General features: G+C 36.9%; 4 protein-coding genes and 2 long non-coding RNA genes across 6 annotated transcripts; 1 reads left to right on the top strand and 5 right to left on the bottom strand.

The window, feature by feature from the left end:
- Positions 1 to 2,173: 2,173 nt before the first annotated feature.
- LOC125229094 (organic cation transporter protein-like) lies at positions 2,174 to 3,865 on the bottom strand. The gene is made up of 2 exons (XM_048133872.1): positions 3,857 to 3,865; positions 2,174 to 2,872 (listed from the first exon to the last, which is right to left on the bottom strand). Exons 1-2 carry the CDS (start codon positions 3,863 to 3,865, stop codon positions 2,342 to 2,344), a joined length of 540 nt encoding a protein of 179 aa, XP_047989829.1. The 3' UTR covers positions 2,174 to 2,341.
- Positions 3,866 to 3,949: 84 nt separating this feature from the next.
- On the bottom strand, positions 3,950 to 4,887 carry LOC125229095 (solute carrier family 22 member 3-like). The gene is made up of 2 exons (XM_048133874.1): positions 4,439 to 4,887; positions 3,950 to 4,361 (listed from the first exon to the last, which is right to left on the bottom strand). The coding sequence occupies exons 1-2, from the start codon at positions 4,810 to 4,812 to the stop codon at positions 3,950 to 3,952; spliced, it is 786 nt and encodes a 261-aa protein (XP_047989831.1). The 5' UTR covers positions 4,813 to 4,887.
- Positions 4,888 to 11,297: 6,410 nt separating this feature from the next.
- Positions 11,298 to 13,247, bottom strand: LOC125229096 (solute carrier family 22 member 3-like). The gene is made up of 2 exons (XM_048133875.1): positions 13,045 to 13,247; positions 11,298 to 11,709 (listed from the first exon to the last, which is right to left on the bottom strand). Exons 1-2 carry the CDS (start codon positions 13,245 to 13,247, stop codon positions 11,298 to 11,300), a joined length of 615 nt encoding a protein of 204 aa, XP_047989832.1.
- A 2,799-nt stretch (positions 13,248 to 16,046) lies between these two features.
- LOC125228862 lies at positions 16,047 to 16,927 on the top strand. Its single transcript, XR_007177337.1, has 2 exons — positions 16,047 to 16,224; positions 16,600 to 16,927. It is a non-coding gene; the product is annotated as an uncharacterized LOC125228862 (long non-coding RNA).
- A 98,327-nt stretch (positions 16,928 to 115,254) lies between these two features.
- On the bottom strand, positions 115,255 to 117,898 carry LOC125229031. Its single transcript, XR_007177361.1, has 5 exons — positions 117,830 to 117,898; positions 117,642 to 117,722; positions 117,150 to 117,414; positions 116,242 to 116,438; positions 115,255 to 115,551 (listed from the first exon to the last, which is right to left on the bottom strand). It is a non-coding gene; the product is annotated as an uncharacterized LOC125229031 (long non-coding RNA).
- Positions 117,899 to 143,249: 25,351 nt separating this feature from the next.
- On the bottom strand, positions 143,250 to 243,450 carry LOC125228876 (protein O-mannosyl-transferase TMTC1-like). The gene is made up of 14 exons (XM_048133575.1): positions 243,119 to 243,450; positions 170,590 to 170,767; positions 165,930 to 166,003; positions 161,963 to 162,100; positions 159,232 to 159,408; positions 158,392 to 158,581; positions 157,999 to 158,120; positions 153,340 to 153,504; positions 150,271 to 150,384; positions 149,731 to 149,874; positions 148,786 to 148,985; positions 148,165 to 148,330; positions 145,317 to 145,440; positions 143,250 to 144,967 (listed from the first exon to the last, which is right to left on the bottom strand). The coding sequence occupies exons 1-14, from the start codon at positions 243,448 to 243,450 to the stop codon at positions 144,602 to 144,604; spliced, it is 2,490 nt and encodes an 829-aa protein (XP_047989532.1). The 3' UTR covers positions 143,250 to 144,601.
- Between the last annotated feature and the right edge of the window lie 25,206 nt (positions 243,451 to 268,656).

A 268,656-nucleotide genomic window follows, 5' to 3' on the forward strand; every position in this document is an offset into this window, starting at 1 on the left:
GTTCAGATTTGAGGAGTTCCGTTCTGACCATCATCAGCAATTCCACTGCACCAAATATCACTGTTCTGGACGTAAGTGCATGCTGTTCTTATAAAAATACCAAAGTCACTATAAGTGTGCCGTTCAGATTTGAGGAGTTCCATTCTGACCATCATCAGGAGTTCCACTGCACCAAATGTCACTGTTCCGTACGTAAATGCATGCTGTTCCTTTAAAAACACAAAAATCACCATATATATGCTTTTCAGATTTGAGGAGTTCCCTCGATTTCTCCAGGATCCCATCATCAGAACTGGGTTCTGAGAAAAATGGGACCAATCTGTATGCATATACATTCAATCAAAAAAAATTTTTCAAAATCGGTCTAGTAACGACGGAGATATCGAGGAACATTAAAAAAAAGAAAAACATACAGACGACTTGATAACGCCTTCCTTTGAGATTTGGAAGGCGGTTAAAAATTGAGAGGACTCGAAACACGAAGACACGAAGCAAAGACGCACGAAGTTAAGATAAAACGGAAAAACCCTGTGGACCTTTTCAGTTCTAGACCAGTTGCTACTGACCCCGCTATTAGCCTCTGCCTCTGGGCGTAAAGCATTATATTGTACAATATATAAACTCGCGCCAGGTACATAATATATTTCTAAACATAATACACAAATTAATACATTAAATTATACATATTTATTTAAATAATGAAAAATATTTGCGTTATGAAATGGAAAGATCGGGTAGCCTCGGTGCATATCTAAGACCTGCTTGACAAGTTCAATGAGTAGGTATACCTACTACTGACTAAGGTCTGATTTACACGGTACGAAAACTCGCATGCGAGTGTGCTCAATTGCACGTATCGTCAAAAATTCGTAATGTGACTAAAATTGCAAGCGAATTCCCGTATAGTTGTAATAAGCCCTGAGATTCAGTCGGAATTGTTCTGCAATTGCCCAAAATTCGCCGAGATGTCTGACCGCTCCCTTACAAAGGATTATTACACGGCCCACTTAACCTCCTAATAGGCTTTTCTCGTGCTGGCTTCAATAAAGACTGGCAATTAATAAGTGCTGCTAAATGGCAGCGAACCCTGCCCATAAGTAATTGATGACGTTTGCAACATGTGTATTAACAAGCGCTGATATAATGCTGAAGTCACATTTTATCTTTGGTATTTAAATGTCTGGATGAAATGCTATAAAGCTTATTATTTTTCATACATGCTAGCGGTATACTGAATTATTATAGAATCGTGTAGGGTAAATTGCCAGTAACTGGCCAGTGTCCAATAACTGGCCATGCAGTGTCCAATAAATAAACAAAAAATAAATCCTCTTTACATATAATTATTATAGCTCATTTTTTACATAAAGTTTCTATCGCTGGCCACTTTTCAGTAACCGGCCACGTTATGCTGGTAGCCAGTCACTGGAAGGGGGTAGTTACTGAAAATTTACCGTATACGCTAATTTCAATTTTACTGTGTTTTATAACCCTCGGTTTAGCGCATGGTAGACTGGTAGAGAATGCCTCCTGAAGTCCGCCATTTGTCCTTTTCTAATGTGTGTGGTGCAGAAAGCTTAAATTACGAGTACAAGCAAGGAATTACACTGGAATGAACGAATCATGAGGTATTAGCCACAGATGAGTCTTATTGTCCATCTTCTGGGCTCATCATTAGATCTAGAAATAATATATTATTCCATGGTCGAATATGAATTTTAGATATTCATATTTATTATGTACAGTCACCTGCAGAGAAAAGTAGACCCCCTTGCATACAAATTTATATGCAGGGGGGTCTACTTTTCTCTGTAGCTGACTGTACAATCGATGAATCAATCAATCCTCAGGAAGAACATTAATGAGCTTTAAGTAAATAAAACACATTTTTTCTTAAAATAGGTACTATATTGATATTAAATAAAATGAAATAAAAACAACGCTGCAAAAGAAATTACTTAACATAATATTATTTGTTATACTTTCAGAATACATAATCATGATTTTAATACCTATCACGTTACATTACATAATATGGTCAAATGATGCAAAAAGTTACAAAATCGTGTTTTCTAAAATCAACCTGTTTTATGTCAGTATATTATTAACACTTATTTTCTAAAATTAATAAAAAAAAATTAAGGACTTACTTTACTTTTAAAAAAATCTATTTAAATGATTAAAATATTTTTTTTTACTGATTTGCTAAAAAAACTTGTAACGACAAACATGATTTAATCGCACCTACTTAATCGCGGTTTGATAACTGAACATATTTCCTTGAACATTCTCGAGAAACTGACATAGTTGCTTTTGAACTTGAAACTAATTAAGAAACCGTCTACCCTCTTGCTTCAGCTTCTTTCAAAGTAGACGGCAGCTCCTTGTTTTTCGTCTCAGGTAAACACAGAGTTAAACCGCTGCCTATTAGTGCCAGTAGCGCGAATACATAACCCGCAACGATAGGATTCAGTATATTGATCTGTGGAGCTATCATCATACCGGCCCTAGACAATACTGTCAACACACCCAGTGCCGAATTGCGGATCGGAGTCGGAAATAGTTCCACGCCATAAAGGAACACCACAATAAAGGACATGAAAAAGAAACAATTTGAAATACACGCGAATACCACTTTTAGCCATTTTGGGTCATAGTTACTTATTAGAACAGTAATTACCATAAATGCGCCAGCTAAGAAATTAGTTGAACCAAGAAATAATTTCCTTCCAATTCTGTTGAGCAAAAATACACTCACAAGAGTACCTGGTATCACTATCGCAGCAGAAATGGATATATTCGCATGGATATCACCACTCATCTTGGATATGTACTGTGAGACGCCGTAGTATCCCATGCCGCAGACGAGGTACTTTCATCGCATTTGCTGTTTAAAGGTCTCATTGCGTCTACGTGTACTGAAGCATAATGTACTATTTTATTCCCAAGGGAATAATGGATTTAGTTTTAAAAATTAATACAATCCGTACAATACTTCAAGCAAAGGATGTTTCAATCAGCCAAGGATTTTTGTTGCACAACCAAAATTTGACTATTAAGCTACAAAAGATATTATACGGTATGAAAAATGCAATTTATTTATGTTTTAGAATTATTTCAGTGTGTTTTGCATTTATTTCGTAAATTTAACTCAGATAAATCGTTATAATTTACAATCTGACAATATGTTCGCGACTCGCGCTTGACCGCGTGCTAGCGCGAGGCGCCCACCATTGCCTAGCAACGGAGAGTACAACAGATCAAAATTAATGAATGAATGAGTAAAAATTTAGCTCAATTATATGATTTATAATTTATATGCATTTTTGAACATTGCATTTAATTTATAAGCAGGATTTTCGTGTTACTTTTCGTCCAAAAAGTGTTTCTTATCAAAAATAATGGAATTTAATGTGAATAATCTGATATAGATGAATATACACTACTGGTCTTTGCGCCGTCGTTGCGTTGAAGGTTTTGCCTAATGACTTTTTTTTTGTATTTTTCTCTCAAATGTGACGAAAAACATTGTGTGTAACTCAGGAGGTAAGGATATTAAATACTCGTATCTATGCGGCTGTCGTGAATATATCAAGACACTCGTATTTAATGACCCCCTTACCTCCCTTGTTGCCCAATGTACTATTGTATGGTATCTAAATGTTTGATCCTTAAAGCGCCCGATTATTCGAACTATAGAGCAATACTACTACTATTGTCCACAATCTACAACTTATATTCGAGTAAGTTTTAGATTATATGTGGAAGGTTTTGGACTGTAGTTATTTTATATTGCGTGTGTGAGAATGACATACATCAGGGATAGCTTTAAATCTAGATTTTAACTTGATATGACGTGCAACATATCCTTGAATCCTTAACTGACTTAGTGACAATTTTGCAAGAGTGGTTGATGATGATGCCAATGAAATATTACATCAATAAATACTCACAACTTTGCAATTGACTGTATCGCCTTCACAGTCCTTTCTTTGTACTTTCTAGTTAGGAGCCATAACGGAGATTCGTTTAAAAAGAAAACAGATAACCCGAACAAGAACATAGGAACAGAAATGGCTAACTGAAAGTGAAAAGCGTTTCTTAGCCCATACGATACTCCGGCTAAAATTAGGTGACTGAGATTAATAGGTATGTGGTACAGCGCAGTGATAGTCTCCCGATATTTAGTTCCAGTGTATTCCATTAAGAGTACAAAGCTAGTGACGATGGTACCACCGGCACCAACGCCTTCGAAAAACCTTAAGGTGAAGAAGGCTTTCATGTTTGGGGACTGGCTGACAGCAACTCCAAAGATTCCGGTGAGAAAGAAGCTTATGCTGTACATCATTAGTCGACCAAATCTGAAAATAATTTACCGGGTTACATTTAAATTTCTCCTTTAATGTATGCTATTTGAGAAATACATTTAATATATTACCTGTCAGATAATATTCCAAATAACAAAGCTCCAACTAACATTCCACCAAATGCACATGTTTCCGATAAGCTGATTTCTTTCTTCTTGTCACAAATCAACCCAAATTTAGTCTGTACAGTCTCCGAGAACACGCTCCTGTCCCATGAAGGGTTGTCACATGGACACATTTCCGTGTTCGACAGCCGTACCGCGCTACCACAAGAGTACGTCATTGGCGGGTTTAAAATCATCAGGTTGAGAATATGCCACATTGCTGGAATTTTGCTTATAAACACTACAAAGTAAACCACAGTATGGTATTTGGTGATTACATTAAATCGAGCCTCCACGGGGTTCGAAGCTGCCGTTCTGAAAATATCTCTCAAGACCGACATTGACTACTATTTACAGAAATCCATTCGAGATATAAGTATTAAAACATTATTACAAATTTTGACTAAAATGTAGCAGAAAACAATCAACAACATCCACGTGGATACAGAAATTACATTCTAATAATTGACAATTTAATGTCATACAAATGTCATATATTATAATAATTGTCAATTGATGTTAATTAAACGAATAGATTTCAAAAAGATTTCGTTCAATCATAGTTCAATGTTTACAAAAATACGAATAAAGGTGCGACTACACCGCTGCTTAAAGGAAAGCGCAGTGACTTTCGTATGCAGCGGTGTGGGGAGCATGCGGTAAAAACGGTAGGTACGGATACGATGCGTCACTGCAATTTCGTACCGTTGCCGTTTTTTGATCAGCGGTGTGAAGAGCATGCGGTAAAAACAAAAACGGTACGGATACCGTCGCCGTTTTAACCCTTAACCCCGCGTATGCGGCCTGTCAATTTTAAAATAGAACAATAGATTAAAATTCCCGCGCACGGATCCGTGTCTAAGCATACGAGGGGTTAAATGCATAGTGATGTATATATGCATAATGCATTTTGGACTCTATTGACAGCTTGTCAAAATTCATATAAATCTTTGTCAAGGTCATGCATTTAAGGGTTAAGCAGCGGTGTGGTCGCACCTTAACACCTGTTAAAAATTTAGATGTAGCAGCCGTAGCTTGAAAAATTAGGGTAAGTTAGATTTTCAAGCGTCTGGCAAAAGTTGTGGCCGGTGGAAATGGTCAGGAAATGATGATTATTAATTCCTGACAGTTTTTCTAACATATGTTCAAAAATCAGCCATCAGAATTTATGGGAAAATAGTGTTTAAAAAATACATACAGCAAAAATGGCCGCCGGGCCGAAATACTTATCCATGAAATATCTAAATGGCAGACATTAAACGTCGCCGTCGATACGAACAACATTATCCAAAAGTTTCATCTTGAGAAAATGAGGAAGGTCTGGCGGCTCTGGGCTCTCGCTCTATTGTTTCACTGAGCAAAAAAAAAACTCGTGGCGTCATTATTAATAGACCCAGAGCCCAGGCCCGCCAGACCTTCCTCAAATTCTCAAGGATGAAACTTTGGGACAATGTAGAGTTCACATCGGCGTTTAATGTGTGCATATTTTCTAGTTCGGCCCATCGGCCAATTTTTTGCTATCAAGTGATGAAGGTGAAAAAAAAGTGCTTACTTTCCTTAAATTCTCAAGACTGATTTTTAGGGTTCCGTAGTCAACTAGGAACCCTTATAGTTTCGCCATGTCTGTCTGTCCGTCCGTCCGTCCGTCCGTCCGTCCGTCCGTCCGCGGATAATCTCAGTAACCGTTAGCACTAGAAAGCTGAAATATGGTACCAATATGTATATGAATCACGCCGACAAAGTGCAAAAATAAAAAATGGAAAAAAATGTTTTATTAGGGTACCCCCCCTACATGTAAAGTGGGGGCTGAAATTTTTTTTCATTCCAACCCTAACGTGTGATATATTTTTGGATAGGTATTTAAAAAGGGTTTGCCAAGATCGTTTTTTGATAATATTTATATTTTCGGAAATAATCGCTCCTAAAGGAAAAAAAAGTGCGTCCCCCCCCCTCTAACTTTTGAACCATATGTTTAAAAAATATGAAAAAAATCACAAAAGTAGAACTTTCTAAAGACTTTCTAGGAAAATTGTTTTGAACTTGATAGGTTCAGTAGTTTTTGAGAAAAATACGGAAAACTACGGAACCCTACACTGAGCGTGGCCCGACACGCTCTTGGCCGGTTTTATATAATTATGTGTTAGAGAGCACGTTGTTAGAAATTGGTTATCATCAATGCCAGACCGTTTCCGCCGGCCATAACTTTTACCAGACGCGACAAAGTTGGCAAAAAACGACTCTAACTTATCTCATTTTCTCAAGCCTGATTTTGATATATGATACGCAGGGACCTATAACTAGACCGTTTGTAAGCAGCCAGACCAAACGGATGGACCCAACCATCCGCCAGACCGACTTAAAGTTTCGATATGAGCATTAGTAGAATTGAAATATTCCGGGTCTATAAAAGCTAAAAACTTGAATTTTCTACATCAAGCTACGTGTATATTGTATACTTGACGTAATAAGCGACTTTCAAAAATTTTACTTCTAAGGAAATAAAAAAATGAAAGTTTATATGTGGTGCAAGATTAATTTTAAGCTATGAATTTTATTTACACTGCCTAAGTACATGTGTATTTTATTATAAATATAACTTTTACCAGACGCGACAAAGTTGGCAAAAAACGACTCTAACTTACCTCATTTTCTCAAGCCTGATTTTGGTATATGATACGCAGGGACCTGTAACCAGACCGTTTGTAAGCAGCCAGACCAATCGGATGGACCCAACCTTCCGCCAGACCGACTTAAAGTTTCGATATGAGCATTAGTAGAATTGAAATATTCTGGGTCTATAAAAGCTAAAAACTTGAATTTTCTACATTAAGCTACGTGTATATTGTATACTTCACGTAATAAGCGACTTTCAAAAATTTTACTTCTAAGGAAATAAAAAAATTAAAGTTTATATGTGGTGCAAGATTAATTTTAAGCTATGAATTTTATTTACACTGCGTAAGTACATGTGTATTTTATTATAAATATAACTTTTACCAGACGCGACAAAGTTGGCAAAAAACGACTCTAACTTACCTCATTTTCTCAAGCCTGATTTTGATATATGATACGCAGGGACCTGTAACTAGACCATTTGTAAGCAGCCAGACCAATCGGATGGACCCAACCATCCGCCAGACCGACTTAAAGTTTCGATATGAGCATTAGTAGAATTAGAGCTTACAAACGGTCTAGTTATAGGTCCCTGCGTATCATATATCACAATCAGGCTTGAGAAAATGAGGTAAGTTAGAGTCGTTTTTCGCCAACTTTGTCGCGTCTGGTAAAAGTTATGGCCGGCGGAAACGGTCTGGCATTGATGATAACCAATTTCTAACAACGTGCTCTAACACATATATAAAAATCAGCCTTGAGAATTTAAGGAAAGTAAGCACTTTTTTTTTTTCACCTTCATCACTTGATAGCAAAAAATTGGCCGATGGGCCGAACTAGAAAATATGCACACATTAAACGCCGATGTGAACTCTACATTGTCCCAAAGTTTCATCCTTGAGAATTTGAGGAAGGTCTGGCGGGCCTGGGCTCTTGATCTATAACATTTTACGGCTACGCCTCAAATAAAAATGTTACCCACCCCGCCTTTTTTGACCTCTTAAATGCCGGTTGCATAGAATACTATTCTTACCTTATCGGCTAGGAATATATATAGTAAAATACAGGGTTATAGAATATTATTTATTAAATGATCGTTTTGAGTATTACCAAAATGTCCTCTTAAAATATCTACCTATTGCTTAATACACGGTGCTCACGGTGGTTAACAACATATTCCTGATCCCATTTAAGACTAAAATAACCACAAAATTAAAATTTTGGAAAAAAACCCCGACATAGTGGATCAATTTTCATGAAACATGGCTAAGCACCACTCCCGACGAATTCAGCTTTCAAACAAAAAAAAAATCTAAAACGCTTAATCCGTTCGGGAGCTACGATGCCACAGACAGACACACACACAGACAGACAGAGAAACAGACAAACAGACACGTCAAACTTATAACACCCGCCGTTTTTGCGTCGGGGGTTAGAAAAAAATTAGGTTTTTAGAAAAAAAGTTAAATACTCATTTTAAGTGCCAGTTTTATGAATTTTACTTATAAGAGAAAAAATATTAAAAAAGGTAGTAAAAAAAATACAATTTTTCTTTTTGCCAAATTTCCTCATATTGTTTTGTCTTGTATAATTTCCTCATCATTACCTCATTATTTTCTTTCTTTTGGCCTCAGAAACGAGTGGTTAAAATTATTCGGTTATCTCATGAGCACCGTGTATAAAAATATTTGAATTTACATTCATTATTGTTTTGATAATTATTACAGTCTGACCAAAAAGAGTAGAAATAAAAAAAAAGTGGTAAGTCATCCCTTTCAAATCAATGCTTGTGAGAAAACGGGACGACACTATAGGATGTTGCCATTCTTTAATTTCTTCTTGTTTGGTGAGACTGCACATGCGTTACATTTTAGGGCAAGAAATGAATTTAATGCTTGGCCTTTATACTTATTGCATTTATTTTAGTGTCACTGGGTTATTGCTTCTTGCCATCAGTTTGACTCTCAAATCTGACATGAGCACTTTCTTCTAAGGTAGAAGGTAATACGGTTCCCTTTGTCTCGGGAAGAAAAAAAGTTACAAAACCACCAATACAAGCCAAAATCCCAAACACAGTAGCCGCCCCAATATTCGATAAATTATTTATTTGAGGACCTAATACCTGGCCAACTCTGGACATCAGTGATAAAGCACCTAATGATGAACTACGTATATTTGTAGGAAATAATTCAACACCATAAAGAAAAATGACAATAAAAGCCATGTAACATGAAGAACTGGAAATGCAAGCGCAAATAGTTCTTATCCAACTAGGTTTAAAAGTCGCAGGAATAGCAACTACGATTAACATGAACCCGCCAGCTACGAACATAGTTATTCTAAGGAATGGTCTCCTCCCGAGCCTATTTATTACAAATATGCTAATAAAGGTCCCGATCAGTAAGAAAAATCCATTGAACACTGTACTTAAATGTACTTGCGGGTTCATTTTTCCTATGAATTGTGAAACTCCGTAATAGCACATTCCACAAACGAAATAAAGATAAGCCATAAGGCAAAAATTTTTTGTGTGGAGTCTGTATCTAAAGATGTGATAAAATTGCATTTCTTGAATTTTCGCGTCACTCAGTGATGCAACGTATGCTTCAACCTCAGATCTGACCGTATCATAGGGTTGTTTATTGCTGAAAGAAGAAAATTACTTATTTGAATCAAATAATCACAAGCACATAAAAGTTTAGTAACTACGAATTCTGAAGCAATAGTACATTACATCAGAGGCCGGGAAAATGAGGATTTCCGGCCAAGTGGGTATATACGGATAGGGATACGAGGCCGGGAATCCGTTTTCACGCCGAGGCATAGTGCTTTTCTCAAACATACAATGAAATAAATAAAAAATGCTCTAAAGGACAATATTTTATAAAAAAAAGTTACTTTGCAGGCCAAGGCCTAAAAAATAATATGAAATCCCTTTACAGTCCTCTCGAGTTGTTGCGCCCAAAAAGCGATACTTCCCAGCCCATTTTAAGGAACGTAAAGACAATATTTCATTGCATGTTTGAGAAAATATTTATTATACAGTTAAAAGAAAATGCACATAATTACAAACGATTACGATTATTTGTAAGCTACAGGCCGGTAAAGTGAGGATTTCCGGACGTGGAGGTGGAGATATCCTTACGAAGCCGGAAATCCGTTTTAACACCGAGTAGCTGCTTTTCTCAAACACGCAATGAAACAAAAAATGCTCAGAGAATATTTTCTTATCGCCGTGTCTTGCGTGGGTGACGGTCGCGCGACCGTCGCCGTCGCGTCTCATACTTCCATATCGATAAGGTTTGATTTCGTATGCGTCGCATCGCCGTCGCGCGACCATCGCGCGACCGTCGCCCACGCAAGCCACGGCGTAAATGTTTTGGATTTCTGGTAATACATAATCATCATAGACAATCATAACGTCTCGAGTTTATTTCGTAACAACATCGAGATTTTTGCTTTTGTTCCCGACGTTTTAGTATAAATGACAATGTTGTCAAAAATTTTAAAAAGTTACAATGCCTGGGCCTCAAAAGTACTATGGAATCCCTTTTTAGGCGTCTCGAGTTGTTGCGCCCAAAAAGCGATACTTCCGAGCCCATTCATATAACTATTATAAAGAAACGTAAAGACAATAATACATGTTTCATTGCATGTTTGAGATTTTTTTTTACTTTGGACGTTAAGACTTGAATTCATCACTACACTCACTACATTTTAGAAATATTTTTCTGTCTTGTGACACAATCTACTATTTGAGAAAAAATCTATTACGCCTCATAGGTAGTATAATCTTAAGCGATTCACCCCAAGTTTTGACTCTACTCATAGTAGCACTAGACCCTACTCATAGTGTTGTGTTCCTGCCGGTGAGTAAGGCTGCCAGAGCTCAAAGAGGGTGCGGTGTGCTGACGACGGGAGGACTTACGGAACTAATTTGTTCCGTCTATTGTCCTTTGCGTCGTCGGCAACCCGAACCATCCTTGGAACTTGTACACTCCTTTTTTCTGTGTACTTATACTTAACACAGCAAAAGGGAGTGTATAAGTTTCTAATGGGGTGGCAACGCGCATGTGACACTCCTTGAGTTACAGGTGTCCACAGGTTACGGTGACCGCTTTCCATTAGGCAGACCGTATGCTTGTTTGCCACCGACGTAGTATAAAAAAAAATCAAAACTGTACGAAAATGAGCTCAACATCGAATTATCTACTCACAAACGACAAAACTTCTCCATGACTTTAACCGCCTCTTCTGTCCTGTTTCTGTCCATTAACCATTTCGGTGATTCCAAGAGTATGAATTTCATGAAAAAGAACGCCATAACAGGCACAGAGATAGCTAGTTGGAACTGATCACAATCCCTGAGCAGGTATGATATGCCGGCCATAACGATGAGTCCCGTGTTACCGGCGATGTGGACGAATGCAGATACAGACGAGCGGAATGAGGAGCCACAATACTCCACGCTCAGTACGAAGCCGGTGACGATTGCACCACCGGACCCGAACCCTTCTATGAATCTCATAACGCAAAAGATCGCAAATGACGGAGCGAACGACACTAGGCAACCTGCCACGCCGATGATTAACTGACATGTAGCATATAACATTAGGCGCCCGTATCTGAAATTCGACAAAAATAATTAATTATATTTCCTTCACGTACTTGACTTGATGGATTTAAATTCATATGCTTTCTTTTTAATTGAGGCAGGTTGGAAATCCTAATAAAAGTATTTGCTCGGTTTTTAGGGTTCCGTAGTCAACTAGGAACCCTTATAGTTTCGCCATGTCTGTCTGTCCGTCCGTCCGTCCGTCCGTCCGCGGATAATCTCAGTAACCGTTAGCACTAGAAAGCTGAAATATGGTACCAATATGTATATCAATCACGCCAACAAAAAGCAAAAATAAAACATGGAAAAACTTGTTTTATTAGGGTAGGGTGTAGGGGGGCTACATGTAAAGTGGGGGCTGATATTTTTTTTCATTTTAACCCTAACGTGTGATATACTGTTGGATAGGTATTTAAAAATGAATAAGGGTTTACTAAGATCGTTTTTTGATAATATTAATATTTTTGGAAACAATCGCTCCTAGAGGAAAAAAAAGTGTGTCCCCCCCTCTAACTTTTGAACCATACGTTTAAAAAATATTAAAAATCACAAAAGTAGAACTTTATAAAGACTTTCTAGGAAAATGGTTTTGAACTTGATAGGTTCAGTAGTTTTTGAGAAAAATACGGAAAACTACGGAACCCTACACTGAGCGTGGCCCGACACGCTCTTGGCCGGTTTTTTGGTATAAGGGGAGTGTAAGAAAATGACAAGGAACGGATGCCGAGGTGCCGAGGAAAAATGCAAATCTGAATACTTGCGTTTACTTTCACGGTTAAACTAAGAATATGAATACAAATGATCTTATGATTAATTACAACTAGGTTAAGTGGGAAATTGTCATGCGTATGCAAAATGACGTTCTACTTTTGGACAAAGTCCAGATGCATCAATTGCATTAAGACGTCATTTTGGGTCAGATTGAATATGCGTAGTTGCAAAAATGTACATTTTTGTACAGGGAGATCAGCTTGGTAAATTAAAGAAAACAATTAACTATGGTACCTATATGATAGATTTCTTTATGACTGTAACTGTTTAACCGGCAGCCATTGCAGCTGATTGAAGTTATATGGGAGCAATTTTAAAGTGTTTCAGTTACCTCGCTGTTTTACTCAACCAACTTAACCTTACAGGGTTGCTAATGAAATTAGTTAAGTACTTTTTTAGAACATCAACTACACATTAAATGTATGTATGAGTACATTACCGGCAATAACAAAATACAAAAAGAAGGCCGTAAAAATATCTGAGACGATCTGATTTCTAGAACCTCAGCCTTCTTGTTGAACGATGTTATTAACGGTGGCTACAGGTATGAAAAAGTAAAAACTGTTGAAGTTACCTATCAGCCAAACTTCCACATACAATAGCACCTATGAGCAAACCGAAATATAAAATGCTTTCACTATAACTAACATAGAGTGCTTTCTCGCATATCATCCCATATTTGGTCGCCACAGTTTTCGTGAACACGCTGTAATCCCAGACGGGGTTGTCGCAGGGACACGTTCCCGTTTCATTACTTGTACCACAAGTAAATGTCATCGGCGGATTAAGGAAGATTAAGTTAAGCGTGTGCCAAACAGACAAAAATTTAGTACAGAAATAAATAGAAATAAAATAAAAGTGGTATTTTGTAAATTTCTGAAAATATGCCTCGATGGGATTAACAACCATGGTGAAAATAATCGAATTAAAAATGTTTTAATAACATATTAGGTACTAAAATTTTACATGATTTTGGGAGCATGTATGACAAACGTTCATAGACTTTTGATAGACGTTTATTATTTTTCATTACCAGCCATTTTTTTTGCATAGAGTCTGTTTGGAAAGAGTCGTATAAGGAATGACAACAACACTGGAGCAACACTGGGGCGCAAAGCAGTTATGGAATGTAGAAATAATAATCTAATCTATACGCATGAGGTTCTAAGCCGGGCGCCTTCGGTGCTCTGAGATACTTAAGAGGCCATTCAACGAAAACGTCGTAATAATGTAAAATTGATAGTTTTAGTCGGCAAAATGCTACACTTTCCGTCATCTAACAGACTTATTAAGTTCATGATTCGATTAGGACATCTTCTTAACTTACATGTTGTGAGACTGGATTTTTAAAAACTAACTCACTTAATTAATTATGATTTTTTTTCTGGTGCATGTTTAGGAAAACCCGCGAAAAGTGCTGACTTAGTCCGTCTAATTTGTAAAATTTGGATAGTTTTGAATGATTCAAGTGGTAAATTTGTATTATGTATAGTGTACTACAATCTTCTGAGACTACTTCTTTGTTATAAGGCTTTAGAATAGAGTAAATGAGGATATGATGAATCCAATTTGTTTCAGAAATCACCTCAGAATAAGTGTCAATTTCTTCGAAAACTTACGTGTTTTTGAAGTAGTTTTAATATAAAAATAATCTGCAACGCTTACTCGAACAGATTTTATGCAAAAGCTTTCTATTAATTGCAATTTAATATTTTTGACGATTTTATAAAAATGCCTCCTTATTACCGGTTACGCGCGCTTGCGATGTCAGTACCGCGGCAGAGCTTGTAGAGGCAGGACGTTTGTCAATCCGCTCCGCACGCAGCTCGACGATCGCGAAATTATTTTGTGCGGCAGCCGCCGTGTCCAAAACCGCACTTGTGTGCGTGTTTGGCTGAAAAATGAAAATGAAATATTTATTACTGCTTTATCATTTATTTGCTGTACTGTTGCATGTATACTGCGACCGAAAACTTTGATCCTTGGGTTGACGACTTTGGTAACTAACTAATTAACCTGACTAATATTTTTAGTAAGTATTATTTAATATTGAATATCATTTTAGGTTACTGACTCGTCTCAACAAAATCTTTGACAATAGATGGTACTCAGGATCTGATGATGAAGTCAGATGCTAGTCATGAGTTCTCATCAACCAGGTCATGAAACCATTTCGTGTTTGGGCTCGTTTGATTCGCCTCAACAAGATCTTTGACAAGAGGTATGGTACCCAGGATCTGATGATGAAGCCGGAAGGTAGTCAAGAGAATTCAACAACCAGGTCTTGAAACCACTTCGTGTTTGGGCTCGTTTGATTCGTCTCAACAAGATCTTTGACAAGAGATGGTAATCACTCTTTTATACTCTGGCGCATCCACTGTCTCAGTGTGTCACCAGTCAATTAAAGCAGGTAGGCGTAGCGTAGAGTTGTATTTCCTTACAAAAAACTAATACATAGATGTGGACCTTCCTGTGCTCCTTGCAATTAAAACATAATATTTAAAATCCGGCCAAGAGCGTGTCGGGCCACGCTCAGTGTAGGGTTCCGTAGTTTTCCGTATTTTTGTCAAAAACTACAGAACCTATCAAGTTCAAAACAGTTTTCTTAGAAAGTTTATAAAGTTCTACTTTTGTGATTTTTTAAATATATTTTCCTTTAGGAGCGATTATTTCCGAAAATATTAATATTATCAAAAAACAATATCAGTAATTCATTTTTAAATACCTATCCAACAATATATCACACGTTAGGGTTGAAGTGAAAAAATCACTCCCTACTTTACGTGTAGGGGGGGGGAGGTACCCTCATAAAACATTTTTTCCACTTTTTATTTTTGCACTTTGTCGGCGTGACTGATATACATATTACCAATTTTCAGCTCTCTAGTGCTAACGGTCACTGAGATTATCCGCGGACGGACGGACAGACTACGAAACCCTAAAAACACAATAACACATTTTAAATATGAAAAAAACTACTTAAAATTAAAGAAAACCATCTTAGTTCCATTATACATATGTACCTAGAAAACAGTATATCATATACAAAATGAAATAAAACTAAGAAAACGGATTATATTCATTATACGCGATATAATCTGATTCCATAAATTGATTTCATGAGTTACTATCGCGGTGACAGAAGACAATATTATATACACAATTTATTATGTTATAAAAGTTTTTTAATTTATTTCTTCCAAGGCTACACACGTTTTAATGTAAAAACTGTGATACGTTTAATAATTAAACTAAAAGGTCAAGTATTTATGCACGAAGTCATGTATGAAAATATGTAATATATATATATTGTAACGTTATACGTTACATGAAACTATTATCACTCAAATAAATAAAATCATAAATAAATGTACCTCTTAAAACTATATATTTTACAAGCTAATACTTATAACTATTTACAATATACATCTATTTTAAACAAACAAAGTGCAACAGTGTTCGTCGGCGCCGTTTTAGCGCTCCCAGAATAATATCGCGTGCAACATTTTAGCGCCCCGGCAACTAGTCCTTTTGTTTGTCACATCTGGTGACACCTATATCACAGCGGTGCTTAGCCGCGCGACCATTTCCGATCTTCATTCGATACAGAACGCACGGCACATTAATATCGGTCTTTATACATGTATCGTTTCGACATGTAACCAATTAAATATTTTGTCGTCTCTAAACGTTCGTCGAAGTGCTCAACGTTAATATTTTTATAGTAACGCGAGTGTAATAAACCCCAAATTGGGTAAGTGGTACATTTAATAACTCAGATGTAGTTAATTTTGCTTATTAGATTAAAAGACTTTGTGTTGTAATTTTAGTATTTTTAGTGCTTAAAATATCTTCCTCAAACATCAACCTATTAAATACTAAATACTGTAAACTATTTTGCACAATCATTTCGTTGTAACGGTATTGCATCAGAATTTATTTCCACCCTCATTTTAAAAAATGTAAACTGCTGCATCATCTTTCCAAAATGTAATCTCCGATTCTGATTGTGAACATCCACGGCATCACTGCTACATCTTAGGTGCTTTCTCTTCCTTCCGCTTGCCGAGGATGTTCACAAATCATGCAGCCGGACTGTTTTCTCATGGATTTGGATGACGCGTTCCAGGGTCCAAGGTTCGGGCTGTCATTTGGAGTGTCGACTCCACCACAGCCACATCACCACCATCGCTACTCTCGCCAGGCAGAGCAGACCTCCCTTGCCGAGCCCTCGGACAGCCCCTGAGTACCTACGGTCGGCTGCATTTCCAGAGGGGCGTCCCCCCACCGACGGCACAAACCAGGCGAGAGTACCTAACCGCAGTGTAGACAGGATTTTGTGTGAATTTATAAAAACTAGAACCTACGACCTAAATTAGCTCAAAATTTAATCATTAAATTTCTCGTTTCCGAACTTCGTCTCCGTTTCCGACATTTAAATAAATTAATATTTTTTTTGCACGAATTTGGATTACTCATTTATCTCTTTTAGCTAGTAATTCAGACCTTAATCGTGACACTGGCGCCCTCTAACGTGGTTAAATTCACACAAATCCTATTTATTCTCGGCTTTTGTAGTTAGTGTATGTTGGTGGCTTTTATTTTGTGCAACGTTTTCTTTTGGTTTTTATTTGCTACTAAGGTGCACTATTATTAGTAAAGCCGTGGGAAGTATTTTTTATTTTTGTAAGTTATTGTTAAAATTTATATCTACCCACATTTTTTTGAATTTAATAAATTGTATATTCTTAATTGTCAAGATATAGGTATTGTATCACAAATATTGTGAAGTTATTAATATTAGTTTTGGACATTACGAGTGCACATTAGTAGCACGCTTTTCTTCTTTTTATTTGCAACTAACCTGTTTTATTTCTTTTATTTTGTACTAATCGGGAAAACCAAACGTTCATCATTCAAGCAATTTTGTAACAGATCGGAGAACTTATTAATATTAGTGGAATATTAGTTTCTTTTACCACTTACCCTCTAATCAAATTCAAATTCATGATGTTACCTGTCAAATATCTATCTCTTCAAAAATCGGAGCTCGAATATGAGGTCCAGATCAGAGGTGCTACTGCTGCCTCTTCAGTGGAGGAATTGCGTAGACAAATTGTAAAATTAGCCGCAGAGCACCCAGCTGAACACATATTGGAGTCCCCGCTAGATGTTCGACAGGATCTTAGAGGTTGCGTAGAGGTCCTTACCAAAATTCAATTAAATCTGGACATTCCCGAACCAACCTTACCAACAATTATGAGAACGCAAAATATGCTGAGCCATCTTCATAATCGTTTAGCAAGGATAACGTGCGGTGACGACAAAAAGAATTGAAAGATATTCAGGACAGTTATAATGTTGCTGCTCAAAAGCTCGCGGCTCTTCAAGCTAAGAAGGTAGTTCTTCCAGTGGCTAGCACTTCCTCTAACTTAGGCGCGGGTTCTTCTAGTGAAACTTCGACGTCGGTCCCCGAAGTTCAGAACTTGATTTCGGTAACTTGTGATCGCACTGTAGCTGACCTTAGTAAATTAAAGTTTAACGGCCGAACTTGTGTCCGCTCATTTATACAGCGCGTCGACGAATTCATTGTTGCCCGTAACATTTCATCAGCTAAAGTATTAGCTTTTGCCACCGAAATTTTTCAAGACAACGCGTTGCATTGGTTTCGCTCAGTTCGGAACAAGATTTCTTCCTGGCCAGAACTTGCTTCCAAATTGAGGGAGGATTTCGATCAGTCCAATTACGACTATAGGCTTACTACGGAGATTCGGTCTCGGACACAGGGTGAACATGAGAATATAACAGTTTACCTGTCAATTATGAGTGGTATGTTTTGTCGTCTTTCGACACCGCCGAGCGAAGCAGAACAGCTCGAAATCCTGCTTCACAATATTAGGCCGTGTTACGCAAGTACATTAGCAGCAGCATCTACCGAAATTAGGACAATAGATTCCTTACGCTCCTTGTGTCGCAATTACGAGACATATCATTCTCGTCTCTCGCAATTTCAGGAACCGCCCCGGGTGACTTCTGACACTGTGGCACCGGAATTTGCATACTCTAGGGAATCAAATAAAAGCATAAATAAATTTAATAGTAATAGTAATACGTACAATAAACAAAATTATGTGTTTAACAATAACCATAATAAAGGGCAATATTTTAAAAATCAAAATTATAGTCAAAATCAATATAAATCACAACAGCAAAATAACATACATTCCGTTTCTGATACAGCACAAAGCAATAAACAGCAGCCATATTGTCCAAGGTGTCGTAGTAATACACATCATATTCGACAGTGTAAGGCGAGTAGGGATGTTGTTTGTTTTAAATGTGGCATGAAGGATGTGAAAACTCCAGATTGTCCAGTTTGTAATAAAAATAAAAATACAAAAAACTGAATAGGAGGAATTGTAGTAATTTTGATAAGCAAGACTGGGACTCTTGGCTTTCGTTCATTAAAACATTTTCTACGTCTTATCAAGTTTCTACAATTCTGCAGAATAAACCTCTCTTTGATTCTAGGCCTTATGTAAATATCAAAATCAATGATATTAATGCTTGTGCTTTGCTCGACTCTGGTGCTGCAGTATCTATAATAGGTAATAATTCTCACCTCAAATTAATGGACTGCACTTTGCATCAGGGTGCCCACCCTCCTTTAACAGCAGCTGGCAATCACCCTTTAAACTGCATTGGGTACATGAATTTACCCATCACTTTTGAAGGCCAGTTTCATGTGATAAAGGCTTACGTTGTTCCTGAGGATCCTACGTCAATAATATTAGGGGTCGATTTTTGGCGTGCGTTTAATATTTGTCCCAAATATGTAGGTAGTATAACGTTATCGGAAAGCCCCCTTGATGGTTTAAACGTTGATAATTCTGAATCTTTTATTAATTCCTACGACAATTTAATACCATCGCAGAAGTCGATTGCTGATAACGTCATAGCTCAATTCAAATCCATTTCTATGGAAGAGAAGGGTTTAGGTAGGACAAATCTTATCACGCATAGAATAGACACGGGTGATGCCCAGCCTATTAGGCAACGCTATTACAGAATGTCGCCAGAAAAACAGCGTATACTGGTAGAGCAAGTAGACGAAATGCTGTCCCTAGACGTTATAGAGCCATGTGAAAGTGCGTGGTCGTCTCCAGTACTTATCGTAACCAAGAAGAATGGTCAGCCTAGGTTTTGCCTCGACAGTCGGAAGCTCAATGCGGTGACTAAGCGCGACGCGTACAATTTGCCATACGTCTCGGAAATTCTCGACAATCTGCGAGATGCAAAGTACCTGTCAAGTGTTGACCTTTCTAAGGCATTCTGGCAGATACCTATAGAACCTGCGGATCGCGATAAAACAGCTTTCTATGTACCCGGCCGCGGGAGTCTAAGATTTAAAACTACCGCTTTTGGGCTAACCAACGCGCCTGCGACCCAGCAGCGACTGGTAGATTTGTTATTTGGTGACATGGAACTTAAAACTTTTGCATACCTAGACGACATCATCATTATTAGCTCGTCCTTTGAAGAACACGTGTCACGTCTTTTACGCGTGCTAGATAAACTTAAGGCAGCTAACTTGACAGTCAATTTCGAGAAGTGTCAGTTTTTCCGTAGCGAGTTGAAATATTTAGGTTATGTTGTCGATTCTCGTGGCTTACGTACAGACCCAAGTAAAGTAGACGCTATCTTGAACTTTCCAACTCCGACAAGCAAGACGGAACTGAAACGCTTTCTCGGTACAGCAACCTGGTACCGACGTTTCGTTCCTAATTTCAGCACCATAGCCGGACCACTCAATGCTTTGACTTCGAATGGCAAGAAAGCGCCACCGTTCAAGTGGACGCCTGAAGCTGACGCAGCTTTTAACGCTTTGAAGGACTCTTTAGTATCTGCGCCAGTTCTTGCTTGTCCGGATTATTCTAAGCCGTTCGAAGTCCATGTCGATGCTAGCAACTATGGTCTTGGGGCCATGCTGACGCAGACCATAGATGGCAAAGAACATCCGGTGGCTTACATGAGTCGAGCCCTCACCGGTGCCGAGAAAAACTATAGCATAACTGAGAGGGAAACCCTCAGTGCGATAGTAGCCCTCGAGCACTGGCGCTGCTATTTAGAGAATGGTCAAAAGTTCACGCTTTACACTGACCACTCAGCGTTGAAATGGTTCCTCTCTTTGGAGAACCCGACAGGTAGACTCGCACGCTGGGGAGTCCGTCTAGGTTCGTTTAATTTTGAAGTTAAACATCGTCGTGGTGTTGATAATGTTATCCCCGATGCTCTCTCTCGTGCTGTCCCTATCTCTGCAATTTCTTTAGCAAATGCAATATCTACTACTAAGGACGAATGGTTCATTAAAATGTATAACGGTTGTCTCAATAGCCCAAATAATTTTCCAAATTTTTTAATAAAAAATAATTCTTTATACAGGCTCACCAAAAACATGTCACAACTCACCTCGGAGTTCGCTTGGAAGGAGGTTGTTCCCAGCGAATTTCGTGACCAAATTATTCGCGAAAACCACGCTGAACCGACTGCTGGTCATCTCGGAATTTTCAAAACCTATAAACGTTTAGCATTGTCATACTTCTGGCCCGGGATGCACCAGGACGTAGTTCAATTTGTTACCACTTGTTCTGTTTGCCTAGCATATAAGTCTCAAAATCACACTACTTTGGGAGTAATGGGGCGCCCTAAGCAATGCAGTCGTCCCCATCCTCACGGGCCATGGCTATCACAAAACGTACCTCCACCGCTTCAAAATCACCCCCGATGACCTATGCCCATGCGATCAAACCACTCCACAATCCATAGACCATCTCCTCAGATATTGCCCTAAATTTATGAACCCACGTCTCGACCACGAAATCATATGTCAAAATCTCAAAATTGACCCTTATAACCTTTTGGAAATTATTACAAAAAACTCGACTCTAGAATCATTCTGTAAATTTATCACTTATATAATTAACAAACTCAAAAAATTTAATGGTACATAACTCATTATCATTCATTTATTCATCATTACATTATTTCACATATTTCATTATTACACACAGATTTTATGTGCATACAGGAAAAAAAAAAAAAAAAAAAAAAAAAAAAAATAATTGAATTCAGCCGCCCGTATCATTCGCGGGGACTGGAAACAGAAGTTACAGAATAAAAAAAAAAAAAAAAAAAAAGTCGTCCCCATCAAATGATTTCCATTGATTTTGTAGGTCCACTTCCAGTAACTCGCAAACAGAATAGTTACATTCTCGTCGTGACTTGTTGTTTTACGAAATATTGCAATATATTCCCCCTTCGTCGCGCGACTGCCGATGCAGTTGTTAGGGTCTTAGAAGACTCAATTTTTCTGGTACACGGTGTACCACAAACAATTTTCCTAGATAACGGTACACAATTTACTAGCTCTGTCACAGACGCGTTATTTAAGAAATATAAAGTACCAAACGTGTACTTTACACCAAAGTACTGTCCACAGATAAATTTGGTGGAACGTTTTAACAAAACTCTTGTCACGTGCCTGTCCACGTTTGTAGGTAACGACCATAGATCCTGGGACACTTTTATCCCCAAAATTCAATTTGCAATGAACAATTCCGTAAATGAGGTAACTAATTACTCTCCATCTTTTCTAGTACACGGTAGGGAGCTAGTCACATGTGGATCGCACTACACTGACACAGATTTAGGTGACGAAGTTTTGTTCTTGCCGCGTGATATTTATGCTGAGAACCTGGGATGCCTTGCTTCGGTATTCAATGATGTGCAAGCCTCACTATGGAATGCACATGTAAAGAATACCATGCACTACGATTTGCGCAGAAAACCAGCAGAATATAACGTAGGCGATATAGTGTTTAAGCGAACGTATATTCTTAGTGATAAGGATAAATATTTTAGTAAAAAATTGGCCCCAAAATATTTACAATGCAGAATTGTTGAAAAACGTTCACCTCTAGTTTATATTTTGGAAGATATGTCAGGCAAGAATATTGGAGCTTGGCACATAAAAGATTTTAAACTTTTTAATAATAGAGTTCCCCGTGTGGTGACGGGATAAGAATATCACTACCCCCTTTCCTCCCGTGGGTGTCGTAGGAGCCGACTTTGGGATCTCTTCCTTTTGGGATAATAATAGATAGACATGCCCTCTAAAATAAATATCTTAGTCTCCAGCATGAGTCATAAGCTATGCTAGCTAATGCCTCGAATAATGAATGTGTACATCATCAGCGTATATAAGAGTTGATGCTGTTTTAATGAAAGTGGAATTTGAAGGACTGTATGGAAGTGGATGGTATGAAACTGTAAATGCTAAGGCTAATAAGACGGGTTTTGCTGAGACCAAAACCCTTACCCAGACGAGGCGGGTATATGTAACGTTATACGTTACATGAAACTATTATCACTCAAATAAATAAAATCATAAATAAATGTACCTCTTAAAACTATATATTTTACAAGCTAATACTTATAACTATTTACAATATACATCTATTTTAAACAAACAAAGTGCAACAGTGTTCGTCGGCGCCGTTTTAGCGCTCCCAGAATAATATCGCGTGCAACATTTTAGCGCCCCGGCAACTAGTCCTTTTGTTTGTCACATCTGGTGACACCTATATCACAGCGGCGCTTAGCCGCGCGACCATTTCCGATCTTCATTCGATACAGAACGCACGGCACATTAATATCGGTCTTTATACATGTATCGTTTCGACATGTAACCAATTAAATATTTTGTCGTCTCTAAACGTTCGTCGAAGTGCTCAACGTTAATATTTTTATAGTAACGCGAGTGTAATAAACCCCAAATTGGGTAAGTGGTACATTTAATAACTCAGATGTAGTTAATTTTGCTTATTAGATTAAAAGACTTTGTGTTGTAATTTTAGTATTTTTAGTGCTTAAAATATCTTCCTCAAACATCAACCTATTAAATACTAAATACTGTAAACTATTTTGCACAATCATTTCGTTGTAACGGTATTGCATCAGAATTTATTTCCACCCTCATTTTAAAAAATGTAAACTGCTGCATCATCTTTCCAAAATGTAATCTCCGATTCTGATTGTGAACATCCACGGCATCACTGCTACATCTTAGGTGCTTTCTCTTCCTTCCGCTTGCCGAGGATGTTCACAAATCATGCAGCCGGACTGTTTTCTCATGGATTTGGATGACGCGTTCCAGGGTCCAAGGTTCGGGCTGTCATTTGGAGTGTCGACTCCACCACAGCCACATCACCACCATCGCTACTCTCGCCAGGCAGAGCAGACCTCCCTTGCCGAGCCCTCGGACAGCCCCTGAGTACCTACGGTCGGCTGCATTTCCAGAGGGCGTCCCCCACCGACGGCACAAACCAGGCGAGAGTACCTAACCGCAGTGTAGACAGGATTTTGTGTGAATTTATAAAAACTAGAACCTACGACCTAAATTAGCTCAAAATTTAATCATTAAATTTCTCGTTTCCGAACTTCGTCTCCGTTTCCGACATTTAAATAAATTAATATTTTTTTTGCACGAATTTGGATTACTCATTTATCTCTTTTAGCTAGTAATTCAGACCTTAATCGTGACGGTGGTATTTTTACGCAAGTATTAATAATGGTTAGTCCGCAACGCTACTCACGGCGTGGCGGTACCGACCATGAATGCTATCCCTTTCGCTCTAGCCGCACGTAAGGTTGGTTCGAAGAGGATCGCACGCTATGTCTGTACCGGCAGGCTACAATCGTTATGCTTCTGGTTATAGTGTGCGTCTGCACACAGGCGCACGCCAGCGCCGCCGGCGTCAAAATGCGAGCAAGCAGATTTTTTGAAAGCGCTCTCAAAAAGTGTCGGGCGAATATGCACGCGGTCCTAAGCCGGGCACCTTCAGCGCCCTCATACTTAAAATGTGCGAAGCCCGACGCACGCGGCTCTAAGGCGGCGCCCTCAGATTTAAAGTGTTGAACGAAGCCCGACGCGCGCGGTCAAAAGCCTTCGGTGCACTCATACACGCACGCGGTCCTAAGCCAGACGCCTTTGGGGCCTTCATACATAAAGACAGCTTTAGTCCCCTAATCTCCATAAAAGCAATGGAGCGCTTTCATAGAGTTTTTTGTAATGCCGACAACACTGTTACGTAATTATAGTACTTACGACAACGAAGATCATGATTCATTATACATACTTGTTTCAGCTTGTGTCACGGCTTACTATAAACAACTATAAAAGACAGAAGAGAGGCTACCTCACGCTTGTATCAATTCATGGCACAGGAACTAGTTTCTGCGATATCACTTTAAAACTATTTATGTTTATATATTTTAAATACCTATTAATAATCAACAGTTTTCATACCCCAGTTTTAAATTTAAATAGATTTTGTTCGGAAAGAGAAGAGTCGTGGAATGTACATTTCACGAATGTTCTCTTTCCGAACAAACTATACCTTACAATTCATATTGAAACCTCTTTAACGAACAGCTGACTGACCTCTTTAACAAAATATGTATGTACGTCAACCACATAGAAGTAGGATGACTTATTAATAATTAATAATAAAATATTTGCTTAAGCGTAAGCGAAACACAGCGAAATGATAGGTCTGTGGTCAACCGCCATTGTTATGACAAAGTCAAAACATCAGCATAAATAAAAATATAAAAATAATTGGAAAATTATGATTTTATTACTGAAGAAATCGTACGACTACTGCAAGTCAAATATCCGCCAGATTATGGAGAGTTTTCTTTGCCGATTCATGCCCAAGGAAGTAATGTTGATAGGCCACGCCTACGACGATATGAGGAAAACCTTGACGAACAAATTTTAAGGTACCTACCTACTACAATCAGGAGATGTATCTTGATATGTTGAGAGAAGTGGTACCTGAATTACTGCGACAAGTGCCAATAAATTACTTGCATAACTTGTATTATTAACACGATGGTGCTTCGGCTCTTTGAATACCGAGTACCTACATGATTACCTCAACCACCCACCACTGTGTTGTTATCCAATACTACGAGTATTAGTATAAACAATACCATATTATATCAATCAAAAAACACAAAAAATATTAAAATTCATATTTAATAACTTCCTGCCTACCTCCCTGCCTGCTACGCCACGGTCCCGGGTTGTAATCCCGGTAAGGGCATTTATTTGTGTGATGATCACAGATATTTGTTCCTGAGCTTAACGTGGGACTCAGTCAATTTGTGTAAGAATGTCCTATATTATTTATTTATTTAAATTCTTATCCACATTAATCCAAATCCGCTTGCATGTGTTGCGTACGTACACGATGCGCTTGTGTGCACACTGCCGTGCTCTTAGAAGATTTATTACTGGTTTATACTGTGCCTTTACCATCACCAGCCTCCAGACCTCCAGGCCTCCAGTGCGCTGAATCGGCCGCGGGTACCTGCGGCATGGCCCCCTCGCAGTACCAACCTAACGCCCATGTCTATAGATATTTTCAGGGGTGAAATTAAAAGTTTGGTCTATTAAAAAGAGTCCAAAACTATCAATGAACTCCGTCAGCGAATTGTTGCCGCATTTGAAACCGTGAAAATGAATCGGTTCGCTCTCGGCAGATTGAAAGATAACAGGCGACGAGCAGCTACCTGTCAGGAAGACGGGTTAGACATAGACATCAAACCTCCTGAAGTAAGTCTAGTTTACTTGTTGTATGTACGTAATGTTTCTGATTGGTGATCGTTTTTTGAACACCTGTGTAGTGTCCTGGTGATTGTTATTATTTTAATAGATTGTTTGAATGTTTTCTAACTTTTCATTGATTTTGATTTTAATAAATGTAGAACTAAAAGATAAGTGTTATCACATGACTAGTATCGATTTAAAGTATTTCCTTTGGTCGTGTTTTAATTTATCGCCACTTGTTTCGAACTTTCTATTTTCCGCACTTGTATCAAAATGTACTATTTCGTCAATCAATTTTATTATTATTTTAGTCTAAGAAGTCCATAAGTCCATAACTGCCTTGTTTTTCATGAACAAGTTTCAACGAATTTTGGACACCGAGGTCACATTTCAATCGCACACAGCCGCCAGACCGTGGAAATCATTACATTCCAGCGGATCACAGTTTTAAAACTTTCACATAATAATTTACAATGCCAAAGAGCCTAATTCGAACCTATGCTTTATGTGAAAATGATGTAATTTTGAAATTTTTCGCCCGTACGTCTCGCTTGCGCTTATAGGTACATGTAATGGTGCTCCCACATTGGCTGTTAGAAATGTTATATAATATGTCATGACAGGGACAGCGCGCCATCGTTCCCTCCTTTGAGTAATTATGTTAACTAAGAGACGGCACCTCAACTTGATTTTGTGTAACAACACTTAGAGCCGATCGGCACAAACGCGCTTAGTCTGTGCCGAACGGCTGTGGTAGATTGATGTACTTATCGCAATGAAAAATATTTCGTATAAATAATGCCGTCATGTGTAGTGAGGTACTGTACAAACTGCTCAGGAAAATCTAACAAAAGCCAAGGAGTGTCTTTTCATACGTAGGTTTACTGCATTTTTGTTTAAACACGCTTACTTTTGAAAAAAATGAATCAATATAAACTCATGCCGAAGCGCCATGTTGCGGCGGCCATGTTTCGTTGAAACCAAAGAGTAATGCAACAAAAGCAGACGTGACACGCAAGTTAGTTCAAGTTTCCTATCATACATTAAATTATATATATTTATCGACGCAAAAAAGGTTTTTTAATTATTATTGTCAAGTTAATGGTTCCCTCACGCTTCCCTGTCACACCGTGTTATATAACATTTATAACAGCCCAGTGTGGGAGCACCATAAGAACGCGAATGTGAAGAATACGCATTATATTATAAATTGTAGAATCTCAATTTGTGTTGCTTAACTTCAAACTCGTGTAAATCCATTCTGCTATAAGGTTATCTTTCAGATTAGATTTTTTTTTATATTATCAACCTTAAAGCAGAATGGATTTACCCGAGTTTGAAGTTAAACAACACATTTGTCCTCACCACCAATTACACTTTAGAGAAATATTTTGTCAAAGTGTAATTTGTAGTTGCAGTGCATTAATTGCAATCTGTATAGGGAATTGAAATATAATCCGGTTTTTTTAACAAATGGGTTTACTCTTGGCCACAGACAAGCCAAAGAAGCCTCTTTTGTGTCGCACTGCTGGGCAAAGGCCTCCTCTAGTTGTCTCCACTCGACCCTGTTTTCCCACCATTTTGGGTAGATGCGTCCAGGTCGTCCCGCCATCTCCTTTTTGGTCTGCCTGGCCCGTCTATGTAGTTTCGCGCCCGAAAATATGCCTGTTTACCCTTTATTTAAAGGTTGCCGGGTTTCGAGTAAGTTTAATGAAAAATATAAGTAGGTACAGAATAGGCTACTTGACCCTTTTTAAAGTATGTCTTATATGATTAATAGATCAAGAGCCCAGGCCTGCCAGACCTTCCTCAAATTCTCAAGGATGAAACTTTGGGACAATGTACAGTTCACATCGGCGTTTAATGTGTGCATATTTTCTAGTTCGGCCCATCGGCCAATTTTTTGCTATCAAGTGATGAAGATGAAAAAAAAAAGTGCTTACTTTCCTTAAATTCTCAAGGCTGATTTTTATATATGTGTTAGAGCACGTTGTTAGAAATTGGTTATCATCAATGCCAGACCGTTTCCGCCGGCCATAACTTTTACCAGACGCGACAAAGTTGGCAAAAAACGACTCTAACTTACCTCATTTTCTCAAGCCTGATTTTGATATATGATACGCAGGGACCTGTAACTAGACCATTTGTAAGCAGCCAGACCAATCGGATGGACCCAACCATCCGCCAGACCGACTTAATTTTTCAATATGAGCATTAGTAAAATTGAAATATTCCGGGTCTATAAAAGCTAAAAACTTGAATTTTCTACATTAAGCTACGTGTATATTGTATACTTGACGTAATAAGCGACTTTCATAAATTTTACTTCTAAGGAAATAAAAAAATGAAAGTTTATATGTGGTGCAAGATTAATTTTAAGCTATGAATTTTATTTACACTGCGTAAGTACATGTGTATTTTATTATAAATATAACTTTTACCAGACGCGACAAAGTTGGCAAAAAACGACTCTAACTTACCTCATTTTCTCAAGCCTGATTTTGATATATGATACGCAGGGACCTGTAACTAGACCATTTGTAAGCAGCCAGACCAATCGGATGGACCCAACCATCCGCCAGACCGACTTAAAGTTTCGATATGAGCATTAGTAAAATTGAAATATTCCGGGTCTATGAAAGCTAAAAACTTGAATTTTCTACATTAAGCTACGCACATAGGGGTATTTCACTAAAAAACCTGGCCATTACTCGATACAAATAAGAAAAAATAAAAATAAATTAAAATAGCATATTTGGATTGACACAATGGAACTACTTATAAAAATGTATATAAATAATTTTGGCCAGCTTTTTTAGTCAAATACCCCTATGTGCTACGTGTATATTGTATACTTGACGTAATAAGCGACTTTCATAAATTTTACTTCTAAGGAAATAAAAAAATGAAAGTTTATATGTGGTGCAAGATTAATTTTAAGCTATGAATTTTATTTACACTGCGTAAGTACATGTGTATTTTATTATAAATATAACTTTTACCAGACGCGACAAAGTTGGCAAAAAACGACTCTAACTTACCTCATTTTCTCAAGCCTGATTTTGATATATGATACGCAGGGACCTGTAACTAGACCATTTGTAAGCAGCCAGACCAATCGGATGGACCCAACCATCCGCCAGACCGACTTAAAGTTTCGATATGAGCATTAGTAGAATTGAAATATTCCGGGTCTATAAAAGCTAAAAACTTGAATAACGAATTGAATTTTATATTATAAATAACGTAAACAAGGAAAAAACAAATTGATATAGTATGAATTTTCTGAGATGAACTTTTCAGTTTTGCCCTAATCTGTTAAATAAAGTCCTTTGTTTCTATTATTCGCCGCGGTTAGCTCCCGTTTCCACAGCACGTGCTAAAGTCTCAGTGTAGTTAAAAAGCAACTATCATGATAGCAATAAGGTTCAAATTTATTTAACAGTTTGCAGTGTGCAGGTAACTTTTTTTGAAGATGACAAAACGTGTTGTCTCCAAAAGGGCTTTTTATGGATTTGAACCTTATTGCTATCATGATAGTTGCTTTTTAACTACACTGAGACTTTAGCACGTGCTGTGGAAACGGGAGCTAACCGCGGCGAATAATCGAAACAAAGGCCTTTGTTTAACAGATTAGGGCAAAACTGAAAAGTGCATCTCAGAAAATTCATACTATACAGTGCATTATAAATTAAATATTCAATTCAAAGAAGTAAACAATCAATGTTACAACGGTATATAACTAAACGAATTTCCTTTCTCCTACAAAACATGGTAACATACCTAAGTGACGAACTTTAGAATTAGAAGTTTAGGAAGTTTAAACATTTGTACTCAATACGAACATCATCAACCCCGTTATAACCCATGTCGGAGATGCTGAATTTTCAGACACGAATACATTTTTGGCATTCTTCAAATACATGTATGCCGTTATAAAAAGTTTAGAATACTTTACGTGTGTACACAACATATACACTTATACTTTCAACCTCATTTTAACTGAACTTATATAAATGCTTAAATAACTTTTGTAGTATGCGAGGGATTTTACATTATATGCAACATACACATAGTGCCTTTATACATAGTGTGAGGTCCCTCGCCCACAAATTAAAAAGGATCGATCTTAAAACTAATTTTAAACCACCTTGTTCGACGACCGAAAAAAAAGTTTAATTTACTTTTCTTCTTTAAATTTATAATAAAATACACATGTACTTACGCAGTGTAAATAAAATTCATAGCTTAAAATAATCTTGCACCACATATAAACTTACATTTTTTTATTTCCTTAGAAGTAAAATTTTTGAAAGTCGCTTATTACGTCAAGTATACAATATACACGTAGCTTAATGTAGAAAATTCAAGTTTTTAGCTTTTATAGACCCGGAATATTTCAATTCTACTAATGCTCATATCGAAACTTTAAGTCGGTCTGGCGGATGGTTGGGTCCATCCGATTGGTCTGGCTGCTTACAAATGGTCTAGTTACAGGTCCCTGCGTATCATATATCAAAATCAGGCTTGAGAAAATGAGGTAAGTTAGAGTCGTTTTTTGCCAACTTTGTCGCGTCTGGTAAAAGTTATATTTATAATAAAATACACATGTACTTACGCAGTGTAAATAAAATTCATAGCTTAAAATTAATCTTGCACCACATATAAACTTTCATTTTTTTATTTCCTTAGAAGTAAAATTTATGAAAGTCGCTTATTACGTCAAGTATACAATATACACGTAGCTTAATGTAGAAAATTCAAGTTTTTAGCTTTTATAGACCCGGAATATTTCAATTCTACTAATGCTTATATCGAATCTTTAAGTCGGTCTGGCGGATGGTTGAGTCCATCCGATTGGTCTGGCTGCTTACAAACGGTCTAGTTACAGGTCCCTGCGTATCATATATCAAAATCAGGCTTGAGAAAATGAGGTAAGTTAGAGTCGTTTTTTGCCAACTTTGTCGCGTCTGGTAAAAGTTATGGCCGGCGGAAACGGTCTGGCATTGATGATAACCAATTTCTAACAACGTGCTCTAACACATATATAAAAATCAGCCTTGAGAATTTAAGGAAAGTAAGCACTTTTTTTTTCACCTTCATCACTTGATAGCAAAAAATTGGCCGATGGGCCGAACTAGAAAATATGCACACATTAACCGCCGATATGAACTCTACATTGTCCCAAAGTTTCATCCTTGAGAATTTGAGGAAGGTCTGGCGGGCCTGGGCTCTGGGTCTATAAGTACTGTCCAATTCACCGAAATAAAATATTACCATATTTTATTATGACTTGAAAACCGCATAAAACATTTTTGAAGTATACTTTTACTTAATCGGGCAAAAACAACATTAGCCATTTTAATCTATAGATTGTCTGTGCATAAAGTCAATCGAATTAAACACAACATTTTTTGATTTTAAATATGAGGCATAAAGTTCATTATGTCAGTGATTGACTCGACATGAATTGAGTTAGGTTCTATGACGTCACTAAATGGCTGACAGCGTTTTCGGTGGCCAAAGTAAAAAAAAATATTACACACATTTTTAATCGAAAATACGGAGCCATCATACACTTTTAATACCCAAAATCTATAAACATTGGTTTCATATGTCAAATACTACAAAAAAACAATCATTTCTTGTGCCAAATTTGATGTGAGTCTAGTAGCCTATTAAGTACATCAGTTTGACATAGTAATTAATGTAATTTCGAATGGGCACCACTGGGTCTGTGCGTAATGGAAGTGAATAATCATATATCGAGGCACGTAAATCGGTTCGATTGCATTCTGGTGACGAAGATCTGTTGATGAAGGAAGTGTCAGGGTGTATTAAAAAGGACCGTTCAAAGTTTGCATAGTGACTTTTGAGGTCATAATGAACAACTTTTATTATGAGACCAATTCTGAAATCGCAAAAAATATTGGCTGTTCCATAGAAATGAGCGGCATCATGATAGTCGAAATGTATGAAACTGTGTCATAGTTCTGTCTACACTGGATTAGGAAAAGTTGAGCGCGTCATTCTGTAATGAAATAATACTTCCTACAAAATTGAAATTTGGTAACAGTTCCGGGTCGAATTCTATTGTCCTTTTCTAATAATTGCTACGCGTGCATAAATGCGAGCCGAACGTAGCCGGAATTACCCGATCGGGACAGTGTCCAACCACTGACTAAAGGTATAACTGCGAGCAAGATACCAATCTATCTCTATCGCTCTTAGCCAATAGGCGCGACACAGCCAGACTACCTCTCATGGCGTTTCGTTTTCGTTTCGCGTCGTAGAAATGCCATTCGGCTACGGGGTCAGGTGGGTAAATGGTAAAAATTCCCTATTCAATGTTTTTGTTTTTCATGTATACTTAAATACTATTTTTTTTGGAAGAATACATTTTTATTGGACAAAAATAACACTTAAAATAAAAACAATAATACAAATCAGAACTAAACCTTAATCTAAAAATAAATACCTAAGTAAACTAAAAATATTAAGAACTAAGTAACCTCCTTAGGCATGGTGCCGTAGACACTGGCAGCATTTCCTCGTTGTATCGCAAGGCTTATTCTTTGGCCGAGGAAGCTGGGGGCGTCACCGCTGACCTCCTGACAGTTTTTTATGCTATTTACATCTAGTGCCTTTAATTCCTTGTTTCCCTCGTCCTGTGCTGAATTTATTACCACTCATAATATCTGTTATTAAAAGGTGCCATTAATTCCATATAATATACAATAGGCAAGCACAATGCTGAAAGGTAATTTGAGTGTGGTCTTTTGTACTTTTGGAAAACGCAATATGAGTTACACCACAGAATATATAATAGTACAAGTACAGAAGGCCCACTGCTTTGATGTTTACGAAATGCCGCCTTTTTAAATACCTACAAAATTCTTACAAAGAAACGAGCCGCACGTGCGCGGCGTCCGGCGATAGGGTTACCTAATGGATTAAAACGAATTAATACTCACATAAAATGTTATACTATTATATTCAAGTCTTGGGTACTTTCTAGGTATATATACTGTATTTATATATTTTTGTTCAAGTTCCAACATTACAAGCCTTATTGAACTTTTTCATGGGACTTAATTAGTAGTAGATCTGTGTAAGAGTGTCCTATGGTATTCATTTTATTCATGATGTCTATTTAACTAAGTATTATTAGCCATTCGACACGCGGACATCGCATATCAACCTTAAAAAAACTCGCAACGTAAAGTAACAATAGAAAGTGCGAACGTGCATTCCGCGACAACGCGCGCCATCCCTGAGTAGGCCGCGAACTCGCGGCCGCCAGGATGTACTTGTAGCGCGGCGATAGAATCGCGGAGTGAGCCGCCCCTGGTTACACGTAAGTAGTAACCACTACTATTTGTTCGGTTAGCAACCTTACTGCGGGACTATGTAAATGAGTATTTCTTTTTTTTTTGTACATTTATTCAAATTTGATATTTACATGAAATATTTTGACGACCGGTCTGGCGCAGTCGGTAGTGACCCTGCCTGCTGCGCCGCGGTCCCGGGTTCGAATCCCGGTAAGGGCATTCATTAGTGTGATGAGCGCAGATATTTGTTCCTGAGTCATGGATGTTTTCTATGTATAATAAGTATTTATATATTATATATATCGTTGTCTGAGTACCCACAACACAAAGCCTTCTTGAGCTTACCGTGGGCCTCAGTCAATCGGTGTAAGAATGTCCTGTAATATTTATTTATTTATGAAATAAAAGTATGGAAACGGATTAAATCGCGTATAATGAATTTACGATTCATCCCGACGTTTCGAACACTTTACAGCATTCGTGGTCAACGGGTTGATATTTTCAGTGAATTTCAATACCTTTTTGTACCCTTTGGCGTAGAAACTCTAGGTCCATGGGGTCCCAGCGCGAACAAGTTGTTCACAGAAATCGCGAAGCGTCTGGTTTAGGTAACTAAAGACTGTATCGTTAAGTATGAGGACAACTTTGAGTAGCCGTATTTATTTGCTATTATATTTTTTTCTTAAAACAAGACATAGGCTTAATAAGGCACATAATAAGGTTCACATTTTGTCCTAGAAACTCGACGTAAAGCAAGTGGTTTAGACAGTATTGACTTAATCCTCCCGAGTAACAATTACGATTCCGGACAAATGCTACTAGAAAATTCACAAAGTGCGTAAAAAACGATACGATTGCGAAAAAAAATTGTACTGTGTGAACCTCAACGACATATGATCCACAAAGCAGAATATCTGGACATAGTCTAGCCATAGTTATTTTTAAGAAATAAAGTTCAGGATCTGTGTATGGCGGCCATTTAGAGAATGTGGCATGGTGCTTCCTCTAACTCCGACTTTGATGTCGAATTTAACTATCATACACTGTTTATATCGATTTGGTTTAGGCACTGTTCAAACACCGTGAATGTCAATTAGACTTTGGCCTATGGCTAATTTTTTTATCTGTTTCTCTCATCCTGCTTGCATCAAAAATTTACGACAATCCGGAACGTTGCTCAAAATAGCGTTTTTTTTAATTATATAAATTCACCGCATTTATTCTGCAAGTACCCAATTGAAAAACCATGAAGAGGACTCTTAAAGAATATATTTTGGCAGCATATTAACCTTTGTTTGTTGAAATCGTGCAAACAGTCATTGATATATTCTCAAATTAAGCCAGATAGGGGTTGTCCGAAATTTATTTGCTAGACCTTAATGAAAGTACCATAAAGTCTCTAAAATAAAATAAAAATTAGACTTTCTTATATCAAATAGTGCTTACCAATACCTTCAGATCATACTCTCGGAACATAATAATATAAAATTATGCACATGTCAACATTTAGACGAGGTTTGTTTTGTCCTTATACTTATCGATACAGTCCTTAGTTGGTGACCGAAGAGCTGGCGATTTCCTCGCACAACGTATCAGCATTGCGATACAGCGAGGAAATGTCGCCAGTATCCTTGGTACAATGCCTCAAGGGCCTATTTTAGACATTAGCTAGCTTTTAAGTTTAGTCTTAGTTTCTTATATAATTATGTAAATATGTTCATGTAAATAAAGTATTATATTTACCTATGTTAATATTGATAAATCGTGAAATTTAGATCAGTTCTACTCGGAACCACGATCACTCCCAGAATCCCGTATACAGGGTGGCCCATTCAAATCGGTCAGTATGGGAAAGTCTGAAACTATAAGACATACGAAGATTTGTTCTCAGGAACCATGTCACCGATTTTGATAAAAAGAAAAACTGCATTCATACAATTAAAAAAAAAAGTGTACCCAGCTGGGGAATCGAACCCGGTTGTTTTGAAAAAATAAACTTACACTATTTCTATTCAGATATCGTTTGTGTAGGTCTTAAGCAGTAAATATCTCTAAGAAACATAATGTCTAAAATGAATAAAATGCATTTTTTTCACATACTTTAATTTATCATAGTAGGTGTTCAAAGTGACCACCGTCCTTTTCAATACAATATTCAACACGTCTAGGTAACGATCTTACTATTGCATTTTGTATCTTCATGTGGTGAATCTGCGTTAAAGTTGACTCTATGGCTACTTTTAGGTCTTCAACGGTGTTATAGCTATTTTTGTACACTGTTGTAAAGATGAAGTGAACTTGCTGAATATTGTGACGGTGGTCACTTTGAATACCTACTATGATAAATTAAAGTATGTGAAAAAAATGCATTTTATTCATTATAGACATTATGTTTCATATTTACTGCTTAAGACCTACACAAACGATATCTGAATAGAAATAGTGTAAGTTTATTTTTTCAAAACCGGGTTCGATTCCCCAGCTGGGTACACTTTTTTTTTAATTGTATGAATGCAGTTTTTCTTTTTATCAAAATTGGTGACATGGTTCCTAAGAACATATCTCCGTATGTCTTACAGTTTCAGACTTTCCCATACTGACCGATTTGAATGGGCCACCCTGTATATTTGTTACTTACCTATTTTGTTACCCCATACAAACTATATGGAAAATGGTAACACAATAGGACAAATTGGATGAGGAAGCTTTTAGCTATCAGGATTGAAAAAGATAAAATTTATGAAAACACCTACTAATCACATTTAAAAAAAAGTGTAAAAAAACTTAATAAACTGCCAAAAATATGTATTCATTGATTAATTGATTATAGTTCAACAAAAATACGTTAAGTAGGTACAATAATTATAAGGTCCACAAAGCTTTTGTTTTAACGCAGACCAAAAGTTTTATGAAACCAAGACCGACCCATAAAATACACAAGACTTCGTGAAAGTTGAACTTCGATTGCGCTCTGAACTTTTGTGCAGTTTAAAGTGGAAACAAGTGGAGCCCCCGACGGGTTAAATGCGAACTAACATAAATATTGGTATTGCTTGGCTTCGCTTTGATTACTGTGTTGAGTGCTGTCAACTGTGTTTACTTGGCTCGTCGCATCTACCTGTGTACAGTCACCGGCAACATGTTACGCAAAAAATGCCGCAAAAATATCTAAAACGATCCTACTTTTAAGTTATAAGAGCGTCTCACATATTATTTGCTGCCTTTAAGGAGTAGCATGGTATTGCATTTGACTGTACGTACATATTCGCGGTTCGGAGTATCATCAGTTTTCAAAAATTTTAACAAATTAATATGCAGCTAAACCTTCCTCAAGAATCTCTCTACTCGTGAAAACCGTATGAAAATCCGTTCAGTCGTTTTTGAGTTTATTGCGAACACACACACGTACACACACACGCACGCACGCACGTACGCACGCAAGCACGTTAATTTTTGGTCAAATTATAGTATTAGTAAGGTTATAAATAAATACATATTCTGATATTAATTTTCACTTATGCACGTAAATATACGCGACTCGTACTAGCTGGTGGGAACACGAAGGCTTAAGTAAAACAGTTGGGGTAAGCGCGTGTACGGTAGCAAAAGTGGTCGCGGCGGACTGTCCGGAATGGTCCTACTTTTTTCATTACGCAACCTTCAGTGTGGGGCCACGAAATCAAAGAGTTTCGCACGGGTGCTGGATTTATTCCGAAAGACATCAGTGTTATAACGCTCGCCCGGTTCGGCCAGAGGTCCCGGCACTTGATTTTTGATGACGAGCATGACTAAAGCGATCACTAGTCATAGAAAATTAAGCGCCGGAGACTACGGCTCGGACACAGCCCTGTCTAATGGTGCTCCCTCACTGGGCTGTCTCCGTCCCTGTCACACCATGTTATATAACATTTAAAACAGCCAGTGTGGGAGCACTATAAAGGAAGTCACACTAAAGCCATCATTGACAAAATGTTCAAATATATACATATATGCAAACGCAATAGAAAAGCACGTATTAACAAAATTCCGTTTTGTGTGTTTTGGTGGGGCAGGTTCTCAATATGACCTCATATATCAATAAGCAGTTTAACTTAGTATTCCCAATTCAATAGGCTTGTGCCGTTTCGTTCGTTGATCGGAGCGCTCCGAACTCGTTCAATCGCTCCCACGAACTAGTTCGCTCTTAGGTCTTTTGCTCATTTAGTTCAGCCAGACCAGCGACCACTGCGGTCGGAAAGATCAGAACGAATGGGACCGAATAGTGTCAAATGATACGAATAGTCCACAGATAGTAACATTCCGGGCCGAAAGGTTGTAAGTGACCGAAGTTTAATATGAAAACTTGACTTTTTTTGTTGCTCTGCTAAGTAGCTCTCGCTCTCGGTCGGCGGAGTCACACATTCGTTCTCGATCCAAACCGCTCGCGCTCGTCGATCCTATACTGAACTAAATGAGCAAAGACCGATTCTCAGACCACGGAAAGATTCAGTTCATTTCGGTCATTGATGGGATTTTATTCCTAACAGTTCATAGTTCGTGAACGACACAAGCCTACAATTCAACACTGTACTTTTGCAATAGTTTCTGATGGTTTAGAAGTCGTTACTCGATATCGTAAATTGTATTAAGTACTAATATTTACTGTATGGAGAAATTGAACAGTTAGTTGTTACCATTCGGGTTGGATCATTCGCATTGACGACGATGATGATGGAGAAAGGACCAGCGCTCCCAAAGGCATATTTAAATAACGAATTTGACCACAGGCCCCGTTCATTTTCTCTATAAACTGAACGTCCTTTTCAGTGACGGCTAGTCGGCTACGCGAGAGTTTTGACGATCGGTTTGGCCTAACGCGTAGTGCCCATAACACAAAAGCCTCCTTGAGCTTACCGCGCCGGGACTCAGTCAAGGTGTATAATAATGTTTTATAATAAAAACGTAGCAAAATTGTTGACATGATATTTTTTCATAGCAGCTTTTCTTATGGCCCCGCACTAAGTGCTAAACTGTCACGCCTGTTTTATTGTGGCTCGTGGCGCCGCGGCTTAACACTTGTTATTGCCACTGCTCAGCAGTTTTTGCCACGATTTGTGGACTTTGTTTCGAGTCGTTACCGTAATTTGGGGTCTTGCTTAATGGAACTTTTCTAATCTAAACCGGTATGGTTTATCGACGCGGCTGTTTCACTTGCAGCGATGGAAAGACGGTTACAGAAATTGTTCGAAATTAGCGATATGAAAATAAACAATTTTGATTATCATATGTTTTACACACTAACACCGTTGTTCACAGTGTATCTTCTCAACAAGTCATCACATTCATCACTCACTCATCATCAATCGTGAAGCGGTTTTATGTTCAACTTTGTATACAATCTGTAATTTGTTTGGACTTAAATGAATTATTTTCATAATTATTTGTATATCCTTTCCAGTTCTCGGGACCATGGGGTTCCGGACTTTGGGGAGGCGTGCGTGGCGCCGAAGCCAACAGCGCAGCTCGCAGAGGCCTTTCAAGACAGTTTAATCTAAAAAGTAATATGTATGTATGTATAAGCTTTATTGTACATAAAGGAAACAAAAGAGACACAGTTACAGAGTCAGTAATATACAATGTAGGCGGACTTATCCCTTAATGGGATCTCTTCCAGTCAACCTTTGAGGAAATGAGTAGAAGCGAATTAACGATGAGTGACGAATTCAAAAATGTACAACCACTAAAAGAGTTAAATGCAAATTTTGTATACACATGGTAACAAATATATACATATACAATTACATTAATACACCAATATATACATATATAATAATATAATAATAAATAAACAAATACTCATAAAATATATATTTATATAGGTACTTAGACCAAAAAGTATATGGATATTAATTCGAACCACAAAGCAAGACGACAATTAAAAAAAAATAGATAAAAATTAAAGAAAAATGAAGTAATGTGACATTTACATAATTTTTTTTTTTATGAGAAACACAATTTGACCGCAAAGTCGCAAACTCACCTGATGGAATTTGAATGTGCATTTTGTTTACTGAGGCTCTTTGTTAGTGCCATACTCACATAATGCGCTAATTAATTCGTAACTTACTTTCTGGAATTCGTTTGCACCAAGGATAATTTATATAGGACTAGCTATTGCCCGCGGCTTCGCTCGCGTTAGAAAGAGACAAAAAGTAGCCTATATGTCACTCTTCATCAACTCAACTATCTCCACCTAAAAAGTCACGTCAATTCGTCGCTCCGTTTTGCCGTGAAAGACGGACAAACAAACAGACACACACACTTTCCCATTTATAATATTAGTATGGATTTACAGTCTCCATGATAAGAATCGTACCTCATTTTTTTTAGCGCCACCTATTAAATACTATCATAACTACACAGATCATCTGTGTAGTTATGATAGTAGCTTACAAATTTATTTTTTTCAAAATGTGTATCGACGTGATATCATGATATTAAAATAAAGAAGCATGTCATCTGTTCTTATAAAACCCTTTGTTCTTATAAAACCGTTCTTATAAAATTTGGCCACTTCCAGGCTGCGAAAAAGCGCCAACTAGCTGTAAGCCTAAAAGGCCCATACATTTTAGGGGTACGCTTTTTTGTATGGGCTTTGTCTGTCCCGTATTATATGGTCCTTGGTTTGCACTAAGCAATAAGCAATTACCATCGAGTGGCATAATACATAACATAAGTCAGTGTAAAATTGTACCTCTATCATGAATTTTAGACGTTTTAGAATACGTTAGGTACCTACGCGACCTGCGGACGCGGTTTTCGACGGACGTCAAATCCATGACGATGCTTGGTTTAAGACGATACGATACAGGTCAATTCTCCATACAAACGCTCTCGACTATTTCCTCCCTGGTTTTTGAAGATAGAGCAATGATTTTTTCAACACAGATTATTATGATTTTCATCTGTGTCGGACCGTTTTGATTTTTTTGCTATTTTTATTTTAAAGGACGCTAGAGCTAATCAAAAATTTCTAAAAACGGCGTTTTTCAATATGGCTCAAAAAAGGTGTGATACTCAAGATTGGTAACAATTAGCCAAAAAATCTAAACGGTCCGACACAGATTATTTCATTGTTCATATTTCAAGCGTCATTAGCGCGATACCTGTTCGCCACGGGCACACTACCACAGTATAATAAAGAGTACTTATGGCCACTACCGCTCCCCGCTGAAAGTGCCGCCCACCCCCTCTCGGTTATCTCACAGTTACCGCCAGTCAAAAACGCGAACAGTCGACCTGTCATATGTCACTCATACAAGCATAGTACGCGTTCACCAACACGAGCTTAGACTGTGTGGTCTGTGTGCTAGGAGCGCGCCTCTTTCATATATTTGATCGCCAGTGTCCGAGGTGTGACACTACACCTGCCAGAGTTGTGGTCGTGTTTGCCACTATTGCCGCCGTATTGGCTTACACAGCCACAAAAAACGTTCTCGCCCCACCTGACACTGCTTGAATAGTCTGCTATAGACTCAAAGGCCAATAATGATGAGGTACCTAATCGATAGTGTTTCTTAGAGATAGCTTAGATTAGCTTCACAGAAAATGTATGCAATTTAGTCAATTCTTATTAACTTTGATAATTAAATTTAGTAAGTAACCGTTTGGTGGCGCTCTTGACACTATCTATAATATCCATGCAGTGAAAAGTCTTTTTCCCCTCACTAGCTCGGAAACACGTGTTTTGTCCTTTAATACCAGCGGGTAAAAACGCATTTTATCCACTAGTGGATAAAGTAATTTGACCTTGAATAGAGGCAAATTTTCTGCTTTAAAATGGACAAAAGTGGGTTAATCTAGTGATGAAGATTTTTTACCACCTGTGGCACTACTGGAAGCAGTGATAAACGCGTTTTTTGCGTTGTACTTTCCTCGCTATAGTGAGGGGAAAAGTTTTGTGTTACACACGAGTGCTAATGTATTTTACTTCTCGTGTGTTGAAAAACTCGCAAGTTCAGGATTCTATTCTCGAACCACTCGCTTCGCTCGTGGTTCAACTATAGAATCCTTTCGCTTGCTCGTTTTTCAATTCCACACTCGGCGTTAAAATACAATTTAGCACTCTTGTATAACAAATAACTATTTCCGTGTCGTTTACGCTATAGAATAACGCGATAAAAATCCATGGTACATATTTGCATTCGGTTCATATTTGGGTTACGCAAGTATGACCATGTTTCTCACTTTCGCTCACAGCTCAAGTGGCTCCCTATTCGCTATCGTCGTAACCTTCATATCTTGTCCCTCTTGTATTGCATTTTATTTCTTCCTACAACTCCCCAGTATCTCAAGGCGCGTTTTAGTTACCTTAATTCTGTAAGGTTATCCCGCAGTCTACTTTTGTCTGTCCCATCTTCTTCTTCAAAATTTTACAACTCCTCTTTTACTTTCAAAGCTGTTCGACTCTGGAACTCTCTACCTCCGGGCATTAGACGGGCTCAATCTATTTCTGTTTTTAAAAAAATGCTTAAAGAACATTATTTATCTCTCCCTTAGTGATCGTATTGCTATTTTTACTCTGTGGTTGGTATGATTGCTGTATATTGTTGGTTTGTTACTATATATCTGTCTTGCTGTATATTACTATTTAAGTATGTTTATGTAAGTCTATTTATATTCTCTTATATGTGTATGTTTATTCAATTTGTGTGTTGGAAATTAGAATAAGTATGATTTTTCATTTCGAAGCACCTACTCTTTCTGGTTATGTTTTTTTATTTCCGCTTCCCAAAGGTTGTCTGGTAGAGATCGCTCTTTAGCGATAAGACCGCCTGTTGTCTGCCTCTATTTATAATCATTTGTTTTGTCTCCGCTGTATCTTTTTTCTGTATCTCTTGCTGAGGTGTGCCAATAAAGAGTATTCTATCTATCTATCTATCTACATACTAATGGTAGCCGTATATTGTGCTTGTAGTATCATATAAAGGTATAAAATACAACATATTGGGAAGTTAGAATCTGCCTCTCTCTCTCTCTCTCAAGTAATCGGAGACATCCTGTACCGGTCTATAATAAAATGGATAAATAAAATGCAAGTGTAGTACCTACCTTACTTACATTCCATCCTGTTTTCGAGGAAACATGGCAGTTGAAAACATTTTCCGGTGCAGGAGATGAGAATGCTACAAATTGTTATTATTTCTTGGAACTTCCTCTTACAACTAACCCTACAAATATATCAAATATGGTAACCAACATTTCACTGTAAGGTACAGCGGGGCAAATCTCAACTGGGGGTTAATTGTACCTAACTAATCCATTTTTTCCATTATTACACTATGATGTTGAGTTCTACATGTATCTACTGAACACGCCTACCATATATAACCGGTGGAAACTCTTATTATTAATAATGCAAACATTGTTAAACATGCAAAAATTTGACCAGTTACATTTGCCCCCCAGTCGAGATTTGCACCGCTGTACTTTACTCATTTTTCTTGTATGTTTCTGTGTTATCTCCTTGATAAATAAATGAACTGTAATAGTAAATTACGATATAAGTGCGATAAATAAGAAATTCGAAACGAGTGGCGATAAATTAAAACACGAACGACGACGTCGACGACACGTCTACGACAGTGTTTATATCGACACGAGTGCGAATTACTTATTCGCACATGTATCGTAAAATTTTTGACATAGTTGTGCAATGAGCTCTTTACCTAAAAAGTTCGGTAATATATTTAGCCCCATATGGCCCATATATACACCAGTGTGATGTGACTCATAGGAAAAAAATCGAATTCTCAGGTGAGCGTTCTAGCCGTTAGGACGCTAACTTCGTAAACTAAAAACGAGGGTTCGATTCCCGTCCCAGCCATCGCTGGACTTGGTCACTTTGTGGTCAATTTAGACCCATGTTAAATTATCATATATCTTTGATCATAGGTCTATATGCCTCCCTTTTTATTCAACGTGAAGGAAAAAGACGGCATTTTGTCTATGGGACTGGGACTGGGCTAAAGTGGGACTGAGATGGACACGTCTGCCGAACCCGGGACCGCGGCGCAGCAGGCAGGGTCACTACCGACTGCGCCAGACCGGTCGTCAATTTAATAATTGGCCCGAAGCTACTCAAGATCGGGAAGATTGGAAAAAGAGGGGGGAGGCCTTTGCCTAGCAGTGGGACGTAACAGGCTCTCAATAATAAAATAATAAATGTTGTCTATGATCATATTTCTATGATAGTCTAATATCGGTCGTAGACATAACGGGTTAGGACAAAGGGTTGTAATTACACTGACCACACGGTTGCATTTAATCTCAGTCCACAACTAAACCGTAATATCAATATTATGAGCCTCCAACAATGGGCTCTCAATCTCTGGCGGGTATTAAGTTTCCGCAGATATGACAATGAAATGTTAGTCCGAGCGCATGGTGGCGAGAGAACCGTGGCTACAAAGGCGCTGCGCCGCTATTTTATGAAGTTAATTACATGGTGAAATAACTTTATTTATTTTATCCTAAAGTAAATCCTAATAAAATGCTACTACTCCTTTGAAAACAGATCATAGGATACACGTTAAACTTTCGTGAGACATATTCAAATTAATGAACCTACGGTTGTAATAGCGATATAATTACGTGAATACAGCCGTAGGTTCATTAATTAGATGGTAAGATGTTTCTTACGTAGCTACTTTTAATATTCTAAGTTCAAGCAAGTAGCGATGTACGGTACGGTACAAATCTAACATTCCATAGCAAAGATATCCTATTTGCCATTCCCGTGCATCATTGTCAAAGACACGATCTTTCGTTTGCAGGTGATTCACGTTACAAAGCACAGATTATGTAAGTTGCGAGTGTGAGTTGCAAGTGCCTTTAAAATAGGAAACATTGTTACCGGACTGAATCGCTAACCGCTCCGCTTATTCCTAAGCCATGGCCTCACGACTATGGTGCGGTCGGAAATCGTTCCTCACGGAGGTTGATCGTGCTACGCGTGATTGCACCCCGAGACTGTTTGTACAGAGATTGTGTGGGATTATTAAACGCCATTGTAGGCAGCTGAACTGTTAAGCCCTATTGTGTCCTAGAACGATCCGAGTACCTATTCATTGATGATATTTAAATGCGATGAGTGGAACATGATTTACGAAACATTTTAATATTGTATTTTGAAGTAGGTAGTCACACTGAGTATACTTATAATAATACGGCCGGCCAGAGTGGATTCGCAAGAGCGGGACCTATGCTCCAGGTTGGAAGTGTAAAATGTCATAACGCCGGCGGCCTGCTGAACGGATCACCGGGATCTGGCTACCGCAGTCTCACCTCTCGACAACCTTTCAGCCACTCTTCAAGTGTTGCTCTGTTGTCGCACCATGCGTGCGGCCGTTTTGCAGGGCCCACTCAATGAGTTGGCGAGTCACCGCCTGTCTTTTACAATCTTGAGACTAGTTGTCATGGCAGGTGTCCGATAGTCTCCCCCCATAGACCATTATCCAGTCCATCCAACTTGCACAACAATAGCCTATGACCTTAGTTCCCATCGCAACACAAAAGTGCTGCACTGAAATAGTCTTTACACCTGGCGGGGACCATCTCCGGATGTATCATATTGTGCGCTCGGGGATGGTATCCGCCAGGTGTATCCCTTGCCTTTAGATTAAAGTGTCTAAAAGTGCCTCTGTGCTGTTGGCTTCGGCCCCACACATGCCTCCCAAAAGTCCGGGACCCCATGGTCCCGAGATATGGTAAGACATACAAATAATAATAATAAAGACGTTTATTCAAAAGTTTGAACACAGGTACATTATAAAAGTACACAGGCATGCTTACAAACTAATTGAAAAGGTAGGTGGCTCAGCTAATGTCTGTGCCAGAGGGCCTCGAGGCGCTGCGGCCACAAGGACTGCCAGCAACGGACGCTGTTATTCTGCCACCACCAGATTTATAGCTAGCTAACCAATAACTAACAGTAAAAACATTAACGCCATTTCGGACAGGATAGCATAACTGAACAAATGCAAGGTGTGTGGAATTAGGTACTATCTAAAAATATTTTTCTTAAGATGATAAATACTTGTATGTTATAACAATTAACTGAGAACTGTCATATATAAAAATAAAAATAAATGTCATGGCGCACCATTATTTGTCGAACTTGAAACGTAAACAGTTTAAAATACCTGTTAAATTGGAATCAACACATCGAAAATTTTATTGCCTTATTAATTAAAGTTTTCAGTTGACTGGTCTCCCTACGGTTGTTTAAAAATGTTTCCAAAACCAATGGGTCCGGTAGTCGACTGCGTGAAACCCTACCGTATAAGACATTGAATTACAAAATGCGTACTGTGTTGGACACTGTCGTGTGTAGAGACAAGGACGATGAATACCGGGACTGACATAGTCATACAAAAAAGTGTACCCCTGAAATGGCCCGCAATTGCGTTTTTAATTTATTATAAGAAAAAATGACATATTTCTTTATTTTAGTATCATAATATCACACACACATTTTGCAAAAAAAAATTGTAGGCTTCATCAGTGTAGTTATGAATTTTATGATAGTTAATTAGGTGGAGCTAACAAATGAAGGTACGATTTTTAGTATGAAGATTGTCAATTCTTATTTAAAACATCCTTGATAGAGATAAGTGCATTTAAGGCAATAGCTTCAACGACAGTCTTTGATAATTATAATATGAGTAGAGAGTATAATGAAAATAACCGAATACTTACTACAAAAAACAGATGGCGTAAGGGAGGTAGTGGTAAGCTTTTTATTAGCTGCGCTTGGTTCCGAGTGCCATCTACCTCGAGAAATATAGTCTAAAACAACCACCGAGTAATTTTAGTAAGATATTGAGTAGCTGTACTAGTATTATATGATCTGTGACAGTGGTAATTCTCTGTTGTATCATAACGTAGAATTTTATGCAGTCGGCTCTCAGACCATTTGTACTACGTCCAATTATTACTTTTAAAATAATTTTCGTCCGTTTGAGATGCTTTGGCATAAATACGTTTCCGCTAGTATTCAGTCGGTTTACATTGAATTTCATTTTAATTAATAGTGCGTTACAGAGCCTGGACAAAAACATGCATGGATTCGTGCCATTCGTGGATGAATCTCGATTGATATTTCTGTACATACATATTTGTATAGGTAATGTTTTTGGATCTTAGGTACCTACACAAATTTATCTTTTTTTTGCGTAACAAATAACATAAAGACACAAGAAATATAGGATATTAAAGTTACCTACAAAAGTTCTTAGGGCGGCAGGCGCTAAACTTTATCACTTGGCTGTGGCTCCAATGGAATAAATACGTTACCAACAAGCTTAGACGGCGAAGATGCGCAAAAACCTGGCGTATATTTCAGACAGCCCCTTTCCTCCCGTGGATGTCGTAGAAATCGACTGTGGGATATGGGGTTCCATTGTGGCCCACACCACAATGGAACCCGTTGTACGACGTTGGCATGACAGCCCATCGTCATCCTGTTATTGCAATATCACGATTTTGTTGTTTTCTTTTAACCCTTTAATTGCCAAAGCAACTTGAGAAGTTTCACTGTCTACCGCGTTTGGGATAACTTCCGTGACTTTTGCATTTTTGTTGTTTGACACACACCTAACTGAAACCAGAGCCTCTATTTGGAAAAGAGAGCAATACGACGCTCCGTGGCAATAAAAAGCTACTGGCTCTATCGTGCCAATACGGAAGAGCGATAGAGAAAGATAACTATGATACGCTACGGAGCGATAACGATTGTACTCTTGGCTACAGCTACTGATCTGAAAAATAATACAATCTTTTTTTTTGGGCAGTCGTAGTCGTTGAAACGTCTCCAAGTCATTTACAAAACTACTTACGATGCTATCCGACATCTTTCGTGAGGTAACAGAGATCTACCTCATTTCTATAGCCTTGATAGTTACCAAAGCCTATCCGCCCAACGATATTTGTGTTGCTTCTTTATTTTGGATTGTGGTATTTTATCGAGTTGTGCAATAAAGTTTATTTGTATTGTATTGTAATGATATTTCGGAAGAGAAGCAGGCCCCCTAGCCGAATCGCATTTCTGCGACGCGAAACGCCACCGAAACGCTGCAGAAATGTAATCTCTGTTGCGCCAAAGCGCAAGAGCGATAGAGGTAGATAGCTACGAAAGAGATATTATCGTGAGCGTTTCGTGAGCGTTTGTGCATTCGGCTACGCACACTGGTCAGCGTCTATTTGTACTGTCCACAGAAAAGATGCCCAATTGTCCCATCTTCAATCTAGGAAACGATGCAGCGACGGGCACTTAAATAATTGGCAAGCAGGTATAACTAGTCTTGAGTCACTTCCGGCTGGAGCGGAAATACTTGCAACTACGGAACTATGATGCTAACAAGACACTTCCTGCAGTGTACACCGGATGTAAGACAATCGCTTTATGTTACCTACGTGTTTCTTGACCGAGCACAGCGAAGATCTCCATTCGGCTAGAGAACAAATCCATACGTTCCGAGTATTCGTCTATTTTCACACACGCTGTATTTTTAACCCCCGACGCAAAAACGACGGGGTGTTATAAGTTTGACGTGTCTGTCTGTCTGTCTGTCTGTCTGTCTGTCTGTCTGTCTGTCTGTCTGTCTGTCTGTCTGTCTGTCTGTCTGTCTGTCTGTCTGTCTGTCTGTCTGTCTGTCTGTCTGTCTGTCTGTCTGTCTGTCTGTCTGTCTGTCTGTCTGTCTGTCTGTCCGTCCGTCCGTCCGTCCGTCCGTCCGTCCGTCCGTCCGTCCGTCCGTCCGTCCGTCCGTCCGTCCGTCCTTCCGTCCGTCCGTCCGTCCGTCCGTCCGTCCGTCCGTCCGTCCGTCCGTCCGTCCGTCCGTCCGTCCGTCCGTCCGTCCGTCCGTCCGTCCGTCCGTCCGTCCGTCCGTCCGTCCGTCCGTCCGTCTGCGCGAGGCCGAAGCAAACACGGAGAGACTTTTTTACATTTAAGGAAATGTATGGGGTCCACTAAGCGGATGCTGCCCTTGCCCCTTGTCATGGAACGCACGCAGAAGCAGCATCCGCCAGGGTGTAAGTCTAAATACTACCAAAGACATATATAACTCCGTATAGACAGCTACAGTCTAAGAAAAAAACGTACCTCAGAACCATATAGAAAAAGCTACGGTGGCCTAGATGGCGTTACACCTTTGGGGGACGCTCGGCTAGATGGCGCTAATATTAATATTTGACATTTTAACACAATACATATCAAGCTAAAAATATGGGCCAAATTGTCAAAACTGAGGTTTAAAACTTTAAGCTAGTGTCGAGAGATGGCAGCCTATGCACTGTGATTACATATTTTACTTTGACAGTAACTCTCTATAATACTCGATCCTCTTTGGGCGGAAGTAAGGAAGTTTTAAGAACTATAAGAAGCCTAACTTCAATACCACTTGAAATAGGAGTTCATCAACGTAGCAAATATTTCCAAATCTTAGTTTGAAAAAAAAGTTTCACTGTCGATAGTTACAATACCCACAATAGGCTAGTTTCCTATACTTAAAATAAAATATTTTTTGTAGTGCACGAAATAAAGCACCACATAATTAGAAGAAAAATGTAGACAGTATTTATGTATAAACATAATTTATATTTTAATAAGTCAAAGAGAAAGATATAATAGTTATTTGTTATACAAGGGGGCAAAGTTGTATTTTAACGCCGAGTGTGGAATTGAAAAACGAGCAAGCGAAAGGATTCTATAGTTGAACCACGAGCGAAGCGAGTGGTTCGAGAATAGAATCCTGAACTTGCGAGTTTTTTAACACACGAGAAGTAAAATACATTTGTACCCGAGTGTAACACAAAACTTTTCCCCTCCCTATAGCGAGGAAACTACAACGCAAAAAATGCGTTTATCACTGCTTCCAGTAGTTCCACAGGTGGTAAATCATCTTTATTACTAGATTCACCTACTTTTATCAATTTTAAAGCAGTTAATTTGACTTTATTCAAGGTCAAATTACTTTACCCACTAGTGGATAAAATGCGTTTTTACCCGCTGGTATTAAAGGACAAAACACGTGTTTCCGAGCTAGTGAGGGGAAAAGTAAATGAATTGACCGTGACGTCACTCCTCGGTATTTCATAGTAATTCCATATTAGAAAATCGTTTTGACAATTCTTAAAAAGAAGCTGATTTGACTAGTAGGAAACTAGCCTATTTAACGTCGTTTGGCTATCTCAAGGACATTCCGACTTGGAAGAACTTAAAACGCCATTATTTTCACTCCACCACGACATTGGCTTTCTGATAATGTTAGTTTTATGGAAGTTTCTATGCCAACAATCGGAGCGTGGTCAATTCGAGCAGGATAAACTTTGGACTAAGCGTTTTAAAACTAATAAAAGTAATAAATAATCTTTAACGCTGGCTCGTGTTAGACGGGACGGGATGATGTGTCAATTATTTATTTAATTTACGTGTGGTCTGTCTGTGTGTCTGTGTGTGTGCATGTCTGTGGCATCGTAGCTCCCAAAAGGATGAACCGATTAAGATTTAGTTTTTTTTTTGTTTGAAAGCTGAATTAGTCGGGAATGTTCTTGGCCACGTTTCATGAAAATCGGTCCACAATGTTGGGGGTTTTTTCAAAATTTCTGTTTTGTGGTTATTAACCCCCGACGCAAAAACGAAGGGGTGTTATAAGTTTGACGTGTCTGTCTGTGTGTATGTCTGTCTGTCTGTTTGTCTGTCTGTCTGTCTGTGTGTGTGTCTGTCTGTGGCATCGTAGCTTTCGAACGGATGAACCGATTTTGATTTAGTTTTTTTTGTCTGAAAGCTGAGTTAGTCGGGAGTGTTCTTAGCCATGTTTCATAAAAATCGGTCCACTAGGTCGCGGTCGGGGGTTTTTTCAAAATTTTATTTTTTTAAAAAGGAGACACACAAGCGGAGATCACATGACAATTTATGTTTGCTACGTTCACGACTGCATGGTGCTGCCCTCATTTTGTCGGCTTTGCTATATTATATTGTATGGTGTCAAATTAGTTCCTTCGGCCGCCGCTAGCATTAATGTTGGATAGGCCCATAAGATGACCAGACTCAGGAATCAGAAAATACTACTCGTATAAAACGTCGTAAGCGCCGTTCAATTTATAGTCAGCAATCCTAGAACGAGGGATGGCAACGTCGATGTTGAAATAGGTAATGAAAGGGTGCTTTTAAGAGCTTATAAGTCTTATAAGAGTTACGCCGTGACTTGCGTGGGCGACGGTCGCGCGATGGTCGCACGACGGCGATGCGACGCATACGAAATCAAACCTTATCGATATGGAAGTATGAGACGTGACGGCGAGGCGCCGTCGCCTATGCAAGACACGGCGTTATAAGTAATTAAAGTGTTTGCTAAATTTTCCATTGTTTCAAAGCTGTTAACAATACACAGCCTTTTCCGGGGTTGGAAAATATAAATACCGCGATTTAACTCCGAAAGTTAGTATTACATGAGACAACATAGTGTAACTAATGCTTGACAGTGGTCTATAGGACGTAGAATTTACGTTTATTATTTAAGGATTACATAATAAAATAAAGCCTACGCCAAATCTTGGGATTAGTTATCAAAGCGGACCCTAGGCTCCCATGAGCCGTGGCAAATGCCGGGATAACGCAAGGAGGATGATGATTTAAGGATTACATGTTAGGTCGGTTGTGTACACATAATTTATAATACTAGTAATGGTATTACATTAAGATACATATACAAATATGTACATACATTATACATAGAAAGCAAGGATTTACAGTCTCCATACTTATAATCGTACCACATTTTTTAGCGCCATCTATTAAATACTATCATAACTGCACTGATGATGCCTAAATTTTTTTTAATGTGTATTGACGTCATAATCATGATATTAAAATAAAGAAGCATGACATTTGTTTTTATAAAAAAATTACACGCAAAAATGTGTGGTGGACCAAGTCAAACTGTAAAGTAAGTAAATAAAGAGACTTACATAATAAATAAAGTGAAACCTCTGTAAAGCGTATGCTGCATCAGTTACAAACTAGGCAAAGTTTGAGCTACATCGCGCCTGGTTCGGAAGCCTGGTAAGTCTTCTTAAAATTACAACTAATATTCAGTATAGCAACCCTCTAAGTAACTGCACCTACTAAACTAGAGAGCTTAGACGTTTAGGAACAGCAGGTATCTTAGGGGAAAGTGAAAAACAGGGTCTTGAGATGGCAACCCGTATTCCACATATGTGTATACGTGCTAGGTATAAATAGTTGATTAAAATTGCCATCGGTTATAAGTAATAAATTTAAAATGGCTAGCCGAACAAAAACCGGCGACAATAAAAATAGAAAGCAGGCAGTTTCCCATTCTCGGATTACCCAATATTTTAGTTAAAAGATATTCTTTAGAATTTTAAAAACAAAACCCATTATAAGATTTATTTATGAGTTTACTGGAACAACAGAAAAACCGCTATCGCACAATGCACAGTACGCCAAACTTATAACGTAATCATACTCTAATATGGTATATTATTCCATATAAAGTCTACTCTCCTTGGTAAACTGTTTCCAGGACATCTGGAGCCCATGTGTCGAGGCATTTGACCATGACCGTATCATTCGTTGCAAAAGTGACAGCGGGGGGTCCCTCTGGAGACCCTGACCACGCCGAGCGAGACAACGTGCACCGCTGCAGTAAGAGAGAGCGAGACAGCGCATTTAGTATTCTAAAGTATCTTCAGTTTCTTTCAGCTTTGTGTTACATATCTTGTATGACACTTTATTGATAAATATTAGTGCGAGTTCAAGCCTCGCCCTTATGTTAAATATTATGATCTATAATATTTGTTGAAAGCAGGATTCGAACTCCTGATATATTCTTATGTAGACCCCGCTTACCCATTTACCCTTTACGATATTTCCATCAGGATATTAGGATCAATGGAGGTAATTATGAGACGAAAACACCGACTTTTGGGTTTTAAAAGGCTTCAAATTATTTAAAAAAAGGTTTAAACAAATTAGTATGTCTCCTAAGCTTTTTTGCATACTTGAAGTATTAATACCCAATTATCATTTTATAACAAAATTTGTGTCATGTACTTATTTCTCCTGTTCTCATATTTTACAAAAAACAGATGTCGTACTGTAAATGTATATAAGGTCCTAATTTATGAGTTGCAGATATTTTAACACATGATACTTTACATTAAAATAATTAACTTTAAATATAAATTAAGTAATCTTTTCATGTAACTTTTTTGATTTCATTTTCCTAACAAAAAAAAAAATTATAATTTCGTCTAAAAAAAATCATCATGTGCATTATCACATGTCACAATAACACTGTCTGTCATGTCAACAATAAAATTGTTTGTTGTAAATGTCGTAAAGGTTCGGCGGGAAAACTGCACATGTCATTGAAGTGGCCAGTTACAGTTAAGTGGTACGTAAAAGAGGTACTAGAATCTGTTCAATGAGTTTTCATTTAATAATCACATAAACAGGGTGTTTTTACGTAGCAAATTTGTTTTTCCGTTTTCTCCAAAAAAACATCGTAAAAGCTATAATGTTTCACGGTTTAATATACTCCAGAGACCGAGTACTATCAGCTGTAAAAATATCTGCATCTAATAAATTAGGACCTTATATGACAGAGTGGCAAGTAATTTACCTAGGTATACATGAAATTTTACAAAGAGATTTTTTTTTTAATTTTGACTGTTTTTATTCTCCCGTTTTCGATACTCACTGTAGGTTAGGTAGGTAAACCTAAAGCCTGACCATGATATGGCTAGGCGCCATGTTGCGGTATTTCATTAGAACTATTTTCTTCATACTAAACTGAACTGTCAACGGTAGGTATACATCACAATAACAGCGCCCTCCTGACAATAGGCTACTTGCCTCCTAGTCAAATCAGGCCCCGTAGCCGAATGGCATTTCTCCGACGCTAAACGAAAGCGATACGCCGCTGGCTCTGTCGCGCCAATACGCAAGCGCGATAGAGATATATATCTACTAGCGCTTCGTTTCGTGAGCGTTTCGTGAGCGATTGTGCCATTCGGCTAGCCACCCAGCTTCTTTTTAAGAACTGTCAAAACGAATTTGAACGACTTGCTATGTCCCAGATTTGTAAGAACCTCTTTTTGACACTTGACAGCGTCCACAATACGTAAACTCGCGCAACCTAATGAAATTTTAAATAAAATCCTGTAATAATATTTAAAAAAATCAAGTACTTAAAAACAATATTTCGCTTGCTTTAAACATAATCTAGCACATGTTATATTTTTGCGGATCTTCGTTAGTGAGTAATTTACGATATTAATTTATCACGCAGGATTTACTTATTATGACATTTATCATTCATTTTTATTTTTAAACTAGTGCTGTGGCAGTCTGTCATTTCGATTCAAATGACATTTCAGTAAGTTGATAGAAATCGTATATTTGTTTAAGCGCCTCCTTGTACATAGGGCCTAATCGATTCAACCAATTCGAAATTTATCGTTAGATTTGGCAAACGATACGTCTTAGCCACATCGCAACATACTTCAAAACAAATGTGTCAAAAATGGTGTGTGTGTGGAACTGTGGATTGAGTGAGCACCTTCCGAAAATAAAAAAAAAATATGCTGATCATTTAGTAAAAGTTCTAAAACAATTGTAAAACGAATCTCTGAATTTGTAAAAAGATAAATCAAAAGATACAGCCATTAACATGTGCTCACTCAGTTCTCACAAACTACCAACGAAAACAGTGAATATATTCATTTAACATATAATATTTATATACTAACATTTAGTAAAAAATAGGCCAACCTACCTCTATAAATATTAGATCACCTAGTGACGTATTTAATTTTTTACAAATAGTTTCTTATGCTCACTCAAACCTCACACTTTTGAAAAGCCGAATTTTGATGAAAAACATAAGATTTAGACCGCTATTATATGTGTATAGTTTAGTAAAAGTGAAATGGGAATTTGTAAAATACAAAACGAACCACTAACGTGTCAGGTTTTTTTATAATAAATTTTTGTAAGTGCTCACTCAGTCCACACGTTTTGAGAAAGTTAAAAATGTAAATATCTTACGATTTGTAGCACCTAAGACACTCGAAAGTACTTCAACATTTAGTAAAAATTTTTACTAAATATCCACCATCTAATATTTTATATTCGTTGTCTGGTTTTAAAGATATTCAGACATAACTTTTCTCATACAAATGTATCAAGTAGGGTGACCACACTATGTCGGCTCCTGATTTTCCCCACCTTCCCATTGTCATATTGAGATTGGGGAGTTTCGTTCAATTTTGATAATAGTTTATATTAAACTAATACCATATTAATTCTCCATCTGCAAACTGTTTTTAGGTTATGTTCTTGGCCTAGTGATGATGTGTATTGTGTAATTTTTATCGATGTCAGGATAATAACCATATCGACATCTATATCGCTCGTGCGTATTGGCGCGACAGAGCCAGACTAACTGGCACGGCGTTTCGTTTTCGTTTGGCGTCGGAGTAATGCCATTCGGCTACGCACGCTGTAAAGCTGCTAACACATGACCGTACGAGCACCGTACCGCAGCAAGGTCATCCATATGGATGCTTGCTAGCTTGTAAATGGGAGCGAGAAATAGTTATTATTTTCTCGCTACCACTTACAAATCCGGTACGCTCATCTGTTAGCACGATTAGATTACCAGGTTCTGGTTTCTTACTAGTGAAGTATTATATTCTTTGTTTCTTACCAATTATCATTCATGTCCTTTTTAATGCATGAATGTCGATATGGTTATTATCCTGACGTCGATAAAAATTACACAATACACATCATCACTAGGCCAAGAACATAACCTAAAAACAGTTTGCAGATGGAGAATTAATATGGTATTAGTTTAATATAAACTATTATCAAAATTGAACGAAACTCCCCAATCTCAATATGACAATGGGAAGGTGGGGAAAATCAGGAGCCGACATAGTGTGGTCACCCTACTTGATACATTTGTATGAGAAAAGTTATGTCTGAATATCTTTAAAACCAGACAACGAATATAAAATATTAGATGGTGGATATTTAGTAAAATTTTTTACTAAATTTTGAAGTACTTTCGAGTGTCTTAGGTGCTACAAATCGTAAGATATTTACATTTTTAACTTTCTCAAAACGTGTGGACTGAGTGAGCACTTACAAAAATTTATTATAAAAAAACCTGACACGTTAGTGGTTCGTTTTGTATTTTACAAATTCCCATTTCACTTTTACTAAACTATACACATATAATAGCGGTCTAAATCTTATGTTTTTCATCAAAATTCGGCTTTTCAAAAGTGTGAGGATTGAGCGAGCATAAGAAACTATTTGTAAAAAATTAAATACGTCACTAGGTGATCTAATATTTATAGAGGTAGGTTGGCCTATTTTTTACTAAATGTTAGTATATAAATATTATATGTTAAATGAATATATTCACTGTTTTCGTTGGTAGTTTGTGAGAACTGAGTGAGCACATGTTAATGGCTGTATCTTTTGATTTATCTTTTTACAAATTCAGAGATTCGTTTTACAATTGTTTTAGAACTTTTACTAAATGATCAGCATATTTTTTTTTATTTTCGGAAGGTGCTCACTCAATCCACACACACACGTCAAAAATGTAAACTTACAAATCCGGGACAATTGGCAGGGTGCAAAGCGGGTGGAGGGGGTAGCTAAAACGATCACAGCGCTCACTACGGCCAAAATTGACATCTTTGTCGCTGACTTACGCTATCAAATCCATAATGCAGTAAGCATTTTCATATCGTTTTTGAGATAAATTTAATATGGGCCTAGTAAAATTTGTTATGCTGAATTGTAATGACTCCAAGAAAAATAGCGACTAAATTCTAGCAATTTCCAAGACCGTGGTGGAAACGAAACCACCGTTTAAGTGGATAATTGCCGTAAGAAAAGTGATGACCTCTGAAGTTTTACTTAAAGTTGCGTAATCATTTGATACAAGTATTGAATTGAATTTACGGTGAATTTCTAGTGCTAACTTTATTAGAGGTATGTGGAAGCCAATCCCAGTTATGTTCCAAAATCATTTGAGTTGTTTCCTCGTGTGTGCACCTATGTACAAATTGAAACGGATTGACGAAAATGCGTAAATATCGTGGTTTCGATGGGACGAAGGAGCAGCAATAGAAGATGAAGCAGACCATCCACTAAAGGCTTATCACATTTTTAAATAAAATTCCTGAGAACTTATTTCATCGCATTCATGATTACATATTTAAATTTTGATGTGATATCTCGTAAACCTCCAATATTTTCAAGTAAATAAAACAAGTTTTTGTAATGTATATTATAAGTAATTAAAAGTTATTATAGAGTTTGTTTTTACTTTACAATAAACCCTGTACCCTGTAAATGATATTTATAATACCTACAGCGTTAGCCTATGAAAATGACATAGCATAGCAGAGCAGTGAACTGATCAACAATTTCAAAAGCCAATGATTTATTTATACTTTATTGCACATAATTAAGTAGGTACAAATGGTGGAATAATGTCTACAATCTCTAGAAAATGACCAGCTAGCACCAATTTCTTGCATTTATTCATCGTCTCTGGTTGGAAAATGATTTCGTGAGTGATGGCACGAAACCCCGTTTTAGTCACCATTTTGTTAATTTGTCACTGAAAACAACAATTTTAATGTTATTGGCGTTAATGTTGTAACCACCACCGTCCAAAATTGTCTAATATAGTAAAATAACACAAGATTTCATTATTTTTTTCACAATGTTTACTTACTTCTCGCTTGACAGCGGCGACAATGTTGTCCATAATGGTCACCTATCACGTGGCGTTGTCGTCGCGCACGGTCCCAATAATATTATGGAATTTTAATGAGATTGAATTGAGTGACGTCACGGTCAACTCAGTTACTTTGTATATTTCTACCTGACTTATTAAATAGAAATTAAACTGTACAATAACTTCTGTTGTTCTTATAATGTCCATGTTTTTCTTATAATTGTCTGATGATTTATTTCGTGCATGGTATAATAGTATTAATAGTACATTACGATTCAAGTGCGTAAAAAAGGAAGTTCGAAACGAGTGGCGATAAATTAACTCGTGTCGATTTAAAACACTCCCTTCGGTCGTGTTTTAAATCGACACGAGTTACGAATTTCCTTTTCGCACGTGTATAATAAATTCCGAAAAACTCATTGGTGCAAGCTGGGGTTCGAACCCACGACCTCCGGAACGAAAGTCGCACGTACTTACCGCTAGGCTACCAGCGCTAGTAGATCGAAATAACAACCTATAAAAATACATTCTCAAGATGCTCTCAGGAGTCTTGAATCAGGCATGTAAGTAACCTTTCGATGATTGATTGGCGGTATCCATCAACTCGCTTTAAGTATGGTAATGTGGAACTCTCAAATTGAAATGTGTTTACAAAACTGTAGTCAAAAATATTCAGTAGATTTATAAAATCGAAGAAAAACGAAGATGAAGTTGTTTAATCTCGATACCGCGAACATTTATTATCTGACGTAAATAATTTGGGAAAATTCTAGTTCTAGCTTACCTAAACTACGTAACATAATTTATGTACAGTCGACTACAAAGAGATGTATCCACTTTTTCACCTTATTGTATTGTAATAAGGTGAAAAAGTGGATACATCTCTTTGTAGTCGACTGTACCTAAACGATACGGTAATCCTACTTAATTGTGTATTGAATTCGAAAGCTTAGATTACAACATTTACAACATTATATAATTGTAAAAGTTGTAAAAAAATGATCTTACGCCATTACGGCTCTAGGGCTAAAGAAGTAGACACACACAACGATGATGAAAACAATACTACCTTTGTGAAAATAACACCTACCTTTTTTCTAATATACCTAGGGCATAAAACTAAGAAACTTCCAGAAGGTTCAGGTATACGTGATAATTGATTGATTCGCTTTTCCACATTCTCATCGCTTGCCAACCGTAGGTGTGTACTCGTCATAAAAGTAAATATCTATTTACATATTTATGTACTTAGATCTTACAATATTACGCTCAGATCAGATTTGAAAGATAAGTGTATGGTCCCACCGGTATCTTCTTTCTCTAGTTAATTTTATTTTCTGTCCTCCTGGTGGAAAGAGTAAAATTTCAGGCCTCTGCGCTAAACGAAGTTACCCCATCCCGGCACCGTAACGTAGTAATGAAAAAAAAATGAAAATGAAATATTTATTTTTCAATTAGGTATATTACAATGCGCATATGAACGTCAAATAAAGCTACGCCGGCTCTAACCCTACGCCTCAGCCTCGAGTAGATTTCAGTCCCCCCTCAGTTGAGAGGGGGTTATCCACTATGGGACCGGCAAGAAACTCGGGGCGGGCCACTTCTTTTCAAAACATTATATCTTATAATTAACATGCATTAAATAACAAGATAAATTGTAACATGCAAAAGTATTCATCAAAAAAAATATTAACAGACTAGGTACTCTATGGAAATTAATTTCAATAAATTATATTGTAGTTTAATAATACGTCGTTCTTCTTCAGAGAAAACATATCAAATTGTCACAGAAGAAAAAGATAATATAAATCTCAATACCATTAAATATGTACTTTACACAACATAAAATATTTGATGTGCTTTCTTATCTGAACTGTGTCCTCTACACATAATACAATTATTTTAATTGCTATTCGTTTTTTGCAGTTTCTGGTTCGGGCCATGCATGTTTATCTGTCAAATAGTCCTCGACTCTGTAATAAGCCTTTAACATCAATGATTTTTTAAAGTAGTTTTAAGTAGTATACCTACATACCTCTGCCAATAAAAAAGAAAGCCTCAGATCACACATTTGTTGACAATTAGCGAATTGAAAATACATACATACATATAATCACGCCTGTATCCCATAAAGTGGTAGGCAGAGCACATGAATACTAAGTTCCAGTGCCGCTCTTGGCAAAAAGGGGTTGAAAGGAATGCAAATTGTGACATTGCAGTGACAGGATGCCAGCCTCTCGCCTACGCCACAATTTAACCCATATCCCACAGTCGACTTCTACGACACCCACGGATAGAAAGGGGGTGGTGAAATTCTTAACCCGTCACCACACGGGGCAAACCCGTCACCACACGGGGCAATTGAAAATGTGTGGTCAAAACCACTCTACAGATGCAGTGCGAAAAGATTTGCCTTCGTGTTGTTACGGAAACGTACGAAAGTGTCATGCTATTTCAGTCAGTCTCAGAAAAAGATGTACCTACTGATATTGACTGAACTAGCATGACAAATACGAACGTTTCGGGAAAAATACGAAGGAAACCCTTTTCGCACTGCATCGTGCCTATCTATCGCTCGTATTTCCAAAAAGACCATTTGCATAGGTATTAGCTGTTTTCCACATTATTACAAAGTAACAATGGCGAGGGCTCAAAATTCAAAAGTCGGCACCCAGATTTTTTTTCATAGCACATACATATTATACCCGTTTCACAACACCGCTTTTATCCAAATCCACAAATATATTACCTGAGATAGGTATTTTTGGCAACCACATTACGACTACTGATTGTATCTCACTATCAATAGCTCGTGTGAGTCATTAATAATTGATCAATTAGCAGCTATGTTTTTACCTTTAATTAATTCGACGGATAGCGTTGTCAATCAAGTGTCCCGGATAACGAGATATCCAATTAAGTAGACTCCAGTGCATCCGATAGATGGCGCTGTAATAAACATGGCGTATTTATTTGGCCGAGTTTTAAGTGCAATCAAGGAATTAATTTATAAAGTTTGTACCAATTTTAATTAATGACAAAAAAACAAGATCGGAAAAATTTTGTGAACATGCAATTGCATGCAATTCACTAGATATCGAATTGGCACTCAACAAATGAAATAATCTATATATTGATGATGATGATGATGAAGCGATAGCGATAGCAAAACATGTTAGTTCAAATCCGGATTTCTTTATGTGATTTTACTTCGTTACTTCTTTTTATGAATTATGGTGTGCGGGGTTTTCGGACCGATACGAATTTAAAACTGGAAAATAGCGAATTCCCATCTTGTAGAGGTCGGAAAAGCATCTAGACAAAACTTCAGATGCTTCGGGTGTCCATGAGCGGTACTGATTACTTGTCTTATCATCAGCTGCTGTGCCTCCTATCGCATAAAAAATTTCATGTCAAATTGATACACAATAATGTATTATCAAACATGCATTTTGCAATAAAATGTCAATATTAATCGTCAATTTTCTGAGTTGACATCTTATTGCAAAATGCATGTGGGATGATATTATTGCGTATCAGCATCCCTGTGGTCTTGTAAGGGCGACTGTGTTAACTGAAAATCAAATATTCTGAGAGCTCTTATACCTAGTATTTAGCATTTGCTCTGGCAGCGTGTAGAATGATGTCCGTAAGCGCTCTCACTCGTATCTACGGCAGTGACTAATGTTGCTGAGTGCTGCAAAAAATATGTTTATCGCCCCTGACACGGGGTAAAAAATCAGGGAGTGTAAATGAGTGATGTTAGTCCTGAGTTCGTAAGAGTTGATGGCTATGACGTTTATGATGCTTTTGACAAGTTTACTGAGGATCACAGTATCTTAAAAGTACCTACCTGTTCGGAATACGTTACTTGACATCACGACGAACAGCGTTACTTACTACTCGTAGAAGCAAATTTTTTGCTAAACAACTTTTGAGATTAAATCGAGGTCTTTACCTACTACATACCTACACTGAGAGAAATTTGCATTGTGAATTTAACAATCGACTTGTTGCGGTTTATCCGTTTGAATCAGCCAAACGTATGTTTAAAACAATATGTGTCAGGTTGTTTTTATAAAATCGACTTGTTGATTCAAATATATTGCCGATTCAAATGACAAGTAGCTTGTTGTTTGAACCAAAGAGCACGTAGGCGCTATTTTAACCAAAAAACTTGTTGAACGAACATGAAAACTGGTTGTATTTTCTCTCAGTGTACCACTTGATTTCAAAATTTAGTTATTTAAATTAAAGTAATATAAGTTAATACGAGTGGTTTCTCCGTTAAACATAAGTTTTATCTACCATTAAACGTTGGTTTCGCGAACCTAATGTAAGCTAAAAATAGTAAAAATGTATAATACGTTGCGAATACTGAAATAAAAATAAAAGCAATATCCCAAGTTCCCGAGTCCTACCGTTCGGGTATTTTACCGTCATTTTTCTCGTGCGCTGGAATTCAAAAATCACATTCCAGCTTGATCCTATCAACAAGATAAAAAAGTTTCAGCTCAATAGGAAACCGCGAAATACGTTAAATACCCGAAGCTTGGACAAAGGACATTCTTGCTGATATTGACCTAGTCCTGCGGCAAACTCCATAAGAGCCCATTTACACAGCGCGCACTCGCATGCGACTTTATAGTTACCTACATTGCGGACTGATGACTCATGAGTAGAGATGGGTAGTGAGTAAATACTCAAGAGTAAATATCGAGTAAATACTCAGTATTTACTCACCCCTACCCATCTCTACTCATGAGGTTACATATTTTACAATAAATCCCACAATGTAATGAAAATGGTATGCGAGTTCTCGCTCCGTGTAAATAGGCTAAAGCTTGTGTTGTGGGAACTAGACGTTACTACTACGATATCAAGATATAAATCATTATTGACATAGATAACATCGGTAGCTGAGGAACAAATCTGCCTCTGTGAGGACAAATAAATGGACTTGAACTTTAGATCTACGGAAATGGCAGCCACATCATAATTGAAACTAAATCCCTAAGTCAACTTCTACGACACCCACGGGAGGAAATGGGGTGGTGAAATTCTTAGCCCACGCGTAGGAATATTCTACATAAGGTACAGCGGGCCAAATCTCAACAGGGGGGCAAATGAAACTGGTCCATTTTTTCCATGTTTTACAATGTTTGCATTATTAAATAGAGAGGCCACCGGTTATATATGGTAGGCGTGTTCAGTGGATACATTACAACTCAACATCATAGTGTAATAAATGTAATAATGGAAAAATGGATTAGTTACAATTACCCCCCAATCGAGATTTGCCCCGCTGTACCTTACTTACTTCACTGCCTCAGCGATCCAAAAAGAATCTTAGGTACACTGAGTGCGGACAAGTCTTGTAGTGTTTCTTCGCACCTACGGACGCCCACGCGGAACTTTTTTCCACCCGGGTGTCCCACATACCATGCTCCTTTGTCATCACAAACCTCTCCCAAATATATATAAATTAAAAATAGGCAGTCTCAAGACAAAACTTAAAGAAATAATGTTAAATAATCACCATAGCAGTCTTCGTTAGCCTCAGTAATTCTAATTAACAAGTTATACAACCTGTTTTTATTGATATCCGTTAACCTATTGTATTGTGTTTACTCTTACTTATACTATAGCATAATACTTATAGTGAAATATAATAGATACATATACAAGAGCGCACCGCCAACAAACTGTTATACAGTTTGGCGATAATTTGTAACTTTAGACTTTAAGGTTTTTCTTTTTTCAATAAATTAAAAAAAAAAAAAAAAATATTAAAAATCGAAATAAGATGTCATATATTAAAGAAAAATGACGAGCACCACCAGTGGTGAAGGCCGGATTCGAACCGGAGTCTTTTAGCAATCCGGGCCAAACGCCATGAACCCCTATAGGCCACCTCGCCACAGCGGAAGCCGTCGAAATTTCTCTTCTATATGTCATCTTTGTAAGACTAGGCGTCTTTGACCAACTCTAAGGGCAAGCAGTAGGTGCTTGCACCTCCTATACGACTGCTAGAGATAGCTAGAGAGACTGGTGCTGCCATCTATACGCAACTATGGGAACAAATCAAATTATTTTAACAAATAATCCCATTATATCTAGGTGACCGAGCTAGCGGAGTCGCGTGGCTTTAATCTAGCCAATTATATTTGGTTCCGTCATTAGCTCTTTCAGCTCCCTATTTTTCTTTCGACTCCAGCTTCCATCTTCCTCTCTCATCTGTAAAGGTATATCATCATAAGTTATGCTTGTGGTATGTTGCAATAAAAATAGACTATGAAACCCTCTGGTTGCACGATCTCCCTGAGCCTATTTGCACTATTTCATGTACAAACAAAAGCAAACTTATATCAAATATTTACAATCGATCGTGATGGCATACAAAGAGTTCTCGTTTGTTTGAGTCGCATTTTCAATTCACTCTGCTTGTAAGTACAACAGTTGGTTGGATGATAGGCCCTCCAAATAAAGCTAACAGCATAGTACCTACTAGATAGCAAAGAGGTAGGATGTGGAATGGATATCTCAGGATCAAACTAACTTTTTTTTTAATACCTAACTCTAACGTCACTTTAGACCCTAATTCATTTAGACCTACATATTTTTGGCAATATTGTAGTAAAATTGTCGATGATTTTATAAACCACGTCTATTTATATTATTTATTTATTGCATATCTTAATAATTTTGGATACTTTTGTTCGGAACTGAAATATATATCAATATCATACAATAAAGAAAAAGCGACCCATCAGGCCAACGACGGCAGTGCCGGGAATTGAGAACTGGGTCTTGCTTACGCGACCAAAGTCCGTACAACTAGATCACCCTACACTAGACCTGGGTATACGACACCGATACACGTCCCACGTACCTGCACCAATATACCAATGATATAAGAGAAAATATCTAATGACACAATCTTAATATTTTACATTTATGTATTTATATTGGTAAAGTACGCGAAAGAGAGGCGTCGGTTGCCTTTACTTGAACGACCTGCCGCTTTGAAAAAAAAAATACCGTTTTCCTAATCTGTCAGTAACAAGTACTAAGTAAGTATTTGTTCAACCGTTCACTGTTCGAAATGGACGTTCTATTGCTTATCAATAAAAAAGCCGTAAACAAACGAGCCCCCACGAACGACGACGATAAAGTGAAGTCAAATAAAACACCTTAAGGGGATAGCACACAGTTTCAGTACAAAAGCAAGATAAATATAAAACTATACGGTCCTGAAAATGTTGAATTTCGAGAGCGCGAAGACGGCTAAAGCAGGGGAAATTAGATGTAAACGTAGCGCCCGCATCGTGCTGCCTTCGAAACAGGCAAGTATGAGTAGGTAAGTAATTTATTGTAAATTGTGATTTGCACCTAATGAAACCCGCATTAATAAAGAACCTTATAGTATCTAGTTTCTTTGCTCCCCGCCAGCAGAAGATTAAGATAGGTCTCGTTTTTAATATGTTTAATATGTATTAAATCAATACCTCATTATTTTTCCGTGGCATGTCCTGACGCTGCTATCTCATTAATCTCTGATTGTTTTGTGCTAGCCTGTAAATTACCTTCGCATTCTATTTGTGGAAACCTGTAATTGGCTTTTCAGACACACATTTTTGCTAACTTAGTCTTAGATCTTAAGCTGTTGGTTTTCCGAATAAAATAAAATAATAAAATAAACATAAATAAATTGAATTAGGTAGGTATGTATGTCAATAGTTGAACATTGCATTTTTCGAGCGGCCAATGTTTCCGTACTGGGCGGGAAGAAGTTGATAACTCTAAAATGACAACTTTACAGGGCGGCAATTTTAAACTTTGTGATTTTTTCCTAAATCCATTTTTAATTAGATTTTAGGTTTGAAACTAGATTTAAGGATAAAATTATACAATCTATCAGATAATTGTATGTAAATGGGTTAATTTATTACAGATTATGAGATATAGGACTTATCAACATGTGTACCATGGACTTGTTATGTTCTTCCCCATACAAAAGCGAAAAAAACGTTAAAAATTAAATTTAACTTTATCGCAAAAATCCATTTTTCTGGCGATAATGAAGACAAAAATTGATTTAAAAATAGTTTTTAGCAAGTTTTCATATTATATGAAGACATATTAAAAAATTGTAGTCATCTTCAAGATATTAGACATATCAACAAATGTACCAACAACTTATCTATATATGAACGGATTGTCATTAGACAAATGATGAAAAAAAATCAAGTTTTGACCCAATTTTATTTACTTTTTCTATATTCTATCTATAAAAATAAAAATCTAATGATGTTCGTTAGTCTAGCTAGAACTCGAGAACGGCTGAATCGATTTGGCTAGGTAGTTGTGGTCTTAAAATATTCGTAGAAGTCCAGGGAAAGTTCATATGGAAAGAAAATAACTATGGAAAAATTTCGAGGAATATTGAAACAAATACAATAATTTTATTATACTTCCATACTAAGGGCCACTTGCACCAACGAAAAAGGAGGGTTAACCCACCATTTTATACGGAAATTGACAGATGACAGCTCACTAACCCCGAGTTAAATGTTTAGTGCAAGCGGGCTTTACTGTTACAGAACAAAAGTCGATAAGGCGATAGTTTGATACAAATTATAAGAAAAATAGCCCTTAATACCTGAAATACGGTAGTGACAAGTGACAGTTAAGATTTGCTACTTTAACCTATAAAGGGTCGCATACACGGTACGATTCATCTTTGCTATCCACCCGTTACAAATTAAGGTGCGACCACAGCGCTGCTTAAAAAACGGTGACGGTACGGAATCGCAGTGACGCATCGTATCCGTACCGTTTTTACCGCATGGTCCACAGACCGCTGATTATAATACGCAGACGGTAGGTACGGAAACGCAGTGACTTTCGTATGGGACACGGTGTGGGGAGCATGCAGTAAAAATGGTACGGATACGATGCGTCACTGCGATTTCGTATACCGTCGCCGTTTTTTAAGTCACGGTGTGGTTGCACCTTTAATCGAAACGACCTACTTGGTACCTACTCGAAATTCTCTAGAAGCCTCTGATTTAAGAGCAATTTTTAACATACTCTGTTTTAGTTCTTTTTCTTTTTATCTTTGGATATAATCGTAGCCGAATGAAAGAATATAACGCAACATACAGTAGCAAAAAAGTTCGTAAATTATAAATCCATTTTTAAAATTGAGTACTTAAAGTGACTTCATTATTCCGTTTCGTAGGAGTAAATGATCCATCGTAACGTGTATTGCTTCTTGGAAGGCTCGAACGTAACGATAAATTGCTTCGTGTATGGCTGGCAATTTCAATGCGATCGATCGCCACGATATTCGTCCAGTCGATCAAAGCGATTAATCGTACCGTGTATGGGGCCTTTAATAGGGACTGCACTGTCATATTTTTTGCAATATGTTAAATTGAATCTTATCACTGAGCCATAAAGTCGTCTGTATCGAAAACGGTCCACGTGAGAGGGCGACGAGATTGGTCTGGTGTCTCACTCGCACAATGTCTATAATGTGCATGTGAGACACCAGCCCAAACTTTGTCCTCTCATGTGGCCGAACCTGGGACCGGAGATATAAAATCTATGGACCAAACAAACTTTTTGGCCAATTTTCTCTGTCCGGTTTGCCAAAAAATAATTTGACATTTTTTTTTGGCATTTTATGGCCTGGTATCTAGACCTTTAAGCCAAGTCTTTATTTTTGATAGTGACTGTCACTAATAAAGTTACCATTATGTTACCATTATTAATAAATTAATTTAGTTTATATTAAAGTAGCTAACAAACCGCCGCGCTAACATCTGTTTATAATACTGACAGTTGATGAATGACAGTAATTAGTTGTGGCAAAAATGTCTCATATAAAAGACCTCGTGATTCGTGCTTTTACGTTCTCTCTAATGCTAAAAAAATTAGGTATAATGGTAATCGCAAGTAATAATCGTTTCAGCTTAAGACGAGAGTGAGCGACATCATTTGCCATTTCTGTCACACCTATGCACTGTGATTGCCAAGCGAGGTGCGTGCGCGCAGGAATAAAAAGTACCTCATCTCTTTGAGACGCCGCCTTAATCTAAACAAACAATACTCATATCTTGTGAAACACGAATCCAAATTTACATTCACAGCATGAATATTTATGTATTGAAGCTTTTACGCTTGTTGAAGAAACTTAAATAAAACAGATTATAACTATGGCAACATTACTTCCATATACTTGTATCTCTATTCCTACAAATTGTATATTTAGACTGTTGTACACAATACAGTAATTATTACTACTAGTACTACTACTATACTTTTTGTTCAGGTTTTTGTAGAGGATTATTTGGAACTTATTTACAGACCTTTTATCTTTTAGACCTTGTATTATGACTGTGGGTATATGTCTACCAATACATCTGCCACCAACAACATGGTAATGCCAAGGAATGACACTGATTCCGTATTGTTAGGAACGAGAGCTCGTGCGCGCCTAAGAATAAATCAGATGCAGTGGTGTGGTCTCATCTCAACACAAGAAGTCTATATGGCTTGTTGGGAAGCAAACCGATGTCACCGGGGCCATCAGCTACACGTATTAAGATAGTTAAATATTTTGCATACATAATAATATTTTAGGGTCTGCTTGATAAATTATTTATAACTATAGATATTGCACAATTATTGATCAATCCATCATTGATAACTCATTAAATATTATTTGTACATAAGTATTTAATTTGATAACTAGAAATATTCAACTGGCAAAAACATTATTTTGAAGTATTTTTATAACATGTCTACAAAAGAGTATGAAAATAAATAATTTTGTATATGAACAACTAGATAATTTGAAATATTTATTTATGTTCACAGTATTACAATCAGAATATGTGGACATATGCAGTTACTCAATCCTATCAAGTGATGGTACTTAATTTGATATATGGATCTATTCAATAAGTTTCCGTAATATTTTACCGTGCAAATGTTGATAACTTAAAATATGCAATATAAGACATTTGTTTACCTAAAAGATGTTATAAGAGGAACAAGTTTTTCTATTGATCATTTGAGTAAAATATTAAGTAACCGCTTAAAATTAGCTCGTTGTGATCTTAGCTGCACTTACAGTTAATAAAAAAGTTTTCTGCATACACCGAAACAAGATATTTATACATTTTAGGCTTTTATTTTCATCTTTTTTTCAGATAAGTATGGTTTATTACACAATTAAAACATTAAGGCGGTTTATTAGATTAATAGTCATGTTCCTACCAATAAAGGTTTATTGGTATGATCATGACTGACATGATTTACACTACACTTGTTTATAATGAATAAGTGATCATCTTGGAAGGTCAATATAAGTACACTTAGTTGGTTTTCAATAGATATTTTGACATTGTATGATTAACATTTGATGTTAATAATTAATTACAATTGAATACAGTTTTACTAAAGAGTTTACACATAGGCTCAGGAGTAACTTGATACCTTGATTGCTCCATAATTTTAGTTTGGACCTCATAATGTCCTTCGATGTTCAAAACCTATTACGCATTTGATTTCTATTTTGAGCGTCAATTGACATTTAAATAAATATTCACATTTTAACAGAATAGCATTGAGGGCTACGCTTTAATATCTCAGTTTATCATTTTTTTCATTCTATTCAAACAATTTACTATTTGTACAAGTAGGTTTATACGATTATGCACTGTGATTCGCATTTGAACTTTATTTCATATAAAGACATGTTCAAATGTTAGCGGAGGAGCTTAATAAGTCCATTTTGATATCTTAATTTGTTCGGTTTTGCACGCTTAGCATAATATTTCACTTAACTTGATATGTCGTTATATCATAGCATAACATTTCACTAAACTTGATATGTCGTTATGTCAAAATGCAAGTTAAGAATACAATGATTGTGACAAAAAGCATAAGTAAATATGTCAAATGATGTACTATGTTATAAATTTTAGCGAAGTTTAACAGTAAGACATGTTCATGTATGAACCGAGAAGTGATAAAACAAAAGGCATAATAACTCGATTCGTCAAATAAATGTCGTTCAATTTCGAGATATTCACTTGATTTCAAAACCAATAACTTCAAAATTAATGTATTAAACTGGCTGTCTTTTTTATACATATAAATATAGACCCATTGGAATCGATTGCGCCAATAAAAAAAAAATAACGTAAGTGAAGATGTCAACTTCTTCCCGCCCAGTACGGGTTTAAAATGTTATAAACGTATATAAAAAATTACAGTGCTTTGTTTTTCAATATCGCCCTTCGCCAGCCGGGGTCCGAATTCCGGATGAAATGGCATATATGATAGTTTTTTATTTTAGTCAAACGATCTAGACCTTCCTGAGGATCTGTATGGAACATTACTTATATCCTATACTTAAGTCTAAAATTAGAATCAAAGTTAACTCTTGTATTTGGTTATTGAAACAGTTTTAACTAAATTACAGTTACGACACTACACGTTATACCTGTCTTAATGGAGGATTAAGAAAATTGCTATTTTGACTTTCAAAATAATGCGTTTTTGTAAATAGATGGGTTTATCACATTCATTAAAAAAAAACTGAACATTGTCATATTTATTCAGTTTTCATATTAAAAGTAAAACAAAACTTAATTGTTTAGTCTTGTATTTTGTTATAGTCTCACTATATTTGAAATCACAATAAAGAGGAACAGGTAGAATATGAAATTAACTCTCTGCCACTGCATCAGTCATACACTCGCCGAGTTAAGTCGACTTGAACTTTCAAACGAGTGTTCAAGTAAAAGGAAATACTAAGGGGAACTGCACCGCATCACAAAAGTGGGCAACTTGTAATGGCTGCTAACACTACTTTATATGATCCTCCTGTCTCCAGCACTGTGTTAACATAGTCCTGAAGTTCTGGAACTCAAACTTTGGATAATAATTGAGTTAGGTACCTAACTAATGTGACTAATGGTGTTAATCTTGCACATTTACGGTGAAAAAACTTTCAATTTTCTTACTAACAAGGCTTGAGAAAAGATTTAGTCTTGTCAGAGACATGTTTAGTTATGTTATGATTGCGATGGATGGTATGGTAATGGGCTGACAGAGAAAGACCCTATAAAGTATTAAATCGGCTAAGGGCCACTTGCACCACCGAAAATGGCATAATAAAGAATATACAAATTTTGTATAAGTATTAGTATTTCGATCGGCCGCAGTCACACATTCGTTCTCGATCCAAACCGCTCGCGCTCGCCTACTGAACTAAATGAGCAAAGACCGATTCTCAGACCACGGAATGATTCAGTTCATTTCGGTCATTGATGGGATTTTATTCCTAACAGTTCATAGTTCGTGAACGACACAAGCCTAAATGGCATACAAGAAAATTATATTTTCACCACACTAACGGGTAACGGCTTACTTTTCTGTTCGAAAACAGATAGCAAAATTGCATTTTATCCACAAGAGTGCAAAGTAATTTCATACAAATTTTAACTTGATGTCTTAAGCTAGCTGATAGAATTTTACCTATAAATGATGATTTTGAATCATAAATATTGAAGAAATCGATGGATTTGATTTAGTTTGATGTTTTATAGTCAGTATTTTGTTCGTGTTGGGGTGGTGAAAAATTTGGTTTTCAAACTCGGTGGCAATGTTTAACGTGCCGTACGAAGGTTAATGTGCCTTGAAACCCTCGCAACGCTCAAGATACCACTTTTTGAACCACTCTCTACGCTCGCGGTTCAATATTGGAATCTTCCGCTTGCTCGGGTATCAGTATCGGCACGTGCGATCAGTGAAAATCTGAACGATGAAATAATATTATTTAAATACTATCCATTTTCAATTTCTTTAGTAAGGTACAGCGGGGCAAATCTAGACTAAAAGGCAATTGTAACTAATCCATTTTTTCCATTATTACACTATTTCCATTATTCCATTATTACATGTACCCACTGAACACGCTTACTACATAACTGGTAGATACCCTATTTTCTGAAAAACACTTATGAAAAACGAAAAAACTTAATAAGTAATGTATAAATAAAATAAAGACTCCTTAACTCAAATAATCTTTTTAATTTAAGATTAGCAGATAAGTTCATAAATGCATGTATGTTTCTTAAAAATAAAGTTTTTTTTAATAATGCAAACATTGTAAAACATTGAAGAAATTGACCAGTTACATTTGCCCCCCACTAGAGATTTACCCCGCTGTACCTTACTTACCCCTATTTTTTTCATGCTTAATAAGTGAGACAGTATAAAATTAAACACTAAAAATCGAGCGCTCGAAATTGGAAAATCAGCCCCTGATTGATCCAATCGCTTGCTCCATACAGTTAGTAAGTATGGCAATTCATTTTAGGATAATTAAAGTTATACGAAATAATAGTATGCAAATTTCAATTATGCAGATTCATTGTTATGCGAAATAAGAATTATGCATTTTTAATATTATGCTTATTCAATATTATGAACAATTATGTTATGCCAAATCTGTTATGCGAATTCAAATTATGCGAATTAATGATAGGCGAAATAGAGGGCACCCATGCCAAGGCATATGCTGAGTAAGGTTTTCCTGCCAAAAAAATGAATCTTTCAGAGTGACGTTAAGACTACGTAAGACCGGCCTTAGATTCGATAGAGTAAACGTCATGAAAAGTTAAATTCATTATATGGAGACGAAGTTGCCAGCACTCCCAAACACCTAATTTCATACCCATAAGTACAATATTTTGTCGACCATTATATTTTATAAGAATCCTTTTTTTTATTAAAATGACAGCTCATGTGATGAGTGCCGATGTATAAATTTTAAATGTACTTTTTATGTTAATTTGCTATATAAATATTTTAAAAGAACTGTATATTTTATATTAATAGATAGCCGTTTTCCTATTAAACTGTCTCTCTTAAATTGTTTCCAATATAATAATTCAGTTGCCAAATAAATAGTTGGTACTCGCGTCTGAATAAACCGTAGCCGTAATGACATTAAAATGCTACCTCATATTGAAATAATTTGAGGCCCCATTTTAGTCGCCAAACTATTATATTTGATACCCATTTCTATGGTTATTTAGTCGCCCGGTTAAATACGTGCCTTATTTTTTTACTTTCTAGGTGTCATATACATACATTGTAATGTTATATTATATTAGGTATATTATTTTTATTAGACTAGCATAGGGGCATGTATGTAGGTATTATACAATACCTACAGGTTTTCCGCGAACTGGTTGAAACCTTTGAGAAATTTGAATACATTGCAGACTGTAGTTGGACTTTTGGAAAACTAACCTCTGGCATGAATAGCCTTAACGGATGAGTACATAAACCGGGGTCTTTATTCAACATGTGGAAACTCTACTGGCGAATAATCGTTGATATACGAGTAGCAAAGATCATGACTAATACACTCATCAATTAAAATTAGACATTAGCAACCCACAGTTAGGTAGGTGAGGTGAGAACTTTAATTGCTAAGTCACTCTTAGCAATAAAATGTTTTAAATACTTAAACTGAAGAGGAACAGGTAGAATATGAAATTAACTCTCTGCCACTGCATCAGTCATACACTCGCCGAGTTAAGTCGACTTGAACTTTCAAACGAGTGTTCAAGTAAAAGGAAATACTAAGGGGAACTGCACCGCATCACAAAAGTGGGCAACTTGTAATGGCTGCTAACACTACTTTATATGATCCTCCTGTCTCCAGCACTGTGTTAACATAGTCCTGAAGTTCTGGAACTCAAACTTTGGATAATAATTGAGTTAGGTACCTAACTAATGTGACTAATGGTGTTAATCTTGCACATTTACGGTGAAAAAACTTTCAATTTTCTTACTAACAAGGCTTGAGAAAAGATTTAGTCTTGTCAGAGACATGTTTAGTTATGTTATGATTGCGATGGATGGTATGGTAATGGGCTGACAGAGAAAGACCCTATAAAGTATTAAATCGGCTAAGGGCCACTTGCACCACCGAAAATGGCATAATAAAGAATATACAAATTTTGTATAAGTATTAGTATTTCGATCGGCCGCCGATATATTATTATTAAAGCTCGTTATCAGCGTGCTGTATTGGTGACAGAGTATGGTTGGCAAAAAAACAAATACACAAGTATTTAAAACATTATATACTTAACAAATTATTATACACATATTTATAATTATTTTTCTAAATTACATTGAATAAATAACTAAAATTTGTTCAACAGATTTGGCTTCGTGCACTACTTTTGACTTGAACTGGGTACTTGAATAACAATTCTAGATAGTCTTATCTCGAGTGCATTTGATTATTTGGATTAAAATAATATGTCTACACTTCGCGTAATGTATTTTTATGACATAATTAATGTCATTTACGTATCTATATTGTTTTAAAAATATATAGTTCATCGGAAAAGGCTTTGTACCGTAGAGGTGTAATCCTAAGAAGGTAAGTATTTATTTTGTAGTTAAGAACAAAGTGAATATTTAAATGTAAGTATGTATTTGTTTTTTTTTTCAACCGTACCGTTTGCCACGAAAAGTGCACCTTGATAACGATCTCTAATTATTATATCCAAATTCAATTATTGATTTCAATAGAATTTCATGAAATACGAGTTTTGTAACAATAAAGACGTTAAAGTAGCACATTTACATTCTAAACACACGATCGCACCTGTCACTCCAAGATATCATAAAATCAACCTGCGATACCAGAATTTCTCGCAAAACCAGATGTGAATTGTACAGTAGAAAAATTCTCCATTTACCTTTTACTTACCCCCTTATCATGTATTTAACTATCAACCAAAGGGGAGTACAGTTAAAGCTCATATTTGAATAGGGTAGTAGATTTCTATTTGCAAAGGCATTCAAATATACGGAGGTCGAATGTCAGTTTGAGTTTGTAGTCTGCTTGGTTCCTATATACCCTTTATTTCAACGCGTGGGTTAAATATTTTCACTAGTTACCACCAAGTTGGAACAATTTGGGGGCTGATTTTCAATTTTTGAGCGCTCGATTTCGGAAACCTGCGGGTAACCGTAGTTATATTAGTTAGTGGAAAGACTATGGATCGAAATACACTTCCACGATCCTATTCACTACGACAACTATTAAGAAAAAGAAAAAGTGACGATATTTTTAAATTAGATTAAATACGGCCCTTAGTTAAATAGTTAAAACTCGATTGTATGTATACAGGGTGTAAACCTAATACGGGCGAACCTCTTAATGGTGGTGAGTATAGGACATAAAAAATGGAATTAGGTAACTTTTACTTAAAATTGAAATATTTTTTTTATCCATACAAATTAATTCGGCCCGCAACGTAATGCAAACACACTCGCGTTAAACGCTCGTTGACAGTTGTCATTGATTGTCATCGCAACCACGTTTACAGTACATTGCTGCTGGGAATTTTTTGAAAAATAAATTATGGGCTGAAACTTAAGAGTAACTCAAAAACACCTCTTAATTAATGATAACAATATTGAATTATATGCCTGGTTTCATTTATCGCCCTTATTACGTTACTCTACCTACTTGACAGCAAAGGAAAAATATCAATAACATTAAGGAGCTTGAATTTAAAGAAAGATGAGATGAAGCCCGTAGTGAGTAGTATAATGTATTAAACAAATATGAAATAAGTGGTTTCGGGTTAAGAAGTTCACCACCTGCTTTCCTCCCGTGGGTGTCGTAGAAGTCGTCCGGTTTGATTTATGCCGTGGGCTAGCAAACTGTGACTGCAGTACCACAATTTAAGTAGTTTTCTCTCAATCCCATGAATACTAAAAGTGACTTTGAAATTTGAGCAGTATCATGTGCTCTGTCTACTCCTTTTGAGTAGACAGAGCACATGAGTGAGTTTATGTATCTATATATGTATGAGAAAAGTTTTAAACTTGTGCTTCACTTTTCTAGTTAGAGAAGTACCCGAAAACGAAGTCAACTTTTTGCGTTGGGAAGAATGCTTTCTTTGTAAAGCTGCTGTACCACGAAATGTTGAAGACACAGACGTTCCCTATTAGATGTAACTACATGATGCTGATACGCAATAATGTGTCAGCCCACATGCATTTCGCAATAAGATGTCAACTCAAAAAATTGACCATTAAAATTGACATTTTATTGCAAAATTCATGTGGGATAACACATTATTGCGTATTAGCATCCATTATGGGCTTTGCAGAATATTAATTCTTAAAATACCACAGTTGGAAGGTGTAAGTACTTTTATGTTTTCAAAATACTACGAAACGATCAGCTAACTAATTTACTTTAAATATGTACCTTCATGAACGTGCCATACCGTGAACGCAAATGAATGAAACGTTCTCGACTCTATACATAATTATCTAGGTACTATACTGTAGGCTCTAAAGGCGTAAGGGGCACCATAGCATTGGGCATTTGTATTTCCCGCTGCCTACAATAAAAGGGTATCCACTAAAAAAAAAAACATATTTATCAATAACAATTTTGAATGATTCACGGTTATTTACATTAAACTTATATTATACGATGCATGCAACTGCGTCGAAATATCGGGAGCTCGACAAAAATCAAAAAGGTAATCACGGTCAATATAAGTCTAATATTCATCAATGCCAAGGGGAAAATAATTGAAAAAGTGCGGCTGCTGCGTAACCAAATGACGAATGTAATCTATGTTTTAACAAATTCTTAATACGGTAAAAATTTTACCGTATTAAGAATTTGTTGAAACATAATGATAATTAGTGTTGTGTGCGATATGAGTGTAAAGGACGTGAGCTACCTACGCCCTTTAAGTCTTGAGCTATTGTGTCACTTGAGCCCTTTCTTCATAAAGTCGTTATGTGAGGAACGCAAATGTGTGGGCAATGACAAATGATTTGCTCTCATCACGAGCTTTTTTTTGTCCAAACGAGCCACGTAGTTCTTATGAGGTGTAGACTTTTGCAATGTATGTACGTATTCTATGTATGAACGTAATATTGTAATATTTCAATCAAGATTTTTCCGAGACCACTGTTGGTACATACCAAGTACGAGTAATCATTGTTGTCCTGATTAAATCCCCTCATACTCGTATCACTGCACAAGTACATTGTGATATAAGCGTAAATTTTTAACTGAAAAAAAAAAAAAACCCCGACCGCGACATAGTGGACCGATTTTCATGAAACATGGCTAAGAACACTCCCGACTAACTCAGCTTTCAAACAAAAAAAAAACTAAATAGATTCATCCGTTCGGGAGCTACGATGCCACAGACAGACACATACACCAGACAGACAGACAAATAGACAGACACGTTAAACTTATAACACCCCGTCGTTTTGCGTCGGGGGTTAAAAATAAAAACTTTAAAAGGCAACATTAATGCACCGAGCGCAACTACACGAAATGTACTTTGTTAGTCTCTTTTCTCTGCTTATACGTACTTATCATATGATGGCATGATTTTAGAGATATCAGACATATATTGCAACAAACAATGAAAGATAGTTCATTAAATGCAGAGTCTATAGTAGAAATCTTTTGCAAAGAGGCTTGTCTTCGAGCGCTACTGCGCTTCGAGTGCTACTTTTTATACTGAGGTGAACTAAGTTCAGAAATACTACATTTGCTTTAAATTCACGAACTGTAGACCTTACGAGTCTTTTTTTTTACCTGCCGAGAGTTTTTGTATGTACATTTTGTACTGTAGTAATTTGAGACACTTAATTAATCCACACTTAATATTATAAATGAGAAATTGTGTGCGTATATTAATTTACTAAAATTACTCTCACCCACATCATAAAAAATTACGCAGCTACTTACACGAACTTTGCTTTAGGAAATACTTTAGAGAACTTTGTTAATTTTCAGACTAAAATATTTATAGACTTTATTACTTTAGTGATCGCTTGACTCGTCTTGGACCATTTTTTGGTTGAATATACCTAATATGTATGAAAATATTAATTGTGGTACCTGGGTGGCTAGCCGAATGGCACAATCGCTCACGAAACGCTCACGAAACGAAGCGCTAGTAGATATCTATCTCTATCGCGCTTGCGTATTGGCGCGACAGAGCCAGCGGCGTATCGCTTTCGTTTGGCGTCGGAGAAATGCCATTCGGCTACGGGGCCTGTTCGCTATGTTCATTGTCACTACCATTGTCTTTGTATCAAAATGCGCCTACAGGGTATGCTAGCTACGAACTATGAAATCTTGATAAATAGATTTTCGCACTCTTCTCATCCTTACTACTCTAACGGGGTGCCAAGTGTAGAAAACATTCCATTAGGAACCATGCACACACATGCTATCTTAACTGCCTTACCTAGGATGGTGGTGATCCTAATACAGGTACTATCAGCAGCAAAAGTACAAAGTACAATAATTTACATATGTAGGTAATCTAATGTATTACTTAAGGACTGTGGTTTTGAGCGTGCAAGGAAACAACTAGGTCCGAGTTTAGATTCTTAAATCTTAATATTATATTATACTATAATCGACCACGTACATTGGTCTACGCGTATCACCTCAAAGCTTTTGATCTGGACATTATTATGTTCTTCATAATGTTGTATCTATGTACATACAGTCTGTGCTTGTAGTACCAGTAAAAGAAGGGTTCGTTTATTTTTAATAAAAACGCGGCCGTCTGCAAACCGTGTTTAGGCAAGATTGATATCGCGTATCACGAGTCGGGAGATGTCGGATCATTTGATATTCATGTCGGGACAATGCTGGAAGATATTTTTACAAAAGTCTTTTTTTTTCGAGTTGTTAGGTACATATTTCACGGGCGTATGGCTTTGTGGAACAACCATTTTGTTACGAGTACAATAGAAACAGTTACTTATTATTAAAAAATTCAGATCCACGGTGTATTTTAGCTAAATGTGAAATTATTTTAAGTTTAGTCTGATATCTACTGTTATCAGGTAGTTAAGGTACAGCGGGGCAAATCTCGACTGAAGGGTAAATGTAACTGGTCCATTTTTTCATGTTTTACAATGTTTGCATTATTAAATAGAGTGTCCACCGGTTATATATGGTAGGCATGTTCAGTGCATACATGTAAAACTCAACATCATAGTTAGTGTAATAATGGAAAAAAATGGATTAGTTATAATTGTCCCCCCAGTCGAGATTTGCCCCGCTGTACCTTATTTATATTATTTTTTGGCATAATATTATAATTAACCGGGCAACTAAAATATTAAACGGGAAGTTAAGTCGGGCATACAATAATATAATTTGGCTGTGTTTTAATATTGTGGCGACAAAAAAAATATATGAGCCTCAAATATTAAGCATCATTATTATTGAAAAAACGGCAGCAAATTTCAAGCGACAAAAATATTGCCGAGGAACATTAAACAATACTTTGGCGACTAAAATAATAATTGGCACCTAGTATTGTAAAGCGTAAGATTTTTAATATTTGTAGTCATATAGGTGTTAGCACCTAAATAATTATACTTAGCTCATCGTTTAAAGTAGTATTTAAATTGCGGAGGCAACTAAAAAATTACTGGGAAGTAGGTTTTTTAAAAAAAACATATAAAATCGTTTCTTTATGGAAACGATGGTCCCATCGGAAAATCAGCGCTGGAAGTCACCAGCAACACGCTGAGATGAGGCCATTTCGTGGCACTTCATTCCTTTCCGTCTTGTTGTTATTATGTGTATTTTGTCTTGCCTGTGTTCACGAATAAATGTTTATTCTATTTTATTCTACTTATTCTATTCAAACATATATCGTATTTGCGACCCGTAAACCACGAGTAGTATTTAAATATGTCTATAAGGGAACGCGTACCAAATCATTTTATAATAAATACACAGCAAAAAGGAGTGTATAATAAGCTTCTAATGGGTCGGTAACGCGCATATGATACCCCTTGAGTAGCAGGCGTCCATAGGTTACGGTGACCACTTTCCATCAGGCCGATCGTATGCTTGTTTACCACCGACATGGCATTTAAAAAAAGTAATCGTATAGTATAATATTAGAGGTATAGGAGCAGAATTATTTTCTGCTAGCAGAAAAGTGGGTTAGTGTTAGGTTATTTTTTTAGTAGAATATTAGTCCTACCAAATTTGCTATGGCATAATTCTTAGGTACTTTGTATGAACAAAACAACGATAACAAAAAGGAAATGAAATACAGTCCCAGAGGCACCGTTAGGTACGACGACGAGCGAAGCGAGGAGGAGTGTTAGGTATCTTGCATCCCCAACACACAAGACTCGCTATCAAAACAGAAATAGGAAGAAGATGGACAACTTTTTACTGCCTAAATATTATGCAAACAAAAATCTACGGAAGTACTCTTAATTTAGAAGATTATTTTGCTCATTAACATTATGCCAGCATAAGATTGGATATTATAAAATCTGCGGAACGATTTATGCCAAGGCATATTCTGAGTAAGGTTTTCCTGCCAAAAATATGAATCTTTCAGAGTGACGTTAAGACTACGTAAGACCGGCCTTAGATTCGATAGAGTAAACGTCATGAAAAGTTAAATTCATTATATAGAGACGAAGTTGCCAGCACTCCCAAACACCTAATTTCATACCCATAAGTACAATATTTTGTCGACCATTATATTTTATAAGAATCCTTTTTTTTTATTAAAATGACAGCTCATGTGATGAGTGCCGATGTATAAATTTTAAATGTACTTTTTATGTTAATTTGCTATATAAATATTTTAAAAGAACTGTATATTTTATATTAATAGATATCTAGCCGTTTTCCTATTAAACTGTCTCTCTTAAATTGTTTCCAATATAATAATTCAGTTGCCAAATAAATAGTTGGTACTCGCGTCTGAATAAACCGTAGCCGTAATGACATTAAAATGCTACCTCATATTGAAATAATTTGAGGCCCCATTTTAGTCGCCAAACTATTATGTTTGATACCCATTTCTATGGTTATTTAGTCGCCCGGTTAAATACGTGCCTTATTTTTTTACTTTCTAGGTGTCATATACATACATTGTAATGTTATATTATATTAGGTATATCATTTTTATTAGACTAGCATAGGGGCATGTATGTAGGTATTATACAATACAGGTTTTCGGCGAACTGGTTGAAACCTTTCAGAAATTTGAATACATTGCAGACTGTAGTTGGACTTTTGGAAAACTAACCTCTGGCATGAATAGCCTTAACGGACGATAAACCGGGGTCTTTATTCAACACGTGGAAACTCTACTGGCGAATAATCGTTGATATACGAGTAGCAAAGATCATGACTACACTCATCAATTAAAATTAGACATTAGCCACCCTAGGTGGTGAGAACTTTAATTGCTAAGTTACTCTTAGCAATAAAATGTTTTAAATACTTAAACTGAAACTTGAGCAGTTTCATATGCTTTGCCTAGTTGCCTACTCCATGTGAGAATACAGGCGTGAGTATGTATGTAGGTGTGCATTATTTTTTCAATGAATGGGGAAGTTTTGTTTGTAATGCATTTGAATATTGAATAAGGCCGCAGTATGGTACCTATGCCATCAGTTTAATTTTAGCAAATTTCACTTTTTAAGAGTCAATAAGTCTCGTATTATAATTTAAAAAATGTTGTACTATTCTACTGGCCGTATTAATATTATACTGCTAAATCATTTCTCAATCATTCCATACCAATAAAAAGCGACAATATCTTTGGTCTGTCATATTGTATTTTTTCCCCGCATCCCTGTTTCGCTTGACCTCCCCGAATGAATAAAACATCTCAGATATCATCGGAACTTCGTGTAGAATATTGAAAACGGAAAAGTGATCAGAAAAAAATAGATATAATAAAATAGTATGCTTGCCTGAATTCAAATCGGAACGAAAGTCGACAAATCTGAGATGATTCGTCGACTTTTTTTATTAAAATTTATGGATTACCTATTAAATTACCTACATATTTGAATCGGTTAATTAAGCATTTTTTGTAAAACACCACAAGCGCACAAATACTCAACCGTATACATATAAAGTGTGTAAATTTAATATGGGCGAATCTTATAACAGTCGTTAGTATATGACTTAAAAATTTAACTGGAGTTATTTAGAATTGAAAGTAAAATTTTGTCCGTATAAAATAATTCGGCTCGAAATGTAATTATGTGTGTTTGAATGTTAGCAATGTACAATTTTCTTAAAATTTCCGCAAGATTACTGAATATTTTTATGGAAAATTTTCATGCAAGTTGGCACTGGGACATTATCTTTAAGATTAGGGTGTATTACGTAATGTTATCATACAATGTGACGATCGCTTTATTTAATGTTTTAGTTACACTGGTATTTATCATCAACTCAAAACAAAAAAATAAATCAACTCATGAAATGTCATAGAAACCCTTAAAGCTTGGCAATAAATGTGCGAAGAACAATACCTGCAACGTTTCTAGTCTACTTACAAATAATAAAACAAGTTTTACAAGGTTCTTGCCTTAACGAAGGTCAATTTTCTATAAAGACGACGCTGCAAGTCTCCTTTTAGAGGTAAATGGCTTCAGCTGAAGGTTCACTTTATGGCTGCGGCTGTATTGTTTGCGCTTTACGGACTTATCCGATTTAAAGCAATATTTTCTTGCTGGAAGCACTTCGAATTTTTCGTTGTCTGAAAACTTTTAGGTATTATGAGTATTGTTAAAGCACACTACATATTATATAATATTGTCTACGGTTACCGCGATATTTACTCATGAAATAAAACTATGGAAACGGATTATATCGCGTATAATGAATTTAAATTCGAACACTTTACAGCATTCGTGGTCAACGGGTGACTGAGGAAAAATTACAATGTGCAAAAGCTACCCCCATGTAAGAAATATTAATGAACCATGACCATAAATAATATAGATTTTTAACATCACACACTGTTAATAAAGCTAATTATACAATATTCAAAAAAAATTACAATAAAAACAATTAATTAATTAATCTACACAAAATTGACAAAAACAAACTGCAAATGTCCAACACCATACAACACAAATGCCTCACAGTCTTCGTCGTGCTTGTTGTGCTCGTTGAACGTGTTCGAAACGTCGGGATGAATTGTAAATTCATTATACGCGATATAATCCGTTTCCATAGTTTTATTTCACACTACATTATTATATAACCTACAGATTTTAAGATACATTTTGTATCAAAGAACCAGAATTTGTTCTTGCGTTCAATAGGTAATAATAAGCTTTTACTTTAATGATCACATAGAGTCACATCACACACTAACTAATGGTAATGGCGAATGGATTTTGCGGACTATGAAAGAAAACAAACCTTGAGAATCAGAATCAGAATAATTTATTAATTATAAACTACAACATTTACAAGTAACAATATTTTATTTTGTGACTGAAAATTGTCCAACATCAGACTAAACGCCACGACATCTATTATCAAGTAGTAGTACTAAAAATTCGCTACTTGCCGCTAGATTTCCACTGCTGCACAAAGTTAAAGTAGTGTGTGTGACATGGCTACTAATAAGACTTTAGTAACAATAGGTACCTACATTATAGTGTTAAATGACTAAAGGCCGGTTGCGTTAACCACGGTTAACAGGCACATCAACGCAGCGCCGGCCCGTGCGCTCGATCAGGGTAGAGCGAGTTTGAGTTTCGGCGCCCCTGGGAAAAAGTTTTACGATGTAGATAAAAAAATCGCGAGAGTAGCGAGCGCGAAATTTTTTTCATAGTAATACCGTAATTTGAAGATGAACGCTATACATGCAGAATTTATGGATTTCATCATACAGAGTACGAAAGGGACAAGGGCTGAACTTTCTCAGTCGCACCCTAGTATCGTTACGTGGGGCTGAACGTGGATATCAAAATAACAATGATGGTGGAGAAAATTCAAAATAAATTTATACGACATTTATACTTGAAAAGCTATGGTGTATATCCATTTTACCCCCTAATGTATCCGACACTGTTTGTACTCGGTATGGTTGGGTACACTAAGTTGGAAGTCAGGAGAAAGTTAGCACTGGCCACATATATGTTCAAGGTATTCATGGGTAAAATACATAACCCTTCTCTGCTGAGCTCACTGGGAGTGGCGGTGCCTCGAGGGCCTCGACGGCGTGCGCCGCGCTTATTCGAGCGCCCGACTGCGCGCACCAACTTACTAGCCAACGCTCCTACTGTCAGGGCAATATCAATACTTAATGAAGTGTCCACCAAAATAGATTTATTTACATGTACACTGACTGAATTCACAGAAGTTACAAGCCGGCAATTGTGTGGCTTGCCTAATAAATAAAACTTAGTTAATTAAGTTCTTATTATAGATGTGCTTTTATATGTACATATTACGTGTTGGGCTGTAGTCTGTAAGTTTTATGTACAATGTTATTGTAATAAATAAAAAATAAATAAAAAAATAAATAAATAAATAAATAACAAACAAAATGGAGCACATATAATAACTAATAAGGAGTACTATCGTACTATAGTGGCCAAGTCAGGAAAGCAGATTTGAAATGAAAACGCGAGCGCTGCGAGTGCGGAATTTTTCCTAAGTAACGTTCTAAAAGAGAACTGACATAAATAGTAAGCGCGAGCGAAGCGAGCGCGATTTTTTTTTTCTTTCGACGCAATTTATTAAGACTCAACCCGCTAGCGAGGAAGCAACGAGCTTCCAAGCTTTGATCAACTGCAGAGCTGCGGTCTTTGACATATTTTGGGGTATTTTGACTTCACAGGGCGCCTATGTTCCAGACTTTTAGGCCTTATATTTCGCCATCACTATTATTCTGTGACTTTGAAATTGCGCCTCTCTGAGACGTTTTGCGCCTTTGGCTTTATGAGGAACTCGGCTTTGGACTATTGGATATACTTATATTTTTGCATTTGAATAACGACGTAACTTTGTCGTTGGGCCGCGCAACAATGTGGTTCGTCAAGGGCTAGAATCTTCCTTTTACGGCGCCCTAGCAACAGTGTAATGTAAAAGTGCTAGCATAAGCCTATTTACAGAATAATCATTTTTGATTTGATTTGATTTGAGCGCCCTTATGATTGTTGGTATATGTTGGCAATATGGTGCAACTTTACACTTAATCTAAATTACAAATCTAGATTTTCAATAGCTGGATTAATTCCCGACTCCTCTCGCCATTTTGTGATATGTGCGCGCCAACGCAATATATAACTTTTTTGTATGGATTTTTCCACATTCTCGATTTTGGCGCCCCCTTACCATGTGGCGCCTAGAGCGGCCGCTCCACTCGCTCTACCCTTAATCCGGCCCTGCCTATAGGTATAGTAAAAGTAGTACCAAGGACGATATAATACCGGGACAGACAAAACCCATAAAAAAAAACCGTACCCCTAAAATGTATGGGCCTTTTAGGCTTAAAACTAGATGGCGCTGTTACACAGCCTGGAAGTGGCCAAAATCATATTTTCCCCAAATATTTTTGAGTGATTTAATTTTTTATAAGAACAAATGACATGCTTCTTTATTTTAATATCATGATATCACGTCAATACACATTTTGAAAAAAAAATATTTGAAGGCATCATCATGATAGTATTTAATAGGTGGCGCTAAAAAATTGAGGTACGATTGAGGTATGAAGATTGTAAATCCTATAATAAACTCTGTCAAACAAGTCTGTCAGTAAATAAGAACAAAGAAAACTGTTGCATCCTTTTCTTTAGGGTGCTAGAGAAAAGGATACCTGTAGTTTTCTTAGTTCTTATTTACTGACAAACTTGTTTGACAGAGTATAAATCATCCTTGGTAGTACCTACCATCCATATGTTTACCCCGTAAATTATAGCATAGACTATAAACACCCTGTACTTTTGCGTCCTTCGAAAAGTAGGTACCTAAGTAATCATATTATTCTTCATCATCATCATATAACATATAGGCCTAGGCAGCGCCGGCCAGTGCACTCGATCAGGGTAGAGCGAGTTTGAATGTCGGCGCCGGAAGAAGCTTTAATATGCAGATTAAAAAATCGCGAGCGTAGCGAGCGCGAATTTTTTTTCATAGTAATGCCGCAAGGCAATACAGAATTTATGGATTTCATCATACAGAAAAGGGACAAGGGTTGAACTTTCTCAGTCGCACCCTAGTATAGTTACGTGGGGCGGAACTGAACGTCGATATCATGTAGGTACATAAAAAAATAAACAAAAGTACTATAGTGGCCAAGTCAAAAAATCAGACTTGAAATGAAAACGCGAGAGCTGTGCGCGCGGAATTTTTCGTAAGTAACTTAAAGAGAACTGATGTAAATAGTAAGCGCGAGCGAAGCGAGCGCGATTATTTTTCCTATTGACGCAATTTATTAAAACTCAACCCGCTAGAGGGGAAGCAGCGAGTTTCCAAGCTTTGATCAACCGCAGAGCTGCGGTCTTTGGCATATTTTGGGGTATTTTGACTTCACAGGGCGCCTATGTTCCCGACTATTAGGCCTTATATTTCGCCATCACTATTATTTTTATAAAACTAAGAGTTGTAATTAAGACATTAACTGCGAATTCTATCGTCACCGTCAGGATGCCCATTTGAGAGTTGTAATTATTTTGCCACTAAGTGCCCTTCGGGATCTTAGTCCTTTGAAGTTCGCTCATCTCCTGTGACTCACAAAATTGCGCCTTTCTGAGACTTTTCGCGCCTTTGGCTTTATGAGGCACTCCGCTTTGGACTACCGGATAGACTCATATTTTTGCATTTGGATAACGACGTAGCTTTGTCTTTGGGCCGCAAAACAATGTGGTTCGTCAAGGGCTAGAATCCTCCTTTTACGACGCCCTAGCAACAGCGCCCTTATGAATGTTGGTATATGTTGGGTATGTGGTGCAACTTTCCACTTAATCTGAATTACAAATCTAGATTTTCAATAGGTGTATTAATTCCCGACTCCTCTCGCCATTTTGTGAAATGTGTGAAATGTGCGCGCCCACACAATGTATAATTTTTTTTCTATAGATTTTTCCACATTCTCGATTTTGGCGCCCCCTTACCATGTGGCGCCTAGAGCGGCCGCTCCACTCGCTCTACCCTTAATCCGGCCCTGCATCAACGCATGCATCAGAATTATATGAAATTCCCAAAACAAAGGGTTTGGTGCAACCGACCCTAATAAATCGCCATTGCTTGTTCTCTGAAAAGCGAACCACCTTTATTCGTCATATCTAGTGTCCTTACATCGTTGTAGCGACAAGCCCCTCGTATTTCTGAATAAATTTGGCGCCGGGCCGGGGCGGCTTAGCATTCAATTTATTATAAATTCATATCCACTACTTGACCGAAAGAAAATGTTATTTGCACGACTTTTTAAGCATATCGGTAATTGACGCTTTTTCAGGCCTCCGGTATAAATAAAATAGTGAATAGTCAGCGTTAAAAGTAGCGGATCAAATAACGCTGCAGCAGGGTTAGCATTAGCACATGATTGCCGCGAGAGTATGTCACCGCGAGATAGACTACCCGTCCTTATGTCATTAATACAGTTAGAAGAAGACGTGCCATCTATCTCGCGGCGACATACTCTCGCGGCAATCATGTGCTAGGCCTACAGATGTACGCATAATTTTTTTTATGTATATTTAGAAAAATATTGCTGGTTTTGCGGAATTGTTTCAAACCAACTTTCAGTAATATTAATTATTAATTTTGTGACCATTAAAAGTTAGAGTTGAACTAAAGTTTCAGTTTCGGCGTAAAAACTGCCGAAACTTTTGGTCACACCTTAACTTGCAACTCAGTACTTCCTGTAGCACAGAATATAATAATAGTACAAGTACAGTAGGCTCACTCGTTTGATGTTCACAAAATGCCGTCATTCTAAATTCTTACCTACATTAACAAACAGACCGCACGCGAGCACCCGACATTGAATTGTAATGCGCCGCGCGAAGGTCGTCACCACTGAATGGGCCGCGAACTCGCGGCCGCCGGCATGTACTTGTAGCGCGGTGCTAGCCGCCCCTGCCTGTAGCTCGCATCGCTCTCCAAATTGGATGTTTGACGTTTGACAAATATTGAATATTAGGAGTATGGTAGTATTTAGCTGAATTGATGAAAAATGGACCTTTCTCACCAGTTTTTCGGAAATCATAGTAATTTAAATTGCAAGATAAATTTACCGAAATCTGTACGGCGTCAACTATGTAAATGTTATTTAATTGTATGACACGAAAATAGGCAAATAACAAGTTGTATACAATAAAACTAGTAAAAAATAATACATAAATTAAAGCTACAAGTCAACATTAAAAAAATTGAGCTACTCTGCTGCGTCTGGTGTGAGTTGCAGTAGGTCTTCTCTGGCCCCTGGAGGGCAGCGTTCGATTAGCAGCATTACCTACGCACATTGCTAATACTTATGAGCTGTCGAAGTGTCTGCTTGAATATTGCTGGCAATATTTTTTTCTTTGAAAGTTTATGAAGTAGTTTATTAATAAAATTTATTTAGATTACGCTCCTTTAAATTATAAGAAATCCACTTGTTGGTAATACACTGTATGCGAATTATTTTTGGTCAGTTAACCAAAATAAAACGGCTTACTGTCGTTTTCCAGAAATTGTAGCAATTTGGGTTTGTTAGAAGATATTTCCGTCGAACAGTTTTAAAGGGAAAATGGTGTACTCGTGTACTTGTATTTCACGGTTGTTTCTTTGCTTTGAAGTGTCTATCTTAATTTTCTGCCGTTGTGTCTAGGCATGGGACGGAAATATTCTCACTTTACGTTACTTTGTAGTCTTTAACTTTTTTTTATACTACTTAAGGTAGTTCTATTTGTAGAACATAGTATAAACTGAAAGACTTCTTACGTTACAAAATGGCTGGTAAGCATATATTTTCGTAGGAGAATGACTTGATCAGATATTTAAAGTAATTTTACCAAAAAAAAATGATGGTTGCGCCGATATCCAGTTTATCAGATGGACTACCTGGATCCCAAGCTGGTCAAAGTCATCTTTCTTACCTATTAAAGTTTGAATATTTCTTGATATCAATAGCCTCGCGCAACGTTCTGGGTATGTAACGCTTCGCCTTGATAGTTATAAGATAAGATAAATGTAGCTGAACTTATCTACGTACGAGCGAAGAGCACATGTGAATTAACAAAATTGCATCATTTTGATTTCGGGTTATAAGTTCGCATTGGCCTAAAGGCCAGTATGTTAAAGCCTCAACTCTGGGAATGTGCTCGGTACATTCAAACGGTTCCACAGGCATCCCTTTGTGAAGGTATGCGTTATGTAAAACTTTAGGTAGGGCCACATGTATGTGGTTGCCCACTTCAGAAGGGCACTTAAGAGTCATTATTTCTGAAATTTCAGTATGATACCTATATTAGTTAGTTTTACGGGAGTTGAATGATTAGCATAGTTACGTAGTAACTTTTCCAGCAATTTCAGTGTAGACGATCAAATAAGACTCATTGTACTGTTATTAATCTTAATTAACTATTCCAGCTGGCTTCAGACATATACTTCCTTGAACACGAAAATGCTGCACCGCTACAAGAAGTACCTACTGATTGCAAAAAAGTGAATTAATAAAATGAATGTAAATATGAATATTATGAATAAAAACGCTTAGTTATTCTTATAGTAGGTTTCATGTACATCGATAGAAACAACGCTATTTTTTATTACTTATTTTATTTAATTAGTAAGTTTAATATTATTTTACCATGTAACCTATTGTTTAAATAAAATCGGTCGCGAATTTATTTTCTGTTTTGACGGTGAATTTCTCTATACGATACATAATACTTAACAAAATAGTTTAAAGAAACTTTTCGGTCTGTCTCGCAATAACAATAATTTCAAAGCCCGCTCTCATTACATTATGATTATGACAGTGTTGTTGTACCAATGCGTGGCCTCAACTTTCATGGAACTACCTATAAGCGAAGCTTAAATCCATCCTAGCTTTCTGCAAACTCTTAAACCTATGTGTGTTTATTCAAACTCGCTTTAAAAATTGCGTGACCTGTGCGGCGCTGCCTACATATATTTAAAGCGTCAACTCAAACCGTGATTCTGAATTCAAGCCTGTAAAAACACGAGCTCATTCAAAATAACAAGGTTCCATGCGTTAATAGCGCCTGGAGTTAAACCTACATGCTTAATTAGTGAAACCGCCACCTCAAAGGCAAATGGGACATAAAAATTCTTGAGAGACTGCACAAATCGCGTAACCTGGCACTTGCGAGTTTTCTTGCTTGCTTAATGTAGATTTATACGCCAAGGTTCCAATTTTAAATACGAGGACTTTTGCCCACTTATTTTCAGGAATGCCTCTCTCTCACACTTACGAACAAGTGCGGCAGCAGGCATCATATACGTGGCTAGCGGTAGGCCTTTTTTTGGAAATGCCGTTTGATTATTGCGTTGAGTGATAAGATATGTTTTGAAAATTATCTGACAATACGAGGGAAAAAAAGTATCTATGTAAAACTCATAATTGCAATTCAAGTAAATTGTGTTTAATTTGAATTGTAGTTCAAATAAAACTCAAGATGGAGTTTGCTGAGAAAACGATTTTTGTGAATATTTCCATCCAAACCCCGTTTTAATGTTTCAGAATGTAATAAAACTATGGAAACGGATTAAATCGCGTATAACGAATTTAAAATTCATCTCGACGTTTCGAACTCTTTACAGCGTTCGTGGTCAACGGGTGACTGAGGAAAAATTACAATGTGCAAAAGCTACACACATACAAAAAATATCAACGAACCATGACCACAAATAATATAGATTTTTAAGGCAGGTTCAAACACTATTAATAAAGCTAGTTATACAATATCCAAAAAATTTACCATTACTATGTTAAAAAATAATTAACCAATTAATCTACACAAAATTGACAAAAACAAACTCAGAATGTGTTTTAAAACACTACTTAAAAATTTGCAATGTATTCATAAGATATATTTAAGGCATTACAAAAGGCTCACGTCCTCCCACGAGACACCACGACACTGAACAGTCTTTGTCGTACAATTCCATATTCCGATATAAAGTATGTATTCGTTTATCTTGTCAGCTATTCTAGACACGCCAGCCGGGAAAACGTTGTTACCTACGACTTTTAGAAAGTTTTTGAATTGATACGACTTCTCTCTACGTTTAGGGTCAATTTTGGAATATTTCGGTTGCCAAGATATATTTGCATGTTATCTCTTTTTAAATTATATTTTTTTCAAGCAATCACTGCACGTATAAGCATTCTAACGCCTAATAGTTTGAGAATTTTCGACACAAAAAGCTTTTTATATTATTACTAGACCAGGCTCCAAGGGGATGTTCGTTTGCAAAAACTACGCACCTCATTCTGTATGTCATCTTTAATCACAAATATATAGCATACTGTAACATTTCTTACACTTTCTCTGATATTTTTTGAAAGTTTACAGAAATGCTCCACTTTCGAGTTTACTTTAAACCAGTATAGATTGGGAACTAATGAATATATTTGAATAATTATTATTTACAAATAACTAACAATGTTCCATTGTTAACGAACCACAAGTTCGGTGAAAACTTTGCACGGGGGAGCGGAGGGAGCAATAAAAAATGGCGAGTTTCGATATTTCAATATGTTTCTTAAAATTTAGGTTTTTCAGAAGACGCGTTTCGTTCCATTCATGTTCTGTTTTCACTACTAGAATAGGTCATAATTCCTATTTTTTTTAAACATAAATCATTTTATAATGTTTAATATGACTAAAAGTAAACAATTACATAGGAAATATCAATTTTTAAATACTAATCCCTTAATAGTATGTTTATAGTTTTATTCCGTCTTAGTAAACTAGACTAATATTTAAACAGCTCGGTAAGTACCTAGTCGTAAAATGGAACGCATACTTTTTACGCACTAGTGCGTAAAATCCAACTTCTCGCACGCTTAACAGCCATAAAACGGGCACTTTTTGAGCAACTGTATTAAATAATCCTTTACACCTTATTATGAACCTGGCACGTAATTTGGAGTCTCTAGGACCAACGGTTTCGGCTGTGCGTTGATATGCCAGTCAGTCAGTAAGTTTCTTCTTTTATATATTTAGATTCCTCCCTGTCAGTCCTGGTGAAGTTGCAGTCAAAGTTTAGAGCAGATACTCCCGATTTAGGCGTGAATATAGTAAGTTTTAAAGGTAAGCCTTTACACATTGAACTACTATGTACTACGTACTAGAAATGACAACTCGAACATATTCTGTGCGCCGACCGGCAGCGGCGGCAGCGCGAGGCGCATGCGCGTGAAGCGAATCGTGTCATAGAGTAAGACTTGACCACCTAGACGCGACACTTTTAGTGTAGACCTTTGTTTTATACTTTGTGTGTGAAATACTAAGTAGTTTACTTTTAGCACTATTATACATTGTGTTATATTTAATTTCCACTCAGTGAAATAAAAATAAGTAATTGTTTTTTTCATAAATTTTAATTTCCTTTGAATAAAATTAGTTTTGTAAGTTTCTGTCGCTCAGAATAATAATCGCGCCATTCACCTTGTTTTACCTCCCTTAAACACCGGTTGCATTAAATAGGTACTATTTCAGTTTTGGTGTCACTATTTTTCGTCAATAATGAGAATTATAATTCAGAAATAATTCAAAATCATGCTTATTGTATAATATTATCGACTAAAATTTGTATTAGAACCGTGTAATATTCAAAACTATAAATTGAAATAAATATTTTTATATTATATATTGAAAACAGAATATGATCACAATTATTATACCTTAATACCTACATGTCATGTCTGCGCGATTCATCTATGATTCCAGTTGTCAAAATGGCGGCCATAGCATCGCGTTTAAGGAGTCCGTCCCTTCATTATAATAATTACTTAAATTAAGTCAGATCAAAATAACTTGTCTACTAACCGATGAAATGTGACACCGTCACTGTTATTAGATTTTGATTTTCTCGTATGGCTTCAACAGTATCTTATAGCATAGGAAGGCATTTTTTCATTTTATTTGTGTGCAGTCAGAGAAAACCTCCTCCCACCACGCGCAGAGACTGACTGAGGCAACATAAGTCCACTGGACTTATGTTCGTGGCGCAAACTTTTTGTTCGCCGTGTCCTCTCTAGTACATTATACCTCAATGCCTTTACATACGATTCCGTGGGGTTATTAAAATGTATATTACGTGTTTATTTCGTCACCTGAAATAATTTTCGGAATATAAAAATCATAGTGAGCAATATTACTTTCGAACAAATTTTACTCCGCTATAGACGATACCAAGGTAAAATAGCAGTATGTAGTGTGTGTAGTGCCAATATATATTTAATATTAATATTATAATATAACGTAATTTTTGACATTACGTTATTATTGGCCTTGTAAAGTTCAACCCGCTGATAGATTGACAATTGCATAAAGCATTTCATTCGCTACATCTTGGCTAGCCCGGCGGATTCAGAAAGGAAACAATTTACTGTCTCTGAGTTAGACAGCTACGTTGATGTGGATCTAAATTTAAATCTCCAGTTAGTTCTCATATCAATGAATCCCATTAATTTGTGAACTGTTTAAGTTTCTACCCAGAATTTTTTATTTTATTACCTAACACGTCATTAATATAAACCAATAATATGTACTCAAACCTCATTTTGAGTAACGATTCTTAAGTTACCGTGCCTCAAAAGGAAAAACGAAAACTTTAACAGAAACGATACGATTGATAACGATATCTTTTCTGCTGTAGAGCTTCTGCATTGGCTTTTATTTCAAAATAGTGACAAGGCACATGGCAGAGCAGAAACATATAAAGACATTTATTTAATTTTTATTTTAGCTGTTTAACTTTACGTTTTTTTCTGGAAACCTATAAAATTGTTAAAAAGACTGCGTGCAAATAATACATTCAATCATAAGCACGTAAGAGCGGCTGCTGCTACAGAACATTTTATTTGTATTTCTGAATGATTACCAATATATTGGAATTCGGCTTGGAGTAGGTATGCATTCAATGTGCTTGTTTTATGAAATAAGATGATAAACGAAACTAAATCCCTTTACGTACTTTTAGATAAAACGGAAAAATATATTGTAGATATTTTGCGTTTAGACCAGTTGCTACTAACCCGAGTTCTTTTACATGTTTACACTTATTAAAATAAATAAATAAATATTGGGGGACACCTTACAAAGATCAACTTAGCCCCAAACTAAGCAAAGCTTGTACTATGGGTGCTAAGCGACGATATGCATACTTAAATAGATAAATACATACTTATATACTTAGAAAACATCCATGACTCAGGAACAAATATCTGTGCTCATCACACAAATAAATGCCCTTACCGGGATTCGAACCTGGGACCGCGGCTCAGCAGGCAGGGTCACTACCGACTGAGCCAGACCGGTCGTCAAATTAAAAAAAGACATTTTGTATTTGAAACCTGACATTTATAATATTGCTAGTATAAAAGCGTGATCAGACATTTTTGTACGCGGCGTGTAAATATAAACAAACTCGACTGTACCAACTGCAGGAAAACCAAACAGCTTGGGGTCACAAGCCTTATATCTTTTTTATTAGTTTTGTTTCCCCACACAACTTAATTTAATAGGTCCGATTCGCGCCTTCAACTATCACGCCGGCATATAAAATAATGACCCAGAAACTTTCAACTTAGGCAAACACATAAATTGTTTCAAGAGGAATCCGTTGAACGGAACAAAGCGATTACTGTCCAGATGACAATTTGATCTTTATCGCGACCGTGGAAAGCCCGTTTTGGGATACAAGGTACTAAGAAAATTCAACGGTCACGCTAGCTACTAGCAACTTTAGTTATGCGTGTCTGCTGGCCTTTATATCTTCATCGTTAGGGTAAATTTTAAAATTGAAAGATGTTGTCTTATTCGTTGTCAGTGGTATATTTGTTACCCTCTTCGAAGAAACGATGAGATAATTTATTGAGGGACGGTGACCACTTTTTTCGCACCCTTTGGTCTGTTTGTCTGTGAGTAGTGTTCGGGGTTGTATTTAGTTGGGTATTTCTTATGAAAGTTTGGGTATGGAGATTTGTTTCAAACTAGATTAGTCTGACAGGGTCAGAAGCAAGTGTTATGGACGTTGATTGAGTGAAAATTTTCATAATTTTACTAAATATACCATATACAATGGGTTCATGTAGGTAACAAATTAACATTAACTATTTTATTAAAAGGATTTAAGTATGATAATGATGCGTATATCGATAAAATTGTGGAAGTAAACGTAAGAAATTCAAATATTATGTAAACTTGGAACAAATTTTGGAAAAAATCCCACTTCTTGAAAAAATTAGCCTATGGCTACAATTTTTATGTTTGTGCCTAGGTATATTAATTGTGTGTGGACTGTATGGTGTGTGGTGGCAGTTATATCTAAATAATAAGTACATCATAAATGAAATTTTATAACCATTACACCGAATCTATATAGGAAGCTTATTTATTTATTTGTTTTGATAAAATCAGATGCTTTTCTAGTTAGATAAACATAAAATGAACTTTTCTTGTTTCAGGTTATACTGTATTTTGAGTACTCGTAGCTCCATCTATTGTTAAGTAGAATCATTAAAGCATCGTTAGGCACAGTTAGTTAACATATATACAATTTATTTGGGTCCCTGCAAGCAATTGATTGCAAGCATAATTATATTTAAATAATTTTTAAGAAAAAAAAACCGTCGCCTTTCGGGTTCTGGTGAAAGCTACTTGCGAATGTTGGATTATGTAGAAATGTGTAAGTATTTTTTAAAACTGCTTTTAATGCTTTAATTATTAGATGGCAACACAAATGAATATACGTATAACGTTAAGGTTTGAGGAGTTTCCTCAATTCCTCATGAATCCGATTATATTATAAGAAATCGAAGCTTTACAAACTTTGACTTGAAAACTCAATATGCTTAACAAACATAACGAAAAAATAAATGTCACTGTTCTGAACTTAAATGCATGATTTTCTTACAAAAATACCAATGTCACTATGAGTGTGCCGTTCAGATTTGAGGAGTTCGGTTCTGACTATCATCAGCAGTTCCACTGCACCAAATGTCACTGTTCTGGACGTAAGTGCATGCTGTTCTTATAAAAATACCAAAGTCACTATAAGCGTGCCGTTCAGATTTGAGGAGTTCGGTTCTGACCATCATCAGCAGTTCCACTGTACCAAATGTCACTGTTCTAGACGTAAGCGCATGCTGTTCTTATAAAAATGGCAAAGTCACTATAAGCGTGCCGTTCATATTTGAGGAGTTTGGTTCTGGCCATCATCAGCAGTTCCACTGCACCAAATGTCACTGTCCTGGACGAAAGTGCATGCTGTTCTTATAAAAATACCAAAGTCACTATAAGCGTGCCGTTCAGATTTGAGGAGTTCGGTTCTGACCATCATCAGCAATTCCACTGCACCAAATGTCACTGTTCTGGACGAAAGTGCATGCTGTTCTTATAAAAATACCAAAGTCACTATAAGCGTGCCGTTCAGATTTGAAGAGTTCCATTCTGGCCATCATCAGCAGTTCCACTGCACCAAATGTCACTGTTCCGTACCTAAATGCATGCTGTTCCTTTAAAAACACAAAAATCACCATATGTATGCCTTTCAGATTCGAGGAGTTTCCTCGATTTCTCCTGGATTCCATCATCAGAACTGGGTTCTGAGAAAAATGGGACCAATCTGTATGCATATACATTCAATCAAAAAAAAAAATCAAAATCGGTCCTGTAACGACGGAGATATCGAGGAACAAACATAAAAAAAAACAAAAAAAAACATACAGACGACTTGATAACCGTCCTTCTTGAGAGATATGAGGCGACGGTTAAAAATACCTTATAAAAAGATCTATTAAATGCTATATACGGCGTGTGTATACAACTAACATTTAGTGTAGCAGGATTCTTAATTCATGAATTTATTTTATTAGTTAATTCTAGTCATGTGCGTACTTAAACGAAAGTAGTCGTATACAGAAGTGTAGTATTTCTCGTATGATTTCATGTAAATAGTATCAGAACCAGCTACATAACAAGTATTTTGTAAAACAACAGATTATAATTATGCGCCATACTTTTTTTTAAATAACTCAGTCCCTGCAAGTGATCCAAAGTTGGTGTCATACAATAAAATAATGCTATTAATAAGCTCTTTAAAACGAGCTAAGTCCCACCTGTATACAATCATGGGACAAAATGCCCATTATCCTTTGGCACGTAGGTTCCGTATAAGCTGTAGAGGAGCACTAAGAAAGGATTTTTCAAAATTTACGTCCTAAGGGGGTGAAATAAGGGTCCAAAATTCAACGTTTGAATAAGATTACTTTTAGTACGCGGGCGAAGCCGCGGGAAAAAGCTAGTAACGTTATACATGCGTGTATAACAGCGCAGAACTTTAGTTTATTCCCTTATTTAATTTTTTAGGGCAATATTAATTATAAATAAATGAAAAAAAAACTTACGTTTGAAACAATTGGGAAATCGCACAAAATGTAAAAAAGAGGCTTGTTCAGATAAAATATGAGGCATGTGATACGCAAGTAACAGGACACTGGCCGGTTGCCAGAGTTTTTTCAATTTTGGAACTGTTTTAATCAAGTGGAAAGCATGAAATGTTGGCAATTTACTATTGAATCGAAAATCGCTTCAACTGTAAAATTTACTTTGTAATGAAATGGTAAATAATAAAATTAAAGTTATATATGTTTTAAATACATGAATTATTTAAAATAGCTATACTAAATTGAGGAAATCCATTGCAAAGAATAGGAACTTATTTTAAGTTCGTTTACCATAATTATCGACTGTATCCACCCTGGATTTTGTAATTATTTTTTTCGCCATATCTTTAACCCGTAGTGCCTTCTAACACATTATTTTTAAAATCCTCAGTCAAGTCAGAAAGTTAGGTATTTACAACTTGATTCTAGAAATCGACAGAAGGGATTCTTGGCATTTTAGCTCCTGTTGCGACTTAAGTAATTGACGAGCCAAAGATTGCAAAAGTAAGGATAAGGCAATTCGTATTCGATTGAACATTGTCTTTTATGGTTTGTGAGTGTATTGGTTGATGAGACCGTGTCACGAGTGCGATTGGTCGCAGAGACTGCATACTTGGCTACCATTCGTGTGTGCCAGTAATGCCCTGGCACCAATTTTGTTACCCATATACTATGTCCTTGCGACATTAGGTAGACATAATTTTACAATTAAATGCGACAAGCTGTTTTCTATACAATTTACAAGTGCGAATCTACTTATCACATTGGCTGCGTTCAACGTTCTGTAAAAATAGTACTAGTAGTAGTAGCACTTTATATAGCACTGTTTAGCTCTTACACCAGTGTGCGTAGCCGAATGCACAAACGCTCATGATCATGAAACACGCTTTCGTAGCTATCTATCTCTATCGCTCTTGCGCATTGATTACATTACATTTCTGCGGCGTGTCGGTGGCGTTTCGCGTCGCGGCTACGGGGCCAGGTCTGTATGAGGTTTCATATCAGTGTCACAACCGCCCACGGCGTCACCCCTTTTTTGCATTTTTTGAGCGTCGAATTCTAGTCAGTGCTATAAAAAAATGGCGTCGCTGTGCAGTTGCGCCAGCGTTGCATCGAGCAGCGGCCGCAGAATTGACTGGACCGACGACCAGCATACGTTAGTGTGGGGAGGCCCTTAAGCGAATAGCCGAGCAAGTGACTACTCCGGCCCTCGAATTTGGCAACCCTGAGACTGTCGCAGCCTGGCACGGAGCCAGGCGCTGCAATTAGCCTGAACTACCGCCTGCATACTCAATTGTGAAACAAATGCTCAACTTTGACACAAACCTAACCGAGCAGTTCCTGTCCGTGCCTGGATTGTTTCAACTAGAGATGGGCCGAATATGGACTTTGCCGAATACGAATATTCGACCGAACATTCGGTTCAGCTCTTACCGAACCGAACATTCGGCCGAATATTCGGTTACGCCATATTTAGAAAGCGGATGTTAAGAAAAAACTATTAAATGACTGATAATGGTTACATATGTTAAATACTAGAACTACATTTTATGTTATTACGATTTAGTGAATTTAACTAAAACTTAGTTAAAACAACTCTAAACTCTTCTCAACCCTTAAAATACGGTTTTTCCAACTTTGTATTTGTATTTTGACGCATAGGCAATTATCTCTTTCTAGTAGTTCCTTAGAAAGCTACTAAAATAGGAGCTTATTATCCAAAGGAATACGTAAGATCTTCATTATTTTTTTACTTTGTTTATTCGGTAAATATTCGGCAAAGCAACCGAATTATTCGGCCGAATACGAACATTGAAAAACTTGCCGAATATGCCGAATACCGAATATTTACCGAATATTCGGCCCATCTCTAGTTTCAACTTTTCCGACGATTCTGTCTTGACTTCATAAAACCTTGCTATAGGTACCAAGTACGTGCAAAGAGGTAGGTACATGGAAAATGTTTCTGTTTTCTTTGAAATCAGTGTGCATTGTACTCGTAGTATTTTAGAGTGTATATTGATTAAATAGGTACTTACGTTTATTTGAATTAAACTAACTTGACCTGACGCCACATTGCAGTGACTGCAGTCCCTTATAGACCCTACCATATCATTTAACCCTTAATCAAATAACGGGAAATTATTTCCCACTTCATCATTCACCACTATATATTTTATATCTTTTTAATGGCACCACTCAGCGATATCAATCATACAGATTTAAAATACTAGTAGCATTTTGAATTTGAAAAATAGCAAAACTTTTCTAATGTTATAGAACACATTTTTAAAACAATAGAGAAGTCCAAAAAACTTTACTATAAACTACAGCAATTCATTAGGCCGACATGGGGTGTCCATCCTGGTAACATTAGAACCATATTCGAACACGTAGTGGAGCCGATACTTACGTATGCTGCATCCGTATGGATTGACGCCCTGAAGTATAAAAAAGTCAATGTAAAATTACTCTCATTACAGAGACTCTTTGCTATTAAATGTATCCGCGGTTTTAAAACACTTAATACACCACTTTCCATCACACTAGCCAAACTAACACCCTTACCTTCCATTGTGCGCTATGCGGCGGAAGTAGAGTCAACACGCATCACCAGATGCTCTACCTTACTCCCGAATGATCTACCTGTGGAATCCCCCGCACCACCGGCATCTCTGCTTCACCCAGCCCATAGACGTACAATCAAATATACACCTATTAATAATCAGCAAGAGCTGGACGATATTTTAGCAAACGAACAAACTACCAACACTTGGCACATGTACACAGATGGAAGCAAAGTCGATGGAAAAGTCGGAGCAGCTTTTGTTATAGAAAAGCCCAACCATCAGCCGATCGTTAAGAAACTGAAGCTGCACGACTGCTGTTCGGTATTCCAAGCCGAATTACTGGCTATACGAGAAGGACTAAGATGTGTGTTTGGCGAACAAGTTCGTCCACGCAAAATTCTTGTATTTTCAGATAGCAAATCGGGACTCACTGAAATATCAAACCCAAGCAGTTACAACCATCTTACTAACGGAATACAAACTTTGATTGACAGAGAAAAACTTCAAACAAATGTAGAACTATTTTGGACCAAGGCTCATTGCGGCATCCGAGGGAATGAGCTAGCGGACGTCGCAGCAAAGGCTGCCACTAAACTACACCGTGCCCCAGACTACATACGAATACCAATTAGTCACATTAAACACCAATTGAAATCAGACCTCCAGAACGACAGGAAAGACTATTATAACCACCCGAACAACTGCCATTACACTAAAACACTATTTCCCACCTATGACGACCTCATGAAGTACATAGAAAAAACGACTCTTACCTTTGCTATAACTCAATTTTTAAGTAATCACGGCTATCACAAAACGTATCTATACAGATTTAAAATAATCACTGACAATAAATGTCCATGCGATCCAAATTCAGACATCCCACAAACAATAGACCATTTGATCTACAACTGCCCCAGATTCTCTCCAAAACGACATAATTTAATAATGACTTGCCAAAACCTAAATATTGACCCAAATAACTTACACGCCATACTCACTAAAGAATCAAGTACAGAATGTTTCCACGATTTAATAGAACACATAGTTAAAAACTTAAAATCTTTTAATGGCACATAAAATTCAATGGCATCTACGATTACCTTACACAAGTCAACAAACTTTCAACAAACAAACTCCAAACACACACTTTACACTCCACATTCACAATACACAAACACTATATCCCGGACTACACAATCACACACCCGGAAACAACGTGTATACCGATAGCGCCGAGTTTCTGAAAACATTACACTGAACAGGGTGGAGGGCTTTAGTCCGTAGGCGGCTGGAGCACGCCCAGCTGAGTCGGGCATACTGCCAGGATACCGGGTTGGCAGTATCCAATGAGGATTACCTCCACCTCTGACAACAAAAAAAAAAAAAATGGCCGCCATTCATCGGGTCATGATTATTTGTGCAATAAAAATATTTTTTTAGTGTTTTGAGACTAAGTGTGAAAAAAAATCTGGTAAGTGCATACACTGAATACTGGGTCTATATTAATTCGCATAACTGAATACTCCTAATATGAATTGGCATACCGTTTATTACGCATAACGTTTAATACGCATATCATTATTTCGCATAATAGATTTCGTATAATGCTAATGCGCATAATGTAAATTGTTATAACGATGAATTGGTATAAGTATAATAAGCATAACTTTGTTTCGTAGAATGTTAAAATGGCATACAAGAAAATTATATTTTCACCAGACTAACGGGTAACGGCCTACTTTTCTGTTCGAAAACAGATAGCAAAATTGCATTTTACCCACAAGAGTTCAAAGTAATTTCATACAAATTTTAACTTGATTTCTTAAGCTAGCTGATAGAATTTTACCTATAAATGATGATTTTGAATCATAAATATTGAAGAAATCGATGATTTTGATTTAGATTGATGTTTTATAGTCAGTATATTTTGTTCGTGGCCACGTTTCTTAAACAGAGACGACTACGTTGGCTAGGGCATGTGCACAGGATGGAACCCTCTCGACTACCTCGTTGTGTTCTTCTTGGTGCTGTTGCGAATGCAAAGCGTAGCGTTGGAAGGCCGTTACTTCGTTTTAAAGACTGCGCAAAGAGGGACATGATTGCCTTTCATATTGACTATCGACTCTGGGAGAAAGTTGCGGAACAACGAACGGAGTGGCGCAAATGCATTGTGGAGGGTCGCAAAATTTGCGATGATTTATGGTTTGCTGCACTCGCTGATAAGAGACAGAAGCGACGCCAAGGTGTATCAGCGCCGATTTCCGCAAATTTCTCTTGTCAGTCCTGCGGTAGACTATGTCGGTCTCGCATCGGTCTAATAAGTCATCAGAAAAGGTGCTCTTCGAATATTACACCATAAATCGTCTGCAACAGACGTTAAGGCCAATGATGATGATTTTGTTCGTGTTGGGGTGGTGAAAAATTTTGTGTTTCAAACTCGGTGGCAATGTTTAACGTGCCGTACGAAGGTTAATGTGCCTTGAAACCCTCGCAACGCTCAAGATTCCACTTTTTGAACCACTCGCTACGGTCGCTGATCAATATTGAAATTTTTTCGCTTGCTCGGGTATCAGTATTGGCACGTGCGATCTGGGAAAATCTGAACGATGAAATAATATTATTTAAATACTATCCATTTTTAATTTCTTTAGTAAGGTACAGCGGGGCAAATCTAGACTAAAATGTAATTGTAACTAATTCATATTTTCCATTATTACACTATTTCCATTATTCCAGTATTACGTGTATCCACTGAACACGCCTACTACATAACTGGTAGACACTGTATTTTCTGAAAAACACTTATGAAAAACGAAATACTTAATAAGTAAATGTATAAATTAAAGTAAAGACTCCTTAACTCAGATAATCTTTTTAATTTAAGATTAACAGTTAAGGTCATAAATGCATATATGTTTCTTAAAAATAAACAGTTTTTTTTAATAATGCAAACATTATAAAACATGGAAGAAATTGACCAGTTAAATTTGCCCCCCCCCACTCGAGATTTGCCCCGCTGTACCTTACTTATCCCTATTTTTGTCATGCTTAATAAGTGAGACAGTATAAAATTAAACACTCAAAATCGAGCGCTCGAAGTTGGAAAATCTGCCAATGATTGATGCAATCGCTTGCTCCATACAATTAGTAAGTATATATGGCAATTCATTTTAGGATAATTAAAGTTATACGAAATAATAGTATGCAAATTTCAATTATGCAGATTCATTGTTATGCGAAATAAGAATTATGCATTTTTAATATTATGCTTATTCAATGTTATGAACAATTATGTTATGCCAAATCTGTTATGCGAATTCAAATTATGCGAATTAATGATAGGCGAAATAGAGGGCACCCCTGAATACTATCATTAACTCAGACTTATTTTCCCTGCGTTTTGCTTGAATGAAATTGTGATAACGACTTGATTTAGCCAAGATTATAAGGTTTTAGTAAGTGGGAAATTATTTCCCAGTGTTTGTGCCTGAACTAATGATTTTGGTAGGTTTTATCAAGTGGGAATATATTTACCAACCAATTTGTTTTTATATATACAATTATATGTCTGGTTGTCTGTTGCATAAAAAATAGGCAGTCTTTTTTTAGGGTTCCGTAGACAACTAGGAACCCTTATAGTTTCGCCGTGTCTGTCTGTCTGTCCGTCCGTCCGTCCGTCCGCGGATAATCTCAGTAACCGTTAGCACTAGAAAGCTGATATTTGGTACCAATATGTATATCAATCACGCCAACAAAGTGCAAAAATAAAAAATGGAAAAAAATGTTTTATTAGGGTACCCCCCCCCCCCTTTTATTAACCTATCATCATTCTGATGATGACCCTTGATATATACCGACAGTACCTATATATTCTCCATCTTCAAGTTACTAGATTATAAATCGACAAAAATTAACTGTTTTCTGAAAAGTACGAACCTTATCGGACAAAGGGAAATTATTTCCCACTTCATACATAATTTTGCTATTGGAAATACCAGATAACGGGAAATTATTTCCCACCGCAAAACTCCCCTTTCCCCCTACTCTAAAATTTTTTAATACGTTTTTTCGTAATTTACGCTCCCAAATTACCTAAAAACAGCTCTCAGTTTTCAAAAATATCATAAAAAGTTTTCTATTTCATTATAGGTTCACAAACAATACACATGCCCAAAACTTGTTTTTGGTTCATTCTCTTTCTCTTTGTGTATGAGTAGGAGCGAGTTTTAAGCTGCGATATCGAAAACGACGTATTATGTTCTCGGAAAGTTTAACTTAATTTTGGAACAAATAAATATAAAAGTAGGCATAACGACACCTAGATAGTACTACTGCTTGTACTTGTAGATAGGTATGAGGTTGAAATCCTTGTACAAACATATATATGGGTATTATTCCTTCATTTTGCACGAAACTAGTTTGGCAGCAGGAGCGCAAATGAGAAAATAAGATTGACCAAACAAAGTCTTCAAGCGACTGAAAAGTGCAATCACAATATCTCCCCGCTTTTGCCTCTTCTCTCCAAAACAACTGTGTGCCAGAATTTTCGGACATTTTCGGCCTCGAACAAGCATACGCTAGTCAACAGAGTTAGGTTAGGCAACTTAAAACGTAGGCGCCTCATAGATGCTTCGGGTGACAAAAAGGATGGCCAGTATTTGACTCAGCGGATCAGCATTGCTATCCAGGGGCCAATGCGGCCAGCTTTCTGGGCACCTTACCTTTACTAATGACGAGAACTTAGGTAAAAAAAAAATTGTACCTAAGTTTTTTTAGCATTTTTCTGAAAACTAACTAGAGAAAGACAATCAAATACAGTGTATTCAAATATTGCTTCTTATTAATTGTTGAAAGTAGTGTTTTGGATACTGCCCAAATGAAACTTATATAAAATAAATGGGATACCCCCATTTGCCAGAATTTCATTTGCCATAATTTTATTTGCCATCCTATTCAACAATCATAATATTGTTTCTCATAACATCTTATGCCATAATTATTGTTTACTATATTAATCTAGTGCCAGAAACTTTGTTTCCCATAAAGTCAGTTTCCATAATGTCATTTGTCAGAATCATCGAAATCCGTAATTACCACATTCCATACCATCATTTGTCATACAAATTAGCGTCCAGAAAAGTCAATTTCCATAATGTGCTTTGGCAGAATCGAAAACTCCTATAATAGGTACTAGAAGGACTAGAGAATGAAACTGCTATCAGAAAGTAGGTTAGGTTAGGTTAGAACTGTGACCCCCTGGAAAATGAAACTGCTATCAGAAAGTAGGTTAGGTTAGGTTAGAACTGCGACCCCTGGAAAATGAAACTGCTATCAGAAAGTAGGTTAGGTTAGGTTAGAACTGTGAACCTCTGGAAAAGGAAACTGCTTGAAAAGTAGGTTAGGTTAGGTTAGAACGGTGACCCCCGGAAAATGAAAATACTATCAGACAGTAGGTTAGGTTAGGTTAGAACTGCGACCCCTGGAAAATGAAACTGCTATCAGAAAGTAGGTTAGGTTAGGTTAGAACTGTGACCCCCTGGAGAATGAAACTGCTGGAAAAGTAGGTTAGGTTAGGTTAGAACTGTGACCCCTGGAAAATGAAACTGCTATCAGAAAGTAGGTTAGGTTAGGTAATAATATGGGCAACAATTAATATGGCAATAATTGCTTATGGCGTTTGAATATTCTATGAAACCATATTATTGCACTTAATAATATGGCTAACAAATAGTATGGCATTGTATGATTATGGAAGGTAATATTCGGATAAACAACGAGTATGTCATATGATTTTTATGGTAAACAAATCATTCGGGCAAATGAAATTGAGGCAAGTTAGATTCGGGCAAATGAATATTATGTTAAATGACTGTCGGGCAAACAATAGACAAGTCTTCAAGCGACTGAAAAGTGCAATCACAATATCTCCCCGCTTTTGCCTCTTCTCTCCAAAACAACTGTGTGCCAGAATTTTCGGACATTTTCGGCCTCGAACAAGCATACGCTAGTCAACAGAGTTAGGTTAGGCAACTTAAAACGTAGGCGCCTCATAGATGCTTCGGGTGACAAAAAGGATGGCCAGTATTTGACTCAGCGGATCAGCATTGCTATCCAGGGGCCAATGCGGCCAGCTTTCTGGGCACCTTACCTTTACTAATGACGAGAACTTAGGTAAAAAAAAAATTGTACCTAAGTTTTTTAGCATTTTTCTGAAAACTAACTAGAGAAAGACAATCAAATACAGTGTATTCAAATATTGCTTCTTATTAATTGTTGAAAGTAGTGTTTTGGATACTGCCCAAATGAAACTTATATAAAATAAATAATTAAAAAATTAAAAACACGACTGCGGTTTTAAAGCGAACTGAAAAGATGAAAATAATCTTTAGATATGCTAGTCAGTTAACTTGATTAATATAAATTAGAATAATGAGTGTTTAGTCAGGTACATAAATAAGCTAAAGAAAAAGTTAATGCTCATGGAGGATATCGTGACCGTACCTAGATATTTTATTTCGATTGCAGTCGGGGGACAATGGACAAAAACCTGACAAGAAGGTCCCCCGACTGCAATCGAAATAAAATATCTAGGTACGGTCACGATATCCTCCATGAGCATTAACTTTTTCTTTAGCTTATTTATGTACCTGACTAAACACTCATTATTCTAATTTATATTAATCAAGTTAACTGACCAGCATATCTAAAGATTATTTTCATCTTTTCAGTTCGCTTTAAAACCGCAGTCGTGTTTTTAATTTTTTAATTATTTATTTTATTTCTTACATTTTAGTGACTACACAAACGAACCATAATTATTTTATTTAGGTCATAGTGTTGGCTCTTGATATTTTAGCATGAAAGGGTGTAGGTAACTTTATTTAACGGCATTCGCTTTTAGACGCTTGTACTTTTGTTCTGTGCTTTAAGCACTGACAACATACCTATTGCATAGCCATAAATCGGCTACGGAGGACAGAGAGAAAGGCACACCGTAACAACAACACTCTTTCTCTGCATTCCCACACAAACAGATCCTTCACTTGCCCGCAAAACTACAAATACTTACGCTTTATTTAACTAATACCTAGTTACCACGTAAAACTCAGCAGAATAGTAGTGACGCAGCCCTGGCCCGGCGTTGGACCGCGTACATGACCTCACTCGACTCTAACTATGAGGGCCTTCAACCACGTGCGTCGGGCTTCGCCCGACTCTATGTATGAGGGCGGCTTGGGCGCGCGGCCTTCAACCGAGTGCGTCGGGCTTCGTCCGACTCTACGTATGAGCCTTGGGCGCCCGTCCTTCAACCGAGTGCATCGGGCTTCATCCGACTCTATGTATGAGCCTTGGGCGCCCGGCCTTCAACCGAGTGCGTCGGGCTTCGCCCGACTCTATATATGAGGGCGCCTTGGGCGCTCGGCCTTCAACCGCGTGCGTCGGGCTTCGCCCGACTCTATATATGAGGGCGCCTTGGGCGCTCGGCCTTCAACCGCGTGCGTCGGGCTTCGCCCGACTCTATATATGAGGGCGCCTTGGGGGCCCGGCCTTCAAGCGCGTGCGTCGGGCTTCGCCCGACTCTATATATGAGGGCGCCTTGGGCGTCCGGCCTTCACCCGAGTGCGACGGGCTTCGTCGGACTCTACGTATGAGCCTTGGGCGCCCGGCCTTCAACCGAGTGCGTCGGGCTTCGTCCGACTCTACGTATGAGCCTTGGGCGCCCGGCCTTCAACCGAGTGCGTCGGGCTTCGTCCGACTCTACGTATGAGCCTTGGGCGCCCGGCCTTCAACCGAGTGCGTCGGGCTTCGCCCGACTCTATATATGAGGGCGCCTTGGGCGCCCGGCCTTCAACCGCGTGCGTCGGGCTTCGCCCGACTCTACGTATGGGGGCGCCTTGGGCGCCCGGCCTTCAACCGAGTGCGACGGGCTTCGCCCGACTCTATGTATGAGGGTGCCTTCGGCGTCCGGCCATGGACCGCGTGCGTCGGGCGTAGCAATGCACGGACGAGAAGTTTCCAAAGTTGCAGAACTTTCCTCATGAGAATTGTCGGTCCCTTCTGAGAATGTTCTCGAGAACGAGAATTTATCAGAATACTTAGTAACTTCGTAGTTTATACCATGATTTCGTCGGACTCAGCAAGTCAAGACGTAGTCCCGTGGTAGTACGCTGGCTTCGTATGCTGATGTTCTCAGGTTCGATCCTGACAGCGATCTTTTTGTTTTTTTTTTTATTTATTTTTTGACATGACCAAAGACAGGCATCAAGAAATCATCGTTCGGTACCTAATTTAAAAAAGTCTGGACTAAAACTGTGAAGTATGGAGATTAGAGGTACCTCTATTCTCCCTGCTGTGAAGTCTGAAAGTCGAAATGTTCCCTGAAGTATAGTGAGAATTTAAGCAACTTATTGGTAACTTATCACTTATCAACAAAATAGATAACTGTAATAGACAATATTATATGTATAATAACATATAGTTTTATATTATGCCCATTTAAAATTTATTTCAGGTATATTCTCTCGTTTAAACAATAAATTTCATGTTGCAGGAATGTTCGGCGAACATTCTCAAGAATGTTTCCGTTTTTTGGGATGTTCTGCAATTTCCACATTACTAGTCGGGCGTGGCCTGATTCTAAGTATGAGGGCGCCGTCGGCGCCCGGTCTTGGACCGCGTGCGTCGGGCTTCGCACGACTCTAAGTATGAGGGCGCCTTCCGGCCTTCGGCCGCATGAAATTGGTCAATATGCTATCTCAGGCTCGGAATAAATGGCTTTGAATAGGTATAGAACTCTCAGATATTTAGAAACTTTTTAGAAAAATTAAAGGTAAGTAGTAGCTTCTTGAATCCATACAACAAATTATACGCGAGTCCCAGAAAACTACCAGTACCTAATGCCAAATGATCTACAACTACAGATGAATATTATACTATGCGTAATGAGATTCTTCTAATTGTTATTCGGCCAAAGAAGCCGTCGGCGAACCGCTGTGGGTCTGCCGAAAACGATTGTATTTTTCTCGGAAAATCAGTCGGGCACCTGCTTTGATCTGTAAGTCGACGCAGATTTCTTTTGGTATCTTTATGATCGTATTGCCTAATAAACAGACGTAGATGTACCTAGATTAAGTTTTAACGCTTTCAACCCTATTCGCGCGATTCATAGTCTATTAACTATTAGGTCCCCGAATAACACCTATTGTTATTCCGGATACCTATATTTTCTATTATCCTCTATCTAAAGTCTTCATTTTAATGTCTCATTCAATAATATTTGTTTATATTTTGAAAACTCTTAATCTCTCAAAACAAGACATAAACGCATATAATGTGTATATATTATTAATCGCCTTTAAAAGCTCTTCATTTTGATACCCCACTCGATAGGTTTGCAAAAATTTTTTTTCTAAAGTTTGCGCATTATGACGTAATACGCCCGCCATGTTGAATTTTAAGTGACGTCACATATCCTATGTTCATTGGGGTGACGTAAGGATTCCAATGATACATCATTCATTTAAATCGGTTAAGGCATTCAGAAGTTATGGTGGAACAAAGAAACTCACATACATACATACTTACAAACATGAACGCTGAAAACAATACACTCTTTTTTGGGGCAGTCGTGTAATAAATAATCCTTCTTATTTACTTACTAAAAATAGTAAAGGTATACTAATTTACAACTTTAAAAAATAATTGTTGCTGGATAAGGGAAAATTAAGAATGAATGTATTTGGGGAAACAAAATTATTTATTTTATTATTGATCAAATTAACGATTTTATGAATAATAAAATTTTAATTGCGATTTTATGCATAATTTTTAATGTCTTTAATTCATTTATAAAGACATGATTTATGAAATGTATGATGAAAAACTAAGTTTTATAAAAGTCTTATTAACTGGGGTACTGACTCCGAAGTACTTTAGCGCTGGGGATGCAAATATCACGAAAGCGGCGAAATTAAACCTAACAGTTTTCCATGCTATAAAAATCTAGTTTGTGCGCATGCTCAATAACATGGGCATAAAAATTTAATATTATTACAGTCGCGTGGTTGGTGAAAAATGGAATTTAAGGATTTTGTTTTAGACGACATCCATAGTATGTGACACCAGCTGCATACGCCACGTTCCTGGATTGCTTTTGACGCTCACGGCATAGTATTACGATTTTTTTTTATTATAAGAAAATAAACTGACAGTAAAGTTTTAAACTTATCTGCCAAACTGCACAGCAGTTTGTTGGCAGAAAACTTGTTCAACCCTCCACCATTTATGTTGAACAACTTCTTTTGTATTTCATACAATGATAAAATAATATTTAATTTAAACATGTACGCATGTCCTACCCAAGGTATCCAAGCACTAATCTTATAAAAGCATAAATAAACAAACGACTTTAATCAGGGTATTCTGTTGGGTTTGATGTAAAAAAAAAATCTTGTTCTAAATATACACCACCTTTGACATGTTTTTGCACGACCTTAAGTATCTTAACTGGCCTGGGTGGCTAGCCGAATGGCACAATCGCTCACGAAACGCTCACGAAAGGAAGCGCTAGTAGATATCTATCACTATCGCGCTTGCGTATTGGCGCGACAGAGCCAGCGGCGTATCGCTTTCGTTTGGCGTCGGAGAAATGCCATTCGGCTACGGGGCCTGGTACTTAATTTAGAATCGTGGGCACTAAGTATTTTCGAGTAAGTTAAACTTTATTAAACGTTATTAAACTGTGCTCACGGCATGATACAATACACCTATAGCAGGATTAGGAAATATAAGTTTGTACGGACTAGCAATTAGCCGGTAAGGTTTTGCCTTATGACTTTTTTTTTGTATATTTCTCTCAAATGTGTGAAAAACATTGTGTGTAACTCAGGAGGTAAGAATATTAAATACTCGTGTCTATATTCACTCCAGCCTGCGGCTGTCCTGAATATATCAGGACACTCGTATTTAATGACCCCCTTACCTCCCTTGTTGCACAATGTACTACATATTTCGTTTTTAACGACACGACGTAGTCCTGTAAAGAATTCGAGTAAAAAACTTTTCTCAGCGAAAAAAAAAAGGCTAATAGTTGGGTCCACACAGAGCGATGCACGCCGCGAATCAATGTGCTCACGAGGTAAATAACCAATGTAGACGTTGGTCCTCGGCTGAGCAAAACGGACGCATGCCTCGTCCGAGGCACGTCTACATCGGATATTCACCGCGTGAGCACATTGCCTCGCGGCGTGCATCGCTCTGTGTGCTGTGGACCCAACTATTAGCCTTTTTTTTCGCTGAGAAAAGTTTTTTACTCGAATTCTTTACTGGACTGTATGTCATTGCGTCGTTAAAAACGAAAACGACTATTTTTTTTAATTCGCTTGAAAAGGTACTAAACTAATTCTAATTACCAATAAAATCAGTCCTAAAAGCTTTCTCGGACATAATCTAATTCCAAATAAAAACATTTTTTGTCAGCGTATTCCATATTCGCAGCACGTCTTCAATATTTTTCTAAAAAAATTAATCTTGTACCTGAATTAGGAGGACCCAAGTTACTTAATAATAATTCGTTTCAGCGAACGGTCTCATAGCGAAGAGTCTCGACCAACATCTTAAGAGACTCTCGCTAGGTGGCTGGATCAAGAGCCAGATGCAGAAGGCGGTGATCTTAGACACGGTGTAACGGACCACACAGTCCTCGGTTCAAATCATAAGATATATCTATAATAATTATGCTTAGAAACAAATGCATACAGAGATAAAAACTTAAAAATTGCAAATAAATAAAACGAAAACAACTTACATACGAAATGGAATTCCAACAAATTAAAAATAGAAATTCTCGGAATTAAAACCGGCACAATAGGCGTTTTAGGCACAATAGGCGAAATCGGCACAATAGGCGTTTTAGGCACAATAGGCAAGTCCGGCACAATAGGCGTTTTAGGCACATCTGGCGAAATCAGACATTGTTAGCCATAAAACAACACAGCGCATGCGTTAAAATCGGGACAATAAAACTCAGAGCGCAGCGTCAGAGAGGGCATTCGGCGAGGGAACGTTGAGGTGTTCACATCTGAGGGTTAGGTAGGCATTCGACTAGGAATCGTTGAAGGAACACATCAGGAGGTTAAGTAGGAAGCGGATTTGAGATACAAGATTGAGAGGTTGGAGACTGGCGAGAAGGTATCTTGGTAAAGTAGACTTGAAGACTACAAGTAAGTGTCCAAATTGTTTATTTTGAATGTGTTTATATTTGTAATTTTAGATTAGTGCTATTTTCTGAAGGTGATAATTTTAAATAGTGGTACTTATTCATTTCATATGAACAAGATATTCATGAATGTTATATTTATGTGGTAATTATTTAAAGTCGTTCAAATTTCAATTTATTTATTACATACAATTAACACTAACAGTTAATTTGGAATATTATTAATTAAAATTCGGATCTGAGTATCTCTAATATGACTACTATATGTAACAAAATAGATACATAAAATATTACACATATTTACTTTATGTACATACACATTCTATTAGCTAGAATCTCTTTGGGTGATTAGAAGGATATTCATACTATTGTCTCATCCTTAAGTAAGATAATTTTGCTATATCAATGAAGTAGGATTAATAACTTTATTTATTGTTCATAACATGTAAACTTTATTAGAGTTAAAGGATAACTTGTGGGAATTAATACTAATACTAAATACTAGGGAGGCATAGGACATCTATGGATGTTAGGATCCTGTCGCTATCAAGGAGAATCATTGATATAAAAATAAGATTGTTCACAAAAGTTGAATCATTGACACTAGCCTCGAGATTGGCAGACTTTGGAATCATCATTCCATTTTCATAATATGGTTAACGATAACGTTGTCTGGGAGACCAAACAATTCTAGCATTGACTAGTGAAACACGATGTCAAGCAATGGACCACTATACTCGGAACGTGGGAAATTGCACGCATATAGAATTTATATTTTGTGATCTTGGACAACCTTCGATGGCTATGGCCGAACCAAAATATATATATGGGATGGCGTGTGAGTCTGGGGTTTTGTCGTTCGAAAGGCTAGATCAATGAAGTATTTGTCTTAGTATCAAAAGAAGGTCAATGAATAGGCCCAATAAAGGGTATCAAAATAGATATTCTGTTTCCTTGATAGACCAGGGGTAGGCAGAGCAGTTTCTATCCTGACGTTAGAGGACTTGGTTGCAGAAACATCCCAAAACATATAAAATTATACCGGGATTAAAGGATCCTTGATTAAATATTTGATATCTACTATTATGGTAGTACATTTTTAAGTAGAGCAAAGACACTTTACATCAGTTTACTTTTGTTCTAAGGATCCCATTTGTTCAATGTTTGATAAAGCATAAATTGAACCAGCAACCTAGTTTGTACATATGCTCGAGCGAGGTCCTTATAATAGGCTATATTATATTATACACCTATTATTCCTACGTATAAGGGACTCGTGGGTCGGAAACAATTAACCCCATTTTAAATAATGTCTTGTATTTAATTTTAATATATTTCCTGTATTTATATTCCTTACACAATTTTACCATTCTCACACACTTTTATCTCGACACACTAAATTCTTTCACAAATGACGTTCACTCTGCTTATTATATCTCAAGTGAATATATTACTGCCTTAGTTTTATCAACTTAAATTTAACTATAATAGCAAGTTCCTAAAGGTAAAAAGAATCTGGATTACTACGCACAACTACGGGGTCCTACCACTTACTAGACGATCACAGTATTTGTTTTAATGGCCAATTTTTAATAGTGTATTGTTTTAATTAGGGCTAACAATTTGGACTTAAGTTAGGTAATTTAGGGTGTATTTAATTAAGGGGTAGCGGGGTGTTATAAAGTGTTAGTCCGTGACGCAGGATGTAATAGACCCTAAATATGTTCAATTGTTAGCATATTCAAGTGACATTTTGTCACAAAGTGTTGCTGTGAATGAGATATCCTTTTTGGGAACTTGCTATCCTTCATGCTGAAACTTTATTTTAATTTTGTATCATTCGTCTATTCTTATTAACCACTGCGTAATAGTCTAAGGGGCAATCAAGCTATTGATAGTTTTCTAAGATACGTTTCATTTTGAAGTATGTTTTGTAAGTTTAAGGTCACTAACCTGGATTTTTAAACAAAGTTATAATCCGATATTGAAACAGAAACATTGCACTTTGCACAACACATTTCACTCACTTTAGACATAGCTGTGTAATTTTAAAACCATTGTAGGCTTATCACTTATCTAATTAGATTTTTATTTCACTTTAATTCACTATTCAAAGAACTAATGACAGTTTGCGCTTCTAGCATAAACTAAACTTATAAACGTTACCCGTTACGAACTTAGGACGCGGCTTTATACGATAATTGGAATCGCGTGTGCACATGGTATTGTATGTAAACAATAACATAATTATCGATCAACAACGAGCGTACAGACTGATAAGAGATAACACGTGCAGAAAACTGTCATCGACTAGGGACACCGGGGCAACACCGGGGATAGAAGAAAGTATTTGAGGCTATTGTAAAAATGTCAAACCAGCTGTCAGTGAAACAATTCAATCGGAATGGCAATTTTAGAAAAGTTATTCGTTTTCTAGCTAATATTTATTCTGTTGCGATAATGAAGAGATTATAGCAAAAATAAAACCTCAATGGTATCGGTTATATTTATCTACTGGGAAAGTTTTGTACTAAAACAAATTAGTCGTTACTGAAAGCAATTACGCACAGATCGACTGTCTTGTGGTAATTTTGTGTCGAGGGTTCTTTAAAACGATATCATGGAAGATTATAAATACTTAGATACATCAAAATAATTTAATATTAAAACGTTGTACATGTTTTATGTAAGGTAAACTTTTACTGTTTAGTGAATCAAGATTTTCCGTTCTGTTGGTTATAATATATCTGCCAGTCTCACTAAATTAAGTAGAAATGAGCAAGGAAATACTGCTAGTATTTTAGGTACTTTGCTCTGTGGGCCTCTGTAGGAATTGATTTCTAACTAGATTTGGCATGTAGTATGTATGTATGTCATGTACAAGTTGCTAGTATTGGCATGTTCTTTTAAGAAACAGAATAAGCTAAAATAATGACAGTATGCGATACACAGACTTGATTAAGTACATTTTGTCAAAATCTATTCTTCATGTGTCAACAGTGTCGCATATCATGGTAGATGTCACTTTGACAGCAAGAACACCATCATGTTCACTCTTACCTCACTATCTTCTCGCCCCTTTTCCGTGTTATCAATGATTAGTGATAAGCTGTTATCAGCTACAGAAAAACTAGGAAATAAAATGATGATTGATCTAGAGAAGCGTTAAGCTAAATAAATAATAGTATTCATAATCATAGGGAAACTAGTAGCAATGAGCTATTTTCATACTTACTAACAACTAAGGATTAGTTGTCTTCCACTGAAGTGTGAACAAATTATAATTACTTGAAAGAGACAAACATTCAAGTAGCTTATTGACAAGAATGTCAAGAACATACAATCTAGAATTTAAGCATAGTTCTTAAATACTCAAGTAAGGAGTTAGGCACACCATTCATTAACCTCAGGCAAGCTTATAGCTAGGAATATTTTTATTGACAGTCAGTAGTCATTATTTAAGATAGTATTCAAAGCTGTGTGAACATGAAATGATTCGCATCAGTGAACAGATTGCAGTAGCTATTGCATTTAATAATTAGGGATATGGTGAATCACACACTAGCAAAATTATGAAGGAAGGTGGTAAATGAAACACCCACAAAATGCTTTATTAGTAATATTGGAAAGGTGCACAAAAAAAAAACCCAGAGCATATATGTTCATTTCGTTTCCATTAGACGGAAAAGCGCCACTCCATGCAGGAAAAATAGAATAGAGAAGTAACTTTTAGTTAGGATTATTCAGGAAACCATGGGAAAAGATATTATGTTCCTTCTTGATGACTTTTAAAAAGTATCTTGATGTGAGACACGTTGAGTGATGATCATATTTGGTGTAGTCAGTGTAGGCGTTGGAAGTGTTTGTATGTGGAGAGAATTTTGACTCTTTCATGGAAACCTGGAACAAAAATGAGTAATTACACATTTATATTGCCATTCCACTATTGGATGTACATTCCTTTCTTATACATATAGGTCAACAAGTCATATAATGAATTGCATTGTTTGTCAGACATCTTCATGAAAATCAGCTTGATGATATTGTAATATTGTATTGTCATCCCACTTAATGAGTTCATAAAATTTCAGCTCTTTAGGTAGCATGTAGCTTGTAAACATAATATTATCTCTGAAGTAGTCTACAATATAACCTGAGGTTACAATAGGAAAGCATAATTGCCAAGAGCAAGCTTTTTAAAATGTTTATCAATAGATTGTGATTAGAGTGATTCTAGTATACTATAAAATAGAGCGAGTAAGTTGATCATAGGTTTCCTATATTTATGACTTTGTCAGATTATCCGTCTGTCTGTGTTTTGATTTGTTGAACCAGTTATCAGTGGATGGAGCAGGTTAGCATAGATTAAGTACTTATGAATGTAGATAAATAAGCTAGACTTAAGATTTTAGACTTAGTAGTAGTGTTTGTGCCAAATATAGTGCACAGTATAATAGTTTGGATGAACAAATGGAGTCAGTCTGTAGTAGACTTGCTATTATTACCTCTAGAATCAGGAATAAGAGCAAATAATATTATTTACCCTAGAGTAAATCAAAGAATAATAAATAAATAAATAAAACATTTTACCATTGTCTATGTAGAACAGACATACAGGAGCTGAGCCAGGTCAGCCTGGGAGTCATTCTGTTGCAAGTGAATGTGTTTCGAGCACATACACACATTGCTCAGTCAAAGGGGCATGCAAATGGAGTTCCAATTTGTACACAGCCGGGGAAGGGGCAGGACGTTGATCCTAGTATAATGGCAGTATTGTTCAGCATGCTCTGGAAAATTTAAGAAAATATTTATTAATTAAGTAGGAAATAAGTCCTAGTTATAAGCATAAGTTATAAGAATAAGATTGGTAGAGATTTTATAACTAAATAGGTATTTGATCATTTTATTAATTAGGGTCTATTTTAATTACGGGATAAATTTCAAATTCTATCATACTAAACTATTATCGAAATAAAGTTTAGCCAAATAGAATAAAAGAGAAATAATTGACTTAACAACAACATAAAAGTTAAATAAATAAATAAAAATTGAAGGGGCATTTTTGTACAGGCCTACTTGATTACAAACTAAGCATGATTCTTATTATTGACATTCGGTAATGCTTACATTCTTCATTTATACAATTTTTGCTTAAAACCAACATTGCTTGGTCAAACTTTAAAATTCATTCAACCTCCTTGCATCATTCCGGTGTTTGCCACGGCTCATGGAAGCATGGAGTCTGCTTGACAGCTAATTCCAGGATTTGGCGTAGGCACTAATTTTCAATAGGTCTTATTGAAATTAGTCTGGTTTCCTCACGATGATTTCCTTCACTCAAAAGCAACTGGCAAATATCAGATGACAGTTCTCAAGTATTTATCGGTATGATTTGCGGTTCGAACCCGTATCTTATAATTCAAAGCATACAAATAATTATCACTAGGTGAGATTAGTTAACAGATTACAGAATCATTAGACATTAAAGTGTAACTTACATATTACATAGCAGTACAGGTGATGCAAGCCGTGATCGTCGGTGCTTTGTCTACTCATGGAAGCGGTCCGTCGAAAAATGAGCTGCGACTGGCAGGTTTGAGCTGGTGGAGCGAGGTCACGAGGGTTGCTGAAGATAGGAAGGCGTGGCGTGAGTTTGTGAAGGTCCTTTGCATCTCTGGGGTGCCTTAGGACACCCACACATAACTGGTAAGGTAGTATAGTGGCACTGGGGCTTAAGTCCAAGGGGCATCTAGGACCCAATACCTGAAACATGTCAATAGGCGGACATAAGAAATAGGGAGTTGTAGGCTTACTAATACTCTCCATCTCTAAGACCAGAATTAGGATGTTATTGTAGTGCGCTATAGGAATTAGACAATCTCTCTATTGGAAAACATTTTATTATTTTAGCAAGTCAAGGTTAACTAAACTATAAACTGCTTTGTGATGGACAAGTTAAATTTCGAATAGTTAAATACGTTATTACTTACGGCGAAAACTTGGCTCAATTCCATTGAGGTATCATCAAATCATCACGAAAGAAAACCACGTAGTTCCACTGGCGTCACAGGCTAAAAGCAAACAATCATTTATTTATTACATTCGTTATACACATTTTGTGTTGTATTTATCACATTACTAACAACTTATATCATTACTTAGTTAATGTATTACTCACTTTTTTATGATTTATAACAAATACAAGCCTGCTGGTCGATAAATTACGTAATTTTCAGTTCCAAATAATAGTCAGGGACCAAACGACCTCTTTTACAAAAAGTCGTCGACATCTCCTCTAAATACCTAAAACAGGTATGGATGTGTTCCTCGTTATCTCCAGATTACGAATTGACCTGTTTTAGTTTAAGGAGGGGGGGACGGTTTGAGAAAAAGGGGGAGAAAGATGGCGGCCGACCATCATAGATATTTATTCACATCTCGAGTCCTATGGCACCAATCTGTTCGTGCAAGGTGTCGTTTGAAAGCTTATTAAACCTACTTTAATTGTTTATAAATAACTATACTCATAAAAGTAACCGTTTACGAAATATTTGAAAATATGTGTTTTTTTATCGCGCATGAATTGCACAAGTACTAGAAAAAATGCGTCTAACTCAATAAACAATAACTTTACCGCAATTGATGTTATTATAAAATTTTCGCGTCTATTCATGCTCTTTCTAAAAATATAAGTTTCATTGGTATATGATAATATATAACCATGTAATTACAAATTTGGTTTAGCAGAAGTCACTCTGCCCGGTCGCAGAAATGGGCGCTGACCGTAGTAAAGTATTCGATATTTTTGAGGTCCTATTTTACGGATCCATTTGCGAGAGGTATCGTTTCAAAGCTAATTAAACCTACTATTTTTTTTTATAAATAACTATAATCATAAAGGTAGCTGTTTAGAAAATATTTGAAAATATGTGTTTTATAGACCATGAGTCGCACAAGTACCTACTGGTAAAAAATGCTTCTTAATCAATAAACAACAACTTTTCCGGAATTGATGTTAGTATAAGATTTACGCGGAATTTCGTGCGCTTTCTAATAACATAAGTTTTATTGGTGTATAATATTATATAACCAAGTAATTACAAATATGGTTAAGTAGGGGCCACAGCGCCCGGCCACGTATGGATGCTGACCGTCGCCAAATTTTCTATATTTTTCGGATCCTATTTCATTTTACAGGAATCTTTTGAAAGCATATTATGCGTACTATCATTAGTTCTCAATAATTTTATTTGTAACTGTAGTAGCTAACAAAATATTTGAAAATATGCATTGGAACCGATGTGAGTAAAACATGCCTCTAGCTCAATGAATTATATTTTTTCCGCAACTGATATAATAACAAAATAAACGGCGAAATGTATGACCTTTTCAAATAATAAGTTTTGTCAGTATTGCATGAACAATTAATGTTAATTTATCCATCATACTCACTGCGCACCGTCATATACATGGATGACCATTTTCGTTGCCGTTTTCATAATTTTTAAGATTGTATCTTGGTGCATGACCAATAAACAATAACTTTACCGCAAATAATGTTATGATAAGATTTACAGGACATTTCATATGCTTTCTAAAAATATAAGTTTTATTGATGTATGATATTATACAACCAAGTAATTACGAATTTGGTTTAGCAGGTGTCACTGCACCCCCGTGACGTAAATAGGTGCTAACCGTCGCCTAATTTTATGTATTTCTCAGATCCTATTTTAGCGATCAATTTGTGAGAGGTATCATTTGAAAGCATATTATGCGTACTATCGTTACTTTTTAATAATTTTAGTCGTAATTGTAGAAGTTTACAAAATATTTAACAATATGTGTATTTTTACTGTATATGAATAGCATTCGCACTGATACGAGTGAAACATGCTTCTATCTCAATAAATTATATTTTTCCGCAATTGATATAATAACGAAATAAACCGCAAAATGTATGGCCTTTACAAAAAATGAGTTTTGTTAGTTTTGCTTAAACAATTAATGTTAATTTGTCCACCATACCCACTGCGCACGGTCAATCGTCATATAAACGGATGTCCACCGCCGTTGCCTTAATTTTTTCATCATTTTACAGATTTTATTTTACTGATCAATTAAGTATATAAGTAAATTCGATACGTGATAGATTATATTTATTATGAATATACGACTAGTGAAATAAAATCTGAAAAATCATGAAAAAAGGCAACGACCGTGGACATCCATTTATATGATGGTGCGCAGTAGGTGAGCTGAACAAATTCAAATTAATTGTTTATGCAATACAAACCAAACTTATTTTTTGTGTAAGTCATACATTTTCCGTTTATTTTGTTATTATTTCAATTGCGGAAAACTATAATTTATTGAGCTAGAAGCGTGTCTTATCAATGCCAATGCTATTCATGCACAATAAAATACACATATTACTAATAAAATATTTTATAAACTTCTACAGTTTCGACTTGAAATATTAGAAATAAAGATAGTACACATAATACCTTTCAAATGATACCTCTCACAAATGTATCAGTAAAATAGGATCTGAGTAACGTAGAAAATTTGGCGACAGTCAGTCAGCACCCAATATCGTGACAGGGCGCAGTGACCCCTACTAAACCAAATTCGTAATTACTTGGTCATATATTATCATACACCAATAAAACTTATATTTTTAGAAAGCGCGTGAAATTTCGCGTAAATTTTATAATAACATTAATTGCGGTAAAGTTATGGTTTATGAAGTTAGAAGCATTTTTTATCTGTATATGTGCAACTCGTGCTCGAAAAAAAACTCATGTTTTCAAATATTTTGTAAACAGCTACCTTTATAACTATAGTTATTCAAAAATAATTATAGTAGGTTTAATTTGCTTTCAAATGATACCTCTTACATATGGATCCGTAAAATAAGAACTTAAAAATATTGAATACTTTACTACGGTCAGCGCTCATTTTTATGCGACCGGCGGAGTGACCACTACGAAACAAAATTCGTAATTTAATGGTTATATTATCACTTACCAATAAAACTTATATTTTTAGGAAGCTCATGAATAGTCGCGTACATTTTATAATAACATCAATTGCGGTAACGTTATTGTTTATTGACTTAGAAGCATTTTTTACCAGTACTTGTGCGATTCATGCTCGATAAAAAACACATATTTTCAAATATTATGTAAACAGCTACCTTTAATACAATAGTTATGTGTAAACAATTATAGTAGGTTTAATTATCTTTCAAACGATACCTCTCACATATGGATCCGTAAAATAAGACCTCAAAAATATTGAATACTTTACTACGGTCAGCGCCCGTTTATGCGACCTGGAGGATAACCCCTGCCAAACAAAATTCTTAATTACATGGTTATATATTATCATATACCAATGAAACTTATATTTTTAGAAAGAGCATGAATAGACGCAAAAATTTTATAATAACATCAATTGCGGTAAAGTTATTGTTTATTGAGTTAGACGCATTTTTTACTAGTACTTGTGGAATTCATGCGCGATAAAAAAACACATATTTTTAAATATTTCCTAAATGGTTAATTTTATGAGCATAGTTATTTGAAAACAATTAAAGTAGGTTTAATAAGCTTTCAAATGACACCTCGCACGAACAGATTGGTGCCATAGGACTCGAGATGTGAATAAATATCTATGATGGTCGGTCGCCATCTTTCCCCCCCTTTTTCTCGACCCGTCCCCCCCTCCTTAAACTAAAACAGGTCAATTCGTAATCTGGAGAGAACGAGGAACATATCCATACCTGTTTTAGGTATTTAGAAGAGATGTCGACGAAAATCGTGAAGGAGACGACTTGTGGCCAAATTGGCTCTAGACTATAATGCGTGTACGTCTGAACGGCATCCATTTTTCTTTTATTTCTGTCTGACTGACAGTAATGACGTGGCAATGACGTCAGCATAGCAAATGTTGCCATAGAAAAATCAAAAGGGCTCTATAGATCATAAGACATTTGACGGACCGGATGCGACTAAAATTTATCCAGTATGAATGGGGCTCTGCAGACTATGTGGAAAGAATTGTAGAATAATAAAATAGAGACAGTGATTTGACGTTTACATTCAATCTTAATGCTTTTTTTTATATAAATATGAAATAAATAAATAAATATTGGGGACATCTTACACAGATCAACTTAGCCCCAAACCTATCAAATTTTGTGCTGTGGGTGCTAAGCGACGATATGCCTATTTGAATGGATAAAATCATGCTGTATACATGGAAAACATCCATGACTCATATAAATAATATATTTTGTGGAATTTCATTAAGGAAAAAAAAAAAATTTTTAAAGTAAAACTTTGTTTAGACATTTAGTATACTATGACAAATTAAAAGGTCAGTTGAAGAACACCAAATTTCAAACTTTCTATGTTTTGCTAAATAACGGATCGTAGAACCATATTAGTTATAAAATGACATAAATAGGTAATGCGTAGTAGTACAGGATTTACTAGCTTTTGCCCGCGGTTTCGCTCGCATACTGTTCGAAACGTAATTCTTGTTCAATCGTTTATGAAACAAAGTAAGATTTCAGTTGGATCTGTAGATGTCGGTGTACGGTACTTTAGCCATGTTACCATCGTTGAATAACAATGCAACAATCGTTGCAATCATTTATTTAGAAAAATAGTACGTACATTATTATGTGCAACCAAGTCTTATATTTCGTCATGTTTGGAAACTTTCACTCATGTGTCTTTCCATCTTTTTTATGTAATACGTCGGTGGCAAACAAGCATAAGGCCCGCCTGATGTTAATAAGCTAATGATAGGTCAGTATGTATGTATGTGTGTATGTTTGTAACGATAATACTAGAAGATAGTTATGTCATAGAGTTAGAAGATGTTATCAGAGCAGTCAGGCGTAACAAGTTAGGTACTTGTATTATTTTTCCTACTTACAAAAGGAGAATTCTTAGCAGTATCATCTTCCATGATTTAACTTTGCGTCTTGAACTATAAGTTAAAAAAAAATGTAAGTAATTAATACTTAACGGTAATTGGTATCACATACAATATTTTGCAGTTTTGCGTGCCGTTTGTATAGGGTTAATGCGAAAGTTAAATGTAAGACGTGATTGCATAAGGTGATTCATAAAGTAAAAAATAACATAGTCTCTGTACTTACGATATAAGTACCTATGGTTATTATTTTTAATTTCTGATCAATTTGAAAAATTGAAATAGCAACAAGAAAAAGGGAGAGCTTTTTAATTATGATATCGTACATTATTTTTACTGTCATTATCTAAGTGGACTTGCAGGTATGTCAGAAACAGTAAAATTGAGCGTATGAGGAAGGATGAAATCTGAACGAGTAGTATAAATGAGATTCGCATAATAGAAAGAAGAGAGGTTTAGCTAGATGAATGGATGAAGAGTCGTTTGAAGATATGAAGGGTTTCCTCATGTTTGCAAGTTTGAGAATAGTGACGGCAGTTATTGGAATTTTAGAATGGGGAAAGGGTTACACAAACTTGTTACCACGAGAGTTAGGTGTTAGGATAAATAATTTATACCTTTTACAGGTACATTCTTTTGGTAACAACATACTCTACATGCCGCTAACAAACGAACTAAACACACACCCTGTGTCTTTATGGGATAAATCAGATAATTTTGTCTGGCATATATAAAAAAAATGTGACTTAACATGGAATCATATTTATAAAATTGTTGATTTGATTAAAACATTGATTGTCTGATTACTCTTATAATTATACATAGGACATTATGCCGAGAAAGGAGGAAAATTATTGATTAGTATTGAGTTGTGGACTGGTTCCTTGAACTATGGGGAGAACAGTTGTCAGTGGCTACCTGAGAATAGAAAGGCTTTTTCTTTCTAGTGAAGAGATCTTTGTAAGTTCATAATATCTGTACAATGGAGATAGCGGGTTACCTGTCGGACAATGTGACTAACTACCCATATGAGGATGCAAGGATTTTACCATTAGGGTACATTTGATTCACAACCAAATGCTTTTACTGGAATGAAAATTCTGGCTGGTGGCAATTTGACTCATGTGTCTGGGTAACTATTAAGTTCATAATTCGTGCTGGATCAGTGAGGTTCTTTTGAGTATTGGTCACTTTTATTCACCACAACTATGAAAATGGGAAATTGAAAATTTCAATAACTGAATTATTTTATTGGTTATTTTCGTTTAACACAAAATGTTATTTTGAATCAAACGAAAATAAAAGGGGCAGATGTAACGGACCACACAGTCCTCGGTTCAAATCATAAGATATATCTATAATAATTATGCTTAGAAACAAATGCATACAGAGATAAAAACTTAAAAATTGCAAATAAATAAAACGAAAACAACTTACATACGAAATGGAATTCCAACAAATTAAAAATAGAAATTCTCGGAATTAAAACCGGCACAATAGGCGTTTTAGGCACAATAGGCGAAATCGGCACAATAGGCGTTTTAGGCACAATAGGCAAGTCCGGCACAATAGGCGTTTTAGGCACATCTGGCGAAATCAGACATTGTTAGCCATAAAACAACACAGCGCATGCGTTAAAATCGGGACAATAAAACTCAGAGCGCAGCGTCAGAGAGGGCATTCGGCGAGGGAACGTTGAGGTGTTCACATCTGAGGGTTAGGTAGGCATTCGACTAGGAATCGTTGAAGGAACACATCAGGAGGTTAAGTAGGAAGCGGATTTGAGATACAAGATTGAGAGGTTGGAGACTGGCGAGAAGGTATCTTGGTAAAGTAGACTTGAAGACTACAAGTAAGTGTCCAAATTGTTTATTTTGAATGTGTTTATATTTGTAATTTTAGATTAGTGCTATTTTCTGAAGGTGATAATTTTAAATAGTGGTACTTATTCATTTCATATGAACAAGATATTCATGAATGTTATATTTATGTGGTAATTATTTAAAGTCGTTCAAATTTCAATTTATTTATTACATACAATTAACACTAACAGTTAATTTGGAATATTATTAATTAAAATTCGGATCTGAGTATCTCTAATATGACTACTATATGTAACAAAATAGATACATAAAATATTACACATATTTACTTTATGTACATACACATTCTATTAGCTAGAATCTCTTTGGGTGATTAGAAGGATATTCATACTATTGTCTCATCCTTAAGTAAGATAATTTTGCTATATCAATGAAGTAGGATTAATAACTTTATTTATTGTTCATAACATGTAAACTTTATTAGAGTTAAAGGATAACTTGTGGGAATTAATACTAATACTAAATACTAGGGAGGCATAGGACATCTATGGATGTTAGGATCCTGTCGCTATCAAGGAGAATCATTGATATAAAAATAAGATTGTTCACAAAAGTTGAATCATTGACACTAGCCTCGAGATTGGCAGACTTTGGAATCATCATTCCATTTTCATAATATGGTTAACGATAACGTTGTCTGGGAGACCAAACAATTCTAGCATTGACTAGTGAAACACGATGTCAAGCAATGGACCACTATACTCGGAACGTGGGAAATTGCACGCATATAGAATTTATATTTTGTGATCTTGGACAACCTTCGATGGCTATGGCCGAACCAAAATATATATATGGGATGGCGTGTGAGTCTGGGGTTTTGTCGTTCGAAAGGCTAGATCAATGAAGTATTTGTCTTAGTATCAAAAGAAGGTCAATGAATAGGCCCAATAAAGGGTATCAAAATAGATATTCTGTTTCCTTGATAGACCAGGGGTAGGCAGAGCAGTTTCTATCCTGACGTTAGAGGACTTGGTTGCAGAAACATCCCAAAACATATAAAATTATACCGGGATTAAAGGATCCTTGATTAAATATTTGATATCTACTATTATGGTAGTACATTTTTAAGTAGAGCAAAGACACTTTACATCAGTTTACTTTTGTTCTAAGGATCCCATTTGTTCAATGTTTGATAAAGCATAAATTGAACCAGCAACCTAGTTTGTACATATGCTCGAGCGAGGTCCTTATAATAGGCTATATTATATTATACACCTATTATTCCTACGTATAAGGGACTCGTGGGTCGGAAACAATTAACCCCATTTTAAATAATGTCTTGTATTTAATTTTAATATATTTCCTGTATTTATATTCCTTACACAATTTTACCATTCTCACACACTTTTATCTCGACACACTAAATTCTTTCACAAATGACGTTCACTCTGCTTATTATATCTCAAGTGAATATATTACTGCCTTAGTTTTATCAACTTAAATTTAACTATAATAGCAAGTTCCTAAAGGTAAAAAGAATCTGGATTACTACGCACAACTACGGGGTCCTACCACTTACTAGACGATCACAGTATTTGTTTTAATGGCCAATTTTTAATAGTGTATTGTTTTAATTAGGGCTAACAATTTGGACTTAAGTTAGGTAATTTAGGGTGTATTTAATTAAGGGGTAGCGGGGTGTTATAACGGCGCGGATAGTCCGACGGTTCCTCTCTCTGCAGCCCTAACCACCGGCAGCAGAGGTTGGGCCCTGCCCCGCTGCTGGCGGCACCCTAGGCTAGGTTTTTTATAATGTGTTTATATGTTTTATATTGTTTTTTAAGTGTTTTATTTTATTTTACTTTTATACTCATATTGTAAAAAACCCAGCTTAAGAAAAGAGATAAATAAATGAGTATAATTCGTTTATAATGGTTTATTATTTTATTTATTTATTTAATCTTTATTGCACAAAGAAAATAGAAGTGTACACAAGGCGGACTTAATACTATAAGGCATTCTCTACCAGTCAACCTGTCTCTGCAAAACAGAGAAATTAAATTTTAGTTCACTGATTTGCAATACAATATATACGTGCCTAGGAAAATCGGATATTTTTGGAGTTTTTGTTTACCTTTTTAACCGTCGCCACATATCTCATTAACCGTCGCCTCATATCTCAAGAAGGACGGTTATCAAGTCGTCTGTATGTTTTTTTTTTTTTTTTTTTAATGTTTGTTCCTCGATATCTCCGTCGTTACTGGACCGATTTTGAAATTTTTTTTTAATTGAATGTATATGCATACAGATTGGTCCCATTTTTCTCAGAACCCAGTTCTGATGATGGGATCCTGGAGAAATCGAGGGAACTCCTCGAATCTGAAAGGCATACATATAGTGATTTTTGTGTTTTTAAAGGAACAGCATGCATTTAGGTACGGAACAGTGACATTTGGTGCAGTGGAACCTCTGATGATGGCCAGAATAGAACTCTTCAAATCTGAACGGCACACTTATAGTGACTTTGGTATTTTTATAAGAACAGCATGCACTTTCATCCAGAACAGTGACATTTGGTGCAGCGGAATTGCTGATGATGGTCAGAACCGAACTCCTCAAATCTGAACGGCACGCTTATAGTGACTTTGCCATTTTTATAAGAACAGCATGCGCTTACGTCTAGAACAGTGACATTTGGTACAGTGGAACTGCTGATGGTCAGAACCGAACTCCTCAAATCTGAACGGCACGCTTATAGTGACTTTGGTATTTTTATAAGAACAGCATGCACTTGCGTCCAGAACAGTGACATTTGGTGCAGTGGAACTGCTGATGATAGTCAGAACCGTACTCCTCAAATCTGAACGGCACACTCATAAGTGACTTTGGTATTTTTGCAAGAAAAGCATGCATTTAAGTTCAGAACAGTGACATTTATTTATTTAGTTATGTTTGTTAAGCATATTGAGTTTTCAAGTCAAAGTTTGTCAAGCTTCGATTTCTTATAATATAATATCGGATTCATGAGGAATTGAGGAAACTCCTCAAACCTTAACGTTATACGTATATTCATTTATGTTGCCATCTAATAATTAAAGCATTAAAAGCAGTTTTAAAAAATACCTACACATTTCTACATAATCCAACATTCGCAAGTAACTTTCACCAGAACCCGAAAGGCGACGGTTTTTTTTTCTTAAAAATTATTGTTTGTTATTTACATCAAATGTAAGCTTATTTTACAAATTACAACGGTTATTATTGTATAGTATGGTTCGACATGCTTTTGGCCGGTTGTTTAGTATTTTCCTCGCTAAGCTAAATGACAACGGGAGGCTTACGTAACTGCAATGGTTCTGTTAGTAGGTAACTAAGGGTTTATTTGCCAACGTAATTATTTCCAGGATTTATTTATTTAACAAAATTAACTTTAACGCAAATTGATTTTATTAAGTACCTTTTTGTTAACGGTATAACTTAGTATTTATACCGATGGTGGTGCACTTTTATTTTGACATAAAATGATGATGAGGCCATTTTGCTATCATTTGCTAGTTCACTTTTCTTTAAAAGTAAGGTCATGGTCGTAGAAAAAGTATTGTATGCAACGTTCTTTACCTGAGTCAAAAAATAAAAAAAATCAGCTTCATCTCAAATTGTTACCGACGCCACTCGCCTTTTATGACCTCTCTACGCTATCGAGTACGTATGTATATATTAAATATCACACGGATCAAAAACTCATTGTAGCCACACTTTACTTATTATCAATTTGATACTTCTAAGTCTGGTCTAGACTTAGCAATGCATCAAAGAGAAGTTTGTAAAATTGCAAATGTTCTCATGGAATGTTTTCGGTATTGTTCTTCGCATATTTATAGACGATCTTTAGGGTCAATTAAGTCAATTTCTATATTTCTATGACATTTAATGAGTTGATAATAAACAGCAGTCTTGTAACTCAAAGATCGAATAAATAAGTGATCGTTAATTGTTGATAACATTGCGTTAATCCTACATCCATCTTAATCTTAAAGATAATATTCTCAATGGCAACTTCTCATGAACATTTCTAGTAATTGACGGAAATTTTGAGAACGAGTTCTGCAGCAACTTGTACATTGCTTATCTTATCTTATCTTAAATCTGCGGGGGCCCTTACGGATACACTTCGACCCATCGGGATCTTTTGTGCAATTACCCCCTACGATCCTAAGATCCTTCAGCTATTCAGGAGCTTCTCGTCTATCTCCACGTATCGGATGATGAGTAGCTCATGGGTAGCTCTCTGAAGTCCTTCGGTGCCAGGTAGCCTGCTCCAAAGTTCTTCATTCTTTGTCTGGCGAGGGCGTGACATTCACACATTAGATGTCTGACGGTCTGTTCCTCTTCGCCACACATGCGACAATCAGTGTTGTCGGCGTTTCCCATCTTGGCCAAAATTCCTTTGACCCCGTAATGGCCTGTGAACACCCCCGTTATAATTTGGAGTTGTCTTTTGCCTAGCTTCCCTAGCTTTTTGCTCCATCCAGAGTCTACCCTCTGCATAAAGAGCTTTGAATGCTTCAGACCAACCAGGGCATCCCACTCTTTTTGGTGACTAGCCTTTGTTTGGTCTTTCATAGCCGTTCTAATGGTTCCTTGTGAAAGGCCCACATAAGGTTCCGGGCCTATGAAGTTGTCTTCAGATCCGGCCTTGGAAAGTTCGCCAGCGTTTTCATTGCCAATGAAGCCTTCGTGCCCCGGTATCCATACCAGTTGCACCTTGTTTTGCCTTCCAAGCTTGTTAAGAGCTTGGATGCCGTTTAGTACCAGTCTGGAGGTAACTCTGGGCGATGTGAAGGCTTTGAGTTCCGCTTGACTGTCGCTGAGTATATGGATAGTTTTACCTTGGGTTTGTCTAACTATATTCTCATGTACACAGGCAATTATTACAAGCAATGTACATTGCTAGTCAGACTGTAATATTTGCTTCGTGCCTATTTTTATTTTGTTTTAAAATGAGAATAAATGTACAACTGAAATGATATTTTTAACTGTAAATGTTTTAACTCATTTAGTATGCAGAAATATTTTATGCTGGCATCTGTTAAACTGAAAACATTACGGACGAAAAATAAGCAGCGATTTTTGCTGGTTTTTTAGCAGTTCATCAAAAATGCAAACCTTCATGAAAATGTATGCAGTTTGGGCGTAGTTAAAAGAAAATAGTAGGACGTTTTCCTAAAATCAGGATAGTAAGACCTTTGAAGTAAATTGATATTACCGTTTCTTTAATTTCCTCCCCTATACTCATAGGAAATGAAAGTTTGCCAGGGAAATAATTTGAATATAGCTTTTGATTATGTTCTGTTTTCCAGCTACCCAAAAGGTTGTTTAGAAGAAATCGTTTTTTAGCGATAAGACCGCCTGTTGTTACCTAGTTATACTCTCACTCAATATTCTGTATTGTTTTACATGTAAATTGTTGCAATAAAGAATATTTACTTACTTACCCTTTATGTAAAACCGACTTTTCTGTATTGACTATGACATCTAGTTTTGAAAATTCGACGCATCAGCAAAAAATCGTCCGCTCGCTTGTGATGCAGATGTGAGCGAAGCGAGGGCATCTAATCTCATGTTTGTTTTAGCGACAGCTCTTTTAGGTTTGGCCATTGGCTATTTTGACAGCTTAGGGAATACATATTAATATTGTCTTCGGTTAGCGCGATAGTTACTCATGAAATAAAACTATGAAAACGGATTATATTGCATAAAATTAATCGGGATGTATTATTATAAATTCATTACACGCGATATAATCCGTTTCCATAGTTTTATTTCATTAGGGAGGAATGAGGATATTTTCATTCGTCGTGTCAGATGGGATACTTGGCTATATTATTATTATTTAGTGGTCTTAAAATATGCAGCTCTTACATGCCTATTTTAATTTTATAAAATAATAAACGTTGTCAACGCTATTGCGATTTCAATAAATTTTGTATTGTAGATGAGTTTTGTTTTAGTTAACAAAATTTCATTTTGACACTGGGATTCGCTACTTGAACGACTCGTGCTGCCCTCATTTTGTGGGCTTTTCCATGTCAAATCGTATGGTGTCAAATAATTATCCACGGCCGCCGTTAGCATTAATGTTGAGCATGTCCATAAAATGACGTGTATTTGTGTCCATCAGCGCCAATCTGTCACGCAGGGTGTCAATATCCATCCAATCTATTATCTCACCGAGATCGAATTTATATCCTCTAGTAATTAAAATTATAATAAATCTCTTGATTATTTCTGGTCTTCTAAATAACGCCTTAAATTAATAAAATAATAAGGGTTCAACTCAATTACAGATTGGGGCTCGTTTATTCAAATATTGCTTGTTGAACGCTGAAGGTGACGAAACTTTAAAAAAACTTTCAAAAAGAGAACAAAATCTCTCTGAACGTACTAAAAAACCGACCCCACTCTTCCATGTAATCAAAAATGCAAATCTCCGAGTGTAAATTATGCTGATTTTACGTTTTTTCTGCGTTGAAAAAACTGATTTTCATTTTCAGAGCTTTGTTGGTAATTTCAGCAAGTTAAGTTGAATTTCCAACTCGATTACTGCGAGGGTGGGATGACTGTTAAATAATGTGTGGAAAGTGTTGAGTTACGCCCGTCAACAAAATGTTGGTAAAAAAAAAGTAACATTTTCAACTAATTGATAGATAGAACATGCCAAATTATATCCATTATTGATTCCTCATACATAATATCGACCCATCCATTTACTTATTGAGGGCTGATTTCTAGGATAAAAACTACCATTTTTCCTGAGATTCAAACTATTTCTGAAATAAATTTAATCAATAAATCTCTATGCACTTACTAGCACCAACTAAGAGAACGAAAGGTGAAGCGAGAACAGTAACGCATGCAAGTTCGCGCACCGCGTAAATTATTATATTTTATATTATTTTTCATCATCATAAGCGCTGGTGGCCTAGCGATAAGAGCGTGCGACTTTCAATCCGGAGGTCGCGGGTTCGAACCCCGGCTCGTACTAATGAGTTTTTCGGAACTTATGTGCGAAATGTCATTTGATATTTGCCAGTCACTTTTCGGTGAAGAAAAACATCGTGAGGAAACCGGACTAATTCCAATAACTAAGGCCTAGTTACCCTTCGGGTTGGAAGGTCAGATGGCAGTCGCTTTCGTAAAACTAGTGCCTACGCCAAATCTTGGGATTAGTTGTCAAAGCGGACCCCAGGCTCACATGAGCCGTGGCAAATGCCGGGATAACGCAAGGAGGATGATGATTTTTCATCATCTAGCTTTTGTGGGTTCTGAGAGTGTTATTAGCTCGAACAATTTGTTCTCATCACTACTGTCTATAATTACTAGAGATGGGCCGAATATGGACTTTGCCGAATACGAATATTCGGCCGAACATTCGGTTCAGCTCTTACCGAACCGAACATTCGGCCGAATATTCTGTTACGCCATATATTTAAAGGGGATGTTCATTAAAACTATTAAATGATTGATAATGGTTACATAATATATGTCTTTTTACAAAACAATTGTATTTATATTTTGACGCATAGGTTTCTCTTTTTTTAGCAGTTCCTTAAAAAGCTACTAAAATAGGAGCTTATTATCCAATGGAATACATAATATCTTAATTGGTTATTTACTTTGTTTTTTCGGTATTTATTCGGCAATGCAACCGAATTATTCGGCCGAATACGAACATTGAAAAACTTGCCGAATATGCCGAATACCGAATATCTACCGAATATTCGGCCCATCTCTAATAATTACCATAAATTTATTTTAAATCAAAAATGTATACAAATGAATTTGAATTCCAGAATTTTAAAATGTCAGTGTAACTTAATTACATGCCTTTAGCACTTAATAAGATGAAAAAGTAAAATGAAAATTGACTTTACAGAAAATAAATTATCCTTTGTTTTCTTCAGCGTAGCCTTCACTGAAAAGTTACAATGTATATTGTAAAAACACGTGTTACTCTTACGTAGAAGTTATGCAAAGTTTGCTAAATGTGCGAGCCGTGCTGCCTACCAGTTTAGCGCCTGACTGTACTAAAGCTAGTTTAATGAAGAAACATGACTCGCAATGTTTTCTCGAGCGTATTTTGTTTTGTGTCAAATGTATATTTGGTCGCTAGGAGCCTGTACCACGTGTTTAAAACTTTTTAGAATACGTTACAAGGCATAAAGGCAGAAAATATAATATAGAAGGTGATGTGAACAGCGCCCCCAGATAACCGTCTCACCACCACCACCAATAACCATACAAATTCCGTACATTATTATCTTGGCACTCAGTCTCATGAAGTGCTGGTAGCCTAGCGGTAAGTACGTGCGACTTTCGTTCCGGAGGTCGCGGGTTCGAACCCCGGCTCGCACCAATGAGTTTTTGCGAATTTATGTGCGAAATGTCATTTGATATTTGCCAGTCTCTTTTCGGTGAAGGAAAATATCGTGAGGAAACCGGACTAAGGTCTGGTTTACCCTTCGGGTGGGAAGGTCAGATGGCAGTCGCTTTCGTAAAAACTAGTGCCTACACCAAATCTTGGGATTAGTTGTTAAAGCGGACCCCAGGCTCTCATAAGCCGTGGCAAATGCCGGGATAACGCAAGGAGGGTGATGACTCAGTCTCATAATAAATAAAGTTAACGTTCGAGTCGCTTTTAGATTTTTCACGTATTTCCAATTATTATTAATTCAAAGGTCAGCGTCACCTTTTATCAAATTAATCTGAAAAACTATAATCTGAAAAAAAAACCCGAATGTGTTAGTTGCAGCATAATAATCCTAGAGAGCGGACTAGCCAGCGGTGGATGTGCCGCAAATGTTACTGTTAGCTCAGTGAGCATACATCATTGAGTGCGTACGTGATGACACTAGTCATGGTAGTTCGCATGTACATATGAGAATATGCGTGTGTTGCGAGCGAATAGGAGCGTTCATCTACAAAGTGTGCATGCTTTATGTGGGTTCAAGAGTCATTCGTATTCAATTACTTATAGTATTATATTGTAGTATTGTTAGTTTTATTCGTTATTATAGTTATGTTTAAACATAATATCTATTTAATAAGTCAAAGAGAAAGATATAAAGTAAACGAATGGACCGTGACGTCACTCCTCAGTATTTCATAGTAATTCCATATTAGCAAATTGTTTTGACAGTTCTTAAAAAGAAGCCGATTTGACTAGTAGGAAAGTAGTCTATTGTATGCAATTTCAAATCTGTTATAAATGGTTGTACTGGAATACGTTGATTTAAACTTATAAACACGCTGACATAAGCATATGCAATGAAACATGGTTTTGACAGAAAGGCAGGTTACTTTAGGCAACTTTAGGTTTATGAAATAAAACTATGGAAACGGATTAAATCGCGTATAATAAATTTACAATTCAACCCGACGTTTCGAACACTTTACAGCATTCGTGGTCAACGGCTGAGTCACCATAGCATAGTTTTATTTCATGAGTAACTATCGCGGTAACCGAAGACAATATTACTTTAGGTTTAGTTGGTGCTACTATTTCAGTTCATGTTTCCTGTATCGTAAGCACGCGTTTCTTGTGACTCCTAAATATTCCTCCTAATTTTAACAATATTTTTATTATTTTATTTTATTTGTACAATGTAATTTTTTTTTTTTTTTAAGCTGCCACAGTAACCGTGACCAGAACAAGCTTGCATCACCTTTGAACTGCAAATAGAAGTATTTGCGCTTCCAAACACTCATTAGTATCTAACAGGTAAGCGCGTTTAGCCGCACCTCACACCTAAACAATAACGAGACCAGAGTGTGTATATAGCCGAATGCGCAAACGCTCACAAAACGCTCACGATAATATATTTCGTAGCTATCTATCTCTATCGCTCTTGCGTATTGGAGCGATGGAGCCATACTACATTTCTGCGACGTTTCGGTGGCGTTTCGCGTCGCAGGAATGCCATTCGCGTAGCCCTTGACGACCATCAGTCTAAGAGCGTTATCACATTATCCGATCCTATATAGGAAGGATTTCAAAGGCAAATGTCAAAGTGAGCGCCTTTAATATCCATACTAATATTATAAATGGGAAAGTGTGTGTGTCTGTTTGTTTGCCCATCTTTCACGGCAAAACGGAGCGACGAATCGACGTGATTTTTTAGGTGGAGGTAGTTGTACATAATATATGTATAACTGTTTAGATAATTCAAATTCATCGTTGTTCAGTTAAGGTTCAAATTATGTACAGACAAAAAACGGGGCACTACGTCTGAAACCGGTCGTAATTTATAACCCCCCCACTTGTATGGCGGCAACCGCATCATCACTACCATCAGGGGCCTATTGCATAACCATTTACAACTCATATTACAAGCGGTAGTCCCCCTCCAATTCATTTTATAAGAAAGAGAGTTCCGCTTGTAATACAAGTTGTAAATTGTTATGCAATAGGCCCCAGGTGTGATCGTGGTCAAACGTCTACCTATTCATACTAAAAAAAAATACCCGCCCAGCAGGTTCAATCTAAGCAAAGTTCACGAATGCCCACCAGGCGGATTCTTGGTTGCGAAGGACTTTCTGTTACAAAATTGTCACTTTCTTTAACTTCATCTCGCTTCCATAAAATCACAGGCACACTTCCATAAAATAAATATAACCTAACCACAAAATTAAAATTTTGAAAAAACCCCCTACCGCGCCATAGTGGACCGATTATTACGAAACATGGCTAAGAACACTCCCGACGTCCCGACTAACTCAGCTTTTAGACAAAAAAAAAAACTATAAATCTAAATCGGTTCATCCGTTCGGGAGCTACGATGCCACAGACAGACACACACACAGACAGACAAACAGACAGACAGACAGACGGACAGACAGACAGACGGGCAGACGGACAGACGGACAGACGGACAGACGGACAGACGGACAGACGGACAGACGGACTGACGGACAGACGGACTGACGGACAGACGGACAGATGGACAGACGGACACACGGACAGACGGACAGACGGACAGACGGACAGACGGACAGACGGACAGACGGACAGACGGACAGGCGGACAGGCGGACAGGCGGACAGACGGACAAACGGACAGACTGACAGACGGACAGACACGTCAACGACACGTAACACCCCGACGCAAAAACGACGGGATGTTATAAGTTTGACGTGTCTGTCTGTCTGTCTGTCTGTCTGTCTGTGTGTGTCTATCTGTGGCATCGTAGCTCCCGAATGGATGAACCGATTTAGATTTAGTTTTTTTTGTCTGAAAGCTGAGTTAGTCGGGAGTGTTCTTAGCTATGTTTGATGGGGGGGTTTTCAAAATTTTAGTTTTGTTGTTAGGTTATAATTTGAGAGTAGGTATGAGAGATCCACACAGTGTGCTTTTACTTACAGTTTACAGTGTTAATAGGATCGGTGTAACCGGCGGCACGTGGTAGGGAAGCTCTGCTCGCGCCGAGATAATTTGATTACGTATGCATTAAGTGCATTTTCATTTCCCAGTGGAGTGAGATCTCTTTTAAATCCTACGACGTGGCTCTTAATGACCTGCCGAATATAAAATATACTGCTTAAAGAAACTTACCTTTTAAGTCATAAAATATTGGAATGGGTTCAAACAGCGAACTTCGAATACGTTTTAGGGTTTTCATAACTTAAACCAGGCCTAGCCGAATGAAAATTGTTGACACCAGACGCCAAAAGAAAGGCAGTTTGTCTCTGTCGCGCAATATAGAAGAGCAATAGAGATACAGTAAGCGTTTGTGTATTTAACTACGTATCCAAAGCTTCTACCGTGCCGTGACTTCTTGACGATACCTTCAATGATACTCGACAGCGTAAAAAAATCACATTCATTATCCATACTATACTAATATTATAAATGGGAAAGTGCGTGTGTCTGTTTATTTGTCCGTCTTTCACGGCAAAACGGAGCGACGAATTGTCGTGATTTTTTAAGTGGAGATAGTTGAAGGGATGGAGAGTGACATTAGCTACTTTTTGTCTCTTTTTAACCCGCCACTTCCTTAAAATGGGGGGTGGAACTTTCTATGGAGCATTCTGCAATTTTCGAATCCAATAAAATCACATATTTCCTGTGACTGTTACGTTCGACTTAACTTGTAACTTTAAAAAGTCATGCTAGAGGCTCCGGCGGGGACTGTGCACTTAATTTTTTTAAACAAATGATGCAGATTACGTGAAGCTTCCCAATGACATTGAAGCACCGGAATCTCCTTCCCGGACCCGGCCTGGTCTACCAAGTTTTACATCAGGCCCCGTAGCCGAATGGCATTTCTGCGACGCGAAACGAAAACGAAACGCCGCGGAAGATAGTCTGGCTCTTTCACCCTAATACGCAAGAGCGATAGAGATAGATATCTACGAGCGTTTCGTTTCGTGAGCGTTTCGTGAGCGTTTGTGCCATTCGGCTACGTACCCTGATCTGGCTAACACTTTTATTTGGATGACGCCCTTCTAGACTGGTTTTTCTTTGGAAGGAAGTACTTTAGAAGTTAAATTATGCAGGAACTTATTTTCCGTTAATTAGTCATCTATAAAAGCAACAAACAAACCTACCCACATCTATTAGGGCCACTTGCACCAACGCAAATGGAGGGTTAACCCACCATTTTATATGGAATATGACAGTTGACAACTCACTAACCCTGAGTTAAGTGATTGGTGCAAGTGGCCTTACAGTGTTGTTTATACCAAGATACTTCAATTTTTCAGCTTAAGCATTGACAAAATGTCGATATTGATTTGATTTTCAGCCGCCTTTTGCCGCCAGCCGCCAGCAGCAGCCGAGCTTTTGAAAACGGAGAACGCCGGTGCATTAAGGCACTAGTCCCACCGCTAGCTAGTAAACTATGAGCTATAGGCTATAAACACGAACAAAAGATAATCACTCCCGTGTAAATAAAACGGCGATATTTATAGTTACTCGCCCAGCGGTGAGCTATCAATATCGACATGTCTCTTTTATTTGCACGGGAGTGCTTATCTTTTGTTCGTATTTATAGCCGATAGCTCATAGCTTACTAGCTCGCGGTGCGACCGGTCTACCAGCATTAGTTGTACCTAGTGTACCTACGCGATGTTTTGTTTTAAAATAAACAAACACACGAATATTATAGTTTCAGTTTGCTTTTACACTCTCAACCATTATATACAGTTTTTTTTTTTTAAACCGGGCAAGTCCGAGTCAACTTCTGTCTATAGTGTGACGTGGCGTGGTGATAGACGTCATAGGTTCTAAACATATTTTTAGGTAGGTACCTAAATGATAATTTTAAATAAATAAAAATTTTGAAATATTTACCTAAAATAGAAAATATTTCATTCAGAGTGTTAAAATTTGCGAAATAAAGAAATTTTAGTTTTTGTCCTCTTTCCGTGACAAATTTCGCAATACCGGATTTTTTTTTCGGTGCATTTGTAGTAAAAGCGGTAGCAGTTAATATCGCACCTGCAATTAAATGTCGCCTTCAATCCCAGGATTTATTAGTTACAATAACTATAGAGGGTAAACGCATTGTAATGATCATAGATAGGTATTTACTCAATTTTCCATCCTCGACCAAGTCAACTTAACAGGAGAAGTAGGTAATTTCATTGAGTCACTCGTCTTAGAGTTATGTAACTATAAAACCAACAGATATAAAATATAGATCAACAGGTAGCCGTATCCGTAGAAACGTTCAAATACTTGAATTGAAACCCCTCAAAGCGGTCAGGCGTTCTCAAGTCGCGGGCGAAGACGTTGCCGCTTATAGCCCCTATCTATATTTATATTATGTTTATAGCCATATATCTATGTTTGCTATGTGAAACTTATAAGTACCTAGGTAGGTATTAACATGTAATATGCAGGTACATAATTCTCTACCTCTATGTGATTTTGTCGTTTGATAATACGTTGATATAACGTGAAAAATCTATCGCAAACACGACGCATATCGGCGACTACGAGTATACATACAGACGCAGTTTGATTACTCTGTCACACCACGTCTGCCGGCCTAGCCTAAATGACAATCGTTGACGCTAGACGCCGACACATACGCCGACGATAACGATATTATCGTAAGCGTTTAAGCATTTGGCTGCGTACCCTGAACAGCGATAGGAGTAGCTCTTCCTACGATACGCTTACGAAGCGATTGTGACTAGGTATCCTGTTCTAATCGCTTCTCGCTCATTGTCGATTTTAGGACTAGTGCCTTTCCGTGTCTCCCTTTACGTTGGCGATGCACTCAACTGATGAGATAAATTATTTCAAGACCTTCGTGAGTTTGTTGCGAACAATCTCAAGGCATTCCGCTGTACTATAGTCTGGAATGTAGACCCGGGAAAACATTTACCTCATGTAACGACAGCAACGCACTGGGTAGTGGGTAGCGGTAGGGCGATTACTCTCTTTATAGTAGGAATAGTCAGAGATGGATAGAAAATGAAGTAGGCCGGTTCACACGTATTAAAACTGTTGTCAACTCGCGTTCGCGGCGTTAACTAAATTTTAACTAAATTTTAATTTTTTTAAGCGACTTAAAGCGTGTAAACAATCAATTTAGTAATAAGTTACAAGTTAATATTTAGCGTGCACTTAAGCAAGTAAATTAGAATTTTGTCTATTTTTCGGTTAAGTAGGTGGGCGTGAACTACCACTTGATACGTTTGGACAGGCATGATTTAGTTAAATATTAGTTAATTGTATAAGTTTGGCGGAGCGGTTGCGATCGTATGTTCGTGAGTTATCTTTTTTGAAAAATGTCGAAGTGGTCGGAAGACACTACAGTGAAGTTTATTGAAGAATAATTATGTTAAACAAAGTTGCACTAGCGCCATATTCATTCCTTCTGCTTATCCAGTTTCTCACCCAGTCTTGTGGGTGCTCTCGTTTCCCTGTCTATTTCATCCTTCAGTTCGTCTAAAACCTCGCTGAATACGAATGTAATTACTGAATGAATGACTTGAACGCGCTGTTGATCGTCCATTTCAGGATGACTAAAGAGCTTAGCTGTTTACGACGTGTAAACGCTTACTTAAAATTAAGTCGCTTAAAATTAAGTTAAAATTTAGTTAATTACTTGACAACTTAATACGTGTGAACCGGCCTTAGATGATGGAAGTTGTCAGAATTTTCATGAATTAATTAAATGAACACTAAGCGTAATGAAAATAGTTTAAATTGAATTATTTGACTACAGGTAATCACAGTAAACAGTTGAGCCATTTAATTTTTTCAAATCCCACTTTCTTTGTAACATAGGTATTTTTTACGCGATTCATACTCAGAATCGCGAGGTCTTTCAATCCTGATAGGAGAAAAAGAATGTTTCAAAATTTTCATACCTTCCAACCCGTTACCGCCATATATGTATGAAAAAATGGTAACGGAATGGGAAAAAAACCTTGGGACGCTTTTATTCTTCTATTAGGATTGAAAGAGCTCGCGATTCTGAGCGGAAATCACATAAAAAATTCCAAATCTTTATGTGAATTTTGAAAAAAAAAATGGCCCAGTTAGTATGTTTGTCCTAACTTATATGGAAAGGTTGATATAACATAGTTATATGTATATGCAATAACAATAATAATAAGAAACTTGGGTGTGTTCAAAATGGTGTGTATTTTCTTGTAGATTTTGTAAAAACTTGAGAAGAGGTGCATTATGTAAATGTACGGTCGAGCAAATTGATTCTCTAGCAATTTACGGATAACTTTACGTTTGACAGCTCTTAGCATAAGTAAAGTCTGACCGAAAAGAGTAGTCCGTTTTCTCACATTGATTTGCAAGGAATGACACTACAATGTTTCTACTGTTAATAATCCATGTTTTTTTTTAAATATGGATTTTTTCTTTTTTATTGTGGAACGTACCACTTCATAAATCGCAAATTATAAATGCAGACATCAATCGCAATGAAAAAATCAACAGTCCCACGTTGGCCAGAGTAGATCACTGTTGATTTTTTCATTGCGATTAATGTCTGCATTTATAATTTGCGGAATGTTTCTACTTTTTAATTTCTAGTCTTTTTGGTCGGACAAACGTGGCTTGAACTGCAAATTGCTAAAGAATCAATTTCCTCGACCGTACCAAAGGGCTCGGATTGACTAAGTTGAAAGGTTGCAGACCGTAAAGTGCGCCGTTGTTTTATGCGATCAAGGAAATACGTAGAATGTATGAAACCTTACCTCAGCAGTTCTCAAAAAGTTTGCACAAAAATTAAGGAAAAAGTTAAATTTGTTTTTTTGTTCCTATTTTGTTACCAAGACTTTTTTGATGAATTGAGATTTTAGTGAGTTTTATTTCGTCAATAAGGTTCTCTAGTATTTATATTTTCTTAATTATAAAAATTATCCTGTACTTATATATCTTACGAAGGTAACTTTTATTACTAAATGTTGGTAACAAAATAGGATCAAATAAAATTTTCTGACGTGACTATGTACAAACTTTTTGAGAACTGCTGACCTAGCCAACGTCACAATCGCTTACATTACGTTAGCATAGTAAGTAAAGTCCACATTCACGGTACGATTCATCGCTTCGATCGATCGGACAGATATCGTGAACGATCGGTCGCATCGAAAGCGTCAGCCACACACGAGGTTACTCGCACGAGACGGAATAATAAAATCAGTAGGTATGAGATAAAAAAAATAGAATTGGTGGTCGCAAAGGGGCCACACACTTTCGATCGCACGGGATTTGTTGCGATTCCCATATCATATGCGATCAAGTAAATCGTTAACGATGTTGACATACACTGTCGATCGGTCGTTTCTATTGATCTGTTGAGACGGATCGTACAGATATATCGTAATTCGTACCGTGAATGGGGGGCTTAACCCCTGGAACGCCGTTGTAAAAAATTTGCTATTGAATAAATAACTTTCAATCTGTTAATTACAGTTTAAATTGCCTGGGACAGATCTGGAACAAGGCGCTTGAGGGGTTAAGTACGTAAGTAAGATCTTTATTGCAAAGCATGGTATTTGTATTTACATAGATGTAACAAATTATAGATGGATGATATACACATGGACCCCAGCAATTTTCCTTATAATTCCATATCGTAGATAGCACACTCGATCGCGCCAATACAGAAGAGCAATATAGAGAGCTACGAAGCGTTGTGACGTTGGTTAACACTTTCGAAACCGGGCTCTACGCGGCGCTACGACATTTTCGCTACATACGGGGAAACCCATGTAATCGGCTACGCTTCTACGAGCGGTGTACCCGACAGTCGGGTTCTTGGTAGCGAAAGTGTTAATAATAAAGGCATATATAACTCCGTATAGACAGATAAAGTCTAAGAAAAAAACGTACCTCAGTACCATACAGAAAAAGGTACGGTGGCCTAGATGGCATTACCTCAGCAATTCCCGTCAACTTTGTACAAAAATTAAGGGAAAAGTTAAATTTGTTTTTATTAATTCCTATTTTGTTACCAAGATTTTGTTGATGAATTGAGATTTTATTAAGTTTTATTTCGTCATTAAGGTTCTCTAGTATCTATATTTTCTTAATTATAACAATTATCCTGGATATATCTTACGAAAGTCGAATTATATTACTAAATGTTGGTAACAAAATAGGATCAATTAAAATTTGCAGACGTGGCATTGTACAAAGTTGACGGGAATTGCTGACCTACACCTTTGGGGTACGCTCAGCTAGATGGCGCCAATATTAATATTTGACATTTTAAAACATATCAAGCTAAGAATATGGGCCAAATTGTCAAAACTGAGGTTGAAAAGTTTTAAGCCTGTGTCGAGAGATGGCAGTCTATGCACTGTGATTACACATTTTACTTTGACAGTAACTCTCTATAATACTCGATCCTTTTGATAATAGGTACTTACCATGACAATTTGCATGCAAAAATGTACTTTTATGTGATTTTCTCTAAATTTCTTTGATTACCTACATGTGTTCAAAATTGCGTCTATCGCATAAAACAACTTTTAAGTTATAATACTTGAAAACACAGACTGATTACTTTTAGGTAACATAGTTATTCAATGCCGAAGACACGTATTAAACATGAATACAAGTACTATTTTTATTATTACAACAATGATCGTAATATCGTTAAATTATACACATCTTCTGTTTACATTCCATCAAATACATAAAATTATATATAATTTAATAACTTTGATCAGATATACAGTAGGTATGTAAATTAACGAAAAACTTTTACTAGAAATCGTGAATATTTAGGTCACACCGAACATCTTTTACTATGGGACCAACCCCAAAAGCAACAAAAAACAAAATTCCTTTCTCTCCCTAAAAAATGCACTTATCTTTTTTTTTATACTACGTCGGTGGCAAACAAGCATACGGCCCGCCTGATGTAAAGCCTTATCTGTTTACATGTTATAGAACCTTAACTTGAAATCTGTCAATTGTAATAAACTTTTGCCATATTAACATGATTAATTGAGGGAAGGTATGGATAAATTCGCACACATCCAGCAGGCCTCCGTGGCTCAGTTGGTAGAGCGATGGCTCTGGCAAAGCCTTAGGTCGCAGGCTTGAGTACTGCCAGAGATGTAATTTTTTCCATTTTTCCCTTAATTTAAAAAATATATTTTAACAACTGAAACATACTGTGAGTCTAGTGAAAAAGGGTATAACTCAAATTGACTCGGTGAAAAAGGTCACAAATCCGAGGTGGGACTTGTGCCCTTTTTCACCGAGTCAATTTGAGTTATACCCTTTTTCACTAGACCCACAGTATTATACTCGTGTGGTATAATCAAATTGCTTTAGTAGGTAACAATAAACAATTAATATTACAATTTAAAAGAAAAATTACATTTAAGTTATTGCTTTTAAAGATTTTTTTTAATTGTAGTATATTCCAATAAAAAGAAAATTTTGCAGTGGGTGCCATAAAATATGTTTTAATAGATTCGAGTATAATCTACTGCTACACAACATACAACAAAACAATATTGTGATTTCGAATGAGATTTTATATAATATTTCTTTGCTGAATAACAAGCATTAAGTAAGTAATTCAATTTTATACACATAATCTTTTTTTCCATCCTTATTCCGCTATAACTATTTGTGATTTTAGGCCAAATTTTTATTTCTTGCCAATACCCAACGTTTCTTATACCTATAAGCTAGTTTGATTCTCATTTATTATAAAAACGCCCCACCGAAATTTCACAAAAATATATTTTCCTTAATTTGCTTACTTACTACTTCCTATATTAATTATTTTTTCTATCTAGTGAAATTGATCTAAAAAAACGCTATAGTCAAAAAATACAAATAATTTAAGAAAATAATGATTTATTTAGTTTACATACAATGATAAATTAAATTTCTCGGTCGACCAGTTTGAATCCTAGGCCACTCTAGAACCTTGTCTTCTTAACACCGTGATTTATTTGCCATAGAAGTCACTTTGGCGTTGGCTGTTAAAAGGTAGAACCTTCCATTAAAATTGGTTGACAGTATCAACTTTAGAAACATGAGTAGTCGAATAACAATATGATTACTGTATTCTAATACAGCCCAGTGTGTAAATTTCATTCTAAATCGTTGTGATTTTGGATGATATTCTTTGGATAAGTTCGTTTTGCAGGTCTGTTCAAAAATCCATTCTGAATGAGGACCATTGTCCATGTTTTTTTTAGACAAGCTATATTTCTGAAACATGCTCATAATCCTGTTCATCCAAATAAAATAAAGGTTGAACCTAAACGATTTCGATACAATTCGTTTTCGAATGAAATTTACTACAGTCGAGGTACAAAGGCGAGAGGTTTCACATTTATTTTCATTTTTACACAATGTTTGAGGTAAAACCTTTTTTGAATACAATTAGTCACGATAATGCTTTTTCTACGGTAATAAATAAAAAGTAAAACATGGGCACTGAAAATGAAAATGGCATTAAAATAAGAAGAACAACATTTCTGACTTGACTGGTTGTGATACCATATTTAATAAAAAATCGTTTAACGGGACAAAATGCAATTTCACCTTTTCTTTGCAAAGCAAAGGTATTCCCAATAGTACACTTATTGGTTACAACTTTTCATTACAAAACAGTCACAATTCTCTTGTTTTTCTTGCATTCAAAAGCAATTCCTTAATCTAATATCTAAATCATTTTTATCGTTATATGTTCCAGGGGTGCACCTATGCTAGGTATCACATTAGTTTTAGTAACTTTTTTGTCTTTTCTTACCTTAGAAAAAGTTTTAGCTTTCAGCCCTGCGTCCGATTTGTTATGGATATTCTTTAACTGTGACGATATTGAAACATTCTTTTGTTTGGTCCCGCACGTTTTACAAACACACACACTATTTTTCTTATTGTCACTTTTCTTATTATTAACTACATTTGCTTGATTAGGTTTTTTGTCTTTATTATTTGTCACTAGTTTATTATTATTTTGCTTTTTATCTTCATTTGCTTTTTTCTCTTTAACTGAAAGCTGGTTATGGTCGAAACAAGTTGTTGATTTCTGTGAACAAAGGCATATAAAATGTATGTAGTACTAATGGAGAATTCAGCGAACTATTAAAAGGTATTAATTTACAATATTTGCATTATACTTTCCATTTAATTAATCTGAAAACATTACGTAAACAAATGAAATCTGCAAGCTCAATTTTGAAGATACCTACATTTATAATAGTTTTAAAGTAAAAAACACGGGGTAAAATTGAAGGGATTTCTTGTGGCAGAAGGTAGAATGAGTTATAGTGCTTCGTTATACGCATGTTTTTATCTTACCCCATGTTATGTTACAAAGATACTAAAACGTTCTAAGATATTGATTAAAAAAAAATCCTTGTTAGGTATATACTTACAGAAGAACTGACAGCTTCAGAATATATCCTCACTCGTCCCTCTAGTTCCATCTTGAGTCTCCATTCTCGCAGGTACATATGAGTAGTTGCTGCGTTATACCACCCACGCCGCCAGGTATGCCACCTGAGAACAATATTTTCCTCAAAACCTTTGATCTTGGAATAATTGAAAGTAAGGTGCATTAGGGTAATTCCGAATGACAGAAATGCTCAGGTAATTCCGAAAGGGGAATCTTGATATGATAATAAATGATGGTGATTTTTATGCGACTTTAGAAATTAGACGACTTTCGGAATTACCCTAATGCAGGTGTAGCACAGTATTTTCATGTTTTAAGGTTGTTTCTTATCATGAAAAACAAAAATGGCCTTTATTGTCTTTATCTAAATATATAAAAGAAGAAGCTGACTGACTGACTGACTGACTGACTGACTGACTGACTGACTGACATATCAACGCACAGCCGAAACCGCTGGTCCTAGAGATTTCAAATTTGGCACGTAGGTTCCTTATGTAGTGTAGAGGAGCACTAAGAAAGGATTTTCCAAAATTCACCTCCTAAGGGGGTCAAATGGGGGTTCAAAGTTTGTATGGGGAAACAAGATTAGTTTGACTATTTTATTCGAAACTTCACAGGAAGATTCCTTAAGACATATGACTGAATACGTGTTTCAGGTTTTTTGAAAATTTAACCCCTAAAAGGGTGAAAAGAGGGTGATAAAGTCAAAAAATCAATATGGGTATCGTTTTTATGGTTTATCGGGTCGCTGATCACGATAAATACAACGTTTTTTTAAATCTAACGAGGCGGAAGTGAAATACCTTCTCCTCTGTTGTGGTGCAATGGTGTTTAAATATCAAAAATATATATAAAAGAAGATATTGACTGACTGACTGACATATCAACGCACAGCCGAAACCGCTCGTCCTAGAGATTTCAAATTTGGCACATAGGTTCCTTATGTAGTGTAGAGGAGCACTAAGAAAGGATTTTCCAAAATTCACCTCCTAAGGGGGTCAAATAGGGGTCAAAGTTTGTATGGGGAAACAAGATTAGTTTGACTATTTTATTCGAAACTTCACAGGAAGATTCCTTTAGACATATGACTGAATACGTGTTTCAGGTTTTTTGAAAATTTGACCCCTAAAGGAGGTAAAGTCAAAAACACAATTATGGGTATCGTTTTTATGGTTTATCGGGTCGCTGATCACGATAAATACAACGATTTTAAAATCTAATGAGGTGGAAAAGATATTTTCTCCCCTGTTATTGTGCAATGGGGTTAAAATATCCAAAATAGCCATAAGTATAGGTTTAGTTTTTATCTATACTTCTGGTTCAAGATTTCAAATTGACACGGAAGTTCCTTATAGAAAGGATTTTTCAAAGTTCACCTCCTAGCATGATAATTTGACAGGGGCAAGGACAGGGACGGGGACGGGATAGGGTTAGGGTTAGGGTTAGGGTTAGGGTTAGGGTTAGGGTTAGGGTTAGGGTTAGGGTTAGGGTTAGGGTTAGGGTTAGGGATAGGGTTAGGGATAGGGATAGGGATAGGGATAGGGATAGGGATAGGGATAGGGATAGGGATAGGGATAGGGATAGGGATAGGGATAGGGATAGGGATAGGGATAGGGATAGGGATAGGGATAGGGATAGGGATAGGGATAGGGATAGGGATAGGGATAGGGATAGGGATAGGGATAGGGATAGGGATAGGGATAGGGATAGGGATAGGGATAGGGATAGGGATAGGGATAGGGATAGGGATAGGGATAGGGATAGGGATAGGGATAGGGATAGGGATAGGGATAGGGATAGGGATAGGGATAGGGATAGGGATAGGGATAGGGATAGGGATAGGGATAGGGATAGGGATAGGGATAGGGATAGGGATAGGAATAGGGATAAAAATAGGGGACGGGGACGGGGATAGGGATAGGGGAGGGACGGGGACAGGGACGGGACGGGGATGGGGACGGGGACAAGGATAGAGATGGGGACGGGGATAAGAATAGGGATTGGGGTCGGAAATTATTCCGGTCGGCAATCGCTATCTAGGCAGTGTAAAATGCAAGTGGCTCAGCGGGAAGGGATTAGTAAGTAGGCATCGGCGAGTATCCTGCATCCGTGATAACTATTATATTCAATGTGCTGTAAGAAGATCGTTGTTTGCTTGCCTTTTATATGTTTACATTTGCAATAAGTATAAGCAAAATGGAAAAAATTGTAAGCGATAATGCAAGGAAGTACTTTTTACCCTACCGACCATAGCGTCGAGATACTGGCTATGTGGGTTGTATGAAGTTTCCCCAGTATAAATATTTATATAGGTAAAATACATACATATTCGTACTTTCGTACCTACTACCTACGCTGTGGTCGCTGTGTAACAATTCTACAATCATTGCAAGAATTTCTTTTAAAACAATAGTAATATGTGTAAGGTACAGTCAGCCAAAAAGCAGTGTAAGGTTCTTGGCTGACCGTACAGCAAATAGATCAGTTACAATGGCCCCCCAGTCGAGAATTGCCCCGCTTTACCTTAATCGAAATAATCGCGGACAGATGTACCTACAAAGAAACCTACGGATCCAAATGAAAAAAACGTTTCAATAAGAATACTTTTATTACGCGGGCGAAGCCGCGGGTAAAAGCTAGTCACAGATATAGGAAGGAAGGAGATCGGAAATGCCGGGCGATTTGTATTGAACACGCCCGTCGCGTCCCAAGTTCTTGAACCCACACAAAGAACACACATTTTCAGATGGACGCATGGACGGACGAATAGGAATTGCGCAGTACACTCGCATCATTTCCATATCTATATACAAGTGCATACAATGTACCTCGTTAACAACTGTAGGATCCTCCCCTTCTGTCCCATCGAGCGGTACATGAGCGCTGCACTGCGCACCGACAGCAAGTCCATTTGATCTGCGCGTGCGACGGCGCGGTGCTTGAAGCTAAGACGAACCGCCTTGATAAATAACTTAGACGCCGCTGCAGGAATTCCTGAAAATATCAAGTTAATGTAGACTTCTGGATATTTGTATTGGAGACCCAATATTTAGCTGCCGAAATAGTTTATAGGATGATAGTGATATTAAAGGCAGTAAAAGTTATTTATTAGGGATGACTTTTAAAGACCATCTTGAAATAATCATAATTTCTGGGTATACTAGTATCTACAATTTAAAATTTTTACCAACCAAAAAGCCAAGTGAAACTCATGATTACCAACAAAATTACATCATTCAGACTTACAATAGAAGAAGAATAAGAATAGTTTATTGTTAATTAGAAATTATTACAATAGGTACATTTGTCCTGTGGCCCCACACTAGGCTAAGCCCTTAATCGGTACTATCCTGGCATTCGGTTTAACAAGACTACAAAATGTAGGTATTTTCTGAAGTCACTTTATTGTTGAAAAAGTTTTTGTTCCTTAACATTAACGGTAAAAGTACCTTTGTTCTTTAACCATTTTCCAAACAACAAGTAATGTTCCCAATTCTCCGGGTCCACTCGGATGATCCGCTGCATGATAGCAGGTTGTTCTGCCGGTGGCTTCAATGCCATGAGCTCCAAGTGGGCTAAGATGAAGTGAGGCTGAAGCCAGTTGCACTTCTCGAGCATTCTGATCGCCAGGTCCTTGTGACCGCTTTTCCTGTGGAATACAATGCGTTAGTTACTTATTTATTTGATTTTGTTGCGGGCTATACCTACGATATGATTTTTTAAATTCCAATCTGGGTACAAAAGGTTCATTGCGATAAATATTATAAGAAATTTTACGCTATAATTGACCAAACTTTGCGTATAAAATAAACAAATAAATATTGTGGGGACACCTTATACAAATCAACCCAGCCCCAAACTAAGCAAAGCTTGTACTTTGGGTGCTAAGCGGCGATAGACTTACTTAAATAGATAAATACATACTTACATACATAGAAAACATGCATGACTCAGGAACTAATCTGTGCTCACCAGACAAATAACTGCCCTTACCGGGATTCGAACCCAGCCAGTAGCACGGCTTAGCAGGCAGGGTCACTAACGACTACGTCAGACCGGTCGCCATAAGCTCAAGAACGCTTTGTAATGTGGGTACTTCTAGATGGCGATAGAACATAATTTTATGTGTCCCATGACAGCCAGAGAAATCTGTGCTAGGTTACGGTGACCGCTTTCCATCGGGCCGTATACCTGTTTACCACCGACGTGGTATAAAAAAATATTTGTTTGTTTTACCGGGATACAAACTCAGGACGATCGGCTTCACGGCGGCGGGTCAGCGGTGGCACCATTCTTAATTTCTGACTTGCTCGACGGAGTAATTTAAGTCAGTATCTTTGGCTAGTCTGTGGTAAAGAGTAAGCCCATTTATAATTTAAAAAAATCTTACTTACTTATATAGCTTGGCTAGGTTATAGTGTGCGTTGACGTGTCCTCTATTGTATTTGATCGCTTGAAGGAAGTGCTCTTCGGCATTATCCACACTGTTTACGAGTGTGCCAATGTTGTTGTGAGCGCTCGCGTACGTTGGCCAAAGTCTACAATGCAAGACATACATTTTATCTTTTTGTGATAACTAAATAAGGTATTCAATAAAATTATTTAAAACCATTTCGAAGAAAGTTACGCATTTGAGTAAATAGTTTTAAAATTAATAAACAAGAAGTCCTAAAATATTTTACATACATAATATACAAATACATATAGACTTAGAAAACATCCATAAATCAGGAACAAATATCTGTGCTCATCACACGAAGAAATGCCCTTATCGGGATTCGAACCCAGGACCGCGGCTTAGCAGGCAAGGACACTACGCGCTAGGCCAGACCGGTCGTCAAAATGTATTTATTTTCTGTAGTATAACTAAAGATATATGTAATGAAACAATGTTTTAAAACAGCAGATTAAAAAATCGTTAAGGATTACATTACCTGATAGCTTCTTTGTAATGATGGATAGCCCCATCGTGCTGGTCGGTCTCTCTGAGAAAGTTTCCGAAGTTGTAGTGCAGCTTGGCATTTTCTGGCAAAGTCACCAAATCAGCCCTGAAGCAAACGAAATTACGTTGTAGTGATTACAGTTTTGGTACCACAATGAATGTTGTTCAGTATGAATAGCTTTCCATTTTAGATTCCATCAACTCATTAAAATACGTCCCACATCTACCCTCGAGAACTGAGCCGGCTACGACAAGCCAAAAACAAAATATCCTTCTGCCGAGGAATTAGTGAACGAGACATTTTAACTGCAAATACGAATCTAATCCCATCTGTTCTCAACTCTTATAAGTCATTAAACCTTAATTCATTGAACGTCTGTGGCTGGCTTTAGTTCCCTCGTAAAATGCGTGAAACGTCTTTACGAACGTGTATAGGCGGCATTAGCAATATTATTTTTATCGGCACTAAAACGTAGGTTCAACGTAAAAGCCGTAAATAAGTTATGTTTTCAATTTCGTGGAATACGACAGATGGAATTATTTTCAATTTTTATCAACTAAAATGTAAGACTATTGACCCTATTTACCAAGGTAATCTTTCCGAGACTTTCATTTATTATATTATAATGTAAGCTTTGGTAAGGCTTTTTTATCTTTTTTTCTCGCGTAGTCGCTACACAAATTTTCTGTACATATTTTGGAACTGAAAATGTAGAATTCGAAGTTTACTCGTCACTTCAGCTAGTATTATTTTGGAATTTAGCATATTATTGTTTTTGTTAGAAATATAAACTTTCGAGTAGATGACGCCAATACTACATCTTTGGTTGATAACGAGTAGACTAACTAATTAGTGTATTTTCAATTTTTATTAAATTAAGTATCAGTCAAATTTTCCCAAATGAGGTTCAAAAGATAAAACATAATTATGACTGTGTCTATACATAGCAGTAAAACCACTGTCACTATATACAAAATGTTGACCATGACAATACGCTTCTATAGAAGAGAGTATACTCTAATATATCATAGAAAAAAATAGAGTATACTCTATTTTTTTCTATGATATCATTCACAATTTAACTGCCAAAAACCAATGAAACCAGTTCATCTGATTTGACAACTGTCATTGCCACTGCCAGCTGCTAAAAAAAAAAGGCTCATAATTATGTAATCCGGCTAATCGGTAATAAGCTCTTTGTACCGACGAGTGTCCCCGATTTGATCGGATAATCTAGTGTCATTCATTTGAAAGGCTCTCATGTTGTTAAGATAGCTGACAGGTGGCCTAATCCCGTTTCATTTTAAATGAATAATGTATTTACTACTAGATTGTATACAGGGTGTTTTTTAATAGTGGGTCAATGAGGGCAGCTATCAAATCACTTGCTCCTTCTGGAAAACGATCTTAGAAGCTGTCGCATATAGGTTAAGTTATGTCTCTATTTTTATTCTTTGTCGTGTTTTATTTGCTTATGTGTTGTATTTTTGTGCCTGTTGTATTGTCTTTTGTGTGTCTTAGCATGTACTAATAAAACTACCCTTGCATGCTACTAATTTTAATAACATAGAATAAGTTAATCATTTTGTACTAAATCATAAAAACTAACACTGTAACATGATTTGGATTAATAAATACATTCGCGATGTGTAGCGCGCGAAGTGAAAGGGGCGGAGCTACACGGCATGGAGGGGCGCGCTGTTACATAAGCACCCCCGCCGCCTCCGCTCCCTCACACCCCCACACCACACTGAACACCAAAATCACCACCACCACCACGCCCACGCTAGCCCGAGCTGCCGGTCGCCTTCACTGCGGCCCCGAACCTGGCCCCGCTCAAACGGTATCACCAGGCTAGGGGTCGCGGGGTTGGATAACGGCCGGTAGCGGTAGGGCTAGCAAACACCGGATCGCCGAGCCGTCCACAAAAAGACGGCGTCAGACCGCCCCACAAGGATGGGGCGCGCCCCGACACAGCCCCCACAGCGCCCAGCGCGGAAGGGGCCACTCACACCCCAGCAGGGGTGTCGAATGAAGACGCACCACCACCACCGCTCCCTCATTCCGCTCACTACGCTCACGAGCATAACATCTTAACATGTCTTTACCTTACTAACCCTGGTAGCCCTGGTAACCCTGGTAGCCTTGGTATTGGTAGCATGGTAATTGGTACGAGGTTCCTGTCAGCGCGTCTACAAGCTTCTACGCCGGTCTACGAGCGCAGTCCTGCACTCCACAGAAGCCCTTCCCTCAATTTGTAATTAGCAAAGATTGGCGAGTAGAGATTAAAAAGAGAACAGTCGAAGGAATGGTGTCGATCAATCTTCAGCTGGTGGATGCTGGTGGTTCTTGGGTCCAATCCGATAGTTTCTCAAGAAACGTAACATGTGCTATGTTGTGTAACAATCAGTTTTGTCCATTAAATACTGTGAGATGAATATAATGTTTCAATGAAAGCTTTCATCAACCACGATTGAACATCCTGACATGATGCCTCCAGTAAGATAATACTCTTACGCCTACAATTCCTTATGCTTCGGACAATTTTTATCGGAACTCCGAAAGTTGGAATCAGATGGAAAGCACCTTAGTGCATCAAAAGCTTCTAGGAACTTTGAGACATTTTTAACCAGGATATAGACCGTGATTACATTCTTGATTTTTGTCAAGCTCCCGATATTTCAACGCAGTTACATGCATCGTGATCAAGGAAAATGTGTTTTCAAAAATCAAAAAGGTACCTAATCAGGTAATCACGGTCTTCATTCCGATCTATTATAACTTTAATGAAAATTAATCGTGAATCATTCATAACTCTTATATTCTTAACTTTTGCACCGGGTACGGCAGGGAGCGGTTTTTTTTTAACTGTTTATACTTTTAAGTTTTATTAACTTTAGTATGATTATGTCCGTTTATTTTTAGGGTAATTTTAGGGTTTGTATCTTATAATTTATAAGTAATTTTATTTAAAGCCCTAATTTTGTTGTTTTTATTATGTACCTATTGTTTTAATTTTAAATTTTTATTAAAATACTCTTATATTATATTTTGACTGACCTTAACAGCGAAGCCCGGTCTCGCCAGTCCGCATTGCGCTTGTAAGTTTTGGCCACACTGCTCGCTGCTAGCACAGCGAAGCCCACAACGATGAACGCCTTCGCTCCCGGCTTGGAGCACCACATGAGCTGGGCGCCGTAGGCTGTTATAATCACGCTGCCGACACTAAAAAACACCTTTTCGTTACCCCTTGGTTGTCATTATTTGCTCAAACTTTAATACACAAATTACAAAAAAAAAAAATACAAAATGGCGAACTTGTCATTGTCAATGTCATTCTCCATTAGTCAACTATCGAGCCAAACAGAGAGATGTAATAAATTAATAGTTTAAAAAACACTATAAAACACGCTTTTATAAATGCACGTAAAAGCCAAAAATAAATTATGGATCGTTCAAGTTGTCTCTATTTGTGAGCTGAAGTTTAAAAATTATGTGCTTTTAATTATAATATTTGATTGTAAAAGCGTGGGGCGCTGGAATAGGAAAGACTTTTTATATAATTTGCTGATAAATCAAATTATGCTATGTTACGGGAAGGAGGTTACACAGATTGACGCGCTAACTGGAGTTGCAGCATGACTAGTAGGTTCTACATTAAACAGTCAAATCAATTAAAAGTCAGTGTTCAAAGTAGGTACCAGTTTGTCGAACTCAGACAAAATATGCGCTAGTAGCGAGGAGAGTCGACAGTAATCAAAGTACAAAAGGGGAAAGTGTCTACAGTGACAGGATGCAGAGTTCTTGTTCGTGGACGAGATATCTTTGGTTCTCTTTGGTAACCCTTAGGCGGCATATGTAAACGTTATGTTCTTATGCAACTTCATTCGCCAGGAAGTTCGGATTAGTATTTGTTTACAAGAAAGTCTTTCCTGTTCCAGCGCCCCACGCTTTTACAATCAAATATTATAATTAAAAGCACATAATTTTTAAACTTCAGCTCACAAATAGAGACAACTTGAACGATCCATAATTTATTTTTGGCTTTTACGTGCATTTATAAAAGCGTGTTTTATAGTGTTTTTTAAACTATTAATTTATTTTATACTTTTTAGTCATTAATAATGAAATACTTTTAACATTTATACATAAATTTATTTCAAGTAGGCGGATTTTACATGCCATTTGTGGCTTAACGTGTACTTATTGCTAATTGCTACTTAATAATAACTAGCGGCTACCTTCTTATTACGGTATTATCATAAAAATGTTTATACCTAGTAAGTTATCCGTAAAAGATAGACAATATAGACATGTGCCATCGCGGACTTTTTGAAGACATTAGAGAGACATACTTTCGCCATACATTGTTTTGAAGCTCTCAGCTAGTGGGATTTTGTTTGACTCGATTAGAAAATATTGTCACATTTCAACTAATTCAAACAAAATTTAAGTATTTCTTTTTTGCCGAACCCCCCTTTATTTGCTCTTAAGGGTCACAGGAAAACCATTACCCAACTTATTTTAAATACAACGTTGATCTTTTTTTTATGCGGGGGGCTTCGCCCCCCAAGCCCCCCTTTGTTTGCTCTGAAAGGTCACAAGAAAACGCTAACCCAACTTATTCTAAATACTACGTTGATCTTTCTTTCATGCGGGGGGCTTCGCCCCCCGAGCCCCCCTTTTCTTTACTCTTAAGGATCACAAGAAAACCTTAACCCAACTTATTTTAAATACAACGTTGATCTATCTTTTATGCGGGGGCTTCGCCCCCGAGCCCCCTTTGTTTGCTCTGAAAGGTCACAAGAAAACGCTAACCCAACTTATTTTAAATACTACGTTAATCTTTCTTTTATGCGGGGGCTTCGCCCCCGAGCCCCCTTTGTTTGCTCTTAAAGGTCATAAGAAAACGCTAACCCAACTTATTCTAAATACTTCGTTGATCTTTCTTTCATTGGAGGGCTTCGCCCCCGAGGCCCCTTTTCTTTACTCTTAAGGATCACAAGAAAACTTAACCCAACTTATTTTAAATACAACGTTGATCTTTCTTTTATGTGGGGGGTCTCGCCCCCCGAGCCCCCCTTTGTTTGCTCTGAAAGGTCACAAGAAAACGCTATCCCAACTTATTTTAAATACTACGTTAATCTTTATTTTATGCGAGGGGCTTCGCCCCCCGAGCCCCCTTTGTTTGCTCTTAAAGGTCACAAGAAAACGCTAACCCAACTTATCTTAAATACTACGTTGATCTTTCTTTCATGCGGTGGGCTTCGCCCCCCGAGCCCCCTTTGTTTGCTCTGAAAGGTCACAAGAAAACGCTATCCCAACTTATTTTAAATACTACGTTAATCTTTCTTTTATGCGGGGGCTTCGCCCCCGAGCCCCCTTTGTTTGCTCTTAAAGGTCACAAGAAAACGCTAACCCAACTTATCTTAAATACTACGTTGATCTTTCTTTCATGCGGGGGCTTCGCCCCCCGAGCCCCCCTTTGTTTGCTCTGAAATGTCACAAGAAAACGCTAACCCAACTTATTTTAAATACTACGTTAATCTTTCTTTTGTGCGGGGGGCTTCGCCCCCCGAGCCCCCCTTTGTTTGCACTTAAAGGTCACAAGAAAACGCTAACCCAACTGATCTTAAATACTACGTATTTCTTTACTCTTAAGGATCACAAGAAAACTTAACCCAACTTATTTTAAATACAACGTTGATCTTTCTTTTATGCGGGGGGCCTCGCCCCCCGAGCCCCCCTTTGTTTGCTCTGAAAGGTCACAAGAAAACGCTATCCCAACTTATTTTAAATACTACGTTAATCTTTATTTTATGCGGGGGGCTTCGCCCCCCGAGTCCCCCTTTGTTTGCTCCTAAAGGTCACAAGAAAATGCTAACCCAACTTATCTTAAATACTACGTTGATCTTTCTTTCATGCGGTGGGCTTCGCCCCCCGAGCCCCCCTTTGTTTGCTCTGAAAGGTCACAAGAAAACGCTATCCCAACTTATTTTAAATACTAGGTTAAACTTTCTTTTATGCGGGGGGCTTCGCCCCCCGAGCCCCCCTTTGTTTGCTCTTTAAGGTCACAAGAAAACGCTAACCCAACTTATCTTAAATACTACGTTGATCTTTCTTTCATGCGGGGGGCTTCGCCCCCCGAGCCCCCCTTTGTTCGCTCTGAAAGGTCACAAGAAATCGCTAGCCCAACTGATCTTAAATACTACGTTGATTTTTCTTTCATGCGAAGGGCTTCGCCCCACGAGCCCCCCTTTGTTTGCTCTTAAAGGTCACAAGAAAACGCTAACCCAACTTATCTTAAATACTACGTTGATCTTTCTTTCATGCGGGGGCTTCGCCCCCCGAGCCCCCCTTTGTTTGCTCTGAAAGGTCACAAGAAAACGCTAACCCAACTTTTTTTAAATACTACGTTGATCTTTCTTTCATGCTTCCCCCCTCGAGCCCCCCTTCCCCCCCATTTTCTGTTCTTATCTTCCGGCACCATCATCAGGCCTTGAAACCTAATCGTAGTCATAGTTCATTACAAGACTTTTCTAAGAAGCCCAAAAACAGCTATGATACGATGTTCCATCATGTAGTTCCAGTTCATATCTTCCGGCTCCATCATCAGACCTTGAAACCTAACCGTAGTCAAAGTTCATTACAAGACTTTTCTAAGAAGCCCAAAAACAGCTATGATACAATGTTCCATCATGTAGTTCCAGTTCATATCTTCCGGCTCCATCATCAGACCTTGAAACCTAATCGTAGTCAAAGTTCATTACAAGACTTTTCTAAGAAGCCCAAAAACAGCTATGACACGATGTTCCATCATGTAGTTCCAGCTCATATCTTCCGGCTCCATCATCAGACCTTGAAACCTAATTGTAGTCAAAGTTCATTACAAGACTTTCCTAAGAAGCCCAAAAACAGCTATGATACGATGTTCCATCATGTAGTTCCAGTTCATATCTTCCGGCTCCATCATCAGACCTTGAAACCTAATCGTAGTCAAAGTTCATTACAAGACTTTTCTAAGAAACCCAAAAACAGCTATGATACGATGTTCCATCATGTAGTTCCAGTTCATATCTTTCGGCTTCATCATCAGACCTTGAAACCTAATTGTAGTCAAAGTTCATTACAAGACTTTTCTAAGAAACCCAAAAACGGCTATGATACGATGTTCCATCATGTAGTTCCAGTTCATATCTTCCGACTCCATCATCAGATCAGCTCAACAGTACCATATTATTGTATTGTCATCGGAACTACATATAGCTGCCAATTTTCATTACGCTACGATCCTTGGAAGATGGTTAAATTAGCCTCCGCAGATTCCATTACATAGTTAGTTACATACACGACGACCTAATAAAAGCGTGTTAAAAATAGTGCAAGGGGAAAGAAAGATGATGATAAATATTGATTAAGATAATTGAAAACAATTTAACGACATTGTTGTTCTATAAAATGTGCAAAATATTTGTGATCTATAGAATTTTACGTTTTACGATAACGGAACGCTATCAAATATTTTATCGCAATAATATGGAAGAGTGATATTAGAAATGCAGGAAGCATTTTACTGTCATAGCGGTAAATACATTTTGGTTAGGCCGTCTGGCATAAGGATAGCATAGCATCAACCAGCCAGTTTATTCTGCAATGGAGGCAAAGAAGTAGGTACCTAATTCCGTTTTACAATATTAGTACACACTTACTACTGCATACCTTGGAATGTATAAGACCCGCTCAGCAATAACAAATCCAACAGTGACGAACATGTTACTGGCCGGTAGGAAAGATATCACCAGAATCATCAATCCGATCACCGCTGGTGTATGCCTCTGGACCTATTTGAAAGAAAACAAACAGTATTATTTTAGAAAATATTATAGTAATATGAACTGGAAATCGGTCCATTTCATACACATATTTAATGGATAATGACAACGCGATAAGAATAAGTATTGTAGATATTTGAACTATTTTTTTGTTATAATTTTTAGGTAGATACTCGAATGGAAATGGTTTAAATATGTCTGTCGTACCAGTTATTTGCAATTATCCGCATAACTACAAAAGTACCTACTCCATTGAAGTATTAAAGACGAAGCACACTACCTGCATATCCGCTACACATCGATAGCACAGCAGCAGCATTGCTCCTAGGGCGGCGCAGGTGAGCAGGTTGCGAGGGTCCCAGGCACTGGTGATGATGGGCACGGAGCTCATCTGCCAGTCGTGGCTTAGCGTCCAGGGACACAGCAGCAACCACCAGTTGAAAGCGGCCAGGTAACAGAAGGTCATGAGCCTGATGAGGAAAATAATGGACCTTATAAAGTTAGTTTATTAGGTATTTTTCTGCGTTGTGTAACACAGGATAGCTCAGAAGTCACTGGCATGTGTGTTTTAGTCAATAAAATTTCATTTCACCCATGAAGTTTATATACTTTCAAACGAATTCGCTAATTGCAAGTGAATAATTAGGTAATATCGTAAATATAAACGGAACGTGTAGCTACAACAGTTAAACCAATTTACATGTCTGTAGATATAGGTATGAAAATCTTAAGAATCATTAAAAAGAATAACAAAGAAAACCATAATTGAAGAAATATTAATAACAAATGGCACTTTTATTAGCAGTTCATATACCGAGATCGGCTTGACCGAAAAGTAAAGAGTAATAGCGCCATCGCCATTATCACAAGCGTACTGGGGCCTATTTCTTGAAGCTACATGATACAATTTACAAGGTAGTCGATGTCTAATAGGACAAGTTGGAAAGAGACTTCCGCTTGTAACTTGTAACTTTCAGTTTTGAGAAATGGCCCCAGTGCCCCATTTCTCGAAGCTACAAGTTACAATTTACAAGTGGTAGTCAATGTGACAAGTTTTGAGAAATGGGCACTTGGTGGTCAGTTTGCCGCTCTGTAATAAGTATTATATTATATGTCTTACCTAACAAAAAAGTTCGGGTGAAACGCTGCCGGATTGTCCTGGTTAGAGAACGTTGGCCACGACCCCTGCAGCACTGCCAAGCGTACAGAAATCAGCAGCGCTAGTGATACCGTCACCTTCATCACTCGAATTATGAGCCTCGTGCACTGATTTTCCATCTTCATGGTGCTTAGTGATCTGAAAGAAAATACAGCGTTTATAAGGTGATATAGATAGATATTATTATGACCAATAATTACAACAGTAAATTGCTTTAATAATTCGGCTAGATTAAGATTAAGATCATCCATACTAATATTATAAATGGGAAAGTGTGTATGTGTCTGTTTGTTTGTCCGTCTTTCACGACAAAACGGAGCGACGTATTGACGTGATTTTTTAACTGGAGATAGTTGAATGGATGGAGCGTGTCATAGGCTACTTTTTGTCTCTTTCTAACCCCCCACTTTCCTAAAATGGGGGTGGAAGTTTGTATGGAGCATACCGCAATTTTCGAATCTAACACGAGCGAAGCCGCGGCCAAAAGCTATGTAGTGAACCATTCATAAGATTTTGTAATTAGGCCTATAGGTACATGAACAAAGATATTTTTGACTTTGACTTGGAGATGTCGAGAGTTATGGAAATGGGGACAGATTTAGGGCCGGTTGCATCAAACCATCTGTCACTGATAAAGCGTTCGTTAAATTTTATTGTATGGGAATTCCCATAGACGTATGCTGCGTGACGATGATGTGTCTGTTAAATGTGTTTGATACAACTGGCCCTTAGGAAACCTCTCATGTGCCGCGAGTAGGGTGGGTACACAAAGGTGAATGAGGGTGCAGATGTAGTGCGAATACAATTTCCTTCGTATTTTTACGGAAACGTACGAACGTGTCATGCTATTTATTTCAGACAGTTTCAGTACCTACTAGACGTAATGACACTGTCTGAACTAGCATGAGAAATACGAACGTTTCCGTAATCAACTTCCAAACAAAAAACTAAATCTAAATCGGTAAATCCATTCGGGAGCTACGATGCCACAGACAGACACACACACAGAGAGACAGACAGACAGATAGACAGACAGACAGACAGACAGACAGACAAACAGACAGACAGACACGTCAAACTAACTAGTATAACACCCCGTCGTTTTTGCGTCGGGGGTTAAAAATACGAAGGAAAAGCTTTTCACGCGACATCTGTACCAAACTATTTGGCATAAATGCCAAAACATTTTTTAGTCTGATCCATACGGGGATCCGCGTTACGGTATGTTAAGTCCCTTAATTGGATGGTCAAATATCCAAATTTAATGGCGTTGCATTGTTATACGCCCTTATCAGCACACTGCTGTGCTCTTTGAAACGACGTTCACATTTGACGCTGCAATTTGACTTTGTACTGTGGAATATCCATTTTCACGCAAAAAGCGCATAATAATTCATCGTTGTCACGGAAGTAAATGAAACAAGGTTATAAAAGAATTCATGTACTAACATAATGTCTGACTGTCTGTATGGTAAACGAAATATGTACCTATTCTGCCTGAGTTTCATTGCGACTCTTGGCAAAAAGGGGTTAAAAGAAATCCAAATTGTGACGTTGCAGTGACAGGTTGCCAGCCTCTCGCCTACACCACAATTTAACCCTACCCTAATGCTTCAATATCTACTGGCATAAACACATAGATAAGTCAAAATGGTACTTTCGTTATATATTTAAATGCTTGTCCAGTTTTTCCGCAATCTAAAACTCTTGCATGAAAAATATTAGGCCTTTGTCCTTCAGTATTTCTGCATGAAATAAGATCTTTTTCAAGCAAGTATGATGAAAAATATACCATTGAACAAAGGAAACGGTGGCCAGCAGTGCTGTCCAGATTGCAGTAAATTGCCCCCGATAGCAAATATTTATTCACATTCTAGCATCTTTATCAATTCACTGTGGACTTTAAATGCAAGTATCTCTTCGGAATTTAGTGAGACTTTAAAAGCAACTGTTTGGCAAGCGTCCTTGTTTTACTTCCATTCTATAAATAAAATAAGAAGTTTCTTGTCAGGCCAAGTTAAAATCTCTGGGTTGAATTCTAGTGTACAATAGGACATAATTTTGTATTACGTTTCGATTGTCAGGTACCTATAAATCTATTGTCTACTATAAATTCTGGCCTAGCTGCCCATCGATTGACTGTGAATATCTAGCATCTATCGACTCCAATCAAATTGGAGTTGTAACGTTCGGAATTGTTGAAACTATCGACCGACGGCATCGATTATTTCATTCTAACAGATGAATGCCCTCTTCTCTCCAATATTTGTATTATAAGGAAACTCATTATATCGCGTATAAAGAATTTACAGCAAGGTACAGCGGGGCAAATCTCGACTGGAGGGCAAATGTAACTGGTCCATTTATTCCATGTTTTACAATGTTTGCATTATTAAATAGAGTGTCCACCGGTTATATATGGTAGGCGTGTTCAGTAGATACATGTAGAACTCATCATAGTGTAATAATGGAAAAAATGGATTAGTTACAATTATTGCCCCCCAGTCGAGATTTGCGCCGATGTACCTTATTAACAAAAACTACCGTGAGAAACTGACATATTAAACATGTAAAATCGGGTAACTCACGTAAAATTGTCCAAGGTCGCTCGACATGTAACGCTCCGTAACGAGGAGCATTTTCATTGAGCACGCGCGATGATGATTCACAATATTAACCTTAATGTACTTACTTCCTCATAAACGGCCAACACCTGTACAGGTCAAACACCAGATTCAGCACAAGGATGGTGAATCCAGTCTCCTTGGCAAGCATACTTAGCGCCCCAAGCATTATGCTCAGCCACACGCACTTCTTGTTCTTCGCTGGTCTGTAAATAAGAGATGGTATGTAATTGAAGAATATGAAAGAATGTTAAGATTCAATATGAATTACTCAAATAAAGTTCTTGAATTGAAGATTAAAGCGTTTACGCGTTTATGTCACTCTATGTATAGTGGCGTCTTTTTCACTCTCAGAGTGAAAGAGCAAGTAAATGAAAATATACCTAGTTTAAATGAACTGCTGAAGTAAAAAACAAAATTATCAAGCCGAACTAGTGAATGAAGAAGACAATATATATTTAGTGAACTATTATAGTCAACCAATTGAAACCCTAGGCCTCTACAACCACGTCAAAATGACAACCAGTAAGAGATCTCTTACAATCTGTTTAATAATTTAACGTCACTATGACATAGTTCTACACTGCCGTCCTAAGGTAAAAGGCAGCTATTCGACAAAAGCTAGTTTTGAGATAATCGCAAAAAACCTTCTTTTTTGAATTTCTACAAAACGGATTAACTTTTTTCATTATTTCTTTTTGTATATAGTAGGTATAAGTGTTTACTTATTTTAGACATTATTTGTGTGTTTGTACAGCGACTGGTTTTTTTTTAATTCGATAAAAGCCTTTTTGCATAGTATTAAGCTTCAAAAATGGTAGATATTACTAGTCAAGAAAGCGGTAAAACATGCTTTATACGGTGTTCTAATCTAGGATTTTCTCTTAAACTAGGCTATAACGCCGTATATAGTCACATACTATCTTATTGCTTAGCAACAATGCCCATCTAGCACTCGAGATTCTAAGTTAAAGGCAGTATCGTAGTTATTCGGCCTTTTTAATTAGTATCCTAGTGAGTTTTCCAGATTTTCGACTGTACTGCTAGTCTAAAAGAACGCATACTATCAAAAAAATCGTATATACGGCTTTATAGATTAGTATATTTGGAAGAAATTGGAACAAAATGCAAATACGTCGTTTAAAAACGTATGTATTAAAGAAACAAGAAAACGCCATTCTGTCCCTATTTACTTAAAAAAAAAACTAGATCTATCGATTCTTTTTGGATAGTGATAAATATAATATAATAAACTTTTACAGTACACAATAATACCTGCTCTTTTAAATTAGTCAGTAAGTAGTCAATTATTAGTATCTAATCGTCATTTTTCCTCAAAGCCTAGATGATAAGAGTGCCGTCTGTATACTAAACATACGTGTACTAATTCGGAGTTTTGTGGAAACTTTCTTACGTTGCTAATGGAAACAAGTTAGTAAGTAATGATAAAAAAGGTCAATTTGTTATTTTGCTTTGAAAAAAAAGGTCAATTTTTATATCATATGTCATATGTCAATCTATCGCGTCACTTCTGAGAATTGGAGGCAAAATAAATTATAATTATGTAATTTTAATGCCAAGATGAGAGGTAGAACAACAACGGGTTTTAATTGTGACCAATCTATCTGCAAAGGATTTGGATGACTATGAAATTGGCCGCACAAGATGTGAGTTAGAAAGCAGTTTACACTACCTACTACCAAATGGTTTCGCATGAATTATACATACAGTTTAGAAGAATTTCATGGTCGCTCCAAAAACCTGGCTCTTTTCTATAAAAAAATTTAAAGAAAAAGATAATATAATTATTATGTGACGAACAGTTTGCAAACAAAAAACAATTTTACCAATTTCTATTAGAGATTGTGCGAATATGTAGCAATAGTTCAGTAAGCTAAAGAGCGTCATTCACTGCGGCTGGTTATATACATAAAACAAATACATCCAAAACGCATCCAAACTCAGGAATCTCCCGTCAAAACTCGAGCTCGGAAGTTAAACGACCAAGAGGTACCTCAACCTCTGATAGGGTTCAAATACCTACGATAAAATGATTTTTTGCGAAAAATTTGGGCAAAAAGTGGTTTGGCAAGCAATTTGTCCATTCGTTTTTTGTTTAAGGAAACTTACATTCCTAGATTTACAAGAAGGAATGCCTTCATAAGCAGGTTCTGCTTAAGTATATGAAAGTACAGGGATCAAATATTCTTCTGGTCCGATTAAGCTGCTTTTCACTACGCTCGCCAAGTACCGGTCTGGTATCAAGAGAATGATGTCGAGTTATTTGCGAAAACATTAAATCCGTCGAACTACCCTGAAATGAATTAAGCTAAGAAACAGATAACATCGAGCAATTCAGAAATGACTGGATTAGTAACCATAAAAATCTTCAACAATGTTACAATACAAAAATTGCGATCCAAAAGTTTATAGAGAGTATCAAAATCAAAGTCAATCAAAATAATTAGTTATAAATTGAATTCGACTACAACAAAATAGTCATTTAATGGATTTTCTGGAAACAGTGGCAGATGACCCCGTAAGTTTATTATATAGGCCTAACTTTCACACGAACATGCCTATGCTTTTTGATACTGGTTATCAAAAATATGGTTATTTTCATATTCAATTTCCCATTATATTCATATTAATATTCCATGTTTGTAAAAAAAAAACATAGTTGAAAATGTAGACTACTGCCAATAGTGCCAATACTTCTCCTTCTTATTCCTCATACCCTTATCTCATTTTATGTGGGGTAGGTAGAACAGGTCTTCCTCTTTCATTCTCCTCTTTCGTCATCTCAACACTCATATCTTTCTCTCTAATATCCTATTTCACATAATCCAATGCATCGTTGTTTGGATTTACCCCTCCCTCTCTATATCAACATTCATCTCTAACGTTCTCATTCATTAATTGCAAATTATTTACTTGTTTTACTGTAAATTAAACCAAAAAGGATAATGTTAAATACTTAAACCGTGGAATATTAATATACCTCATAATTATAGTGTTTGCTGCAAAAAAAACTATATACGAACAACTTTCCCACCGCAAACTTCGCTAAAAAGACGTATTTGCTTTCGAGCAATAATATCTGAAAATCGAGTTAAATGTTTGTATCTCGAATAAAAATGACAATAGAAATGATGTAGGAAATGTAAACAATAGTTATTATTGTTAAAACGTATCAAGAATGCAATCATTCAGTATTTTTCCTGACTTCGTTTGGTTTCGATCAATATTTCGCGCGAAAAAAGCCAGCTGCGCTCTCGTACTGTCAGCCACAAGCTGCGCCGGTGCTCGCAGCTCGTCACTGATGGCTTTTCCATAGCATAAAGTATCTTTCGGCTGGCGGGTGGATTGACAAAGGTTGGAGCATATACTGTTTTATAGGCTAGTTTGCAGCACTTTCACTCATTTTAAAAGTTTTTTTACGTTTAATATGACACCCATACAAAATAAGAAGAACGTATAACACTTATTCGTTTTTATAGACTAATATTGTGTTGTAAAACAATCGAGCGATACTAGGCTTAAATGACGTATTTGACATTTTTTACAGAAAAAATGTATATACGCTTTTTTAGTCTAGTATCAGTTTAAAAAATTGATCAAAATCCTACGCTAAAACTACGTATAACGTCTTGTACGTATTTTTAGCCTAGTTTTTCACTTTTACGTACTTTTAGGCTAGTAATACTGGATAACATGTCAACCTAACCAGAGCGTAAAAAAACGTATATCTGCATATACGTTGATTTAGCTTAGTTTTGTTAAATAGCTGCTTTTTTGGCTAGGAAATCTTGGAAAATTAGTGCAAATACTGCCTTTTTAGAGAAATTTTCTCGGAAACTAGGCAACATATCGAAAAACGGAAAAAAGTGGTCGATGCAGCTTAACCTGTACATTACGAATATTACAATAAGTCAATTTCGGTAAAATGTCGAATAGCTGCCTTTTACCTTAGGACGGCAGTACAGTGGCCTAGGATTCCAATTGGTTGACTGTACTTGCCTAACGAATACCTACCTATGATAGAGTAGGAGCGACGAAAGAAAGAGAATGCAAGCCAGCACGTCGGCTCTGCCCACGATACCAGCCACCTGTAGACAAAAAAAAACATATGAAAGACCGTACCCCTTGTTTTCTTATGTGTACTTAAACAGAGAAAATGTATTACTCAATGCACTGAAATAGTAAATTTACGGAAAAGACGAAGTTCGGAACAAGTGGCGGCAAATTAACCCTTAAATCCATGACCTTGACAAATATTTATCCAAATTTGAACTTTTACATGCTGTCAATATTGACTATATTGACAGCATGTAAACCATACTGAATGCATTTATACCAATTTTATTTTACTCATAATTATCTGTTTTCAATACTTTTTGGCTACATTAAGGTCTACTAATTATTACTCAGAATCATTAATTCAAATTATCCTACGAGTAAAAGAGAAAAAGGTTTCCTGTAATTTACATAAAAGTTTTGCTATTTTATAGATACTGTATACAAAATAATTAGTCCATAAAAATGGCAAGAATGGAATAAAAGATCTAGGGACACTGTTTCTTATCTCATGATCAAAGATCTCGTTATTCTCGTTCTTAGAACATAAAAAAGTACTTTTCAAGTCAAAAAAATAGGTAGGGTAAAACTTGCCTCATTCGGTGACACGCCTAATTCGGTGAAAAAACCAAAAATCCTCTTTCGGAATAGTGCTTCAAAGTTTGTATCACCGTATTAGGCGTGTCAACGAATGAGGCGAGTTTACCCTAGATAGTGTACAATTTTAAATGAATTGGCCCAGATTCTATTGTTCTATACCTATCGTTTTCAAAACATAGAAACACACACCATGTTTCGGGGAAGTTAATTAAATTGGTAAAACCAAATAAATGGAATGTACTGGTGTAAATATTGTGAATCCCGCAACCAAATATAGTCTTTATTACAGAAATAACCATAGAAATGGAGTTAATAAAATTTTTCCGCGAAACCTATTAAAGTAGCTTGTTTAATACGAAGTTTATAGACTGCTTTTTGTTTATAACAACAACATTTTGTGTATAGGTATTTCGCCGTGAATACCTAAATACTTACAGAATAAACATAAAATAAAAACCGGCCAAGTGCGAGTTGAACTCGCGTTGCAGGGGTTCCGTACACTACAAGAAGCCTTTCTTGCTTAAGCGTCTCCTTTTTAGTAGGAACTTAAGTCATTTTTGCGAATAATCGATATTTTGAACAAAACGAAACAGAAATGGTTTATATGTAATATTCAAACGCGCTCACACAATTTCAAGAGATTTGGTAACTCCTTGCAGCGGCAGTGAGTGAAATTCGTAATTAGAGTTTTTTTTCTTTTAAGTTCGACTTACGCTTTACTGTAGATTTCTAATAGGTTTTCCTGTAATCTATAGATTGAAAACTATCTCGTGTATTTTTTTGAAATATTTTACGCTTAGCAGTTTCGGGAATAAGGGGGGGGGGGGGTTGGAATGGTAATTTTTTGCCTATTTTCTGAAATTACTTTACTAAAAATTATAATTTTTTTTTAAATACTATTATAAAAAGCTCTTTCATTTGATATGTAACACAATATAGTTCTAGAAACTTTGATTTTTAATTTTCCCTTTTATCCCCCAAAAGTGACCCCTATAATTGAATTTTCTTAATTTAAATTACATGTCCGTCTTTGGGTCACAGGTTTACATAATATGTGTGCCAAATTTTAAGTTAATCGGTTCGGTAGTTTCGGAGAAAATTGGCTGTGACAACGGACAGACAGACACACGAGTGATCCTATAAGGGTTCCGTTTTTCCTTTTTGAGGTACGGAACCCTAAAAATAGGGAAATATTGTTACCGTTCACGTAAACAAAACAAAACTCAAGCGGTTTCTCAGTTGATTAATGTATTTAAAATAAGTACATTTTTGTAATTTAAACATACCTAAAAAAAATAAGGGTTCCTGTTGTACCTTTTTGGTACGGAACCCTAAAAACTGTTTATTTCTAAGAAACGTACATGCATTTATGAACTTAACTGCTAATCTTAAATTGAAAAAATTATTTGAGTTAAGGAGTCTAGGTACATATGAATTGTTATTTATTTTATTTATACATTATTAAGTTTTTTCGTTTTTAATAAGTGTTTTTTTTCAGTATATAACGAGCTCCTCTAAGACCTTATGGACGAATACAAATATTTTTATGCGTAGGTAGGTAACAGTGTGTAACCGACATGCGGGCGTTTAATTAAAAACAATAATAATATGATTTGCGCATCTCAGCATTAAGGACAAGGTTAAGTTAAATAAACATCTCAGAAGCGGGCATTTTTGCGAAAAAAGATTCAAAACCTTTTTTTTTTTAAATAGGTAAATGTTTTTCCTACTCAGAATCACGAGCCCTTTCGATCCTACTAGGTAAAAAAAGCGTCCTAAATTTAATTTTTCCACTTTGTTACCATTTTTCAAACAGCTTGTGTACTTGTGCAGTGGTTACATAGTGGAAAGTATGCAAAATAATATTATATTTTGGGACCGATATTTTGTCTCTTGTTTTTTACACTAGATCGAAAGGGCTCGTGATTCTGAGTAGGAAAAACATAAAATTTACCTACCTTAGAAAAAATATTTTTGGTGATTGTTCTCGCGAAAATGCCCATTAGGGTAGGGTAGGGTATACAATACAAGCTTTGAAGCAATATTCCGAAAGACGATTTTTGGTTGTTTCACCGAATTAGGCGTGTCACCGAATGAGGCGAGTTTACCCTACTCTCCTTTAAAAAAACCCTTGGTTTTACGTGTGTACATATTTTTGTATTTTTTTGCTCACTGCTTCATTGCTGCATTACTGCCATAATTATAAAGTTAATTCCAGAACTCATCGATTTTTGATTCAGTTTTACGATAACAGTTCTGTTGTAATTTTAGCCACGTGGTATAGAAATTATTAATAATGCATATTGCACTTAATTTTTCGCAGGTAACAAGGTCCAATAAATTCATAACTAAAGGTCTGTCTCTCTTAAATGATAAATGAGTGAGGGGGAAGGTAGATGTACAAACGCGCTTTGTTTCCATGAATATGAAATTTTATTTCCCCCTAGACGTTTGTTTATTCTAAAAGTCGTGTTATTGCCATTCTTATGACTGTAATGAATCTTAGGTCTCTTATTGTCATACAAGCTTTTGGCCGCGTTTTCTCTGGGTGTACATAATTAGTAGGTTGGTAATATGGGTATAGTCCCTGATTTAAAAATAAAGGCAATTTAGGTCAATACGGATAAGTGTGTCTGGCAAAGTAAGAGCGAATCGACTAGCATGGTATGGGCACAGTATAATAAAGAGTACTATCATACAGTATGGCCACTCCTGCTCCCCGCTGAAAGCGCCGCTCACCCCCTCTCGGTTACCTCACAGTTACCGCATGTCAAAAACGCGAACAGTCAACCTGTCATATCTCACTCATACAAGCAATGGTACGCGTTCACCTACACGAGCTTAGAATGTGTGCCAGGAACGCGTCTCTTTCATATATTTGATCGCCAGTTTCCGAGATGGCATGTGATGCAACGGGATGAAAGTCATGTGACGAGAAAGGTATTACGAATGAATGTTGAAGGAAGTAATGGGATAGGAAAACCGAGGAAAAGGTGGACGGACTGTGTGAAAGATGATATGAAACGAAAACAAGTGAATGATGAGATGACGGGTGATAGAGAGGTATGGAAGAGAAGGACATGTTGCGCCGACCCCAAATGACTGGGATAAGAGCAGGCGAATGATGAAGGTGAAGTGTGTGACCTTCACATTTCACCTTTTTACTCATTGTCTCAGGTGTTTTTGCAAGTTCATACTTTTGCTACTTGGTACTCACAATTAGCGGGAAACGTTTGATCTCTCAATAAAAACTGATCATTGGTTTAAGTAGGCCAAATGTAAAAGCCAGGCACACTTCCCCTTATTGACCTTATTTAAATTGAACAAGATGCTTACATCAATGAGGAGGCACACTCAAACGTTATGACAAATGGCGCCGTCCATACATGAGAGCGACAAGATGATATTTTCTCTCTCTCACACATATCATTTTATCACACAGGCGCCGCCTGGCGGGATAAAATGTCAGTGTGCCTCCTAATTAACAGGCAATGTCTAAATTATTTCACTTTCTGGGTGGAAGAATTATTTAGTCCAACAGGCGCATTTATACCCGTTGCCTTTTCAACCAAATGAAAACTAGAGTATCTGGATGGGAACATGCAGAATACTCTACTGTAATAAAGTAGCGTATATTTACCGCTAATAGTATTTGAGTCCTTAATTTAATATTAATTAACGTTTACGTATACACTCGTTTCATTCCTGAAAAAACTAAACTGTATAGTATTCGATTAGAGTATTTCAAGTAATTCCGCAGTTGTATAGATAGTTAGTACAACCTTACAGGCAACGCCAGATGGCAATCGACAAGCCGCTGACATTGTCGCGCCAATACCAAAGAGGGCGTCGCAGAAATGTCTTTCGGCTATGGGACCTGATCTGGAGCAGTAGGTACACACGATAGTCGGTATGTAGATCCGATGTAAAAAAACTAGCGTTGTATGATTTTTGTGAATTTGTTGATTGTTGGTAAACGAATCATTAGTATCACTAGTAGTAATAAGCGTAAACTCACCGCTTCAGTGTGCACAGGGTGCACAGCGAACAACAGAGCGGCGAGCAAGGCGAACGGGCGCTGAAGCCGCGCGACCGTGACGCAGGCGCGGGCGACCAGCGCGCAGCATATGGCGTGCAGCACCACGTTACTGGCGTGGTACCACCACGGCTTCAGGCCGGAGAGCACGTGGTTTAGTCTGGAACAAGATAAAAGGGAACATTCAAAATACCTAAAGTTAGGACAATGTGTGATATAAAAAACAGTCTGAATAAACGGGGCGCCACTTTCTACGTAACTATCACATTTTAGGGTAAATTGTTTCGCTATACACATTAGGATGCCTTGAAATTTGATACTGCAGTGACAGGTAGCCACTTGCCAGCCCGTCGCTCATACCACAATAAATAATAATAGTACTCGTACATTGTGCAACGAGGGGAGGAAGTTGAATGTTACTAACGAGAGTAAGTTAAATCGCGACGGCTTGCCGGAGCAATTTAAAGACTCGAGTTTGCAATATTCATACTCCCCGAGATACACACAATGTTTTTCATCACACTTGCAATACAAAAAATATGTAAAAAGATAAAAAAGAAGTAAAATACGGTACTAAAAATTTCATAACTCACTTTTTCTATGACTTCCGCTCCGCCTGCGTGCAAAATCAGATTTAGTGTGCGAGTGTGATGAAAATTATATTATTATAGGGTGTCTGCAATGCAAACATGCTGCAAGTAGCTTAGACTTAAAATAAATTTAAAAATTGGAAAAGTGAGACACCAGAGGTAGTGAGTTCGAGTCTCACTTTTCAGTCTTTCCACTTTTAAATTTAATTTAAACTCACTGTTAACCTTGTAATTTAAGTGCTTTCGTCATGAACAACAAAAACTCAGGAATCACGTAAAGTTTGACATTGAATTTATCATGGCCATGTTCATAATTATTATTCATGAATGTATAAGGCTGCTTATTCAGACATTCAGAGTGGATGCTTATACATAATTTTGTCGAATCAAAAGAAACTCGACTGTTTTCATTCATGATATTATTGTTTTGATGATTTCTTTTATTATGGTCTTCTCGAAGTCGCAATAATTTTTTTCATGTCTACTACTGTTTCGGGTACTTATATTAGCAATAAACTCACTCATAGGTCATAGTACAAGCTTTGCTTAGTTTGGGGCTAGGTTGATTTGTGTAAGGTGTCCCCCAATATTTGTTTATGGTATAGGTATTAGAAACCTAATAACTTTTGAAAACATTTCAATTCTTTCAGATCTCGCTTATATTAGGAGTCATTAGAACCGGCCCAAAAATTTTGATACTCTGTACACAGTAAAATAAGCTTCATCGTCAGTTATAGTTCCTAACTAATAAGGAAATTTTACAAAATTCAAGCGTGCTATTTCTACCGTATGATACTAAAGTATGGCCTATACTAAAGTATGTAAGCGGCTTAAGAACATTTACATGATTACCATAGTAATAGTAGTTTATATAGCATTATGAGTCGTAAGGCGATACAACCTACTGTATGTCATCCTATACGCAATCCTGAAGTCGGGAGACGCACAAAACTCAAAGCCAAGCGTGACGGGCCAATAAACTACCTGTTGCCATCATAATATATAAATACGAAGGAGGGATGATGAACTGCAGCGTATCATTATATTTGAATAGAACAGAATTAGGTAATTCATTGTTCGATGTACTCCTCAATATAAGATCTTCTCATGCAGAATGAAGAACTCCAGGATAGTAATTATCTTCTTTTTATTAACTTATTAACTAGGTACAAGTAATTTAGGTATTTTAAATAAATCTATACAGATATCTGTGTATCCGCTTCGACTGTAGGTGCAGTGTAATGTAGGTACGCGGTGCGGGGAGCCGTGACGTATGTGTGTGACGTCATGTGTCGTCAACCGGTCTTCTTACGAGTACTTGGGTAAACGTGTGTAGGTATGTTGTGTGAAAATTCATAAAAACATAAGTTTCATAACCAAACAATTAAATTAAAATTATGGAAACGGATAACTTCGCGTATAATAAATTTACAATTCATCCCGACGTTTCGAACACCGAGGAAAAATCACAATGTGCAAAAGCTACCCACATACAAGAAATATTAACGAAATATATTGGCTACGTCACCTGAGAGCTTACTAATTAGAGACGAAAAAAAAGCAGTCGCAGACGTTGTGTCGTGGCCGAAAAGGGCTAAAGATCGATGAACGTAACGGTTAAGACGCTACAGGAGCGAAAATGCTAAAATGGAAAAGAGCCTTTCAATTAAAGAATTTTAGTTAAATATACTAGTGTTATTATCTAGATTTATTGAAAAAATATTGTCCATTCAGAACAACTCAGTTAAAAGATATTGTGAAAAAATCTTTTGAATCGAGGTTCCGCCTTCGACTGTTTCCTCCTTCAAAACTTAATCAATCGGAACGAAATTTGAGAATCTGAATAACAATAAAATAATCTGTGTCGGACCGTTTAGTTTTTTTTTTGGCTAATTGTTACCAATTTTGATTACCGCACCTTTTTTTGCGCCATAATCTATAAGACCATTTTTGATCATCATCATCATCATCATCATCATCAGCCCGCTGCAGTCCACTGCTGGACATAGGCCTCCCCCAAGGTACGCCACAGAGCCCGGTCTGCTGCTTTATGCATCCAGTTTCCGCCGGCCCCCCTATGCAAATCATCCCGCCATCTAGCCAGAGGGTGTCCCACACTACGTTTACCAAGACGCGGTCTCCACTCCAGAACACGCTTGCTCCAGCGGTTATCGGTTCTGCGACATATGTGGCCAGCCCATTGCCACTTCAACCTACTAACTTTCAGAGCTATGTCGGTCACCTTGGTTCTCTGGCAGATCACTTCAAATTTTTGATGCGCTCTAGCATCTTTAAAAATAAGAATATCAAAAAAATCAACACGGTCCGACACAGATAAAAATAATAATAATGTGTGTTGAAAAAATCATTACTCTATCTTCAAAAACCAGGGAGGAAATAGTCGAGAGCGTTTGTACGGAGAATTGACCCCTCCTGTATCGTCTTAAGGAAATAGGGAATATTCCGATGCTCTTCATAAAATATTGAGCCCGTAATTATTTTTCAAGACAGCCATAAAATAACTTGTGAGTATAAAAGAGCCTTGACCTTCCGATCGATGTACATTATTATTATACATACTAGTGATACTAGTATCACTAGAACTGCTTCTTGAAGAAACATCGCGGAAGGTAACTCGTTCCACAACCTAATATGTATATTAATAAAGGATTTGTTTTTAAGTTAATTTTGTTTGGCATGTATCTAATGTACTCAGTTTCGTTTATTTGTGTGTTGATTTTGTACATATTATATGAGAATTTATTATGGCAATGTTTTTATCGTTAATATCTCGTTTACTATTTTGTGAAATATATTTAATGATTAAACGAACTTACCTGAAGTGAAGTTCTATCATAATTATCCGAGTTGCTTCGTCGAATAGATTATAAATAAACACAATGTAGTTTCACGCAATGCTGGCCTGTAACACTGAATTTGAGAGAATAGAAAAAAGAAATATTCAAAAGCGTATTGACATATGACATTTCCATCATTTAGTTCAGAGATATAACCATATTTAATATAAGTGCATACCTGTATGCATAATTAAATATGCAGTCCACCCTTACCTATGTTAGGTGTGTTTGTGTATTGACGATATTTCACGATGGGGTTGAGAATGAACGGGAGGGCGGGATTCTAATCTATTCGACGAAGCAACTCGGATAATTATGATAGAACTTCACTTCAGGTAAGTTCGTTTAATCATTAATTATCCTCTTTGCTTCGTCTTCTAGATTATAAATAAACACAATGTAGATATTGAGAGAAATCGTGAAATATCGAACAAAAAGGAAGGAAACAAGTCAGTAAACAACAATTAATTTACTTCGAGCACCATTTTTTGGTTTACATTAGGATAGTTACATAAGTATAAAGCCGGTCATTCATAATACATTAGACATATTTATTACAGTTTGTAGTTTTGGCAAAGGTTGAGTTATTTGTCCCATTAGTATATCTGTTACAGAATTTACCAAATATAGTTGAAGAGCCGCTCCATCCCGCGGTCTTTCTTATTAAGTCCAGGTTAAATTCTAAGCTACACGCCTTAGAGGTTGCTGCAGGTCGCATACTATGCGCGGTAAACAAGGTAATATCTATACCGCATTCTCCCAAAGTTTGTTGAATCCAACGACTTATCGTTTACGAGGTTACGGACTTATGGGGTTTTTAAAGATTTATTAAAAGAGAATCGTGGTTGGCACGTAACAATTTGGCAAAGTTAACATGAGTTGGGCTGCGCCCGGTCTGGAGGTTTTAATGAGGTCTGGAATATTAATAGTGATTTCATTAGTATGAAATGTAACATTATTTAGAAGAAGTTTAGCCAAAGTTTGGTCTCTGTGAGCGTAAGCAAAGTGACGAGTTTCTAGTTCTTGATCTAATTGAAGATTTTGATTGGGGAACCAGGATGCTAGATTATCTAGTACTAATGAAGTGTTCCATGTTTGATTATATTTCGGTAAAGGCGGGCGTATTTTATAAACGCCTTTAAAGCAGCGTTTAATTCGATCATCGCTGCCGATGTGTGCGCCTAAAATCAGGGACAGAGCGGACCTACAGCTGTTTAAAGTATCATATTTAAAGTATCATATTGAGCGTTAGCTTCATACAACTGAGTAAGAAAAATTAATATAGGTATTTAACAGTGGAAAATGTCTGCCTTGGGTGAGGCCTGAACTCACGGCCTCTGGATCGATACTCCAGCGCTCTGCCAACTGAGCAACCAAGCCAGCGAAATTTTCCACTACTAAGGTCAATGGGACCCGTAGCATACGCCCCCCCCCCCCCTCCCCGTCTTAGCGTAGCTTTTTGCTAATCAGAAAAAAAGAAATCCGTTTTTGAGGAAGTAAATAAATCTAAGTTATTGATAGTGCAGAAACTGTACCATTTCTTTAAGCAAGAGTCGTATTATTTTTAGAAAATTATCAGATAGGGAGGCGACCATTATATTGATGGATGACGGGGGGGGGGGGGTCCCGTCTTAGTAGCGACTCCCGGACAAGATTCCGGTAACTCGGTAGTGTACGCTGCGATCGTTGGAAATTTAGATATGATCAAGTCGCTGTTAGGTCCAAAATATAAAAGGATTACCATTATACCTGTAGTCTCGTCTCTTATGATTTCTTGTCGTTTTTAGAATCATCGTAAAAGTGGGGTACACGTAAAAGAAGAATTTACTCCATTGGAATGGTGAATGCATTTATGTTAAATGCTTGTGGATCCCTGTACCAAGACACGTATGCAAGACATTTTTTGTTTAAATAACTGGCAAGGAGGTCTATTTCCGGTATACCAAATGTCTTGGTAATCGTATTGAAACTGAAATTGTTTAGTTCTCGTTCGAAATCTGAGTGAGAGCGACACGATTCCACGTCTGCTAAAGTGTTCTCCGAGGATTTGAAATATTCCGTGTCTCACACCATTGCCACAGATTCTTTGTTACTTGGTTGAGGTGAGGAAACTGCATACCACCCATTCGATTAATATAAGAAATTGCTGTCATGTTAACAATACGAAGTAAGATTTAGCGGTTTGACATACCTTTAGCAAAGGTTTGTAAGCCATAAAAGGCTGCCAATATTTCTAGAAAGTTAATATGGTTGTGGTTTTCTTCTATGGACCAAGGACCACCTGCAGTTTCCTCTCCACATGCAGCTCCCCATCCCGAAGTAGAGGCGTCACTAAAAATTTCCAAGCAGTAGGCGTCATATTTAATTTTGTTTTTGGGTTTGGTTATGGCGCGACACCACCAATCAAAGTCTGCTTTTAGTTACTGAGGAATATTCATATATCTTTCAAAGTCATCGGGATCGTACATTGAGCTGAGATATTTTTGTCCTTCGAATTCTTTAACATAAAGAGAGACTGTACTCTACCGCAGGACACGTAAAGCAAGCCGATTAAATGAGCAAAATCAATATAAAGATTTAATTATTTCTTAATTTTATGATTTTGTCATCAGGCAAAGTGACTTGGAAATGTTTAAGTGTCTATTATATAATCTAAACAGTTACACTTAATAGTACTGGGTATCATGTTACTCTTCTCCTCGTTTATAATGAATCTTAAAGATGTTAAAAGTTGTTTTGTAGCTAAAATATTTTCCAAACAAGTATTATATGTTCGTCCTATTAAGAGAAAATCATCTAAATACACAGAGGATATGTAACCACAAGTTCTAAGCAATTTCGTGACTGGATTCATTATTTTGGTGACTGGATTCATTAAATTTATACAATTTTGTATTAAATTTAAATCGGAGATATTTTCGTGAATTTCATTTACATTAAAAATAAGCGTCTTTAAGGTCTAGAGTACTCATGAAACATCTCTCAGAAAACAGTTTTAAGGCAGTCCTTAAATACTCCAATCTAAAATGTTCTGTGCCAATGAATTTGTTAAAGTTTTTAAGATTAAGGATAAATGTATGTTTACCATTTGGTTTTGGGATTAAAAATATAGGTGATAAATATTGTCCACTAAGTACATGGTTTACATTCAAAAATAGAAGCTTTTCATTAATAGGAAAGGTTCTTTCTTTGGGAGGGTGAACTTGCACCACCGGGCGTTGTGTAATTATCTAGTATCCGGCTATCCATGATAACGTCACTGGATCTCGTGTCGGCAGTGACCATTGATAATAGAAATGGGACAGTCTCCCTGTGTGACTCACCGGTGTTCCAGCTAGCGGCGAAGCAAGTACCTGTGGCGGGACGCTCGACGCGATGTGCGCGAGCTGCTCGCGTGCTGACTCCTGGAAGAGGCAGGCTCCCTGCTCTTCTGGATCCTCTGATGCCTGTGACTTGGAGGAGAAGCCTTCCAGATTAAATTGTTTAGGTTTTTTTATATGACATGGGTAATTTCAGGTCGGCTCCCGACTTAGATATGGATTTTGCAGTCTTACATGTTTCGGAAAGTTCCGAGCCAAATAGGAATTTATCTATGTTCGTCTTTCTATTTGTACTTTCATATCTTTTTTAGTTTGTAGAGGATAACGTTTCGTCGTGTGATTGAGTCTAGGCTTTGGTTATCACAAAGTAAACGGCAGGCATCCATTTGAAGTTTTATATCTGGTCTTGTCTACTTTAAAGTACTGAGAGCCTCGCCAACGAATGATATTGCTCGTCCAATTTGTTTTTGTTTTAATTGTATACCTTTGTCTCGCTTAACTGTTGCATCCGAGACCGCAGCTATTAATTGCGGATTAAGTTCTGGAGCGTCAATCAAAATGCAGTTTATAGGAGGTAAGTGTCTGTCACATAGTTCCTTGCGAGCTTCCGTGGTCAAGCCATTAGTCGCAATGTACTGTAGACGCTTTGTCCAATCGGTTTGAATTTCTTTTCCATATTGGTGGATTAGTGTCGGATCCTCACCCAGTATTTATAGAAGAGTGTTGTCTAGAGTCTCATCTCCTTGTAGCAAAGTTACTTCCGGTGTATCGCGTACAGGAACATCTGGTGCAGAAGCGGTGGCCGTTGTTTTTTTTTTTTTTTTGTTGCTCAATTGCTTGTGTAGGTGCTTCGGATGTCTGCAGTGGTATGCCTGGAGTTGCCGGTGGGGACAGTTCCGATGATGGACGGGCCGGCGGATTAGTGGGGCTCATTGATTGTTCCGGCAAATGAAAGGTCGTTCTTATGGTTTCAAGCTAATTAGTATCCTCATCCCTTATAGAGTGAACATCGCCGCGCAACTCGCCTGTAAGTATTATATCGATAGATCATGACATAGATGACTTTTATGCACCTGATGAGAGGGTTTCATAACGGCAACAGGCTTTGACGGCAAAGTGACAACCCCACAGGTTGCCCGCAGTGCTCGTATGGGTTCACGTCAGAACGTAAAGTGACTGCCCCAGAAGCAGCCCGCATTACGAACCATACACGTGAGAAACTGTCAAACTGCAGATATTTGTCATGTCATTAAAGTTTCTTCCAGGCATAGTATTGAATTCACGTTAGTAGGCAAAGTGACAGCCCCAAAAGCTGCCCGCAGTGCCGACAATGCACGTGAGCCATGTCAAATTGTATATTTTTGTAATTTCAATTACATCCAGGCATATTTAACCACGCTAGTAAGCAAAGTGACAGCCCCATAAGCTGCCCGCAGTGCTGACCGTGTACGTGAGAATTGTATACTTTTGCACTTATTCCAATTTCATCCAAGCATAAGATTTTATATATTTTATTATTAATACATTGTAGCTAATGTATTTGTTGCTGAAATAGATGTTTAGGTATAAAATTAATTTTACGCTGAAAAAAAGTTTTTAAAGAAAGAAAAAAGTGTTACGTTTAGCACTGAAAATTTGTGAATGATGGAAATGTCATATGTCAATACGCTTTTGAATATTTCTTTTTTCTATTCTCTCAAATTCAGTGTTACAGGCCAGCATTGCGTGAAACTACATTGTGTTTATTTATAATCTAGAAGACGAAGCAAAGAGGATAATTCTGCCACTAATTATCATTCTCGGAATAATTTCAAGGTTTATTTCATCAGTAAACATGTTGTTAAAATACTAAATATTTTTTGTCCAAAATACGAGTAAGTGCTTGTTGTAGGAACCATCCATAGATATAATTATACGTGATGTGTGAGGTATCTCCTCAATCGCAGCGCTTGTAGAATAAGCACTCTTTACTTAAGTAGAAGCACATTTTCACGCTTCCTGCTCCAATACGATCATTTTACTAATACTTAAAAAATCTGAACTCCAGTGGCCCATTTCTCAAAACTAGAAGTTACAAGTTACAAGCGGAAGTCTCTTTCTAACTTGTCATATTAGACATTGACTACCACTTCTAAATTGTAACTTGTAGCTTCGAGAAATGGGCCCAAGAAAGCCGCCAACCAAAAAGCGTCATTCATACTAAGAGCAACGTTCTGAGGTAAATTGTTGGAAAAGGGTCTCACGTAGTCACTTGCCGAGATTGCCGCGCGTCCTGGTAGAAATCGTGAGATCCCATTTATCAGCAAGTCCTAAGTAAATGTGGTAGTCTTTTGTGCTCGCTTGGGCTTCGAAAATGGATCTAGGACTTTTACCAGATAATAACTAACTAACTAACTAACTAGTATGGCACCGTGATCCAAAGAGGATCTTGGCCTCCAAAACGAGAGCACGCCACTTATCCCGATCCTGCGCAGCCAATAAACACCAAACCAACCAACCAAACCAGATAATAAACATTTACTATTTGTAGAATTAAAAAAAGTTTAATAATTTTTAGAAGTGCATTTTCTTAAAGCTGTAAAATATTAGACCATTTAAAATACAGGTCATTTTTTGAAAAAAAAATATGAGAAGTGTGTAATCCTGCCAGCGTGGATAGAATGCGTCCAAGTCATGGTTAACAGGGTTAAGTTTCCCAGCAGTGGGACACTACAATAGGTTATTATTATTATTAGGAGCCTGCTGTGTCCCACTGCTGGGCAAAGGCCTCCCCCCTCTTTTTCCATTCGTCTCTGTTAAGTGCTATGTCTGACCAACCACTCAAAAATGAGTCGAGGTTATCCCGCCATCGCCGATATGGTCTGCCGGATCCCCGGATTGACTCGTGGGGCTCCCACTTCGTGGTTATCTTAGCCCACAAGTCGTCCGGCATTCGGCAGACATGACCAGCCCAGTCCCATTTCAACTTAGCAGCTTTCCGAGCTACGTCCATTATTTGAGTCTTAGAGCGCAGCGTGACTGCAATAGGTTAGTACAAAAAAATATATATTTTTTTTTTTTAATTTATTTAAAGAAAAAAACACAGTTACATAGTACCTTAAATTAAATTTTCGCCAATCTGTGATATAAGACCCGCCAGTTTCCTCTTAAAGCTATAGCAGGCTACGCAATGTAGACTGGTACCTACGAGTACCTATTATGCCGGGTATTTTTGACACGCTGTGTTCGGCACTGAAGGCACGGCACTTAAATTACTTGTCCGCAAAAGTCATAACTACGAGATTTCACGCAAATTATGGTTTAAGATATTTATTTCTCAAAAGATTTGAGAAGAGATAACTCCATACTTACTTGATAAGAACACATTTCTGTGTAATATCATCATCATCCTCCTAGCGTTATCCCGGCATTTGCCACGGCTCACGGGAGCCTGGGGTCCGCTTTAACAACTTATCCCAAGATTTGGCGTAGGCATCAGTTTTACGAAAGCGATTGCCATCTGACCTTCCAACCCGAAGGGTAACTAGGCCTTATTGGAATTAGTCCGGTTTCCTCACGATGTTTTCTGTGTAAAGCCTGACAAGTTCTTATTTGACCCTGAAAGAGTGTCGTTACAAATCGTTTTCATATGGCAATAATGTGCGGACGTCATGTATAATGGGGACAGCGTGTACTGGTTTCGCGTTAATATTTGTAGAAAATTAAAACATGGTTTTAGAGAGTCAAAATTTAATAAGCTAGGTTTTAAGACTTGCTACTTGTTTCCGCACAGCCTAAAATGTATGAATCTTGTACCTTTATCGAGTTCGTCGATGTTTGTTTTCTTTTTGCGTGGGACCTTGTTTTGCACTGATGGCAATGATGGAACGGCCTCCTTATTTCTTTAAATATATTTTACGGCAGTGCTACCAGTGCTACCAGGCAGTGCAGTGTCATCACTAAGAAAAAAAAATATATTAAGCTAAATCGAAACGAACTAATCAATACAGGAGAAACGCACTATAAACCGTCAGTACCGGACATGTCAACAATCAATCTCGGAACATTGTTATTGAAATGCTGTGAAATCCTTCATCCTTTTTTGTTCTGCGTAATTTATCTCGTTCAGTATAATTTATTTCACTTTTTTTAGTATTATTTTGAGCATATTTGCTATGAAACCGTTAGAAATTTTCAAATATTTACGTCTAGTTTACATCGCTGACATTCGATGACTTTCGATGACGGGTGTCAAAAAAATCATTGCCAGTAAAAGAAATTAGTTCAGCTGAAAATCCGCAACGCGGCGAGGGTCAAATAAAAACTTGTCAGGCTTTAATGTTGCTATAAATAAAATGTAATGATCTGTCATCACTGATAAACTCTAATGTTATACAAATAGGTTTAATAGGTATTTATTATATTATTATTAGCGGTTCTACGGTTCTTCTGCTACACACACTGTCCCATTTAAAACTTTCTCTTTGTTTTAGCTCTGATGAAAACTGTCATCTAACAAAACGGTGTCACGGGTATTACCCCGAAATTGTTTCAGCGGGAAAATTGAACGAAAGATGAAACTTGTAGGATCGATGTTCAGAAAAACGGCCGTTGCCAACACGCCCACCAAATTGGACACCTTCTAATCAAAAGTTACACCACGAAATTGCAACAATATCGGGTTATGACTTATTTGAAACGTATAACTTTTCGGGGTCCCGTGCTGAAAAGAGTCAATGGAAAATTTAAGTACGTACTAAGAATGGCTCACAGTTTTAGGGTACCGTAGTCAACTAGAAACCCTTATAGTTTCGCCATGTCTGTCCAGCCGTCGTCCGTCCGTCCGTCTGCGGATAATCTCAGTGACAATTAGCATTATAAAGCTGAAATTTGGTACCAATATGTATATCAATCACGCCGACCAAGTGTAAAAATAAAAAGTAGAAAAAAATGTTTTGTTAGGGTCCCCCCCTACATGTAAAGTGGGGACAGATTTTTTTTTTCATTCTAACCTCAACGTGTGATATATATATTGTTGGATAGGTATTTAAAAATGAATAAGGGTTTACTAAAATCGTTTTTTGATAATTATTAATGATTTGATAAAAAGTGTCCCCCCCCCCTCTACCTTTTGAACCATATGTTTAAAAAATATGAAAAAAATCACAAAAGTATAACTTTATAAAGACTTTCTAGAAAAATTGTTTTGAACTTGATAGGTTCAGTAGTTTTTGCGAAAAATACGGAAAACTACGGAACCCTACACTGAGCAGTGAGCGTGGCCCGACTAGTAATGTAGAAATTGCAGAACATTCCCAAAAAGCGGAAACATTCTTAAGAATGTTCGCAGAACATTCCCGCAACATGCAATTTATTATTTAAACAAGAGAATATGCTTCAAATAATGTTTAAATAGGCATAATATAAAACTATATGTTATTATAGGTATAATATTGTCTATTACAGTTAGCTATTTTGTTGATAAGTGATAAGTTACCTAAATTCTCGCTATAAGTTTCCTAAATTCTCACTATACTTCAGGGAACATTTCGACTTTCAGACTTCACAGTTTTAGTCCTGACTTTTTTAAATTAGGTACCGTACTAATATTTCTTGATGCCTGTTTTTGGTCATGCCAATATAAGTATATACAAAAAAAAAAAGCAAAATAAAAACAAAAAGATCGCTGTCAGGATCGAACCTGAGAACATCGGCATACGAAGCCAGCGCACTACCACGGGACTACGTCTTGACTTGCTGAGTTCGACGAAATTATGGTATAAACTACGAAGTTACTAAGTATTCTGATAAATTCTCGTTCTCGAGAACATTCTCAGAAGTTACCGAAAATTCTCATGAGGAATGTTCTGCAACTTTGGAAACTTCTCGACCGTGCATTGCTAGGCCCGACACGACTTGGCCGGTTTTATAGGTAAGACTGTAGACAAAGAAATCCGGGTTTATTGCAACTATAAGGTTAAGGTTACGTGTATATACAAAATTGGTCCCTGGCTCTCAAAGTAGGTCTCCCTGTGTCTCAAGAGCCAGTTTCTTCCCGTTTACAATCAGGTGTAAGGTTACAATATTTTACACATTTTGAAAATATATATATATATATATTTATATATTAAATCTCACCTATAACTAAAGTTAAATTTTATATAAATGAAAGAAAAATAGGATGTGTGTGTGCGCGCATGTGTGAGTAATGTGTATGTGTGATTTTTGAAATGTGTGTGTTTGTGTGTGTTGACGTGCGCGTGTGTTATTTGAGACTTTTCTAGACAATGATTTGTAGTAATAATTCTGTATCGTTATAATTTAATGTTTTTAACCAAGTTTTAATTTTGTTTTTTAGTTGAAAGTTACTCATGTTATTAATATTAAGAGTCTTGTTAGCTTTATTGTACAAGTATGGAGCCATAAATGAAAAATGCCTTTTAGACCATGCACTATTACAGCGCGGAACTGGATAGTGAGCTATTCGTTTATTACTTAATGTTATAGTAGGAGCTATAAGTCGGTGATATCTTCGTAATATTTGATAAATAAAGAGTTTGCGTACACTTAATACTTCTGTCATGGTGAAAAGTAAATCAGTAGGGTATCTAAATGGAAGATGGAACATGACTTTTAAAACTGCTCGTTGTGCACGTTCAAGCTCAACCAGATGTGATTTGGATGCACCGCCCCAAGAACATATGCAATAACTTAGGACACTTTGGCATAGTGCATCATATGTCTGTAGTAAAAGATGATGGTCAGCTACCATTCGCAAGTTTTTAAATATAAATATTAGTTTTCGGATTCTATTGGCAGTAGTAGATATGTGAGGACCCCATTGCAACTTATCGTCAATGACAACACCAAGATATTTAATTTTAGTCACTCTAGATAAGACACCACAGTTACAGTTAGAGGATATATCAGCATCAGCAGTACTAGTATGTTTGTATTTATAATTCATTTTTATGTCAAGGATACGTATTTTGTAAATTCATATTGAAATTCATTGAAGTATCAGTCTGATTAAAAAAAACAAATTAGATAACAAGTAGGTACTGTCGCCATCAGATTTATTATGTCGAAGCGGCTGAGATGGTCAAAAATATCCAAATAGGCCTCTATTTCAAGGCGTCCATGTGCATTGTTAGCACCTCGACTGATTCGATACCTATATCTGTTGGCGACTGTACCTACTTAAGTAAGTACAGAACCTTGGTACACGAGGATAGCCTATAATTTAGTTACGTACTTTTTTCCGTAAAAGTAGATTGAATTACTTTTAAAGGTCGTCTAGAAATAACCGAGATTATGTCACGGAATCAACCGTCATTTTTCCGTTTATGTCTTCGGGGCCATAAGGTTTGATTGGTTCCTTGTATCTTTAGAAAAAGACACTTATTTTTTATTGGTATCCATATGTCGGCTTCGTATCGTATTTAGAGTGGCTATATTGGGTAACAGAGGGCATATTTTTATGGTTATCCCAAGTCTATTTATTTTTTGTGTTTTACAACTGCGCACAGTGGTATAAAAGTCCCTATAAAATAAACCCTTACTGTACGTCATTACCTGTTTCTACCTCTATTTGTAAGTTTATAGAATTTACACAAAATATGTAGTTTAATAGACTAAAAATGGTAAAATGAGGTAAAGTAGTACTAAAACACAGCAGAGCTGTTTAAACGTATGTGTAAACATCGATATTAAGTAAAGGTGTAGTGCGAAAAGCTTTTCCTTCGTATTTTTCCGGAAACGTTCGTATTTATCATAAATAAATATAGGACATTCTTACACAGATTGGCTGAGGCCCACGGTAAGCTCAAGAAGGCTTGTGTTGTGGGTACTCAGCCAACGATATATATAATATATAAATACTTATATAAATAGAAAACATCCATGACTCAGGAACAAATAATATCTGTGCTCATCACATAAATAAATGCCCTTACCGGGATTCGAACCCGGGACCGCGGCGCAGCAGGCAGGGTCACTACCGACTGCGCCAGACCGGTCGTCATGCTAGTTCAAACAGCGCACGTTTCCGTAGGAATAAGAAGGAAAATCTTTCCACACTACATATGTATTTGCTCGATTTTACAAATCACAAAGCTATTGGGGACAATAATTACAAAAACAACTACGGAGCAAGGGTATCGCTGAACTAACTGCATGGACACACTCGTTGATTGCTTTTTAATAGACCGAGCCGTATATCCCTTGCCTCAGTATGAGGGTCGAGCCACCTGTGTAGCGTGAGCTCCAGCCGGCGTATCATGCTTCCAATTTTATCACTTATCCACGTGGATAAAGCATCCGTCACGCTTTAGCAAGTATGTCAGTGTGAGAGTGACAGATGTCTTATCCACGAGGATAAGTGATAAAATTGGAAGCATGATACGCCGGCAGATATGTATGTAAATGATAAGATCGGATAATAAGAGAAGACAGGAAATATAACATTATATATATCAGTAGTAGATTGTTAACCATGTGATTAAATGATGCTTTTCACCCGAGTTAACTTATCGTGTATTTGGAGATCCGTGCTTCACTTTTTCTGTGATCAACTTTGACCGTTTGCTTACAAAGGGTATTCAGAAACCACGATAGGTATACCTTAAAACTTCTGCAGTATACTAGTGTATATTTAGTTAATCAGAATTATTTATTATTGGAGTAACATGTAAAATTACTTATAATTGTATCAATAAAAATCTCATTTGTCATTTCTGTGTGAAACACACCTAATTATTAAGTCCTAGCGTGTAAAAACTGCTTAAACAGATTTCTCCTCCTGCGTGTGGCAACACTAAATTCTCTCTCTCTGAACGCCGCTCTGTGGCATAATACACAAAAATGTAAGAGCTTCATTATAATAATTAAATTACATTATAAAATATTTTAATACAAGATTTAATTCGATATAAAGGTTTTATTATTCCGAAACCTTTACAATTTCAGTATTTCTTGAAACACTAATAATTATCATACAATGATGTAAAGGGAAGTTTATCAGTAAAATATCAGAATTGAAATAAATACATTGGATAAAATATTAAAAAAAAAATGGTTACTATTTATTTAAAACGGAATTCCACAATTTATTATACTCGTACTCATACTCGCACTATTTCTGAAGGTAACTAGGTAAGCGTATGTAACGATACGATACCATCTCGATATAGTCTGAGCGCCGGCATTGTTTTGTTCTACGTGGCCAGGTTTCCTATTAGCAGTCGGAGTTTATTTTTGGAACGAACTGATACTTTCAAATTAGTAATTACCCCTATGCTATCATGTGGACTTTGGAAGCTTGGTCTTGTGTCGCAGGACTCGCAGGTTTGTCTCAATTTTCACACATACTAGTTAGGTATTTGTTTGCTATCAACTTCTTGTGCTGACAGATTAAGAAACTTCACCATTTATCTTTCCTCCCGTGACTCCCGTCAGTGTTTTCTAAGTCGACTGTGGGACAGTCACCGGCGTAAATATGTGATGATTTCTATAACTTGTCACATTAACGTCTTGTAAGCGACAAGGTACAGTAATAATCACTTAAGTATTTATGCCGATAACTGGACAAATTTTTTATTTTAGGAGCCCTCTTATTGATTATTTTTGGAATTGTGTGGGCCTCTGAGAGTCACGTCGAACGAGCAGTGATCTATTGTGACGTTCGTTGATTCCAAGAGGTTCCAGAATGTTTGGGATGTAAGGTTTTGTATATCATAAGGTTGCAATACAAGCCACCCTAAGTAGGTACTCAGTTTTTTTTTACATTAGTGGTCGGCAGGAACAGAGCAATTCTCAAAAAGTTTGTACCCACGTCAGCAAATTTTAATTGATCCTATTTTGTTACCATTTCGTAATATAAGTCGACTATCGTGAGATATATACAGGATAACTGTTATAGTTAAGAAAATATAGATACTAGAGAACCTTAATGACGAAATAAAACTTTTTTATATCTGAATTCATCAAAAAAATCTTGGTAACAAAATAGGAACAATAAAAACAAATTTAACTTTTTCCTTAATTTTTGTACAAACATTTTGAGAACTGTTGAACAAAGTTCGGTCTCCTAGGAGAACATGCATGTTGCAATTGTTGCATCTTGTTTCTTTTCGATTTCAAACATGTATTTTAAGAGTCCAACTATTTATTAGCATAATGTATTTAAGTTTAAGGGTCCACTGAAAATCAGCGTCGTGGCACTAAGTGCTCCGACACATGCTGAGTGGAATCCTTTTTGGAACAATTTATTAACTGTCATAACTACAATAATTGTACAAAGTATGCTGTTGTTTCAAATAAATAATTTTCATTTTTAATTTTTTTTTAATGCAATAAATAGGTAAATTAAATGGTCCTGCGTCGGTTATATACGAGAGCGATAGAATTCCATATTTACAACTTTCGTAATTTAGGTATACTTTCATTTAATTTTAGTAACAGTCGTCGGGAGAATCCGGTTTTGATGATGGTGGAAGGCCCTTTATGTTGTTTGTCCGCCCTATTCATAAAAAAAATATGTATCAGCTAAAAAATGCAATTGCGTGCTGCAGGGTCGCGTGCCCCTAAATGTTTTATAATGACAACCTGGCACAATGTCCTTTTGTGTGTGCTTTTTATTGTCCACTAATGGTTCTTTTGTGATAAAAGATAGCCTAGTGCTTTAACCGATTTACGTGATTAACGATGGCGAATTGGTGATAATATGTGCGATTTTTGCACTTTGTTGGCGTGATTGATATACATATTGGTACCAAATTTGAGCTTTCTAGTGCTAACGGTTACTGAGATTATCCGCGGACGGACGGACGGACGGACGGACGGACGGACGGACGGACGGATGGACGGACGGACAGACAGACATGGCAAAACTATAAGGGTTCCTAGTTGACTACGGAACCCTAAAAATCGCATGTTATATGACACGTTCGTTCGTCCATTGAACAAACTCATCATCATCATCCTTGCGTTGTCTCGGCATTTTGCCACCGCTCATGGGAGCCTGGGGTCCGCCTTGACAACTAATTCCAAGATTTGGCGCAGGCACTAGTTTTACGAAAGCGACTGCCATCTGACTTTCCAACCCGAAGAGTAACTAGACGATATTGGAATTAGTCCGGTTTCCTCACGAAGTTTTCCTTCACCGAAAAGCGACTGGCAAATATCAAATGACATTAAACAAACTGGTAAGGACAAATCTACATAATTATTTGGTATGCATTTTATATAAACTCACACTTAATTTTCCAAAAGGAGTAAGCAGAGCAAATTGAACTGCTCAAGTTTCGGTGCCACTATTAACAATTAAGGGATTGAAAAAAAAACCTACCTAATTACTTAAGTATATGATATCTATAGGCCACGCCGCAATAGGGCCCGTAATACCACAGTTGACTATAACACGAACGGGGGTGGTGCAATTTTAAACCTCTTACTGGTAACAATGTCAATATAAAATGGTTTGTATGGTTTTAAAGTAGCAATATTAATCTCTGACAATGTAGCTTACATGTTCTAAACATAGACTACTTAAGACGATACGGTAGGGGTCAATTCTCCATACAAACGCTCTCGACTATTTCCTCCCTGGTTTTTGAAGATAGAGCAATGATTTTTTCAACACAGATTGTTATTATTTTTATCTGTGTCGGACCGTTTTGATTTTTTTGATATTCTGTTTTTTTAAGACTCTAGAGTCAATCAAAAATTTCCGAAAACGGCCTTTTTCATTGTGGCGCAAAAAAAGGTGTGATACTCAAGATTGGTAACAATTAACCAAAAACGCAAAACGGTCCGACATAGATTATTTCATTGTTATTCAGATTCTCAAATTTCGTTCCGATTGATAAAGTTTTGAAGGAGGAACGAGTCGAGAGCGGAACCTCGATTTTAAAGATTTTTTTGAAATATCTTTTGACTGAGTTGTTCTTAATGGACAATTTTTTTTTTGATAAATCTAGGTAATAACACTTGTATATTTAACTGAAATTCCCAATTTGAAAGGGGGGCTCCTTTCCATTTTAGCATTTTCGCTATCGTATCCTCTTAAAAAATAAGTAAAAATCCCAGTATATCAGGCCTTAGAGCAGCAAGCCGCAAATGCAGTGGTTGTCAGCGCGGGGAAATATTAATACCGCCGGTCACGCGAGCGCCGCGGTTCAAGTTCCCGAGCGCCCGAATGTTTGAGTTTGCGGCTGCGGTTACCAGACTATACTGAACAGATACTTTATTTGATTTAAGTCTTGACTTGGCAAAAAAAAAAACTCTAAACAGGTGCTCAACGGTGTCCCTGTAGATAACACTTTCAATCTTAAGCCAGTGTCAATTATGACAATATTTAGTGTCATGACTGTATTGTACCTTAGCGTGTCGAGCACTGGTACTTTTACCTTAGTCGTTTTAACGCTAAAATTGTCAATAAAGTGTTTTTTAACACCCGACGCAAAAAGGTGTTATAAGTTGGACGTGTCTGTCTGTCTGTGGAATCGTGGCTCCCGAACGGATGGACCAATTTAGATTTAAATAGGTTGATTTTGTTAGAAAGCGGAATTAGTTGGGAGCGTTCTTAGAGCTATGTTTGACGGAAATCGGTCCACTATGTCAGGTTTTTTTTTTCAAAATTTAAATTTTGTGGTTAGGTTATTTAATGCCGTTTTAGTTTAAATTTGCAAATAATGTAGTACACTGATGTCAAACAAACATGTTACTAGCATAAGTATTAATTTATTTTTCCCCTCACTAGCTCGGAAACACGTGTTTTGTCCTTTAATACCAGCGGGTAAAAACGCATTTTATCCACTAGTGGGTAAAGTAATTTGACCTTGAATAAAGTCAAATTAACTGCTTTAAAATTGATAAAGGTAGGTGAATCTAGTAATAAAGATGATTTACCACCTGTGGAACTACTGGAAGCAGTGATAAACGCATTTTTTGCGTTGTAGTTTCCTCTCTACAGTGAGGGGAAAAGTTTTGTGTTACACTCGGGTGCAAATGTATTTTACTTCTCGTGTGTTAATAATAATAATAATAACCCCGCGGGGCAGCTTGTGGCGAGCTGACGGTGAGTGGCGACACCGCGGACCCCTATTCCAGAGGGCACTTCCATTTAGCCCTCGCCTCTCGGCCGGCCAGAGTGGATTCGCAAGAGCGGGACCTATGCTCCAGGTTGGAAGTGTAAAATGTCATAACGCCGGCGGCCTGCTGAACGGATCACCGGGATCTGGCTACCGCAGTCTCACCTCTCGACAACCTTTCAGCCACTTTTCAAGCGTTGCTCTGTTGTCGCACCGTGCGTGCGGCCGTTTTGCAGGGCCCACTCAATGAGTTGGCGAGTCACCGCCTGTCTTTTACAATCCTGAGACTAGTTGTCATGCCAGGTGTCCGATAGTCTCCCCCCATAGACCATTATCCAGTCCATCCAATTTGCACATCAATAGCCTATGACCTTAGTTCCCATCGCAGCACAAAAGTGCTGCACTGAAATAGTCTTTACACCTGGCGGGGACCATCTCCGGATGTATCATATTGTGCGCTCGGGGATGGTATCCGCCACGTGTATCCCTTGCCTTTAGATTAAAGTGTCTAAAAGGGCCTCTGTGCTGTTGGCTTCGGCCCCAAACATGCCTCCCAAAAGTCCGGGACCCCATGGTCCCGAGATATGGTAAGACAAATAATAATAATAAATGTCACCGGGAATGTCAATGGGGACGAGTCAACGTCTGCCGGAAATAAAATTGGATACCGTTTTATTAGGCAGGCGTCCGGTTTTTTATCCATAGCCCAGTATTTAGTCCATCACTTTCATCAAAATAGACCAGTTCATTTTAGATTCCATTAACTCTCAAATAGTCCTTACACCCTGGCGGGTGTTGCCTCTGCGTGTGTCCCATGATACGGGCAAGGGCAACATCCGCTCGGTGTACCCCTTACATTTCATTAAAGTGTCGAAAGGGCCTCTACGTGTTGGCTTCGGCCCCGCGCACGCCTCCCAAAGGTCCGGAATACCATTGTTCCGTGATGGGAAAGACATAATAATAAATGTTTTATTGCAGGCAAAAAAACAACCCATGCATGTCTTAAGAACTATCTATAAAACTATCTATAAACTAGCTAATATTAGTATTCCAAAATAATAATTCTATTATTATTTCCGATTCTCGTTCTGGTGAAGCCAATGCCTAAAAATATGACTATTTGGGTTCTCGCAAATTGTCTCCAAAATTTCGTTTTTGGAGTTCCTAATAGCTGTCCAAAATGAGGCAACTCTAGCTCTTAGGATCGCGAAAAAAACTCGCAAGTTCAGGATTCTATTCTCGAACCACTCGCTTCGCTCGTGGTTCAACTATAGAATCCTTTCACTTGCTCGTTTTTCAATTCCACACTCGGCGTTAAAATACAACTTTGCCCCCTTGTATAACAAATAACTATTAATGCTTTAAATTGATAGCGTGAACGTAACCAAATTGTTACTTAATTTCTAAAACCAAAAATTATATAGATACATTTTCGTGACGTTTCAATGACATACAGATTAAATGAAAATTTAGCCCAGGCTTTAAAGAAATCCAATGATTAATTGAGAATTGTGGAGAATAATTTATAATTGTGGAGAAATGAATGATTTAGCTGTTCGGCCAGCTATCCTTACACGATGAAATCGTCTTCTATTCGAACTGCAAAGACTTTAGAATGACGGTTTCCTCATCTATAATATATCAGGAGAAAATTACTGCAGTTCCAGGCATGTTGCCAATAGGTACAAGTACTTACCTACTTAGTACTTAGTGATTGCTGGTCAGGGAGATAAAGTATCATGTTATGGGAAACATTTTTTTCTTCTAATTTTTATTTAGGAGTTCAAAGATAGCGGATAGATAGTTTTCTTTATTTTTTACATCATAATAGCAACGCATTCTCACCGTATGCATATTAAAAATCCTCAGGTGAAATATTAAACGTAATAATGACACTAATCATAAAAAAATTTATACAAGAATATGCCTGTTCTCATCTGTATCTTACGCACAACATTATTACTGGCCTATAACTTCTGTCAGTGCTTCTGTGCGAGCGAGACAGTTATTATAATTATGTGCGTGTTATTTGAGATAACAACAGGCGTATTTCTTCCTCATCCCTATTTTATGCAGTGTGAACGCGCCTAAGTAATATCATTACATTTATTTAATGACACCGCATAAAGCCGCACCAAAATGGAACGCAGCCATCGGACCATCAAGTTACAATGCCGGTGAGTCGCGTTTTCCGACGTCCGTGATAAATGGAACGCGCCCGACTGTAGACGTTTCACACGCCGCGTATTTATTAAGAGGGGATTTTGCTTATGGGCCCCACTGACAAGCAGTTTGCCGGACGATAGCGGAAGGCCTGTTAAAAGCAAAAAAAAACAGCGTCGAATAACTGCCATTACCTACTCGAAAATAGTACGGTAAAAGGTATTCAAATCTACTTTAGTAAATAGCAAACAGTGGCGCAACCAGATTCACCCTACCTGTCCGTTTGCCAAGCACTTTAACACTCCAGTTGATTCAGTAAACAAATTTTCAGTTGCTAAATTTTACCAGGAGGCCGGCAAGCCAATCCAAACATAAATAGCAAGTGAAAATTGCAAGTTCATTGCGATTGAAATTGTTTGTTCATAGTGATCACAATAATACTTTACACTATTTTATCGTAGTGCAACAAGGACGTTTTTTTTTCCCGAATTTAAATTACTATGAGTATAACAAGCTTTAAAACTGATTATAACCTAACCACAAAATTAAAATTTTGAAAAAACCCCCGACATAGTGGACCGAATTTCATGAAACATGGCTAAGAACACTCCCGACTAACTCAGCTTTCAAAAAAAAAACTAAATCTAAATCGGTTCATCCGTTCGGGAGCCACGATGCCACAGACAGACACACACACAGACAGACAAACAGACAGACAGACAGACAGACAGACAAACAGACAAACAGACAGACAGACAGACAGACACGTCAAACTTATACCCCGTCGTGAGAACCCCGTCGTTTTTGTGTCGGGGGTTAAAAATACATCAAAATGTGTAAATTATTTCCAAAAGTTTCAACATCTAGGGGGGAAAGCTACGTTTGTATGAAAAATCGGCTTCAGGACGATCGTCTTCTTTTTAACCGTCGCCTCATATCTCAAGAAGGACGGTTATCAAGTCGTCTGTATGTTTTTTTTTTTTTTTTTTATGTTTGTTCCTCGATATCTCCGTCGTTCCTGGACCGATTTTGAAAATTTTTTTTTTAATTGAATGTATATACATACAGATTGGTCCCATTTTTCTCAGAACCCAGTTCTGATGATGGGATCCTGGAGAAATCGAGGGAACTCCTCAAATCTGAAAGGCATACATATGGTGATTTTTGTGTTAATAAAGGAACAGCATGCATTTAGGTACGGAACAGTGACATTTGGTGCAGTGGAACTGCTGATGATGGCCAGAACGGAACTCTTCAAATCTGAACGGCACGCTTATAGTGACTTGGGTATTTTTATACGAACAGCATGCACTTTCGTACAGAACAGTGACATTTGGTGCAGTGGAATTTCTGATGATGGTCAGAACCGAACTCCTCAAATCTGAACGGCACGCTTATAGTGACTTTGGTATTTTTATAAGAACAGCATGCACTTTCGTCCAGAACAGTGACATTTGGTGCAGTGGAACTGCTGATGATGGCCAGAACCAAACTCCTCAAATCTGAACGGCACGCTTATAGTGACTTTGCCATTTTTATAAGAACAGCATGCACTTTCTTCTCACAGACAGGGCAACCTTATATGCAGTATATTATGCACTTGCTGACTCGATACTTTCTTATGGTCTTAGCACATATGGCAGAACATTTAAAACATACCTTGATAAAATCAAACTACTGCAGATTAGGTTTATGAAAGCTTTAGTGGATAAGAAAACAAAACTACTTTGTAGAGGAGATTATAATAAATTATTTATTAAATGTAATATGTTGCCGGTCCTTGAGAGAGTGTCTTTTCAGATCGCAGTGAAACAATATGAACCCTGTGAGTTTAAAGTCCCTGTTACTAAACCACTATTGCGTAGAAAATTGGCTAAGGAAGCATTGATTGTACCCAGGAAAGTTAATTATTATGGAAAAAGGACTAGATCTTATCTTGTACCTAAGATTTATAACAATATACCATTAAGCATTAGAAAAAGCACCAGCAAAAATGTATTTAAATCAAAATTAAAAAAGTTTATGTTGAAACAATTTGAAACTGATAGCAACTTTAGTTAATAAAATTACGTAATTAAAATAAAATAAAATAATTTAGTAATTAGTATTAAGTAACTAACTATGTTTGTAACTTGTACTAACACTTTAGCACCTAAGGTTAAGAAACAACAGTAAATGTGATGAAAGGGAGCCTATTCCTGCCAACAAACTGCTCTACAGTTTGGCGGAAAGTTTTATGTAAAAACTGTTTTACTTTTATTGAATAAATAATTTAAAATTTAAATTTTAATTTTTTTCGTTCAGAACAGTGACATTTGGTGCAGTGGAATTTCTGATGATGGTCAGAACCGAACTCCTCAAATCTGAACGGCACGCTTATAGTGACTTTGGTATTTTTATAAGAACATCATGCACTTTCGTTCAGAACAGTTACATTTGGTGCAGTGGAACTGCTGATGATGGCCAGAACCAAACTCCTCAAATCTGAACGGCACGCTTATAGTGACTTTGCCATTTTTATAAGAACAGCATGCACTTTCATCCAGAACAGTGACATTTGGTGCAGTGGAATTTCTGATGATGATCAGAACCGAACTCCTCAAATCTGAACGGCATACTTATAGTGACTTTGGTATTTTTATAAGAACAGCATGCACTTTCGTCCAGAACAGTGACATTTGGTGCAGTGGAACTGCTGATGATGGCCAGAACCAAACTCCTCAAACCTGAACGGCACACTCATAGTGACTTTGGTATTTTTGTAAGAAAAGCATGCATTTAAGTTCAGAACAGTGACATTTATTTAGTTATGTTTGTTAAGCATATGTTTTGAAGTCAAAGTTTGTCAAGCTTCGATTTCTTATAATATAATCGGATTCATGAGGAATTGAGGAAACTCCTCAAACCTTAACGTTATACGTATATTCATTTGTGTTTCCATCTAATAATTAAAGCATTAAAAGCAGTTTAAAAAAATACTTACACATTTCTACATAATCCAACATTCGCAAGTAGCTTTCACCAGAACCCGAAAGGCGACGGTTTTTTTTTTCTTAAAAATTATTTGTCTTAAAGTTTTTCCAAATAATTCACGAGAGTTACAATCAAAGCCACATTTTCTGGATCTCCCGCCATGTTCAAAATGTCCGAACGGGCCGCAATCAGCCGGAGGGGAAATCGCTTTGCCGTTTTTTTAATCATTACAAGGCTCCACTCCTTTGCTACGGATTGTTGGTGTTCTTTTGTTCGTGAGTCTGGAAAGGAGCAAAATTACAGCTTTTGCTCTTTTTGTTGTTGCTTAGTTTTGCGAGGTAAATAAAGTTACTCATAAAATAAAGTTTATGATAATAAAAAGTTTCTTGTGCGTCTGTAAGGAAAACTAACTTGTCTAGGTATCTATAGAAGAAAATTTCAACTAAGATACAGTCGTAATTAGAGGTATCATTGCAAAAGATAATTACGACTAATAGAAATAATTTGTTTAGTTATTTGTTTAAAATAAAAGATATCGAATACTTAGTTGAAATTTGTCCTCTGTAATAGTGAAAATATGGAAATTTTTCGATCGTAACTGTCCCGATACACCTAATTTTAAATATTAAAAAACATGGTGCCTATTTATCAGCCATAATGTGAGTGCTCGCGACGGCTACACTCCGTGAATCACTGATGAAGATTCAACATATAATTCGAAACATGTTATACAGAGTGGGGGGGCCTGTAACAAAGGCGAAGAATTGAACTGTAGGCTATTCTCCTTATAATGATCAACATTAAATTTGTTCAGTGACTTTTAAAAATTATAAAGTCTTTAAATTTTTAATTTTTCATACAAAATAAATATTAGCTTCAATGTACGCCATTATTGTTGTCATTGACGTTATCTGTCACACTGTAGACTTAACAGAATTCGCAATACATTACCTCTTAGAAAAAACTTTCAAGGGTGATAAAAATCAAAATATAAGTTATTTTTAAAAGTCGCCGAACAAATGTTGATCCGTTTCCCGCCGAGGTATGTATAATTGTATAGTGCTTTTCTCAAACATGGTATGAAATAAATAAAGTCTACTGAAAATAGTAGCTTTGGATGGCTGTATCTCCTAAACGGTGCGTCGTAGCGGAAAAATAATCGAATTTTCGTTCCCCTTTAATACCCCGTATACGCCTATAAAAAAACAAAAAATAAAAAAAAACGAAAAAAAAATTTTTTTGTATGAAAACGCACCCAAAATCAAATATTGTCTAGGGCCCGTACCAGTTGCAGTCGGCACGTCTATAAAGCCCCTTATAGTTTTTTTTTAATTGGCTAAATACCTGGATGTTATGTCACAATTATCTGTGTTTGTAAATTAAAAAAGAAGACTTTGCCGGCCTTGGCCTGCAAGGTTTGTATGAAATTCCATTATCTATCAATCGTCCTAGCCGCACCTGCAACGTCATACTTCGCTGCCAATTACAAGGCACATAACATCAATATTTCATACCATGTTTGAGAATATGTTATTTCTGTACGGAATAACTGTCAACGTCACATGTTTTTGAACAACTTTTATGTAGAAATGTAACAATACACTTTGACGCGATGACCGTTACTTCAATTTGGATGAATTGTTTTTATTTACTGATGAAATAGGCTTTAACAGCATTTATTGATTAATTGTGATTGTAACACTACTAAAATGTATTGATTAGTTACCGTTACTTCTAAAAAAAGGACACAGCTATGTGATCCATACATTAGTATGGATCACATAATATTAATTATAAATGGGAAAGTGTGTGTGTCTGTTTGTTTGTCCGTCTTTCACAGCAAAACGGAGCGATGTATTTAATTGACGTGCTTTTTTAAGTGGAGAGTTGAAGGGATGGAGAGTGACATAGGCTAAATTTTGTCTCTTTGTAACGCGAGCGAAGCTGCGGGCAACAACGTCAAGTATAGTCCCTCTAAAATCTACCAATATCAGATAGAGGTCTAAATCTGAAAATAAGCCTTGCTAATGCAATCTTAACTGCAAATAGCGAAGGGTGGCGAAGGCAAGTTGTTTCCCGTTATTTATCCTCTGTCGACACCTAACGAGCGTTCGACGTGTCACGTACGACATAAATCTCAGAGTTCTTTGTTGGGGCGCTGACAACTTAACAAGGTTGCGTCGAGATGTGTTCCTGAGTATCAGGTAGATTATCGTATGTATCAAACTACGTGAGCAAATTATTTTCATGAACGATTTCTAATTTATATTAAGGTAATAGGAATCTCATAGGTAAGCGTGCTCCACCGTAGACCGCATCATCACTTACCATCAGTAGGCCTAGCACATGATTGCCGCGAGAGTATGTCGCCGCGAGATAGACTACCCGTCCTTATGTCATTAATACAGTTAGAAGAAGACGTGTGATCTATCTCGCGGCGACATACTCCCGCGGCCATCATGTGCTAGGCCTACAGGTGTGATCGTGGTCAAACGTCTACCTATTCATACAAAAAAAAAAGGTTTGCATTGTTTTTCTCTCTACCCTGAAGTTTTTAGGAAGTCATCATCCTCCTTGCGTTATCCCGGCATTTGCCACGGCTCATGGGAGCCTGGGGTTCGCTTTGACAACTAATCCCAAGATTTGACGTGGGCACTAGTTTTTACGAAAGCGACTGCCATCTGACCTTCCAACCCGAAGGGTAAACTAGACCTTATTGGAATTAGTCCGGTTTCCTTACGATGTTTTCCTTTACCGAAAAGCGATTGGCAAATATCAAATGTCATTTCGCACATAAATTCCGAAAAACTCATTGGTGCGAGCCGGGGTTCGAACCCGCGACTTTCGGAACGAAAGTCGCAGGTACTTACCGCTAGGCTATCAGCGCTTCTGACCCTGAAGTTTTAGGAAGTATATTATAATAAAAAAACTAACTAACTATTTTGGCTCAACGATTCAAAGTGAATCCTGACGTCCGAAAAGAGAGACTGCCACCTCTCCCGATTCTGCGCAGCTTCTTGCCAGTCACTGACTTGAAGCTGACGCAGATCCGCCGCCACACTGTCCTACCAGCGATACCTGGGTCGACCCGCCGGATGGCCACCAGCCGGTCGACCCAAGAACGCTCTCTTGACAGCCCGATCGTTTCCCATTCTAAGAAAGTGACCGAGCCAGTCTGTGGGCTTTAGTTTCGCCGATGATGTTATTTAGGAAGTATAATAATATTTTTTTATTCTAGTAATTACCTACCTAACCGGGGCGCTGTTTACATTCTCGAAGCATGAATGTCATTTTCCGTATCGCAGTCACATTTACGAGTACTTATGATAGCAGTAAAATACATTTCAAGTATGGCAACTTTATTACTTTACCCTAACACGGGTAACTGGTAAAATAATATTATACTACTAGCAACACGAAGGTAGGTTCAATGAGTGGTGGGGACGAAGGCAAGATGGGAAACAGACGCGACCAGCTCGTGCACTTGGGTCGAGGTGGTCAAGAAGAGCACATCGTGAAAGATCAGTCAGATAAGTATACCTGCGAGCCCTTGCTGTGTAATGTGTAGATAATATTTAGAATAGGATATTGATGAACCTTCACAGGAGTAACGTATTTTAAAACGTCAAAAGCTTATGGTGAAGATTCAGTAGCCAAATCTAACTTCTAGTGTAAATGGCATTCGAAAACGTGATGTGAATTCTCATTTTGGGGCCTATTGCATAACAATTTACAACTTGTATTACAAGCGGAACTCTCTTTCTTATAAAATGAATTGGAGGGGGACTACCGCTTGTAATATGAGTTGTAAATTGTTATGCAATAGGCCCCAGGATGGGAAATAAAACGGGACGTTTTGGATACCAACGTGTGTGGTGTGGAGCCAAGCCAACCATTTTCATGAATGAATTCTATTACTATTTGCATTGTTGGTACGCCGTGCCCTGAAGATTAATTATAGCCTAGGAACTAGTGTATCTAGCTAACGTTACAGTCATTAAAGCTCTGTAGCTTATCGTAGCTCTCTCTCTATTACTCTTCTGTATTTCCGCGAAACAGCCAGCGGTGATTAGATCGCCTCGTAACGTCGTAACGTCAACGATTGTCACTTCGTCTAGGCCGGCGAACTAAAACAGAGCGAAATTAAGGCAATGTTGGTAGCCACTACCGAGTTTGCATTGCAGTCAGTATGTAGACTGTAGGGTGGGTCATTTTTACTTTTTTTTATTTTCTTAGGGGGCACAGTCACAAAAAGGTGCCATTTTGTAATTAATTAGTGCACAATTTTTTTTTAATTTTTATGTTTCATTTTTTGCCTCCGGATTTCAGTTGAAGTTTTTGTATTTTGTATGGAGTAGGGCGTAGGGTGTAAAAAAGGTTTTAATTTTTGAGTTTTTTTTTTGTTCATTTATTTTCTTTGAACCTTTAGCATGCTATTACGATGCCAATAATGGTATATCTTTGTAGCAACATTTTAAATTAGAAGACAATACATAGATATACTCCGCACACCACACAAAATGTACTAAAAAATATATGAAAACTTCAAAGTGGATCCGGAGGCAGAAGATGAATTCCAATTGCAAAATAATTTGGAATACTGTTTATTTGCATCAGTTGGCAAGTTTTTGTAACTGTGCCCAATGAAAATATAATACTTTTTTTTTCTCCATACAAGAGTGACCCACCCTAATTGTAGAGGTAGTACAATGGCTTGCAGCTCGATTTGAACTTTTATAGACGTCGAACATTTGTTCTAGATAGGTACGATACGGTTGGATATTTATTATCAGTGTCAAAAGTGAAGTAGGTATATTTAAATAAAAAAGTCAGTTTAAATCACCTCATAATACTTTTTATACTGTTTCAAAAATAGGTATGTATGCGAGATTTATGTACTATCAGCTGCGAAAGTGCATGGAGAAATTATGAATGAATTCATTGATAAATTCTCCATACACTTTTGTGTATCATATGTTTTGTGGTGCAAAAGCACCTGATAGTACAAAACATAGATGTGTTTGTTAATTTAGCTCATACGAATATTCGGAGGTATATGACTTCACATTTATGTAATAACAGTGTGTAATAACGTAATAAAACGGAATTATTTTTGATATTGAAATCGAAGCAACTTGAGCACAAGTTAATATATGTACATATTATACTTATAACTCATACTTGCGTGATTATTACCCATTCGAATTAATCATTACAGTTGAGGTAAGCCCATTAAAATATCATCGATTACCTATCGAAATGTAAAGTAGGCAGCTCCCGTGACTTATGTGAGTTATGAGAGCGAATTCAGATCGAAATATTTAGCAACAGTGTAATTCCAATTGAATTTTCAGTAAACATCAGTTAAATTGCCGCCCGTGCGTATCGAGTTTAAGCATTTCACAAACTCCTTTGCTCCATTGGGTGTCGTAAAAGTCGACTGTAGGATATATATAGGTACAATTTGTGATTTGGACGATGGGCTAGCAAGTTGCTAGCCCATCGTCCAAAGCAGCAACCTGTCGCGCAATATCACAATTTCGTTTTCTCAAGCAAAGCGAAGCGGCGTATTGACGTGATTTTTTAAGTGGAGATAATTGAAGGGATACTTTTTGTCGCTTTATAACCTCCCTTTTCCCTCAAATGAGTGGAAGTTTTTATAGAGCGTTCCGCAATTTTCGATTTTAACGTGAGCAAAGCCGGGGGTAAAAGCTAGTACATTATAAAGACAAGTGCGTAAGCGAGCAAGCGTACAATGTCAATACGTTTTCACCACATCAACTGGTAAAGATCAATTTTGCTACTAGAAAACGGATAGCAAAATTGCATTTTATCCACAAGAGTGCAAAGTAATTTCATACAAATTTTAACTTGATGCCTTGATCTGGCTGGTAGAATTTACCTATAAATAATTATTTTTAATCATAAATATTGAATAAATTGCTGAATTTTATTCAGTTTCATATTTTATAGTCAGTATTTTTTTCGTGTTGGTGTGATGAAAAATGTGTTTCACTCGGAGGCAAAGTTTGTTTAACCTACGTGCCTTGAAGCCCTCGCAACGCTCAAGATTTCACTTTTTGAACCACTCGCTACGCTCGTGGTTCAATATTGGAATCATTCTCTTGCTCGGGTATCAATTTTGACACGTGCGGTTAAACAACAACTTTGCCCTCTTGTAAAACAAATAACTATTTCGATCTCATTCTCGACATAACATTGCACGTTGAAAATAAAGCCCTCAGTGCGGGGAACGAGGGCACTTAATCAAGTGGTTGTTTATACGTTCGATGTTCGGCAATGTTCGATATGCTTCGGGCTCGACTGATGAAAAATGGACAGACGCGTGTAGCGATTTTTACTGAATCAGATAACATTATAGATATGGAAGAATATATCTTCGGTCTTTACGCTTAGGTTTTAGAATCAATTAACAAACCACTTGTGTTAGTCACATATTAATTAAATTGTGGATTGCTGTGGTGACATTTTAGTTACGCAATTACTTAGTGGTTGTTGTTAGTTATGTTTATTTAAGGAACTATAGGGACTGACAAGTTACTTAAGTGTAATTTGTATGAATTGTGTACAATTTAGTATTTTGGCGTTCGTTGCCCCTTATAAATAAATATTATGGTGCCCGATTGATATTCCAAAATAAAATACGCCGATTTTCGGTACGCCGACAACGATTCGCCGACGTTTTTTTTTTGGCCGAATAACGATTGGAAGATTCTCATTTCGCATAATATTCGTTCGTAAATGGAGTCGGTAAGCAGAAATTTGATACGCCGATTTACTTTTCGACGAATAATCATTTAGGAATTGTAAAAATTGGCCGACAAAAAATTGGTCGAAACACAATACGCCGTGATCATTTGGTATTTTTTTTTTTGGTGAGTTGGCTGGAACTTGCGTACAAAGTTTTCTGCGGATTCAAAAATCTAGTTGTTAGATCGTTTATAAGAGTAACTCACATTTGATTCATTTACTTATTTATATTAATCATCATGTTCTGATTCTAAGGATTAATTTTAGTAAATTATGTATTGTTTTCAAGTCACCAAATTTTTACTTTTAAAATATACATTGATTGTTAAAGAAACAAAAAGTGTCTATTAAGTGCGTATTTTTTTTACGACAGCGATAATTCATTCATTCGAAAATATTTTAACAATGTATAAAATGTGAAACGTTATTCGACTAAACGTGGCCTAAACGAAAATATTACTTTGCTAAATGAAAAATGTCCAATAATAGTTCGGATAATTTGCACAGAAGCGAACTGAACTGTATGCGAACCAAGATTCTACGTAACGCTATTCGACCAAAAGTGGCAGCGATAGTTTGATTATTCGGCTAAATGGCATTCGGCGAATCGTTGTCGGCGAATCAATAATCGGCTAAAAAATTGTCGGAGAATCATTAGGTAGCCAAATATTATAAATATTATAGAACATTCTTACACAGATTGACTGAGCCCACGGTAAGTTCAAGAAGGCTTGTGTTGTGGGTACTCAGACAACGATATACATAATATATAAATACTTATATACATAGAAAACCTCCATGACTCAGGAACAGCACAACACAAATAAATGCCCTTACCGGGATTCGAACCCAGTACCGCGGCTCAGCATGCAGGGTCAGTCAAACCGGTCGTCAAAACGGTCCTTATTAATTAATAAATTGTAAATATAGATTATACACGGTGTAACATGAGAAAACCGACTAGTTTTTGTAGCGTATCATATTAGAAGAGTAAAATGTCATATAAACTTTTCTGGGTTTCGCCTGTTTTCAGAGTTATAAGCATTAAAAATAATAACATTTACTTATTATTTCACAGAAGAAAACGCTGTTTTGATGGCAATGAAGTCGTTATCGTGCACAATCTAACTATATCCTCGTTGATAGATATCAAAAAGTAACTAAGTAGTAACTCGTTGCAACGTGCCATTATGTGAAAAATAAATGTACATCCATAAAAACTAAAACAAAATTACATCAATAGTTATTTGCAATACAAGGGGGCAAAGTTGTATTTTAACGCCGAGTGTGGAATTGAAAAACTAGCAAGAGATAGGATTCTATAGTTGAACCACGAGCGAAGCGAGTGGTTCGAGAATAGAATCCTGAACTTGCGAGTTTTTTAACACACGAGAAGTAAAAATTCATTTGCACCCGAGTGTAACACAAAACTTTTCCCCTCACTATAGCGAGGAAACTACAACGCAAAAAATGCGTTTATCACTGCTTCCAGTAGTTCCACAGGTGGTAAATCATCTTTATTACTAAATTCACCTACTTTTATCAATTTTAAAGCAGTTAATTTGACTTTATTCAAGGTCAAATTGCTTTACCCACTAGTGGATAAAATGCGTTTTTACCCGCTGGTATTAAAGGACAAAACACGTGTCTCCGAGCTAGTGAGGAGAAAACATTTTTTTTTTGCGAAATTTGCTTGACGTCATATTATATATTTTTATCTTTATTTTGCCCTCGGACATACATAGGTAGTTAAAATCTATCGGTTTACTCAGGTTAAAATGTGTAGATATCTATACCGTGTACCTACCTACATGTAACATTTACATGCTTGTGAGACGCAGTTACGAGGGTCTCCTAAGAGTCCTAATAAGGCGTAAAGTAGCTCAAAGGGCAATGTAGCGAGCTGCGAGTTCGCCTATGGGATCCAATTTGAAATACTTTTCTACTGAGTAATTCGAGGAACTTACATTTCCTGTCAATTTCCCTAAGTATTTCAAATTGGATCCCATAGGACGTTGAAAATGACATAAATAATAATAATAATATATTTATATGTCCCTATTTTTTTTTTCTATAACGTAGTCCAATAAAATCAAGTCTTTAGTGTTCTTTACATATCCCGCACCTTTTTTTGGTCTTCTCTGTTTGGCCTAAAGGTTGACTGGTAGAGAATGCCTTGTAGCATTAAGTTCGCCTTTTGTAACTGTATATTTTTACTGTGCAATAAAGTTTAAATAAATAAATAAATAAAAATACGTCGTCATACAATGACATGTAAAATACATGCATTTTCCATGTCATCTTCAATGCCGTGGCCGGTTACATTGCTATCTAAGATGAAATTTGCTTGACACTCGTTGCAGTGCTATTACAGCGAAAAAACTAACCCCCTTATTCATAAACGTCCACTAAAGTTATCAAGCCGATAAAGTTCGTTTGTCCCTTTCCGACGTATTAGTGTGATAGAAAGGGATAAACGAATTTTATCATCTCGGTAATTTTAGTAAACTCGTCGTAGGTATACGATAATTTCTGACATCCTTTTCGCAATATTTTTCCATTTTTGTCGAGAAAATTTCGCTTATGCCTTCTCATTCATTCGTTAAATTTGAAATAGGCTAGTTTCCTACTAGTCAACACAGCTTCTTTTTAAGAACTGTCAAAACAATTTGCTAATATGGAATTACTATGAAATACTGAGGAGTGATGTCACGGTCAATTCATTTACTTTATATCTTTCTTTTTGACTAATTAAATAGAAATTATGTTTAAACATAACTACTGTCCATATTTTTCTTCTAATTATGTGGTGCTTTATTTCGTGCACTGCATAAAATATTTTATTTTAAGTATAGCAAACTAGCCTATTCTGTCCAATTAAACGCTTCTAGTGCCATTACACTATTACAATATGAAATATACGTTAAACATCGACCATTACCGGCCAAAATTTCCGATCGGCAGGATTTATACTAAATGCGAAGTAATGTTCATTGTTCGGAACTATTGCGGGATGCAGTAGTCATAGTTTTAGTTGGCGTGTTTACTGCATTAATGGTTTAGGTACTTACATGTAATATTTATATCTATATTTCCTGGTACAGAATGAGCTAACTATTAGTAATAGGTAGTAGTAGTGTAGTAATAGGTATTATTACAATTCAAATTACCTAATAACCTAAATTGGTAAATATTTTACCTTGACTACATTATGCATACGAAGTTATATATGGCCGATATGATGTTAAATCTATTCTATTGAGAACAGTTAAAATTTAAATTTCAACAAACATTTTGCAGTAAAGGGTTAATGAGACCCCCAAGGATTACTATATAAAAGTATATTGTTATTCATACTTTTTTTGTGTAAGGTACAGCGGGTCAAATCTCAACTGGGGGGCAAATGTAACTGGTCCATTTTTTTCCATGTTATACAATGTTTGCATTATTAAATAGAGTGTCCACCGGTTATATATGGTAGGCGTGTTTAGTGGATACATGTAGAACTCAACATCATAGTGTAATCATGGAAAAAATGGACTAGTTTCAATTGCCCTCCAGTCGACATTTGCCCCGCTGTACCTTATAGACACCCACATAAAGTGACGATTTCTATAACTTGTCATATTAACGTCTAGTTTGAAATGTCATACGAAATTGTCAAATGATAAGCGACAAGGTACAGAAATCATGACTTCTATAAGACGGTGATCGTACTATACTCTTATATTTCAATTTCCTCGTATTCAAAATGAAAAGTACAATGTTCAGCTCGGATCATATTTTTCTGTCTCGAGTGTCTCGTAATATCACCTTACTAGGAATGGCAACGTTTTAATCCCTTAGTTCACTCCATCAAAAAACGCTATTATGTATACAATAATGGCTCTAAAGCGCTTACTGTACGTACTCATGCGAACAACTCAGTGAACACCAGCGTATATTGTCCTAATGCTCCGATTTGTAATGTGTCCTCTTGATTCCTGCAATTTCTCGAATCATTGGCTCTGAAAGCATTACATAAATGGTTGGATGCAAATAGCTGTATTGCCGTCTGAATTACGCAATAGACATGCTATGCATGCACACATTGCACACAGAGACTACCTGATGGAACAGTATAATACTCATCATCATCCTCCTTGCGTTATCCCGGCATTTGCCACGGCTCATGGGAGCCTGGGGTCCGCTTTGACAACTAATCCCAAGATTTAGCGTAGGCACTAGTTTTACGAAAGCGACTGCCATCTGACCTTCCAACCCGAAGGGTAACTAGCGGTAACTAGACCTTATTGGAATTAGTTCGGTTTCCTCACGATGTACATATATAATAAATAGTACTATCGGACAGTAAAGCCACTCCCGCTGCCCGCTGTAACGCCGTGTCTTGCGTGGGCGACGATCGCGCGACCGTCGTCGTCGCGTCTCATACTTCCATATCGATAAGGTTTGATTTCGTATGCGTCTCGTAATATCTGTGTCTCATCGGTTATCTACTGATAAGGTATATCATGCCAACCAGCAATTAATTGTGATATTCCATACTTAAGGGTCGTTATCCAATGAGCTATTCCAACTCCATAGGCTACGAGAATCACTTACCAACACGTGTGCCGTATGCTTATTTGCAAAGTGGTATATGGGGTAGGGGTAATTATTAGGGTTGCCAAAATTTGACTTTGCGTGCATGCAATTACAGGTAAGACAATCACTTGTTTTTTTTTATACTACGTCGGTGGCAAACAAGCATACGGCCCACCTGATGTAAAGCGGTCACCGTAACCTATGGACGCCTGCAACTCAAACAGTGTCACATGCGCGTTGCCACCCCATTAGAAACTTGTACATTCCCTTTTGTTGTGTTAAGTACACAGCAAAAAGGAGTGTATAAGTTCTAAGGAGTATTTAGGGCTGTTTCTTGCACTGAGAGAAAATACAACCAGTTTTCATGTTCGTTCAACAAGTTTTTTGGTTAAAATAGCGCCTACGTGTTCTTTGGTTCAAACAACAAGCTACTTGTCATTTCAATCGGCAATATATTTGAATCAACAAGTCGATTTTATAAAAACAACCTGACACATATTGTTTTAAACATACGTTTGGCTGATTCAAACGGATAAACCGCAACAAGTCGAACTTGTTAAATTCACAATGCAAATTTCTCTCAGTGTGACAACTCTAAATAGCCGCAAGGTACGTCACACATTAAAACCGGCCAAGAGCGTGTCGGGCCACGCTCAGTGTAGGGTTCCGTAGTTTTCCGTATTTTTCTCAAAAACTACTGAACCTATCAAGTTCAAAACAATTTTCCTAGAAAGTCTTTATAAAGTTCTACTATTGTGATTTTTTTTATATTTTTTAACCATATGGTTCAAAAGTTAGAGGGGGGGGCGCACTTTTTTTCCTTTAGGAGCGATTATTTCCGAAAATATTAATATTATCAAAAAACGATTTTAGTAAACCCTTATTCATTTTTAAATACCTATCCAATAATATATCACACGTTGGGGTTGGAATAAAAAAAAATATCAGCCCCTACTTTACATGTAGGGGGGGTACCCTAATAAAACATTTTTTTCCATTTTTTATTTTTGCACTTTGTCGGCGTGATTAATATACATATTGGTACCAAATTTCAGCTTTCTAGTCCTAACGGTTACTGAGATTATCCGCGGACGGACGGACGGACGGACGGACGGACGGACGGACGGACGGACAGACAGACATGGCGAAACTATAAGGGTTCCTAGTTGACTACGGAACCCTAAAAAGGGACAACACGATTCAACGTCAGGATCACCTGGTCAGGGTTATCAAACAACAGTTTTGTATCGAGTTTCCATTCTGTACGTTAGTATTATTCTGTGGTAAAGCTGCGTTAAGAGGCGCAATTTCGCTTCAAGATGAAAATTGCGGGCGTTTCTTCATTGTTTAATGGCTTGTCTTAGAAAGAATCTCCTGACTTTTAGATTCTGTTGCTGCATATTTTGCAGGCTTTGTTTACAATGGAAGCAGATGTTGTATTGAGGCATCTTTAGATAAAATGCATTTCAATACCTACAACACAATACAATTACAATTTTTAACAAACTTTTAAAGTTAGGAAATATACTTATCTGTGGGTCTAGTGAAAAGGGTATAACTCAAATTGACTCGGTGAAAAAGGTCACAAGTCACGAGGTGGGACTTGTGCCCTTTTTTAAAGAGTCAATTTGATATTGTCTTCGGTTACCGCGATAGTTATTACTCATGAAATAAAACTATGGAAACGGATTAAATCGCGTTTAATGAATTTAAAATTCATCCCGACGTTTCGAACTCTTTACAGCGTTCGTGGTCAACGGGTGTAACGTCGGGATGAATTTTAAATTCATTATACGCGATTTAATCCGTTTCCATAGTTTTATTTCATGAGTAAATTTGAGTTATACCCTTTTCACTGGACTCACAGAAATACACGTAGACGTATGTAAAACGAATAGAAAATCTCATCATACCAATATTTACCTAAATTTTTGTACAAATAAATTATGAAAACAACTAAAAACTCGTTTCTGCAGCGCATCAGGGATGTTTTCAGAAGCGCACGTGGACTGTTTTTATACGACTATGCGCAAACGGTGTACATCCCTGGTGCGCCGGGTGCGGGCCAGCCCCAACCCTATCCTGTGTATGTTAGCGGATAGATTGGACTGTCCGTATATGCGACACTGCTGTGAAATGCATGTTTCCAGCAGTGAATATATATTGTAATTATTATTATTAGTTTAAGTACTAACATTTTAAACGTAAGCTTACTAACAAATTGTATGAGTCATTAGTTACTCGAAATAAAAAAAATTCATAAAAAAAACAAAAAAAAAACGCCTTAAAAACGACCGGACTCGCAAGCTAAAAAAGATTTGAAACGGAGAAAACAGGACTATTATTAAAGATCATATCCCTATTTTTTAGTAAATATTTCATACCTACATTAAAATGTTATCCAAGCTCGAGTAGTCGCTAACAAGCACGCTACCTCAAGCTTAGCTAACTTCTATTTTCGTTTTAATTTTACGCATCGCTAACTCGGTTCTCCACAAAAGGAATGTCTGAAAATATGAACGGAGCATAAAATACAAATTATGTTTACCCGCGAAATGTAATATGGTAATAGCCGTTTAGTTCGCTAGTCTATAATCCTATTTTGCCATCGCATTAAATGTAAAATAAGATACCTACGAATATTCAGAGTCAGTATAATACATCAGTCAACCAATTTGAACCCTAGGCTACTCTACAACCATGTCAAAATGACAAGCAGTAAGAGATTTCTTACAATCTGATTTATAACGTCACTATAACATAGTTCTACAGTGGTTCCAATTGGTTGACTGTACCAGTAAGCTAGCAACAGAAGGAATGTCTTAGATTTCATGTAAATATCTGGGCAACCGAGCTTCGCTCGGTTCTGTTTCGTATCCTTGACATGTGTCGCCATCTAGTTCAAAAATGAATAGTACCTACATCGAGCGAAAGAATTCTCAGCCTTAACAACACAACTACTCCACACGAGATGGCGCGCATTTCGCCACAAAAACTCAAATAGTGTATTTTCTATTCGTTTTAGCCTTGACCTGTGTCGCCATCTAGTGTTTGCAATAAATAGTACTTACATCGACCGAAAGAATTCTGTCTTAACAGTACAACTACTGCACACGAGATGGCGCGCGAAGAAAAACGCATGAAAACTCGAAAATTCGCGTTTTCCGGGACCTAAGGATAAGTTAGACCGATTTTTCACCCCCAAAAACCCCCACATAACAAATTTCTGCGAAATCGTTAGAGCGGTTTCCGAGATCGTCAGTGTAAATAAATATATATATAAATAAATAAATAAATATACAAGAATTGCTCGTTTAAAAGTATAAGATTGTCGGCGGAGGCGAAGGCGAGGCCAAACATTTGATCTGAGACTTTCATATTTACTGGCCAAGGTGTGTGTATATACTATTTTTCAATTCCGACCGGGACGCGGTAACTTCGTTTAGCGCAGCGGCCTGAAATTTGATGCTTACCGGCCGATGAACAGAAAAAAATATTAAATTATAAGTAGGTTTACTACCTTTCACCACCAAATGCATAAAATAGGAATAGCATGGTCGTATATGGTTCTGTTACCCTACTGTTGGTATTGTACATGCATTGTGAGAACAAATATCTATACAGCGGATCACATCTCACTGTATCTGACTGTACCAATAGGAGAAGGAGCATTTATTAACTTTTTCTGACAACACTTTATCCATAAATCAGCGAAGAATATATTCGATTTGTCTTTTATAGCCAAATCCAAAGAGCTTTGGTTATGTTTATTGACTTTGCAGGTAGTTGATATTTCGTTAGTAAAATGCTTGATCGTAAAGATAACAAACACCGACCTTAAATTCCACCCGCGTCCTTTAATTCTGCTTTTTTAGCCGCGCCACATGTCCAATGAGCTCAAAGCGTTCGATCCACCCAACCGGTAAATTGTATCGAGCAATCCAAAGGAATACTCATCCGCATGATCGTATCACAAAACAATCGACAGTCGAATACCAACTTTGTTTCAAGCGAGTAAGATTCAACCTAGTGCGAGTTCTTAAGCTTGATCCGAGGTGGTTAGCGTTAAAGCTGACAATGCATTGCCTCTAAGAAAATGGATGCAGCTAGGAAGAAAATTAGAACAATTTGAGAAAGGTACGTGATACAATGGGGAAGGTAAGCGGGTTCATTGCAACAATAGATTTCGTTGGGAAAATAGTGGATACAAGATTTATCGGGGTATTACAGCAAGGAAGGGATAGTATACCATTGTTATACGAATGTTACAATTATCATCAGTAACTTATAGGGAACAAAGTTTATATATTTATAACTTTTTGCGAATACGACCATTTACTAACACCAAAGACATTTATATAACTCCGTATAGACAGATAAACGTACCTCAGTACCATACAGAAAAAGGTACGGTGGCCTAGATGGCATTACACCTTTGGGGTACGCTCAGCTAGATGGCACTTATATTAATATTTGACATTTTAACACATATCAAGCTAAGAATGTGGGCCAAATTGTCAAAACTGAGGTTCAAACGTTTTAAGCCTGTGTCAAGAGAGGGCAGTCTATGCACTGTGATTACACATTTTACTTCGACAGCAACTCTATAATACTCGATCCTCTTTGCTAACACTATACAAATTAGACGTCATGCGTCCAATCACCCCTGGGTGGCGGCACATTATTCAGGGCTCGTATTACTAAGTGGCTTCCGAGCTATCACTTCGATTTATTACTTTTCAATCATGTTTGTGACGAACAAAGGTTTCCCTTTAATCTGTTGATACATTTTAATTAACACTCGTAAAATAAGTAACTTTATTTATTACCTTCCGATCATAATGATAAATTCCTGTATGTTAGATATTTGCTAAGTTATAGGACTAGTATTATACATTGGTGTAGTTGCAGGTTTGACAGCCTACAGTCCGAAGTCGTAGAGTGAGACAGAAACATTATAATAGCTCTCTGTCATTTGAGTAGATCGGCAATGTGCCTATAGTTTATCATATTGTTATTAATGTTAATGACTTTCTATTATTTTAAACATTGTTATTAAATATAATATATTATTTACATTATAACTTTTCCAAAAGTAGAATGTCATAGTATAGTTAAGCCTACAGCAAAACGCTTCTTGAAAGTAGTTAATAACAAAACGCTTATGTCAAACGCTTCTTGATTTTTAAATGGAGAATGAAAAACAACGCTTTTCCTAATTATTGCTAAAAATAAACCGAATCCAGCTGTAAAACGTGTTTCCATTTCGGCCACCACCTGAAGCTCTTATGTACCTTTATATGCATACGTTGGGGATAACGGAAATGGCTCTAAAAAAATTCTCTTACGGGCTTTTCGGAGACAGAAACAAGTTTGATCACTGATCTCTTGAGTTTTGAAAACGATTGGTAAGTAAGTACAGTATAACTAGATTCGTAAGGTCTCGTAAAAACTCGTGTTTCGAAAATAGCATTTCTCCGTTTTCCATTCAAGTCAAGTCAAGTCAAAATATTCTTTATTGAAATAGGCTTACAATAAGCACTTTTAAATTATCAACAATGTACAGTATTCATCTTATTCTAAATATCAGAGCAATTTATTGGTGCAATAAATAATATTGTTTTAAAACTATATTAAATTAATAAAATGATATCAATCTAATTGATTTCCAAGCCAAGCAAGATTTGGTAGTGGAACGCGGGCATAATTTTTTTTCCACTGAGCACATACCTCAGACATCAATCCGAATAACAGCTTACAGAACACTGAATGTTAGTTTAACCAGAAGCAACGCGAACTGACAGCTTGCTCGGGCGAGTTGAGCTCAAATGACAGCGAGACTCCGCTTTTAATTTTATTTATTCACTTGTAATGCCAATAATAATGTATTTATGTACTATCAGCAGCCAAAGTGCATGGTGAAATTATAAATGAATTCATTGATAAATTCGAAATGCACTTTTGCTGCTGATAGTAGGTACATAAGTACGTGCAAATAAAACTATATCGAAGTAAAAAATACCAGTGTTTGACGACCGATCTGGCCTAGCGCGTAGTGACCCTGCCTGCTAAGCCGCGGTTCTGGGTTCGAATCCCGGTAAGGGCATTTGTTTGTGTGATGAAATATTTGTTCCTGAGCCAGGCTGTTTTATACTTATATGTATATAAAAGTATTTGTATAATATTACATATATCGTTTTCTGAGTACCCGCAATACAAGCCTTCTTGAGCTTATCGTTGGACTCAGTCAATTTGTGTAAGAATATTTCTATAATATTAATAGGTATATAAGGTGTTAACAAATTAGTCACGGATATCTTAAGGGACGTTAAGTAACATTAAAATAATTAATTTCCACTAGAAATTTTAAGAAACTTTTCATTTTTTTTTGTTTTCTTTTGCCGAACCAAAAAAATATTGTAATTTATGAAATAATTCATAATTTATCTAAAAATAATCATCATGTAGGTACATTTAACCTGACAAGACGTTTATCACTAGCTGTGCTTGGCTAAGGAACAGTATGCGTATCAAACTCATAAATCGACAGTAGACGCAACGCAACTAGAAAATTAATAAAAATAATTTTTGATAAGCAAGAGGTAGGGTTCGATTTCGCCAAATCTTATCAAAGCGGACCCCAGGCTCCCATGAACCGTGGCAAATGCCGGGAGGATGATGAATAGTGTAAAAATCATTATGTATGATAATTGCGCGTTTACTGTTTATTTTTGTAATTAGGAAAATTAATAATTCATGTTACTTTAGCTGATGGTTTGCTTTACTTACTGCAAAATTATTGTAATATTTACGTATTTCATTGATCTACATTTTACTAGGTAAGATCAAATTAATTTCTACCAGCGAACGGGAATAACAATACCCTATTGTCTAAACTTACGCCGTTTATTACACGATCTCCTAAATTATGAAGCTATTTGTCTTTTATAAAATCAAGTTTATCTTATATGCTTTTAACTCTTTAGGGCCATCGGACTTATCTGGACTACTTTAATCAAGTTGATTTAAATACGCTTGACACTCTGAAACAAAGATCAACAGATTATATCTACTAAGGCACTTGAGAGCTACTGACAAGCATTTAAGGTCGTAAATGGAGTACGGGTTGGGTGTAAACATACCGGAGTACCTAGCTAACGTCACAATCGCATGCGCTTCGTAATCTTGTTGTAGCTAGGTCTCCCTTTCGCTCTTCTATAGTGGAGCGACAGAGTCAGAATGCGTTTCGATCGCCACAAATAACGTCAATGGTTGTCACTTCGGCTAGGCCGACGGTTGTCTTTTGTTTTTGGGTGAGATATATTTGTAAATGCCTCGGGGTGCTATCATTGTCTTTTCCACCGGAGACATTCTTCTCAAATATATTTTCCAAGTAGATTAATATCTTTAGTAAGTGTTATATTGAGTATTTTGAATTTTGGTACGATTTATGAAATGCTTTGTTTCTAAGAACATAGAATCAAAGTACGTACTTTGGCTTTTAAGATGGCAGTCGCTATAAACTGAAATATATATAGTAGTGTGACTACTTGAAAAAAAAATTATTTGTTCCCTAGTTGTTTCTTGAGCTATCTTTTTATATCTGGGAATACGGACATCATTGTTTTGAATTAATTTTGTTAGTAAATAAAAACGCCCACATTATTGTCACTTAATTATTCTTTAATACCTCAGAATAATTAGGTAAGTACAAAAGATATAACTAATTACTTTAATATAAATAATAACTATTTTTTCCGGCAATCTAAACCTACATAGGTACATCCTTTATAATACTACCGGCAAAACCCGTAGCCAACAGTAAGAAATCTCGGTTCATGGCGAACCAATACGTAAGAACGATAGAGAGAGCATGAAATATTGTGCTCTTGCCTACGAGTTCTATTCTTATCTTTATTTACACGCACGTAGTATTTTATTTACTCGGACGACGCTCAACTAAGCCTTTAAAAATAAAGAAACGTTTACAGTATCTAATGGAAAATGGGAAAAAGGGAAAGACGAACTAATCCAATGCATTAATAGAATTAGCAGCACCACATCCTTTTAGACAAAAGCAAATCTTCGAACAATAATCAAAAGACAGTTCAGTTAAGGTTTAGTACATTTGCGTGGAATACTTAAAGCTTAGCGTTTTTAATTACATATTTGTATAAAACCGTAGTTATGAATAGTAGACACGTAAAAATATATTTTTAAGCATAAATTCAAAGCCATTTAACGATTTACTACTCATTGATATTTTAACTGTACATTTTACATACATAAACTCACGCCTGTGTTCCCAATTAAGGGTAGGCCGAGTAGATGAAACATCTTTTTAAGTCTCCTGGCAATTAAGGGGGGACACCGCTGTGTCAGGTCTTGAGCCCGACTGTGTACGACGCGTCGCCTACACCACAAATTGGACCCATAGCCCACAGTCGACTTCTACGACACCCATGCCAGCCATGGGAAGAAAGGGGGTGGTGAAATTCTAAACCTGTCACGACACAAGTTAATCACATATCTGTTTAACTGTACTTTTTTCCCAGTGCGAACAAGTTGTTCACAGAAATCGCGAAGCGTCTGGTTGAGGTAACTGGTGACCGAAAAGCTGGCGACTTCCTCGCACCACGTGTCAGCATTGCGATACAGCGAGGAAATGTCACCAGTATCCTTGGTACAATGCCTCAAGGGCCTATTTTATACATAACCTAGGGTTTAAGTTTAGTCTTAGTTTCTTATTTAATTACGTAAATATGTTCTGGTTAATTAAATAAGAACATATTATTCCAGTTTATTTCATCAAATTACTGCTTTTTCGAACTCTGATTATAGGGACGTAGTTATGCGGATACGTTCCAATCCATTTTGTAATTGTCATTGAAATAAGTCATTTATTTTTCATACAAGGGTCTAAAACTTAATGGCAATTCACACGGATTGGTACATTTTTGCGTAACTATTGGGTTGGTAAGAAAGTAATGAGCGAATCATAACCAATATTGTAATTTTTATTTAATTTATTATTTTAATCATTTATCAAAAATATAACGGCCTTTGTTATCTACTACTTATCTCCATCATTCTGGTAAAGAATGAATAGCATCGGCGAAGAAGTTCTTAGGTTTAGATTCAATAAACTCAGCTATGTACTGTCGTAGATGGGCTTGATCATCGAACTTTTTTTCATTCAAGGCATTGCTTAGCGATCTGAACAATGCGTAATCCGTAGGTGCCAAGTCTGGAGAGTACGGTGGATGAGGTATCACTTTCCAACCTAGCTCCAATAGCTTTAGCCGAGTCACTTTTGCAATGTGTGGGCGAGCATTGTCGTGTAAGAAAAAAACTTTAGCATGCTGTGGACGATTCTGACAGATTTTTTGGTTTAAATTTTCAAGCTGATTACAGTATACTGATGCGGTAACAGTCATTCCACTTGGTAGGAGTTCCCAGTGAATAATACCATGAATATCCCACCAAACGGACAGCATAACTTTTTTCGGATGTGGCTCTATTTTTGGTGCCTCTATTCCTTTTTCGTTTGGAGCTAGCCACTGACGTTTGCGTGTGTGATTTATATATAAGACCCATTTTTCATCTCCAGTGATAAGATGGTCCAACCAGTTGAATGTGCGGCGAAAAGACAGAAGTTGTATGCAGATATCGGCACGGCGGTTTAGTTGATCTCTATCAAGTTCGTGCGGTATCCAAACACTGTATTTGTAGTTTTTTCCCAACTCGTGTAAATGTGTATCTATGGTGACATGAGAGCAGCCTAACTCGGTAGCAAGAGTACGACTCGTTAGCCTCGGATCTCCTTCAATTAAGGTTTTTAATTTGGCTATATCAATCTTCACCGGTCGACCAGACTTAGGTTGATCTGATAATGAAAAGTCACCACTACGAAACCGCTGGAACCATCGTTTCGCCGTGGCCTCAGACACAACTTCAGGAGCAACACGCTGACATATATTACGCACTGCTTCGGCGGCTGAATGGCCAGACTGAAATTCATATAGTAAGCAATGCCTTACATGCACTTTTAATTCGTCCATTTTCTTCCTTATATTAGCTCGGCGACAGCTAGTGAATGACTGACGAGAAACTGTGCGACTCGCCCTTTATATACTTTCGACCATAGAAGATTCTAGAACTCTCTCAAAAATTTTATGTGGAATTCAATCGATCGCTCATTACTTTCTTACCAACCCAATACATTAGGTATCTCAGATTCCTTCCGGCGAAGTGACTCCGTGTGTGTTTAGCTTGAAATAAACACATTCTTTTACATAAAGTAAGACGAGATTATTCCAGATTAATGAAGTCTCGCATCAACTGTATCTTCTTTTATACACTTGTACCTTCAATACAAGAAAGTTTTCTTTATATTTATCGATATTTTTCGTAATGACATAATTCAGGACTGAAAAACGTCAAAGGCACGCATCAGGTCAATACAAATCACATATTTACATATTAAACTATTAACCCAGCACCTTTTCCCGACCGTTTAAAGTATATATTCCAATGTTTTAGTAAATACGGGATGCAGAAGTATGTTTGTAAGGAGTTGCGTGCCCCAATACAGTAAAGGTACCAGTTAGAATGTAACTGTAGGGTAGGAATAAGTCGGTACGGACCGGTACCGTGTGACACTTTTGTTCGGAATGATACGCCAAATTAGGCTGCTTTACATGTAGGAATAGACGATAAGTCAGTCACGCATGGGTTAACGTCGAATAATAGACCAGAGCCTCTACCATGAGAATTTGACGTTTTAAAAACACTAGACTTGATAATTTAAATTGTATTACGGTTTAGAAAATATAGATAATGTAATATACTTAACTATTAAAAACGATAATAGTATTTTAAATATACAATCGTGATATATAATTCAGAGCTTTTCAGTCGAGTACCATGTTTAGGCCACGAAGCTTTCTGAGTGGCCTAATAGTACGGTACGAGAGTGAAAAGCTTAATTATATCACTATTGTATACAATACTTTTTCTATGAGTCATCATCTTCATCACCAATGGACAAAAAATATCATTATTCAAGTCAAAATTAATGTTAATAGCGTCGTTCACCGTTGCATCAACATCGAATTACCTGGCAACCAATTGTTTGTAATAACCGTCTCTGATTGGTCGATAACGCGATAGATAAAAAAAATGTGTTTCAGATGCAGAAAAATTTGCCAGGTATCGCAAATTAGTATAGAACTTGTATGAAGTTCTATTATTGAATTTTTTTCAGTTTACTAAAGTGAATTGTAATGAAATATTATAGTTGACTATGTGTCAAAGACTATCCAACACTGAAAAGTCAGCACTTAAAGTTTAGTCTGTGGTGTCCTAATCGACAGATTAAAGTCGACGAGTAGAAAAAAAAAATATTTTATTCAGTTTAAGTAGACATCAACAAAATACTTAATTATAAACAACAATTTTATTTACATAACTAAACCTTAACTAAATAATCCTTATAATGCTTATACTACTCAAATAACCGACGCCGCATCGTTCCTGATAATCCCGACGCTACCCACAAACTTGCAGCGTCTCCGCGCTGAACCGCGACAGACAACCTCTGCGGCAGGAACGGTCCGATATGCCAAGCAATAAAAAGGTGTAGAGGGAAATGCGAGCTACACAATTTTTGACGCCGTAACTTTGTTTGGGATAGTTAGGACCGTAACATAATCCAAAGTCCCCGGCCATACCACTAGCTAGAGTTGATCTTGATCGAAAAGGTTGGTTTGCAGATCCTTTTCTTCTGATTTTTGCTCATATCTCGAAAACTATGCATCCTAGTGACGTGATGACTATAAAACAATTAAAGCTAGTTAAAATTACTACTAGGAACAAACTTTCCTATAATCTTCGATAAAAGATTCGGTTATTGAGATATCCGTTCTTAAAAAAATATTTGGGAGTCAAAACTGTAAATATACAGCGTGTGTATTCCATGCGTGCAATCTATCCATTTATAGTATCTGATCATACAAATCGTATAGGATAATCATTTTGTTAAAAAGTATTACTAATTAAGAGTACTTTTTTTTATCTGACCAAGCAGCAATTGTCTAACTTAATTTGACATGACATAAACGTCATGTCGTAATGACGATTAGGTAGGTACGCTAATTGATGTGGACGTGTGACTGCGTGCTGAATTATTATGTATGAAAAAACTCATCTATTAAAAAAACACGTTATTAGGCTCCTTAAGTCTGATACTAATCGTTATTAAGATAATCGTCCGTATGGTATACACACGCTGTATAGTATAGTTACATGAGTCTTATGGTAGTGTTAGAGAAGAACATTAATACCCGAGTTATCTACTCGTATTTATAACGCTGTATTTTACTCAAATTTTAAGAATAGAAATAATTACTGAAAATGTATTGATTAGTAAGTAATGAAATAATAGGCTACTTGACCCTTTTTCAAAGTATGTCTTATATTATTAATTACTGTCTAATTAAACGAAAAAAAATAGTACCATATTTTATTACGACTTAAAAACCCGCAAAAAAATTATTTAAAGTTTACTTTTACGTGATCAGGCAAAAACAACATAAGCTATATTAATCTATAGAATATCTATGACATGACGTCAGTACATTTAGAAAAAATATTTCACATTGTCACACCCGTCAACGACTATGAATTTTAATACAATAGAGGTTGCTTCTATGGAGGATCAGATTACTACCTTTAATTTCCATAGTTGATCTGAATTATGTGACGTCACTCCATTGCCCAACACCGTTTTCGGAGTCCATAATTAAAAAAAACATACACACATCTTTAATTAAAAATACGCAGTCATCACGCACTTTTAATGCCCGCAAGCTATAAATATTGATTTCTTAAGTCAAATACTACAGAAAACAATAACTTGATGTGCTAAATTCGATACGAGTCTAGTAGCCTATTGAACATTTGATGAGTGTTTGTGAAGGTCAAAGTAATTAAATATTATTATCCTAAGACGTCATAAATCCGTGCTTAATGAGGTCTGTCTAGGTCGTGCATAATGACCTCGCAGACTTCAAACGGTTGTATATAATAACTAGAGATGGGCCGAATATTCGCTAAATATTCGGTATTCGGCAAGTTTTTAATTTTTCGTATTGGGCCGAATTATTCGGTTGCATTGCCGAATACTTACCGAATAAACAAAGTAAATAACTAATGAAGATCTTACGAACTCCATTGCATTATAAGCTCTTATTTTAGTAGCTTTTTAAGGAACTGCAAAAAAAGAGAAACCTATGCGTCAAAATATAAATACAATTTTTTTTTTTTTAAGTTAAAAACCCGTAGTTTATGAGTTGAGAAGAATTCAGAGTTGTTTAACTAAGTTTTAGATATCCACTAAATCATAAAAACATAGTTGTAGTAACATATGTAAGGATTATCAATCATTTAATAGTTTTAATGAATCCCCTTAAAAACATGGCGTAACCGAATGTTCGGTTCGGTAAAAGCTGAACCGAATGTTCGGCCGAATATTCGTATTCGGCAAAGTCCATATTCGGCCCATCTCTAATAATAACTCTTTATTACGTTTGCAGTATTAAAGGAAAGATATCCTTTTATGTTCGAATGTTTCTCTCTTGCACTAATGACGCACTCTTATGCAGATTTTATTTCACTCGAATATAATGAGTTTTACTTTCTGAACAGTTCAACGAACTTGTGAATTTCTGTGAATGATAAGATACAAAAGACTTACTTATGATAGATTAAAAAACATAATGTACCTAAAGCCTGACCAGTATGACTCCGCGCCATGTACCGTAATTTTTGTAAGAACTATTTGTTTCATACTAAACTGAACTGTCACCCCAGAATAACAGCGCCCTCCTCATAATAGTCATATATTCCTGGTCAGGATTTAATAATAATAGGTTCTAAAAACTGACTTCGTGAACGGGTGCCGTTTGTGAAGACCGGTCTGTTTCAGCTAATAGGAGCTATGCTATTCTATGTAACATTAATTTTGAATGAGATTACGTTGAGGCACTCTGTTCGGTCCTTGTTTGTTTATTTTCTTTCTGACTCTTGGAGACCATATACATCTCCAAGGAAAAAAGTAGATTAAGTATATATATATATTTTTTTTTTCTTTGCTTAAGACAACAAGAGTCTTTTACAACTCTAAAGTTATTTTAGTTATTCGTTTTTTTTTTTCTTCATGTATAATTTTTTTAGATGTACTTTGACACTTAGAGACTCTATACATACATCTCTAACATCTCTTATTAATAATCATAATAGCTCTGTACTTTGTATAATTTCTTGTGTTAATATTTTTTTTTTTATGAATACTTTTGCTTATTAAATTGTATCTTGTTTTTTTTAATGCATGTTAATTATAAGATGTAATGTTTTGAAAAGAAGTGGCCCGCCGAGTTTCTTGCCGGTCCCATAGTGGATACCCTCCTCCTACTGAGGGGGGACTGAAATCTTCTCGAGGCTGAGGCGTAGGGTTAGAGCCGGCGTAGTTTTATTTGACGTTCATAAGCGCATTGTAATATGCCTACTTGGAAAAATAAATATTTCATTTCATTTCATTTCATTTCATATTTCATTTCATTTCATTTCATTTCATGACCAAACATACTGTCTCTCACTAAATATACTGTCATTCCACAGTATAATAAAGAGTACTATAGTTCAGTATGGCCACTTCCGCTCCCCGCTGGAAGCGCCGCCCACCCCCTCTCGGTTACCTCACAGTTTACCGCCTGTCAAAAACGCGAACAGTCAACCTAACATATCTCACTCATACAAGCATATCGCCGTGTGCCTGCTATACGGCCACAACTCAAAATTTTTAATTTTCTGGATTATTGCAGATTCGTATTCAAAATCGTTCAATTTACGACCTTATTTCGAGAGCCATAGCAAAAAAGGTCCTTAAAAGCCTTTTTCTCACAAGTGGCCGTATGGAATTGACCATAAAATGTCAGAAGATTCCCTGCAATATGGCCACTTGCCAGTCTGTTCGCATGTAAACCGACGGCCGTTTTGAGTTGTGGCTGTATAGCACACGTTTTAAATATAAGTTTTGAGTTGCGTCCTAAAAATTTGAGTGATAATTGCGATAAATCCCTTTAAATATTGTGTCACAGCAGTCAGTATCACACTTATTATTACAAAATTACCAGCCCGACGCCGAAACTACTACACAAAATGATTAAACAAATCTCAACTTTGTTTTTTTACAAGTGAACTGTACTTGTAAGAAAACAAAGTTGAGTTGACTAATATGGCTCATTACTATCATAATTATTTTTCCAGTCTGAATTTATTTATCGTATGGTTTGCACGAGTTACACGTTGTTCTCTACTTAAATTATTGAAAAACTAGACTTAAGATATTCAACGGCATTTGTCGAAAGTGTCTTAAGATCTGCCCTTTTTCCGCTAAACTTGGTTATGGGGCACTCGAAGGCTATATGGTGCACCGTCGGATCTGGGTGGCCACATTGTCACTCCGCTGACTCGCGCCATCCCCATCTGCACCACAGAGTTGAGCAGTGCCGATGCCTGTCCTGATACGGCTCAGCCGACACCAAACCTGTCGAGGCTCCTTAAATCCCACTGGTCGGGTCCCAGTATCGAATTCTAACAGCTCTGTAGGAAGAGCTCTGGCTACCCAGTCCATTATCCATGCCGCTAAGGGGCTTACTTGTGACCCACTTTAGTGGAATTCAATATCGGGGGGTAGTCGAGACTTCAGTCTGAGAGACTTTAGCGCGTCGAGGTCTCGGTGGATGGGTAAACTTGTGTCTGCTCCGAATCTTGGCGATTTTACGAAAAAGGGAATTTTCTCGGCGGAAGTTTGGAGGTAAAATATGACTCAGCACCGGCAACCAGTGTGTGGGAGTTGGTTTTAGGTAGCCGCTGATGAGTCGCATAGTGTGGTTCAGCTGGGCGTTACCGCGGCAGTATGGGTGCTGTTTAACCACGCTGAGCAGTACTCGGCAGAGGAGTTAGACTAGGGATAGCGCGGTTGTCCGAAATGTTGCTGCGTTGGCACCCCAGGTAGTTCCAGTAAGCTTCTGAATGATGCTGTTCCGGGTCTTGAGCTTCGCAGATAGGCTGGTCAGGTGTTCCTTGAAATTCAGGCTTCTATCCAGGGTGACACCAAGATACGTAAGCTACAAAGTTTTATTTGTTTCAATTTTAAATTATTAATAATATTTGGTAATGACGTAATATAATGTTGATGAATATAAGCTAGTTACACATAATTATTGCTATCGGTACTGGAAAAATTCATAAATAAAATTATTTTAACTATATGGTGTTTTTTCATATATATTTGCATGATACCTTTATCCAATAATCTCGTTTAATTTTGGACGCATCTCAAAATCTTAAAAAAATGTTTCTGCAATACAGCCATAACTCTAAATACCTGTCTTTCAGGCCTTGTATCTTAAAAAAAAAATTTTTTTAGTGAAAAGTGGCGTGATATTATGAAGGGTTATATCATTCTGAGTAAAAAAAGCTAAATTTCAAATTCATAGACCTAAAACTCAAGAAGTAAGATCCTATTTAACAGCCTGAACTATACTCTCAAAACTTTGAGACGCGATTTCTCGAAAAAATGGTTTTTTGAATTGTGACCGTATAGCAGGCACACGGCGATATATGTGTGCTAGGAACGCGCGAGGAAAGTGAGTAGTGAAATTCGTAAACCTTTTTATTTTTGGAAAGGAAAAGGTGGAAAGAGAAAGTTATACATATCAACGAAGTTAAAATCACGTATAAAATTTTCAACAACGAAAATAATCAAACAACACGTCTGTAACTTGCCTAAAATTCCTTTGAAACGCAATACCGCCATTCACGTAATGGTAATAAACACGAAATATATTCGGCTTTGGAAGACGTCGCATTTCATTACAAAGACATTAATTTTAAACAAAAGAAGCTTACAAAAATATCAGCGACAGTCACACGGTGGCACGTGACGGATGGAATGCTGGCGCGACGCTAAATCTGCTCCTTCGGGATGTGGGCTGATGGACAACCGCGGAGCGGTTAATGTAGGTACCTAATTTGCTTAACATAATCAAATTGAGTCACACCGAAAAATCTTTATTTACATGAACATTTACATAATTATATAAGAAACTAAGACACTTAAAAGCTAGCTAATGTTTAGAATTGGCCCTTGAGGCATTGTACCAAAGATACTGGCGACATTTCCTCGCTGTATCGCAATGCTGATACGCTGTGCAAGGAAATAACCAGCTCTTTGGTCACCAGTTACCTCAACCAGACGCTTCGCGATTTCTGTGAACAACTTGTTTGCGCTGGGACCCCATAGACCTAGAGTTTTTACGCCAAAAGGTACAAAAAGGTATTCTTTGCCAAGACTTTTGTATTTATTACGTTTCAAAAGTTTTGCTCGCTTATGGCTTACTTGTAATTTATGTAATTACTTAAATGTTGTTTGTTTCTCGCTTAAGTGATTTGTAATCTTAGAGAAATAAATATATTTGAACTGAACTGAAAATTTCGGCACTTTCTGCCGATGCGGCCGCTTTTATCTTGGTCCGTTGGAGATGATACGGTGCCAATGTGTCTACACAGGTAGCATCCCACACTAACATTCGTCCCATACTACAAGGGACCAAGGACACTCCATCAGGCCTCTTGCCATCATCTCTGATTATGCCGAGACATGAGTTAAATTGACTTTCATACCGATGGTACCAACAACGACTTAGTTTACTAACGACTACTATAGGTACAACCCAGAGGGGATAAATAGTCGGATAAAAACTAGCGAATTCTAGGGACTAGTTGTCAAGGCGGTGCCCAGGCTGCCATGAACCTTGGCAATTTGCCGTTATAACGCAAAGAAGGTGATGATGAATCGAATTGATCGAAGTGATAGTTAATTTACAACATCAAAACAAACCTTGAAATATCTGAATCAGTCCTAAACGGACCATAGTCTGAAAGGACCATAGTACTTTCATGACTTCAAAACCAACAAAATTGACAATGGTGGGTACTCTTGATGAACATCTAATGTCAAATGTCAACTGACGTCGACAGTATATACAGTCAACTAATTGGCACCCTAGGCCACTCTACAACCATGTCAAAATGACAAACAGTAAGAGATTTCTTACAATCTGATTTATAACGTCACTATGACATAGTTCTACAGTGGACTAAGGTTCCAATTAGTTGACTGTACTTAGGGCAGATGCAAGCCCATAGATTAACCGCTACCAGCTCATGGCTTACATCAAGAAACTCCAATAAAAACCGTTTGCGTGTCTTCTGCTATTAACTCTGTGCGTGAAAGGAGATGCGTACAGCTATGAATGATGACGTACGGAGCTTACAGACTGAATTAATAATTCTAGGTTTTCCACGCACGCGGCAGGTGGAAGCCGATTCTAATTCTGCGATTTGTTTTTTTTTTTTTTACTTGGCTGGTGTAGTGTACCACTGCTGGGCAAAGGCCTCGCTTTCTCCATTCAACTCTGTCATGTGGATAGAAGGCGTCCAAGTCATCCCGCCATCTCTCTTTAGGTCTGCCTGAACCCTGTCCTGCACTCTTTACGGTGGTCCGTGGGTCCGACTCGTTGTTATAGTTTTAATATTGCAAAATTATAGTTACATATTTTACATCACTGGAAACTTGTGTGGCGCCATTTTATTTTTTCCGTCATGCCACGTTGTGGTGTGAAACGACAACACTCAATCTAAACTTTATTTAATTGACCGCAGCGACACAACAGCGTAGGTCTAAGATTTAACTCGACTTACTATTTCTGCAATCCGGATGTTCTTCTTCTATTGCAATTCTCAACTGATTCTCGTCAAATGATGCGACTAGATTAAGTTTGTTTTTTGTCGAGCCTTTTTTTGTAATTTTCTAAAATGGGAAATTGTCATAAATGACTTTAGTGCGATGCAATAGCGTATATGGCACCTATGCAAGTAAGATGAGCGTGACTTAAATAATTAAGTGTTTTACACGTTTGCGTTTTTTTAAGCATATCGGGAAGGTCTACATTTCAGAGAGCCACCGGTTTAGTTCAGTGACTGAGTAACAACATTTACAAAATGCTGAAAAAATGACGAATACGAATACTTCATGCCTCGAGAGTCGATTAAAATCAACTGAATATTGGGTATGTGAACAACGCGATAGGCGCTTATAGCCTGAACAGAATAAATAATACATAGTAGACTAACTAGATACGTACAGAAAAGATACTTTCTACTAGACCAAAGTTCGACAGAGGTTAAGTCAAAAATGACGAAATCATCTAGGAATTTAAGTACAGTAGCGCACGCAAAAGGACATCATCAAGCTGTACGAACCCTAATAATTGCTACGCATCAATGCGAGCCAAACGTTGCCAGAATCGTCCGACCGGGAGAGTATATTTTTCTTACCACTACTATAATAAGCTCGTTAAAGAAGATTCGTTAAAAAGATTTTTTGAGTAGTGTTTCTTTGGCCAACAATTTTATGGGAACGAAAAATAAGACAACGGAAAGAAGTAAGTATTCGTTATGTACCTAAATAATATACTTATATATTATTCTACAAAAGCTATTTTTTTCAGTTAGAAGTTTAATTAGCATTTGTATTTCCAAAGAACCATATATCACGCAAGCCCGTTCCTTTATGGGCCAACATTTATTTGGGAGGTAATTATTATGACTAAATAGACTCGGTGCCAGCGCGTGCCAGGCTGCCAGGATATTCAGAATACAAATAACTCATGCCAACTTTGCTGCTGGAATGGTTGACTATATTATTTTTATTCCAAGACGGTGGCAAACAAGCATATAGCGCGCCTGATGATAAACAGCCACCGTAGTCTGTGGACGCCTGTAAATCCAAAGGGACAACCTGCGCATGGCCAACTTTTTTAAAAACCTATGAACTTACGCAACTATGGGAATAAATAATAATAATAAATTTCGCGATAAATGCTTGCGCAACAGTCTGCGCTTCCGAGAGTTAGTATAATGGTGAATATGAGTAAAATCCGGATTACAATACCTATACTAAACTACAAAAATAAATATTGAAAGGCCATATAGGGAAGTTCGATTATCATCAACGGCATTTCATAATAGATTGAAGTGACTATACTTAGTATAGTTATGTAAATACTTATACACATCACTTAAGATGCTACAGGAGCAAAAATGCTAAAATGGAAAGGAGCTCCCTTTCAATTTGGGAATTTTAGATCAATATACTAGTGTTATTAACTAGATTTATCGAAAAAAAAATGTCCATTCAGAACAACTCAGTTAAAAGATATTGTGAAAAAATCTTAAAAATCAAGGTTCCGCTCTTGACTGTTTCCTTCTTCAAAACTTAATCAATCGTAACAAAATTTAAGAATCTGAATAATAATGAAATAACCTGTGTTGACCGTTTAGTTTTTTTGGCTAATTGTTACCAATTTTGAATACCACAACTTTTTTTCGCCATAATCAATAAGGCCGTTTTTGAAAATTTTTGATGAGCTCTAGCGTCTTTAAAAAAAAGAATATCAAAAAAATGAAAACGGTCCGACACAGATAAAAATAAATAAATATTAATCTGTGTTGAAAAAATCATTGCTCTATCTTTAAAAACCAGGGAGAAAATAGTCGAGAGCGTTGGTATGGAGAATTGACCCCTCCTGTATCGTCTTTACTAATCAGATTAACCTACGAAGCGAGGGTTTCACTTAAATACTTATACAAAATACCTTATATAACACGTCAACACCATAATAATAAATCTCTACTAAGTGCATCACATACTACTTTAGCCTCAGATAAGTTTCGACCACTTCCAGCCAAGCCTATTCGGCTCATGTCTATTCAGCTGCCAAAATAGCGAACACCTAATTGGACGCAGCCACGCCAGTAAGCTTCGCTCAATGTTGGAATTCCAGAAGCTAACGAGGTAATCCAACTAGACTAAAGATTTCAAAGGTTCATTTATATTATTTCGACGGAACATGCACCTTTGATGCGCTTTGAAGGAACGCTACAATGATGTCAATGATATTACTGTGACTTAGATGAATACGCATCGGTCAGCAAACCGATAGCCGAGGCCCTTAACAAAGTATCTACGGGATGAAAGACACACACGCAGTATCATCAAAAGTTAAATATCCTCCAAGTCATAGTTTTTTCAGTGGCAGTATACAAATCTTTATTTTATACATGAGATGACATTTTAAGAAAACAAATTTGATAATCTTAAACTACCCGAGTCTTATCTCACAGACGTGAAATAAAGACTAGACGTCAATTATCTAGGTATTAAGAGTATATACAGAGTGGGGCCTGTAACAAAGGCGAAGAATTGAACTCTAGGCTATTCTCCTTATACTGATCAACATTTGTTCGGCGACTTTTAAAAATAACTTGTATTTTGATTTTTATCACCCTTGAAAGTTTTTTCTAAGAGGTAATGTATTGCGAATTCTGTTAAGTCTAAAGTGTGACAGACAACGTCAATGACAACAATAATGGCGTACATTGAAGCTAATATTTATTTTGTATGAAAAATTAAAAATTTAAAGACTTCATAATTTTTAAAAGTCGCTGAACAAATGTTGATCAGCATAAGGAGAATATCCTACAGTTCAATTCTTCGCCTTTGTTACAGGCCCCACTCTGTATACACTAGGTACCTATAAAACATACATACGGATATCAGTGAACATAACACAACACAATCAACACATTCAGTGCCATCCGTGCTACGCGCTACGATCGTAGCCGATAACATGAGAAAATGGGTATGCAGCGAAAAGCCTACGAACAATTTTTAGCTATCACATTCATGATTCATGAAATAAGTAAACACTGTGGCAGAGTCTATAAGACGTTGATAACCCTAACGAATTTTATGAACCTTACTTTCACTAGCAGCCTCTTAGGGATGCTAGACCAATATACTCGTAGGTACCTATAGGAAAATTACAATGATAATTACTAAAATAATTAGGATTGTTTCACGAAGTCTTACTATTACAATAATACCGACCCGATATCTGCTAGACGTCAAAGACCTGGTTTTGCGCATAGAGTTACGAGATTGACTGTAAAAAACTGTTCCAAAATGTCCATTACGTTTTAGTTTGAAGGTTTTTTCACTTGTATGTTATGCGATTTTTGGGTTATAATATTATTTATCACCAGGATTAGTTAACACAAGCAAATAGTATCAGGATCTGCTAGTGAGTTTAAATAATCCAAAATATTAGGATCTGTGACATCTTCGACTTATATTTTAGAATAACTTTAGAACCAACTAGTTGACGTTTCCTCTCTCCAACAGTTCCTAAACAAATGTAACATCTAAACATAAATATAAAAACAAAGTGGACGCACGACCGCTGCATCTTACATAAATTAGAGAGAGGGTTTACCTTGGTAGTAAAAGCCAAGGGAGACGCGAATGTATGGCCAACATAAGGGATAAAGCTGAAGCCATTGTGGGATTTGCGGCGCAAGTTAGGATCTTTAGCGGACATGTGAAATATAGAGGTTTAGAACATAGCGAATATTGCTTACAAAATGTATATTATTTATACAAACGCATATGGCATACCTACTTAAGATTAAATTGACAAACAGACTTTACAGACTTGTACACTCCTTTTTGCTGTGTACTTAATAACACAGCAAAAATGAGTGTACAAAGTTTCTAATGGGTTGGCAACGCGCGTGAGAGACTCCGTGAGTTGCAGGCGTCCATAGGTTACGGTGACCGCTTTCCATCAGGCGGACCGTATGCTCATTTGCCACCGACGTAGTATTAAAAAAAAACAGGATTGTTTTATTGGAAACTTTTGTCGCCAATCTGATTATGGATTTGTATTGTATCTATTCATTGAAGAATTTAACTTTGTTTGAAACACTGAAACACTGTCACAGAATATATAATAGTACAAGTACAGAAGGCCCACTCCTTTGATGTCGCCATTCTAAATTCTTACCTACATTAAGAAAGGGACCGGACGCAAGCAGCGGACATTGAATTTTATTGCGCCGCGCAAAGGTCGTCAGCAACAGCGAACTCGCGGCCACCGGTATGTATGTACTTACTTGTAGCGCGGCGATAGAATCGCGGAGTGACCCGCCCCTGACACTGTGTAGATATACTGAAATACTTTAATAAATAATGTAACACAAAACAAATCTATAAAAACAGCCTCCTCTGACAATGTTGTTTATTTGAGTTATCCGTCATAACATTCCATTCAAATATCCTTCAACATTGAAACCAGCCAGCCTGTCAACAATAGCCCAAACCTCTTTGGTCTAACGCATTTTAGGTCATACATAAACCTACTCGTGTTTATTACAAAAACCATATCATGTACGAAGCTATCCTGGGAACTTGATCCAATTAAACTTTTATGATTAAATAATAAAGTCACTTTGTATCAAAATGTAATATAATTTAGGTTTGTTTGTTTTCTCTTGATGAGATTTTACGGAAAACTCTACACAACACAAGTATTTTGAGGTATTTTATGGAGAGATCGACAAATCGATCACATTCTATAACATTATCCACCGACAAAACGAGCAAAGATAGCAAAATACTCAAATGGATATAATATTTTTATTGTGTATCCGACCCGACCCCGCTTAGACAGCAAAGGACCTAAATGTATTATAAAAATATTTCCTTAAAATGCCTTTATACTTGAATTTTATACCTTTATTATGAAACTGGTTATGTTGAATGTATAAAAGTACTCTTACTTGTGTGTTATTTTCACATGACGCCACCCGGTGGCCTAGCGGTAAGAGACTTTCAATCTAGAGGTCGCCGGTTTGAACCACGGCTCGTACCAATGAGTTTTTCAAAAACTTAAGAACGAAATGTCATTCGATATTTGTCGGTGACGGAAAATATCCTGAGGAGACCAGACTAATCCCAATAAGGCCTACTTTGGAAGGTCAGATACTTAGCAGTCACTTTCGTAAAACTAGTGATTCCGATTCAATAGTTTATACCATTTATCATCTCATAATGATGAGGCCGTTGGGACTAAATATATTGTTTCCTGAAAATAACTGCATCAAAATTAAATATCAAATGGGGAAAACCACACTCGCAAGTTAATGTTTCGATTAAAAGTTAAAGTACGAATATCAGTTATACGTATTGTTTCCTTAAGGGCTCACCCTTACCACCCCTTACCTCTCAAGGTACCTAAAGACATAACAGGGCCTCCGCATGCGAAGACGGAACTGGGACCCTGTACTAGACAATCATCTCAACAATTTCCGTCATTACCTACCTATGGGCCTAGATTGTTTATTTATGTACTTATGTATAATTTTTTTTTTTTTCATTTGTAATTTAAGGTATCATTTGTAATGTAATGTAATTACAGGAACGGTTATTCGTGGTAAGCACACAATAGGTATTTAATAACTGATTTTTTTTTTATTATGTCCGGAGCCTACGACCACTTTTGGAACTAGTTGTCAAAGCGGAATTAAGGCTCCTATAGAAATAAAACTAAGAGCCGCTAAGTTTTATTTCGTCATTAAGGTTCTCTAGTATCTATATTTTCTTAATTATAACAATTATCCTATATAGGATATCTCACGAAAGTCGACTTATATTACTAAATGTTGGTAACAAAATAGGATCAATTAAAATTTGCTGACGTGGCTATGTACAAACTTTTTGAGAACTGCTCACGTAAGGAAGATAATGTAGTATATTTTCACAAAAAAAAAAGTAAACAAGTTATTTTCAGTTTTACAAAAGAGGAAACTGTATTTGCAGTGCTGTATTTATTGAAAAAACGTTATTGTGATAATGGATTTCTGGAAGGCAATGATGTTTTTCTTAAATATACGTCTGTATTTTTTGGCTCCACGTGTGGACATCAAAACAATCTCAGTTTTTGTTGATTTAGAGTCGTTTTGCCACAGTGCCCAGATATAAAAGCTATTACGTATGCTAAAGAGAGGACTTCTGATTTGATTCCAGTGAGCATAGCCGAATGCACAAACGCTCACGAAACGCTCACCATAATATCTCTTTCTCGTGACAGAGCCAGACTACATTTCTGCGGCATTTCGCGTCGCAGAAATGCCATTCGGCTACAGGGTCAGCTCTGGACATTTGGTTATTCAATTTTCTTCTTGACATGGCATTTATTTCGTTTAAAATAACATAACAGCCTTCCGCACCGGAGGTTTATTACGCACAATAATTCTGCTTTGATTCATAAATTAGATTACCACAAAATGAGTTTAGATGCGCAATCACAGTTTTTAAAGCAATTCTGATGCCATCCAATTTTGAAACACGGCCGCATTATATCGTCCATTATGATCCACAATGTGGAAAATTACCCTCTATTCGGTCAACCCCCAAATGTATAATCACTTATTGAATAGTTTTAATGACACAATAAAAGTATTATGCCCTCTAGACAAATGGCTTATAGTTTTTCAGAATTGAAGCATATCTGATATACAAAATGACTTTCTATAGGCATAATCAATGAATAAATAATAGTTAATAGCGTACACAATAGAGACTTCCTACAAAAGTGAGGTTTGACAGCAATTGAGGGACAAAGATGTGCCTTTTTAATGCATGGCATTATCCTTTTCAGGTATTTAAGCTTTTCAAAGTACCTAATTATCTTATCTGTGGTTGTGCTCGCAAAGGGGTGTCAAGTACAAGTAGCGTATGTATGTTGAGCAGAGTTCATTTAAAGCGTCTGAAATTGTTGGATTTCAGTAAAAAAAATCATTAAGAAAATATAGTTTTTAACCCCCGACGCAAAAACGAAGGGGTGTTATAAGTTTGACGTGTCTGTCTGTCCGTCTGTCTGTCTGTCTGTCTGTCTGTCTGTCCGTCCGTCCGTCCGTCCGTCCGTCCGTCCGTCCGTCCGTCCGTCCGTCCGTCCGTCCGTCCGTCCGTCCGTCCGTCTGTCTGTCTGTCTGTCTGTCTGTCTGTCTGTTTGTCTGTCTGTCTGTGTGTGTGTCTGTCTGTCTGTGTGTGTGTCTGTCTGTGGCATCGTAGCTCCCGAACGGATGAATCGATTTAGATTTAGTTTTTTTTGTCTGAAAGCTGAGTTAGTCGGGAGTGTTCTTAGCCATGTTTCATGAAAATCGGTCAACTATGTCGCAGTCGGGGTTTTTTCAAAATTATATTTTTGTGGTTAGGTTATTATTACATCAGAAACTGTCTTTGGTCACGTTATTTTAACTTAATTGTCGTTAAAGCCATGAGTTAAATATAATGTATTTGAGCTCCGGACAGTTGAAAAAATCTATAATAAATGTAACCCTATTCAATATCAACAATAAACAAAGTATGAACTTTGTAGACAACCTCACTTTCTCGACACGTGGCAAACCAAGAACAAACGGGCCTCTCGCTTGTTTTTGCCCAGAACGTGCAAGTTGTGGAATGAGCTTCCTTCTAAGGTTCCCTTGCACTATGATATGGGATTCTTCGAGAAGCATTAGGGTTCTCAAAGGTCGGCAATGCATAAGTGGCTCCCCTGATGTTGCTTATGTCCATGGGCGGCGATGACTGCTTCCCATCAGGCGGCTCGTCTGCTCGTTTGCTGCCTATTTCATAATAAAAAACCGGCCAAGAGCGTGTCGGGCCACGCTCAGTGTAGGGTTCCGTAGTTTTCCGTATTTTTCTCAAAAACTACTGAACCTATCAAGTTCAAAACAATTTTCCTAGAAAGTTTTTATAAAGTTCTACTTTTGTGATTTTTTTCATAATTTTTAAACATATGGTTCAAAAGTTAGAGGGGGGGGGACGCACTTTTTTTTCCTTGAGGAGCGATTATTTCCGAAAATATTAATATTATCAAAAAACGATCTTAGTAAACCCTTAATTATTCATTTCTAAATACCTATCCAACAATATATCACATAGGGTTTGCTCCCGGGAAATACCGGTACCGATAGTACCGGGAATTCCCGGGATTTTTGGCCGAGCAAAGAACCGGGAAATCAACTTGGAAAATCCCGGGATTTTCGGTACTTTCGGGACTGGTCAAATTTTTTCGCTTTTTCAAATATAACAACATATTTTTTGGCATTTTACATCTTTTATTATTATATTTCCATAACCAAACCGCACCGGCTTCGCACGGCGTATTATTTTATCTGCCTTTTTTATTACAATGAATTGGGAGTCGGAAGAGCAAGCAAAAAGTCCTGAAGAATTCTTATTATTATTATTATTTATTATTTCAATTCTGCCTAAACCATAGGCACCAATGGTTACCGTTGCAATACATTGTTCCGATTAAGCGATGTGCCATTACTGGGAGATATTTAATCGCTTAGTAAAAGAAATAAGACAAATACTATTAAAGAAATATAATAATTAATTATAGACCGGCAGTAAAACCTCACAAATTTTCCCCAAACATGTAATTTGAAGTAAAGAATGTAAACTAAAGGAAGCAAAACATTTGAGATGGTGCACTATTTTTTTGCTAGGCAGAGGGAACGTTCTCGAGAAAATTAGTCATTTTCTGGAAATTACTGTGGAATACCACATTATATGTAAACATTTTTTCAAAGTTAATTTGTTTATAACAGCTATCCTTAAAAGTTAGACATAACTCATAAGCCATCCCCGACTTATTTTCTAGATCTACATTTATGTATAAGAGCGACAATTCCACCATACATTATTTTGTTAAAAGTCAATCGGTACGTACGGGCAGGGTTTTCGATTGAAACTCTTGATTTTTACCGACCGATTTTAGCACATGTCGTCATGTTTTAATAATCAATTTATAATAACATATAAACAATTTATAATAACATAAAAACCGAGGGTATCGCGGTGGCCACTGGCTAGCCCCACTAGCCAGCTCAGTAGTTGAGTTTTGTATTTTTGGTGAAGGTTTGTTATATGAATTTGTGTATTTATTTTTTCTCTCGCAATCTCATTTCTCATTTGACTCATTTCTCTGCATGTTATAAAACTGTGTTCGCGAATTTTGCGATAGACTCAAAAACTATTAAACGGATGTTTATGCGTTTTTCACATATGTATGAATAGTGATTCTTGAGGAATGATTAAGGTTTTGTTATTATAAATTGATTATTAAAACATGACGACATGTGCTAAAATCGGTCGGTAAAAATCACGCTGCTTAAGAGCTTCAATCGAAAACCCTGCCCGTACGTACCGATCGACTTATAACAAAATAATGTATGGTGGAATTGTCGCTCTTATACGTCTAACTTTTAAGGATAGCTGTTATAAACATGCTTAACTTTTAAAAAATGTTTACATATATTGTGGTATTACGGTATTCCACAGAAATTTCCAGAAAATGACTAATTTTCTCGAGAACGTTCTCTCTGCCTAGCAAAAAAATAGTAAATGTTTTGCTTCCTTTAGTTTACATTCTTTGCTTCAAATTACATGTTTGGGGAAAATTTGTGAGGTTTTACTGCCGGTCTATAATCAATTATTACATTTCTTTAATAGTATTTGTCTTATTTCTTTTACTAAGCGATTAAATATCTCCCAGAAATGGCAGATCGCTTAATCGGAGCAACGTATTGCAACGGTAACCATTGGTGCCTATGGTTTAGGCGGAATTCTTCAGGATTTTTTGCTTGCTCTTCCGACTCCCAATTCATTGTAATAAAAAAAGGCAGATAAAATAATACGCCGAGCGAAGCCGGTGCGGTTTGGTTATGGAAATATAATAATAAAAGATGTAAAATGCCAAAAAATATGTTGTTATATTTGAAAAAGCGAAAAAATTTGACCAGTCCCGAAAGTACCGAAAATCCCGGGAAATCCCGGTTCCACATTGCTCCGGTACCGAAAATCCCGGTTCTTTAAAACAGTACCGGTACTGCAATCCCTAATATCACACGTTGGGGTTGGAATGAAAAAAAAAATCAGCCCCCACTTTACATGTAGGGGGGGTACCCTAATAAAACATTTTTTTTTTCATTTCTTATTTTTGCACTTTGTTGGCGTGATTGATATACATATTGATACCAAATTTCAGCTTTCTAGTGCTAACGGTTACTGAGATTATCCGCGGACGGACGGACGGACGGACGGACGGACGGACGGACGGACGGACGGACGGACGGACGGACGGACGGACGGACGGACAGACGGACAGACAGACATGGCGAAACTATAAGGGTTCCTAGTTGACTACGGAACCCTAAAAATAATAATAACTATTGAAAATCACACAACACCATTTTCAAAACCGTATATTTCAGGGCGTACACTTTATTGCAACGAAAGCGAATGATAAACGATCCTCCCGCGGTCAAATTAAGCGTCGGACGGTATAAATTGCTGATATTAATCTGTGTCACTTAATACTCCATGATGCTCGAGCGAGACGAATTACCAACGTCTTGATAATTGCACCCTGGGGAATGCCAAATTGAGGCACGTGATGTTCTGTTTGTTCAAATATAACGGGAACACGAGCTGGCTAGGGAACAGCAAGTAACATGAATAAAATTTTTGACGATTTATAATACCCTACAGATGTAGTGCATAATAGTTTTCCATCGTATTTTCTCGAAAACGTTCGTATAATTTGTCGTATTAGTTCGGTCAATCGATTCTCCATACAAACGCTCTCGACTATTTCCTCCCTGGTTTTTGAAGATAGAACAATGATATTTTCAACACAGATTATTATTATTTTATCTGTTTCGGACCGTTTTGATTTTTTGTTGTTACCAATTTTGAATACCACACCTTTTTTTTTGGAAATGTTTGATGAGCGTCTTTAAAAATAGACTGGCTCTAGCCATCAAAAATTTCCAAAAACAAAAAGATATGATATTCAAAATTAGTAACAATTAGCCAAAAAAATTAAACGGTCCGACATAGGTTATTTCATTGTTATTCAGATTCTCAAAGGAGGAAACATCCGAGATCGGAAACTCGATTTTAAAGATTTTTTCGCAATATCTTTTAACTGAGTTGTTCTGAATGGAATTTTTTTTCTAGAAATCTAGTTAATAACACTAGTATATTCAACTAAAATTCTCAAATTGAAAGGGGGGCTCTTTTCCATTTTGGAATTTTCGCTCCTGTAGCGTCTTAACTTAACCCAAGATTCTAAAGTTTTCGTAGAATCTTCCGCTTGTAGGTACGAAGCTCAAAATATCATATCAAACTCTCTTGTACAAATAACTACGAGTAGTCGAGTATACTGTCTTGTGTGCAGAGAAGATAAAACTAAATGATCTTGCTTCTACTAAGTAGTAATTTTTATTTAACCATGACCAAAGAGGATCGAGTATTATAGAGAAGTTACTGTCAAACTAAAATGTGTAATCACAGTGCATAGTGACACCTCTTGACACAGGCTTAAAACTTTTGACCCTCAGTTTATTGACAATTTGGCCCATAGGTATTCTTAGATTGATATACAGGGTGGGGCCTGTAACAAAAGCAAAAAATTGAACTGTAGGATATACTCCTTAAACTGACCAACATTTGTTCAGTGAATTTTAAAAATTATGAAGTCTTTAATTTTTTTATTTTTCATACAAAATAAATATTAGCTTCAATGTACACCATTATTGTTGTCATTGACGTTGTCTGTCACACTTTAGACTTAACAGAATTCGCAATACATTACCTCTTAGAAAAAACTTTCAATGGTAATAAAAATCAAAATACAAGTTATTTTTAAAAGTCGCTGAACAAATGTTGATCAGTATAAGGAGAATAGCTTACAGTTTAATTTTTTGCTTTTGTTACAGGCCCCACTCTGTATGTTAAAATGTCAAAAAATAATATTATCGCCATCTATCTGCCTATTTATAAGTACATATTTATGTCTTTGCCATTGTTGTATAGTCTATGGTTAGTCTGTGGTCGCATGAGAAAAAAAAATTGTCTTTGATCTGAACTGGTGTTTGAATAGCTGCGCTCCCAATTCCCAAAATTGAAATAAATAAATTAAAGCCATCCACGGTCAACGCCCATCGCCAAGGAACAATACAGCCATGACTTAGCCAACATCCCTTAATAAATGCATTTTGTGTTATAAAAGTGGTCGGAGCTATAATCATATTTCCCCAAGACAAACTAAACCGTTTATAAGCCTGACAGTAATAAAATGTCACAAGGAATAGTTTTTCCAGTAAATTAGCCGTAATACTTTACAACGTGACATGTTTTATAGTTACGGTTACAACACTTAGATACTAACTACCGACAATAATTTAAACGCTCGCAGTGGGGTAGCTTTTTACTTTTTGGAAGTCTTCCAAATATAAAGAATAAATACTTACCCTTACGCCGTGTCTTGCGTGGGCGACGGTCGCGCGACCATCGCGCGACCGTCGCCCACGCAAGCCACAGCGTTATTCATAAACGTTCACTAACGTTATCAAGCCGATAATAGTTATTTGTTATACAAGGGGGCAAAGTTGTATTTTAACGCCGAGTGTGGAATTGAAAAACGAGCAAGTGAAAGGATTCTACAGTTGAACCACGAGCGAAGCGAGTGGTTCGAGAATAGAATCCTGAACTTGCGAGTTTTTTAACACACGAGAAGTAAAATACATTTGCACCCGAGTGTAACACAAAACTTTTCCTCTCACTATAGCGAGGAAACTACAACGCAAAAAATGCGTTTATCACTGCTTCTAGTAGTTCCATAGGTGGTAAATCATCGTTATTACTAGATTCACCTAATTTTATCAATTTTAAAGCAGTTAATTTGACTTTATTCAAGGTCAAACTACTTTACCCACTAGTGGATAAAATGCGTTTTTACCCGCTGGTATTGAAGGACAAAACACGTGTTTCCGAGCTAGTGAGAGGAAAAGTTCGTTTGTCCCTTTCTATCACACCAATACGTCGGGACAAACGAACTTTATTGGCTTGATAACTTTAGTGAACGTTTATGAATCCGGGGTTAGTCTGTATTATTAGGTATTACATAGATATACAGTGCATCTTTCAATCTGGAGGTCACGGGTTCAATCTCCGGCTCATACACATTTGTTTTTCGGAACTTATTACGAAACAACAATTTATGTTACTAAACCTTAACTAATAAATGCAGGAGAGACCCTATGCTCAGCAGTGGGCGATTAATGGCTGAAATGATGATGTGATGAACTAATCAATCCTCCTTTACTACTTAAACTAGTCAAATAACCCACCAAGCATCGTTCCCGACGCAAAGGTGCCCATCACACTTGCTGCTGCGTTTCCGCGCAGTATATGTATCTTGCCAATACTTATACTGATTATTTACTTATGTCACATCTCGGACACTGGCGATTAAATCTATGAAAGAGGCGCGTTCCTACCACACATTCTAAGCTCGTGTAGGTGAACGCGTACTTATGCTTGTATGAGTGAGAGATAGAATTAGAATTAGAATTATTTATTGCATATCACATTACAGGCATTGGGTGGAGTGGAACATATAGGTATACATGTGACACCCTGTAAGGGCACAGCAATATAGAGGGCTACAAGTAGGTAATTACTTAGATTAAAATATGATTATATACATTATTTTACACATTTCGTTACATTAACATACATTCAATAATTATCATTTGGTCTTACTATTACATTATTTCCTTACAAAAAATAAAGCACTATTGTATTTTCACTTACTGACTAAAATATTCGTTCATATTATAGAAACACTCGTTAACTAAAAACTGTTTCAGATGTTTTTTTAAATTGATTAATGTTTTGCAGTTCTTTAATAGAGTTCGGGAGGTGATTGTAGATTTTTATAGTCATAAAATGTGGGCTACTTGTGACAAGTTTTAGTTTAGAAAAAGGCAATTTTAGTTGGTTAACATTACGGTTATTTCTTTTAATTTGGGTTGTATCTTGGTATGAGTACAAATCTAGGTGTTTCCTAACGAATTTACATGATTCGAATATATACATACACTATACATATACTGGCCATACTGTACAATAGTAGGTAGGTTTATTATACTGTGCTTATGTACAAAATATAATTTGATATTTACAGTTTACACTGAAAGTAAGGAAAACATCATTAAGTGTGTGGGATGCGTAGTGATATCTCCCACGGGTTCCACTTACTTGCAGTAGGTATAGCTCCAGGCGTAGAAAGCAAACAAGCAGGATACGTTTTGAAGCTTTATTCTTGAGCACACACATGCGTAAGCGAACAGTTTAAATTTACAGAAGGAGAAATGCAAGATAGGCAAAGCAAAAGCACTTAAATGTATAAAGCGCGAGCAAGTGCACAAAGGAATGCGATTGGAATGCGACCGAGCAGCGCGGTGACGTGCGCTGTGCGTCAGAGAGGCAGATAGACTGGTGAGCGCGGCGCGCGGGGGAACATGCGCGGGCGCAGGGCGGCCGGTCGGGAACCGGTCACGCCGCGACGTTATCAGCTATGTTCAGTCGCTCCGCGCGCTAAACTATCTACTAATAACAAGAATCTGTTTGTCCGCTTCAACATACAAAATATGTGACATTAACATTTTATTTTCCATAATTCATAGTTCAGATTAATTATTTCATAGTAATGAATAAAAGGTTAAAAGGGTAAAATTCATTAAATGCTAATCAACAATTAAAATTAATGTACATAATCGTTAATTGAATAATTAGGATATAAAATAAATTCATTTGACATAATTAAATTCATTGTAAATAAATAAAATTAAAATGATTTGATATAAGTAATTAATTTGAATTGATTGATGAATAAAAATTGTAAAAAGTAAAACTGTAAAATGTAAAACAATAAAAACATTAAAATTAATAAAATACATAAAATCTGTGGCAGAACGCCCACAAGTGTAAGCTGAGATTAATTATATGCATCGAATTTTATATTCATATTTTTTATACATTTGAGTGGCAAATGGGGGTTAAGTTTGTATGATAAGTCAATTTTGCTTGGCCCGTCGTCTAACTTCCTAATAATATGTTATTGTCTGTTTCTATGACCATCAAGGCGGCTTAGTTAATAAAGGCAGTTTCTCATTTGCTTGCCCGCCGGGACCGTGGTCAACGGCGTGTGATATTGGTGTTATAGTTGCTAGAGGTAATTAGTATTGAGGTAGTTTGCAGTACATTAGACAGCCAATAGCTGTATTACGTACTCTCTATTGCTTCCCATAAAGTCGTAAGTCATAATGTATCGTTTGCCCACGTTAATCATAATTTGGTTTTTCTCAGAAACGCAGGATTCCTACAAAAGAAACCTAACCTAAGGCGGCTGAAATGATCTATTGATGAAGATGATGAAAAGTTAACCGTTTCAGAATTTTGACATTTATGACTTAATTGAATTTTGACATTAATAATAATCTGGCAATTATTACATTATGACTATCAATCGTTATGTCAAACAAAGGTTATCGTTATGCGGGTTATCTAAATATATAAAAGAAGAAACTGACTGAATCGCTGGTCCTAGAGACTCCAAATTTGGCACGTACGAGTGGGTTCATAAGGTGTAGAGGAGCACCTAGAAAGGATTTTTCAAAATTCACATCCTAAGGGAGTGAAACGGGGGTCCAAAGTTCAACATTTTAACTAGATTACTTAGTACGACTGTGGAACTCTCTCCCTGTTGAGTTAAGACGTTCTCAATCTATTGCCTCGTTTAAATCAAACCTTAAAGAATACTATCTTTCCCTTCCTTAGATTTTATGAATGACACTGTTGTTTGTTTCTCTATGAATATAAACCTTTTTATATATATATTTATGTGTGTATGTTTATGTATGTTTATGGTTATACTTATTTATGTATGTCTATTTGAATGAGTGTTTTGTGTTGTTTGGTTGTATTTAAATTCTACTTCTCATATTTTTAGAGCCACCTACCATATATTCTGATTATATTAACTCCAGTACCCAAAGGTTGTCTGGAAGAGATCGCTCTTCAGCGATAAGACCGCCTGTTGTTACCTCTGTTTAATTTGTTTTGTTTCTTGTGTATTACTTGTAAACTATGTGAGGTGTGCAATAAAGAGTATTGTATTGTATTGTATTGTAATGTGTTATTTATTTAGGACAAGACAATTAAGCATTCAAGTTGTGGTTTTAAATCTTAGAACACAAACATCATCTAGATCAACCCTATTAATATGCGATTGTCCCAAAGATAGTGTGCCGCTGCAACTGATATTCCGCGTCGACATTCGAGCGACTGGCGACATGAGCCCGCTTTGTTTCAAATTGGGACTTCAACAAGTGTCGTAGTCACGCAAGCGTTTGGACGTGTTTTCAAGCGAAATGTCGAAAGAGAACGGGTTAACTAGTGCCGAGGGTGTCACGTCGTTCATCGTCGTCCGGTGTAGTGCGATGCGAGTATGGGCTGTGTTGTGTGAATTAATATGCAGTTTGGGCGTGCGAATCGAAATTTTTACTCGAATAATCAAAATTTTACAGAATTCGTTCATTCATTTAGGCGGCCTTGATTACCAAGGATGATAGTCTAACGATGACCGTTTATCATACCAGCAGCATTACCTGCGCATTAAGACTAAAATCAACTGTAAGTAGGTACCTGTAGTTATAGTATTTTTTTCTTTTGGATGGATCGAATGGATCCAAAGAATTGAAATTTATGTGAATATATAATTTGAATACACATATTATCGTCACTACTTTTAAAAAATCTCGTATCTCACGCTGTTCCTCAAAGTTAAAACGCAGTAAGTCTATATGCATTCCATACATACTTACTACAATTTTCTTTTCATTGTCAGACGAAGATACAAGTTTTTTTTAAAGTAGTGACGATATGTGTATTTGCGATATATGTGAACAATTGGTGATGTTTTTTTTGTAGGGAAAATTTGGGTCTAGAGTGCAAAAATATATGATAAAAAATATGCTCCAGCCACTAACTAGACTGACGAAAAGTGTCTTAAAGGCATGGTAAGAATAGAAATAAAACTTGGGAAAGAAAATATTAAAATTAACAGAGCTGAATTTCACTAGGCAACAAAAATATTTTTTCAAGCGCGGTAGGTGTTGAACAATATTTTTCATTTCTGAATATGGTCTATATTGTCCCAGACTGCCATACTCATATTTATTAACGTTATTGATTAAGCTTCTAAAAACAAGTACATAGCAGCAAAACTGACCTGAAGGACAGCGTAGTCAACGGCCTGTAGCTCTTATGGCTGTTCACATCACTCATCGGCGTACCCCAGAAGTCATTCTCGAAAACTTTCCGCAGCGAATTCGTCCCAATCACATCCGGGTTCATCACGACCGCAGGGATGTCGTCATGCACGAACTCGCCATTCAGGCTGTTGATATAGCTGAGGACGGCGGTGATGACCACCGTGCCGTATAAGGCCAGGTCGCGGTTGAAGCGTGGTGACTCCTCGCGCACCATGGGCAGGGTCGCCGCCGCTCGTCGCTTCATCTTGAGAGTTCGTACACGCAGTGTCACATTTCGGAACTTGCACATTTAGGTTACTGGAACAAGAGAGAGGTCTATTTTAATACATATTTTGTACACATACCTGCAGCGTGTAAAGCTAATACGGGTGAATCTCTTAACCGTGGTGTATAGGACATAAGAAATGTAATCACTTAGATAATTTCACAAATTGAAATAAACAATTATTTTTTATATTAAATAATTCGGCCCGTAATGTAATGAACACACAGCACACACACTCGCTTCGAACGCTCATTGAATGACTCCTTTTTAAAAAAATGGCGCATGATATAAATAGGTATGAACAATTGAAATTTTTTACTGAAGCATCCTCTTAACTAAATACGTTAACATAAACTAGTAAAAACAATAAAAAATTCTACATTTCCGCCTAATAAAAATTATTAAACCTAATAATTATATAACTAAGAGACTTCGGGCCTAGAGACTCTCGCTAGGTGGTTGGATCAAGGGTCAGATGCAGAAGGCGGTGATCTTAGACACGGCGCGGATAGTCCGACGGTTCCTCTCGCTGCAGCGCTAACCACCGGCGCCTTGGGCCCTGTCCCGCTGCTGGCGGCACCCTAGGTTAGGTTTTTTATAATATGTTTATATATTTTTTTATTGTTTTGTAAGTGGTTTTGTATTTTACTTTTATATTCGTATTATAAATAACCTAGCCTAAGACTTAAAAGAAATAAAGAGAATATAACTAAATCTATTTTTCTACCGAAAATATGCCAAACATTTTAGATACCTAAATAGCCACCGCCAGGTGCGAACATTAAAATAATAAATATTTATAAAGTGTGAAACTACAAATAATAGAATTTTAACGCAAGTTACGCAACATTGCAGTCCCGAAATCAAGAGTGTCATGATTTTACTTATTTATTTTTTATCTACCATAAACTGATGCGCATTTTGTGTTCTACGTAGTTTATGCTTGATAAATGCTTCACCGCTCGCTGGCATACCTTGAGTTTACATTTTAGAGCCGCAGTAAATGACCAAGTTTGTACGCCGTAAGTCTGGATAGGATGCACAATAATGTCAAGGTGTTTGCGCTTAAGACTCAGAGGAAGGTCACCCTTCATTTGCGCTTTCATGGACCAGTAGCTCTTCCATGTACTTATTTTCATCTATTAGGTTCAAAGATATTGTGCCAGTTTAAAGTTATTTTTCAGCCTAAAATCAGTCATACCCTCGAGAGTAATATACACACACACAATACAAATACTCTTTATTGCACACATTGTAAGATATAATACATATATATAAAATATTTATATATAATATACCTATATAATATAGGTATATATAAATGTAAATGTAACCGGCGGCGGCGGTAAGGCGTGGCTCACTCCGCGATTCTTTCGCCGAGCTACAAGTACATGCCGGCGGCCGCGAATTCGCGGCCCATTCAGTAGTAACGACCTTAGCGCCGCCCATTACAGTTTAATGTCAGCTTCTCGCGTGCGGTCCGTTTGTAATGTAGGTAAAAATTTAGAATGGCGGCATTTTGTAACCATCAAAGTGACGCTACTGTACTTGTACTATTATATTTATATTCTGTGATGTAACGTAATATGAAGTAAAGCGGGGCAGAAACAGAATGCCGGATTTGATATTTCAAGCACGTCCCGCTCGTAGGCCGGAAAATTCATAACAGCGGTATTGCTGCGTTATTGAAAAATAGTTATTCAGATTAGTTGGCTGGCATGATGGACTTGTGCGGTATTGTGTATCATCACATGTAATGTAAAGCTGGGACCGACAAAATATAAGCAATACCTCATTTTAAATGAAAATTCTTTTCATTCCCCAGTTAAGCCTAGTTACTTTATTAATTTTAGATTTCCAAAAGCTTTTAGATAGCGTAGCGTTAGCGGAGGGTGAGCGGAGCGCAAAGATAGCGGTGCGCCGGCGGAACGGCTGGCGTTCCGCTCGCAATCCGCGCTCGTTAGTTCCTGCCAGCGTCCGCTGGGCGCAACGCCAGCATTCTTCCGGCGCACCGCAGCTATCGTTGCGCTCCGCTGACGCTCCGCTACCGCTTCGCCTACGCTATCAAAACGCGCATGTGTGGCCTAGCTTTGAAAATTATTTTCACTCCCCGGTTAAGACTACTTACCTACTTATTTAAGTTATTATTGATTTTATGCTTTCAAAATGTATGCACAGTTGCACACCTCTTGAGATAGGGCAAACTCGAATTACACCTATTTAAAACGATGTTTTTAACCTTGATGTCATATTTATTGAAAAGATCTAATTTGAGAAACCCATTTTAATTTTTTACCGACTTCTCAAAAAGAGCTTTTCACTTAGGCCCGTATGTTTGTCAGTGAGTATCTCGCATTTTATCAAAGCCGCATTTGACGCTAACTTCAGAAAAGTACCTATGGAAAAAGTGTTGATAGACATGGATAGTTTGATTAAATAATTATTAGATAGTTGCAAGTAGGTGGCACTGCTATTGATACACTAGAATTATTAATAGCAACAACTACTTGTACACTAACTTCTTTTACTCACCTAGTAGGTAATAAGTAGATTATGATTTATAATTAAAGTTTATCAATACAATTAGCGTCAAAAGCCTTTTGATTAACGCTAAGCGCGCTTAGTCGTGTCGCAATTAAGTAGCTTTCTCCCGCGGTTTCACCCGCGTACTATATAAAAGTAATATTATTCAAATTTGGACACCGGTTTCACCCCCTTAGGAGGTCAATTTGAAAAATATAAGGAACCTATTTACGTGCCAAATTTGCCACCAACCAGCGGTTTCGGCTGTGCGTTGATATGTCAGTCAGTCAGTATCTTCTGTTATATATTTATAAAGGACTAGCTTTTACCCGCGTCTTCGCTCGCGTTAGAAAGAGACAAAAAGTAGCCTATGTCACTCTCCATCCCTTCAACTGTCACCACTTAAAAATCACATCAATTCGTCGCTCTATTTTGGCGTGAAAGACGAACAAACATACAGACATACACACTTTCCCATTTATAATATTAGTATGGATTATTCGTGGTTTTATTCGGAGATTTTAGAGAAAGAAAACTAGTATTCTTGACTAACGGACAAGCAAAAAGGCGCCAGAGGCGACGGATAAAAAATATATTTCTAAAACAACTTAACAATTTATATGTGATTTTATTATTCTACGTGTTGTCATGTCTTTCCGTAGGTACCTACACGCTATTCCTTAAAAATCGCCTCTAAAACTATAAGTAGGTAAGTAAACTTTATTTGCATAAAAGTGGTTTACAAAAGGTCTTAATTATAAACGGATTAGTATTACGCATTTATCTCAGTTGCAACATGCGATGGTGTTCTTTGTTCTTTGTTCGGTTGTCGTTTGTTTCCTTTCTTTTAGTGAATATTTTTAACCCCCGACGCAAAAACGACGGGGTGTTATAAGTTTGACGTGTCTGTCTGTCTGTCTGTCTGTCCGTCTGTCTGTCTGTCTGTCTGTCTGTCTGTTTGTCTGTCTGTGTGTGTGTCTGTCTGTGGCATCGTAGCTCCCGAACGGATGAACCGATTTAGATTTAGTTTTTTTTTGTCTGAAAGCTGAGTTATAAATATATGATTTTGACTCATGGAGACCATATACATCTCTAAGGAGAATTAGATTAAGTAGATATAGGGGAGATTAGTCCAAAACCGGGTATGGGGGTAAAACCGGGACGTGGCAGTATGGCTACTTAGATCGATTCAAATTTACGCGTGCTTTGGTGACAGCTGTCAGCCATCTTGGTTAGTTTTTCAACAAAAGTTAGAAGGCGTGCGTGCCGGTGTGTAAAAATAATTAGAGAAAAAAGTTTTTAGCAGTGTTTGATCTAAAATTTCATGGAATTCATAAGCAGACTAATCTTTCGTACGTTGAGGTAAGTACCATTTGTATTTTTTATACGATTAAGTATATTGTACATTTGAACAAACATAACTTTGATTGTTATTGCAACATCTTTTTAAATTAGTGGATTTTTTTAGTTTCTTGTAGGTGCGTTTGGGTCAAAACCGTACAGGATAATACCGGGTAGTACCCGGTTTTGTACAAGTAACTGAGTCAGGTGTTTTGATTTTATATAATTTAAATAATTGTTACAGATCTAAAGAAAATGCCGCAAAATTATAAAATAACTGCAACACGACAATCTTGGAGTGAGCAATCAATGAAAATGAAACTTGAAGATCTTGACGAGGTCCATTGCTATCGTTGCCGGGGTAATATCGGGTATAGCAGCTGTTCCAAAACCGGGTATACCCGGCTTTGGACTACCCATGGGGCAAAAACGTAAAATAGTGAGATTTGAAGTTGATTGTGTTATTCTACGTGTGATAATGCTAACAGTGTTCTCACCTAATAAATATGTTGTCAATTAAATAAATTAAGCAGAGGCTATTAAATATTGTTTATTTTTCTAATAATAATTTTTTTATTATTTTTTTTCCTTAAGGTCCCGGTTTTACCCCACTTTCCCCTACATTTTATCTTTAGTTGTGACATTTAGAGTCATTTGCACCTCTAAAGTAATTTTAGACTTTTTTTTTATATTTGTACTTTTTATATTTAGTGTATTCTTGGTTGTAATTCGACATTTAGAGACCTTCTACATCTCTAATTAATTGTATAGGGTTAACTTTAGTTAGAACTTAGAATTAGTATATAATACTATCAATTGTAATTTCAACTCAATTTTAAATATTTTCTAAATATGTTCATGTGACGTGTAAAAGTGCCCCTGTGGCCTATTTGCTGAATAAATTATTTTTATTTTGATTTTGATTTTGATTTTGGTGGTGAACAGGCCTTATGAAACAAGTAGACAACATTACGTACCGTGCAAACTTGAAAGTGCTCGCTTGGCACTCTTTGCTGAACTTGCTTGCTCAAGAAGCACATGAATTTTGCACCACAAGTACTTTCACTTCGCCCACTTGTTTGAGTTAAGATTATTGCGGCTACAATTTGACTGGATTTCTTTCTGTATATCGAGCGTTTACTGGTGAAACCCGATAAATCGAGATCATTTTTCTTTGAAATGAGAACATTGTGGAAATTGCACATAGTTCGATAATTCAAAAACCAGTTTGCTCAACTTATCGGGTTTCACCAGTAAACCCTCGATATACGAGTAAGTAACGTTTCTTTCTACACACAGCGATATTTCAGAAGTAAGGATTTGTGTTCGTTTCATATAAGTATTTAATTTGTGTTATAATGAGATTCAGAGGCCTGTGTGGTGACGGGTTAAGAATTTCACCACCCCCTTTCTTCCCGTGGGTGTCGTAGGCGACTATGGGATATGGGTTAAATTGTGGCGTAGGCGAGAGGCTGGCAACCTGTCACTGCAATGTCACAGTTTCGTTTTCTTTCAACCCTTTATTTGCCAAGAGTGGCACTGAAGCTTTAGTAGTTTCATGTGTTCTGCCTACCCCTTTATGGGAAACAGGCGTGATTGTATGTATGTAATGAGATTCGTGAAATCACGCGCGCGGTTGGTCGCAGCAGTAGCGCCAAAAACATAGGTTTATATACAGGATGTCCCAAGATTATGGGACATGAAGAGAAAGTATATATCGTAGACTACACATTCTTTGACAGTCATTCTCTATGTTGGCAACGTTCGTGACAGAGTGGCGCTGATTGTCATAAACACGCATCATCTTTTGAGCATGTCCAACATTAATGCTAGCGGCGGCCGTTGGAACTAATTGAACACCATACCATATGGAAAGCCGACAAAATGGGGGCAGCACCAGTCGTGCTCGTAGCGGATACTTAATTAATTCTCTTTGGTCGCAGAGACTTCACGCTTGGCTCGTATTTGATATAGCATTGTTACTGACACACACTCACACACCACACATCCATATTTTATTTCACAGGTAAGAACCTGGCGTATTGAACATTTTAATATTTTTAATTAGCACGGCGCATCATATAATAAATGATCAGAATTATAAAAAAGGTAATTCATTATGAAAACTATTAGCAATATTGGCTAAAAGGTCATTAAAATTGATATGTTTCATTATGACCACTAATTAGCTCTCAGTTGGCTATTTGACACGTTCACTGTCCCGCTTTGAATTGTAAACCATACGGCTTTGTAATAAGACCTGTCAACTCTTATGTGGAAACACTGGACAGTGAATATGTTAACATAGGTATTTATAAAAGCTTATCCGAGCTTCTGGTTTATTCTGTGAAGCAAATATTTTCTCTAGTGGTGTTAGCTAAAACTGGTTATCTGATAATGTGATAATACATAATATGTATTAAATTATAGTGTATGTGTTTAATTATAGTGCATACTTAATTGTTAATATTTGAAGATTGTACAATTTTTATTTAACGCAATAATTGGTGGGTTTTTAAAACTAATATTTAAATGAGTAACATAGCGTTTCCTTATTACTACATTAAGTAAGTAAGTAAGTAATTTATTTATTGTAAGCTGTGTACATAAAGGTGTACAATACATTACGAAAAGAAGTTCGAAAAGAGCGCCGATTCGTGTGTGGCGGCGATTCGGGCGGCATTGATCGGTTACCATCAGGCGACCTGTCCTCGTTTGCCTCCTATCCCATAAAAAAAATCACGACCGAAGAGTAAATCGACACAGTTTATGAATTTAAGTTTATATTGTGCGATGATTTACAGCACATAATTATGGACCTTTGGTTTTTTTAGACATGTACATAAAGTGTAGGTACTGCTTTGCAAGAAAAACACTCCAAATATAGTACTGTAAATATCCGAATACGTCTCCCAATTCAGTTTAATATATACTTCAACTAGGTCAGATAGTGTAATAAAATCGGATAGGTACGCTATCTTCGTCGTTGAGAACCGGACGGTCCTTCGAGTATGGGCCTCACGTCACGTCTATAAAGTACCCGCTAAATTAAATTCATGGCGGCCGTCCGCTTGATACAACAATGTGTGGTTTAAAACTTACTGGCTTAGATGCTAGGGTATTTTACTGTTTTTGTTGGGTATTTTTATACTTGATTTTAGTTGTGGTTGGAATTTAAACGCGATTTAAGGTCAGGTTAAGACGACGGCGATGACGGCATGCACGAATTTCGATATTTTAACCTCTAGGTATGAACAATTGAACAATTTTGATCTTATTCTGATACATATAGTTATAGTTGCCTATGTGGTGACGGGTTAAGAATTTCACCACCCCCTTTCTTCCCGTGGGTGTCGTAGAAGGCGACTGTGGGATATGGGTTAAATTGTGGCGTAGGCGAGAGGCTGGCAACCTGTCACTGCAATGTCACAGTTTCGTTTTCTTTCAACCCCTTATTTGCCAAGAGTGGCACTGAAGCTTTAGTAGTTTCATGTGTTCTGCCTACCCCTTTATGGGATACAGGCGTGATTGTATGTATGTATTTATTGTATGTATAGTTATAGACGTTCATTAATCACAAATATGCCGAAACGTTACATTTTTTAGACCAATTATTATTTTAAAAATTGTAATTGAAAAATTATATTTAAATTTCAGGCTTATATCTAATAGACCATCTTGCTCACGTAAACATATACAAACTAGAAATGCGCGTGTTTGAGTTACAAGCATAAATAACAAGAGTTTCGTCGGATGATTTTCCGTGTAAATATATCTCGAAGCGGGTGTATAGGCTGGTTTCCTATACTTAAAACAAAATATTTTATGCAGTGCACGAAATAAAGCACCACATAATTAGAAGAAAAATTTAATATGGACAGTAGTTATGTTTAAACATAATTTCTATTGAATAAGTCAAAGATAAAGATATAAAGTAAATGAATTGACCGTGACGTCACTCCTCAGTATTTCATAGTAATTCCATATTACCAAATCGTTTTGACAGTTCTTAAAAAGAAGCTGATTTGACTAGTAGGAAACTAGCCTATTGACACGCCTCGGACAATTGGCGATCAAATATATGTACTTAATTAATAGGCGCGTTCCTACGCACACAGTCGTGCAGTCTAAGCTCGTGTAAGTGAACGCGTACCAGGCTCGTATGAGTGAGATATGACAGGACTGTTTGCATTTTTGATAGGTGGTAATTATGAGGTAACCGAGAGCGAGTGGGCGGCACTTTCAGCGGGGAGCGGGATTGGTCATACTCATAGTTACTGTACGATAGTACTCTTTCTTACATATACTGTGGTATTGACTACGGTACTTTCCCAAGTAAATACACCCCTCATGGCATAAAGCAGCAAAACCCCGGGCCCCGGTTCGGAGTAAAGGCTTCTGGTTTTAGGAATAACGGAAATTAAAGGGCGTAACCCCTCAGGAAATAAAATACTAAAATATAATGCAAGCGAGATAGACGCGTTATAAATCTTCGTTGATCCTGTTAGTGTATAGTAGTGTGTTAAGCGAAAAATAAAGTGAGAATTGAAGACAAATATAAGATAGATGTTAATGATTAGTGTAGGAAAATACATAATTTTAGTTGACACAAAACATTTAGCTTTAGCTCTACTCCTAACTTGATTTTCAATTTAATTAAATAAACATGTACCTACTTGTTTAGGTAAATATATACACATATACATTTACGAGGAACATAGAGGAATTCAATCAAGGAATTTAATTGTGTATTAATGTAAGGTACATTTAGTTTAGCGGGTAATTTCAATTACCTAATCGATTTTTCTCCATGTATTACATTTTTTACAATATTACATATAATGTCCACATGCACTGTTCACTGGTCACATATAGCACTCATGTTTAGTGAATCACTCCCAGTTAATAGTGTAAAACATTGCAAATGTTTTATTAGTTCTTGAAATCTTCCGCTAGTCCCTATTTGTTTTTTTTTTCGATTGGGATTCCTATATAAAATTATTGTAACATTTAGGCCCACTTGCACTAACAACTTAACTCAGGGTTAGTGGGCTGTCAACTGTCAATTTCCATATAAAATGATGGGTTAACCCTCGGGTTAACCTTCCATTTTCGTTGGTGCAAGTGGTCCTTGGTATTTTTACAAGCTTTTATTCAACTTGCCTTGTTAGTATAGGTATACTAGGTATGTTAGTGTGCGTCAAAACGTAGAAGCTAGATTTGACCCACTTCCCGGTTTCCGATTGAGCTAAATTTTTTCAAACATATTTAAATCACGTGACAAAGCAATATTATGGTATTATGGAGCTGATGTGATGATGGAACAGAAAGGTGGTAATAGGAACTCTGTTATGAAACGTCGTATCGCCATCGAGTAAAGGGTTTTTAGAAACGTCTCGAAGAGCAGTAAATGACTGTTGAAAAAAAGGTACAGTCGGCGACAAAAGCTTGTGCCAAAACTGAAGTTTTTGCAAAAACACTTATCAAATAACAAATGGGTCATTCCATTGTGACGGGTGGGACATTTATACTCTTTTTTGCCTACATTTTGCTTTATTTCTGCCAAACAGCAACAATTAGCGTATTGAATACGACATTATCTCTTGCCCGAATAATCAATGTTTACTGTACCATCGAAAAAAGTATGAAAATGTCATTATTATTATGAGAAATTGATGGTATAAGAAGTGTGACGGGTGGGACTTCAAAGTGCCTCTCCTCTCCGACTTGACTTACACAATTCGCAATTGGTAAGAAACTATAAAACTTTTGTTAAACAACCAATTTTTATATGATTCCTGATATTGTATAGATTAGGTATTAGTATAATTTACGCAAATAACTCTTAAAACAAAAATAATTTTCCTTCTCAATGCTTGTGACGGGTGGGACAGTGCTTTGTGACGGGTGGGACGAGTAACATTTGAGCATACAAATATATGAAAAATATCTTTATATTCAATATATATTCTTTAAATATCTTTATATGACAGTTCTTTTGTATTTACTTTAAATCAGCTCTTTAATGAATTATTTAATGTTACAAGTAATAGTTTCAATAGTTTTCTTGGAGCATTGAGACAAAATTTTTTTTTTTTATCTTAAATTTTTAAAGGTTCAGATAATTGTCAAACATCGTCAAACAGTCTATTACTGCATACTTTTATCAGCGATTCAGGACGAATGTCTAAAATTATACCAGTTTTAATGAAAGAGACTTCTTCCTGATTCATAGCATTCATTGTGTTCTATAAAGTAATACCACAACCGAATTAAGCAATATTACACATATAATTTGCTTTAGTATAACCCAGCTAGGTTTAACTAAACTTAAAAGAACGATTTTATACTCACCAACTCCAGTTTTACCAGATAACCCATTCTGCTCACCCGTCAGTGACGGGTGGGACCTACGTTGAAAAGCGTTAAAAAGTATTTTTTTATTTACAAATGCAACGCGTTTTTTGGCTAAAATAATCAATCTCAACCTAATTGTTACTTTCACAAAGCAAGACAACAAGAGCTTAGATACTTTTAGGGTAAACAAGAAAAAACTTTGTTTTACTGTGACGGGCGGACTGACTTACGCATTGTGTAGAAGCCCAATAAATCCTAACCATGAAGATTAATTTATATTTACTTGCCCCTGGTTTAAACAGCGTTAAATATATTTTCTTTTACACATATCACTTTCTCCGTAATGTTTATAAAAGGCGCGAAATAGCGCTGCCAACTTAGGGTATAAATATACCACCTTAGACAACTGGCGCTAGGGGTACGTTCGGACACGAATAAAATGCAAAAAAAATACACAAAAAGGAAAAACTCATTGATTCATAAAAATAGGCATAATGTTCTATTCTCTAGATGTAGATTTAAGTATGAATTAAGTTATTTAATTTTTATGCCTATGGTGTCGGTTTCGCTGGAATGACCCAAATTATAAAAGTGGCTACTCAAGAACATGTACGCTCTTCAGAAGCATTTTCATACATTAACCCGCTTGATGCTATCTCTATTGCAAGTGCATACTTATCATGCGCAGGCATAATTTGTATGCGCATGTAATAGAGAGCAACAGGCGAGTGTATCTAAGAAAATCCTTCTAACGTCTCTTCTTTATGGACTAAGAGCCCAGAGCTGCCAGACCTTCCTCATTTTCTCAAGGACGAAACTTTGGGATCATGTAGAGTTCGTATCGACGTTTAATGTCTGCATATTACCTAGTTCGGTCCCTCGGCCATTTTTTTGGTAAAAGGTTTTTTTAACACTAACTTTCCTTAAATTCCCAAGGCTTATTCTTATACAAGTATTAGAAAAGACTGTAAGGATTTAATAATCATCATTTCCTGACCATTTCCGACGGCCGTTACTTTTACCAGACGCTTGAAAGTCTCTCTAACTTACCTTAATTTCTCAAGCTACGGCCGGCGCAAAACGTTAGGGAATGATGATTATCAACAGTATTTTCAAACACATACATAAACATCAGCCCTGAAGATTAAAGAAAAAGTTAGTTTTTTTTGGAAAAAACTTTATAGAAAAAAAAATGGCCGACGGGCCGAACTAGGTAATATGCAGACATCTACATTCTCCCAGTGTTTCATGCTTGAGAAAATGAGGAAGGTCTGGCGGCTCTAGGATCTTAGCTTAGTCCATTAGTAAGTCTTTATAACCAATGTTTTTTAGTTTCAATAATATTTGAAAAAAAAACATGCCAATATTGTTTCTGTTGGTTGTAAATGCGTTTATCTCTTCGGTAAATTGAGGCGGAACCAAATAAAACAACGGGCACATACAATAAATTCTCCGATACCGAGGTTAGGGCTGTCCGCCGTGACATTTAAAGCTCAGGCTACTAGTTTCTAAGTAGGTATACGAAATCAGCAAATAGACAACATTTTTTTAAGAACAAAAACTTTTTCTAATTACGGAGAAAATAAAGTAAATTAACACTGTATAATTAATACAATTTTCAGGGCCTTATTTTTCTTACAGTGGGTACCTATTACTTTGACTATTTTTGTAATAAACGAATAAGATATGGAAAAAAAGGCACCTTTTAAAATATCTTAACAGAGTACGAAATTAATGAACTCAGGCATACTTTTTAATGAAGTCTAAACTAGATGTCTCAGTTTATTCATTTAGAAAATAAAGGAAAACAAAGCTGTTCATCACAACCTGGCAAGACAGACCAGACAGTCCCTTTGAAATCGCCGTGTGTTCTAAGAAAACGGGACGACACCACAATGTGGGCACATTTTCCATCCATTTCCATTTTTTTGTCCATTAGTCCGTTTTATTTAATTTTGATGTTTTTAAAGAATTATTTACTATTTCTACTAATTACTTTCACTACTACTCAGAATTACGAGCACTTTCTATCCCAATAGGAGAAAAAAAAGTCCCAAAATTACATTACTTTATTTTGTTACCCCATACAAACTACCTATATAAATGGAAAATGGTAACACAATAGGAAAAAAACGTAATGAGACACTTTTTGACCTATTAGGACTTTAAAAGTTATTTAAGTGATTCTGAGTAGAAATGACATAAAATTCATTAAAGATATCACATTAAAAAGGATGAGCAAAAAAAACTTTCAACATCTCCTCTCTTTTGGCAGGCTGTAAACAAAATTTGTACCATAACCGAACCACAAAATTAAAATTTTTAAAAAACCCCCGACCGCGACCTAGTGCACCGATTTTCATGAAACATGGCTAAGAACACTCCCGACTAACACAGCTTTCAAATGAAAAAAACTAAATCGAAATTGGTTCATCCGATCGGGAGCTACGATGCCACAGACAGACACACACACAGACAGACAGACAAACAGACAGACAGACACGTCAAACTTATAACACCCCGTCGTTTTTGCATCGGGGGTTAAAAAAGAGTAGAAATTAAAAAGTGGCAACATCGTAGTGTCGTCCCGTTTTCTCACACATATTGATTTAGAAAGGGATGCCACTAAAATGTTGCCACTTTTTAATTTTTACTCTTTCTGGTCAGGTTTTAATTGTAATCTTATTTTTCAGTACAGATGGTGCTTTTATTACGCACTAGTGCGAGACGTGGTTCATTTCTTGTCAGGTCGAAATTTGGAGGGCCATCTGTACTGGAAAACCGAAAAACCTCTCTTCGGTCGTGTTTTAATTTATCACCCCTCATATTGACCGGGATATAGACCGTGATTAATTTTTTGTTTTTTGTCGAGCTCCCGATATTTGGACGCAGTTGCATGCAACATGTAGATCGCGCCCTGTCTACGCAACTTTCATTTGACATCCACCCGCCTTCGTCAGTTTTCCGTGATCATGATGCATGCAACTGCGTCGAAATATCGGGAGCTCGACAAAAATCAAAAAGTTAATCACTGTCTATATCCCGGTCAATATAAATCTAATGAAAATAACCGTGAATCATTCAAAACTCTTATCGCCACTCGTTCCGAACTTCCACTTTTTCACACTTGTATCGTAATGTACTATTTCAGTGTAGCAACCCTAGTAAAAATAAAGAAGACGGCACACAAGAGGCAGCTGATTGTCCGAGAGCACAAAGGCGTGACGCATCCTAGTTTCGCTATCGAGCGTAACGATGCAATGGCTTCAAACGACACTTTCAACAAACGTCTTTTAATTGTGCTGATGCTCGGCCATTTAAGTAGTTTTATTATTTAAACTAGCTTTTTCCCGCGGCCTGCTGAAACCTCCATACAAATTTCCACCATTAGAATGAGACTAAAAGTCACTCTGTATCCCTTCATCTATCTAAAAAAATCACGTCAATTCTTCGCTCCGTTTTGCTGTGAAAGACGGTCAAACAAACAGACACACACTTGCCCATTTATAATATTAGTATAATATAATATGGATGATACATAAATTAATATTATAGGACATTCTTACACAAATAGGTAAATAGTTGAAGCCCACCGGTAATCTCAGATGAAATACTGGCTAATATTGAGGAGTGACGTCACGGTTAATTCATTTACTTTATGCTTAAACATAACTACTGTCCTTATATTTCTTCTAATTTTGTGGTGCTTTATTCCGTGCACTGCATACCTAATAGCTATTTGTTATACAAGGGGGCAAAGTTGTATTTTAACGCCGAGTGTGGAATTGAAAAACGAGCAAGTGAAAGGTTTCTATAGTTGAACCACGAGCGAAGCGAGTGGTTCGAGAATAAAATCCTGAACTTGCGAGTTTTTTAACACACGAGAAGTAAAATACATTTGCACCCGAGTGTAACACAAAACTTTTCCCCTCACTATAGCGAGGAAACTACAACGCAAAAAATGCGTTTATCACTGCTTCCAGTAGTTCCCCAGGTGGTAAATCATCTTTATTACTAGATTCACCTACTTTTATCAACTTTAAAGCAGTTAATTTTATTTTATTCAAGGTCAAATTACTTTACCCACTAGTGGATAAAATGCGTTTTTACCCGCAGGACAAAACACGTGCTTCCGAGCTAGTGAGGGGAAAAATATTTTATTTTAAGGATAGGAAACTATAGCCTATTGACGAACGCTGGAACGCTAGGTGTATTAAATAGGTAGGTACACAGCTGAGATTGAATCCAAAGTATTAGGCAATACGAGAGACTTTTGCAGCCGGACAATCTTATAACTATAAGTCACTTTAACATACCACTGAATAAAAATTACATGATAAAGTTAAAAAGATTACAGAATAAAGATCACAGAACAAAGTTCGCCGGGTATCAGTTACAGGCAGTTGTCATTCGTTTTTCATGTATCAAGAGCACCATCACCAGTTGGTGTGTTAAAGAATAACTGTCAGACCGTTATCGTCCGGCGAACTGATAGTCAGTGAGCCCTTTTTAAGACTTTTTAAACGGAACATAATTATTGCGTTTATTTATTTAGTTTAACCAGCAGTTCAGCAGTTCTCTAGGAGTCGTATTTCTCAAACAACTCTCGTGGAATTTAGCGAGCAGCTCCAATAAATAGGTACTTATATAGATTTATAGTCGTTTTAGTTCCTGCACTTTATTTTAAATGACAGAGCCATAGAGGTATGCGCAGTTCACATATTTACATAGGTATATAAGTATACTCACGCCTGTATTTCCAAAACAATAGACAAAGCAAATGAAACTGATGAATTTTTAGTGCAACTTTTAGCAATTAAAGTGTGAAATATTAATTGAAAACGTGTAGGTTGTCTCAGGATACTTAAATACCAAGTTAGAGTTAAAAGTTTCCAACCATTAACAGTAACCAATCATTAACATTACCTTTTTAGGATTCCGTAGTCAACTAGGAACCCTTATAGTTTCGCCATGTCTGTCTGTCTGTCCGTCCGTCCGTCCGTCCGTCCGCGGATAATCTCAGTAACCGTAAGCACTAGAAAGCTGAAAACAAAGTGCAAAAATAAAAAATGGAAAAATATGTTTTATTAGGGTACCCCCCCCCTACATGTAAAGTGGGGGCTGATATTTTTTTTCATTCCAACCCCAACGTGTGATATATTGTTGGATAGGTATTTAAAAATGAATAAGGGTTTACTAAAATCGTTTTTTGATAATATTAATATTTTCGGAAATAATCGCTCCTACAGGAAAAAAAAGTGCGTCCCCCCCCTCTAACTTTTGAACCATAATGTTTAAAAAATATGAAAAAAATCACAAAAGTAGAACTTTATAAAGACTTTCTAGGAAAATTGTTTTGAACTTGATAGGTTCAGTAGTTTTTGAGAAAAATACGAAAAACTACGGAACCCTACACTGAGCGTGGCCCGACACGCTCTTGGCCGGTTTTTTAATCTAAATAGGTATGCATTTTTTCTTTTTTTTTTCTTTTTTATGTACAAAATGTACCAAGTAAAAATACATTTTCATACGGAACAACATAATACCTATTCACAAATAACACAAAAGCCTTACAACTCATAAAAGACAAGATTCAGATTCGCTCAAACAAAATTTATGGCGCTAAGTTCTTTTATAATGAAACCCCAAGAAAAGTCATAAAATCCCCTAGTGCTATAATCACCCCATAGTCGGTAGCCCTGAGATTGTATGCCCGTAGCTAACCATACACCGGCGACACTAAGGCATTACTCTTTTTTGACTGTATCTGATTGCTAATAGATGTTACTGATTTGGGGTTCACCTTACACTGGTTCATGTAAAAGTTTTCTCGTTCTGCCTGTCTCGAATACATGCCCTGTTAACGTCGTCCATTTATCGGGCATAAAAGGCGTAAAAATGGCGGTAGTTCTCCCATCGTACAGCTCCGAGTCCCTTCTTGCTATAAGATCTCTCGTTCATTAAATAAGTATGGTAGTTACGACTATTTAGACGTGAGGTGGTTTGGTGAAGGAAGCTTACAGGAGATTAACCGGTGCTGTAAAGATGAGATAAAGGAGGGTGATTTTAATTACGTGAATATAGGGATTTTTAGACGAATAAATGAGAAGTTAGTAGGCGCCTATACAAACCATTAGGAGGATACAATGATTAAAATAATGACAACAGTGGCGTATTCTAGATCTCCAATATCTCCATCTTTATTAGTACTAGCCCCTTTGAACGTGAAACTGGACTTCGTGTGTCTGACTGACTGTCCGGTTGTTTTAAATCATAAGCTTAATTGATACGTACCAAAAGTCTTACCTAATGTTTGTGAATTTCTGTGAACACGTTGGATAATTTAAAGTATTTTCGACGAAACGTAGGTTATCGGAAACAAGAGTATGTAAAGTCAATATTCTGAGCAAAGATTATTTTGCATTATGAAATTATTGGAAAACATTTTCTACAAAACAAAGGCAAACCAGTCACATTAGATTATCTAATGTAAAATGCTAAGTAAGCAGCAAGTATTTAGTATTATAATATTGTATGATTTTTTACTGTACCTAGAGCAAAAATATTGTCGAATATCTGGGCGTTTTAAAAAGAAATGAAAACCTGATTCTCACAAATCCCACTTCTAAAAACAGACATCAACATCTGGCCGTTTTACCTACCACGTCACGTTTTAGTAAGAATTTTTCATCTGTTGCACGTGAAGTGTAGGTACATAGTAGGCAGAAACTGATACAATTTCCAAATGTTATTGAGTTTCTTATTATCACGGTTGAACCCGAGCTGAACGAGCCCGGAAATACCAGGAACTGTGACAATCAGGTTTTAGGCATCTATTTTAGATTAAGCCCGTCTTTGCCAACATTGATTTAAACCATCAAATTTTAAGGTTCTCCGAAAAACGTCGCGCGAGTGACTAAATAAGTACACACGCGTATTTTCTCATAAATTCTAAATTACGAACGTCCAGGCTAATGGTATAGTCGAAATTCTCATTAAATGGAATAACTGAAAGCCTGGAGCAATTACTAGCGCCTCTGTCAAGCCAATCAACGCGATAATGAGTAATTTCGTTAGCGCTACAATTCAATGGCGCTGTTTGCACGAATTAAAAAGCGAACTAACCAAGAAGCAGATTCTGACTCAGGGATTTATTAAAGCATCGTTTGGACCATTTCTTTTGGCACTTTTGGCGGACTTTTGGTAGACTCTGTGCCTTTTATACAGAGGTTTACTAACGGAGTGTTTGATATTCACGGATCAGTTTAGTTAAACCCGTTACAACCAGTGCTATGCCATTAGCTAACATTATTGGTCAGCACATCTCTACAGCACATCTCTGGTGGAAAGGCGTTCTTAACTAATTGTGTGTACCAATGTAACTAATAGTGAGCTATTTTAAAATAGTAGGTATGTACCTAATAGCATAGTCAGACCAATATGCATATAAATCAGAATAGACCTCATTTTAGGGCTTTATAGGTGGTTTTGACATTCCTTTTTCCTTGTACAGTCAAACAATTGGAACCCTAGGCCACTCTACAACCATGTCAAAATGACAAGCAGTAAGAGATTTGTTATACAATCTGATTTATAACGTCACTATGACATAGTTCTACAGTGGCCTAGGGTTCCAATTGGTTGACTGTACATAGGTAGTAGAAGTAGACATGTATCGAATACCACAAACGTGATAAGGTAATAAGTAATTTTATCAACAGTACAATTAACCGTCGTAGCCGAATGGCAATCGTCGACGCCAGACGCCGACAGAAATTCTGTCAGGCTCTGCGCGCCAATACGCAAGAGCGATAGAGATAGATATCTACGAAACAGATATTATCGTGAGCGTTTATGCATTTGGCTACGTACCCAGCTGTTTGCACGAGTTGTTTCGCTGAGATAATGTCATCAGTCTTAACAAGGGCACTAGCTGATTGTAAGTTATCCAATTGCGAAAGAAACGATATACATAAGTTCCTTGCGTGGACATATTTTACGGATTCATAAAGGTTTTTTTTTTATTGAAAGTTCCTCTCCTTTTCAGAAAAAATATCATTTAAGCGAGCGGCTGGTTTGAGCTGGAGCGAGGCCACAAGGGTCGCTGAAGATAAGTCGTGGCGCGAGCTTGTGAAGGCCCATTGCACCTCTGGAGTGCCTTAGGACTACAACAACAACAACAACAACAACAACACGCCCTATCTGTGTTGTTTTTTCTTTATTTAAGATATTAATGTTTCATTCGGTGTATTTAAATATAAAGTTTGAATCATAATTCGAGTTGGTTTTTGATAGAAACATTTCAAAGGGAGTAGCTGGTACTGGGGAGCCCCTGCCCATAACCGAATACAGCATTCTAGGTTATTATATGTATGGGAGAACGTACCCCTTATAAAGCATTTTTTCTACTCCCGTGTTGTTATTCGTCATTTACCGTGTCGTGCATAGATTGTTAAAACCCTACATAAAAGATGCCCGCCCCCGGCCGGCGCCCCGCGTACCCACGCATACGATATAGCTCTTACAGCATTGTTAGGTAGCCGTTAAGGGATATAGCGGGCCGCGGGGCGGCGCGGGGGAGTGCGAGCGACAGGGTGAGTGCAGAAACATTGCAGAGGACAAGTCAAAATACTTGTAGGAAACAGTGCGAATTTCACGAAAGTTATTCTAGAAAACTATTCAAAAGTATGTGCATGGTCGTAGAAAAAGTATTGTATGCAACGGTGTTTAACTGAGTCAAAAAATACTCGTGGCGTCTTAATAACAATTTTCGGCTTCGCCTCAAATTGTTACCCACGCCACTCGTCTTTATTGACCTCCTTTAAACGCCTGTTGCATAAAATACTATACTTGTCGGCATCTCTGTCCTTTTCCACTCTGCACAATTGACAACATTTCATATTTTTGAGTACTACATTTTATTGTTTGGTTTGAAAAAACTCTATACTAAAAGATACACGTATTTTTTTATTTTTCCAAAAACTGCTATTTTAATGAGAAAATCCCTTCTTATTACTACTTCGAGCAGAAAAAATTTTAACAGTCAGCTTAAACAGTCCGGTATGTCTGACTGTCAAGTGTCACTGTCAACCAATAGTGAATGACTACGAACCAAAGACTAACCCATGAAATTTTTAATGTCTTTGCTACGAACTGTGATAAGTGTCACTGTCAAACTCAAGTGACATCCCAAACTGGAAGATTTTTTTGTTATAGTGGCAGCTTTAAATCAGCTATTTGACGTCACTTCCCCTTTAAACTATTTTTAAGATTTTTTATACTAAAAATACGGAAAAAAATTACAAAAATTATTTATGTGATCTACAAGCGTATATCTCGAAATAGTTTTCGATTTAGGGACATTGAAAATTTTGAAACGTTGTCAATTCAGTTCAGTTCGGATCTAAGTTTAAAGGTCTGAGGCATCTTTGTACCGTCGCCTCTCTTGTGATAGAGGGTCTACAGCTCCGCGTGAAATCAAGATAAACCCAGAACTAGTTATTTAAAAATATTTTAAGTGGGTTACTCACGTATTAAGTCGATATAGCGTTCGACATGTCTCGAAATTGAACCGAAACATGTCGAACGCTATATCGACTTAATACGTGAGTAACCCGCTTAAAATATTTTTTAAATATGTATGAGTCTCACGGGAGTTTTATAGCCAGAACTAGTTTGTGGTGATTCATCTAGTATCCTACTCTATTGTCAATACAACAAGAAGGTACTCGCAGATACACAGATCTTTTACGATGTCTTGTACGACCGGTCTGGCCTAGCCCGTACGCGTACCCTGCCTGCTAATCCGCGGTCCCGGGTTCGAATCCCGTTAAGGGCATTTATTTATGTGATGAGCACAGATATTTTTTCCTGAGTCATGGATGTTTTCTATGTATATAAGTATTTTTATATTATGTATATCGTTGTCTGAGTACCCACAACACAAGCCTTCTTGAGTTTACCGTGGGACTCAGTCAATCTGTGTAAGAATGTCCTAATTTATTTCCGCCGCTTATTAGACCGCCTCGACCCAAGTGAACGAGCTGGTCTTATCTGCTCTTACTTGGCTGTGTCCCCACCACTTGTTGAACCCACACGGTGTGCCAGTAGTATAATATTATTTTCCCAACAACCCGTATACATTTAGGGTACCGTAATAATGTTGCCACACTTCAAATGTATTTAACTGCTATCATAAGTGTAATTATAAATAAATCATGACAATCATGACATTCGACATGCAGAAGGATCGAATAGTGTGGGTGTAAATGTTATTGGTGGGATTCTGTTTATAGGAAACGTAACTGTTCACTGGCCGATTACACGGGTTCTGTTACCGTGAACTGTGGCCGGGGTGTAATTTACCAATGGTTAAAAATTAAATTGAAACGTATTATATAATAGCGTTCGTAAAATAAACCCACTATTTGTTGATTGGTCATTTATAATTCAACAATTCGTAGGGTGTTGGGTAGTTGCACAGAAAGGATTAACCTCGTTGATTTAAATACATAGGGATGTACGAATATCAAATAAAGTGTGGGGTAGTTAGTAAAACAAAATGATTCCATGATAAGCATTGTTAGAAAGACATTCATTCTGATACTTACTCAGGATTTATGGCACCACGTTTTTGATGGTATAATAAATAAGGAAGCGTTTACATCGAATTTTTTTGCCGAAAACAATGTCTTGTATTAAAATAGTACATTACGATACAAGTGCGTAAAAAAGGAAGTTCGAAATGAGTGGCGATAAATTAAAACACGACCGAAGGGAGTGTTTTAAATCGACACGAGTTACGAATTTCCTTATCGCACGTGTATCGTAAGACGTTTTTCAGTACAGATGGCACTCCGAAGTTTCGACCTGGCATATAATGAACCACTTCTCGTACTAGTGCGTAAAAAAAACACCATCTGTACGGAAAAGTATTTTGTATTTAGTGAGTTTACACGACACTGTCTTTTGACCTCATGGTTTTCAATAAATAAAATAAATTATATTTCTACCTATTATATTCATAATCATCATCAAATATTGAAAATAAATTAAAATGATCCTTAAATAGTTACCTACAAAGAATATGTCGCCCTTATTTTCACACTCACAGACCTGTCATTTCGCTAACGCTTGATGAAATGTGCGAAAGAGAAAAGCTATCACGTTTTAAACATCCCACGAGTGCAAAAGAGGATGACTACATTGACTTCATATGAGAAAACGTGATCATTTTTAACTTCGACGCCATTCAGATTCAGATTCAGATTCTTTATTGGTAAAACATTATTTTTACACGTCATACATTAATACAGATATAATTATAACTTATTGGTACCTATTTACATTATTAGTACATACATTACATAATTATTATTATACATTGTTAATTATTCTTATTATGTTATTTCAATTATTCATTATTAAATATTATACATTTGCTAGTGTAAACCTATTTAAGTTATTACAGTATTTGCATTGACTTTTAAATACATAGTAGGTATTGAATGACTACCGACATTTCAATTCCATTTTGACAGATTAATCGTACTTTTCAGCTCAAAAAGTTATATTTGGGCCATTTTTTTCAAAGCTGTCCACCCCACTTTTTTGTAACATGGGTATTTTTTACGCGATTCATACAGAATCGCGAGGTCTTTGGATCCTGATAGGAGAAAAACATGTCCCAAGATTTCCATACCATAGATTTAGAATTATTAAACTAGATTGTTTAGTTAGGTCAAAAAGTGTGTCCACATGAGAGGTAATTGTTTGGGCTGGTGTCCCTCTCGCACTTGCTGACAATGTCAACATTATTCAGTGACGTCATCACTGTCATAAATTGGGGATACCAGTCAATTTTCAAAGTTACTACTAAATCTACTAACACCCAATTGAAAGTATTTTTTAATTATACAAATCTTTGATTTACTGGCATCAAAATAATTACATTATAATTATTTTCAAATTTTTTGAAATATATCGAAACCCTAGTTTGAATATAACATTAAAATAAAATAAGAAGTTATAAAGTCAGGTAATATACAGATAAAAATACTACTAATATGGGAACCTCATTAACACTGGCAACACGTGCGAGAGGGACACCAGCCCAAACAATGCCCTCTCATGTGGACCGTTTTCGCTAGTCTGATACGATCGACTTTCTGTTTCAGTAATAAGGTTTAATTTCGTATGGCAAAAAATGTGATTGAGCTGTCCCCTGTAAAGGTCTTTGTTCCATACATTTTTCAAACCTTCCATTCCGTTATGGCCATACAAAATGTATGGAAAAATGGTAACGGAATGGTAACGGAATGGTAAAAAAACCTTAGGACACCTTTTTATCCTATTAGGATTGAAAAAGCTAGCGATTCTGAGTGGACACCACATAAAAATTCTAAATTCAAAAAAACGTGGGGGGGGACAACTTTGAAAAAAAATGGCCTATTTCAAGGATACAGTAAATGTTTTGTATTTCGACTAAAACTGTTAGAAACGCAAATGATTCACGTAATCATATATCACTTCTGAATTTGGTACTCCCAACGACACTCGAAATTGCTCCAGTTTTTGGTCGCGCTTTTGATATTTGGCGGTTATTCTTTGACATCCTATTTCCACGGTCGCACTATACTAAGTGTCAAACTAACATGTTTCGCTTCACATGATTGTGAGCTAACCCTTACGGCCGGCAGTTTGCACCCTTCGGTAAATGCGCGCACGGGCCGCGAAATGGGGAGATTACCGCCGCACTGGCCACTTGACTCGACCACAGAGCGGCCGGGAAACGGCCGGTTTCTGATTTATAAAGTGCTCAGATTGTCCGAGCGGTAACTCGTTCTATGATGTTTACATGCGAAATGGGTTTGAATGTTGTGGATCAGGAGGCTGATCCTGTTTCAAAATTTTGATGTGGTTTTAATCTTTTTCATTGATATCGGCTTGTATTTTCTTTGCTTGCTTGACATGACTAATGAAGAAGCTTGCGCTGTTGATTAAGTACCCATTTATTGAATAAATCATAACCGTTAAAAAAGTGATCAGTTTGATTTACATAATTCAATGTTTTACAGTTAATATTAGTATGGTGTGAAATTTTGTGTTTTTTTTTAGTAAGTAAGTAAGTAAGTAATTTATTTGCATAAAATAGTGTACAGTAAGATGGTCAAGAGGTACAATTTCGTTCAACTATTTTGCCTATAAAAAGCGTGCAAATATGATTTAACTAATCTAGGAACATACATATAGTATCAATTTTATTAATCTATATAGCTTTACAATTAACATGCATATTATCATACATTTCACTACGTTACTAATTATAATATTTAAATTAGAATAGTAAGAAAAATACAAACATTTCAAATTTAATAATTTACCCACACAATTCATACTTAATTAAAAGTCATGATTATAATAAAATTACAAGAAATAATTCAATAAATTTAAAGTAATGCGCCTATCTATTTTATGATGTCAAAAATTCATTAATTGAATAAAATCTTTTTTCTAACAACCAGTTACTCAGTTTTGATATACATGCTTTATAAGGCAGGGATTTTATGTCTTCAGGGACCTGATTGTAAATTTTTATTGCCATGCTGTAACTGTTCCTGTCACACAGTTTCGTTGTCGCCTTAGGTTTTACTAGTCTTAATGGATATCTCGTATTAAAGCTACATATGTCTTCCAATTTCGTAAACAAGGATTGATTTGACTTGACAAATTTGGTGACTTCCAGAATGTATAAGGATGGTAAGGTTAACAGTTTTAGTTCAGCGAAGAGATTCCTGCAAGATGTTCTTGAGGGTTTCCTACAAATCGCCTTAATGCACTTTTTTTGACAGATAAAGAGTCGTTCTATTTCACAACAGTTTCCCCAGAGTACGACTCCATATCTTAGCAAGGACGCAACATAGCCATGATATGCAAGTAGAGCAGTTTCCCTGTTTACACAAGTTGCAAGTCGCCGGAGCGGATAAACAAAACTATTTCAGCTTTTGCATTTCTTTTCAATTAGGGGTTTCCATGAGCAATTTTTATCTACAACTATACCTAGAAACGTTACTACATCAGTTTCGTGTATAGTTTGATCATTATATTTGACATTTAATTCAGGCACTTCTTTTCTATTACAAAATTGTACGAAATTGGTTTTATCAAAGTTAACATTCAAATTATTTGCTTCTAGCCATTCAATTACTCTCGTAACTTCAGTATTTATGTCATCATTATAAGTATCAATATTATTACATGTTATTACTAGGGAAATGTCATCGGCAAATAGGATACATTGGTTATCTGTAATGTTCGGTAAATCATTAATATACAGCAGAAATAATAAAGGGCCCAGAACACTCCCTTGTGGAACACCAACACTATTCACTGCAATATCTGATCTAACATAGCCTATGGTATTACCATCGTCAATATTTTCAATTTGGACACACTGTTTGCGGTTATGCAGGTAACTACTTATCCAGTCTAGTGCTTTACCCCTAATGCCATATTTATAACATTTCTCAAGAAGACGTTGGTGTGAGACAAAGTCAAAAGCTTTGCTCATGTCAAAGAAAATGGCACACACTGGTTGTCTCTTATCGATTTCGTCAGTTATTTTTTTTAGTAAAGTGAATGCAGCGAGTACAGTACTTTTCCCTTTATTCAAAATTTGTTTCATCTCGCCTTGTTTAAATTTATTAAACGAGCCATGAGCTCAAGATTCCACATTCTGAACCCGCTACGCTCGCTTTTGGTCGGGTAAGTGTCAATATTGTCACGTGCACAACTTTGCCCCCTTGTAAAACAAATAACTTTTATTTCTATCATGATATTCATGATGCACAGAAATCGCTAGAAAATTTACGATGTCTGTGTGCGTAGCCGAATGGACCAAACGCTCACGAAACGCTCACGAAACGAAACGCACGTAGATCGCTCTTGCGTATTGCCACGACAGAGCCAGACCACGCCAGACTAACTTTCTGCGGCGTTTCGATTTCGTTT

The sequence above is a fragment of the Leguminivora glycinivorella genome, chromosome 8, assembly GCF_023078275.1.
Source record: "Leguminivora glycinivorella isolate SPB_JAAS2020 chromosome 8, LegGlyc_1.1, whole genome shotgun sequence".
NCBI classification, from domain to species: Eukaryota; Metazoa; Arthropoda; class Insecta; order Lepidoptera; family Tortricidae; genus Leguminivora; species Leguminivora glycinivorella.

Bases quoted from the DNA above. Each gene is read 5' to 3' on its own strand.
- LOC125229095 (XM_048133874.1), bottom strand. From the start codon at position 4,812: ATGTCGGTCTTGAGAGATATTTTCAGAACGGCAGCTTCGAACCCCGTG. The intron at 4,362-4,438 runs GTAATATATTAA...AATTATTTTCAG, and splicing joins TTTGGAATATTATCTGACAG to ATTTGGTCGACTAATGATGT.
- LOC125229096 (XM_048133875.1), bottom strand. From the start codon at position 13,247: ATGACATTTACTTGTGGTACAAGTAATGAAACGGGAACGTGTCCCTGC. The intron at 11,710-13,044 runs GTAACTTCAACA...GTCGAATTTCAG, and splicing joins TGTGGAAGTTTGGCTGATAG to ATACGGGCGCCTAATGTTAT.
- LOC125228876 (XM_048133575.1), bottom strand. From the start codon at position 243,450: ATGTGCAAGTTCCGAAATGTGACACTGCGTGTACGAACTCTCAAGATG. The intron at 162,101-165,929 runs GTAGGTATTCGT...TCTTATTTACAG, and splicing joins TCGCTCCTACTCTATCATAG to ACCAGCGAAGAACAAGAAGT. The intron at 153,505-157,998 runs GTATGCAGTAGT...GGTGTTTTTTAG, and splicing joins CGGGTCTTATACATTCCAAG to TGTCGGCAGCGTGATTATAA.